Raw genomic sequence first — 238,305 nt, forward strand, 5'->3', positions numbered from 1 at the left:
AGAATTAGTTGGGCTGCGAGTCTGTGGCTGTCAGCCACAGTTCTCAGAACTGCAAATATTCTGTTCTTTAGGTCTGACACTGTCACCGTTCCACTTCTAGCACTGGGAGGGTGGGGGTAGGGTGAGCTCTGGAGGCAGAGGGAAGGGTCTGCTAGGCTCCGTGCCTATGCCTTCTGTCCTCTGCTTGGCCGTGAGGGCTTCAACCATTGATTTCACCCTTCTTCCTTCAGTCTTTGCTCCGAGGTCTCTGCCATGAGCATTGGGGTCAGCTGTGTTATAAACTGACCCTTCTTGTGGGACTGTGGGCCATAAGGGGAGTGCAAACAGTCTGAATTCTTCCCTGTTGCATGACTGCGGTAGCTCCGGAATGCAGGGAGCTCAGAACTCAAAGCTCCAGTCTGTGTCTGTCGCGTGACCTGTGTGTGGTCCATGTCTCTGCACTTCCCCTTCTTGCCTCCCCCACTTACCAATTTACCCTAGTTTAGATTATTTAAATTGCGCGTCTCTAACTCTTGCCTGTCTGCTGCACAGGTTGCCCTTTGTGGACTTATACCTGTTCCATTTGTTGTAAAATCCCAGGGAGGTTCCAAGAGGCTCAACTTACAGTGCCATTTCTATGACACATTCTCACCATATTTTCTATTTCATTTTTGGTTTCATACGCCATATCCTCAGTCACCAAAACAACAAGTGAACCAACCTGAATGTACCAATAACACTTTCCCGTTGGATCCGATCTTGAATGCAGTTACTCCCCTGGAGAGTCTTCATCCTCACTCTCCCAGTCAAATATGTCCTCTTCCACCCAATCTTTACAGACACAAACATGAAAAAGGGTGATTAGAGAGAGGGCTCACAATTCCTCGTATTCCACATGAGGCCACGCTGGTTCACACAGTGTCACCTGCTCTTTCTCCTGGTTCTCAGACCCTCCCTGGTCTCCATGGAGTCACAGCCCTTCAACCAGACCTTGATCACTGGTGTAACCTTCAAATGAGAGACAGCATCCCCTTCATCATCTCTCTTCCCCATTCCATTGCATCGCTATAGCTGAAGCCTCAATGTGATAACCCTGAAACTCGCACTGTGATGCTCATGCTTTAACTTAGAGGAGTGGATTGAACAGACCCGGTGGCAGAGTAAGAGCAGCTGTCCAAGAGAAGGTACTGTGAGGATGGAGACGTTCTCTGTGTGTGGCTGAATAGTGGCTATGGGCACATCATTATAGGGCCCTTGAAAGGTGGCTCATGCGAGTGAGAAACTGGATGTTTTATTTTACCTTATTCTAATTCATTGAGTTAATGAATGATTGAGTTAAATTTATTAAAATCAGGTATGTCTGGGTAGTGGCTGACACACCCTAGAATACATAAACGAAGAAGACGTGCCCTTCCTCCCCCGTTGTTGATGCAGAGTAGTTGGCTGCCTGATTGGATCATTCACCTGTAGGTACATCCTGGCCACGTGCACCCATGTGAGGCACAACATGGCATCCTGGGGACAGTCAATCAGTGAGGTCAGCACCAGGTGCTAGTGGATTCCCAGCAGGGAGCCCACCTGAAAGCACAGGAGAAGAACATGGCCTGCACACCTGTCCTAGACATCAATAGAGCAGTGGGGGTGGAAGGGCGGGGACACTTCGCTGTGCTCAGGGGCCCACCTTTCTCACCCCTGACCTGGACTAGAGCCTTGCACCTAAGTTACTGTGGGGTCAAAGAGAGAAGTTGAAGCGGGAGCCTTTCCAACCCTAAACTCGACCGCAGCACAGGAATGATCACATCAGAACTTTATTGGGGACTAAGCGGGAGTGCCCAGGGCTGAGCACTGGGGTGAACAGAAATGGGACAGCACAGGCAGTGCCACTGCAGTGATCACCAATGGTCATGGTTCCTGTCCCCACAAGTGGGAAGACACAGACAGAGTTTGGTCCAGAGAATTCCAAGCACTTTCAGAGAAACTCTCAAGTGGATGAACTCCAGGCCATGCGAAGGAGCCGGAAGGCCCAACCCCCACTCTGGGATCAGCCGACCTCTGCACTGTGCTTGCCTTGGGCACCACCCTCCTCTTCAACTAGCATGTTGTACGGCTGCCCTGGCTACGTTCTATGACATCACCTCTGTGTAAATGTCTTGTGGGCAAGACAAAACCCAGACAAAGGTGTGCAAAGAAGGGTTCAGGTGATTTCCAACAACAGGGGAGAAAGAGAAATTGGTTTCCCCTGGCTCCAGGGGCAACAAGATTGGAAACTTGTTGTCTTTGGTCAGATCCGGTATTCTGTCACTGTTGGCTCATCTTCTGGCCAATCCCAGCTGGATCCCAGAATCAGGCCAGCTCTCCATACTCAATTCAGCATGTTTTTTTCCTCAGCAAGTGAGTGCGTGCAGAATATGTAGCACTTTCACTGGACCTGCAGCCACCTGAGATTACAGAGAAGAAAATACTATGAGGGTCAGACCATCATGTATCCCACTTGCAGTGGTCTTATGTTTCCTTGGTGACTCGAGGAAACCAAATGGCAAACATTGGTCAAGTCAAAGGCCCAAAAGCGCGTGAAGAGGACACCTGTTTTAGAATGGCATGTGTCTTTCCCGGAGGCTATGTCTCTCGAGTCCACTTACGTTGGCAATGATAAAACTCTAATCAAGGAAGAAAACTGCTGCTGAGAAAAGGACACTTACCATACGGTTTATAAATGATGATGTCATTTGTAAATGCCCTCTTGGGTCAACTTTCAGCTGGTAGACTCTCAGTCAACACGCCCCCTATAAGAGCTTTACATGAGTTAATTCTGAGCTAGGAGAGACAATGTCAAAAGTACACTAGGCACTTCCAAAATGTCGGAACTAAATCGCTAACACCCTTTCTCACCTCTTCTCCAAAGTGGCACAATCCGTATCCCATTTACCCAAAGAGAAAAATGAGGTGCACAAAGCTAAGTGATTGTCCTATGGCCACATGGTTAGGGAGTAGACTGTGAGATTAAATGACTGGACAAGGAAGATTACCAAAATCTGAAGATCCTCATGAGCTACTCCAAATGTAAAGACTCTGCATTGCTACTAAACACATGAATCTTCCCAAGGTTCTAAGTCAGGAGAGTTCAGACCAATATCCACAATATGTATATTTAGTCACGTTCAAGTCAAGTGCATGTCAAGGAGAAAAAGAAAAAGTGGCTCTGTGCAAGAGGTTTCAATTCCCAAAGCTGCCAGCAGGAGGAGACAGAGCACAGTCAGGGGTCTGCTCTTTCTAGCTCACCTGCTGTTTTCCACAAAGTAAAGAACAATTTTGTCCAGGACTATCCATAGTTGTTTAGGGCAACTGGGGTTATGTTGGCCAGCTTCAGCCACTCCACACATTCTCCTGGTTGCGCTGGACATGGTTTTGCCTTCAAAGCCAATAAAGCGGAACAAAGGATATTCATAACAGAGCAACAGGATCAATAGACAAATGGGAAAAAGATTAACCTCTCTGGGAAATGAAGAAAAGGCAAATAAAGCAACAAGACATCATATTACTCCTGGGAATTGAATAAAGAGTTGAAAAATGTATTAAGACCCAGGGAGCATGTAGATGTGGTAAAAGAGGCATTTTCATACTCATGCACTATTAATGGGAAAGCCAAAATGTCATCCTGATATTTCTACCTTTCAATCTCTCTCTCTCTCTCTCTCTCTCTCTCTCTCTCTCTCTCTCTCTCTCTCTCTCTCTCATCTACCTATCTTTCTAATCTCCCTCATGGAAAAGATTACAGGCCAAGAAGAGTCTCAGATTCTCAATTCTTCAGTTGTTCCCCATGGCCCATCAGGGGCAAGCTATTTAACACTACAGACTGGGTGCTCCATGACCTTCCTCCTTTTCACCACCCCATCCATCCTCTGCCCTTTCTGACCCCATAATCTAGGCAGTAAGAGACATCTGCAGATCTCTGAGGCCACTGGGCACTCATATGAGGACTTTTAATGAGTTGCTGCTTCTTCCTGCTTTCCCTCCCCACCCTATTCCCAAACTGAGCTCTTGTCACTATTTAGTTCACAGCAAGGGCATCCACATCTGCAGGAAGCCCTCTTGGACCAGCCAGAGCTGGGATGGGGCCCCTCTTCTCTGCACCCTCACAGACTCTGCAGTATAACTCCCTGCTCTCTTTCCTGTTTTCCCCTCTACACTGTGACGTTGAGGCCATGGAATAAATGATGTGTTGTTTTTTTTTAAATAAAATACTTCCTGAGGGTCTACCCCATGGTGAGCATGGGACTGCATCACGGCTCTATCCCCATTGCCTACCACAATGCCTGGTGTATAGAAGGGGCTCAGAGTATGTGTTCATCAATGACTGATTGCATGAATGAATGAATGAATGAATGAAAGAATGAATGAATGAATGATGGCTTCCCTCACCACGTAGCACTGGACATCTCTAAGTCTTCCATTAAGAAGTCACTCCCAATATAATGGAAAACCTGTGGAAATCCCTCCCTTTCAGCCATTATCAGTGACATGTAGGCATTGAGCCAATGGACTGGAGGTCACCTGAAGACCAGGTGGCTGAGGAGTCAGATACCACACACACACTGGCAATGCCAAGTGTAAACCCTTGCTCATGATGCAGTTCTGTCGTACAGGCCTGGGCAGTACTGAAAGTCAAGGCAAGGGCCGGCTCTCACCCACTGAAGGGGGTGGTCACCATGGTCGAGAGGCAGACACATGTCATGGAAGTCCCTCACACTTCCCTTCCCTCCAACAGACAGAGCTGCTCATCTCTGCACTCGCTCCCAGAAACCCCATCAGAGACCCAGAATCTTTCATACATGGGTCCTCTGCGCAGCCACAAGCAACAACTAAACTTGAATTCTATTAACACCTGCAGCCTCTGACCAGGTTCTTGATCAGGAGTTTGGCTGTGTCGTCGGGACTCTGGGTGTGCCTCAGGCAGTAGGTGGTCATGTGCACACATACTCAGGCCATGGGCCTCCCTGCCACACATACAGTTGTCCAGAGACTGAAGCCAACTTGAGTGACTGCCTCCATGTGTTTGATCTGGCTGCCCATGTGGACAGAGGCCATATTGGTTCTATTAAACTTGGTCTTCCTACACGTAGGGCAGGGAGTGGCTCATAGGAGGCACTTATCCAGGTGACTGTTTCTTTGGCATTTACTGGATGCTAGGCTCTCTCAGATGCTGGGGACCGCATGGGGAATAACACACATTGTCACCTGTCCTTATGGAGTTCAGAGACAAGAACAAGAAAGTGACTATAGTCAAGGAAACATTAAAAAAAGAATGAGTAATTACAGGTGATGATAACAATTGGAAAACAAGAAGGGTCATATGAAAGTGAAATACAGTGAGTGTTAAATTAACCCTCAGCTAGGGAAAGGCCTAAATGACCACAAAGAACCAGCCATGGAAAACGAGTGGTGTGAACTGGGTGTGGGTACAGCGTGTGTAAACCAATGGGGTGGAAAACGGTCTGGAGAGAAAGGAGAATGGAGAGAGTTCAGAGGGCAGAGGCTCTTGCACAGCCCAGGGAGGACCATGGACTGTCCTCTGGGGAACTGTGCTCTGACCTCACACGCTCTCGACCAGCTGCTCCAGCTCATGGGCATTGTGGTTCGGGTCCTTGGCCAGCCAGAAGCTGTTGCCCACCTTCATGAAGAGCCGTGATTTTGTGGCTGCGCAGAAAGCCATCCGCCCCGCCGGCCGCCGCAGTCCATGCAGGACACAGGCCTCCACAGCTGCTGCGGGGGCACAAGAGTCAGCTGGCCCTGCCCTGAACATGCTCCCTGATACATGGTCTGGCTGGAGCTTCAGTCATGCAGAGGCGCCTTGGAGAGGCTTGGCTCCCAGAAACACAAATTTGTGACAGTGCCGTAGGGAAAAGCCTGTATGCCTCTGCACCTTCTACCCCCTCAAAGGGAGCAAGAGAGCGTAGTGTTTAACCCACACTCGCTGCCCAAGGTCAGACTGTCTTTGTCCCAGCCCGTCCCCTGCTGTGTGACAAGATTAAATGGGGACAGTATGCACATTAACCTCATATGGCTGCTGTTCCATTGAGCAGGAAAAAAATCATGGAAAGCACTTAGCACACATCTGGGTATATAGTGAGTGCTTTATGAATGTTATCTATCCCTCCTGTTAATGGGGTGAGGGGAGACTGGAAAGCAGGACTATTGAGGTTTATGTGGGTTAAAGGATCACATCAGCATCATCGCTATTCTGATTCCAGGAACAACTGAAGTTAGAGTTCTCGTTCAAGCTCCACCACAGCCAAGGAAGAAAGGAAAACCATCTCCATTTTTCATACATGAAATGTGAGGAGATGTGAAGTAACTTACCTACAGCCCGACCCCACCGCAATCCTGCCTCTGACCACACCACCAGCCATTAAATGACGGAGCCAGGATTCCAACCCTTGTCTGAGCCCAAGGTGTGGTCACGACACTTGTGTCTCCACGAAGGACCTTTTAAGGGAAGAGGATTCAGTCATCATCTCCCCATTTCTGTGTTTCCTCTGGAGGCCCTGCCTAGGTCTGGGGTGTATCTTGGGCTCTGCCACTGACTTACTGTGTTACTTCTGGCACACCACTTTCCCTCTCTGGAACTCAATGTTCCCTACTGGAAATAGGCCCTGTGCAAGCCATTCCGATGGCTCCTATTTTAGTGCTGGTACTTTCACCAGCTCTCTATTAAGCATTGTCTTACCTTCTGTCTCACATAGAGAACAGGCAGCTCCTCTGGTGTGTAATAGGAGCGTAGTCAATGTTGACGAGTATATAGTAAGAGCTACTGCTTCTTGAGCACATGGGCTGTGTCAGACCAGTGTTAAAGGTTTGCCTCAGCTAGTCCTTGTTACCAAACCCAGCAGTAAGTGTTCTAGTTGTTGTCATCTCACAGAGGAGTACGCCAACGCTCCCCAGATCAAGAGCTCAGCTAAGGTTGTGTTATGTGCAAGAAGAGATACTGAGAAGTTCTGGTTTAATTGTGTGTTTTGCTATTTCATTAGCAATAATTGGGTTTTGAAAGAATATCCATATGTTGACTAATCTGCCCATTGATTTAATTTATTCTGGGTGAGGGTCTCTTAAACATCTTCCTCTTTGCTTACTTACATACACAGCACTTTTCATTTGTCTATGTTGAAAAAATTTAATCACCTTTTTAGGATTTGAAGATATCGTTTCATTCTTTCTGACAATGGCTGACAAGAACAACAGATAATTGAAACCTCAGGAAGAACATTTAGCCACCATTTAGTGTCACTGAATTTCTTTCACACAGAAACCTTGATCAGAGTTAGAGAATTACTAAGATTTTTATCCCAACGGAATAGAATTGAGAACTCAGAAATAAAACCACATAAATATGGATAGATAATTTCTGACAAAGAAGCAAAAAACATACAATGCAGAAAAGACAGCCTCTTCAATAAATGGTGCTGGCAGAATTGGAAAGCCACGTGCAAAAGAATGAAACTGGACTGCTATCTGTCACCATGTACCAAAGTTAATTCAAAATGGATCAAAGACTTAAGCATAAGATCTGACACAATAAACTGCATAGAAGGAAACATAGGTACTAAACTTATGGACCTTGGGTTCAAAGAGCATTTTATGAACTTGACTCCAAAGGCAAAGGAAGTAACAGCTGAAATAAATGAATGGGATTATATCAAACTTAAAAGCTTCTGCACAGCAAAAGAAACCATTGACAAAATAAAGAGGCCACCAACTGAATGGGAGAAAATTTTTACAAACAGCACCTCTGATAAGGGGCTAATATCCAAAATGTACAAGGAACTCATGCAACTCAACAACATAAAAACAAGCAACCCAATTGAAAAATGGGCAGATGACCTGAAGAGACATTTCTCCAAAGAGGACATACAAATGGCAAATAGACATATGAAAAAATGCTCAACATCACTAATCATCAGAGAAATGCAAATCAAAACCACAATGAGATATCACCTCACCCCAGTTAGAATGGCTATCATCAACAAGACAAATAGTAACAAGAGTTGGAGAGGCTGTGGAGAAAAAGGAACCCTCATACACTGTTGGTGGGAATGCAGACTGGTGCAGCCGTTATGGAAGGCAGTGTGGAGGTTCCTCAAATAATTAAGAATAGAGCTATTGTTTGACCCAGCAATCTATTTCGTGGGTAGATATATTGTTACCTATTGCTGAGGTGATTATAACTAGAACACTCACTTCTTGGGTTTTGTAACAAGGACTAGGTGAGTTAAACCTTTAACACAGGTCTGGGATTTATGGATAAATCTGAAAAACATTTATCCATAAAGACACATGTGCTCCAATGTTCACTGCAGCTTTGTTTACGGTGGCCAAGACATGGAAACATCCAAAATGTCCTTCGATAGATGAATGGATAAAAAAGTTGTGGTATATATACACAATGGAATACTATTCAGCGGTAAGAAAAGATGAAATAGGAACATTTGTGACAACATGGATGGATCTTGAGAGTATAATGCTAAGCGAAATAAGTCAGACAGAAATAGCAGAGAACCATATGATTTCACTGATATGTGGTATATAAACCAAAAGCAACAAAAGAACAAGACAAACAAATGAGAAACAAAAACTCATAAACACAGACAATAGTTTAGAGGTTACCGGAGGGTAAGGAGGGAGGGGGTGGTAGATGAGGGTAAAGGGGATCAAATATATGGTGATGGAAGGAGAACTGACTCTGGGTGGTGAACACACAATGGGATTTATAGATGATGTAATACAGAATTGTACACCTGAAATCTGTGTAACTTTACTAACAATTTTCACCCCAATAAACTTTAATAAAAAAAGATTTTTATCACTTCATCGAAGTCTTTAATTGGCACGTATGATAGCAAGTTCTTCACTGGACATGCATATTATTTTATTTGCAAATGAAAATGTTCCAAACACGTGCCCCTAGCCATTGTCGAAGTGCAGTAAAAATCTGGCAGCACAGTTATTTCTGGAACTTTGTGAGCGTAGCTGGTTTAAGGAGAGAAATCTGAGTCCCGCTCCGAGCTCCGTGCCTACCTCCTTTGCTGAACACGCTGGACCTCCTTTGCAGAACACCATGGGATATGTCAATGGATCTTCATACTCTACTCTTTGTAAGTCCCCATCCATCCTCTCTTTTTACTTTACAACAGCTGTAGGCAGAGTGAAGAATTGCATGAAGCCCATTCCTCAGAGGCAAAACCTCTGTCACCTGGGGGAGGATCAGTGTGAACTGAGTACACGGACAGGAAGCCAGTCTCTTCTGTGTTGACCATGCTCAACTCTTCATGGGGTATAGAGGTTATGCATAGTCTTCTCATGACATTTCTGTATTTCCAAATTCCCTAATGAAGTCCCTTTGGAATCAGAAAATAACTTCAGAGTTGCAAACAAACAAACAAACAAACAAAAAAACCAAAAAACTGATGTGAGAACCCCTGCTCAGACATCCCACTTCCCCGAGGCAGCCCACAGAGAATGAAGCCCCTTTTCAAAGTCAGGAGCCACAGACTCACCACAGTAGGAGACAATGTGTCTTTGTGCACAAACTTCCTGTGACAACCTCCTCCATCATCTGCTGCACATGGAAGAGGAGGGAGCTGGAGGGGAGAACCCAGTGCATCCCAGGGGACAGTTTGGTCACTACTTTTCTTGCACACCTCCTCGCTGTGCCTTCTGTAGTTCCAAGGCCGGTGCCTTGACAGCTCCGCACTCACATTTTACTGGATTAGGATTTCAGGCTCTTTCATGGCTGGCTTCTCAGGTGTCATCTCCTTCCTTAACCACACTAGCAAAGGCAGCCATCCCCCCACCTCCATCCATCCTCTATTACAACTCCCCTGTGTAGAGTACTTATACATTTCCTGGCTGATGCATTTGTTTACTGTCTGTCTCCCTCCCCTAAAATATGCATTTCTGGAAGGTATGAACTTGCATGCCTTGTTCACTGCTATATCCATGGAGCCTAGAACAGTACCTGGGGTATAGTAGGTGCTCACTAAATAGTTTCTAAATGAGTGGATGAGTGAATGAGTGAATTAATGAATGAGTGAGTGAAACAGGTATATAAAAGAATCAGGATGGTGTCATGTGAAAAATCAGCCCTGGAATCTGGCAGAACTGGGTTCCAATCCCTGATCAGTCACTTACAACCTGGATTTGTGATCTTATTTTTGTAAATAGAGGCCTAGCAAGGCTCAGCAAATCTCCCAGAGAACTGGAGCTGGCCCAGAGTGGAGACAGAATTCCAGCTGGAATCTGACTTCCAGGCCGTGCACTTTTTAAATTTTTACCACACTCAGTCACTCATCAAACACTTCTTGAGTGCCTCTGATGTACTAGGGATGGAAGACCCAGCACTGAAAAAGCCACTGTGGTTTGGCTCACACTGTTGGCCCTGTGGTGGCCTGAACACCCTCCTGGTCTGCTCGATTCTGGGCCTCACTCTGCCCAGAGTCACTGTGGGGCTTTAGCAAAGTGTGTCTCTTCTCTAGGCCTCTGTTTCCCCACTTGAGGTTGAGGAGGTCAAAAGAGACGTTATCAAAGGCTGGTCTCAGCTCTACATCAGTGGGAGAGGAAAGGGAGCAAGGTCCTCAATCTCCTCCTAACCCAATGGGCCCCCACTCCTTTCCTGGCTGCCCTGTGGCCCACTCAAACACAGCCGTGCCAGCACTCAGTGCACCTGCCTGAGAGCAACCTCAAGCTCTCAATTCCCCTTTCTCCCTTCTGGCTCCTTCTCCTTCCTACAGGAGAAAACAGACCTCAGTGCATCCCTGGACACATTCTCTGGAAAAACATATGGCAGTGCCCACCCTCACAGCTGGCAAAACACCCCGCCCTAAAAACCATGTCAACACTTTCCCCGTGAACAGCTGCTGACCTCTGAGCTCAGCCAGCTCCAGGCTGGACTTGGCTAGCAGCAATTCTAAGCATGGAAACTATCTGGCCAGGCTCTTGGAATTAGCCCATTTTATAGATTTAGGAACTGAAGCTCAAGGAGGTAAACTGACCCACCCAAGGCCATGCAGTGGAATTTCAGCAGAGCTGGAATTCTAATATATAACAATGTTTTCCTTCTTGGCTCCAGCTGCCATTTCCTAGCCCCTCTAGATATTAGCTGTGTTTCCTTAGGCAAATCAGGTCACTTATCTGAACCTTATTCTTCTCATTGGTCAAGGGTTCACAGGAATAGCACCGGCCTCGAGGGCTGTGGAGGACTGAACATGGTCCTGTGCACCATGTGCTGAGCACAGAGCCTGGCACACAGTGTGTGCCTGCAATCAATATTAGCTGCATGCTTGCTTCCACTGTCAAGAACTTCACCTGGACTCCTTTACCATTATGCTGGTCCTGGTTGAAACATTACCTGTTGAAGAGGTTAAATTCCCCTGCTGGGCTTCCTACATCAGCTGCTTTTACAACACCAATCAGATTTGCAATGATTTCGTGAACACCTCTCCTCCCTGCCAGGCTGTGGACGCAATGAGGGTGAGTACTCTGTGTCTCTCTGCTTCACAGTTCCTGGCACTTCGTAGGTGTTCAATAAAGTTATTTTTGAGGAATGAATGTCTTAAAGGATCATGATCCACTTTTGTGCTGGTAGAATGTTTTAGCTGCCTGAATGTTTTCTTGTCTCCATAATTGTGAGTACATAGAGCTTCAGCATTATTATTCTGATTTCTTAGAGGAGAAAACAGAGGCACAGAGAAGTGGTAAAAACCTGCCCAGGTTCAAACAGCTGTTGACTGGAGGCAGGGCTTAAGTCAAAGTGCACCTGATTCCAGGGGCTGAGCTCTTTTATAACAGGCCGTTAAACCCACAGGGTATCAAAGCATTTGTCCATCCTTCTCCCCTCCCCAGGCACTTACCCCTCTCTTTCCTTTGGTCCCCTGAGGCAGGATACAATGATGCTGGCCTATAACCCAGGGTCTGAGAAACTACCTGAAGGGAGCACGAAGTACCCAGTCCCAGATGTCCTTCGAGAATAGAGGGTTGGAGGGAGTGAGTTCAGGCTGAGTAGTGGACGGTAGTGGACTGTCCGAAAGGCAGAAGGGAGGGGGTGGTATCCAGGCAGCTGAGTCAGGAGCACTTTTAGAGTAGAGTGGTTAAGAGCTGAGATGTTGGGGCCACACAGGCCTCAGTTCAAATCCTAACTCAGCCACTTACTAGCTGTAGGACTTTGGGCAAATTCTTTTACCTAGTACCAAATACTAAAGAATCAGTAAAATCTGTTGTTTCTGTCATCAAAATATACCCAGAGTCAGACCATTTCTCATCCCCTCCACCGGCACCTCTGAATCCAGTGAGGTCCAAGTCACATCTGTCACCAAGTCCTCTCTGGTCCAAGTCATGTCTCTCCTGGATCGACCTAGCAACCTGTCTCTTGTCTTCTTGCATCCACCCCTAGAGGCTCGTCTTAACACAGCCAGAGGTTCTGGTTAAAAGATATGTCAAAAGAACAACCAGACAGATGATCCATAAGGAACCAGAGGACATTAAATACATTACAGACCAAGTAGACATGACAGACATACAGAACCCTCGACCCAACAGCAGCAGAATACACCTTTTTCTCAAGTGCACACGGGATATTCTTTAGGATAGAGCATATTTTAGGACACAAAACAAGTCTTAACAAATTTTGAAAAAACTCAAATCATATGAGCTATCTTTTATTATCACAATGAAATAAAACTAGAAATCAACAGCATAAGCAGAAATTAAACATCACACTCTTAAACAACCAATGGTTTAAACAAGACATCACAAGAGAAATTAGCAAACATCTTGAGAAAAATGTAAATGAAAACACAGCATACCCAAATCTATGGGATGCAATGCATGCACTGCTAAGAGGGTAATTTATAGCTTGAAAGGTAAACGCTAAAAGGAGGAGAAAGATCCAAATTGACAGTCTAACTTTATGCCTTAAGGAACTGCAAAAAAAGAACAAACTAAATCCAAAGCCGACAAAAGGGAGCAATAGACATTAAAGTACAGACAAACAAAATGAAAATAGAAGAACAATAGAAGAATGTACAAAATCAAGAGTTGGTTCTTCAAAAAGATCAGCAGTATTGGCAGACCTTTAAGCTTGATTGGCTAAGAAAAAAAGAAGACTAAAACAACCAAAATCAGAGTTGAAAGAAGACACATTACAGTCAATGCCACAGAAATAACAAGGATTATAAGAGAATACTACTAAAAATTACATACCAATTAATTTAATAACCTAGATAAAATGGATAAATTCCTAAAATACATTACCAAAATCTAAACAGACTTCTAAGTAGCAAGGAGACTGAATCAGTTATCTAAAACCTCCCACCAAAGAAAAGCTCAGGACCAAATCTCTTCACTGGTGAATTTCGCCAAACACCTAAAGAATTAACACCAATCCTCGTCAAACTCTTCCAAAAAAAAAAATTAATATTTGCGTAGCACAGGAAGTCTTAGCCAGATAACTCAGGCAGGAACAAGGAAAAAAAGCCATGTAAATTGTGAAGGATGAAGTAAAACCATCTCTGTTCACAGATGACATGATCTTCCATGTAGAAAACCCTAAATATTACACACACACACACACACACACACACACACACACACACACACACAAGAGTTAGAACTCATAAACAATTCATAAACAATGTTAGCAAAGTTGCATGGTACAAAATCAGCAAATAAATATGAGTTGTGTTTGTATCAATAACAATGAACAATCTGAAAGGAAATTTTTAAAAAATTCCATATACAACAGTATAAAAAAGAATAAAATACTTAGAAATAAATTAACCAAGGAGGTGAAAGACTTGTACACTGAAAACTACAATACATGCTCAAAGAAACTTCAAAAGACAGAAATTAATGGAAAGGCATCCCATATATTCATGGATTAGAAGATTTAATGCTATTAAGATGTCAATATTACCCAAAGTGATCTACAGATTTAGTGTAATTCCTAACAAAATTCCAATAGCATGTCTTTTGCCTTTTTTTTTTCACCAGAAACAGAAAAATCGATCCTAAAATTAATATGAAATCCGGGGCCCTAACAGGCAAAATAATCTTGAAAAAGAAGTATAATAGTTGGAGATCTTACACTTCCTGACTTCAAAACTTACTACAAAACTACAGTAACTGAAACAGTATGGTACTGGTATAAAGACAGACATATGACAAACAGAATAGAACAGAGAACCCAGAAATAAACCCTCACATTTATGGTCAAATTCTTTCTAAAGGATGCCTAGACCATCCAATGAGGAAAGGACAGTCTTTTCTGAAAATGGTATTGAGAAAACTGGATATCCATATGTAAAACAATGAAGTTGGACCCTTACCTTATGCCATATACAAAATCAGCTCAAAATGGATTGAAGACCTAAATAGAGGAGCTAAAACTTTAAAAAATAGTAGAAGAAAACCTAGGGGAAAACTTCATGAAGTTGCATTGGGCAATGATTTCTTGGATACGACACCAACAGCAAAGATAAAATAAAAATAGATGAATTGGACATCAAAATTAGAAAAATCTGGAATCAAAGGACACATAAATAGAATACAAAAGACAACTAGTGGAATAGGAGAATATATTTGCAGACCATGTAGCTGAGAAGGGGTCTAGTGTCCAGAATATATGAAGAATGCCGACAACTCAAACAACAACAAAGCAACAACAACAACAACAACAACAACAACAACAACAAAACCCAACAACGTGATTAAAAACAGGCAAAGGACTTGAATAGACATTTCTTTGAAGAAGATAGGCAAATGGCCAACAAGTGAATGAGGATGTTCAACATCACTAATCATTAGAGGAATACAAGTCAAAACCACAATGAGAGGCCACCTCGCACACGTCTATTATCAAAAACAAAAATAACAAGTTGGGAATGGGAAGGAACGGGAGCCCTTCTGCACACTTAATGGGAATCAAATGGTGCAGCCACTATGGAAAACAGGATGGCAGATCCTCAAAAAAATGAAACAGAGATTTACCATGTAATCCAGCAATTCCACTCTGGGTTATCTACCCAACAGAATTGAAAGCAGAGTGCCAAGGAGATATTTGTAGCCATGTTCATAGCAGTGCTACTCACAATAGCCAATAGGTGGAGGCAGCCCAAGTGTCCATGGATGGAGGAATGCACAGACAGCAGCTTGTGGTATGTTCATGCAATGGAATGTTATTCAGTCCTCAAAAAGAAGGAAATCATAACCCAGGCTACAACATGGATGAACCTTGAGCACATCATCCTAAGCGAAAGAGCCAGTCACCAAGAGACAAATACTTATATGAGGTCCCTAGAGTAGACAAATTCAGAGAGAAAGAGTAGAATGGCAGTTGCCAGGGGCTGGGCAGGGAGGGGAGAATGGGGAATTATGTTTAATGGAGTTACTTTTTAATGGATATAGGGTTTCAGTTTTCCAAGATGGAAAGAGTTCTGGACATTTGTCCACAACAATATGAATTACTTAACACCATTGAACTTAAAAATGGTGAAGGTAAATTTTATGTTCTGTGTATTTTACCACAATTTCAAAAAGTGGGTATGCCATGTGTTAATGTGCTATAAATACATGAATAGTTTTCAGTTTATTTAAAAAAAAAAAAAAGCAAGATAAGGCAGACCACATCCCTCCTCTGCTCAGAACTGCTGCGGCTTCCATCTCACCTGGAGTGACCTTACCACATCCCACAGGGTACTGCATGACCTGAACCCACCACTGACCTAGCCTCCTCCACCACTGTTCTCATCACTCACTCCACAAGTCAACACAGCCCTCCTCCTTGGTTACACAGGCAGTGAGCACAGTCTCACCTCATGGCCTTTGCACTGGCTGCTCCCTTCACTGGAATGTTCTTTCCCCAGAAATCTACATGGTTCCACTCTTCATTCAAATGTCACTTTCCCTGATCACCCTATTTAAAATTGCAACTCCCACCCCACCCAACACTCAACATACACCTTTTCTGCTTATTTCTCTCCATAGTGCTTTATCACTTCTAACAAGCTGTGCATTTTGGTTATTTGTTCTTGATATCTCTGATTTCATGAACCCATATACTCTATGAGGTCAGGAATTCCATGTATGTCATTCTCTGCCCTAGTCTCAAGACCTAGAAGAGCACCTGACATGAAGAAGGCACTCAAGAAGCATCTGCTAGATGAATGCATACCTATGGTGAGGTTTAAATGAGGCAATAGGGGTAAAGCACACATTGCGTGCTCAATTAATAGCAGCATTTTAATAACAAAGGTGAAGACACTTCTGCTGCCCTGGAACAATCACATCTGGTCCATGCATCCCACTTCCCTGCACGTAAAATCAGGTTAGAATGAAACAACAAAATCCACCTTGTAAAGAGGGAGTGTTGGGAACCCTGGTTTATAGCTGGTTGGTCAGAAGTACAGGTGACAATGTGAGGTTTACAATTGGCATCTAGAGGGGGGTGGGAGCAGTTTTGTGGGACTGAACCCTTAACCTGTGGGATCTGAGACAGTCTCCAGGTGGATACTGTCAGAAGTGAGTTAAAATGTAAGAGACCCAGCTGGTGTCGGAAGTTTGTTTGATGTGTTGAAAACCTACACATCTGGTGTCACTCGTACTGTGTGGTAGTAATGATGAACACACAATGGCATTTATAGATGATGTAATACAGAATTGTACACCTGAAATCTATGTAATTTTACTAACAATTGTCACCCCAATAAATTTAATAAAATTAAATTTAAAAAAAAAAAAGAAAAGAGAATCAAGGAGAAATGCACAGGAGTGTTGTTCCAACTCACTGATGCTGCACAAGAAAGTCTGACATCACCAGCCTGGTCTACTTCGCAGCTCCTACAGACAGAACTGCCCTGCCCTCATCCTGAGTAGGGACAGTTCTAGGGGTGAGTGCTAATGTGGCTGACCACCCCACACAGGGCCAGCTCCTTCCAGTGGCCAGCACTCTCTTCAACAGGATGTAGCCCTCCTGCCAACATCCTCCTGTTCCTTGGAGGTGGCCATCTGCCTGTCACCCTCTAGAGTGGCTCTGACACAGGAGCGAGCCACTCCACCTGCCCATGTCCTTCTCCGTTGTGAGCACAGAGAGCACCAGCCCCCAGCTGCTCCTTCCACAAAAGGAATCTGTGATGCAGGAAAAATGCCCCAGCTTTCATTTCCAGTTCTGGTACCAACTAGTAGGTGCTCTCAGGCTGGCATCACCCCTCAGAGTCTCAATTTACCTTCCTGGCCTCAAAGACTTGCCTAGTACTCACTTTCTAGGATACCCCAATCTCCTTCCATTCCTTTCCCTTGTCACTCCTCTTCCTCCCTTCTTGCCAATCCTGCAAACTGTCAGTTCCCTCAATGTTATGTGCTAACTTGTGTCTCCCTGCCCCCAATTTATAGGTTGAAATCCTAAACCCCAGTACCTCAGAATGTGATTGTACATGGAGATGAGATCTTCACAGAGGTGATTAAGTTAAAATGAGGTTATTAGAGTGGGCCCTAATCTGATATGGCTTGTGTCCTCATGAGGAGAGGACATGTGAGCACAAATAGTTATTAGTAGTTACAGAGGGAAGATTTGTGAAGAGACACTGGGAGAAGATGGTCATCTACAAGCCAAAGAAAGAGGCCTGCAACAGATCCTCGTCTCATGGTCCTCAGAAAGAACCAACCCTGCCAACAACTTGACCTTGGACAACAACCTGCAGGACTACTAGGAGAAAATAAATTTCTGTTGCTTAGGCCACCGAGTGTGTGACACCTTGTTATGGCAGCCGGAGCAGACTAATAGACACATCCACCATCAGTTTCATCAGCATCATCCCCCTTATCCTCATCCATCTGACTGAGCACTTCTGATGTGCAGGTTGAATGAATGAATGAATGAATGAATGAATGAATTATAGGCTTATCTGTATATTAACTGATTATATGCTCTCCACAGTCCTGTGAGGATATATTCCATTGTTATACCTATTTCTGAGATGATGAGACTGAGAGTCAGAGAGATTAAGTAACAAGCCCAAGGTCACACAGTGAATAGGAGGCAGAAATGGAATCTAAATCAATGCTCTTGAATGCTAATCTAGAACTTTTGACCAACGATTGTCTCCGAAATAATATATTATTATTAAATGATATAATATATAATATAATAATACATATCACTATATAATATAAAATAATAATATAATTACAATAATAATACTTTAATTCACTAAGTGTCAGCAGTGTGCTAAGCTTACATGGTGTGATGGGACTGAGTGGGTCCCCACAAAATTCACACATTGAAGCCCAAACCCCCAATATGAGGTAATTAGTTTTCAATGAGGTCATGAGGGTAGGGACCACATGATGGGAGTAATGTCCTTGTAAGAGGAGGAAAGACCAGAGCACAGTGAGAAGGCAGCTGTCTACAAGCCAGGGAGTTCTCACTGGGAACCTAATGGACCAGGACGCTGATCTTGGTCTTCTCAGCCTCCAAACTGTGCAAAATAAATGTGTTTAAGCCACCTCATCCATGGTATTGTGTTGTGGCAGCCTGAACTAAGGCACATGGCAAGCCCCACATGAGATAAAAAAGTCATAGGCAGTCAGGGAGAGGACTGTGGTGGAGGACATTAAGGCTGAGAAAAGAAGTTTCAAAGTGAGATGGGAAGGTTGTGGACAGTCAGGGACGGGACCACGGTGGAAGACATCAAGGCCAAAGAAAACAGTTTCAAAGTAGCTGACAGGAAAATGTGGAGAAGGAAACTGGGTGGGAGATCAAACTACAGAGTCAGCCAAGACAACAGCCCAGATACAGGGGGGTCAATCTGGGCTTCTGGTAAACAACTGAAAGATTGCAGACTCAAGGACATATAGTCCCCAGCGTAGCTTAGCTTCTAGGGCATTCCACTTCCGGATTCCCCCTCTCTTTGGAGAGCTGTTCTCTTGTGCCTCACAATAAAGCTGCTGCTTAAACCTTGCCTCTCTGATCCACGTTCCCATGCTTCGGCGAGTGCGAGATCACGATCCTGGGAACACGTCTGGATCCTAAATCACATGTACTCACAATGTGACTTCCAGGTAGGCAATATCACCCATTTTACAGACAGGGAAACTGTAAAGTTCAGAGATGTCCATGACTGCATGCCCAAGGACATCAGCAAATTCAAGGTCACCCGGCTGAGGTTACGCTCAGGTCAGTCTGGCTGCAAGGTGAGCCTCTTCCCACCACTCCATCCAGAAATAGGGGTCAGATATGCTAATGAGGCCCCTGGCCTCAGTGACAGAGAAGCAGCAATCCCTTCCTCTTCCTCTCTCTCTCCCAAGGCCTGGAGTGTCCCCTAACTACTCTACATGGCACATAACCACATTATGTGCTTATTCCTCATCTCAGGGCAAGCCAGCATGGGCCTGGTGAGGGGTTCACTTTTCTGTGTTGCAGTATGGCCTGGCTGAGCACAAGGAAGACTCAGAGGTCAGTGGTTGGCACAACCACTGGTAGGTGTCTCTGTTGGGGTTCTGGGTGGTTGTAGGATGGCAAGACGACTTTATGGTTTGGGGGTGGGGAAAAGGAGAGTTTGTGGTGAGGGGCTATGGGACACAGGGATGGGCTGGACAGGCCAGTAAGGGCCACAAGAAGGCCTCTGACCCTTCCCTGGCTCTTTGGACAGGTTCTGATGATACGATGGATACTATAATGTGCCACTCAGATTCCATCAGGACTGAAGGCCACCACTGCTGGGAGAGCTGCTGTCCCTTAGGGGACAGGGGTCACCTCAGCTGCACAGAGAGCCTCCCACAAGGTCTCACTCCTTCCCAGAGTGGTCACATCCAGTGACTGATGCATGTGGGATGTGAAGATCCGGCATCCTTGCCCCAACTCAGGACAGCTCTGAAGGGCCATCCCCTCGGAACTCTCGAGGGTGCTAGCTGACCAGGGAGACCACATCATGGCCCACTCCTTTCCTCACCCCTTCTTTCCTCACTCCTTCTTTCTCCTCACCCCTGCTTCCTTCAAGTCGTTTCCTCTGGTGCTGGTCCCAAGAGCACACCCTAATAAACCACCTGCGTGCTGACCTCCATCTCAGCATCAGCCTCAAGACAAGGACTGCCACACCGTAGTGAGGACGTGTCTGGGCAGCAGGCAACAGACACAGTAAATGGTGCGAGTGGGGAGAAATCAGCTGGGCAGGAGAAGGGTTCTCTCTAACCAGCCCTCAGATACTACTGAGTGCAAAGTGCGGAGAGCTAAAGAGACGGGGTCACACGGTCCTGCCCCAGAGTAGCTGCTAGTCCACTGAGCCACAAGGCAGGACAAGCGAAGAGAGGTTCCGGGGAAGTATGATTAGCAGAGCAGAGCTGCCCCATATGCTGTCCAGCAGCAGCACCACCACCTGGGTAATGGTTTCAAATATAAATAATCAGGCCTCACCCCAGACCTACTGAATCAGATATTTGGGGTGATTATCAATCCTTCCAGGCGATCTCAAGCACACACTCAGATTGCAATAGAGTATTTCAGGGAAAGGAAATGGAGAGGGGAGAGTGGGGAAGGGAGGGGAGAGGATATAAAACCAGTTGCTCTCCTGAAATCCTTAACGAAGGGACATAGTAGTCACAGCTCCTGTCCAGAGACCTTCCTCACACAGCTCGCCCCTTCTTCTAACTTCTCCCTCCCACCCCTGTCCACTTAGGGGTGGTAACAGTTCCTGCTCCCCCCAGTCATTGGGGGGGGCTGCACCCTTCCTTGTGGTCTCCCAGCATCCTTTCATTAAATCCACCTAATGTACTGTGTTTGGTGGAACCGTCTGTTTCCGATTGGCACCCTGACTGTACACATACTTTGTGTCAAGTCCAAACTCTGCAGAGCAGACTGTCTGTTTAGTTGTGGATCCCGAATCTCAGAAAGGGCAACCGCTCTCAGAAGGTCACACAGGCTGTAAATCGGCTACAGTGAGGAGCCAGTGGCTTTCTGGCTCCAGGCCTCTGGTCCTGTGCATGGATCTGTGGTGGAGGTGGGAATGTAGCACCAAGTGAGGACCCCTCCCCAACTCCGCTGGTTCCCAGCTGTGGGCTAGAACTTCTCCCTACAAGTTAAACAATAGGCTGACAGCCCGAGGTCAGGAGACAAAATTAAAAAGGCAATGAGGATGAGAGCCTCCCCCAGAAGGTCCCTGAGAGCTTTGCAGAAGACTGCATTATGTAGGTGCAGGAACAAAGGCTGCTGCCTACTCCTGCAGAGCGGGGGGACGCATCCCGGGGACAGGCCAGACTTGTGGGCAAAGTAAAGGGCCAGGCAACCAAAGATGGCCTCTGAAATTCAACCCAACCATCTTTCCCCTTTCAGCCTCCAAGACATGTGCTTGAACTTGGTCCACTTTTGATGCCAAAAGATTCGAGAGACTTCGGGGTGGTCTGTGAACAGGGGCAGAGGCAATGTGGCTTCCTGGCTCCTTGCAACCTGTGTGAATTTCTAAGCTTTGGCCCAGGAAACACTCCCCATTAGGTAGGAGAGGTGTTGGCTGTGGCTGGTGCAGTTTGGAGCCTCACAGGCCTGCATTTACATCCTAGCTCGGCCACTCATATCCTGTGTGAACTCGGCCATGTTGCACCCCTGCTGGTGCCTCAGTTCTCTCTTCTGTAAAGTGGGAATTATCACCCTGTGGGGTTGGGATGAGGATTAAATGTGCTGCTATTTGTGAAAGGCCAGGCCAGGCTAGCACATAGGAGTTTATGATGCTAAAAACCACTGTTCTCTCTCTCTCTCTCTCTCTCTCTGTTTTTTTTTTTTTTTTTTTTTTTTTAGCACTCTCTATGTTCTGGAGACTGTTGTTAAGCACAACCTTAATGAGGGAGGTTCCCAAATGTTTCCCATTTTACTGATGGAGAAACTGAGGCACAGAGAAATATATGTCACTACACATTTGTCAAAACCCATAGAATGGACACCCTGATGTCCATTCTAAACTGATGTCCAATGTAACTATGGACTTTGGGTGATAATGATGTGTCAGTGTGGGTTCATCCATTATAAGAAATGTAGCCCTCTGGTGCAGGATCTTGACAATGGCGGAGGCTATGTATGTGGGGGCAGAGGGTAGAGGGGAAAATCTCTGTACCTTCTGCTTCATTTTTACTGTGAACCTAACACTGCCCTAAAAAATAAAATTTATTATAAAGGAAAAATATGTGTCATTTTGTCACTCTGCCACTAATGGAGGATGTCAGCAGGGATCCCAACCTCTCTGCAAACAGGCTACGGACCTCTTTCTAGTTGGGCCCCTCCATGCCCTTGGCCTGTCCTGACCTGCCAGGGGCTCTGTGGCCTTTGCAGAGAAGGGGACTGATGTTATTTGGTGCATGGGACGAATTCAGCAACCACTGGTAAATGACCCAAAGCTTCCTTTCATGGACTGTCTCTCTCTCAAATGCATTTCCAGGATGCTTTGGCCAACCTTCCCGCTCACACACTTCCACTGTGCTGTCCACTTCCACACATACCAGTAAAAAAGCAAAGCCACACCAGTGTCCTTCTGCAGTCACATCCCTGAGATGGGAGTGAGCAGGGAGGAGAAGAGACACCGAAGACAAAGCAGTGGCATGGCGGTCTTCACTGTTACACAAATCCTCCTCCAGCTCCTCTCTCTTAACCTGCCTTAAACATGGCTTTGGGCTGATAGGAGAAGGGAATGCTTCTCACTGGGCTACTGCTGGCCTGACCCCTAGTTTATCGTTTACTGGCATGCTGTCAATAGGTGCCAGGCATGCCCTAACAATATGAGGACCGGCACCTGCCACGACCTGGAAGGAGGGGAGTTCTGGGGCTGACAATGGGGCTCCCATAAATGGGCCTTCTGTCACCACTCTGCACAGGTGCCTCACAGACCCCTTGATGAGGAGGTTCCCCAGTGCCTGATTCTGGAGCATTCACCCAGGAACACATTGGCAAAAGGTACTTCCAGCCAACATTCCCACACACAGTTACCGCTGGAGACAATGGAGCCATGGAGACAATCCCCCAGCCACGCCCCACTCCCAGCCCACACCTTGGAGGCTGCTCACCTTCCTCCTGGGTGCACTGCCCACCATGTGTGGCAGCTCCCCTGGCAACTTGTTCCACTTCCACAGACCCACAGGCCTCCTGGATGAGGAAGGCTCGCTCTCTCTCTCTCTCTCTCTCTCTCTCTCTCTCTCTCGCACCTAGATTCTCTGGAAGGCTGCCCAGACTTTCCATTTGCAGGAAAGTAAGAAATGGAATTCACTGATGGTTGCTTAACACGCACAGAGGGTGAACCAGAAAATGGACTAACTACCTCTACCCACCTTTAGGAGGAAAATCAGTTGAATATTGTGTCTAAGGGCTGGTTAGAATCCTGGCTCCACCTCATCCAAACAGTGTGACCTTGGGCAAGTTACTTCACTTCCCCTCTACTTCTATCTACTCACCTGTAAAATGGGATAATAACTAGGACCTACCCCTCTCAGTTATTTTTCTTTAAGATTAAATATATTAATGGCTGTAAAACACTTAGCACACTGTCTACAACATGATAGAATTTTCTGGGAATTCTCTACCCCTGTCTTATCCAATATAGTATCATTAGCCCCAAGTGCCTATTGAACTCTCTTGAAAACATGGCTAGCGCAACTGAGGAACTGTATTTTAATTAATTTAATTTAATTTTGTTTAAATGGAAGTAGTCACATATGACTAGTAGCTCACATTGGGCAGTGCAGGTCTGGAATCTAGTAGGTTTCCAATATATGCTAATTATGATTATTATTAGAGGTTCTTATTATTAGGGACTCACTGGGTTAGAAATTAGGAGGCATCATTTCATTTCTGTGCATAGTGCAGTATTATATTGATTGGTATAGCCCAGCATCTCACAGGGTGGTTCTGAATCACATTTGAATATTTGGGTTGTGGACCATTTAGAGTTATTGATGATTGCTGAGGATACTCTCTACATAGCAAGCACAAAGGGTCTGCAAATTTTCAGGGCTTTGTACACGCCCAGAGTAAAAATCTCTGATCCGGCAGATACCTGGCACACAGTAGGTCCCCAGAAAACACCTGGGATCACAGCCAGGCACAGAACACACAAGTGGACACTTCCACTGTTAGAGGCTGAACTCCAAAAGCAGGCACTCTCACTCCTTTGAGATGGACATCTGTGGCTTGCCTGCCTGGTTTCCATCTCCCTGTCAGGTCCTTTCACTTTGATCCTCCCTTGCTCTTATAGAACTGACTCCACATTTACCCCTCCAGGCTGGACCAATCAGAGCATGCCATCCCACAGTGACTAGCACAAAAAAAGCACATGTCCCCAGCTGGTCCGGTGAGACCTAATGCTAAGATTTTTGCTAGTATCTTGGGGGAGGGGAAGCTCTCTTTCCGTTGTGATGCCAAGCTGGAAGACTGCTCCATGAGAGCTGCTGGGCAATACTCTACCGCCCCACAGAGCTTAAAGCCAACACAGAGCTTAAAGCCAACACAGAGTAGGGCAGCACACAGAGATGGAGAGGGACCGGGTCCTAATGACATCATTGAAATCCCTGCATACAGCTGCACCTGAAGCAAGCATCACCCCAAACTTCCCAAACCCTTGAACGTCTTTCAGTCTCCCTTTTCCTTTTCACCTTATGTTGATATATTTACCCATTGTTCTAGCTACTTTTTTGAGAAAGTGATTATCTCACTTGAAATAGATGGAGCGTGCTAAAATATCTTGTTCTGCGGCTGCTGAGCTGTGTGACCTTGGTCCAGTTTCCTAACCTCTCTGACCTTCTATCCTCATTAGTACAAAGGAGTTGCTATTTGTACCTACTCATTAGGAAGGCTGCTTTGTGGAGATAAAGCAAAGCACTTAGAGCAGTGTTTGATAAATGGTAGTTGCTATAATTCTAACTTACTAATTCAACATAATTTACTAAATAATAATAATTAAGAAGAATGTATTCAGTGTCCAAGTATCACCAAATCTTGAAGTCTTAGGACTTCAGTTACCGGATTTTTCAATGGGGCCTTACTGTACAAGGACCTGTCACTGTATTTTATGAACACCCACAATCTGAATTTCTTCAAGATCTTGCAAATCAAAGGCATAAAAATCTCTTCATCGCCTTTATTCTTATACGACCAAAAGAAAGACAAACACACTGCTTCCCACAGGAGTTCAGCACACTTAGCCGCCCCACCGAGGGGGTCCTAGGGGCTAAGTGGCAGGGCCAGCAGGCTCACGATGGTTTCTGATCTCTTGAGGCTGAGGGATTACCACCATGGAGCCAATGAACAACCAGACCCAGAGGGGTAGATCCAGCCTCCCACCCAGGATGACCATGCAGCCAGTCAGGATTCAGCCCTCTGGACTCCCACTCAAGGGCTTGTCCCTCTGGACCCCATAAATACCTGTGCCCGGTCTAGAGCACTGCTCCTGTGGCCGTATCACTCCTATCCTAGGGTTGACCCAGGGAGATCGAGATCCTATGCTGAGAGCAACTTCAAGTTCAGATTGGACCAGAACGGCCAGCAACATGTCCTTCTGAGACTGAGTATATCCTGGTCGTAACTGGGTGAGCCAAACACAGTGCCTGGTCTCTCCATAAATACTGGTGAAGGCCTGCCTGGCAGGGATGGCATAACAGCACTGTTGTGTGGTAGATGATGTGCTCACTGTTAGCTACATGAGGAAACTGAAGCCAGAGAGGGTCATGAAGCTGCTAAATGGCAGGGCTGCAAGTTGAATTCAGGACTGTCCAGTTGCCCTTTCCCCCACTCCACACTTTCAGCATAGCTTGTTACTGCATGTGGGTCACTGATTCGGGGTCCAGAGTAATAAAAAACAGGGTTCTGGAGCCAGACACCCAGAGCTGTGCGACTGACAACCTCTGTGACCTTAGGCGAGAGAATTAAATGAGGCCATCCATGTAAAATGCTCAGTAAATGCTGTTTGAAAAAAGAAAATCTGTATTACAATGTAATACAGAATTGTACACCTGAAATCTATGTAACTTTACTAACAATTGTCACCCCCAATAAACTTTAATTTAAGAAAAAGAAAGAAGGAGTGACGTCATAGGAATGGCGGCAGCGGGGCGCACCTTTTGAGTTCTCCGTCCGATCTTATCAGAAACGGGGAGCTTATAACCCATCAAAGGACTCTCTGCTCATCACGCAGAACAGTGAAGAGACTCGCGCAGGGATTACTTGCAGGTGGGAAAAATTTGGGCGAGCAGGGGAAGAAGGAAGGGAGCGGAGCGGAGACACGCCGCACCTGCGGCGGCGGTGGGGACCCGGGTTGGAATCGCGGTCCACACCTGTGGCGGCAGAAATTCGGCCCCCACCCTTGGGTTGTGGAAATCTGCTCCGCACCTGTGCCTGTGAAAATCCAGCCCACACCCACAGCTACAGATACGCAGGATATCCCAGGACGGAGGAGAGCGCGGAAGCCAGGAGGTGGGCGCTTTGCCCTGCATCCCGTGGCGGACCTTCTCCCGCTGCAGGGGCAGCATATCCAGCATTTGAGGCAATAACTTCAGCTAATAACCTCAGTTGGGCCTTGGGCCGGACAAGGGACACAGACTCCGTGCCTGGGCGCCTCCCCCCGCTCTTCCGACCCTACCCCTGCCTTTCTAGAGACTTGGTCTAGCCCCTGCACTAAGGAGCAGCGGCGGATTATGGAGGAGCCTTGGTGCCCAGGCTCCGGGAGGGGGAGAGGGCGGCTCTGGCCCAGGGAGGAGGCTAGGAGCTGGGCTGGGAGAGTGGGGAGTTTTCCGTCCCCAGCCACCGCCTTTTCTGGCCTGCGGGAAGAGTGTAAGACAGTGGGGCTGGGAAAGAGAAGACCCCTCCTTCCATCCCCAGCCCCCACCCTTTCTGGCCAGCCTAGGGCGGGGCAACCACATCCCCAGCTGCAGAGACGCGGGGGTTCCCAGGACAAAAGAGAGAACGCAAAAGCCAGGTGACGGACTCTTTGCTCTGCGTCCCACAGCGGACCTCTCCCCCTGCGGAGGCAGCATATCTAGCATTTGAGGCAATTAGCCTCAGCTGATACCCACAGTTGGGCCTTAGTCCAGACAAAGGACACAAACGCCACACCTGGGCCCCTCCCCCCGCTCTTCCAGTCCTACCCCCACCCTTCCAGAGACTTGAACTGGCCCCTGATCTGAAGAGCAGTGTCAGATTACAGAGGAGCCTTGGTGTTTGGGCCCTGGGAAGACTGGCGGGTGGCTCGGGCCCAGGGAGGAGGCTGAGAAGAGTGTGGTTTGCACTGGCAGAGGAGACGGGAGACTCCTCCATCCCCAGCCACCACTGTTTCTGGCCTGCGGGTGGGGTGTGACACAGCTGGGCTGGGAAAGAGAAGACCCCTCTTTCCATCCCCAGCCCCCACCCTTTCTGGCCTGCCTAGGGTGGGGCAATTACATCGGCGGAGGCACTCCCAGGGATCAGCAGTAAGTGGCGGATGCAGCTCTCAGCTTTCAGCAGCTGAGGAATCTCCCGCCCGCCACACACACACACAGGGAAGAGGTGCCCTAAGACTCAGGAGAACTGGACACAGGGCTGGTGGTGCTACTCTCAGTGTGCATATGTGCAGACAAGGGCAGAAACTGCACTGGCTTTGTAAAAACTACTGTCCAGAACCCTCAGCCCCACGCATCTAAAGCTGCAGCCTCAGAGTCACTCTGGGCACCAGGTGACCGGCTCTACCTGCACAATACGCAGGGGACTCTGTGCTACAGCAGAGAACAACCTAGAGATTACTTGGTGGGCTTAAGCCACAACTGGCGCTGTTTTTTGTTCTGTTTTGATTTGTCTTTATATCTTTGACATCTTTGCCTGTGTCGAGTGGGGGTTGTCGATTGTTTTTTACATGTGAATGTATTTGATTTTTTCCTTGTTGTTGTTGTGTTTGGTGATTTGCTTTGTTCTGTAATTGCCCTACCAGGGCCCAGCTTAAGAGGCACAAGATTCAACATACCCAGCGGCCAACTCCAGACCAAGCCAGAGTACTACCGGGTTTGACCTACAAGTGACACACCCAGAGGGGATTCTTTACAGGCACATAGAGGCCAAACCACATCTAAGCGGTCAACCCTCACGCAGCAGAACACCCTGCGTGGGCAGAGCCAAGTCTCACAACTAGTCAGCCTAGGAGTTAACCCCACCTACTCACAAGCGAAAAGCAATTAAGGACCTTCTTTAATAGGACAATATACACAACACAAGAGTCACTTTTGGAGCACACGCAAGGGAGAAGAATGAAGTAATGCAAGTGAAATATAAAGGACATTTATTACATACTAATCCAGCAAGAACTAAGAACTCCAGGGCATCTACCTAATACATCGAAGCAAACACAGAGAGTCAGCCAGAATGAGGAAACAAAGAAACATATCCCAAATAAAAGAACAGAAGAAACCTCCAGAAATGGAACTAAATGAAGCAGAGGTAACCAAACTATCAGAGACAGAGTTCAGAATACTGATGATAAGAATGTTTAAGGAGCTTAAAGAGGACATCAAGAAGGATGTAGAAATCATAACGAACAACCAGTTAGAACTAAAGAACACAATTACCGAAATAAAGAACTCACTTGAAGGAATTAACAGCACGTTAGATGAAGCAGAGGATCGAATCAGTGACTTAGAAGACAAGTCAGCAGAGATCACCCAAACAGAACAACAGAAAGAAAAAAGAATAAAAAACAATGAAGATGGTTTAAGAGACCTATGGGATAACATCAAGTGCAACAACATGCGCATCATAGGAATACCAGAAGGTGAAGAGAAGAAACAAGGGATTGAGAACATATTTGAAGTAATAATGTCTGAAAATTTCCCTAACCTGATGAAGGAAACCAACATACAAGTCCAGGAAGTGCAGAGAGTTCCAACCAGGATAAACCCAAACAGGTCCACTCCAAGACACATTATAGTTAAAATGGCAAAGATTAAAGACAAAGAGAGAATCCTAAAAGCAGCAAGAGAAAGACAGAGGGTTACATACAAGGGAACTCCCATAAGACTATCAAATGACTTTTCTGCAGAAACATTGAAGGCCAGGAGGGAGTGGCAGGAGATACTCAAAGTGATGGAAAACAAAGGCTTACAACCTAGATTGCTTTATCCAGCAAGGCTATCATTTAAAATTGAAGGAGAGATAAAGAGCTTCCCAGAAAAGAATAAGCTAAAGGAATTCATTACCACCAGGCCAGCATTGCAAGAAATACTAAAAGGACTTCTGTAAATAGAAGAAAGATGAAAACAATCTAACCACAAATTTAAAAATGGCAATAACTATGTACTTATCAATAATCACTTTAAATGTAAATGGTTTAAATGCTCCAATCAAGAGACATAGGGTGGCTGAGTGGATAAGAAAGCAAGACCCTTGTATATGCTGTATACAAGAGACTCACCTCAGATCAAAAGACACACACAGGCTGAAAGTGAAGGGTTGGAGTAAGATATTCCATGCAAATGGAAATGAGAAAAAAGCTGGAGTTGCAATACTTATTTCTGACAAAATAGACTTTAAAATGAAGAAATTATTTAAAGACAAAGATGGGCACTATATAATAATAAAGGAATTGATCCGACAAGAGGACATAACCCTAGTAAACATCTATGCACCCAACATAGGAGCACCTAAATATATAAAACAGATATTGACTGACATAAAGACAGAGATCAACAGTAACACTATCATAGTAGGGGACTTCAACACACCTCTGACAACAAGGGACAGGTCTTCCAGACAGAAAATTAATACGGAAACAACAGCCTTAAATGACACATTGGACCACTTGGATTTAATCGATATTTTCAGAGCATTCCACCCCAATGCTGCAGAATACACGTTCTTCTCAAGCGCACATGGAACATTCTCCAAGATAGACCATATGTTAGGCCACAAAGCAAGTCTGGATAAATTTAAGAAAATTGAAATCATACCAATTGTCTTCTCTGACCACAGTGCTATGAAATTAGAAATGAACTACAAGAAAAAAACTGGAAGACACATAAATTCATGGAGACTGAATAATATGTTACTAAATAATGAATGGGTCAAGCAGGAGATCAAGGAAGAAATCAAAAGATATCTCGAGACAAACGAAAATGAAATTACAACGACCCAAAATCTATGGGATGCCGCGAAAGCAGTCCTAAGAGGGAAGTTCATAGCACTGCAGGCCTACCTAAAGAAACAAGAAACATCACTTATCAACAGTTTATCTTCACACTTAAGGGATCTGTAAAAAGAACAACAAAATAAGCCCAAAGGGAGTACAAGGAAGGAGATAATAAAGATCAGAGCGGAAATAAATGAAATAGAAACCAGAAAAACAATACAAAAGATCAATGAATCCAAGAGTTGGTTCTTAGAGAAGATAAACAAAATTGACAAACCTTTAGCCAGACTCATTAAAAAAAAGAGAGAGAGGACCCAAATTAATAAAATCAGTAATGAAAGAGGAGAAGTGACAACAGACACCGCAGAGATACAAAAATTTTTAAGAAATTACTATGAGCAACTGTATGCCAACAAATTTGACAACCTGGAAGAAATGGACAATTTCCTAGATGCATACAACCTTCCAAGGCTAACTCAAGAAGAGACAGAAAACCTGAATCGACTGATTACCACCAAGGAAATTGAATCAGTAATCAACAATCTCCCAACAAATAAAAGCCCTGGACCAGATGGATTTACAGGCGAATTTTACAGAACGTTCAAAAAAGAACTGTCACCTATTCTCCTCAAACTCTTCCAAAAAATCCAGAGGGAGGGAAGACTCCCAAACACTTTTTATGAAGCCACTATCACCCTGATCCCAAAATCAGACAAAGACACCACAAAAAAAGAAAACTACAGGCCGATATCGCTAATGAACATAGATGCAAAAATCCTCAACAAAATACTAGCGAACAGAATTCAGCAATACATTAAAAAGATCATACACCATGATCAAGTGAGATTCATCCCTGGTATGCAAGGGTGGTTCAACATCCGCAAATCAATTAATGTGATACACCACATTGACAAAATGAAAAATAAAAATCATATGATCATATCAATTGACGCAGAAAAAGCATTTGATAAAATTCAGCAGCCATTCATGATAAAAAACCCTTAAGAAAGTGGGAATAGAGGGATCATATCTCAACATAATAAAGGCCATATATGATAGACCCACAGCTAGCTAACATCATACTCAATGGGGAAAAGTTAAAACCATTCCCCTTAAAATCAGGAACAAGGCAAGGTTGCCCACTTTCTCCACTTCTATTCAACATAGTGCTGGAAGTTCTAGCCACAGCAATCAGACAAGAAAAAGAAATAAAAGGCATCCAAATCGGTAAACTGTCATTATATGCAGATGATATGATACTATATTTAGAGAACTCTAAAGACTCCACCAAGAAACTGTTAGAGCTGATAGATGAATTTAGTAAAGTAGCAGGATACAAAATTAATATTCAGAAATCAGTTGCATCTGTATATACCAATAATAAAACATCAGAAGGAGAAATTAAAAAAGCAATTCCATTTACAATTGCTCCAAAGACTATAAAATACCTGGGAATAAATTTAACCAAAGAAGTAAAAGATCTGTACTCAGAAAATTATAAGACACTGAAGAAAGAAATGAAAGAAGATACAAATAGATGGAAACACATACCATGTTCATGGATAGGAAGAATTAATATAGTTAAAATGTCCATACTGCCTAAGGCAATATACATATTCAACGCAATTCCTATCAAACTACCAACGACATTTTTCACAGAAATAGAACATATAATCCTAAAATTTATATGGGATAACAAAAGACCCCGGATATCCTCAACAATCTTGAGAAATAAGAACAAAGTGGGAGGTATAACAATACCTGACTTCAAATTATACTACAAGGCTACAGTAATCAAAACAGCATGGTACTGGCATAAAAACAGACCCATAGATCAATGGAACAGAATAGAGAGTCCAGAAATAAATCCATGCCTATATGGCCATTTAATCTATGACAATGGAAGCAAGAATGTACGGTGGGGTAAAGACAGTCTATTCAATAAATGGTGCTGGGAAACTTGGACAGACACATGCAAAAAGATGAAGCTGGATCACCTCCTTACACCACATACAAAAATAAATTCAAAATGGCTTAAAGATTTAAATGTAAGATCTGAAACCATAAAATTCCTAGAAGAAAATATAGGAAGAAACTTCACAGACATTACCCGGAGTAAGATTTTTACTGATATATCCTCATGAGGGAAGTAAGAGAAAAAATAAACATGTGGGATTACATCAAACTAAAAAGCTTTTTCACAGCAAAGGAAACCATCAATAAAACAAAAAGGGATCCTACTGATTGGGAAAAGATATTTGCCAACGATATATCTGATAAGGGGTTAATATCAAAAATTTATAAAAAACTCACTCAACTCAACTCCAAAAAAACAAACAACCCAATTAAAAAATGGGCAGAGGACATGAAGAGACATTTTTCTAAAAGGGACACACAGATGGCAAACAAACATATGAAGAAATGTTCAACCTCACTAACCATCAGAGAAATGCAAATAAAAACCACAATGAGATACCACCTCACCCCAGTCAAGATGGCTATCATCAATAAATCAACAAACAACAAGTGCTGGCGTGGATGTGGAGAAAAGGGAACGCTGGTGCACTGTTGGTGGGAATGCAGATTGGTGCAGCCACTATGGAAAACAGTTTGGAGGTATCTCAAAAATCTGAAAATGGAACTACCTTATGATCCAGCAATCCCACTCCTAGGTATCTATCCGGAGAAATCCAAAACTCCAATTCAAAAATCTTTATGCACTCCTATGTTTATTGCAGCACTATACACAATAGCCAAGACCTGGAAACAACCGAAATGCCCATCAGTAGATGACTGGATTAAGAAACTGTGGTACATTTATACAATGGAGTATTACGCAGCCATAAAGAAGAAAGAAATCTTACCATTTGCAACAACATGGATGGACCTAGAGAACATTATGTTAAGTGAAATAAGTCAGAAAGAGAAAGACAAATACCATATGATCTCACTTATATGCGGAATCTAAAGAAAAGAATAAGTGAATGAACTAATCAGAGACAGTTTTGGAAACATGGAGGAAAAACAGAGGGTTGCTAGAGGGGCGGGGGATGGGGATAAGGGGAAGGTGAGAGGTTTTGAAAAATAGTCGGTAACCACAAGATGGTCATGGGGGTTTGAAAATTAATTTGGGGGAACGTACAGAGGGATAGTGGATGGGGGGAGGGGGGTTCACACAGTGTGAGGGATCTAAATGATAAACGTCTAAGTTTTGCTTTGTCTTGTGCACCTGAAACTAATAAAAAAATAAAATAAAATAAAATAAAAATAAATAAATAAAAAGAAAGAAAATAAAGTTTATCCCATTAGAATGGCTTTAGTTGAGCTCTTGTTTTCCTTGAGTGCAATGAAGGCACCTCAAAAGACTTATCAGCTATCGAATTTTAATGTCTTAAATACAAACTTGGCAAATTCACAGGAGAGAACACACAGGGGAGACTTGGCTCTCCGAGAGTGATGCCATCCAAGTTAGATGACTCAAGGCTCTTAGAATCTTCGAGCTGCCCAACCTTGTCCACTTACAAAGCAGAATGAGACAGGGACAAGGCACTGCTAGGAGGCCACAGGTACTTAGGGCAGTGCTGGGCCAAGGACTCAGGTGTCCTCATTTCTCATCCTGGGGTCTGCAGCCCCAGGTGGGCCCACTGGGTTACAAAAACCCTTGCCTACCTGCCAACCAGAAACAAATGCTACCACTCTGTCCTGAAGCCCCTCATGAGGTTACTGCAGGGGAGACCCAGCTGCACAGGAGACACAACTAAGCAGGCAGGAAAGCCAGGGCCCCTGCTGCCACCCTTGTCTCATGGAACCAGGGAGCTGAAGCCCAAGCCATCATTAGCCAGAAGCCAGAAGCCAGATTGCCAGAGACCTGGAAAAAAGCATCAAAAGGCACTGAAGGATATAGGTGCACTACTCATGAGGAGCATTTCTGCTCTCTTAAGCATGAAAACACCACACATAAGAAACTGTTGGAGTCAATACTGCCAGCATCAGAGAGCCCCAAATATTCCAGCCAGAACATCTGGATTCATTCTGCAAACATTTTTGGAACCCCTACCTGGCCCAGAGAGGAAATGAGGGGTGGAGGACTGTGATATTCAGCCCAAGAATTGAAAGCTCAGAGAAGAATGAGACAGAAGTTTCCTCTCTTGCCTAATGACCCCCCGCCAATTTGTCACCTACATTTATTGCTCGTCCTGCAGCCTGAGCAGTCCACAAAATAAATGAGTTCATGTTCCCCTTTGCTCAAAACCCTCCCACAGTCCCCATGTCGCTCAGAGTAAATGCCACAGCTCCAGAGGGATGATTAGCCTCCCTCCACCATTCATATTCACTTCCCTCCAAGCTCACTGGCCTCCTGGCTATTTACTGATCCCTACTCAAGGCCTTTGCATATGCTATTTCCTCCATCAGGAACACCCTTCCTGCAGGTGTCTGCATAGCTCCCTCCTTTCCCTCAGCTCTCTGCTAAAATGTTACCCCAACTGAGAAGCCATCCATGATCACCTCCTCTAGAGAGCGCTTCCCATAACTGTCCACCCCGTCCTTTATTTCCCTCATAGTACTTGTTACTTCTAATATATGTTTGTTGCTTATCTGTCGCCCAACCAGACTGTATGCTTCATGAGAGCATGGAAACAGGGATGTTGCTTTGTTCACTTCTCAATCTGCAGTTCCTGGAACAATGTCTGGCACATAGTAGATGCTCAATAAATATTTGTGGAAGGAAGGAATGGACGGAGGGAGAGAGGGCAGGACAGGAAGAGTAGAGGAAAGAGAAGAAAGGAGGAAGGAAGGAAAGAAGGAAGCAAATTTTCTTCTAAGAACTGACAAAAAGGTCCATCAAGGCCCCTGCTAGCAACTGAAAGTTCCTGAAGTACAATTCCAAAGAAGACCCTCCTAGCTCATAAATTGTCTATAGCTCCCCACTATCTGATGGAGCAAACACTGCAGCCTGGCGTCCACAGCCGTGCATGAGCTACAACTAAAGGAATTTTCCTGCCTCATCTCCTTCCCCTACAAGTCATGTTCCCAGGGACTCTGCTGAAGCCCATGGCTCCTTACCACTGCCTTCTGTGAATCTGGGTCCTGAGGCCACCCTGCAGATCCTGACAGAGGGGGATATGAACCCCGGCTTCTCCATGGCTGCCTCTGTGACCTTAGAGGGAGCTGCGTAAGGTCCCCGTGCTTCTGGTTCCTCATCCATCAAGTGAAGGAGGTAACGACTCTCCCTCTTAGGGCTGTACTGTAGAGTGGAGGAGGAGATGCTTGGGGAGCACTCGGGACAGCGCCCAGCACAGAGGCTTTTCAACCTCTACAGCAGTACCATTATAGGTTGGCGACTTCTTTATAGTGCCGGTCAGACTGCCTACAGGTAGTTGAGCAGCATCGCTGGCCTCTTCCCACTAGATGCCAGTAGCAACCCCAGTTGTGACAATCCAAACTGTCTCCAGACATTGCAAAATGTCCCCTGGTGTATGGCTGCCAGATTTGGCAATACATACTTAAACTAAAAAAGTATTCGTTATCTGATATTCAAATTTAATTGTATGACATGTATGGTATTTGGTGACTCTACCTGGGCGGCAAAATTAAGAACCTTCATTAAGAACCACTGGGTTCAAGTGCAACCACCAGTAATAATTGTCACCAGTAGTAATGTCAGTTGTTTCTCTCCCTGTCCTCCAACCTTCTTAGCATGTCCCACCCACTTCCCCTATGCCCTCAGCTCTCATCCAGGCACTGGGAGGCTTAGCTTCCCAAACAGGCCTAGTCCAGCTGATGTGAGGATGGCTCCCCAGGACAGCCATTCAACCAGCTTTAGTCTTCAGAGCTAAAACAGCTTCCTCTCATCCTGACTGCATCCTTCCTGGGGTCTATCCTCCTGCCTGGAAGTCCCTCTTCTCCCCTCCCATTAAGAGTCCTCCCAGCCCCAGACTGGAGGCAGGAAATCAAGGTAGTTTGTCACTTTGAATCCCTTGTCAACTTGGAGTAATGTGGAGGGCTCCTTCAGTGGCAGTCCTCAGACCCTGCTCTCTGTGAGAACCAAAACAAAGTTAAGGGGTGGAGGGAACAACAAAAAGGAGGGGAAGCTGAAGCCAGCCAGGAAGGAGCCAGGATAGATCTGGCTGGATTTCACTAAGGAAATAATCATGAGGCCACCCTGTCTGTCTCCAGCTTTCCCTTGGTGGCAATGGGGACACAGAAAAAAGAAGATGCCTGCCCTGGAAAAGCTCAGATTACCATGGTGCCTGTTTTCACATGGTGTATCCTGACAGTTGAGTAATTTTCATCCCCATCATGAATAAACTGAAACCAGCTACTTGTGAAGGTAAAGATGGATCCCTGTCCAAGACTGCGCAATTTACAAGTGAGCAATTTCAGCTCCACCTTCTTCTTTCCATATTCTTCAAGTCCTCCCCACTCCTCTCCCCCTGCTTTTATAAAAGGACTAGGTGCTCTGTCCCCACTGTTCTCCTTTCTCTCATCACTCTAGCCACTTCTGAGTCCTCCCACTCCTCAAGTTCATGGTGCTCCCTTCTGGGTCTCCGACACTTCAGAAAAATCCCGCCGAGGAATGAGACATGGGGATCCACTTGGGAGTAACTAGTGGTCACTGGGAGGTCAAGGCCAGAAAACAAAACAAAACAAAAAATGCTCATCCTGAATGAAGCCAGTGAAATGAAACCAAGGTTGGGGGCGATGGGGTGGGTTGAGGGAGAAAATTCACATTAGAGAAAGCAAAACAAGGACAAGGCAGGCAACTTAGTTAAGCAGACTGAGGAGGGAAGGGCAGATTAAATCAAACCTCAGGCAGGCAATCAATGGACATTCAATTAACAATTACATTATTACTAATTTATTCAAAACAACTAAAAACTACCCTTTCCTCCTCTGAGAAGATCTTGAGTCAATGCCTCTCAGCTGTTCAGACATTCCCTGCTGACCCTGCAGGGCCTCAGGGCCACTGTGCCCATTCCCAGACAGATTCCACAGCACTGGACAGCCAGATCGAAAGACGCAGGGGTGAAGGGTGGGCCTAGGTAGATGCACAGAGCTTGAGCTGGAGTAGAGAAAGGATGTTCAGAGCAGAGAGGCCATGTCACTTCTGGAGCTGGAGACAAGCAAGCGCTGAAAGAGGCCAAATTCAGAACCAGATAACCAGACTTGCAGCAGTCCAGGGGTCCAAGGGGCCACAGACTCTGGGTCAGCCTTAGGTATCTTGTTCCCTGCAGTCCTTGACACTTCAAAATACATGCCGGGTGCAACTGAAGCCTTTCTTCATGCTCAGAGCATCCACAGATGGGGCAGGAGGAAGGTCTCCACTTGGGGGTAAAGGAGAGAAAGGCATGGTACCCACTGCACAGGGACACCCCAAGGTCACTGACCCAACCCTTGGTGTGACATCCTTGGGCCAGAACCTCGAGGCAGCAGAGCACTGAAGGAGCCAGGTGGAGCTCAGTCCTAGCCGCAAACTTGAGCAGGACGCTCACCACTCTGGGCCTGTTTCCTGTGCCAGTGAAATGGGATAATACCGGTGCCCAGCTCAAGGTTGGGTGAGAAATGGAGAGCATGTGTGTGGAGCCACTGGACCCCACCCAGCACATGCGCCTCCTGGTGTCCAGGTTTCTGTCTTTGATGTCAGATTCTTTCCTCCATCTGGTCAGCTCTATTACCTAAGCTGACTATTTCATTCTTTTATTGAGTTCTTAATCTCCAGAAGTTTTATTTTGTTCTTTTTAAAAATTTCAATCTCTTTGCTAAAATCTTCATTTTGTTCTTTGATTATGTTTCGGAATTCATTAAACTGCTTGTCTGTGTTTTCTTGCATCTTGTTGAGTTTTTTCAAAACTGCAATCTTGAAGTCTCTGTCATTTAAGTTTCACATTTCCATGTCTTTAAGTTCATTTTCTGGAGACTTTTCATTTTCTTTCTGAGCTGTCTTGTTACCTTGGTTATTCATGGCTATTAATGAATTATTGTTTCTCTTCTTAGGCATCTACAGGAGTGGATTCTGCAACAGGTTGGCAGGAAGACGTCTTTCCTTAGCTTTCCAGTACGTGTTGGTAGAATGTTTTTTCTTTCCAATTGCAGCCTTTAATTCTCTCTCACGCTGTAGTGTTGTATTTTCTCTGCACTGTTCTGGCTTCTCACACAATGCGGGGATTCCCTGGAAGGTGGGCTTCACTTCTGTGAACAGGTTGTCTGGGTCTCAGGGTACCACCTATGTTGGGCGATGTGGAAAGTTTCTGAAGTTCCGAAGCTCTTTCCTGCACCAGATTCAGGGCCTGTGTGTTTCAACAGGTTCTCTTTACCCTTGCAGGGATCCACCCAGATTGGTGGGGGTGAGGGTGGGGGGTGCTGTGAGAGGTGGCTGTGAGTCATGGCAGCGACCACCAGCACAGCCCCCAGAGCTCCCTTCCCTTCTCCAGAACTAGTTGGGCTGCCAGTCTGTGTCTGTGGGCCACAGTTCTCAGAACTGCAAATATTCTTTTCTTTTGATCTGACACTGCTATGGTTCCACTTCTAGCACTGGCAGGTGGGAGTGGGGCAAGCTCTGGGAGGTTGTGAGGGGTCAGCCAGGCTATGTGCTTAAGCCTTCCGTTCTCTGCTTGGCAGTGGTGGCTTAAACTGCCGTGTTCACCCTTCTTCCATCAGTCTTTCCTCACAGGTCTCTGCCGTGAGCACTGGGTTCAGCCGTGTTATATGCTGATCCCTCATGAGGGACTGTGGGCCATAAGGGGAGCACTAGCAGTCCGAATTATTCTGTCTCCCATGGCTGTGGTTGCTGCAGAATGCAAGGAGCTCGGAGCTCGGAGCTAGGTGTGCTCCCATGCTGTAGCCTGGCCGGTGTCTGCACTTTCCCCTCCCCCCCACCCGTTTGCCCAATTTGCACATCTTTAGATTTCAGTTGCATGTCTCTTAGTCTTGCCTGTCTGCTGCGCAGGGAGTCCTTTGTGGAATTATAGTTGTTCAATTTGCTATAAATTCCAGGGGAGATTTCAAGAGGCTCACATCATGCCGCCATTTCTATGACATCATCCCCATGTGTGGTTGTCTGTTGCAATCTTTTGCAATGAGAAAAGAGCCACACACACACAAGAGAAGTTTTGAAATTGATTCACTTGTTTCACCCTCATGACTGATCCCCACTTGCATGTGTCTGTGGTTTATTATAAACCTCTACTTTCACTCATTCTCACGTTTGATTCCCAGAGCTTACTATGGAAACTTGATCTTCCATTTCCAGAGTGTTCCAGGGAACTGACAGACCGAAGGCCAGTGCCTTACCTGTAGTCTCCTCTTTGCCCTCATGAGCTGTCGCAGACTTCCCCTGCTCTGGATAAAGAGCCGTGCACTCAGCCCTGACACGGCCATGAAATCAGGGCTCCCACAGTCCTGAGGGTGTGGGTCCACAGGCATCACTGTCGGTCCTTGCCCTTTAGCACTGTGACTCTCAGAGCAGCCTCCCTGGTTTCCTGTCTCTGAAAGAAGGCCAGTCTTTACAAGGGAGCCTGGTGTCTGAGGGCAGGGAGTTGACAGGAAGCGTGTTTGTCCAGAGCTGAGGGTCATGCCCAGGAGACCAGGAGGGATGGTGACTGCTCCTGGATTCAGTAGGATAGGAAGAGGGCCACCGGGCAGGGTTTGGGTACAGACACGGAAAAGGTAGTCATAGATTTTTGTTCCTGACAAAGACCTGAGGTCAAATTACATGGATCCCTTCTGATCAGATTCTGGCAGGTTTTTAACTCCAGAGCTGTTTTTTGTTGTGTTTTTTTTTTTGTGTGTGTGTGTGTGTTTTTTTGCATCAGCCTCCGGTTGACCCTTCCGTTGATTACCCTGAAGGAATCTGTTTCCTGGGGATAATGTTTCTGCCTGTGGAGTGGTGACCAGGCTGAGAACATGCAATTATAAATATTTAAGCTGTCTTCATAGCCACAGAATCTTGGAAAGTCTTCAGATCCTCAGGGGCTTGTAGCAGATTGAACAGCAGAGTCATCCCTGATGTGACATTAGACGCAGGAAGTGACTAGCAAGTGAATGGCCCCCAGGGGAAGGGGAGGCTGAGTCCCCAACTCGTGTCTGGAACATTGTGTCAAGGTCATTGAATGTTGGTGCTAATGATCCGCTTCTTTAGGATAGGATCCAAAAGACCTTAAGGAAGCATTCTTTGTCAGACCTGAGCTGAGTTTCCATCTCAGATGTCTCTGAGACAGAACTCCCAGGTCCACATTTCTAGGGCTCCTGCATGTATGCTTTTGTTGCCTGGCCACACTGTTCATCTCTGTGGTGCTTTTTCTTCTATAGATGATTTTATTTCCGAGACCTGACCCTAATACTGTGGATGGATATGTCAGCACAGCCTGGAAGCTGGAACCTAAAAGACTTAAAAGGTAGAGGGAGGTGAGATTTGGGGTTCTTGATGACTTTGTTCACTTCAAGTTCCAGAACACAAAATGTGGGATTGCCAGAGAGGTTGGTAATGAGGGGGAAATTGCAAAAAGGAGAGAGTCAGCAAGTGTGGGATCCCCAGAATCTGAATATGAACTGAGAAGACAGCCCTGGCTGTTCTGTGTGAGGTGTAAGTGGAAAAACTCTAAGGAGATGAGCTAACAAGATCATTTCTCATGTCCTCACTTGATCATATAAGGAAACAGTCTAAGAAGAAAAGAATAACAACAACAACAAAAACTATGTGAAATAGGCATTGTTGGAGGGATGACATTGGCTCTGGGTGCTCAATGAGCTGGACTCCTAGGCCTGGTGCATGGAGGAGGATGGGGACCTTGGTTGTGCTGGTCAGTGATGTTCTGCTTCACCCTCAGGTTGGAAACAACTTCTGCTGCTAGTGACATGGTGACAATAAAGAGGGCCCACATTTTTAGAGTATGTAGTCATTTCAATGGGTCCATAGTTTTGATGAGATGTGCCTGGTGCTGATGGGTGGGAATCACGCCATTCTAGCCACAGTTTTTGCTTCTCCTGGGGCAGTAGGTAGTGGCTTCCTTTCCCAATTGCCAGTCCCTGAAGGAGGCTGGATCGGCAGAGCAAGATGTGAGCACAGGGCAGAGTCCACACAACAGGAAGTGGGACAGAACTGGGGAGGCAGGAGCATGAGTGTCAGAATCCTTTACCAGCTTCATGTCAGGGGCGGTGAGGAAGCTGGGAATCCAGGACATGATGCAGACAATCTGCAACCCTGTTCCTTAGGCCCAAGAGCTAAGGCCCAGATGCCTCCCTTCTCTTCCTCTACTCCATACCCACATCACCCTATTTGTCTTTCTGGCACCTTTCTGGGTCCTGTTCTGTACAACAACTTAAGGTAGGTGTTGGAAGATGGGAATTCAGTGTCCTGGGTCCTACAAAGGCCCTAAGAATGCAAGTTTCAATGAGGTATATGCCAAGGATATAAGATTCCCCCAGTAGGCCTGCCTTGACACTATAGCCACATTCACAGGAAGAGACAACCGACACACCATGTGTGGGCAGGACATCCCCATGCTTCCTGAGATGTAGTGAGGCAGCTATTGGAGGGGATCCATTTTGTGGGAAAGGTCTTCAGATTGTCTTCCCAGAAATTATGGATGCAGGTTCCATTTCGAACCCTTGGAAACAGAGGCAGAGGCAGAGTTCCTGAAATCACATGTTGACCTCTTCAATACAGAGTCTTTATGGTTCTGATTCTCCTCCAACAGGGGCAGGTCACTGGGTCCTTCATTGGGGTGACAGTCACAAACATGTTGCCTCAGGTGTACATTGCAGGTGACAACCACAGCATCAGCGCCCAGTTGCAAGCAGCCTTGACCCACTGTACCCACACTCTGGCCATCAGCCCTCAGGACAGCATGTTCCCCCACCCCGCCCCGGTCTCTGCTTCTTCCTGGACTAAAGTCACTGTCCCCGCCTAATCTGTATTTGGGTCCTGTGACTTCACATCTACTTCTTTCCCCTCCCTTCCCGCAGGTGCAGGCAGGTCTCATGGAACAAGAGAAGGAGCATTCATAGTCTATTGTGTCATTTAGGTGTTTTGTAACAGTTTCCATTTCTTTGCTGAAATTGCCTACATCATTCTTCATTGCAAGGACATTTTACCCAAAGACCTTTCAGTGAGTTTTTCATTCAATTTGGGAAAAATCATTACATTAACCTCACTGGGTATTTTAACCCACAAACTAGTTATATCTATGTAAGTTTCGTTTAATTTCCTTGCAATGCTTTGTACTTTTTAGTGTATAAGACTTTCACTTTTTCTCAGATTTATCCTTAAATATTTTACATTGATATTGTTATAAGTAACATTGTTTTTATTTTTACATTTTGATAGTTCATTGCTAGTATACAGAGTACAGTTCATTCCAGAGTGTTGGTTTGTATCACAGAATTCAGATTGAAACGCTCAGACTAGAAGCATATCTTAGTCACTCCTACACCCTGAGTTGGATGTGGCCTGAATCAAGCTGATTTGACCTCTTCAAATGTCGACATTGGGAGATTTATATAACTCTGCCTGTGAAAACATCAATGCAGTGAGAATACATGAGCAACAAATCAGTCTAAAAGAAGAGCAGAAGTCAAGGATGTAACATGGCCAGAACTACTGGTCCAGGCAAAGCAGGTACTGGAAGAAGATCTGACCACACAAGTCACAGCTGAGCCAGACTTGGTCAGAGTTATCAGCAGGATGACTGCACCAGGCCTGGAGAGCAGGAGCTTTCTGTTTTACTTCCTTGTGCTTCTGGAACACTGGGTGAGTGTTAGAGTTGCCGTCCCATGTATTACAGTAATAGTCAGCCTCGTCCTCAGGCTGGAGTCCAGAGATGAGCAGAAGCCCTGCATTGGCTGAGGTATCTTTGGATCCACAGAAGTAGCTGGGGAACTTGGGGCCCTGGTATTTATCCGAGTGTGTGTGGCAGTACAGGAGATACTGGGGAGGGCTCCCAGGCTTCTACTGGTACCAGCATTTGCCATGATTGCCAACACTGAAGCCACCGCTCAGGGTGCAGGTGAGTCTGGCTGATGCTCCCGGGCGTGCAGAGAGGGAGGGCAGCTGAGCCAGCGCAAGCTGGGAGAGGGAACCTGTAAACAAAAATACAATGGAACATGGGGCAGGAACTAGGGTAAAGTTTCTTAGGAAACTAAGCATGAAAAGACTGAAATTAGGAAGTAAGGCCTGATTCCCCATGGCCTGTCCCACCTGTGCGGTGAGAGAGGAGCACAAGGAGGACAGGAGTGCAGGCCATGGTGCACACAGCCCCTGAGCCCACAGTGGGGTGGGCTGCCCCAGGCCTCCTCTTCTTCTCTACCCTCTGTTAGAGGAGAGACTGTCCATGCAAATGTGTGCCCATCCAGTGACTGCCCAGACATTCCACGAGCCCTGGTGCTGGAGCTCGGGAGGATGGAAGTCAGCTTCACCCTTGGGAGCCCTGGGAGGAAGCATCAGCTGAGACCACGCGGAGGTCTGAGGACTCTGCTCAGGGGACTCTGTCAGGCCTGAGAGGACACAGCTGCTGAGTCCCATCAGAGAGCACTGGGCCCAACCCCCAGGCCCAGGCTCCTTTGAGTGAATGGTCCTCACTTAGGAGCTATGTAGGGGCCACAGGACAGTCCACAGCGCACCCTGCTGGTCACAGTGCACACACCTCCCTGTGGCCCAAAGCCCTGAGAGCTCAGCTGCTGTCTGCAGGGCACCAAGTCTGCATCCATGGTGTGATTCCTAGATAGTGTGATTCTCTAATGTACATCAATAATGTTGAGTTTTTCACTCTCAGATAGAGTTCTCATCTGTGGGAGGTGCACATATGTACATAAATATGAACTTCAGGTGTTATTTCCCCAGGGAAGACGCTGCAAACACCATATCCCTTTATTGGCATGTGGTTTAGTGGATGCATATCTTTTTAGCGTTCCAAAATTCATGTGAATTAAAACAATGGATTCCAACTACTCTTAAAGCTGGACTCCCTGTACTTAGAATGCCACCAGGATGCCCTGTCACGGTTCTGACTGCTTATCTTAGAAGATCACCTTGTAGATGCTTGCTAATTACAAACTCTCTCACCTAGCATTCTCCCAGGTTACTCCCACACTATTCCCAGACCACTGGTACAAGAGATATGATGACAGAGAGGGGTACCATGAAAGGAGAACAGACCTCTGGGATACCAGGCAACCTCTGTGATAGTCCCCTGATTTTATCTTAAATACCCCCAGCAGGTCTGAGAATGTTAAGGCAGTTTTCGGAGGTGTTAACTGGCTGCCTTCTCAGAACACAGGTGCTCTGATAATAAATGCTTATTCTATGACCCAACTCCTGTGTCCATCTATTGGCTGAGCAGCACAGGCAGCATGAGCCCTGGACTCGTTTGGCCTCTGGTTACACTCTCACCTAAATTGATCTGTTTTATGCTTAACTAATTTACTTATTGTACTTATTCTCAAAGTGAAGACAGCATAATTATCCTATGGTGTGCAGTTGCATGGTCCGCAGCCATACTCTAGAAGAAGGAAGTTGAGACAGACACATAAGATCTCAGACAATCATGTGTTGTCTTCCATTCTCTGAGTGCAGAACCATCTCCTCTGTGAACACAGAGCTCACAAAGCCATCACTGTTTCTTCAAGAGTGTTGCTTAGTGTTCATCATGATAGGGTAGGCAGATAGACATAAATGAGCAGGAGAAGGAGGACTTTAGCCCCGATTAGAAAGCTACTTGCTGCCGCTCCTACTTGGGTCAAGACGCCTGGCAGCTGCCCAGCAGGACTCCAGGCTGCCACATACTTCTAAATAAAAGAGATGTGTTGTTAAAAGTCAGAGAAGGGGAACCCATCCTGTTTGTCACTAGTACATCATTAGCCCAACAGGATTCCAGATTTTCACACACCTCTAAGAATGTGTTTACGTATCCCCCAAAATAAAGGGGATGTGTTTACTCAAGCCCACAAATAAAAAGGATGTATGTTTACTCATGCCCCTAAATCAGAGAAATGCATTGCTAAGTGCCAGAGGATCACGCACCTCACAAGGAGAAAGATGAAAAAAAAGGGAAAGGGGGGAGGCAATTCAAATAAAAACCTCCACACAATGTAAGGTAGAGGGCTGCTTCCCTCTCTTGGTTCAACTCTACATCTCCAAGTGTGCTTTTTTTTTTTTTTACAAATAAACTTTTGTTGTTTATGCTGCAAAAATTCTGTCTCTTGATTGAAGCCTCTCCTATGACAAGAACCGAGGTGGCTGAATGCCACTTCCCCAGTAACAAAAAACTCACAGTCAGGTGACAGAATATAAATAGAGCATGGAATGCATTTAGCAATAGTATAGTAACCACTAGGGAGATGAAGAAAACAGCAAAGTAAGGAAAACTGGCAGTTACTGGGAAGACGGGGTGTGAACAGGGCTGATTGCAGTAATTAATGGGGGACAAAGCAGAGTCTCAGTGAGAAGCTGACATTGAATCAAAGACTTGAAGGACGTGAATGAATTAACAAGGTTACACAAGCCATAGGTAGAGGTAAGAGAGAGCCAAGTTCCTCAGGTAAAAATGTCCAAGGAAGAACAAAGTGGCCAGAGCAGCTGGAGCAAGGCAGACAGGGGGAGAGGAGCAGGAAGGGAAGTCAGAGCGGTAGTGGAGGGAAGCCATCTGAAGGGATTTGCCTCTGGGTCTGACTGAGGAAGTGGGAACCCTTACAGGGTGGTGGACAGAGTTGCCACAAGAACTGATTTCTCTGGTTCTGTGTTGGGAACAAACCAGGGCAAAAGCAAGACCAGTTAGGAGGCCACTTGCAGTGACCAGCAGGGGGTGCTGGTGGTTTGGACCAGACATAGTACGTAGTAGAGGTGGCGAGAAATAGATACTGGATATTCTTTTGAAAGTCAGAGAAAACAGTATTTCCTGGTTATTTCTCTGACCAGTTTGAGGTAAAGAGATGAGTCGAGGATGAATCTAAAGACTTTGACCTGGGAAACTGGAACAATGGGATTTCTTCAAATTAAGTATGACATGTCTGGGACGGTATATCAGGAGTGTGAGACATCTGTGGGCTGTTGGGTAGGGCAGGAGAGGGATCTGGCCAGAAATATAAATATGGGGACCTGCTCACATATCAGATGACAGTTAAAGCCATGACAATAACCAGATGAACAAGGGACTGAGTACTTGTAGCAAAGAGAAGAGGTCCAAAGACAAGATTTGGAGCATATCAATAGGGCAGGGAGGAGAACCCAGGAAAGACAAACAAGTAGCAGTGGACAGTGAAGCAGGAGGAAGAACAAGGATGTGTGGTGATCTGAACACCACACAGAGGGAGTTTCTTTCTTCTTTTTTTTAATGAAAGTTTACTGGGGTGACAATTGTTAGTAAAATTACAAAGATTTCAGGTGTACAATTCTGTATTACATCATCTATAAATCCCACTGTGTGTTCACCACCCAGAGTCAGTTCTCCTTCCATCACCATATATTTGATCCCCTTTACCCTCATCTCCCACCCCCCATCCCCCTTACCCTCCGGTAACCACTAAACTATTGTGTCTCTGAGTTTCTGTTTCTCATTTGTTTGTCTTGTTGCTATTTTTTGTTTATATACAACATATCAGTGAAATCATATGGTTCTCTGCTTTTTCTGACTTATTTCGCTTAGCATTATACTCTCAAGATCCATCCATGTTGTCACAAGTGCTCCTATTTCATCTCTTCTTACCGCCGAATAGTATTCCATGGTGTATATATACCACAACTTCTTTATCCATTCGTCTATTGAAGGACATTTTGGTTGTTTCCACGTTTTGGCCACTGAAAATAAAGCTGCAATGAACATTGGAGCACACGTGTCTTTACGGATAAACGTTTTCAGATATTTTGGGTAGATTCCCAGGAGAGGGCTTGCTGGGTCATACGGTAATTCTATTTTTAATTTTTTGAGGAACCTCCATACTGCCTTCCATAGCGGCTGCACCAGTCTGCATTCCCACCAACAGTGTATGAGGGTTCCTTTTTCTCCACAGCCTCTCCAACACTTGTTACTATTTGTCTTGTTGATGATAGCCATTCTGACTGGGGTGAGGTGGTATCTCACTGTGAGGTAATATCTTATTTGCATTTCTCTGATGTTTAGAGATGTTGAGCATTTTTTCATATGTCTATTTGCCATTTGTATGTCCTCTGGAGAAATGTCTCTTCAGGTCCTCTGCCCATTTTTCAATTGGATTGTTTGTTTTTTTGTTGTTGAGTTGCATGAGTTCCTTGTATATTTTTGTATTAACCTTTTATCGGAGGCACTGTTTGCAAAAATATTCTCCCATTCAGTTGGTTGCCTCTTTATTTTGTCGACGGTTTCTTTTGCTGTGCAGAAGCTTTTAAGTTTGATATAGACCCATTCATTTAGTTTAGCTTTTACTTCCCTTGCCTTTGGAGTCAAATTCATAAAACACTTTGAATCCAAGGTCCATAAGTTTAGTACCTATGTTTTCTTCTATGCAGTTTATTGTTTCAGCTCTTATGCTTAAGACTTTGATCCATTTTCAATTAATTTTGGTACATGGTGACAGAGAGCAGTCCAGTTTCATTCTTTTGCACGTGGCTATCCAATTCTCCCAGCACCATTTATTGAAGAGGCTGTCTTTGCTCCATTGTATGTTTTTTTGCTTCTTTGTCAAAAATTATCTGTCCATATTTAAGTGGTTTTATTTCTGAGTTCTCAATTCTATTCCATTGGTCTATGTCTCTGTTTTTCTGCCAATACCATGCTGTTTTGATTATGGTTGCCCTTCAGTACAAGCTAAAGTCAGGGAGTGTGGTATCTCCAGTATTGTTCTTTTTTCTTAAGATTGCTTTGGTTATTCGGGGTCTTTTGTGGTTCCAAACAAATCTGATGATTTTTTTTTTGTTCTATTTCTTTAAAAAATACCCTTGGGATTTTGATGCGGATTGCATTAAATATGTATATTGCTTTGGATAATATGGCCATTTTAACTATGTTGATTCTTCCAATCCATGAGCATGGATGTCTTTCCATTTCTTTGTGCCTTCTTCAATTTCTTTTAAAAATGTCTGACAGTTTTCAGCATATAGGTCTTTCACATCCTTGGTTAAGTTTATTCCTAGGTATTTTATTCTTTTTGTTGTAATTGCAAAAGGAATTGTTTTTTGTATTTTTTTCTGAGATTTCATTGTTAGTATATCGGAATGCAATGGTTAGTATTCCAGTTCTTTATATGTTGATTTTGTAGCTGGCAACTTTACAGTACTCATTGTTTCTAATAGCTTTTTGTGGTCTTTAGGGATTTCTATATGTAGCATCATGTCATCTGCAAAGAGTGATAATTTAACTTCTTCATTCCCAATTTGGATGCCTTTTATTTCTTTCTCTTGCCTGATTGCTCTGGCAAGGACTACCAACACTATGTTGAAAATCAGAGGTGATAGGGGAGAGCCCTGTCGTGTTCCTGAACATAGAGCAAAGGGCTTCAGTTTTTCACCATTAAATCTGAGAATAGCTGAGGGTTTGTCATATATGGCTTTTATTATGTTAAGGTATTTTCCTTCTATACCTATTTTATTAAGTGTTTTAATCATAAATGGATGCTGTATCATGTCAAATGCTTTTTCTGCATCAATTGATATAATCATATGATTTTTGTCCTTTGTTTTGTTTATGTGATGTATCACATTGATGGATTTGCGTGTGTTGAACCATTCTTGTGCCCCGGGGATGAACCCCACTTGGTCGTGATGAATAATCTTTTTAATGCATTGTTGTATTCGATTTGCTAGAATTTTGTTTAGGATTTTTGCATCTGTATTCATCAGAGATATTGGTCTGTAGTTCTCTTTTCAGGGTAATGTTGGCCTCATAAAATGAGTTAGGGAGTACTGCCTCTTCTTCAATTTTTCGAAGAGTTTGAGCAGGATTGGTGTTAGATCCTCTTTGAAGGTTTGGTAGAATTCACTAGTGAAGCCATCTGGTCTCGGACTTTTGGTTTTAGGGAGGTTTTGGATGACTGATTCAGTTTTCGTTACTGGTGATCGGTCTGTTTAGAGTTTCCAGTTCTTCATGGTTCAGCCTAGGAATGCAATATGTTTCTAAGTACTTGTCCATTTCATCTAGGTTATTGAATTTGGAGGCATATAGTCCTTCACAGTATTCTTGAATGATCCTTTTTATTTCTGTGGCATCCGTGATAACTTTCCCTTTTTCATTTCTGATTTTATTAGTGTCTCCTCTCTTTTTAAGCCTAGCCAGGGGTTTGTTAATTTTGTTAATCTTTTCAAAGAATCAGCTCTTTGTCACAGTAATATTTTCTATTGTCTTTTTGTTCTCTATTTCATTTAGTTCTGCTCTAATTTTTGTTATTTCCTTTCTTCTGCTGACCTTGGGTCTCATTTTTTCTTCTTTTTCTGGTTCTTTAAGGTGTAACATGAGGTTATTTATTTGGGATTTTTCTTGTTTCTTGAGATAGGCCTGTAATGAGATAAATTTCCCTTTAAAACTGCTTTCGCTGCATCCCAAGAATTTTGGTAGGATTTATTTTCATTCTCATTTGTTTCTATGTATCTTTTGATCGCTTCTCTAATTTCTTCTTTGACCCAGTCGTTCTTTAAAAGCATGTTGTTTAATTTCCATGTATTTGTGTTTTTTCTGCTTTCTTTTTGCAGTTGATATCCACTTTCAAAGCCTTGTGATCAGATAATATGCTTGGTATGATTTCAGTCTTCTTAGATTTGCTGAGGTTAGTTTTATGTCCCAATATATGGTCTATTCTTGAGAATGTTCCGTGTACACTAGAAAAGAATGTATAGTCTGATGTTTTAGGATGAAGTGCTCTACAAATGTCAATTATGTCCATTTCCTCTAATGTGTCATTTAGGGCTGGTATTTCATTATTTATTTCCTGTTTGGATGATCTATCCATAGCTGTCAATGATGTATTTAGGTCCCCTAGTATAATTGTGTTTTGGTCAATTTCTCCCTTTAGTTTTGTTAGTAATTACTTGGTATATTTCGCTGCTCCCTGATTGGGGGCATAAATATTGATGACTTTCGTCTTCTTGTTGTATAGTCCCCTTTACCATTATGAAATGTCCATCTTTGTCTCTTGTTACCTTTTTCACACAGAAGTCTGTTTCATCTGATATCATTATGGCTACAACTGATTTTCTCTGGTTACCATTTGCTTGGAGTGTCAATTTCCACCCTTTCACTTTGGGTTGATGCTTGCCTTTGTAGCTGAGATGTGTCTCTTGGAGACAGCACATGGTTGGGTTTAGTTTTCTGATCCAATCTGCTACTCTGTGCCTTTTTATTGGTGAGTTCAGTACATTTACATTTAGGGTGATTATTGATATGTGAGGATTGCCTATCATTCTATCTTTAGTTTTCTTGTAAGACTGTGTCTCCATTGTTTCTTTGTCTTTTTGTTGTTGTCTATTATTTCTCTATGGTGTTATTCTATGAAAGACCTATATGCTGAAAACTGTAAGACATTTTTAAAAGAAATTGAAGACACAAAGAAATGGAAAAACATTCCGTGCTCGTGGATTGGAAGAATCAACATAGTTAAAATGGCCATATTGCCCAAAGCAATATACAGATTTAATACTATCCCCATCAAAATCCTCATGGCATTTTTAAAGAAATAGAACCAAAAAATCATCAGATTTGTTTGGAACCACAAAAGACCCTGTATAGCCAAAGCAATCTTAAGAAAAAAGAACAATGCTGGAGGTATCACACTCCCTGACTTTAGCTTGTACTACAGGGCAACAATAATCAAAACATCATGGTATTGGCAGAAAAACAGACACATAGACCAATGGAATAGAATTGAGAACTCAGAAATAAAAACTCATAAATCTTGACAGATGATTTTTGACAAAGAAGCAAAAAACATACAATGGAGAAAAGACAGCCTCTTCAATAAATGGTGATGGTAGAATTGGAAAGCCACATGCAAAAGAATGAAAGTGGACTGCTATCTGTCACTATGTACCAAAGTTAATTCAAAATGGATTAAAGACTTAAGCATAAGACCTGAAACAATAAACTGCATAGAAGAAAACACAAGTAGTAAACCAATGGATTTGACTCCAAAGGCAAGGGAAGTAAAAGCTAAATCAAATGAATTGGATTATATCAAACTTAAAAGCTTCAGCACAGCAAAAGAAACCATCAAAATAAAGAGGCAACCAAATGAATGGGAGATGATTTTTACAAACAGTGCCTCTGATAGGGGGCTAAAATCCAAAATATACAAGTAACTCATGCAACTCAACAAAAAAATAAACAACCCAATTGAAAAATTGGCAGACGACCTGAAGAGACATTTCTCCAAAAAGGACATACAAATGGCAAATAGACATATGAAAAAATGCTGAACATCACTAATCATCAGAGAAATGCAAATCAAAACCACAATGAGATATCACCTCACCCCAGTCAGAATGGCTATCATCAACAAGACAAATAGCAGCAAGTGTTGGAGAGGCTGTGGAGAAAAAGAAACCCTCATACACTGTTGGTGGGAATGCAGATTGGTGCAGCCGCTATGGAAGATAGTGTGGAGGTTCTTCAAAAAATTAAGAATAGAATTATGGTATGACCCAGCAATCCCACTCCTGCGAATCTACCCAAAATATCTGAAAACATTTATCCATAAAGACTCGTACGCTCCAATGTTCATTGCAGCTTTATTTACGGTGGCCAAAACATGGAAACAACAACCAAAATGTCCTTCGATAGATGAATGGATAAAGAAGTTGTGGTATATATACACAATGGAATACTATTCAGCTGTAAGATGATATAGGAACATTTGTGACAACATAGATGGATCTTGAGAGTGTAATGCTGAGCGAAATAAGTCAGACAGAAAAAGTAGAGAACCGTATGATTTCACTGATATGTGGCATATAGACCAAAAACAACAAAAGAACAAGACAAACAAATGAGAAACAAAAACTCATAGACACACACAATAGTTTGGTGGTTACCGGAGGGTAAGGGGGGAGGGGGATGGTAGATGAGGGTAAAGGGGATCAAATATATGGTGATGGAAAAACAACTGACTCTGGGTGGTGAACACACAATGGGATTTATAGATGATGTAACACAGAATTGTACACCTGAAATCTATGTAACTTTACTAACAATTGCCACCCCAATAAACTTTATTTAAAAAAATAATAAACACACTAGATCCATAAAAAAGTGCAAATAAAACCACAATGAGATATCACCTCACCCCAGTTAGAATGGCTATCATCAACAAGACAAATAATAACAAGTGTTGGAGAGGCTGTGGAGAAAAAGGAACCCTAATACAGTTGGTGGGAATTCAGATTTTTGCAGCTGCTATGGCAGGCAGTGTGGAGTTCCTCAAAAAATGAAGAATAGAATTACCACATGACCCAGCAATCCTTCTCCTGGGTATCTACTCAAAAATCTGAAACCATTTATCTGTAAAGATATATTTGTCTGATGTTCATTGCAGCTTTACTTATGGCGGCCAAGACATGGAAGCAATCAAAGTGTCCCTTCAATAGATGATTGGGTACAGAAGTGTGGTACATATACACAATGGAATACTATTCTGCCATAAAAAGAGATGAAATAGTGCTGTTTGCGACATTACGGATGGATGTTGAGATTAAGGGTTTTATTAATGAGTATGATTCTTCATAATGAAAAGTATCAACAATTGGAAGATGTGCCTAAGTAAGTAAATGCATGATGAAACGAGTTAAAGGGCAAACAGATCAATGTGAAAGTAAAAGAATTTAGCTGTGTAATAACAAATGATTAAATATAAAAGTAAATAAAGTCCTCAAAAAATTGGTATATGGAGGACCTGTAAGGGTGACTCTCACTGCTATATGTATGGCAAAGAACTCCTTGGTTGCAAAAGCCCTCTACACTCCTTTCTAGAAAGGAACTTCCTGTACTTTTTGCTGGGAACTTGCATCGTGGCTCTCCTTTTGTGCGGCTGTAGGATTGACTGCAAATTCTTTTTTCCTAAACGTTTTTTCTGGAGAAATGTCAAGTGGACTTTTTGTTTTAAGGTCAGTATCTATATGATTTTAGGTTGTACGCTGAAACTCAAAGTCATCCCTTGTTCACCTTGTTAAGTATTACCTGTTAAGTATATTGAAATACCCTGTCCTTTTCCAATTGTATATCTTCATGTAGCCTGCTTTTCATTATATAGTTCCACTAATACAACACCTGCAGATAAAGTCAAAGGCAAATATGAGAACCTAGCTTACCTACTAGGCCAGACATTGCAAAGTTTCCACTGTTAGCCAGAAAAAAAGTGTACAAATTCTACTTCTAATTTTCAGGGAAAACTAATTTTTCTAAAATTGTTACTTATGTTCATATGTTATAAATTTTTGAATCATTAAAGTGTATTTTAGGACTTTTACCATTTCCATGAAGCAGAGACCTAAGTACCTATCATGCCTGTGTGCTATTGCTGTCAATTATTTTAATTCTCTATACCATTTAAAGCCTACAGTGCTGGGGGAAGGGCTGTGCCAGAAGAGGCTGAATGTCCTGATTTCAGCACGCCCACTCCTACTGCCTACTGTCTTTTCACGAGGCAGGAAATACCACAGAGGAGTCTGAGAGCTGTGTTTTTTCCTGCCCTTGAATCACATGTCCTATGCATTGCCATCTCTGCCATTAGCTCAGCCAGGCCCAGGGGAGCCAGCCTGGTTCTGCAGCCAGTGTCCCAAACCCAAAGCAGTGCCCTTAAATTGGAGTGGACTGTTTTGTCCTTCCTCAGGGCTGCCAAGCAAGCACTTGAGGCAGGCACCTCATAATCAAGAGTGAGGACTGAGTTGATCTGATTGCTGAACCCGGAAGTGAAATGGAGGCAGCCAATCTCTCTCAACTCCTGCTGCCCATTCAGGGATTGAGGGAGGAGCTGAATCCCTCCATTTCCAAGGTGGCTGAACAGTACAAAACATTCTAGTCCCACTCCCTTCTGCGAGCCTGTGTGTTGGTGAGGGGTGGAGGTAAAACACCCAGTGGCTTCAAGAGGGAAGAATTCTCCTACATGGTCAAGTCAAATGTTGAGGTTCTTGGCATGATCCATGACCATGATATTGACACACTGGGGTTTATGCCACTCCTTTTCTAAGGGAGCTGGGTTTACAGCAGTGGCAGCGGCAACCACACTACTCATGCTTCGGGGCCAGAGACAGCCTTTGTTCTGAGGGAATTTGCTTTAGGGCAATCATATACCAGCTGCCATAATGGCAATTTGGAGTGGAATACAGGTCTGTTCTAATTAAACTTGATCTAAGGTAGATCAGTGGGAGTGACTGCCTCAGTTCTGCTGTCTTTTAGGCAGCGAGGCAGAGTCTGTTCTGTGGGCACATGCCTACATTACCTCTGTGGCAGCGAGGGCCACACTGCTGTCACTTTGGAGCCGGAGTCGGGATCTATACTGTGAAAATGTACTTCATGGAATCAGCACCAGCCACCGCCACTTTTGACATACAGAAATATAAAATAAAACGTTTGTGTTGTTTAAGCCATTGTATGGTAACTTGTTACAGCAGCATAAAGAATGAACACTGTATAGGTACTTAAAATGCAACACAGTTTTTAACAGATTGGTGGACAAAGGATGCTAACTTTACATTTCAGTATGAAACTTGTAGAACTTTCCTCTCCACATATACTACTACCTAGGATTCATTGTAAATATGTTGTGAGACAGAAATCTTCGTCAAAAATCACCCAAGTGAAACTGTCAATTCCAAAAATACAAATGCCAGTATTTTCCTTCAATACAAAAAGAAGTGTTTTCAAAAGAAATGCAGATTTTAGGAAAAGTTGTATCTGTGACAGTAAACCTCAGCTTCCTCCCAACACTTAAGATTAAGGGTGATAATGAATTTGATTCTTCATAATGAACAGTATGAACATTTGGAAAATATACCAGAGACACTCCTATAAAATTCAAGTCTCAGATATTATCCCTCCTTGCGGCCATACACGTGCCCAAGAAGGTGACAGTAATCAATTGCTGGGGACATGAAATGCACTAGATGAAATAACTCAAGGAAATTATCAGGCAGGTTATGTGGTCAAGCCCACAGTTCTTTCTAAAGAGAAATTTATAGGGGCTCCCATCCCTTCTTTTCTTTTTTCAAAAGTTTATTGAGGTGACAATAGTTAGTAAGGTTACATAATTTTTAGGTGTACAATTCTGTAATATATCATCTTTGTATCACATGCAGTGTTCACCACCTAGTCAGTTCTCCTTCCATCACATTCGATCCTGTTTACTTTCATATACTATCTTCCTCCCTTCTTACACTTCAGTAACCACTAAACTATTGTGTGTCTATGAATTTTTGTTCCTTTATTTGTCTTCTTCCTTTCTTGTTTTCAGTTTTATATACCACATATCAATGAAATCATAGGGTTCTCTACCTTTTTTGCCTGATTTATTTCACTGAGCATTATAATGTCAAGATCCATCCATGTTGTCACAAATGGTACTATTTTCTTATGGCAGAATAGCATTCCATTGTGTATATATACCACATTTCTTTATCCAATCATCTATCAAAGGACACTTTGGTACTTTCCTTGTCTTTGGCCGCCATAAATAAAGCTGCACTAAACATCTGAGCACATATACCTTTACAAATAAATATTCTCAGATTTTTTGGGGTAGACCCTGGGAGAGGGATTGCTGGGTCATACCATAATTCTATTCTTAATTTTCTGAGGAACATCCAGACTGCTCATAGCGCTTGCAACAATCTGCATTCCCACAGCTGTGAATGAGGGTTCCTTTTTCTCCACAGCCTCTCCAACACTTGTTACTATTTGTCTTGTTGATGATAGCCATTCTAACTGGGGTGAGGTGATATCTCATTGTGGTTTTTATTTGCATTTCTTTCATGATTACTGATGTGGAGCATTTTTTCATGTGTCTAATGGCCATTTGTATGTCCTCTTTGGATAAATGTCTGTTCAGGTCCTCAGCCCATTTTTTAATTGGAATGTTTGTTTTTTTGGTGTTGAGTTGTATGAGTGCCTTATATAGTTCTGATATTAGACCTTTATGAGACGTGTTGTTTGCAAATATCTTCTCCCATTCGGTGGTTAGTCTCTTTGTTTTGTTGATGGGTTGTTTCACAGTGCAGCTTTTTAGTTTGATATAGTCCCATTCATTTATTTTAGCTTTTACTTCCCTTGCCTTTGAGGTCAAATTCATAAAATTCTCTTTGAACCCAAGCCCCTAAGTTTAGTACCTATGCTTTCTTTTATGTAGTTTATTGTTTCAGGTTTTATGTTTAGGTCATTGATCCATTTTGAGTTAATTTTGGTTCACAGTGACAGATAGCAGTCTAGTTTCATTCTTTTGCACGTGGCTATCCAATTCTCCTATCACCATTTATTGAAGAGGCTGTCTTTTTTCCATTGTATGTTTTTGGCTCTTTTGTAAAAAATTGTCTGTCCATATTTATGTGGGTTTATTTCTGGGTTCTCAATTCTCTTCTGTTGGTCTGTGTATCTGTTTTTCTGCCAATAACACACTGTTTTGATTAGTGTTGCAAGCTGAAGTCAGGGAGTGTGATACCACAGGTATTGTTCTTTTTTCTTAGGATTGTTTGGCTACTCAGAGTCTTTTGTGCTTCCATGCAAATCTGATGATTTTTTTATTCTATTTCTTTTAAAAATGCCATTGGAGTTTTGATGGGGATTGCATTAAATCTATATATTGCTTTGGGAACTATGGCCATTTTAACTATGTTGATTCTTCCAATCCATGAACATGGAATATCTTTCCATTTCTTTGTGTCCTCTTCAATTTATTTTAAAAATGTCTTACAGTTTTCAATATATAGGTCTTTCAGGTCCTTGGTTAAGTTTGTTCCTAGGGGTTTTATTCTTTTGTTGCTGCAATTGTGAAAGGAATTTTTTTTTTAATTTCTTTTTCTGAGATTTCATTGTTAGTATATAGGAATGCAATGGACTTTTGCATGTTACTTTTGTAGCTGGCAACTTTACTGTATTCGTTGACTGTTTCTAATAGATTTTTCGTGGAGTCTTAGGGTTGTCTATATATAGCATCATGCCATCTGCAAAGAGTGACAATTTAAGTTCTTCATTCTCAATTTGGATGCCTTTTATTTCTTTCTCTTGCCTGATTTCTCTACGAGGACTTCCAACACTATATTGAAAAGCAGAGGTGGGAGACGTCAACAAAATGGCGGCATGAGGTGAGCTTCTGTAAAGCTCCCCTGGAATTTACAACTAATCAAACAACAATAACTCCACAAAGGACTCCCTGCACAGCAGAAAGGCAAGACGAAGAGACCCACTACTGAATTCACCTATAGGTGGGCAAATTGCACGAGCAGAAGAGGAGGGAAGAGAGAAGTGCAGAGATGGAGCCGTGGGGGTGCGGGGCGCAGACCTAGCTCAGTGCTCTGAGCTCGCTGCATCCCGGAACTACCACAGCTGTGGGAGAGGTAAGAACTCGGACTGCTAGGGCTCCACTTATGGCCCACAGGGCTGAGGGGGCAGCATATAACATGGCTAAACCCAACGCTCACAGCAGAGACCTTGGAGAAAAGCCTGAGAGAAGAAGGCTGAAAACGGTGGTTTAAGCCCTCACTGATGAGCAGAGAATGGAAGCCTTAGGCACTGAGACTAGCTGCCCCCTCCCTACACTCCCAGAGCTCGCCCCGCCCCCACCTGCCCCGTGCTAGAAGCTGAACAGTAGCAGTGTCAGATCAAAAGAATAGAATATTTGCTGTTCTGAGAACTGTGGACCGCAGACACAGATTTGCAGCCCAACTAGTTATGGCAAAGGGGAGCTATGGAAGCAGGACCGGCTGTGGTGGTGGTCGCCACCATTGCTCTGGACCACCTCTCACAACTCACTCCACCCCTGACCCCACCTATCTGGGCAGAAGCCTGCAGGAGTAAACAGAACTGCTGAAACATACAGGCTCTGAATCTGGTGCAGGAAGAGCTTTGGAACTTCAAAAGCTATCCGCATACCCGCACGGACACTGTGCCCTGTGACCCAGGTGAACTATTAACAGAGGAGAAGCCCGTCTTCCAGGGAATCCTCCCAGTGTGTGAAAAGCTGGAATACTGCAGAGAAAACATAGCATGACCGTGTGAGGGAGAAAAAAAAGGCTACAGTCGGAGAGAAAATGAAACATTCTACCAACAAGTACTGGAAAACAAAAGAAAGACCACTTCCTATCAACCTATTGCAGAAGCCACTCTTGTAGATGTCTAGGAAGAGAAATAATAAATCAGTAATTGCCATGAATAACCAAGGCAACAAGACAGCTCAAAAAGAAAGTGAAAAGCCTCCAGAAAAGTAACTTAAAGATATGGAAATATGTGACTTAAATGATAGAGAATTCAAGATTGCAGTTCTGAAAAAACTCAACGAGAAGAAAGAAAACACAGAAAGGCAGTTTAATGAACTCAGAAACACAATCAAAGAACAACATGAGCATTTAAAGAAAGAGAATGAAATCTTAAAAAAGAACCAAATAGAATTTCAGGAGATTAAGAACTCAGTAGAAGAAATTAAGAATGAAATTATCAGCTTAGGTAGTAGAGTTGACCAGATGGAGGAAAGAATCAGTGACATCGAAGATAGAAACCTGGAAATTATACAGATAGAAGGAGAAAGAGACTTGAGACTTAAAAGAAATGAAAGAACTCTACAAGAACTTTCTGACTCCATCAGAAAGAGCAATATAAGAATAATGGGCATACCAAAGGAGAAGAAAGAGAGAAGAACAGAGAATATATTCAAACAGATTGTCGATGAGAACTTCCCAGACTTGTGGACAGAACTGGATCCTCGAATGCAAGAAGCAAATAGAACATCTAATTACCTCAATCCCAACAGGCCTTCTCCAAGGCACATTGTATTGAAGCTTTCTAAAATAAACGACAAGGAAAGAATCCTCAAGGCAGCCAGGGAAAAGAAGACGGTAACTTACAAAGGAAAGCCCATTAGATTATCATCAGATTTTTCAGCAGAAACTCTAACACGAGGGAGTGGAACCAAATATTCAAACTATTGAAAGAAATTACGAGCCAAGAATAATATACCCAGCAAAGATATCCTTTAGCTATGAAGGAGGAATAGAGACCTTTCCAGACATACAGAAGCTGAGGGAATTTTCTAATACACGACCTGCACTACAAGAAATACTAAAGGAGGCTATTTGACCACCATCAACAGGGACAATCTGTGGCAACCAAAACATAAAAAGGGGGAAAGGAAAGGCCTGAACTGGAACATGGGAATGGAGAAAGTAAGCGTGCTGAAGAAAATGGAACACTCTAAATATCAAACTTTCTTTTACATAAACTTAAGGGTAACTACTCAAAAAAAATCCAGAACTGAAATATATACTGTAATAAAAGAAGAAACAGAGGGAAAAATCATATAATACCACTAACCAAAATAACAGCAAACACAAAGGCAAAGAAACAATGGAGACACAGTCTTACCAGAAAACTAAAGATAGAATGACAGGAAATCCTCACATATCAATAATCACCCTAAATGTAAATATACTGAACTCACCAATAAAAAGGCACAGAGTAGCAGACTGGATCAAAAAACTAAATCAAACCATATGCTGTCTCCAAGAGATACATCTCAGCTACAAGGACAATCATAGACTCAAAGTGAAGGGTGGAAATTGACACTCTAAGCTAATGGTATCCATAGAAAATCAGGTGTAGCTATACTGATATCAGATGAAACAGATTTCAGGGTGAAAAATGTAACAAGAGACAAAGATGGACATTTCATAATGGTAAAGGGGACTATACAACAAGAAGACATAACAATTATCAATATTTATGCCCCCTATCAGGGAGCACCAAAATATACCAAGCAACTACTAACAGAACTAAAGGGAGAAATTGACCAAAACACAATTATAGTAGGGGACATAAATACATCATTGACAGCTATAGATAGATCATCCAAACAGAAAATTAATAATGATATAGCAGCCCTAAATGACACATTAGATGAAATGGACATTATTGACATTTATAGAGCACTTCATCCTAAAACATCAGAATATACGTGTTTTTTCTAGTGTACATGGAACATTTTCAAGGATAGACCATATATTGGGACATAAAACTAGCCTCAGTAAATTTAAGAAGACTGAAATCATACCAAGCATATTCTCTGATCACAAGACTTTGATATTGGGTATCAACTGCAAAAAGAAAGCAGGAAAAAACACAAATACATGGAGATTAAACAACATACTTTTAAAAAACGACTGGGTCAAAGAAGAAGTTAGAGGAGAGATCAAGTGAAACATAGAAACAAATGAGAACGAAAATACAGCCTACCAAAATTCTTGGGATGCAGCGAAAGCAGTTTTAAGAGGGAAATTTAAATCATTACAGGCCTATCTCAAGAAACAAGAATAATCCCAAATAAATAACCTCACGTTCCACCTTAAAGAACTAGAAAAAGAAGAACAAATGAAACCCAAGGTCAGCAGAAGAAAGGAAATAAATAAAATCCAAACAGAACTAAATGAAATAGAGAACAAAAAGACAATAGAAAAAAACAATATGACAAATTGATGGTTCTTTGAAAAGATTAACAAAACTGAGAAACCCTTGGCTAGGCTCACTAAGATAAAAAGAGAGAAGACACTGATTAACAAAATCAGAAATGAAAAAGGGGAAGTTATCACGGACACCACATAAATACAAAGGATCATCCAAGAATACTATGAAGGACTATATGCCGCCAAATTCAATAACCTAGGAGAAATGGACAAGTTCTTAGAAACATATAGCCTTCCAAGGCTGAACCATGAAGAACTGGAAAATCTAAACAGACCGATCACCAGTAACGAAATTGAATTAGTCATCCAAAACCTTCCCCAAAGCAAAAGTCCTGGACCAGATGGCTTCACTAGTGAATTCTACCAAACCTTCAAAGAGAATCTAATACCAATACTGCTCAAACTCTTCCAAAAAACTGAAGAAGAGAAAATACTGCCTAATGCATTTTATGAGGCAAACATTACCCTGATAGCAAAACCTGGTAAGGATAACACAAAGAAAGAAAACTACAGACCAGTATCTCTGATGAATAGAGATGAAAAAATCCTAAACAGAATTCTGGCAGATCGAATGCAACAATACATTAAAAAGATTATTCATCACGACTAACTGGGATGCCAGAGGCACAAGGATGGTTCAACATATGCAAATCCATCAATGTGATACATCAGGGGAAAAAAAGACAAAAAACATATGATTATATCAATTGATGCAGAAAAAGCGTTTGACAAGACACAACAGCCATTTATGATTAAAACAATTAATAGAATAGGTATAGAAGGAAAATACCTTAACATAATAAAGGCCACATATAAGAAACCCTCAGGTAATATCACAATAAAGGGTGAAAAACTGAAGCCCTTTGCTCTAAGTTCAGGAACACGACAGGGTTGTTCCCTGTCACCTCTGCTTTTCAACACAGTTTTGGAAGTCCTGGCCTGAGCAATCAGGCAAGAGAAGGAAATAAAAGGCATCGAATTGGGAATGAAGAAGTTAAATTATCACTCTTTGCAGATGACATGATGCTATATATAGAAAACCCTAAAGACTCCACCAAAAAGCTATTAGAAACAATAAACGAATACAGTAAAGTTACTGGCTTCAAAATCAATGTACAAAAATCCATTGCATTCCTATATACTAACAATGGAATCTCAGAAAAAGAAATAATAATAATAATAATAATAGTAATAAAAGATTCCTTTTGCAATTGCAACAAAAAGAATAAAATACCTAGGAACAAACTTAACCAAGGATGTGAAAGACCTATATGCTGAAAACTGTCAGACATTTTTAAAAGAAATTGAAGAAGGCACAAAGAAATGGAAAGACATCCATGCTCATGGATTGGAAGAATCAACATAGGGAAAACAGCCATATTACCCAAAGCAAAATCTAGATTTATGCAATCCCCTTCAAAATCAAAATGACATTTTTAAAGAAATAGAACAAAAAAATCATTAGAATGTTTGGAACCACAAAATACCCCAAACAGCCAAAGCAATCTTAAGAAAAAAGAACAATTTTGGAGGCACCACACTCCCTGACTTTAGCTTGTACTACAGGGCAACAATAATCAAAACTACTTGGTAACAATAATCAAAACAGACACACAGACCAATGGAATAGAATTGAGAACCCAGAAATAAATCCACATGAATATGTACAGATAATTTTTGACAAAGAAGCCAAAAACATACAGTGGAGAAAAAGGAACCCTCATACACTGTTGGTGGGAATGCAGACTGGTGCAGCAGCTATGGAAGGCAGTGTGGAGGTTCCTTAAAAAATTAAGAATAGAATTACCATATGACCCAGCAATCCCTCTCCTGGGTATCTACCCCCAAAACTGAAAACATTTATACATAAAGACAAGTGTGATCCCATGTTCATTGCAGCTTTATTTACGGTGGCCATGACATGGAAACAACCAAAATGTCCTTCGATAGATGAATGGATAAAGAAGCTGTGGTATATATACACAATGGAATACTATTCGGCGGTAAAAAGATGAAATAGTACCATTTGTGACAACATGGATGGATCTTTAGAGTATAATGTTAAGCGAAATAAGTCAGACAGAAAAAGCAGAGAACCATATGATTTCACTGATACGTGGTATATAAAACTGAAAACAAGAAAAGAACAAGACAACCAAATGAAGGAACAAAAAGTCACAGACATAGACATTAGTTTATGGGTTCCCAGAGGGTAAGGAGGAGGGGGGCTGTAGAAGAGGGTAAACGGGGTCTAATATATGTGATGTCAAGAGAACTGACTCTGGGTGGTGAACACACAATGTGAGATATAGATAATGTCATACAGAATTGTATACCTGAAATCTATGTAACTTTATTAACAATTGTCACCCCAGTAAACTTTGATTTAAAAAATAAGTAAAATTTCATATGCAGCTGGATTTTCTTCAGACAATTTAACCAAAATATTGTCACCCCAGACTGCACACAGAAGTAGATATGAAATTCCAGTCGTCATGTCGTATGCGAGACATTGAAGAGATTTGAAAAACTATAAAACACTCTCCTAATAAATATTTTCATTGCGGAAAATATAGTAATTTTCATAAAAATTTGTAATGATTTATCATTTTAAAGAACTTTTTATAAATATTCTCATAATAAATTTTCTCATTTTAATTTTTAAAATAAATATTGATAAATATAATCCATATGAACATTAGCTCCTCCATAACGTTTTCAATAATTTTTAAGAATGCAAAGCAGTCCTGAGACAAAAAGCTTGAGAATTGCTCCACTATATCATACTACCTGCCTTTAATATTTAAAATAATAACAGACGGAGAAAAAAATTCTCTATACAGATACTTCTCCAAAAAATTTTTAAAAATTACCAAGATGTACCCTAATTATTGTTACCGATCAGAATGTGTTCAGGCAGCCGCAACCTTGTCGTCACATGTAAAAAGAAGAGGACCCCCTGAAATAAAATGCTGTAAAGGAAGCCTTAAATTATAGGTAGGTCCCAAAACACCGTAATCAAAGGGAAAAGACTAGCATACAAAAAGAGCTCTACCTACCTTAAATGATTTCTAAAAAAGGCCTCCGCTGATGCTCAGGAAATGATTACTCACTAGTAACGCAATGGCAGGTGGCAAATCAAACTTACTTCCTGACAGCTAAAATTGAGGAAGTGTTTTCAATTAGTAACAAGAATTATACTTGAAACAACAGAAAAAATGGAAAACAACTATATACAGCCATTTATCTATGTTTTATGCCATTCGTCATAGGAGGGAGACATCAAATTCAACTGAAAAGCAACTTCAGGATAGGTTGTCTTATTTTTCTAGTTAGTATTAACATTTGGTGAACTGGTCATTTTGCTTGAAACAGGACAGCAAAACGTGGAAATAACGGCTCACATGCAAAGACAGAGTTTTACTTTCTCCATTCCTAGAACATGACCATCTAGGTACAAGTGGGAATGATACAGGTATTTACTTGTTCTACCAGTTATGTTTATTAACATAGATAGCTAAGAGTTATAGATTAAACCAATTAATTCTGGAAAGTACATGTGAATATCCTTAATTTTTAAAAGGTTAAACTAAAAGATCACACAAAATACTTTTTGTTATGCTTATTAGATCTATCAGCCAAATGTGCCCCTGAATGACTAAAAACTTAAAATATCATTCCAAGATCACATCTTGGCCTTTTGGCTAAGATCAAGTGTAGTAACTGTTCTTACGAGTTTAAAATGTCATCCCAAGAATAAGTCAAATTACACCTCTCTGTCAAAACCAACATACAAAACCCCCGAATTCAGTGAGTCTTCTGAGATGAAATGAAGTCCATAAAAGCATAGAAATGTTGGCACTTTAGGAAGTCCAGCATTGGGGATAAAAATGGTAAGAAACACATTTTCACTTAGTGTAGCGTTAAACTAAAGTTATCCTCAAATGAGCCATAAAAGCTGCTCCATTAATCCTACTGAATTGTACCTTTAAAAATAATTAAAATGACAAATTTTATGCTATACAAAGGTCTGCCAATTAAGTTTGTGAACTCATCTTACAAAAAGTGCTACATACCTCATTGCTGAATATCACTACTGTCACCTTCGAAATACTCCCCTTGGGAAGCTATGCACCAATGCCAGCGCCTACTCCACCCTCCAAAGTAAATGTGGAACTCTTTTCTGGAATGGCCATCAGAGCTCCCGTGGTATTACCCTTGATGTCCTGAATGTCATCAAAATGTCTTCCTTTCAGTATTTCCTTTCTCTTAGGGTAAAGAAAGAAGTCATTGGGGGCCAGATCAGATGAGTACGAAGGGTGTTCCAATATAGTTGCTTGTTTACTGGCTAAAAACTCCCTCACAGACGGTGCCGTGTGAGCTGGTGCATTGTCGTGATGCAAGAGCCATGAATTGTTGGCAAAAAGTTCAGGTCATTTTCATCTAACTTTTTCATGCAGCCTTTTCACCACTTCCAAATAATAAACTTGGTTAACTGTCCAGTTGGTACAAACACATAATGAATAATCCCTCTGATATCAAAAAAGGTTAGCAACATCGTTTTGACTTTTTTTTTTTAAGATTTTATTGGGTAAGGGGAACAGGACTTTATTGGGGAACAGTGTGTACTTCCAGGATTTTTTCCAAGTCAAGTTGCTGTTCTTTCAATCATAGCTGTGGAGGGCGCAGCTCAGCTCCAGGTCCAGTTGCCATTGTTAGTTGCAGGGGGTGCAGCCCACCATCCCTTGCAGGAGTCGAACCGGCAACCTTGGGGTTGAGAGGATGCACTCCAAACAACTGAACCATCCGGGAGCTCAGTGGCAGCTCAGCTCAAGGTGCTGTGTTCAATCTTAGTTGTAGGGGACAAAGCCCACCCTCCCTTGTGGGAGTCAAGGAGTCGAACTGGTATGGCAACCTTGTGGGTGAGAGGTCACTGGCCCATGTGGGAATCCAGCCGGCCGCCTTCATTGTTAGGAACACGGAGCTCCAACCATCTGAGCCACCGGGTCGGCCCCTAGTTTTGACTCTGCAGTTGGACTGATGGAACTTTTTTGGTTGTGGAGAATTGGCTGACTTCAATTGTGCACTTCGATACTTTGTTTCAGGATTGTATTGGTACACCCATGTTTCATCACCAGTGATAGCATGGCTCAAAACATCATCTTGCCTCTCCAAAAATCTTGGCCAACTGCAACTCCGCTTTTGTTCATTGGTGAGCTCCTTTAGGACCATTTTTGCTCACACCTTTCTCATACCAAGATTTTCCTGTTTCTCTATCGATGTTTACTTGGTCTGCTATGTTTCTCACAATCAGCCAACAATTTTGATGCATGACTTAATGAGTTTTTGCAAAGTTTTCATCAATTCTGCTAATTACTGGCCACCCTGACCTCTCCTCATCAGTGACGCGTTCTCTCCCTTCAGAAAAACGTTTAATGCATTTCTTTACTGCCTTTTTCTCCACGGCATTATCCCCATAAATTTGTACTAACATGTCCATGATTTCACTTCCACTCTTGCCAAGTTTAACAAGAAATTTAATGTTTGTTCATTGTCCTATTCAAGCTCAGACAGTCTCACCATGGCAAACCAAAACATGCAACAATGAACGCCACTCAGCAACACAGCACCACATGTTGACATGTACACAACTGTGAGACACTGACATACGAAGGTTATGAAACCTTACTGAGGTGTTTGTACAGTACTGCCAATATAAGCGCACAGTGGCAAGGTCACGAACTCAATTGTCAGACCTCATATATATTTTACTACAATTTTTAAAAATCAATAGTATACCAAAAATCACTGAATTGTACATTTTAAATGAGTGAAATGTATAATGTGTATTATATCTCAATAAAGCTTTTTAAGAAAACAACAAAACTGACCCAGATGATGGGCAATCCCAGCTGTTAGTGTTCTCATGGAAGTTTACACATCACAGAGATCAATTGGCTAGTCTTACTAGTAAAGATGCTCAAATAAGCAGGAAGACATTTGATAGTCTCTGCCAGTAAGATTAATTAAGGCCTCCTTGGCACCTCAACTTTTCTAATATAACTTATATAAGACAAATGAACATGAATACAAATAAAAAGTCACATACTTGGTTCCTTTTAGCATATTTAATATTTGAACTCTCATTTTCTATTTTCCCAGACCCCAGAAAACAAAGTTTTAGATGACCAATATTTTGTTCCAGAAACATACAGCCTTATCAGCTAATTCATATAAGATCTATTTTACAAAGGTACATTTGGACACAAAGTCTTTTAGGTATTTCAAAATGTGAGCAGTACAACTACATGATTATTAATCAAGTGTTTTTGAAGATAGTTCCAGATTTTTAAAAGTAAGCTATGTTAAAGAATACATGATTGTATGGTGAACAAGGTACACAAAATATTCTAGTAGGAAGAGGCTTATTAAAAAAAACAACAACAGTGTGCACTTTAGCTATTTCTGCAGTACATCTGCTTAGTACATAGCTGTTGGCACCTGGAAACGGCGGGAAGAGCTTCTTTTTAGGAACTACATTTTTTTCTTACCAATTTATTATCAAGATCATCAGTACCTTTGGGGAAGACATAAGGAATGAAGCAAAAGAACTCTTTCCTTGAGGAAAGAACAATTTTGTAGATCACTTTGCAAAGGGGGAGGGAAAAAACATGATTTACAAAACAAACATTGTAATACTAGGGGTAAATAACAGCCTGCAAAAAGATGACTGGAGGGTCTCCTAACTGTCTAATTTGAGGTTCTCTGTGCCCAGTTCTCAATGGTGACTTCTGTGACATACAGGGAAGAAAATATTGACCAAAGCTCTAGTAGCTCAAAATAACAGCATATACCACCTTCAGAGAAGACAGCTTTCCATTTGAAATATAGAAGCTCCATCTTAGTACATCAAATTTACCAACACCAAAAAGAAAAAAAAGTAAATAAAAGACAACCCAGGAAGCATATTTTCTTTAGTTTTTAAAAATAAGAAAAAAAGGACTTTTCTGCTCTCTCATATTAGCCCCCTGCCCGCCCCTCCCCAAAAAAAGTAGAAAAAAAAATTTAAAACACACTCATCCTTTCTAACTGTTGTTAATTGTCTGGGGCTTGGGGGTAGCCAAAAAGCTTGTGAAATATACCTTCCATGTAGTGTAACAGAATACAGTTTAATATCTAAGAGCCAAAATAACTTAAGCAGTCCAAATTAGCTTATTTTAAAGTATGTAAAATATGAAGCTTCTAGGGCAATAATCAGTATTTTAAATTATAGCACTTCTGTGTTTAATAATTTGCCTTGATTAAATCTGTTCACTGAAAAGGAAGGAGATACTCCAAATTAATCTGCCACTTAATAGCAAAGGAGCCATTAGGCAAAGGAGTGAGCACAGGGTCATGGCAGGTCACTTCAATAGCTAAATCCCAGCTCTCCTGCTCTGGGAAGGTTGCTTTGTCCACTACCTTTGGATTCTTCCGTGTGGAAGTAGATTCCAACTTCTTGTCACTTAACTTTGAGAAAATGACTTTGATGGTAACTAGTTCCACTCAAGGACAGAATGAATATCTAATTCCATTATCCTGAAAGGCAGATATAGTATTAAAATAAAATGGATGTGATTATAATGGCCTAAATGAAATTGGAAAACAGGGAGGCCAGGCTGGGAAGGAGGAGGGAAGATGTTAAGTGAGTAAGATAAAAAAAGAACACTCAAAATTGTGGGTTGTTTTCATAATTAGACTTCATTTTGGGGCTTCGTTTGAAAATCTAGATATAAATTTATTTGATAAATTTACCAGAGCTATGGTAAAAGTATTTTTCCAGTTAGCCCTGTTATTGTTCCAAGTAGAGGTTAAACTTCAGGAAAAGAAAAGCAAATAGTTGCTAAGGACAAGATATTGACTGAACTAGAAGAGAAACCAAAACTCTGCTAACCTACAAAGCTTCCTGAGTGAGTGCTAGAGAATTAGGTAACTTCACTGTAGTATCTGAAGTTAAGATGAAAGTTCTATTTATATTTACCTTTTTCCTGATTAACTGCCCACTGATGGTATTAGTGTCAAGTGGCTACAGATGAAACTCTTTTAGTTGAGAGTGTGACTACATTATTTCCAGCAGCACAATGTAACCCTTTGGTTTCTACTTGCTTGTCTTAAAAGATACACAAAGTTCCAGTTCCGCTTATATATTAGCTTCTGCTTCTAAAATTTTTAATCCCGTTGTGATTTAATTTATACTTGGTCTACAACCCAAAATATAACTCTACAGATGAGGTCCAACGATCCAAGTTGATCAGTCTACGTAAAAACATAGATCACTTTTGAAAAGACAAAAACAGGAATCTGGACATAGTTGAGTTTGTTAAGATGTAGTGGTGTTTGTACAAGTAACTGGGAATCCTTACCATTTATGACGAGTTGTACACACACACACACACATACACACACACACACACACACACACACACACACACGACTGCAAGGAAGAATAAAATTACATGCTGACTACCCACAGAGTTCAGAGGGCACTACTGAAAGATAAGAGCAGTGGATGAACTCCTTCATATTAACAGAATTTTAAGATTTGACAAACGATTTAGTTTTAGTTGGCAAAACTAATTCAAAACATATATACTCGATGCACAAACAAAACCACAGAAAACCAAAAAAATTGAAGGAGTTCTCAAGTTACAATTCTGAAACATTTATCCTCTGTAGGGTGCTGCCAATACTAGCATTCATTCTAGAGCAGGCAGTGACCAATACCTTGCCTGCAGTATCCAGTGTATGTTCTGGTCTGCAATTTTTAAGGTCAGGCACCAGTGTGGAAAAAGTTCCAGCAGTGAAATCAGAGGAAGTGCTTCTGGAGCTGGTTTGAACAGCTCTGCCTTCTCCACACCTTTCTCCACTCCACTATGGGCTCTCCTTTTAACTCAAAGAGCCCTTTGGCACCATCAGTGCAAAAATTAGAGTCAAATCTCCAGGTACTAAAGTTTTACTGGCCTTATAATCAGCAGTACCCATGGCGAATGATAGCCATTGTTCAACTCAGTAGTGATTCAGTTAGATAACCTTCCCAAACTTTTACCTGATCCCGTCCCACCCTTACTCAGCAAACCCCAACCCTGCCACCATCTGAAGCATCTCCATTTCTTTTCTTTTTACTTCCTGCTCAATCTGCAGGAATAATTTTACACAAGTGCCAAAGTCTAATGTGTAATTATAAAAATGAAACAGTATCAAGAATAACAAATTTATAGTCAAGAAAATAAAATTTGCTGTCATCTCCCTCCCAAATACCAACCCTCAACAGAAAAGAAGACAATAGAAGAAAACATACCCATTTTCAAGTGCCTGCTATTTAGTACACTGAGGATTCCTGTTAACTGGGGGTTGATCCCAACTAGAAAAGAGGTGCCTGCCTCAGATGGGAGGAATCCCACCTACTCACTGCCCACTGGGATAGCACACAGCTCAAGCCCTCTGCACATAGGAGCTACAGGAATACTATGTCTTTGAGGTGACCATCAGAAAAGCAGCCTCCTAGACAGCAGAGGATATGGGATACAGTTTAGTGAAGATTAGATGTTCCTCCCTCCCCTTCTCACTTCCTTCTCCTCTTTACCTTTCTACCCAACCTCCTAATACCCCATCGTAAACTCTTTACTTTAGGAGCAATTGATCCTTGGGTGTACTAAACACAAAGGGCTAAAAACTCTCACTAGTCAATTAAAACAAAACATGGCAAAATAAAAATTAAAATGTGCTATCAAATATGGAATGAAGTCAAATAAATATATCGATTTTCTTCTTTTTTTATGACTAAGTAAAATTTCATATCCTAAACCCAAAGCTCTACACATTTGGTTTTTGTTCTGAATCAAAATGAATTTCAGATCGTGAGGAGAGCAGAGTGAGAGAATGGATATTCCCTCACTGAATAGTGCAGCTGCCAGACTGTGAAGAACTAGTCTTGCTCTGGTCCCCTGACACATGGCTAACCCCAGGGGCTTCACAGGCAGATCCTCTGTCACACACTCTCTCTTCGTCCACACTGGAGCCAGGATGTGCTTTAACAAGGCCGATGCTCAAAATCCAACCACCTTCAGTCACCTCCAGGACACGTAGCTCTAACTTTTATCTGGGAATAATAAAGATATGTAGGGATCAAATTAAGAAGAACAAATTAACATTTAGAGAATATCTATGAAATCTGTGGGCATGGTTATGTTTTTGTTTCTGGATCAGAACAGCCTCATCTCAGAGCCTGTAAGCAAATGAACACAAATTGTTTCATTGAACACAGATCTAACTGCAGTCACAGTGAGACACAAAAGTATAGCAAGATCTGAGGTAGACCAAGCCTCTACCACTAAGGAGTCACAGCAGCACTGGCAAATCTCATAGGGAAATTAGGATTTACCAGGCTTACCACCACTCTACCTTTTGTTTTGCAAAGATGAAGAAGATAGAAAAGAGGGGGTGGCATGAGAACTAACAACCATAGTTCCTCTTAGAAAAGAAAGAGCTGAGTCAGCAGACAACAGCTTCTGCATGAAATTTGGAAACAGTTTTTTAAAAACAGAAGAAAAGGAATCTTATAAGGTTTCCACTTTAAATAACAAATTACTTCAACCAATCTGCTTGTTCAGGCAGGATGATGCTAGTAGAGTCTGGAATCCACAACTTTCACATACCTGAATGCTTGTCTGTGAGGGCTGATCCAGTCAGCCTTTGGCAAAGAAGAGCGTAACTTTCCTCCACCTTCTGTAAAATAAAACCCATAGGTTTTTCATTTGAACATCATAAAAATGTTTTGAAAATAGGAAAGAGGTTTTTTTTTTGTTTTGTTTTTACATTATAGGTATGCTTCCAAATTTCAACATAAACATCATTAAAATTTTGTCAGTGGGGGAAAAGTAAATTTCATTCCTTTTACTTGTTTTTACCTTGAATGAATAACTTAAAACTTTCCCATGTAAAAATAAAACAGAGGAAAGGGCAACTGGTAAAGGTGATTCTCCCACCCCTAGGAGTCACCCTTAAAATGGTCCTACATTTGGCATGAACTATATTAAAACCAATCTGTCCACAATGGCCTTTTGGATATCTCATCTCATCAGCCACAGGATACAACAATATATAATCAAATAAAGAAGGGAAAACCTATCATATGAAGTTAAAAGAAAAACTAACGGAGACCAATCTTTAGCTAAAAGGCTAAGAACACTTTTAACACTGTCCCTAAGCCTCCAACTGAAAGATGTCATGAAAAAAACATTTGGGCTCTAGTAGCTATGTCTACTGATGGCAAACTTTAAAATAAAGTCCTTTTCTTGGAAACTACCAAATATGTCAGTTTTGAAACAGAGGCTAGTACAGTGACATCTTCTATTACCAATTTATAAAACCACCATTCGTGCCCAGGTTTTTAATTATGAGAGCCACTGGAACCAATTTCTATCTTCACAGCAGCTGGAAAACTACTGCTAATATCATCTGATAATTAACAGATACTTAATACGTTTTAGCACTTCCCAGCCTAGATTTATAACTACACAAATCCCACCTATCGCAGCTATTGTTCGCATCTTCTCATTGTGGCCAGCCAATCACACCGAATATATTCAGGTTCTTAAACTTAGAAATCCATACAAACACACAGTTTATAGAGCTGTAACTTCTTCTGTTCTTGCGATTTATAACCAGATAAACAATGCTGATCTCAGCTTTTTAAAATCCAGGTCTTTTCATGGATAATGGTCAATGAAAACATACAAATTTAGAACATAAGCAAGTTTACTGACATCATCATTTCTATCATTCTGTACTTCCTCTCTGTTAAGTGTGTTTCATATAACCAAGTCCTAAGAACACTGAAGTCTGAGGTACCTTTAAGTGTTCAAGGTCAGCCTCTATCTTACGAATGTACTCCATGATCTGGCTTTGTGAATCTGCACAAGTGGAGGTACTCTGGATCTCAAAACAGGAATCCTCCATAATGCCCCAGTGCTGCTGGGCCTGGAATTCTGGGGTGAATGGTGAAATTGCCCCATCAGAATGAGCATTCTGGGGAGAATGTTGCTGCTGGTGGGTAGAGTCCACAGAGGCTCGGAGGTCTGTCATGGGTTGCAGGGGAAGAGAGGAAGCAACCTCCTCATCTGTGGAGCTCTCCTGTACTGTTTCATAGCCATCAAGGATCAAATAGTTTCCTATTGATAGAGACAGAACAGTTTGATGAGATTAGTACTGCTATCAGCACATCAGAAAATAGAGATGTGTTAATATATTGACAACTTTAAAAGCTATTAAAGAGGGGGGAAAGCAGTTAATTCCCAAATTCCCAAGTTTAGTTTTAAGCACATCAGAATTTTCTCATTTTGGATTCCAGTTAAACTTAGCAAACTTTCATGCTAATTTCTGAATAATTGCACATTAGTCAACATTTTAAAAATTAAAAGATGAAAACTACAAGTCCCTATATGATATTGCCAACATTTCTCCTGTCAAATAGCTCTCTTGTCTCATCTTCTCCCATCTTCTCCCTCACCCTGTATTCCGTAACCACAAAGAGCTTGCTCTTGCCTCACAGCCCGTGCACTATTCTGCCTCCTGATACCCACACATAGCTTCTTCCCTTGGGTCTCTGCTCAAATGCTGCCTTAGCGAAGGCCCTCTTCCCTGATCACTTTGTCTGCCCCCATTACTTTCTGCTGCCCCTTAGTCTAACTTACTTTTCCTGCTAATAATTCTTACTATCTGGCATCTATTTATTTGTTTACTTATTTACGGTTACTCTTTCCACTACTAGCACTTAAGCTTTAAGAGAATAGTGGATTTTTATGTGTTTATTCAATGCTCTGTCTCCCAGCACCTAGGATGGGGTCTGGCATGGATTCAATAATTATTTAGTGCATGAAAGAATAAATAATACACACACACACACACACACACACACACACACACACGCTCACGCACAATGCTTACAAACCCAAACGTCCATTTCAGCACACAGGACAGTTAACAATGACTAAAATCAAAGTTTAAATGTGAAAGAACTTGCCTGAGATGTGTAAATTAACATCCTTCTCTTCCTTTTTAACTGCTCCATTACCTTCTGATGGATTATCATCACTATGTGCTTCACGGGCATCAAAAAAGCGCTCTCCACTCTCATCAAGACCTCCTTCTGGCTCTGCAGGAAGAATCTCTGGGGTCATAAGCATGTGGTCCATTACTAAAATGTTACTTGCCTGGCTATCTTGGAATGCCAGTACCACTGAATCCCGTGGAGCGTAAGATTCAGTTGAAGTCCGTGGACTGGAACAAGTGGAAATGACATCAATTCCAGTTCTAAAGGGCATCTGTTCTTCACCAGGATGACAGATGTCAATACTTTCAAAGTTCTGGGTTCCACTGTCTGCCTGCATCCCAGGGGAGGCTGTCCTATGTCTTGAGAAATGTGGGCAGTCTTCCTGAGTGATCTTCTCAATCAAACCCAGCCTTTGTACCAGCAACTGCTTCAACAAACCCACTAAAAGATTTAGGAGGGAGGGAGAAAAAAATGCGTATTTACAACTATATGCTCAGAATGCCAAAACTAAATTAGTGGAATTATCAATTATCTCTAAAATTAAGTACTTTTAAAGTAACATATAGTCAATATATTAATTTCATATAATCATTATTTTTGTTTTATTTGAAAAACGAAATAAAGCACCATTTAGAGAAGATTTAATATTAAACTAGACTTGAAAAGAACTAGGTATTATTAATGGGGAGGCACTCCTATTTAGAACTGCTAAATAACCAATTCCATGTCTCCCTCTATTTTTTCTTCCATATAACTGGAAAACCCACAAGGTACTTCTTAAAAGGATGTTGAAAAGCTGGGTTAAGCTAGACAAAAAAAACCCTGAAAGTTCTATTTTTCTAGAAACAGACACTGTATACACAGGCATTATTTTTTTCAAATTTTATTAGACAAGCAGAACACTTATTTTATCATTTATAACAACCTAAACAATCACCTTAAATGGTGAAGAAGAAAATAAACTTCCTTGTAATAAAATTTAATACTAATAATTTTGTATAAGAGGGATAGTGGATGGGGGGAGGGGGGTTCACACAGTGTGAGGGATATAAATGATAAACGTCTAAGTTTTGCTTTGTCTTGTGCACCTGAAACTAATAAAAAATAATAATAATTTTGTATAATTTTAAAAGACAATATTTATTAGTTTTTAATGAATGACCTATTCATGGCACAGCTTCCTTAGGTTGTTAAAAATAGAACCAATTTATTTTGAATGGGTAAGCGTATGCTGTGAGGTCACTCACACAATGATAGAGTTACTGTGACAAGGTTAGTCAAACCATCAGAAATTTTAATTGTACTTATAAATGCGTAACCATTATGTTGTACACCTGAAACTAGTGAATGTCAACTGTAATTAAAAAAAAAAATAATAAAAATTTTGAAAAAGGAAATCATTGTGATTGTTAATTCAGGAGAATTTAGAATTAATTAGGTTTTAAAGAACTTGACCAATTCCCTACTTTCAATTCTGGCTTAATTTCTACCTTCTGTTTCTCCACACAGATCAGTTTTTGACCTCTGTCTTTCTGTTTTACATTCACTTTCTGAGAGATGCTCTGACATCTCGTGGCTTATCACTTAAATCCATCTCTCTCCCTAACCTCTCTCCAAAGTTCTAGTCTTAAACTCCAACTTCCTGCTGGTCACTTCCTCTTAAACGGCTTGCCATTATCTTAAGCTCAACATGTTTTAAAACAGAGCCCACAATCTCTGGCAAATAAAAAAAGGAAGAAAATCATGTGTTGCAGTGGTGGTCCTTTTTGACTTTTATTTCTGACACGAGTACTGAAATCATCTCTAACTATCCCCTTTCCTTTGCCCCCACATCCAAACAAGTCAATGGTTTTAAGTATTTGTTGACTCCTCTGACACCATTCTAGTCCAAACCCTTTCGCCTCAAGCCCAGGCTTCTACAAAAGCTTAATAGTAACTGCACAACTCCAAACCTCTTTCCATTTAAAGCCTTTTGCAGCTCTCAGTCAAATTAATCTATTTTATTTGTCATAACCTAGCTTAAAAACTTCAAATGGTTCTCTACAGCTAGAGCAACGGTTCTCAGCCTTTTGCCCAACTCCAAATACACCTGAGAAATGTGATACACTCCCATTTGCAACACAGTGATTATCAACCAGGCTGGAGAGGGAGAGGGGTAGCTAACAGAGTGGCAGTGGCAAGCACCACCCACTATCATGGGGGTGTGTACAAACACACAATGTGTGTGTGTGTGTGTGTGTGTGTGTGTGTGAGAGAGAGACAGAGAGACAGAGAGACAGAGAGACAGAGAGACAGAGAGAGATGGACATTGGTGGAGAATACTACAATATACACAAGAATACTAGAAGAATAATTTGTAGTTTGAAAATGCCCTCAAAAGACTGTGACGTGCCATCCTTAAAGTTCAGAAGACCCAATCTGGTATTTAAGGTTGGGCTCAACAGTACATCTGCTACCTTTCCGACCTTATCTCCCATGACTCCTGTAACTTACATGGTCTACAATAAGCCAACTACCACTGCTGTCTGAACACCTTCAGAGTTTTCCACCTCTGTGCTTTTGGTCCTACTATTATTCTTGTCTGAATGACATGTAGTCTTCTAAATAAGTATCACAAACCCATTTTTCAAGGTAGTAATCACATCTATCTCATTTTTTAATGCCTTCATTCTCTGGTCACCCCAAACAGATCACTTTTAACATACCTGTATTGCTTGCAAACTTAAAAAGGTGGGCAAAGTTTCTATCATCTTCTCAACTAGATTGTAAAACTCATGCAGGGAAAAGTCAATCATAGTTCACTCTTCTTTGGAATCTCCCTAAATGACTACATAGTACATTACACAACTCTGGTACTTAATAAGTATCTGTATTAACTTATGAATAAAACTTACAATTTCTTAGTGCATCCAATGCCCACCGTTCTTCTGAGACAGGCAAGTGTGGATCTTGGATTTTGCTTTGATAATTTACTCCAATTCCCTTTAGAGTCCCATCTGCACGCTGCTCCTTTGCAAACTGTCTCTCAGCCACAAAGAGATCATCTACCTCTGATTTCCCAGAGGTACCCAGGGAATGAGATTGATGTTTTGATGACATTAAGGGAGACTCTAACCCCAAATCTTTGTCTGTCCAATGGAACAGAAAAAGCAGAATATATTTTAAACAAAACTTTTAACTTTTAACCAGAAGCATTCAGGAAACACTTGGAAAAAACAACCACATGAACTACAGAGATCATCTGTTAAGTAAAATACACTTAGAGCATGTTAAGGCTCATAAACAAAGTCTGTTACAATGAATAGTTAATGACAGAAACTGCATAAACCAAAAGACTTAAAGTTTCTCTGCATTCAATAAGTAATATATAGACTAAATTCTTCCAGGTAAACTTAACATCAGTTTACCTGGACTCTGCAAACCAGTGACTGAAATGCCATGATGTTCCACTTTTAATTTTGGAGGTTCTTCTTCATCATTGTCTCCTCTATAGAAGGAAGAAAATGATCTTTAACTTCATGAGGTGACTAAATATCATTGCAACAAAATGTAAGAATTAACCATTCCTTTTCTGACCAAAACACAAAGGCACACTCACTCGCAAGGTGGTGACTGTGGCAATGGAATAGGCTTCGTGGATTGCTCCTTCACTGATGCAGCCATCCGACAGATTAGGTCCTGCCAGCTATGGAAGTTCGAAAAGAATCCGAAATACAAAAGGGAAAGGAAAAAGAAATGTCCTTTAAATACACTGAGAAAGCAAAAGTAAAGGCAAAATAAAAACAAACCAGAATCCAAAACACACAAAACCAACAAATAAAAAGCTCTACTTGCCAGAGAATATCTTTGTTTTGGCAAAAATTATTAAGTAGAGATTATAAAAACTCTATGCCTTAAAGAAAAGCCTAACATCATAATGGATTTACTACCCATTAAAAAATTTTACTTGATCCTTTTTGAATCCTTTATAAAAGGTACTTTCATTACAACAGCATCAAATTGAGAGACATCAGTCTAAATAGGAACAAGTTCTTAGAAGAATATATCTAAAAGAATATAGAGAAAGTGCTTGTTTTTGGTTTTCAAAATTCTATTACAGAAACAAAGTTAAGTATGTGAAAGATTATATTCAGGACATTAAAATATTAGAGCAAGGTAGCTATATCTAATACATACACAGTCTTTTCAGAAACTGTCTGTGCCACCAGTTCATAAATTTGGGCTCCATTGTCTGACATGGAGATGACAAATAAAGCTTTGTTATCTGGAAAAGACAAGACAAAAATTACTCTCACAATATGATCTATGGAGGCCATTTCTAGGGTCCTGGGATTATTCTGCATGTTAATCTAGGTAAAGGTTACATGTGTTCACTTTGTAAACATGTGTTCACTTGGTAAAACTTCACCAAGCTATACACTTAAAATTTTTGAAACATATTGTGTGTTATACTTTATTTTATTATACTTCAATAAAATAAAGATTATAAAAACTAGCACTGATTCCACAGCAGTTTATTAGAAACAAGAAGCTGCCAAATATCTAAATTACTGAACTAAACACTATGATATGACTCTTTTGAATTTTTTTTGAATTGCCCTTTAGTTAAACAGTTAGTTAATAATATTCAGTGGGTGTTAAAAAGATCATAAATTAATCCTGCCATCATGGAACTAACAGGTTTTAAAAGGTACCTCATTGTTAGTCCAATTAATATACAATTTGCTAACTTAAACTGCTTTCAAAAACACAAACAACACCCACCTCTTTAGTTTTTGCTTTTTGTTTTCCACCAAATCAAAAACTATACCATTCTAATGAAAGCTGTTTCATTGGGATTACCTCTCAATTCACTATCTTCATTGGTGTCTATCAATAATTTGAACATGGAATAAAGATCAAAATAATATGCAGAAAATTTTCAAATGCAGAAAATTACTCAGTGAGTCATACTAAATTTGGAGTATAAACTCTTAATTCAATATGTAAGCACTAAATGAATGCAATTTAATTTGTTTAAGAATATAAAAAGAACAAAACTTTATACCACTTGTGCTACTTAAACAACGCTGAATTAGCTTATGTAACTTTACAATAAACCTGGAGGTTAGCATCATTCAGAAGACATATTCACCTGTTGCCACTTGTCGAACCAATACTGTATTTAACTTAATGACAGGGCTAAATGTGTGTTTGCTATCAGCAGTAGATGCCAGAATCTTACTATGACACCTTAACACCAGTCTATCATCCTGCTTTTGTAACAATACAAGAATATCCTCCAGCAGCAATGTGTATAGATCTAGAAACAAAAATATAGGAAAGATGATTAGTACAGAAACTGAGATGTGTTTTATACACCTCATAACAATTCGACAGAGAAAGTTGCTTTTAACACAGTAAATTTCAGAAATTGGGGAGTTCTAGTGAAGATGACAAAGTAGGTAAATGCTGGGCTTGCCTCTTCCTATGACCCAATTAAAATTACAACTAAATTATAAAACAAACAACCAGGACAAACATCTGAAGATTAGCTGAACAGACGACAACTAAGGATATAAAGAAGAAGCCACATCGAGAGTGGAAGGAGGTACAGAACATGCAAAATAGGATGACCCCACACCTACGTGTGGTGATTGAGAATGGAGTAGGATATCACAGCTCCAGGGGTCCCCTCTGAGGAGCAAGGAGTTCCAGCCCCAAACCAGGCACCGCAGGTTGAAGCACCAGTGCTGGGAAGAAGAGCCCCCAAACAACTGGCTGTGAAAAAAACAAGGATCCCAAACATCTGGGTAAGATGAAAGGCTGCTGGGAATCCAGGAATGCTCTTCAGTGGCCTCCACACAGACTCTCTCATTTCCAGGCACTGATTCTGGGCTAGGGAAGAGATGGCAGCTTGGGAGGCATCACAGACATACACGGAGAGACTGAGTTGTGTGGCTTCAGGGCAAGGGCCACAGGGATGGCCCCCATTGTCCTGCTGTGGAGCCCCACCATCCATAGAGCCAAATGTGAATCTACATTGGCCTGAACATCACTCATCCCACCCAGGTGACTCCCTGAGACCCTGAAACATGCAACTCGCACACCCTCCAAGAATCTCAAAAGTGGGCAGCCAGACTTGGGCTGTGCTGCAGTCTTTCTTGGATAACTCTTGGAGGTCCGCGGACCCGAGACAGGCAAATGGCTAGCCTCTGAGGGCCCTGAGCCTTTTGCTGAGTGCTCCAGGCTCACCACTGTGCCAAATCTGAATCAGCATTAACCTGGTGAGCACCACATGCCCCACCATGGTGACTGAGAGACCCTGCCTCACCCAATTTGGATACTGCCTGAGACCCTTGAAGGCACCAGCAGGCATCACCGGTACTGGAGCGGCTGGCCTCGATTCACAGCATGGTCTCTCCCACATGCCTCCAGTTTCAGCACAGGAAGCAACCAACCAATGATCTCTTTGTAACTCCTAAAAGGTAAGCCCCGGGCCAGTCACAAACAGCAACTGACATTGTCTGGCATGGAAGCCCCTCCAAAGAGGCCCCAGAACCAACTCCCTTCAGCCCCACAAGAGTCACACACGAAGGGTGGTCTTGGCAGGCATCAGAGCCCAGAGGGGCAAATGTCTGTCTGCAGGGTCAGGCCATGTACAGCAGCTCTTATGCTGTGTTCATGGCCAATCCTCACAACCAGTCAGCCTGAGGGCCAATCCCACCCAAAGACATGCCAACAGTATTCCACGTTCAACTGCAACAGGTGGGCACACATAACCCACATAAGGGCTACTACTGGAGCACGTGGCTCAGGTGCTCAGGGAGACTGCGCCACTGGGCCCCACAGGGCACCTACTACAGAAGGCCATCCTCCCAAGAGTGGGAGACATAGCAGATCTACATAGAAACAAAGAGAGGCAGCCCGAATGAGGAGACAAAGAAACATGTCCCAACTGAAAGAAAAGAATGAAACTACACAGAAGGAACTAAATGAAATGGAGGCAAGCATTAGACCAGACACAGAGTTCAAAACACTGGTTTTCAGAATGCTCAGGGAACTTAGTGAGAACTTCAACAAATAGATAGTAAGCATAATAAAGGACACAGAAACCATTAAAAAAAAAAAAAAGAACCAGTCATAAGTGAAGAATACAATAACTGAAGTGAAGGACACACGAGAAGAAATGCAAGCAGAGAAGTGACAACTGACACAACATAAATTCGAAGGATTATAAGAGAAAACTATGAACAATTACATGCCAACAAACTGGACAGTCTGGAAGCAATGGATGAGTTCTAGAAACATACAATCTTCCAAGACTGAATCAACAAGAAACAAAAAATCAGAAAAGACCGATCACTACAAACAGAAACTAATCAGTAATCAAAAAACTCCCAGCAAACAAAATTCCTGGACCAGAAGGATTCACAGGTGAATTTTACCAAACAGTCAAAGAAGAATTAACACTCATCCCTCTCATAATATTCCAAAAAATTCAAGAGGAGGAAGGGCTCCCAGTTCACTTTACGAGGCCACTATTACCCTGACTCCAAAACCAGACAAAGACATTACAACAAAAGAAAATTATAGGCCAATATCCCTGATGGACATAGATGCAAAAGTCCTCAACAAAATATTAGCAAACAGAATTCAGCAATACATTAAAAAGATCATACACCACAATCAAGTGGGAATTATTCCTGGGAGGCAAGGTTGGCTCAATATCCACAAGTCAATTAACATGATACACCACTTAAACAAAATAAAGGACAAAAATCACATGATCATATCAATAGATGCAGAAAAAGTGTTCAAAAAACCCAGCATCCATTTATGATAAAAACCCTCAGCAAAGTGGGAATAGAGAGAACATACCTCAACGTAATAAAGGTCATATACCACAAACTCACAGCTAACACCATACTCCAAGGGGAAAAACTGAAAGCGTTTCCCTTAAGAGCAGGAACAAGATAGGGATGCCCACTTTCATTCAACATAGTATTGGAAGTCCTAGCCACAGCAATCAGACAAGAAAAAGACATAAAAGGCATCCAAATAGGAAAGAAAAAATTGTCATTATTTGCAGATGACATGATACTACATACCGAGAACCCTAAGGATTCTGCCAAAGAAACTATCAGAACTAATGAACTCAGTAAAGTAGCTGGATGCAAAATTAATATTGGTGGAAATGTTGTACACCCATAAGAAAAAGAAATTAAGAAAACCATCCCATTTACAATTGCATCAAAAAATAAATAAATAGCTAGGAATAAATTTAACCAAGGATGTAAAAGACCTGTACTAGGAAAAGTATAAGACACTGAAGAAAGAAATGGAAGAAAATGAAAATAAGTGCTCATAGATAGGAAAGATTAACATCGTTAAAATGTTCATCCTACCCAAAGCAATCTATGGATTAAATGTAACCGTATCAAAATATCAATTGCATTTTTCACAGAACTAAAATTTATATGGAACTACAAAGACCCCGAATAGCCAAAGCAATCTTGAGAAAGAAGAACAAAGTTGGAGGTATTATGCTACCTGATATCAAACTGTACTACTAGGCTGTAGTAATCAAAACAGCAATGATACTGACATAAAAATAGACACATAAATCAATGGAACAGAATAGAAAACCCAGAAAGAAACCCAATCCTATCTGGTTAATCAATGACAAAAGAGGCAAGACTATACGATGGGGTAAACAATCTATTCAATAAATGGTATTGGGAAAACTCGACAGATACATGCAATAAAATGAGACTAGACCATCTTCTTATACCATATACAAGAAAACTCAAAATGGATTAAGGACTTAAGTAGAAGACCAGAAACCATAAAACTCCTAGAAGAAAACACAGGCAACAAACTCTCTCGCACTGCTCTTAGTAATACTTATTTTGATATATCTTCTCGGGTAAGGGAAACAACAGGAGAAAAAAAACAAATGAGACTACAGCAAACTAAAAAGTTTTTGCAAAGCAAAGGAAACCATGAACAAAATGAAAAGACAACCTACTGAATGGGAGGAGATAGTCACCAAAAAATATATCTGATAAGGTGTTAATATCTAAAATTTATAGAGAACTCATACAAGTCAAAACAAAAATAAAATCCAAATAAACCTGGTCAGAGGACCTAACTAGACATTTCTCAAAGAGGACATATAGATGACATATATGCCAACAGACATATGAAAAGATGCTCAACATCACTCATCATCAGAGAAATGCAAATTAAAATCACAATGAGATTATCAACTCAAACCTGTAAGAATGGCTATCATCAACAAACAAGTGCTGGTGACAACGTGGAGAAAAGAAAGGGAACCCTTGTGCACTGTTGGTGGAATTGCAAATTCGTGTAGCTACTATGGAAAACAGTATGGAGGTTCTTCAAAAAATTTAAAATAGCACTACCATATGACCCAGCAATTCCATATCTGGGTATTTCTCCAAAGAAATCCAAAACACTAACTCAAAAAACATATCAACCCTATGTTCACTGCAGCATTATTTACAATAGTCAAGATATGGAAGCAACCTAAGTGCCCATCAGTAGATGGTTGGATAAAGAAGTGGTACACACATATATACAATTTAATACTACTCAGCCAGAAAAAATAATTAAATCGTACCATTTGTGACAACATGGGTGGACTTAGAGGGTATTATGCTAAGTGAAATAACTCAGAGAAAGACAAATACCATATGATCTCACTTAATTGTGGAATCTAAAGAACAAAATGAACAAACAAAACAAAAAGAGACTCACAGATACAGAGCACAAACTGATAGTTGTCGTGTGGGAGGGGGATTGGGGGAATTAGGTGAAAAAGGTGAAGGAATTAAGAAGTACAACTTGGTAGTTACAAAATAGTCACGGGGATGTAAAGTACAGCATCCGGAATATAGTCAATAATATTGTAATAACTATGTATAGTACTAGCTGGGTACTAGAGTAATTGATGGAGCATATCGTAAATTATATAAATGTTTTACTACTATGTTGTACACCTGAAACTAATATAAATATTGAATTTCAACATTAAATGAAAAAAATTTTAAATTTAATTAAACATAATGAAAAAGTTGCTTGTTATTGTCATTTTAAATAAATTGTAAATTGTATTACAATGAAGTGTGAATCTCTGAATAAGAAGAAATAAAAACCAATGGTTCCTCACCACAGATAGTTTTAGATGTAATAGTCTAAAGAAAGCTTAGACTCATTCGAACACAAGTGTGATGGGGATAGGACTAAATTGTGAGAGAATTTTCTGCTTCATCCCTAAATAAATATTTAACAAACTTCACATATAACAAAATCACATAAGCATATCTTCTGTAAATGCATAAATAACACAAAGTAGTACTGTATCTGCTGTAATTGAAAATTATGAGTGTTATCTCTTCTTCTAAGAAACTTTCCTATTCTTTTCCTTTCTCCACTTGCCCCCAAATTAACAGACATTAGACTTACCAATAGTTTTATCTCTATTCACCTTCCAAACCAATGGTCCTTCATGAATCATCTTCCTTTTTGTTAAATCCAAATTCTGCCAAAACAAAAGGAATTATATACAAATTATTTTCAAGCACTTACTTAGTAAGAATATTCCATATAGTCTCCTTTAAAGAAATTCTTATTCACTTTTATTATTGATACCTGTCAACTACTGAAAATGGAATAAGGACCATGTTAAAGTAAGCTGCATAACATTTTCTGAAAATGAAAAGGTATCTTGAAAAACATTCAGGAGTACTGTCTTCTAAATCTAACTCTAATAGATGATAATAGCTTATGAAAATAAAATTGTGAACCTTCAGCTACTAGTATCTCAACCCATTGTTGTATAAATAACTTGATGAGGATAATGCATAGCTTATTTGTAAGAGACCTGAGTTCCAGGCTCTAGTTCCAAAGAAACTTCTAAACAATAGCACTTATGAAAAATCCAGGTAGTACTCAGGCTTGCTCTAAATATTAATAACTTAGTAAGAGAATCATCTTTTAGTATAACTAGTTCTAGAAAAACCTCATTCTCTGGACAGGGCTACGCACAGTAGCATGCTTTTTGATAATCTGTTATACATCACATAAAAGTCTATTTTAATAGCTACCAAATACATCAGCCAAAATAATCACCTAGTGAAACAGTACAAGAAAGGTTTAAAATCGTAATCAGTTACTTAATAGGAAAGCCTCATGTACAAGAAGTGACAACAATATTTTACAGTGGTAGCTCGGTTTTCGAAGACCGTTCGAGTTTTGAAATGTTCGAAAACCGAGGCACAGTTTCCCCATAGAAAGCAATGCAAAATGGACTAATCCATTCCAGACCTTTAAAATCAACCCCTAAAACTGCAAATATGGCATGAATTTTACTATCTAATGATACCATAGATCCATAAAATTTACGGCATTTGTAAACCGAAATGTTCGTCAAAGGAGACATTCGAAAACCGAGGTACTACTGTACTATAATTTCTGTAATGGTTTCAATTTTTATGCTTCTGAAGAGATTCACGGAAAAATAGTTGTTACCTTGTTTTACCGAATAATCTGGCAAGTTCTCATAGTATAGCCCTACTCTTATTCAAACTATACAACACAATAAAATTAATCTTAATAATAATGTTCCTTAGTCTCCCGCAAATTTTTGTCACAAAAGTTACAGTCTCACACAACATAGTCCTCTCGTGAAAAACTAAAGTAATCTTCACACAGAAGAAACATTTAAAACAAAGAATAGAATCATAAATATACACACTCTATGAAATCCATCAGGTGATGTATATTCCCCACTGAGATGTTAATTACCTGCCTGGTCTTTGGTCAATTTTATTTTTTAAATTATTATTAGACCATCTCTCACCCTGAGCTCTTCAACATTTGGGTACTCTGACAACTTCAGATTGGAGGTATCAAGGCGACGCTGATAATCTTCTAAGCGCTGAAAATTAAGACAGGATGGAGCCAAGGTTACTACTTTGGTATCAATGACCTCCCTGTTCCTAAATCAAATGGACATTTTTTACCTACATTTTATTGAGCTCTCTGCAATATTAGACAAAACTGACAATTCACTCTTAAAATACTCCCTTCTCTTGACTTTGAAAACTCTCCTAGTTTTCGTCTTACCTCTTTGGCTGTTCTTTCACAATCTTTTCAAACTCACTGGCCTCTAACTAGCTTGTATTTATTTTCTGAATATGCAAATCATGTACATGGTACAAAATTCAGAAGGTAATGCAAGGCGTACAATAAAAAGTAAGTCTCCCTCCAAACCTGTTCTGCCTTCTAACCCCCAATTTCTCTAAAGAAACACCCATTCGTTTTTTTCTTTTTATAAATTTTATTGGGGAGTACTCGGGAACAGTATGTTTCTCTAGGGCCCATCAGCTCCAAGTCGTTGTCCAGTCGTCGTTTTCAATCTTTAGTTGTGGGGGACGCAGCCCACCATCCCTTGCGGGAGATGAACCGGCAACTTTGTTGTTGAGAGCATGTGTTCTAACCAACTGAGCTATCTGGCCACCCCTCCAGAAGCTCAGGGGCAGCTCATTGGCTCATGTGGGAATCGAACCACAACCCTGTTGTTCAGAGCTCACGCTCTAACCAACTGAGCCATCCAGCTGCCTGGAAAATACCCATTTCTTGAGTAGCCTATGAGAAAAATTCTAAGCAAACAGAATATGTGTATGCTTGTCTTTGTGCATATTGTGTATGCATATCCTAATGTATTCATGTATGTATTACTTACTCAAATGGTAACATAATATGTTCATATACACATTTTTCTGTATATGTGTATGGCTCATCATTATATCTCGGAGATTGTTCCACATGAGCACATATAGAGATAGCTGTCACATTTTTTAATGGCTGCATGGTATTCACTCTGTAAATGAACTATAATTTATTTAACTACACCTTACTGATGGACATGTATGTTACTTCAAATCTTCTATAACAAATGACACCGCAATAAAATGGCCTTAAACATACACTTTCGTACACATGTGTAGATATATTTGTAAGATAAATTGCTAAAGAAGAAATATTAGATCAAAGGGTACATATATTTTCCCCCAAGTTTATCAAAATTTCCAAATACAAAGTTTGAATGTGTATAGTAAATACCCATATACCCACAACCTACATTCTACAATTAACATTTGCTGTATGTTTTATCGTGTATCTATCCACCTAGTCGTCCCTCTATCTATCCATCAATCCATCTTACATTGTGAATGTACTTCAAAATAAGTTACAGACATAAGCATACTTCACTCTAAACATGTTATAGCATGTGTATAATTAACAACAGTTCAACATTTGTTTACAGTTCATTTTATAAAGTAAAATTTATATACAGTGAAATGCACACATTTTAAATGTACCTTCCCACAAGTTTTTACAAATGCATAGGCTTATAATCAAACTCCTATCAATATATAAAATATTAACATCACTCTCATACTTTTTAAAAATAATTATCTGTCTCCACATCTCCAGTGACAACTACTCTTCTGACTTTTTCCCACTGTATATTAGTTTAGACTATTCTAGAAGTTTATATAAATAGAATTATATGTATATACTCTTTTGTGTCTGGTTTCTTTTGCTCAGCATAATGTTTGTGAGATTCATTCATTTGTTTATCTCAGGGATTCATTCCTTTTTATTGCTGGTATTATTCCAGTTTATAATTATACCACATTTGGTTTATGTTATAAACATTCTTAAATAAGTCTCTGGGTAAATCACTGGAAAAAGAATTTATGGGTCCAAGGGTAGATGTATGAATATGTGCATTTTTAATTTAGATAAATATTGTCAAATTGCCCTCTTAGGTTTTACCATTTTATACTCCAAACATTACACTTGGGAGTACCTGTTTTCCTATAGCCTCACCAAGAGTTGTCATCATATTCAGTTCCTAAGAGTATGGAACATCCAGGTCCATGGATTCAATTTGCTTCTACCTGTTCACAGACTTATATTTTTATCTTTAGCACAGTTCTCTTAGAGGTAGATCCATGTAACCAATTGCTTACTGTATATTTTCACTTGATATCTCAAATTGAACTCATCATCTTTCCCACATATCTGGGGCTTCTCCATTCATCCAGTTCATCCAAATGTGCAAGCCAGAGACCCGGGACTTATTCCTGACATCACCTCTCTTCAAATCTTCTCTAAATCAGTCACCAAGTCCTGCCAATTTTACCTTCTAAATACTTTTCCAATTCTTGCACTTCTCTAAGCCATCACCATCTACCCTGGACTGCTGTGAGAGACTACTAATGGGGCTCTTTCATCTACTCTCTGCCTGCTGCAACCCGTTTTCCATACAGTAGATGAGTGATACTTATAAAGTGAAAAATCTGAACATGCCCTTCTCCTTCTTAAATGTCTATAATGAATTCCTATTGCTCTTAGAAAAAACACAAAAACTTTAACATGGTCTATAAAGCCCTGTATGATTTGACCCTAGCCTACTGTATCTCATTTCATACCACTATGACTTTGCATTTAGGCATGACCCACAGTAATCTAATCTTTCATTTCCTCAAACAGACCATGCTTCTTTTTCACCCATGGATTTTCCTCTACCTGTGAGGTTGCCCACTTCCACATTATTTTGTTTCATTCCCAGGCATCCTTCAGAGCTTGACTTAAATGTCAATTCCTCAAGCAAGCTTTCTCTGAGGCGACCACCTAACATCCTCAAACCAGACTAGGCGACCTACTCCTAGTTACAGTCCTAGCACCCTGAAATTCTCCTTTACAGCAGCTATCACAACTGATATATAAAATACTTGCACTATACTCTGTTCAATTCCTTTCTATCCTGCTGGAAAACAAGCTCAGTATGGACAATTATTGTACTCATTGTTTTAACTACTCTATACCCTACACTTGGCATACAGTAGATGCTGTATAAATATTTGTTGAATGAATAGATGAATGAATGAGCAAACAAGCAGTTAGAGATGCTCAAAAAGGTCAAAGACAACTCTGATGTTCTATCACAAACTGATATGAACCTACTTACTATAGGAATAGTTAAATGTCCCTCCCTTCAATTATGTAATGATAGTTTCAATTATTATTTCACAGATTCCAGGTAATGCTAATTTAATATTCTCACTATGTCATCCTGTATCTTCTTGCTTTTCCCTTCTTACCTGCTTGTTTTCTGCCTCTTTGACAGCCTGATTTACATAATTTAAGATCTGACGACAGTGATCTGCAGCTTTCTTCACCTTCTCCCTTTCCAATGGCCACTCTAAATAAGGGGGAGAAATATAAAATGTAAAATGGAGGAAATCAGAAAATATAAATATATAAACATCAAATATGTATATATAATATATACGAGATATCATTTTATTTGAACAGTTACAAAAATACACTCAGACCTTGAATATTTTTATACCAGGCTAAAACCTATGGCAGAATCTCAATTCAGGTAGTCTTGGGACAGGTGAAACTTCGATGACAGTGCTTTAAAACATAAATACTAATATTTAAAAAGAAACCATAGTATAGAACCCTAAACTCAAGGACAGATGCTTTACACCAAGTATCAGGCCCACTATATTCTCATTCACATTGTAAGCAATATAAATGGGGCACTTTCCTCCCTAGAATTTCATAGTGCACAGCCTACGTGATTATAGTAGGCTCCAGTGCACAGCCTCCAGTGCACCTGCTAAGCAATATTTTTTGAATGGTAACACAATTCAAAATAACTCCAAAATAAGTTTCTTTGAATTTGAAATTATATTTAAAGAAAGAAAATAGATGAGAACATTTGTACCATTAAAAGAAGATGAAATTCACCAAAATGTGGTGAGGTTACACTGAGGTCTACAGAGTAAAAAAATACCAAAATCAGAATATTCAAAATTACAATCCTCCAAACATAGTCCAGTTATAATGAACAGATATAAAAATTTATGTGTATGAGTGTTTTCAAATTCTCAGGCATGAGAAACAGGAGTTTGATTGCAAAGAATTATTAATGAAAACTAATGAGAACTAAATTATTAATTGAGCCTAAAGCTCAATTGAGAAATTTAGATTTACTACATGTTTTAAAACAGGACAGTTGAAATAAATAAATAAATAAATAAATAACATGTATAAATAAAACATATATGTGTGTGTGTGTGTGTGTGTGTGTGTGTGTGTATATATATATATATATATATATATATATATATATATATATATATAAAACATCTCTTCAATCCAGTATAAGCCTCTTCAAAGGAAACATGATATATGCTAGATAGAGGAAGAATTAGTAAACTTTTTTTGTACATGGCCAGATAATAAACATTTCACACTTTATAGGCCAAATGGTATTTGTCACAACTACTGAACTGTGGCTGCAGTGCAAAAAGCAGTCAGAGAGAATATGTCAACAAATGAGCATGACCATGTTCTAATACACTTGAGAAAAATAGGTGATTAGCTAGATTTGGCCCATGATCCATAGATTGCCATCTCTGTGCTAGACCTATTAATGGAGTACATCAAATCAAATATCTTGAAGAAGACTAGATTGAATCTTACTAGAAAATTTCACTATACTATTTGTAAGTCTCCAGGCATCAGATGCTGTGAGAGATTATTTAGCAGAACATGGCTTTTGTTTTTTTGTTCCTAAGCTTTTTAATTTAAGTGAAAATGCTATACCTGTGTATTTGGCAATATTATCCAATAGAAGAGGGTACTTAGTAAGCCTCTGCATTTGGGTGGGAATGATATCCTTCAGCTGCAAACGACGACACAGTGGATTACTCTCAGCATCCTAAAAGTGAAACAAATGAATTTGTAATTATTATTAGGATTATACCTAATATGTACCATATAACTCGTCATGTAAGTCTCCACAGCATCACAGTTCTGGTTATTAAATCAACACTTAAACATGCCAAGACATAACATTGCCACACCATACTTCTGCTTTCTCTTTTAACCACATAACGGGAGGGGAGCCGTTATTATTAAACCAATGACCTGTTATCTGTTTAAGCAAGGACTGAGAACATCCATAAGCAACTCTAAGAATCGCTTTCTTGTGATAAAACAGATTTATTTTCACATATTCAGAAAATCCAGTTACATTTTTGGCATTCCTATAATTGGCATTCCTACCATAAGCAAGTGAGCTAATTTGCTGGCTGCCATTCCAAGCAGGCACAATGGATCAGCAGTCTGAATATACCCGCTCATCTATAAAAGGGGACAGCAAGCTGTTCAGTCAAGTGCCAGAGTAAATATTTCAGGCTTTACATGCTATATAGTCTGTGTCACGACTACTTAACTCTGCTGTTTTAGCATAAAAGCAGCCATAGATAATACGTAAATGAATGAACATGGCTATGTATGATAGAGTTCTAAGATGGCCACCAAAATTTCCACTCTCTGGTGTACCCACCCTATCTAATCCCCTCCCTTGAGTGTGGACAGAACTTGGAATATGATGGGATATCACTCCAATGATAGGTTACTATCAGTTGACTTTGAGTTAATCAGAAAGGAGAGTGTCCTAGGTGAGTCTGACTTAATCAGAGGAGTCTTTAAAAGAAAGCTGTCTGGGAGATGCATTCTTACTGTCCTGGAAGAAAGCAAACATCCATCTGTAAACATCTATAGGGGCCACGTGGCAAAGAGATATGGGCATTTTCTAGGAACCAAAAGCAGTTCATAGTCAACTATAGCAAGGAGACAAGAATCTCGGTTGTACATTTACAAGGAAATGAATTCTGCTACCAGTGACCTTAAAAGATGACCCCCCAAGTCTCAAATGAGAATTGCAGCTCCAGCTGACACCTTGATTTCAGCTTGGAGAAATCATGAAGAGAGGACCCAGCTAAACTATACCTGTACTCCTCAACCACAAAAACTGTGACATAGTGAACGTATGCACTGTTTTCAGTTGCTATGATTGTGGTAATTTCCTATACAGCAGTAAGAAACTAATATAGTTCTCCAATAAAACTTTTATTTACAAAAACAGGCAAGAGGCTGGATATGACCTGTGGTTGTAGTTTACTGACCCTCAGTCTATACCAATATATATCTCAGTAGGTATGACTGCTGTTATACTCTTCCCTGGGCTTGATATAAGCCTATTCTCATGCTTTTACAATATTATTTTAATAGCGTACATGGGCCATTTCCGAACAATAACTCCATGGCAATGTGGACTTCTATGTCAAGTGTTTTAATCATGATATATATTCTTGTTTTTACTATTCCAATATCATCTTTATACCTTCCAGTAATTTAAGAGAGAATTTATGGCTTTAGAAAATATTAACATAGATATAATTCTAGTAAAAGATTTAATCTTAGTCAGAATTCCCTCAGTTTATTCTATAATTGATTTTAAAAATGCCTTTTTTCCCCCCTTCTTACAGGACTCACTCAACTCACTTGCACAAACGTCTGGAATCGAGAATCCTTTTTCTGACGAGATTTGATCATTTCCAGAGCAAAAGGTTGGTTACTGCAAAAGGTAGCAGCAGCATGTTTCAACTTCTCCTCCCCTGGTCCACTGAACTGTGCCAAGAATGCAAATAGAAAATGGGATACTGGGCTGATAATGAGGCAAGGCAAAATGAGATACAACCACAATCCTTTAAATATTCCAATGAGTATTCTCAAATGACATGTGAAATATCAATGTTTCTCCATTAATAACATCTGACCCTGAAACATCCAGACCTTTTGATTATATTCCAATGTTTTCTTGCTCGTAGCCTCCCACACTTCTTACCTTTTCAAGTCTATACTACTTCTAAATTAGATAGAAAGGGGAAACTTGGGGAATATGAGACATAAAACACTTCAAGACTGAGATTAAAATTTCATTTCTTAGTATCTAACACCTTCACAGAAATTACTCTCTTATTGCCCAAGGAAGAAAATCCTGGGATCTAGCTTGCTTTCTTACCATGAAACCCAGGCCAGGTCAAAACTTTTCTGAGTCACAATAAAATTACATCATCACTGCTTAGCCAGTGCAGAGGCTAGAGATCTGTGCCTTGAAACTCTCTTGGGGATGATACATGAGCCTATGAACTTTTTTGCTAAAACTTATACTTTTTACTAATATTTTTAATTTGTAAATTTAAGTTTGTATAGTCCATGATTTTAAAGTTTCTGCTAAAACACCTAACAAGTGCTTCACTCATAACAGGTACTCTTACAAGCATAGGTCAAATAAATTATTTTTTTAACCATCTCTATATTTATAATAATTGTGCTTATGGTTTACAAAGAAACTTTTCATATAATCTCCCCTTTAAAGCCATATTTCCAAAAGTTTATACATGAAGGTATTTTGTGAAAAAATCTTTTAGTAGTGCATTTGTAGATAAATTTGGAGTATTTTTTCAACTAGGAGACATACAAAGCAACATTTTAATAGGTAGCTACAATGCTGTATTCTCTGTCTATTATAAATATGACACTCAACATATTAAAAGAGACTGGCAGCATTTTGGAATGTTAGTCAGTCAAAAGTACCATACAACTACTAGCAGCAGCTGGGTTTACAAAAGAAAATACTCCCAACCTCAAGCAGTTTTATAAGTAGCTTACATATCCATAAGGAAATCTTAAGGGACCTACACCAGAAAAATATTCTCCAAAACTCTTAAAAAATAGAGTAAATCTAAAGGTTTATTTATGATTTTTGCTTTTACTACTGGGGGTGCCAAAAATGTATATACATTTTAAGAAAAGGAGAAACTATTAAAATTGTAATACTCAATATATACCAATAACAAAAGATGAATACAAGTCATGTGTATACATTTTTTTGGCACCCTCTGCATTTCTGGCCAAAGCTTTGATCTAAATTAACCTTTTGTACCTAATAATTACTAAACCCATTGGTTAGTCATTCCAATTTTTTATAGGTACATCATATTGGTCGAGAATACACTTCATTTTACATGTAGTAAAATAAATTTGTTTTCCCCCACTCTATTAACATGTTTCTCCACTTTGTTTTACCATGTAGTAGATTTACATAGTCCAACGGACTGTGTGATAAGAGAATCAATTGCATTTCTGTACCTTATTAATGACAAACCTCACTTGAGACTCAGTTTAAACACTATTTATGCAAATAAAACTGCTTAGGAATCAAGATTGATATTTTAAGTCCATATGACTTACAACTTTATAATCCACATTTGAAAATGGATGCTATACCACATCATACTACAAATTTTCTGTTTCAAGTTCGGTAGTGTGCTGCCAAGCCAACAGAACTCAGTTATAACTTTCACTGCTATACTGAGATCAAGAAAAAAATGAATCACACTACCACAGAGTAAGGTGAATTTTTCAAGGAAGTTAAAGCTTCTTAATAATAACAATGCTAGAGTGGGCCTACGGAGAAAATGCTTTGGAAAGCTCAATAAATGCAAGATGAGACTGGATTATGATTCCTTGATCCTATTCTACGAGGTAAGTGGCTAAGAAGAGATCTACTATTGGATTAGTAGATTCCACGGAGGCAATGATCTCACCATCAGTGAAAGGAACCTTAACTATAGTACTTTCTTTAAAAGTTGAATCAAACCCCCTTTCCCCTAGGAAGATTTTCTGTATGTTCTAGTTTAGGTCTTCCTGCTATATATTCCCATAACAACCCGTTTTGCTAACACTCATCACACTTGAAATAACTAATGACAGTTTTCTCACTGATTATAAGCTTTACTAGGGCAGGTGCCATGTCTGTTTTGATTGCCACTGTATCCCAGCACCTACGACAGTGCTCAGCACATAAGTATATATTGTGGGGTATATACTGACAAAGAGACAGAAAGATAAACAGAATTTAACAAACAGCTACTATAGTCTCTGAACTCTTTCCTTATAAATGTAAATAAGATTAAGTGATTTTTATTTTTCTACTTTTGTGATGGTAGTTCTGGATCTATAATTATCTAATGCTGTACAGTACAATTTTCATACTTGGACAACAGAACATAGCTAAAATTCTATGTCAGTTAAATTATTTCTATCAAGATCCATTTTACTGTATATTCTTTAAAACCTAAAGAACGAGTATCTTTATTCTGATGGAAAAAGAGCACTTAGTTTGAGCACTACCAGAAGATATTACCAAGAGAATACATATGCTGGACTTTTCATTTTACATTTGCTTTGTAAAATGGATGAGTCTGCATGTCTATAAAGATTAATTAGTTAATCTTGAATCTGATCAAGTAGCTATAAAAATATTAAAATAAAATAGCAAATTTCCTTACCCAGGTCAATAAATCTTCCCCAATTTGATCAATAACAGAGGTATCATTCCTTTTTCGAACAGCCTTCATTTGCTCATTCAACCCAACTACAGGGTAAAAATAAAACGGAGAAAAGAATTAAGCATATTCTCATTTCAGGCTGAGTTACTGGTAGTACCAAGAACTTAAATTTTCAAAAAAAGGACTTCCAGAATAGTACAGCTGCTTTTAATCTCCTTAAATATAAATCTGGACACAATTCTTATACATCTAGATATTTGTGTCCTCTATCAGAAAAACAGGTGACAAAGCATAAAACAATGTGGAAAATAGCACATTACATACAGGATAGGCACATTAAATACGCATTTCACTTCAAGACTCTGTCTATAACCATACTCATAAAGAACTTAAATTCAAATAGTGCAGGTGATTCAGTCTACCGTTCCTCTCAGAAAATGTATGGGCACAGGCAATAAATATAATCAAGCCTGAACTTGCCAATGCATGAGGGTAAAACCTAAAATCCCCAAAGAAGTAAAAGGCATCAATTTGGTGGGCAAGTACTGGTAGGTGGTGATGGCATCCTTGATGAAAAAAAGATTAAAAATTAAAGGTCATGGAGAAACAGTAACCGATAAAGAACCCATACTGTTGTCTACAAAGTCCGAGATGAGTACAGATACAACCAAGGAGCCAATAAGGCACAATTTTAATATATTTACTCAAGCGTTCCAAGCAAAACAACACACAAAAACCCCAATAATTTAATTCCTGAAAACAACCCCATCATGGGATTATATACTGCATATTAATATTTTCAAAATACATTTATACATTTATTATTATTATTATTACATGGGATATACATATTTAAAAACATATAAACTGTAATTGATGGGAAGTTTTTAAGGATAATTTTAACTATTTATGGTTTTCAACACTGACACATTAGACCCTAAGTCCTGTGTGAACACTTTGTATATAAAAGGCTGGTACAGGGTTTGGGAGCGACACTCAAAGTACCAATCACTTCTTTATTTATGTTATATGCTCACATATAGCATAATAATTTCAGGAATGCTGCCACAGAAGAAAGTCCATGTGAGGACACTGCAAGAAGGAGACCATCTGCAAGTCAAGGAGAGAGGACTCAGGAGAAACCACCCTGCCAACTCCTTGATCTTCAACTTCCAGCCTCCAGAACGCACCGTCCCAAAGAGACGGAGGGGAGTAATGTTATAGGAATGGCGGCAACGAGGTGGTCTTCTTCAGTTCTCCTCCGGAATGTACCACAAATTGAACATCTATAACCCATCAAAAGACTCTCTGCTCATCACACAGAACAGCTAAGAGACTCATAGGAGGATTTCTTGAAGGGCCCAGCCGAAGAGGCACAAGATTCAACACAACCAGAGGCCAACTCCAAACCAAACCAGAGTATTACCGGATTTGACCCACAAGTGACACACCCAGAGGGAATTCTCTATAGGCACAAGAGCCCATAGAGGCCAAGCCTCATTTGAGTGGTCAACCCTCATGCAGCAGATCATCCACTGTGGGCAGAGCCAAGTCTCACAACTAGTCAGCCTAAGAGTCAATCTCATCTACTGACAAGCCAAAAGCAATTAAAGCTCAACTTTAACAGGACAATATATACAACACAAAGATCACCTTTGGAGGACAGGAGACTAGGGAAGTGGTGCAAGTCAAATATAAAGGACACATACTATATAAGATCACCCAGCAAAGACAAAGAACCTTAGGGAATCCACCTAATACATCGAAGCAAACACAGAGAGTCAGCCAGAATGGGGAAACAAAGAAATATGTCCCAAATAAAAGAGCAGAAGAAACCTCCAGAATTGGAACCAAATGAAGTACAGGTAACCAACCTATCAGAGACAGAGTTCAGAACACTGATGATAAGAATGTTTAGGAGCTTAGTGACGATATAAAGAAGGATAGAGAAATTATAATGAACAACCAGTTAGAACTAAAGAACACAATTACTGAAATAAAGAACACACTTGAAGTAATTGCCAGCAGGGCAGATGAAGTACAGGATCAAATCAGTGACTTAGAAAACAAGTTTGCAGAGATCACCCAAGTGGAACAACAAAAAGAAAAAAGAGAAAAAAACAACAACAATGAAAATGGTTTGAGAGAACTGTGGGATAACATCAAGCGCAACAACACACGCAAAATAGGAATACCAGAAGGTGAAAAGAAGGAGCAAGGGATCGAGAACATATTTGAAGTAATAATGACTGAAAACTTCCCTAACCTGGTGAAGGAAACTGACACACAAGCCCAGGAAGTACAGAGAGTTCCAACCAGGATAAACCCAAACAGGTCCACGCCAAGACACATTATAGTTAAAATGGCAAAGGTTAAAGACAAAGAGAGAATCCTAAAAGCAGCAAGAGAAAGACAGCAGGTTACATGCAACGGAACTCCTATAAGACTATCAAATGACTTTTCTGCAGAAATTTTGCAGGTCAGGAGGGAGTGGCAGGAGGTATTCAAAGTGATGAAAAACAAATATCTATAACCTAGGCTGCTTAATACAGCAAGGCTATCATTGAAAACTGAAGGAGAGATAAAAAGCTTTCCAAAAAAGAATAAGCTAAAGAATAAACAATACAAAAGATCAATGAATATAAGAGCTGGTTTTTCGAGATGAACAAAATCGACAAACCTTTAGCCAGAATCATCAAAAAGAGAGAGAGAGGACCCAAATTTATAAAATCAGAAATGAAAGAGGAAGAAGTGACAACAGACAACACAGAAATACAAAAAATTTTAAGAAATTAGTATTAGCAACTATATGCCAACAAATTAGACAATCGGGAAGAAATGGACAATTTTCTAGAAGCATACAACTATCCAAGGGTCACTCAAGAAGAAACAGAGAACCTGAATAGACTAATTACCACCAGGTAAACTGAACCAGTAATCAACAAACTCCCAACGAACAAAAGCCCTGGACCAGATGGCCTTACAGGTGAATTTTACAAACCATTTAAAAAAGAATTACCACCTATTCTCCTCAAGCTATTCCAAAAAATCCAGAAGGAGGAAAGGCTCCCAAACACCTTTTAGGAGGTCACTATCACCCTGATCCCAAAATCAGACAAAGAGATTACAAAAAAAGAAAACTAAAGCCCAATATCCCTAATGAACATAGATGCAAAAATCCTCAACAAAATATTAGCAAACAGAATTCAGCAATACATTAAAAAGATCATACACCATGATCAAGTGGGATTGCATTCCTGGTATGCAAGGGTGGTTCACATCTGCAAATCAATTAATGTGATACACCACATTAACAAAATGAAAAATAAAAATCATATGATCATATCAATAGATGCAGAAAAAGCATTTGATAAAATCCAGCAGCCATTTACGATAAAAACTCTTTAAGAAAGTGGGAATAAGGGACCACATCTCAACATAATAAAGGCCATATATCATAAACGCACAGCTAACGTCATACTAAATGGGGAAAAGCTAAAACCATTCCCCTTAAGATTGGGAACAAGGCAAAGCTGCCCACCTTCTCCACTTCTATTCAACATAGTTCTGGAAGTTATAAACAAGGCAATCAGACAAGAAGAAGAAATAAAAGGCATCCAAATTGTTAAGGAGGTAGGAAAATTGTCAGTATACGTAGATGACATGATACTATATATAGAGAACCTAAAGACTCCACCAAAAAACTATTAGAGCTGATAAATGAATTTAGTAAAGTAGCAGGATACAAAATTAATATTCAGAAATCAGTTGCATTTGTATATACCAATAATAAAATATCAGAAGGAGAAATTAAAAAAACAGTCCCATTTACAATTGCTTCAAAGACTATAAAATACCTGGGAATAAATTTAACCAAAGAAGTAAAAGACCTGTACTCAGAAAAGTATAAGAAACTGAAGAGAGAAATTAAAGAAGATACAAATAGATGGAAAGACATACCATGCTCGTGGATAGGAAGAATTAACATCGTTAAAATGTCCATACTGCCTAAGGCAATACACAGATTCAACGGAATTCCTATCAAACTACAGAGGACATTTTTCACAGAAATAGAACATATAATCCTAAGATTTCTATGGAACCATAAAAGACCCCGGATAGCCTTGGCAATCTTGAGGAATAAGAATAAAGTGTGATGTATCGTGATACCTGACATCAAATTACACTACAAGGCTACAGTAATCAAAACAAGGTACTGGCATAAAAATGACACATAGATCAACGGAACAGAATAGAGAGCCCAGAAATAAACCCAAGCCTATGTGGTCATTTAATCTACGACAATGGAAGCAAGAATTTACGGTGGGGTAAAGACAGTCTATTCTATAAGTGGTGTTGGGAAATCTGGACAGATGCATGCTAAAAAATGAAGCTGGAACACCCAGTATATTTTTACTGATATATCCCCTTGAGTAGGGGAAGTAAGAGAAAAAATAAACATACAGGATTACGTCAAACTAAAAAGTTTTTCACAGCAAAAGAAATCATCAATAAAACACAAAGGGATCCTACTGAATAGGAGAAGACATTTGTTAATGACATATCTGATAAGGGGTTAATTTCCAAAATTTATTAAAAAATATCACTCAACTCAACTCCAAAAAAACAAACAACCCAATTAAAAAATGGGCAGAGGACATGAAGAGACATTTCTCTAAAGAGGACATATAGATGGCAAACAGACATATGAAAAAATGCTCAACCTCACTAACCAGTAGAGAAATGCAAATAAAAACCACAATAAAATACCACCTCACCCCAGTCAAAATGGCTATCATCAATAAATCAACAAACAACAAGTTTTGGCGAGGATGTGGAGAAAAGGGAACCCTTGTGCACTGTTGGTGGGAATGCAGATTGGTGCAGCCACTATGGAAATCAGTATGGAGGTATCTCAAAACACTGAAATGGAACTACCATATAACCCAGCAAATCCACTGCTAGGTATCTATCCAGAGAAATCCAAAACTCTAATTTGAAAAAATTTATGCACTTCTATGTTTACTGCAGCACTATACACAACAGCCAAGACATGGAAACAACCAAAATGCCCATTGGTAAATGACTAGATTAAGAAACTGTGGGACATTTATACAATGGAGTATTACGCAGCCCTAACGAAGAATGAAATCTTACCATTTGCAACAATATGGATGGACCTTTGTGCTAAGTGAAATAAGTCAGACAGAGAAAGACAAATACCATATGATCTCACTTATTTGTGGAAGCTAAAGAAAAGAATAAATGAACGAACTAATCAGAAACAGTCTCAGAGACATAGAGGAAAAACTGAGGGTTGCTAGATGGGAGCAGGGGGTGAGGATGAAGGAGAAGATGAGGGGATTAGAAAGCACAGTTGGAAACCACAAGTTTGCCACGGGGATACGAAAGTCAGTTTGGGAAATGTAATCAATAATGTAAAAATTTTGTAGGGTATCCGATGGACACTTGTCTTATCAGGGAGACCACTTCAGGGATGGTGTAGATGCCTGATCACTGCACTGTACACCTGAAGCTGAATAATAATGAATGTCAACTATAATTTTAGTCACAAGAAGTGGAGTACAACATTAGGAATAGAGACAGTGGAAATGTAACAGTTTTATGCGATGTCAGAGGGGTAGTAGATTGGAGCAAGGGGGTTATCACTTTGTGAGGGGTAGAAATGATAAATGTTTAACTATTACATTGTTTTGTACACCTGACACTAATAAAAAGAAAAAGAAAAAAAATTTCAGGAATGCTAACATTTACAAGATTTGACTGTTATAGCGCCTTAACATACTTAAAATTTTTTATCTACTGTAAATGTTAGGGAGAAAGATCAGAGTCAATTTCTCTTACTGTGAAGTTGAAGGATATCTTCCAAGTTTGAAAAAATTTTCCGTAGTTCTGAAGGTGACAGAATTCCTTCTCTGGACACTCGCTGATAGAACACCTGATCAAGAACCTTCAGTGTTCGAACATGAGCTCTTTCAGTGTAAAACAATTCTAAGGTGAAGAAGAGGAAATATAAAATGTTGCCTACGTTTTCTATTACTTACCTAGAATAATTCCATTGCACAAAACATAGGCTTTAGTTGGAATTATAACAAAAAAATTAAGTAATGATTATTTATAGTTTAGAAAGGATGTAGTATCTCTGAAGTCATTTTCTTGATTCCATAGAAACCTCCTACTTACTGGCTCTAAGAGTTTAATACCGGCAAATGAAAAAATATCATTCAAAACTCTTTTGTATTTAAAGTTAAGAGTATACTCCAAAAATCATCTATCTTTTTAAAATAGTACCCACCAATCAAAACTACAACATTAGAAAACTGTAAGCCCAAACATCATATAGCCTTTAAATTGAGACTTCATCAGAAATAAAAGTACTTTGGGTTATCTAATTTGCCTATAAACCCTCACTTCTGAGGTAAGAAGGATATTTATTCAAATCACATCTTAAAGATAGCAGAGGATAAAGCATCCATGTCTCATCTGTCACATACATGCTTGGATAAAATAAAGAACACTACACTAGGATAAAGGAAGATCAGGATCCTATCACTTATCAGCTGTATGATCTTGACTAATTGTAATAACCCTTAGACTTTGCATTCTCATTTACAGTATTTTGCCGTGTATGATGTGCACTTTTTTGTCCAAATTTGTGAGGGAAAAATAAGGATGCACATTATACAAGGCCCGATAATTAAGTTTGAGAACTCATCCTAGAAAAAGTGCTATATACTTTATTGCTGAATATCACTACAGTCACCTTTGAGGTATTCAAAGGTATTGGGAAGCTATGTACCAATGCCAGCACCTAGTCCATCCTTCAAAGCAATTTTGGAACTCTTTTTCTGGAATGGCTATCAGAGCTGTCATCGTACTACACTTGATGTCCTGAATGTCATCAAAATGTCTTCCTTTCAAGATTTCCTTTATCTTCAGGCAAAGAAAGAAGTCACTGGGGGCCAGATGAGGTGAATATGGAGGTTGTTCCAATACAGTTACTTGTTTACTGGCTAACAACTCCCTCACAGACAGTGCCAGGAGAGCTGATGCATTGTCGTGATGCAAGAGCCATGTGGATTGGAGAAAAGTTCAAGTTGTTTTCGTCTTTTTCATGCAGCCTTTTCACCACTTACAGATAGTGAACTTGGTTAACTGTTTGTCCAGTTGATAGAAATTCATAATGAATAATCTTTATGGTATCAAAAAAGGTTGTTAGCAACATCGTTTCGACTCTTGAGTTGGACTGACGGAACTTCTTTGGTCGTGGAGAATTGGCTGACTTCCATTGTACACTTTGATGCTTTGTTTCAGGGTCGTAGAGGTACACCCATGTTTCATCACCAGTGATAACACAGCCCAAAACATCGTCTTGCCTCTCCAAAAGGTCTTGGCAAAATTCGACTCACCTTTGCTTTTGTTCATCAGTGAACTCCTTCGGGACCATTTTTGCACACACCTTTCTTATGCCAAGATTTTCAGTTAAGATTTTCCTCACTGTATCTCTATCGATGTTTACTTGGTCTGCTATGCTTCTCACAGTCAGCTGAAGATTTTGATGCACAATTCGATGAACTTTTACAATGTTTTCATCAGTTCTGCTTGTTACTTGCTGCCCTGACCTCTCTTCATCAGTGACGTGTTCTCTCCCCTCAGAAAAACATTTAATCTATTTTTACATTGCCATTTCTTCATGGCATTTTACCCACAAACTTGGACTAACATGACCCTGATTTCACTTCCACTCTTGCCAAGTTTAACAAGAAATTAAATGTTCATGTTTGTTCATTGCTCTAATTCAAGCTCAAACATTCTTGCAATGGCACACAAAAACATGTGACAACCATGAATGCCACTCAGCAAGACACCGCCACACATTGACAGGAACACAGCTGTGAGACACTGATATACCAAGGTTATGAAACCTTATCGAGCTGTTTGTACAGGACTGCCAATGTAAGTGCAGGGTGGCAAGTTCACGAACTTAATTGTCACACCTTGTACGTGGGTAGTACTAATTCTGTATATATATATATATGTTTTTAATTATTTTATTTATGCTTATGAGTTAAAAGTGTAACTCTAGAAATCAATAATAATATCCGTATGCAAAATAATACCCTGCAACATAATAATCAATTTTGTTGAACTTATGACGAACTTGCAGTGACCAAGAGCTCTTCTATGATGCATAAATATCATAAATATATTACTGGTACATACAATTTCTTGTACCTTGTATCTGTTCCTGTGGTTTGAAATTGTTACATAAAATTTCTTCTACCATAATGTTTAAATATAAATGCTAAAATTCATTTATAATACAAAAAACAGGTACCTAAGTGTAAACAGATAAAAATTTGAACAAAAAGTTAAAACAAAAGATTTTTTTCCCAAGAAGTTTGGGCCAAAACTGTGGGTGCACATTATACGTGGGAGTGCATTATACACGGCAAAATAGTATATAATCTATACATAAAATTAACTTAGCTTGAAAATAAAATGATTGGGCAAATGTTGTCTTAATGACTTTTCAAGTTTAAGACCTATAATGCTATGAATTTCAAATATCTAAAAGGCTAAACACCATTTCCTTTGAAATTATCAATAAGCATCACACAGTCATTAGCATCTTTTGAATTGGAAAGTTCAAGGATCCTCTATCTAGTTTAATTTCCTCCACATTTAAAACAAAAGGTAAGCAGAAACTTTGAAGGAAACATCAAGGAGTAGGGTTTTTTGGTTTTTCCTTTGCTTTAATAAAACTCAATATATGTAAACAACAACAAAAATGAATTAAACTCACCATTAATTACCTCCTGTCTTTTGATCTCACAAGGCTTTAGTCCCAGTAACACTTCTCTGCTAACCAACTGTTGCCAGTTGGGTGGATCTGTCTCTAAGTCATTTTCAAACTGTTCATCCTCACTTTGACTTTCTCCAAAAGCTATGCTGTCAAACCTATTGAAAAAGAAATGATATTTGAGGACATCAGGTGGACAGTAGTACAAGTTTATACATTATAGTGAGTCAGTCAAATTTCTGAATTATTGCTTAAACAGTCTAAGACATCATCCTTACAAAATACATGTGTTATATTCACCTCTGTAAATACCTTTTAAATGATTTCTGCTTATTAAAAACTCTCTTTTATACTATCCAACATATTTGTGTACGGTTTCTTTTCTTTTTTTTAAAATTATAGTTGACGTACAATAATATGAGTTTCAGGTATAGAACTTAGCGATTAGACCTTTATGGCTTACGAATAATCGTCCAGTAAGTTTAGTACCTATACAACCACACACACGTAGTTATTATATTATTGACTATATTCCCTTATCCTGTAGTTCATATTTTTGTGACAATTTTTATAACTGCCAATTTGTACTTTGTAATCCTTTCACCGTTTTCACCCATGAAAACAACGCCCGCCCATCTAGCACCCATCAATTTGTTCTCCATATCTATGAGTTTGTTTCTGTTTTGTTTGTTCATTTATTTTGTTTTTCAGATTCCATATGTAAGTGAAATCATATGGCGTATGTCTTTCTCTGAATGACTTAGCATAATATCATGTTGTCGGAAACTGCAAGATTTCATTCTTTTTATGGCTAATATTTCATTGTATACATGTTCTAGATCTTTATCAATTCAAATATCAATGGATGCTTAGGTTGCTTCCATATCTTGGCTTGTAAATAATACTGCAATGAACATAGGAGTGCACATCTCTTTTCAAATTAGTGTTTTGGATTTTTTCAGATAAATACTCCAAAGTGGGATTGCTGGGTCACATGACAGTTCTATTTTTAATGTTTTGAGGAACCTCCATAGTATTTTCCAAAATGGCTGCAGTAATTTACAATCCCACCAACAGTGCACAAAGGTTCCCTTTTTTCCACATTCTCGCCAACATTTGTTTGTTGTTTTATTGATGATAGCCATTGTCACAGGTATGAGGTTGATAACTCATTGTGGTTTTAATTTGCATTTACCTGTTGATTAGTGAAGTTGAGCATCTCTACATATGTCTGTTGGCTATCTGTATGCCCTCTTTGGAGAAATGTTTATTCAGGTCCTCTGCCCATTTTTAATCAAATTGTTTTTTGGTGTGAAGTTGTACGGTTTCCTTATAAATTTTGGATATTAACTCCTTATCAGATGTATCATTGGTAAATATCTTCTCCCATCCAGTAGGTTGTCTTTTCGTTTTGTTGATGGTTTCCTTTGCTGTGCAAAAACATTTTAGTTTCATGCAGTCCCATTTGTTTCTTCTTTCTTTTGGATTTTCGCTATATAGTATCTTGTCATCTGTAAATATTGACAGTTTTACTTCTTCCTTTCCAATTGGGATGCCTTCCATTTCTTTTTGTTGTCTGACTGGTGGCTACAACTTCTAATATTATCTTGAATGAAAGTGATAAAACTGGACATCCTTGTTTTGTTCTAGACCTTAACGAAAAAACGTTCAGCTTTTCACCATTGTTAGCTGTGGGTCTGTCACATATGGTCTTTATCATGTTGAGGTATGTTCCCCTTATCTGCACTTTGCTGAGAGTTTTTATCATAAATGAATGCTGGATTTTGTCAAACACTTTTTCTGGATCTCTTGATATGATTATGATTTTTATCCTTCATTGTGCATACGTGGTATATCATATTAATTGATGTGTGGGTATTGAACCAACTTCATATGCCAGTAATGAATCCCACTTAATTATGGTGTATGATCTTTTTAATGTACTGCTGAATTCAGTTGGCTAATATTTTGTTGAGGAGTTTTACATCTATCTCCATCAGGGATACTGGCTTATAATTTTCTTTTGTTGTAATGTCTTTGTCTGGTTTCGGTATCAGGGTAATCTCGCCTCATAAAATGAGTTGCAGAGCCTTCCCTCCTTGAATTTTTTTGAATAGTTTGAGAAAACAAGTATTCATTATTTGTTGAATGTTTGGTAAAATTTGCCTGTGAAACTATCTGGTCCAGGGCTTTTCTTTGTTGGGAGTTTTTTGAATACTGATTTCATTTCATTTCTAGTCATCAGTCTGTTCAGATTTTCTGTTTCGTCCTGATGCAGCCTTGGAAGATAGTATGTTTCTACGAATTCATCCATTTCTTCCAGGTTGTCCAATTTGCTGGCATATGACTGTAGTTTTTCCTTACAATTGTTTGTATTTCTGTAGTATCAGTTGTCACTTCTTTCATTTCTGGTTTTATTTATTTGGGCCCCTGCTCTCTTTTTCTTGATGAGTCTGGCTAAGGGTTTATCAACTTTGTTTATCTTTTCAAAGAAACAGCTCATGGTTTCATTGATCTTTTTTATTTTCTTTTGGACTCTATTTCATTTATTTCCACTCTGATCTTTCTTACTTCCTTCCTTATTCTCTGGGTTTTGTTGGCTATTCTTTTTCTAATTCTTTTAGGTGTACAATTGTTGGAGATTTTCTTGTTTCTTGAGGTAGGCCTGTATTGCTATGAATGAATATATCCACCTTAGGACTGCTATTGCTGTGTTCCACAGATTTGGGGTGGTTGGGTTTTTATCAGCATTTGTCTCAAGGTTTCTCTTGATTTCTTCCTTGATGTCATTGTTAATACATCAATTGTTTAATAGAATGTTATTTAGACTCCACATGGTTGTGTGTTTTTCAGTTTTCTTCTTGTAATTGATTTCATATCTTGTGATCAGAGAAGGTGACTGATACTCTTTCCTTCTTAAAGTTACTGAGATTTGTTTTGTGGTAGAACATGTAGTCTATCCTGGAATATGTTCCATGTGCACTTGAAAGGAATGTATATTCTGCTGCTTTGTGTTGTAATGTCCTAAAAATATCAATTAAATACATCTGGTCTAGTGTGTCATTTAAGGCCACTGTTTTCTTGTTGACTGGACGATCTATCCATTGAAGTCAATGGAGTTTTAAGGTCCCCTACTATTATGTCTTCCTATCAATCTCTCCCTTCATGTCCATCAATATTTGTTTTATATATTTAGACGCTCCTACATTAGGTGTATAGATGTTTATAAGAGTTATCCCTTCTTGTTTGATTGATCCCTGTATCATTATGAAATGCCATCTTTGTCTCTTTGTCACAACCTTGTTTTACATTCTATTTTCTCAGATATCTATCTATCTATCTATCTATCTATCTATCTATCTATCTATCTATCTCCAAAAAAATGTATACACATTTGAAGGGAAAAAAAAACAACTATTAAAATTATAATACTCAATATATGCCAATAACAAAAGATGAATACAAGTCACATTTGACTTCTGCAATTACAAGAGGTACTCAAATGGTTACGATCAACATTCAGACACTTCTGATTATGCCAAGCAACACTGACCAAAGTATCCACTTGTATACATTTTTTTGACACCCTCGGATAGTGTGTGTGTATATAGGTAGGACAATTAAGTTTGTGAACTTTCCACCGTGTCCTTACATGCTATATGTATATGTATCTCTATGTGTATATATAGATACATATGTATGCGTATACACACACACGTGTATGTATATATTTTTGTTTCCACTTGCAAGAAATGCTTTGCATCATCCTTTTACTTTCATTCTGTGTGTCACTAGATCTGAAGTGGGTCTGTTGTAAGCAGTATATGCACAAGTTTTTATTTTCTAATCCATTAATCTACCCTATATGTTCTGACTGGAACATTTATGCCAGCTACATTTAAAGTAATTATCAATAGGTATGCAGTTATTTCAACTTTAGTATTTCCCGATTGTTTTTGTAGTTCTTCTCTGTTCCTTTCTTATTCTCTTGTTCTCTTTACTTATATGTCGATGGCTCTCTACAGTGTTAGGTTTGGATTCCTTCCTCTTTCTTTCTTGTATATCTCTTATAGATTTTTGGTTTGTGGTTACCACGTTCTTCATATATACCAAGCTATGGCTGATGGTTGCTCAAATTCAAACACATTCTAAAATCACTACAATTTTACTCACACCCTCCACATTTATATTTTTGTCATTATTTTTCACTTCTTTTGTGTGTTTGTGTGTAACCCTTAATTAATTGTTGTAATTACACATGATCTTCCTACTTTTGCCTTTTAACCTTTGTACTAGTAATCCAGTTGGTTGATTCACTGCTTTTACAAAGAGTTTGCCTTTGTCAGTGAGAATTTTTTCTTTCCAATATTTTCACAGGCCTATTTTTTATCTTTCCTTATCTAATTAAAGAATTCCCCTTAACATTTCTTGTAATGCTGGTTTAGTAGTCATGAAGTCTTTTAGCTTATTCTTGTCTGGGAAACTATCTCTTCTTTGATTCTAAATGATAAGCTTCATGAGTAATCTTGGTTGTGGGTTTTTGGATTTTATCACTTTGAATATTTCTTGCCAATCCCTTCTGGCCTGCAAAGTTTCTGTTGAGAAATCAGCTGACAGTCTTATGGGAGCTCCCTTGAAAGTAACTAACTGCTTTTGTCTTGCTGCTTTTAAGATTCACTCTTTGTCTTTAACATTTGGAATTTTAATTATGATATGTCTTGGTGTGGGCCTCTTTGGGTTCATCTTGTTTGGGACTCTCTGCACTTCCTGGGCTTATATGTCTATTTCCTTTGCCAGATTCTGGAAGTTTTCAGTCATTATTTCTTCAAATAGGTTTTCAATCCTTGTTCTCTCTCTTATCCTTCTGATAACCCTGTGATGCAAATGCTGGTACACTTGTTGTCCTAGAGGTTCCTTAAACTATCCTCATTATTTTTCATTTTTATTTTTCCTGTTCTAATTGGGTATTTTCTGCAACCTTGTCTTCCAGAATGCTGACTCGATCCTCTGCATCACCTAATCTGCTCTTGTGTTTTCTTCATTTTAGTTATTGCATTCTTTAGTTCCAACTGGTTCTTTTTATGTTTTCTATTTCTATCTCCTTATTCACCTTTTCTCTCTCCTTATTCACCTTTTCTATCTCTTTGCTGAAATTCTCACTGGGTTCAGCTATTCTTCCCCTATGTTTACTGAGCATCCTTTTTAAACAAGTGTTTTGAACTCTATCTGATAGATTGATTGTCTCCATTTTTTTAGTTTGTTTTCTGGAGTTTTGTCCTGTTGTTCATTTGGGACATGTTTCTACATTTTGGATGACTCACTGTGCTTGTTCCTGTGTATTAAGTAGATCTGCTACATCTCACATTCTTGGCAGAGTGGCCTTATGTAGTAGGTATTCTATGAGGTCTAGCTGTGCAGTCTCCCATGGCACTGGAGCTGGGTGCTCCAGGGGTGTCCCCTGTGTTGGTGCTCTACTCTTGTGGTTGAGCCTCGATTGTTGTTGATGTGTCATGGGGGGGATTGACACTCAGGCTAACTGGCTATGAGGGATGACTGATAATATACAGGATGAACTGTTTTGTAGTGGCTGATTCCACAGAGCAGGAGTCACTTTAGCAGGGCTCAGTCACTTTAGCAGCAGAGTCCAACCTTTGGGTGTGGTATTTGTGGAGCTGCTTGGGTGGTTGTCTGGTGTGGTCTAAATCCAGTCAATGTATGTGCTGCTTCTGGAGCCTCTAGGGAGGGGTTCTTGTGCAAGTAAAAGGTAATCCACTCTTAATGCCCGGTTTTTGCTGGCTGGTGAAAGCTACAAAGTGATCTGTGGTTGGTTGCCATGTGTACTGGAATTAGAGGCGCTTAGAAGAGGCTATGCTGCAATGTGAGGCCAGCTGCCAATAGTGCCAGGCTTAAGACCCTTTGCTGGGCACCATAATGCGAGCTGAGGTCAGCTGCCACTTGTATCAGGCTTGTAGCCATTTAGCTAAAGCTAATTTCCAAGCCAATGCTGGCCCCAGCTTATGCCAGACTTTGGGCTACCCAAAGGGAGTTGCAATGAAAGTTGAGACTGACAGTTGTTTGTGCCGGACTTGGGGACGCATAACAAGACATACAGGGAATGCCGTGGCCAGCCTCTGCTTGTTTTGGGTTTGGCGGCACTTCAGAGATTTTAGGAAAATCTGTAGTATGATCCGAGGCAGGCTATTTGATAGAAGAGCCACTGGAAGTGGCTCAGGCTAGTCATGGAGTTTGGTGGAGGGGGGCTCAGTGAATCACCAGGGCAGGGAGAACAGTGTTAGCTAGGTTAATGGAGACCACAAATTTGGAGCCAACCTGAACCTGCTAGCTGGGTGGAGGCAGGGGTCACCAAACGAACAGTGGTGCTTGGCAGCATTTTTGTACCCAGAGAGCAGTGCTCTGACCCCTTTCCCTCCAGCTCTAGCCCCAAAGCTGGTTAATTTGGTTCTTCCCCATGTCCTTGGCACTTTTCCACTGGCTACTCCTATGCTGAAGCCTGGACTATATGAATTCATGAGAGAGTCCGTGCATGGGCCTCACATGAAGAATCGCTGGGACTCCAGCAGCCTTCCACCTCACCAAGCTCAGGCGCCCTGGAGACTATACCACTGGGCCCCACAGGACACTTACTATTAAAAAACCACTCTACTAAGGAGGCATAGCAGCCCTACCTAATACATAGAAAAAAACATAGGGAGGTAGTCAAAATGGGGAGATAAAGAAACATTTCCCAGATAAAAGAACAGAACAAAGCTCAAGAAAAAGAACAAAAGGAAGATACACAATTAACCAGATGCAGAGATCTAAACACTAGTTATAAGGGGAAAACTTCAACAAAGAGCTAGGAAACACAAAAATGGGGATAGAAAATATTAAAAAAAAAAAAAACTCAGTCAGAAATATAGAATATAAAAACTGAAATGAAGACTACATTAGAGGGAATCAACAGGAGATGTGATGAAAGAGATCAAATCGATGATTTAGAAGACAAGGTAGCAGAAAACACCCAATCAGACAGCTAAAAGAAAAAAGAATAGAAAATAATGAGGATAGTTTAAGGGATCTCTGGGACAACAAGTTTATCAACATTTGCATCATACGGGTACTAGAAGGAGGAGAGAGAGCAAGGAATTGAAAACCTATTTGAAAAAATAATGACTGAAAACTTCCCGAACCTGGCAAAGGAAACAGACACATAAGCTCAGGAAGTACAGATAGTCCCAAACAAGATGAACCCAAAGAGGCCCACACCAAGAGGTATCATAATTAAAATGTCAAAGGTTAAAGACAAAGAGTGAATTTTAAAAGCAGCAAGACAAAAGCAGTTAGTTACTTTCAAGGGAACTCCCATAAGACTGTCAGCTTATTCCTAAACAGAAACTTTGCAGTCCAGAAGGGATTGACACGAAATATTCAAAGTTATGAAAAGCAGGACCTACAAGCAAGATTACTCTACCCAGCAAAGCTATCATTTAGACTGAAGGACAGATAAAGAGCTTCCCACACAAGAAAAAGCTAAAAGAGTTCATCACCACCAAACCAATATTACAAGGAATATTAGAGGGACTTCTTTAAGATTTGGGGAGAAAAAAGTTCAAAAATATGAAGAATAAAATGGCAATAACTACACATCTATGACAATTACTTTACATGTAAGTGGATTAAATGTTCCAATCAAAATATAGGGTGGCTGAATGGATAAGAAAACAAAACCCTTACATATGCAGCCTATGAGAGACTCACTTCAGATTGAAAGACACACACAGACGAAAGGAAAGGAATGGATGAAGATATTTCATGAAAATGGAAACAAATGAAAAAATCTGGGGTAGGAATACTTATATCAGACAAAACAGACTTTAAAACAATGGCTATAACAACAGACAAAGAAGAACCCAGTAATCCCACTTCAGGGAAGAAAAACAAAATGCTACTTTGAAGGGACATGTGCATCCGTATGTTCATTGCAGCATTATTTACAATGGCCAAGATGTGGAGGCAGCCTGGGTGTCTATCAACGGAAGAATGGATAAAGAAGAGGTGTTACATATATATAATGGAATATTGCTAGGCCAAGGAAGGGAACGGGTTCTTGCCAGCTGCAGTGGCATGGGTGGACCTGGAGGGTATTATGCTGAGTGGAGCATGTCAGACAGAGAAAGACAGATCCAATGTGATTTTGCTCATATTGGAATCTAAAGAACAAAATAAACAAACATAACAGAAAGAAACTCATAGATATAGAGAACATTCTGATGCTTGCCAAAGTTGGTTGAAAAGAGGGAGGGGTTAAGAAGGAGAAATTGGTTTTCATATAGTAGTCATGTGGATGTAGGGTATAGCATAAAGAATACAGTCAATAATATTGTAATAACTATGTATGGTGTCAGACGGGCACTAGATTTATCGGAGGTACTAGATAGATGGGAGGGGAGTTGGGGGGCAGGGTGAAAAAGGCCAAGGCATTAAGATGTACAAATTAGCCGTTACAAAACAATCATGGGGATATAAAGTAAAGCAGAGGAAATATAGTCAATAATATGGTAATAACCACCTATGTATAGTGCCAGGTGGGAACTAGACTAGTCAGAGGGATCACTGCTTAAATTATGTAAATGTCTAATCACTATATGCTGTACGCCTGGAATTAACATAAAATAATACTGAATGTTAACTGTAATTGAAAAATTAAAAAAGAGGGGAAAAAGGTGAAGGGGAATAAGAAGTTCAAATTTCCAGGTATAAAACAAATAAGTCATGGGATGTAATGTACAGCATAGGGAATATAGTTAATAATATTGTGATAGCGTGGTATGGTGTCAGATGGTTGCTGGATTTATCATGGTGATCACTACCTTAGGTATATAAATGTTGCATAACTATGGTGTATACCTGAAACTAATGTAAGATTTTATGTTAGCTATTTTAATAAAAATCTTATAAAAAAATATGTCTCTATTAAAAGCTACTTTAGGATTACTTACGTTCGAAAGGGCTTTGGTGTCCCATGCTCAGTCATCCTAAAACAATGGAGAATAAAGAATCAGGTTAAAAATAAAAACAAAATGGTAATCAAGATATTTATGCTAATGATACTCAAAACTGGGCTAAACTACAGTAGCTAACAAATAATTCTTTTGGATAATGTAAGATTTAATAGCAAATAAATTGAGAAACATTTCAGTACCTATCTAATATTTACTACCAATATAAGCTCTAGTTCCTTCCCCAAAAAAAACACATGTGGGGAAAAAAAATGCTACAAAATATAGGGATACTGTACAATCAAAAAACTTTAAGCAATGTCATAAATTTAAATCTAAGTTATCATTGAATTACCTTTCTACTTCCAATTCCTCCTCCTGCACCTGATCTAATGGAGGAGGTAGAAAATCAAATATAGTATTGGAAGTACGAGGTGTGCCATCTAAGGAGTCTCCAGATGCTGATGTTTCTCCAACTTGCTTTGATCCTGAAAAGACAAAAGTCAGACAGTTGATTAGTGTGAATACTTTATTATTATTACAAAAAAAAATTAATACCAAAAGAGCTTCAACCTAATCCATAGCCACATTCATATTTAAACAATTGTGGGTTAGCTAAAACCAAAATTCTAACATATAAAATTTTAAAATGCACTAAAAAATAAACAAGAAAATAATTTTTAAAAATCAACTTAAAACATGACAACTCAGAACAGCATTTAAGAAAAAATATCCTCTCATTTTATCCTTTTTTGCCACCAATCTTTTTCATTCAAATTTTAGTTATTATGGTGATCCAACAACAAATAATAACCTCACACTTTTTTTTCTTGATTTATCTTTAGGTAATATCTACGTCTTCCTCCTCTACGGATATTGCTTATTTGTGCTCCCACCTTCACTTCCCCCCATTTCTTCTCAATGTTTAATAATTGTATTATTATTACTAGTTGGATTATTGGTTATTACCTAAGTTTAAACATCCATAGTGCTGTTTCATTGAGGAGTTCTTTAGTATCTTAACTGTCTTCCATCTCATATTAGGTATTTAGTGTACATATCTTTTCTTCTAGTTATATTTCTTTCCCTCTACCTTCACTTCTTTCGACTACGTTTTTACCTGTATCATTAAGAGGATTTTTTCCCATTTCCATTCTGACCTGCAGCCATAATTAAATATTCTGTGCTTTTCCTAATAGGCTGATTCTAAAAGTCTGAAAACCCACACAGTGTGTTTACATTATTATGACAATATATATAGTCGTACACAATATACAACATACATATGCCTATTATTTCTGCCAGGTTAAAAGGTATGATAGTTAGGATTATATTTTCTTTTCTACTGGTCCAATGACGCAATTCCTGGACCACCTGAAACATAATGTTTATTATATTAAAGTATTATACTCCATCAATGAATTACTTTAACACGTTGCGTACGGATCACGAGAAACTTCACAGAGGATTTAAACCCCGCCGTATGCAACGTGTTAAGATTATACCACTTTTTAGATTGCTTCATGTTTAAAATCATGACTTAACTTTCTGAACAACTCTGTTTACCTTAGCATTTCTAAATGTCTTCCTATTATTACTGCCAAAGTAATATAGTTTTATCAAGTCTCAATTTTTTTCATCTGCTACATCATATGCTTAAAATTGCTTAAACCCCTTCCCTCCTTTTGCTTATTCCCTATGTTCTTGTGTTCCAGTATGGAAAGCTGCTCCCTTGGCCTGTAACATAATTATCATCCTAGAACTGCCCTTCACCACATTCCTGGGTTGAACAACTGTTTCCTGGATCCCATGACATTTTCTTTCTTAATTTTTCTCTCATTTTGCTGGAGTGGTATCTTCAAATAATTTTCAAGTAAAAGGTACATTTCAGTTAAACTCTGAACCTGGAATATCTTTGTATCTTTCTTCACATTTGATGGATAGGTTGGATGAATATATTAGGTTGGTGCAAAAGTAACTGCGGTTTTCGCAATTATTTTTAAGTTCTTAAACTGCAATTACTTTTGCACTAACCTAACAGAATTCTAAGTTTAATTTTCTTTCAGCAAGTTGAAGCCATCCCTCCTTTGAATTCAAGCATCTAGTGTTATAATGAGAAATGTGATGCAGCATCATCCCCATTTTCTCTCTCTAATAAGTTTTCAGGATTCTTTTTCTTTATCTGTGGTACAATGAAATTTCCAAAGATATTTTAGGTATGGTTCCTTTATTTTTATTATTATTCACTGTAGTTGGTTCCCAGTGAACTCTTTCTATCTAAAGATGTGTATTATTTTTCAACTCTAGGAAACTTTCTTCTGTCTTTTCTCTAACTGTCTCTCCTCCATTTCCTCTGCTGATGTTTTATGAAAGAGAAATATGTCGGACCTCTGTAGTGGTTCTCTACATATTACGTCTTTCTGCAGTATTTGCTTGACTTTATATTTAGGGACTATTCTTTTTTTCTAAATATTGGCATTGATAATAGTTTGAGAATATGTCCACAAATTCTTTGATACTCCTCTTTTCAGGGGTGGAGGCTAATTCTTCTCTCCTGAGTGTGGGCTAGATTTAGTGACTTGTTTGTAACTTGTTGAAGTATGCATCCACAGAGACTAAGTCATAGAAGACATTAGGGCTTCTTTCTGGCTCAATCTTCTGGATCACTCTGGGGAAAGTCAGCTACCATGTCATGGAACACTCAAGCAATTCTATGGAAAAGTCCACGTGGTAAGGAACTGAGGCTTGCACAAGGAGCTCAGACATTTCTGCCACTAGCCACCTGCGTGAGCATGGAAGCAGGTTTCCTGCGCCCAGCTAAGCTTTCAAATGACTGGCTGACATCTTGACTGCAACCTTATGAGAGACCCTAAGCCAAAACTGCCCAGCTAAGCAGCTCTCGAGTTCCTCACCCACCAATAATATGAGAGCTAATAAATGTTTTCTGTATTAAGCTTTAAGTTTTTGGGTAATTTATCACACAACAACTGATAACTAATACAACAGTTATTATAGTACATGTAGTAGTTATATTAAAACTTTAATGGTCTCTGAATGCTCCTTTTTCATAGCATTCTATTTTTGTTTTATACATGTAACTTCTTTATATTCCCCAAGTATATGATCTAATTTAAAAGGTATTTTTTGAAGTTTTTGTCTATATGAAAATTACCATTTTCTGCTAGGGGCAGTTTTTCTATCCATTTTGTATTCTCTTTTTTATGCCACTAGTACACTTGGCATTATGTATTATCTTAGACCTTGACTCTAACAAGCACATTTTGCCAAAATTGAGTAATGCTGCTCACATTTAAGAATTCAAGATGAGGTAGATGATTTAGTTTTATTTTCCTGCTACATGGAAATAGTTCCGTTTGGTTGGGAACCCTCTGAGCAGGTGAGTCCCTGGCATGCCTACTGTCTCCCAAATGTTAGAACTCCAGGGCATAATACTGTGAAGTACTTAACTCTCCCTACATGATTCATTCAATGTCCCTAAAAAAAGTAGAGTCAATTTCTTCTGGCACATAAATGACAGACTGCTTATGTTCTATAATGCAACGATCAGAAGCTACTGACATAATTGTTTTGATTACAGACCTTAAATTAATTCATCATTTTCAGCTTTACTTCTTTTACATGTACTCTGTAACATATGCCAACTCTGAGTAGAAGTCTCTCCAGGGTTCTAATGAGCACTGACTCGAACCTTGGACTCCTTAAATGAATTATGGGCTCCAGTTTCCTTTACGTTGTTTTATCCATCAAGCCACTCTTGTCCTCTTTGAATTTCCCCAAAATTTGTTAAAATCTCTTATTTGTTGATAACATCTTGTTTTCCTCTACTTTCTTCCTCTTTATGGTGTTTGTTTGTTACCTACTATGTGTTTATTTCAATGAGACATGGGAGCCATGAATCGATGCATGCACTTACTCCAAAATTTTCAGAATTCTGTATTAAACAAAATCTTCAGACTTTTCTACAAATGTCACCCCTACTTATTTGTCTTAAATAAAAACCTCCCTATCCCACAGCTGGTGGGAGGAGGGGGAGTACCTCTTCTGCTACAGACCTCTCAAAGAGAGACTTAACGTTTCTGTCATGCAATGGGTAGAGGTATGCTTCTGGGTAGAGGTGAGATGGATACCCTTCTTCCTCAATACCATTATCATGCTTTCTTATAACAATCCCCTTGTTCCATTGAGGCTCTGGATATTATCACATGTTCTCCTTCCTTGCAACAATCATCTAGTAACACTGAACCTTTGGCTGCTGGCTCAATGATTTCTTCTCCATGCTAATATCACATAAGGTGACCTCAAAAATCATATATATACATATATATGTGTGTATATATACACACACAAATGTATGTATATGTACATATGTGTATGAATGTATTTGTGTCTGTGTGTACACACACACACACACACACACACACACACACACACACGGCTATTCAAACTCCTATCTCTTTGGTTCCCTACCTTTTACATCTCTAGAATCTCTTCTATGTCACCTCAATGATCATTCCTACAGCTTTATCCTTGATCTTGTCATCACCAGAAATTGAACTGCTTCTGAAATCACTAATATAGATAGGCATTCTCTTCTCCAAATAGAACCACCTATTCTCCCAGCTCACTGGCTTAAGAAACCCATTATAACAAGTATAAAGATATATGGTAATATTAGCTCTTTTCTCAATTATCTACTTCATGTTTTCCTTTACAGTTTAGGTCACCTGGTCCTTCTCATTAAAGTCTCACTCTTAGGTAATAACTTTGTCTTTCACATATGAGGTCTGACAATTAAGTTTGCGAACTCATCCTAGAAAAAGTGCTACATACCTCATTGCTGAATATCACTATGGTCACCTTTGAAGTACTCCCCTTGGGAAGCTATGTACTGACGCGAGCACCTATTCCATTCTTCAAAGCAATTTTGGAACTCTTTTTCTGGAATGACCATCAGAGTTGTCATCGCATTACTCTTGATGTCCTGAATGTCATCAAAATGTCTTCCTTTCAATATTTCCTTTATCTTCAGGTAAAGAAATTAGTCACTGGGGGCCAGATCAGGTGAATAGGGAGGGTGTTCCAATACAATTATTTATTTACTGGCTAAAACTCCCTCACAGACAATGCCGGGTGAGCTGGTGAATTGTCGTGATGCAAGAGCCATGAATTGTTGGCGAAAAGTTCAGGTCATTTTCATCTGACTTTTTCATGCAGCCTTTTCATCACTTCCAAACAGTAAGCTTGGTTAACTGTTTGTCCAGTTGGTACAAATTCATAATGAATAATCCCTCTGACATCAAAAAAGGTTAAAAACATCGTTTGACTCTTGATATGGATTGATAGAACTTTTTCAGTCGGGGAGAATTGGCGAACTTCTATTGTGCACTTTGACACTTTGTTTCAGGGTCGTATTTTTACACCCATGTTTCATGACCAGTGATAACATGGCCCAAAACATCATCTTACCTCTCCAAAAGGTCTTGGCAAATTTCGACTCTCCTTTGCTTTTGTTTATTGGTGAGCTCCTTCGGGACCATTTTTGCACACAACTTTCTCATGCCAAGATTATCAGTTAAGATTTTCCTGTTTCTCTATTGATGTTTACTTCTCACAGTCAGCAGACTATTTTGACGCACAATTTAACAAGTTTTTGCAATGTTTTCGTTAGGTCTGCTCGTTACTGGCTGCCCTGACTTCTCTTCAACAGTGATGCGCTCCCTCCCCTCAGAAAACCATTTAATCCATTTGTACACTGCCGTTTTCTTCATGACATTAACTTGGACTAACATGTCCATGATTTCACTTCCACTCTTGCCAAGTTTAACAAGAAATTTAATGTTTCTTCGTTGCTCTAATTCAAGCTCAGACATTCTCGCAACAGCACATAAAAACACGCAACAACAATAAGGAATGCCACTCAGCAAGACACCGCCACATGTCAACACGAACATAGCTGTGAGACACTGATATACCAAGGTTATGAAACCTTACAAGCTGTTTGCACAATGCTGCCAATTTAAGTGCAGTGACAAGTTAGCAAACTTAATTGTCAGACCTTGTATACTCTGCATCTTATCTCTCTCCTTCTCAAAACTTTGTTCTGTTAGTTACACAGTTAATCGGCCTGCATCTTCAACCTCTCCTTCATAACTGGTTTCCCCTTAGCACTTAAAAAACGTCTCTAGTATCTCTCATTTTTAAAGCCTTCTTTAGACTCCCAACATCTGCCCTTACCAACTGACTAGTCCCCTCAATAACTTCCTTTACATTTCTTCTATTGGACTTAGCACAATTTGAATTTGTAAGTGTATGTGACTCTCTTTCCATGAGACTAAGGGGCGTGGGGCAAGAATCTATGTATAATTACTGTATGCTGATGTCTGGTATGAAGCTAATGCCTAACAGAAAGCGCAGCAAGTGTCTTTGAATGGATGAGAACTTAAAGTTACCATTCAGCATAGATGTGTCATTAGTGGTTTAATAGTAAAATGTTAAAACTAAATTTAACTGGGATTCAGTCTTGATTATAATAATCTGCCACTCTATTGCTCAGTGTGATTGTTTTAAAACCTTGATACATAGTTAAGTTGAACTACGGCTCACCCATATCATTCTCTTTTCCTCCTTCCTGGGAAAGAGTGGCCCCTAAAACCATAGAGGACATGGAATTGGCTGGCAGGTATCCAATGTCTGCTCCTTCACTTGCTAACCCACTCTGGCGCAACTTAGCAGAGTCCTGAGGTTCAGGACTCACAGATGAGGGTGTGGTTAAGTGCTTAGGGTGGCGCTGTTTCTGTAGCTCCATGGCTCTGCCAACTGAACAGAAAGAAATGGTCAACAATTTGTGCTGTAAAACAGCTAAAAAAAGATAATGTAAAGGATTTGGTAAAATGTCTGAAACATGTTGGGCCCTAGAAAAATATAAGATTGATTATTACAGAGTGAGGAAGAAAGGAAAAGGAAAGGAAAGAGAAGGAAGAAAGATAGAAAAATGAAACAGAAAGGAGGGAGAAAGGTAGAGGAAGGTGGAAGAGGAAAGAAGATAAAGGAGGGAGATGGTGGAAGATAAGGGAGAGAGGGAAGAGTAGAGGAAGATGAATCATGAGAAATGGAGACGAGGGGAGCAACGACAGGTGGGGGAAGAGGGAATGCTAAGACACAGACACATACGGAGCTATACTCATGTGTAAGAGTGAAGAAGCCTTTTAGCTCTGTGAGCGCTTAGAAGCTCCCCGCTTCTCCCTAACACTCACACCGTCATCATCACAATGTGCCTCAGAGACCATCCAGATTAATCCCTATCCTGCTCATTATCTCTATTCACATCGGGCACCACAAGAAGTTAAAAACTCTCAGGTCAACATCCCCCATAGTATTGCACATCCTCACACGGCTTTGTACATTACTAATCCTAAAGTTCTTCCTTTTTAAATTCCAAAAATTCTTTTTCTGTATGCCTTGGAATTCAAGGTCAGCATCTGTGAAATGCTACATTTCCTCAACTTCTCTAAAAACTTCCTTCATTTTCTCAGTGTTTCTCAACAAAGGTACTAATGGCATTTGAAGGAGAATTCCTCATTGTGTAGAACATTCAGCATCACTGTATCACAACACCATCGCCATGCCAACCATGCCAATATATTCAAATGTGGTACTGCCTGAGTTGTGGGCCACTACATGACCTAGCTTCTTCCCCATAGTACCATCATCCCTATTTCTTCAGCAGCCTTCTCTTATAGGCTGATCTCTCTCCACTAGGCCTTAGGGTGGAGGAAGATGAGGAAACAAAGAACAACAAAGAGGTGAAGAAATGTACAATTATGGAAAGAATGAGTAATATATATATTAAAAGAGATTAAACAAAGTATGGTGAAAAGATCCATGCACAGTGGTTTTTTGTTTGTTTGTTTAACAATCAGAACTTGAATGCAAACAAAATCATAATAGGTAAATAAATTATGTTACGGATAATTGATGGAATGCTCTACTGCCATTAAAGAAGATGTTTAAGACAATTATGTAGCCACAAGAGAGAATTTAGTTCAGAAATATCACTGAATGAAAGCAAGGCACATTGGAAGTTCAGTGGAATCATGTCTAGAACACCTTTCTCCAGCAATTCATTTTAGCTAAATGAGCCTGTAATGAAAGGTGGCATGGAATGGTAGAAATGCAGCATTTCAAACTTCAACATACTTGCACTGTTGTCATGACGGCTTGGCCTCCTTGGGGGTCCCAAGATGCTGGGGAATCCTCTTCGTTTCCCTTTTTCTTCGCCTTCCCTGTCTTTCTTCATACTTTGCTGGTATCAAGGTATAATCAAAGAGATAAGAGATACATAACATAGATTTCTTTTGTTGCTTTCAAACATAGAAATGCAATTCTAATGGTCATTTGAAATAAACTGGTTAAATGTAAATGAAAGACAAACACACACACACACACACACACACACACACACACACACACAGAGCGCTCACTAGAAGTTGGCAAACAGAACTGTATACACATCAAACTTAAGATATCTTTTCAAACACTTTAGAGCTGATAATTTTGAAAAATAAAAAGCTAGTTTTATAACAAACAATTCATTTATCCAGTGAACAAATATTTACTAAGCTCATAATGTGTGAAGGCATTATGCTAAAAGCTGGGGATACAATGACAGAGATTTTTGCCCTCAGAGAGCTTTATGATCTAACAAAAATTAAACAAAAACACAAATAATTACAAACTGTGACAGGTACCATAAAAGAAAAGGATAAGGCCACAACATAGTTGGGAATAGCCCTCTGTGTAAATCATTTTCACTTTTCATATTGCCTAATAATTAGTTCAAATGTCTGGATTTCTCACTAGATTCTGAGTTCTTTGAGAACAGGGACCATATCTTATACCTATTAGTATGTCTAGCACTAATTTGCTGAAAAGGTAAATACTAAGAAGGAAAGCACTGCAATCAAATGTAAAGAAGTACAGCGACCTGAACACACTGTTATCATTGTAGTCTTACCTTGATTTTTGGAAGGAATCCAATCCGACCCCGCTTGTGCTCTAAATTTCGGGGTTCTTTTACTTTTACTCCCAAATGCTTCATGTACACGAAAATAACATACTGTATTGTCGAACTGGAGGAGAAAGGATTAAGTAAAACAAGACTACTGAGACAGGAAAGTGGGTAGAATAAAGATGGCAAATTACTTCCAAAACCTCAATGATGGAATTCTTAGAATTCATTCATCAAGTAAAAATTAGGAAGTTATCTATTCATTGCAAACAGAAAAAGATTCTACTTGAGACACTAGAATATTAGTCAAATAAAATATAGGCCACTTATTTCTTTTAAGTTAAAGAAATAAAACATAATTTAGGACTGACAGGAGAAAAAGTAGTTTTCTTTTTTCTTAAAATTCTAGGATAAAAGTTATATTACCTCTTATCTTCTTCTACAGCCTGAGCAGTCACCCTAAATACAAAAACATTTAATAACAAGATATTAAAGTTTAATAAAAGAGTTGCTATTAAACTCATGTACATGAAACAATAAAACAGAGCTGAATGCTTTGGGACCCACCCAAATCTCTGTCATATGGAATAAAATTACAAAAAAAAGTCTTATCCCCAAAGAAACTACATGCTTTTCATACTCATGTCATCAACTACAAATGTTTTATAGCAAGAAAAACTTCCAAAGCTTATGAATTGAAACCAATAAAAAGTATTCAATCTGTTTTTGATCAGTTATAAATTTTGTAGTTACTCATTTTACCAATACCCAGAAAAAGAAACTCAAAAGCTTTATTTAAAATATCATCACAAATAAACAATTCCGGTTTCTCAAGTATTATGACAAAATAAGTACCTCCACATACACAATTTATTCAGACTGTACTTTCAGCATTATTAGCATCTCAGTAGAGAGGGGATTTCTTCTACATATACTCCTATTACTTACAGCACTTCTTCAATTTTGGCAACAATCTGTTCTGCACATGCTCGTTCCTTCTCCAAAGTTACCCGGTCCTTGTCTCGTTCTACATCAAGTTTAGTCAGTTCACTTTCAGCCAAGGTCAGCCCCATGCTCCGTTTCTGCCTAAAGGGAAAAAGAAAAATTTCCTGAGACAGCCTAGAGAAAAACGATCTCCCTTTGGAGATGTTTCATCAGAGTTTTCATCGCTATGAATTTCTAGCAACAGACAAAATGTCCCAGTTTACTATTTTGGGGCCTATGTCACCTAGGACACCAGAGGAAAAAAATTCTAGAGACAATCATTCAACAGAACACATATCCTGAAGGAACACACTTAGCACAGACATAGTACTGAGCTCAAATCCTGAAGTCGTATGGAATGGGAAATATGAACTCTCAGTACTACTCTAACACTTTGATTCTAGATGTTCATTGTGTTTTAATAACAGTGACAAAGACCATATGATAAGCCAAAGATTTAATGTGTAACCTTTTCCTACCTAAAAAGAAAATTAATTCAGAATAACCATAAGAGCCTTTATCACCAAGTTTACCGAAAATCTTCCAAGTGCCTCTGAACTTCTGGGTGGACTCTTTCTTGCATGGTTTGAATATAATGGCGATGCAGATCTTCAGGAATAAGCTCGGGCCTTCTTTTCTCTGCAAAAAGAAAAGGGAAGGAATTATTTGATCTAAAGGTATAGTCTGTGCATTATAACTGGCAACATATCAGTGCTATTTGGTGCAAACTTATCTTGGAGTAAGAAAAAGAGGTTCTTCAATTCAATTTATGTATTTCATCTCAGAATTCAGATTTCATTTACACTTAAATGTATTATAGACTGTCTGTTGTGATTCAGATGACATGCTAGTCACCATATGACAGATAAAACCTTTAGAAATGAGCTGAGCTACAAAGCTACAAAGATGTAATTCTCCAGGATATTGGTACTCCAAACTTACCAAGATCTATGGATATTTCATCAGGAACAGAAACTTTCAGGTGCTAAAACAAAAATGCAAACAAAAAGTGAGATAGCACTAAGGACTTTTCAAGATGTGTATAAGTACTTATATAAAGTAAAGAGATAGAACTTGGATACCCATTTTTATAAGCATATTCATGTGTAAGCTCATTTAATGGGTTCCACCCATCCAAATTTCATAGCTCTGGAACACTCTATTATTTAAACTTGAAAGTAAGCTCTTTTCCTAAACATCATGCTATAAAGAAAATATCTACAATCATTTTACTAGATAACTAAATGCTTCTGTGCTTTACTTATTTCTACTGGCTTTGGCTTTCTAGAATCATTCGTTAATATAATCAGTTATACATTATTTGAATTAATATAGGTAAAACCTAAACTACCTATCACATGAAAAATTTACTCATATATATAACCATGAATTTTATCTGCTGTATTTGAGATACTCCCACTACAGACTACGATATTCCCAGTCACTTTTCTATGTAAAGAGCCCCCACAATAGTCACACACCCAATGATAAGGTATTGGATGTTGATGTGGAAGGGTTGGAGTCTTAAAACTCTAGGAGCCATCTGTAGTATTTAGTACTGAACTAATTAATGACACTGTCATAATTTTGCTCTTCTTAGCTAGGATTTTCCCCAAAATAATTGCACTTTCTGATCCCATTACCAGATAGTTGTATTTTCCCTCCCATCAATTTGGGAAATGTCTTAAAAAATAGTTATTTTTCATGTTTACAGGAAATATCTTAACTTTTTCATAGTTACTTCGTATTGTATATTTACTTAAGTCATATATTTTCAGAATTTAAACAATTCCTATAAGATCTGAGATTTTACATTTGAAAATAAATTACTGTTAAAATTGAGATCGCTACTATTCATTTGAAGAATAGGAAATGCATTACAAAGTTTTCTCTAACTGAAATTGCCACACTGTGGCTCAAATCAACTTTCCTAAAAGTATTTCTAACACAAATGCAAATAAGTAAATAAATGTTCATTTTTGTATGAGGGTATTTATATGAAGTAATTATCACGTGTGGCATAAAAATAATTAGGAAATTAATCAGGGTTATTACACTTTAATGTTGATAAGCTTATACAGATCAGTAGCAAAACATAAAGTTTTAACTGAGCATGGAGCTCTCTTAAGAAATATGAAATTCAAATACACTTTACTATAATGTTATTTCTTCATGGAAGCAAATTATTTAATATATAAAATGTGTGGTATTTTAAACAATGGCAGTAAAATCAGAACCCTAATTCATTCCATAAAATTCTGAGTAACCATTCTGTTCTAGGATCTATTCGATGTTGGGGAAATAGCAGTCAACAGACAGAAGAAAAATGTCTGCCCTGATGAAGCTTACATTCAGGGTAGCAGAGTAGGAATACAGACAAACAAACCAAATAAATAAAAGTTACATGGACGAAAATAACAAGAAAGGTGACAAAGTGAATGGGATTCAATTTTAAATAGGTTGGTAAAGAAAGGCCTCACTGAGAAGGTATTGAGCAATATGTAGGCAACTTTGTAAAGGAATACAAAGAAAATGGGGCAAGAGCAGGAGGAAGAAGTAGAGCCAAAATGTTTGTGAGTGTTTGCGCTACGATAGGAGAATTAACAATGTTTGCATGCTAATGTGAATGATTAAAAAAAAAACATGATGTAGGAGAGAAGGAGGATACTTGCTTGAATAATGTTTTTGAGTAAATATAAGGAAACACAATATACATGAAGGTAGGTGATGTTATCTGGTAGAAGTTCTTTTCTGTACACTACTTTAAATAAGAAACAGCTAGGTCATCAAAAAGGATAGGAGACGAAGTGATGGAGGTTTTAGGAGACAGAAGGTATGGAACAGTCATCTAAGAGTACTACAAATATGAAAGGACTAGGGACATGAAGTATGATTATCCACAAAGCATTAAGGGGTAACGCTTTTACCCTATAGCTAGGCAATAATAAAACTCCAGGTTAAAAACCTTAAGATTTTTTTTTTTTTTTAATTAAATTTATTGGGGTGACAATTGTTAGTAAAATTACATAGATTTCAGGTGTACAATTCTGTATTACATCATCTATAAATCCCATTGTGTGTTCATCACCCAGAGTCAGTTCTCCTTCCATCACCATATATTCGATCCCCCTTACCCTCATCTCCCACCCCCCACCCCCCGGCCCCCTTACCCTCTGGCAACCACTGAACTATTGTCTGTGTCTATGAGTTTCTGTTTCTCATTTGTTTGTCTTGTTCTTTTGTTGTTTTTGGTTTATATACCACATATCAGTGAAATCGCATGGTTCTCTGCTTTTTCTGTCTGACTTGTTTTGCTCAGCATTACTCTCTCAAGATCCATCCATGTTGTCACAAATGTTCCTATATCATCTTTTCTTACAGCCGAATAGTATTCCATGGTGTATATATACCACAACTTCTTTATCCATTCATCTATCGAAGGACATTTTGGTTGTTTCCATGTCTTGGCCACCGTAAACAAAGCTGCAATGAACATTGGAGCACACGTGTCTTTATCTCTAAATGTTTTCAGATTTTTTGGGTAGATACCCAGAAGAGGGATTGCTGGGTCATATGGCAATTCTATTCGTAATTCTTTGAGAAACCTCCACACTGCCTTCCATAACGGCTGTACCAGTCTGCATTCCCACCAACAGTGTATGAGGGTTCCTTTTTCTCCACAGCCTCTCCAACATTTGTTGCTATTTGTCTTGTTGATGATAGCCATTCTGACTGGGGTGAGGTGATATCTCATTGTGAAAACCTTAAGATTTTATTGGCAAAATGAAACCCTATTATCATTGACGTAAATAAGATCTTTTCCACCACTTTTTAAACTTGTACCTCCAAATGCCAGAGGCCAATCACAATTCAATTATGCAAGTATTATCTATTGGGTCCTAATACAAAAATGTATATCACTGCATCTCTTTTTTCTCCCTCATCCTAATTATACACATGTATAAATCCAAACATATATACATATACCTTAAAACCTACTGTGAGAATTCATATGCCTACAGACTTCAGGATAAAAAAGATAACAAGAGACAAAGATGGACATTTCATGATGATAAAGGGGACTACACAACAAGAAGACATAACAGTCATCAATATTTATGCCCTTAATGAGGGAGCATTGAAATATACAAAGCAACTACTAACAAAACTAAAGGGAGAAATTGACCAAAACACAATTATAGTAGGGGACGTAAATACATCATTGACAGCTATGGATGGGTCATCAAAACAGAAAATAAACAAATAAATATCGGCCCTAAATGACACATTAAATGAAATGGACATAATTGACATTTATAGAGTACTTCATCCTAGAACATCAGACAATACATTAGTTCTAGTGTACATGGGACATTCTAAAGGATGGACCACATGTTGGGACATAAAACTAGCCTCGGCAATTTAAGAAGACTGAAATCATACCAAGTATATTCTCTGATCACAAGGCTTTGAAATTGTATATCAACTGAAAAAATAAAGCAGGAAAAAACAGAAATATGTGGAGATTAAATAACATACTTTTAAAGAACGACTGGGTCAAAGAAGAAATAAGAGGAGAGATCAAAAGGTACATAGAAACAAATGAGAATGAAAATACATACTACCAAAATTATTGTTATGCAGCGAAAGCAGTAATAAGAGGGAAATTTATATCATGACAGGCCTATCTCAAAAAAGAAGAAAAATCCCAGATAAACTACCTCATGTTACACTTTAAAGAACTAGAAAAAGAAAACAAAATGAAACCAAAAGTTAGCAGAAGGAAGGAAATAAAAATCAGAGCAGAACTAAATGAAATAGACAACAAAGAAACAATAGAAAAAATTAATGCAACAAAGGCTGGTTCTTTAAAAGGATTAATAAAATTGAGAAACCCTTGGCTAGACTCACTTAAGATAAAAAGAGAAAAGACACAAACAAAAGCAGAAATGAAAGAGGGGAAGTTACCACAGATGCCACGGAAATACAAAGGTTCATCCAAGAATACTATGAAGGACTATACTACCAAATTCAATAACCTGGAAGAAATGGACAAGTTCTTAGAAACTTATAGCCTTCCTAGGTTGAATCATGAAGAACAGGAAAATCTAACGAGACCAATGAACAGTAAAGAAATTGAATCAGTCATCCAAAACCTTCCCAAAAGCAAAAGTCCGGGACCAGATGGCTTCAGTAGTGAATTCTACCAAACCTTCAAAGAGGATCTAATACCAATTCTACTCAAACTCTTCCAAAAAATTGAGGAAGAGACAGTACTCCCTAACTCATTTTTTGACGCCAACATTACCCTGATACCAAAACCTGGTAAGGATAACACACAAAAAAGAAAATTACAGACCAATATCTTTGATGAATACAGATGCAGAAATCCTAAACAAAATTCTAGCAAATCGAATGCAACAATGCAGTAAAAAGATTATACATCATGACCAAGTGGGTTTCATCCTAGGTGTACAGGATGGATCAACATATGCAAATCGACCAATGTGACACCACATAAACAAAATAAAGGACAAAAATCATATAATTATATAGACGCAGAAAATTATATATAGATGCATTTGACAAAATTCAACATCCATTTATAATTAAGACACTTAATAAAATAGATATAGAAAGAAAAAACTTTAACATAATAAAGGCCATTTATGACAAATGCTCAGCTAATATAATTAACGGTGAAAAACTAAAACTGAAGCTCTTCGCTCTAAGTTCAGGAACAAGATAGGGCTGTCCCCATCACCACTGCTTTTCAACATAGTACTGGAAGTCTTAATCACAGTAATCAAGCAAGCAAAAGAAATAAAAGGAATCAGAACTGGGAATGAAGATTTGTATGGAACCACTAAAGACCCCGAATAGCCAAAGCAATCCTAAGAAACAAGAACAATGCTGGAGGTATCACACTCCCTGACTTCAGCTTGTACTACAGGGCAACAATAATCAAAACAGTATGATATTGGCAGAAAAACAAACACACAGACCAATGGAATACAACTGAAAACCCAGATAAACCCACATAAATATGGATAATTTTCGACAAAGCCAAAAACATACAACGGAGAAAAGAAGGCCTCTTCAGTAACTGGTGATGGAAGAATTGGAAAGCCACGTGCAAAACAATGGAACTATACTGCAATCTGTCAACATGTACCAAGATTAACTCAAAATGGATTAAAGACCTGAAACAATAAACTGCATAGAAGAAAACATAGGTACTAAACTTATGAACCTTGGGTTCAATGCAGATTTTATGAATTTGACTTCAAAGGAAGTAAAACCTAAAATAAATGAATGTGACTATATCAAACTAAAAAGCTTCTGCAGAGCAAAAGAAATCATTGACAAAATAAACAGACAACCAATTAATTGAGGAAGGTTTTTGGAAACAATGCCTCCGATAAGGTAATACCCAAAATATATAAGGAACTCACACAACTCAACAACAAAAAAACAAACAATCCAATTAAAAAATGGGCAGAGGACCTGAATAGACATTTCTCCAAAGAGGATACACAAATGGCCAATAGACATATGAAAAAATGCTCAACATCACTAATCATCAGCGAAATGCAAATCAAAACCTCACCCCAGTCAGAATGGCTATCATCAACAAGACAAATAATAACAAGTGTTGGAGAGGCTGTGGAGAAAAAGGAACCCTCATACACTGTTGGTGGGAATGCAGATTGGTGCAGCTGCTATGGAATGAAGTGTGGATGTTCCTCAAAAAATTAAGAATAGAATTACCATATGACCCAGCAATCCCTCTCCTGGGTGTGTACCCAAAAAAGTCTCAAACCATTGATCCGTAAAGATATATGTGTTCCGATATTCATTACAGATTTATTTATAGTGGCCAAAACATGGAAACAACCAGTGTCCTTCCATAGATGACTGGATAAAGAAGTTGTGGTATATAAACACAATGGAATACTATTCTGCCATAAGAAAAGATGAAATACTGTCATTTGTGACAACGTGGATGGATCTCGAAAGTATTATGTTAAGTGAAATAAGTCAGACAGAAAAAGTGGTGAACCATATGATTTCATTGATATGTGGGATATAAAACTGAAAGCAACAAAGGAACAAAACAAAGAAAGAAACAAACAAACAAAAACTTATAGACATAGACAATAGTTTAGTGGTTACCAGTGGGTAAGGGGGGAGGTGGGTGGCAGATGAGGGTAAACAGGATCAAGTACATGGTGATGGAAGGAGAATTGACTCAAGGTGGTGAACACACTATGTGATATATAGAGGATGTAATACAGAATTGTACAGTTGAAACCTATCACTGTCACTCCAATAAACTTTAATTAAAAAACAGAAATGATAAAAAATAAGCCAAAAGTAATCAACAATTGAGATATAATATAGATGTCACAAAGCACAGTAAAGACCAAAACCACAGGAGGCCAATAATTCAATGTACTAGAACTAAGATTTTAATATCAACTTGGTAACTTACTGCAGATCGATCCAGGAAGAATTGATGAAACTCAAGGAAGACGCGACGAGTCTCCTTGGAATTGGTCTGTTTATAAAGGTCCGAGTAGAGATAACAGAGCTATAGTAGAGAAAAAAATGGAAAAGAGAAAGTGAAAAATCCTGAAAAATATAATCTGTTAGATTTTCATAGAGTAGGAATGTTTGGAACAGTAAGTCACCATAAAAAATGTAATTATTACCATGTAACAAAGTTTTTAAAAAATAAATTAATAATATTTTAAGTATCTTTCATATCTATCCTTATATGTATGGAAGACTGATTGCTAGATGGAAAGTGGGTGGGGATGAGGGAGAAGGTGAGGAGATTAGAAAGCACAATCGGTAACCACAAAATTGCCATGGGGATACGAAAGATAGTTTGGGGAATATAATCAATAAGGTTGTAAAGATTTTGTAGATTATTTGATGGATACTTGTCTTATTAGTGAGACCACTTCATGGACAGTGTAGATGCCTGACCATTGCAGTGTACACCTGTAGCTGAATAATAATGAACGTCAACTATAATTTTATATATATATACACACACACACACACACACACACATATACACACACACACACACACACACACACATATATATGGAATACAGCATAAGGAAAAGCGTCAGTGGAACTGTAATAGCTATATATGATGTCAGAGGGGCAGTAGAGATTGGGGGCAGTAGGGTTACCAGTAAGTTACCACTTTGTGAGGGGTATAAATGTCTAACTATTATATGGCTTTGTACACCTGAAACTAATAATTAAAAAAAAAAAAAACTGATAGAAGTCTGTCCACTTATCTTGCAGAAGTGAAAGGTTTTATGGTTTATGGATCAATGTAAGAACTCTGAATTGGTTGAATTGTAAAATATATTACCAACGTTGCAGGGTCAAACTGTGAAACTACATGGTGTAAAAAAACAGCCAAGTGAGCAGGGCGAGCTTTTAGCAATTCAATGCTCTGGAAACAGCTGCACTGCCCATTGATCTAGAAAAAAAAATAATTATACATCAGTAACTCCAACACAAATGCAAAATGTAATGTAAGCTCAATTAAACATAACGATCCAAATTTCACTTTGATTTACCGTAAAAAAAATGCAAGATTTAAAAAATTTTACTAGACTTTATTAGCAACATAGGCTACAGAATCTCTCTCTCTGAAAATTAATAATCTCTTGGGGATAGGCTACAAAAAGCACCACTTTGGGAGAATGCAAGTTTAGAATATGATTATCAAGGTGCTGAGATGTCTACAAATCAGTATGCAGAAAATTGTCTAACAACACTTCTAAAAATGTAATAGAAAGCCTTTTGCCTAATAATGAAACAGTTGTTTTCCTTTTCTTTTAGGCTAATCGCAGAAATGGTGGTAGGAAATAGAGTTGTATGATTTTAAGTACGACATCTCCTAGAATACCTGTATATTCTCTAAGTATGTTGAACACAGAAAACAGTAATAGTCACACTAGAATCAAAATGTCCATATAATTTTCACATATAAATAAATTAAAATGAAAATAAAGTTAATCTAAACACACAATACCAATTCTACACTATCTCTTTCAACTATCTCTTTCAGAAAATATAAAAGGAGATAACACTTAACTTGTTCTAAGAGGCCAGCATTTCCCAACTATCAAAACCAGACAAAGAAATTAAAAACAAAACAAAAAACTACATGCAATATACCCCATTAACACACACACAAATCCTCAGCAAAATAATAGAAAACTGAATCTAGCAATATATAAAAAGGAAAATCCATTATGACCAATTATCCCTGGACTATAAAGCTGGTACAACATGCTAATATCAATGTAATCTACCATATTAGGAGACTAGGTCCCCAAAAAACATATAATCATCTCAATCATTTAACAAAATTTAACGTCCATTCATGATGAAAACTTTCAGCAATCTAGGAATAAAAGGAAACTTCCTTAATCTATAAGAAAATGTATCTACAAAAATACCTATAACTAACATCATACTTTATGATAAAACACTGAATACTTTCTCCTTAAGATTAGAAATAAGACAAAGATACCCTGTCCACTAATCCAATTCCACCTCATACTGGAAGTCCTAATCAGTGCAATAAAGGCAATTAATGACAAATAAAAGACAAACAAATTGGATACAAGGAAATAAAAATTGTCTCTAGTCATAGACAACATGGTTGTCTATGTAGAAATCCCAAAAAGTTATTTTGAAACACTCCTAGAAGTAGTATATGAATTTATTAGCAAGACCAAGGACAAGAATCAAGCCAGTCCTATTTCTATATACCATCAATAAATGACTGGAATTTGAAATTTAAACAAACAGAAAAAACAACCTTTACAACAGTACCTCCCTCTTCCAAAATGAAGTACTTAGGTATAAACCAATGACTTCATATCAGTTTTAAAAGCAAAGTCATTTCTATTTGTTAAAGCTAACATAGGCAATTACCCATGAAATTAAATAACTAATCTTAATTTTAAGATTTAGCTTCAAATTCTTCAAAATATAATGTCAATCTCCAGAAAGTATTAATTTTTGCAACAAATATCTCAGAAAACTAATGATTTGTATTTCAGAAAAAATATCATCACCTGTTCATGTTCAGTACCAAAATCATCATCTTCTGCTCCAATAATATGAGGTGCTATACGGGTTGAGGGACTCCCGATAACTGATTGAGTGTCCTAGTAACAATCAGAGAAAAGAAACAGAAAAATTATCTGATCATCAAATTCAGAGAAAGAATAAAGCCAAACCATCAAAAAGACATGGTTCACTAAATGAGTGGGATTTCTTTTTATTTATTTCCTTTATGTACTTTATTTTCAAAGAAATTTTCAAGGCTATGAAACACTTTAGCAAAAAAAAAAAAACAAACAAAAAAAACAAACCACAGCAGTATTTTTTTCTTGGAACATTTCCTCTGGAAATAATAAACACCCTTTGCTTGCTACACCCTGGGTTACCTGATTCTAATCAGTTTATGTAAACTTCATTTATTATTTCATACATATCTAGACCTTGTTACAGAAAAACAAAGTTGGCTTACATAAATAGTTAAAATTTTTTAAAAGTTGTATTTTAAAAAAGTGAGTGAAGATAACAGGACAAAGAAAGACTGTGAGTAGAAATTAAATGACAAGTTGGCAGAGAGGTTAATACAAAGATTTCTATAAATGTCACATAAATGAAAGGTGTCACTGAACCCCATTTTTTCATTTTAAATTCTTTTTCATAAGTGCACAATGCAGGGTTTTTCATCTCTGGCACTGTTGATATTTTGGGCCAGGTAATTCTTTGTTGTGGGGGCTGTCCTGTGCATTATAAGGTGTTTAGCAGCATCCTTGCCCTCTGTCCACCTGAGGCAGGATAGACAGCTTAGGAAATTGACATCCCTCTCCAGGGTACAAGAGGTGCCTCACTGGAAACAAGTGACTATTTATAATACCTGCAACAGGAGAAAAATAAGAACCAGTTTCATCCAGCCTGGCTGACCCCTATGACCAGGACCTGACCTTTAGCTAATTATAATGTCATTATAATCTCATTTACAGATAGGTTATACGATTCCTATCATGCACCTGACGCCATGACAGTTCCTGAGGAACCAAATAAGGAAGAAAACATGGGAAATGGAGGGTCCAGTCCACAGGGAGGAGATGAATGAACCACGACAATGGAACATTACCAATTCCTGCTCTGGGAGGGATAAATACCCCTGACTGTGACTTCCTCAGCGTGATTTGTTCTCTGAGCTTGCCTGCACTTCCTGTCAAATGTGTACTTTCATTTTCAACAAATCACTTTCACTTTCCTGGATCTGTCTTACTCTTGAATTCTTTCTTGCACCAAGACAAGAACCCAGTTACTAAGGCTCTGGGTTGAGTCCTCTCTTGGACATCTCTGTGAGCCTCCAGTGACACACCCACTAGATGCCAGCAGCAGCCTCCCAGTCATGACAATAAAAAATATTTCCAGACATAACCAAATATCCTGAGGGACAAAACTCCAGGTTGAAAATCACTGGCATAATGCAAAAAAAAAAAAAAAATTAAAGTAATCATACAAAACACTGCTATAGAAACAAAGATAACAAAATAATTAGAAAAATAAATTGTAGGATGACAGATCTCACTCCATGCAATGGATCATTCACTTGTCAACTCTCTTACAAAGTTAGATTTTGCATGAATAAAGCAGTGCAGGGGCATTAATGTATAATGTAAAAAATATGGGATGTTTAAAGACTACAAACTAAAATCAAAGACCACAGAGTATTAAAATAAATAAAAATTTTGGAAGAAATAGAACACAATGAGTTTGGCTTAAATCTGACAGCAGTTGGAACACAGGATCTGTAGCTGAGCAAAGTGAGTGGGGCTATAATGATTTGGGAGTCATCGGCAAAGTAGTTTTAGCTGAAACTATCTACATGGATCCAATAAATCATAAATTAAGTAAATAATATGCGGCTGTAGGTTTTCTTCCTAAAGTGTGTGCCAACACTATGTATTTGCATCTCCTAGACTTGATCCGACCTTTTTTACTACTTGTTTTTCAAACCCCAAGGCTTTAATAACGTAAGAAAAAAATCAGGCGAAACAATAGAAATTTGTTTATTGTAGTAGTCAGACAACTTTTGATTTTATAGCTGATGCGATTACTGCTTTTAAAATAGTCCTTATGTTGCATCACAATGTAAGTCTTTTCTAATCAATGATCACAACATGATGTTAACTCTTTTACTATAAAATTCTATACAAGTGTAATTAAAAAATAAAATTAGAATGCTAAAACTATTCAATGAAGAATATGTAAGACTCAGCATTTCTTCTTTTGAGTATTTACCAAATAGAATTAAAAGAATTTGAATACATATTTGCACAGCCATGTTCATAGCAGCATTATTCACAATAGCCAAAAGATAGAAACAATCCAAGTGTTCACTGACAAATGAACAAACAAAATGTAATCTATACATATAATGGAGTACTATTCAGCCTTAAAAAGGAAAGAAGGGCGGCCAGATGGCTCAGTGGGTTAGAGCACGAGCTCTGAACAACGGGGTTGCCAGTTTGATTCCCACATGGGCCAGTGAGCTGCGCCCTCCACAACTAGACTGAAGACAATGAGCAGCTGCTGACTGCCTCTGAGCTTCTGGAGGGGCAGCCGGATGGCTCAGTTGGTTAGAGCGCGAGCTCTCAGCAACAAGGTTGCCGGTTCAATTTTCCCGCATGGGATGGTGGGCTGTGCCCCATGCAACTAAAGATTGAAAACGGCAACTGGGCTTGTAGCTGAGCTGCAACCTCCACAACTAGATTAAAGGACAACAAGTTGGAGCTTTTGGGCCCTGGAGGAACACACTGTTCCCAATATTCCCCAATAAAATTTATTTTAAAAAAAGGAAGGATATTCTGACACATGCCACAACATAGAAGAACCTGGAAGACATTATGCTAAGTGAAATAGGCTGGTCACAAAAGATCATAAGTATGATTCATAAGAACATAAGAATCTAAGTATGACTCTACTTATATGAGGTTCCTAGAGCTGTCAAATTCATAGAAACAGGAAGCAGAATGGTGGTTGCCAGATGCTCGGGGGAGACAATAATGGGGAGTAAGTGCTTAATAGGTACCGAATTTCAGTTGAGGGATGATGAAAAAGTTCTAGATATGAATGCTCTCATGGTTGCACAACATGAATGTAACAATGTCAATGAACTATATATTTAAAAATAGTAAAATTGTAAATTTTATGTATATTTTACTCCAATAAGAAAACATTAAATCACCTAATAATACTAACTATGGAGTAACTCTCCATTTATCAAAAACTTATTAAGTTCCTTTAAAGTTTAAGTTTTCTCTCAGAAATTAAAAAATATTGAAGAATATACAAATAGTAGATACGAGACTGGACAATTAAGTTAGCAAACTCATCCTAGAAAAAGTGCTACATACCATAGCGATACTCACTGCTGAGTTCACTGACAAAAGAATAAATAAAATGTGGTCTGTACATACAATGGAGTATTATTCAGCCTTGAACAGAAGGAAGGGCGACAAGATAACTCAGTTGGTTAGAGAACGAGCTCTGAACAACTGGGTTGCCGATTCGATTCCCGCATGGAACCATATTCACTGCTGAGTATCATTACAGTCACCTTTGAAGTACTCCCCTTGGGAATCTATACACCAATGTCAGCACCCAGTCCACCCTTCAAAGCAATTTTGGAAATCTTTTTCTGGAGTGGCCATCAGAGCTGTCGTCATATTACCCCTTGATGTCCTAAATGTCACCAAAATATCTTGCTTTCAATATTTCCTTTTTCTTCAGGTACAAAAAGAAGTCATTGGGGGCCAGATCAGGTGAGTAGAGAGGGTGTTCCAATACAGTTACTTATTTACTGGCTAAAAACTCCCTCACGGACAGAGCCGTGTGAGCTGGTGCATTGTTGTGATGCAAGAGCCATGAATTGTTGGTGAAAAGTTCAGGTTGTTTAACTTTCACGCAGCCTTTTCACCACTTCCAAATAGTAAACTTAGTTAAATGTTTGTCCAGTTGGTACAAATTCATAATGAATAATCCATCTGACATCAAAACAGGTTAGCAATATCGTTTGAACAAGTTCACGAACTTAATTGTCCAACATCATGTATCTGTCACTCAAGTATAAGGAAAGCACTATAATTTCATGAGTTTCATACTCACAGTGTCCTGAATTACTTCATTTCTCTCCGTGTTTTCCTCTAGATAAATCTCTTTCAAGCCACTCTTGGGACTCTAAAAAAGATATTCCATTCATATCAATAGACTTACCAAAAGGAGATAAGAAAAAATGGTATGGAAGAATAATGTTCTGAATTTCATATATGTATTTGAAACTACTAAATATCTTTCATATAAAACCTGGCTCTGCTACTTTTTCCTGACTTCAGCAAATCACTTACTTTCTCAGCTTCTTAGTTTTACATTGCTAAAAAAATACAAAACCAATAGAATACTTTTACTTCATCTCCAGGCTTGAGGGCTAATTTCTACCAAGTAATTCAAACCAGACATATTACATATCGCAAACTCATCATGTCAAAATCAAACTTTATCTTTATTTATTTCACCTAAACTCTTCTGCACCGAACAATTCTATCTATCCAAGTTAAAATCATTTTAACCTACTAATATGAATGAAATTAAGCTTCTATTTCTCTATCACTACTTTATATGAAACTGATGCAAGAATTTTTATAAAAATTTACTTGGTATGTTTGTGATGACTTAATATAAAACATAAACTACATGATATGCAGAAGAACTTCAATTCTTGTGGATGACAAATATCCCAAAGCAATTGACGTCATAAAAACGGAGGCATGAGGTGAGCCTCTTGAAATCTCCCTTGGAATTTACAACAAATTGAATAACTCTAACTGCACAAAGAACTCCCTGTGCAGCAGACAGGAAAGACTAAGAGGTACACTATAGAAATAACCTAAAGGAGGGCAAATTGCGCGAATGGGGGAGGTGGGAAGGGAAAAGTGTGGAGACGGAGCCGCGCGGGCACAGGACGCAGACCTAGCTCAGTGCTCCGAGCTCGCTGTATCCCGGAACTAACGCAGCTGAGGAGAGGAAAGATCTCAGACTTCTAGGGCTCCGTTTATGGCCCACAGGGCTGAGCGGACAGCATATAACACAGCTGAACCCAATGCTCATGGCAGAGACCTCGGAGGAAATACTCAGGGAGGAAGGCTGAAAACGGTGGTTTCAGCCCTCACTACCAAGCAGAGAAGGAAGGCCTTAGGCACCGAGCCTAGCCACCCCCTCCCTACTCTCCCAGAACTCACCGGACCCCCACAAGCCCAGTGCTAGAAGCTGAATAGTAGCAATGTCAGATCAAAAGAACAGAGTATTTGCAGTTCTGAGAACTGTGGACCGCAGACACAGGTTCGCAGCCCAACTAGTTCCAGCAAAGGGGAGGGAGCTGTGGAAGGAGGACTGGCTGTGGTGGTGGGCGCCGCCATTTCTCTGGGCCACCTCTCGCAACTCACCCCACCTCTGTCCCCACCTATCTGGGCAGATCCCTGAAGGAGTAAACAGAACTGCTGAAACACACAGGCTCTGAATCTGGTGCAGTAAGAGCTTTGGAACTTCAAAAGCTCTCCTCATCCCCACACAGACGTGGCGCCCTATGACCCAGGCAAACTGTACACAGAGAAGAAGCCCACCTTCCAGAGAATCTCCCCATTGTGTAAGAAGCTGGAAAAGTGCAGAGAAAACATAACACTACAGTGTGAGAGAATTAAAGGCTGCAGTCATAGAGAAAATAAAACATTCTACCAACACATTTTAGAAAACAAAAGAAAGACTTCTTCCTATCAACCTGATGCAGAACCCACTCTTGTAGATGTCTAGGAAGAGAAATAATAAATCATTAATTGCCATGAATAACCAAGGCAACAAGACAGCTCAGAAAGAAAGTGAAAAGTCTCCAGAAAAGGAACTTAAAGACATGGAAATATGTGACTTAAATAACAGAGAATTCAAGATTGCAGTTCTGAAAAACTCCACGAGATGCAAGAAAACAAAGACAGGCAGTTTAATGAATTCAGAAACACAATCAAAGAACGCAATTAACATTTTACCAAAGAGATGGAAATTTTAAAAAAGAACCAAATAGAATGTCTGAAGATGAAGAACTCAGTAGAAGGCATACAGAATGAACTAGCTAGCTTAGACAGTAGAGTTGGCCAGATGGAGGAAAGAATAAGTGACATCGAAGATAGAAAGTTGGAAATGAAACGGATGGAAGAAGAAAGAGACTTGAGACTTAAAAGAAAGGAAATAACTTTCTGACTCCATCAAAAAGAACAATATAAGAATAATGAGAATACCAGGAGGAGAAGAAAGGGAGAAGGGTACAAAGAGTATATTCAAACAAATAGTCGATGAGAACTTCCCAAACTTGTGGGAAAAACTGGATCCTCGAATCCAAGAAGCAAATAGAACATCTAATGACCTCGACACCAAAAGGCCTTCTCCAAGGCACATTGTATTGAAGCTGTCAAAAATCAACGACAAAGAAAGAATCCTCAAGGCAGCCAGGAAAAAGAAGACGGTAACCTACAAAGTAACGCCCATTGAAAAAATCATCTGACTATTCAGCAGAAACTCTAGAAGCCAGGAGGGAGTTGAACCAAATATTGAAACTATTGAAAGAGAAAAATTATGAGCCAAGAATAATATACCCAGCAAAGATATTCTTTAGATATAAAGGAGGAATAAAGACCTTTCCAGACATACAGAACTGAGGGAATTTTCTAATACATGGCATGCACTACAAGAAATACTAAAGGAGGCCACTCAACCACCATCAACAGGGACAATTTGTGGCAACTAAAACATAAAAAGTGGGAGAGTAAAGGCATGAACCGGAATATAGGAATGGAGAAAGTATGCTGAAGAAAATGGAATAATCTAAATATCAAACATTCTTTTAAATAAACTTAATGGTAACCACTCAAAAAAAAAAAACTCCTGAACTGATACACATATATATACTGTTACTGTTAATGAAAGAAAAAACAGGGAAAAATCAGAGAATAACACCACACAGAAATAATGGAAAACAACATAAAGCAAAGAAACAATGGAGACACAGCTTTACCAGAAAACTAAAGATAGAATGATAGGAAATCCTCACATATCAAAAATCACTCCAAATGTAAATGGACTGAACTCACCAATCAAAAGGCACAGAGTAGCAGATTGGATCAAGAAACTAAACCCAACCATATGCTGTGTCCATGACACATATCTCAGCTACAAGGACGAGATAGACACAAAGTGAAAGGGTGGAAATTGACACTCCAAGCACATGATAATCAAGGAAAATTAGGTATAGACATACTGGTATCAGATGAAATAGACTTCAGGGTAAAAAAGGTAACAAGACACAAAGATGGACATTTCATAACAATAAAGGGGACTATACAACAAGAAGACATAACAGTCATCAATATTTATGCCCCCAATCAGGGAGCACCGAAATATACCAAGCAACTACTCACAGAACTAAAGGGAGAAATTGACCAGAACACAATTATACGAAGGGACATAAATACATCATTGACAGCTATGGATAGATCATCAAATCAGAAAATAAAGAAACAGCAGCCCTGAATGACACATTAGATGAAATGGACATAACTGATATTTATAGTGCACTCTATCCTAAAACATCAGGCTATACATTTTTTTCTGGTGTACATGGAACATTCTCAATAATAGATCATATACTGGGACATATAACTAGCCTCAGCAAATTTAAGAAGATTGAAATAATACCAAGTATATTCTCTGATCACAAGGCTTTGAAACTGGATATCAACTAAAAATAGAAGCAGGAAAAACCTCAAATCTGTGGAGATTAAACAACATACTTTTAAAGAATGACCAGATCAAAGAAAAAATAAGAGGAGAGATCAAAAGATACATAGAAGCAAATAAGATTGAAAATACAGCCGACCAAAATTTTTGTGATGCAGTGAAAGCAGTTTTAAGAGGGACATTTATATCATTACAGGCCTATCTCAAGAAATAAGAAAAATCCCAAATAAATCACCTCATGTCACACCTTAGAGAACTAGAAAAAGAACAAATGAAACCCAAGGTTAGTAGAGGAAAGGAAATAATAAAAATCAGAGCAGAACTAAATGAAATAGAGAACAAAAAGACAGTAGAAAAAATTAATGTGACAAAGAGCTTGTTCTTTGAAAAGATGAACAAAATTGACAAACCCTTGGCTAGACTCACTAAGATAAAAAGAGAAAACACACTATTAAACAAAATCAGAAATGAAAAAAGGGAAGTTATCGCGGATGCCACAGAAATACAAACGATCATCCAAGAATACTATGAAGGACTGAGTATATGCAACCAATTCCAATAACCTAGAAGAAATGGACAAGTTCTTAGCAACTTAGAAACTTCCTAGACTGAATCTGAAGGATTGGAAAATCTAAACAGACTGATCACCAATAAGGAAATTGAATCAGTCATCCAAAACCTTCTCAAAAGACAAAGTCCAGGACCAGATGGCTTCACTAGTGAATTCTACCAAACCTTCAAAGAGAACCTAATACCTGTTCTACCCAAACTACTCCAAAAAATTGAAGAAGACACAATACTCCCTAACTAATTTTATGAGGCCAACATTACCCTGATACCAAAACCTGGTAAGGATAACACAAAAAAAGAAAACTACAGACCAATATCTCTGATGAATACAGATACAAAATCCTAAACAAAATTCTTGCAAAACGAATTCAACAATACATTAAAAAGATTATTCATCACGACCAATCCCAGGGGCACAAGGATGGTTCAACATATGCAAATCCATCACTGTGACACATCACATAAACAAAATAAAGGACAAAAATCATATGATTATACCAATTGATGCAGGAAATGCATTTGACAAGATACAACATCCATTTATGATTAAAACACTGAATAAAACAGGTATAGAAGGAAAATACCGTAACATAATAAAGGCCATATATGACAAACTCTCAGCTAATATCATAATTCACGGTGAAAAACAGAAGCCCTTTGCTCTACGTTCAGGAACACGACCGAGCTGTCCCCTATCTCTTCTGTTTTTCAACATAGTGTTGAAAGTCCTTGCCAGAGCAACCAGGCAAGAGAAAGAAATCAAAGGCATCCAAATTGGGAATGAAGAAGTTAAATTATCACTCTTTGCAGATGACATGATGCTATATATAGAAAACCCTAAAGACTCCACCAAAAAGCTATTAGAAACAATCAACGAATACACTAAACTTGCCGGCTACTAAGTCAATGTCGAAAAGTCCTTTGCATTCCTATATACTAATAATGAAATCTCAATAAAATAAATTAAAAAAAAAAAATTCCTTTTGCAATTGCAGCAAAAAGAATAAAATACCTAGGAATAAACTTAACCAAGGGTGTGAAAGACCTATGTGCTGAAAACTCTAAGACATTTTTCAAAGAAACTGAAGAAGACACAAAGAAATGGAAAGACATTCCGTGCTCATGGATTGGGAGAATCAACATAGTTAAAATGGCAATATTACCCAAAGCAATATACAGATTCAATGCAATCCGCATCAAAATCCCAAGGGCATTTTTTTATAGAACCAGAAGAAAAAAATCACCAGATTTGTTTGGAACCACAAAAGACCCCAAACAGCCAAAGCAATCTTAAGAAAAAGAACAATAATGGAGGTATCACACTCCCTGACTTTAGCTTATACTACAGGGCTACAATAATCAAAACAGCATGGTATTGGCAGAAAAACAGACACATAGACCAATGGAAGAGAATTGAGAACCCAGAAATAAAACCACATGAATATGGACAGATAATTTTTGACAAAGAAGCAAAAAACATACAATGGGAAAAGACAGCCTCTTTAATAAATGGTGCTGGGAGAACTGGAAAGCCACGTGCAAAAGAATGAAACTGGACTGCTATCTGTCACCATGTACCAAAATTAATTCAAAATGGATCAAAGACTTAAGCATAAGACCTGAAACAATAAACTGCATAGAAGAAAACATATGTACTAAACTTATGGATCTTGGGTCAAAGAGCATTTTATGAATTTGACTCCAAAGGCAAGGGAAGTAAAAACTAAAATAAATGAATGGGACTACATCAAACATAAAAGCTTCTGCATAACAAAAGAAACCATCCACAAAATAAAGAGGCAACACACTGAATGGGAGAAGATTTTCGCAAACAGCGCCTCTGATTAGGGGCTAATATCCAACATATACAAGGAACTCATGCAACTCAACAACCAAAAAACAAACAACCCAATTAAAAAATGGGTAGAGGACCTGAAGAGACATTTCTCCAAAGAGGGCATACAAATGGCAAATAGACATATAAAAAAATGCTCAACATCACTAATCAACAGAGAAATGCAAATCAAAACCACAATGAGACACCACCTCACCCCAGTCAGAATGGCTATCATCAACAAGACAAATAGTAACAAGTGTTGGAGAGGCTGTGGAGGAAAAGGAACCCTCATACACTGTTGGTGGGAATGCAGATTGGTGCAGCCGCTATGCAAGGCAGTGCGGAGGTTCCTCAAAAAATTAAAAATAGAATTACCGTATGACCCAGCAACCCCTCTCCTGGGTATCTATCAAAATATCTGAAAACATTTATACATAAAGACAAGTGTGATCCCATGTTCATTGCAGCTTTGTTTACGGTGGCTAAGACATGGAAACCACCAAAATGTCCTTCGATAGATGAATGGATAAAGAAGTTGTGGTATATATACAAATGGAATACTCTTCGGCGGCTAGAATAGATGAAATAGGACCATTTGTGACAACATGGATGAATCTTGAGATTATAATGCTAAGTGAAACAAGTCAGACAGGAAAAGCAGAGAACCATATGATTTCACTGATATGTGGTATATAAACCAAAAACAACAAAAGAACAAGACAAACAAATGAGAAACAAAAACTCATAGACACAGACAATAGTTTAGTGGTTACCAGAGGGTAAGGGGGGTGGGGGGTGGGAGAAGAGGGTAAGGGGGATCAAATATATGGTGATGGAAGGAGAACTGACTCTGGGTAGTGAACACACAATGGGATTTACAGGTGATGTAATACAGAATTGTACACCTGAAATCTATGTAACTTTACTAACAATTGTCACCCCAGTATACTTTAATTAAAAAAAGAAAAAGAAATATCCCAAAGCAATGGGAGCCATTCTTCAGTGCAAGTGAAAATGAGGCACAGAGATTTTTGTATCAATGCCAAGATATATGCTATCTATACATATACCAAGATACCATGAGACAGACAATACAGTAGTTTCAAAAATAAGCCCTGACTTGGAGAAATGGGTAACTCTGGGTCTTGGATAAGAGATAAAGAAGATAAAACTAAAATGATACTGGGGAGTCATGTCAAAAGAATAAAGAAGGCTTTTGAGGAGGTTCTACTGGCCAAAAAAAGGATAATATAAGCATCAAAAAGAATAATGATTGCAAAAGACTGAAATACAATAAGCAAGTGTGTTAAAATCTATGAATTCAAAATACCACACACATGTACTTGTGTACATATACGTCCCCACACTGGTGACCTTTTGAGTTTGTTAGGGTACCAACTCTTCTGAAAATGCACGTAAAGGAAAAGAATCAAACATTTATCCTACTATTCCTATATAAGCTATATTTCAGGGTAATCTGAAAACTAACAAAGGAAAATTATTCTTTATAAAATAATTTCATCTGATAAATACAGAAGAAATGACAAAACTATAATATCATTTTAAAACAACTAATTGAATAGTGGATGCAGGAATTTTGATCATCAACGGAAAATGAAAACAAAAGATAAGAGCATATTGGAGATCTTTATAATAAAGGAATCACGATGACTTCATATGAACACCTTAAACTTAAGGTCACACAAAAAAAACAAAAACAAAACCCAGACAGACATTCACCGCCTGATATGATGAAACAGAATATATACACAGTACCACCTGTAAATTGTTCTTGACAAACAACTCTCAAACTTTAATGTGATCTCACTATTAGTTTTCAGGAAATAAACACTGAAGTACATGTTAAACAACACCATGAAAATACAATTAAAATATAGATTCTTATAATGGACATATGAATATGACCCAGTTTCTTTAACAACAACAAAAAAAGGCAATAAAAAGAGAGGGAACTATTATAAATTAAAAGACTTATCAAACAAAGGCAGAAGACCTTGACTAAATCCTGATTCAAATAAACCAACTGCAAAAAAGATAAGACCATTAGGGTAATCAAACTGCATATTAAAATATTAATTCTAAAGATTTGATAATGGTAATATGGCTAAATTTTTAAGTCTTCTTTTCTCGTAAAGATGCATATTAATGAAATAACGTCTTGGATTTTACTTTAAAATAATCCAGTTATTTGGAGAGTGTGAGGAATGGAGGGTACAAACGAAACAAGTTTGATGAAGGTTGAGCCATTAGATACATGAAGGCGATCATTATGCTAGTCTCTCTACTTTTGAATAGGTTTAAATTTTTTCCAAAACGTTATTTTAAAATATCAGTTACAAAGTAAAAATCAGAGGCAGATGCTCTGAATTTTAGATGATGTATTTGTGATCAAGTATGCTCTTCTTTTGAGAACGAGGTACATGGGTATTCTTTAAAGCTGTCTTTGAGATAAACAAAAGGGAATTTTACAATGATAATGATACTGCAAACATCACAAGGAGATTATTTTATAAAAATGAGCAGAAAAATTGAAAAAAATTAAAAGCATTGATGCAAAAGATGAAAACACAGACTGGTTCCTACAATGTTAATAGAGCACAATTGAAACAAACATAAGAAATCCATCATCTAAAAGAAGCCTGTCTTAGCTTGAGATAAACACATGTAAGAATTCAGCTAGTTTGTTATATGTTCAGAAAACATCCTAGTCTGCACTGTACCATATTTCATCTGGATTACCAAAATATCCATTTATTTATTTGGTCTCATTCAGTTTCTTTATCTATAAAATGGAGATATTGCTTCTTGAAGATTATTATGAGAGTTAAAAAGAGTATCTGTAAAGTATTTGGTATAACTGCTGAAGCAAGCGGGTAAATGCTATTAAATGGCAACTATTTATTAGCCATTCAACCCACATTAAGTTCCTATTAAGTGTTAAGTTCCTATTAAAGTAAGCAGTCTTCTTTTCTTACAGTTCTCCCTGTCTTTTTACTCCATTTCATTTTCCACACTGATGTTTGTGATTATGCCTCTCTTTTGCATGCAAAATAAAACCCAACTCTTTATAATCACTCATTTTGTTGTTCATTCAAATATTTAATAAACACCTCAAAAGGTGGCCTGAATGACCAATTGCTTTCAATTTTGTTTTACCACATCCTGCAATAAAATAAAAATTTCACATTGTTGATCACCATATGTGTCTGTGTACACACACACATGCACATATAATACATACTCAGACACACATATGTATACAACAAAAGTTACAGGAAGCAACACTTACAGTTTCTTCAGTTAAAGCACTCTTATTTCCTATTCTATTCTTTTTTTTAAAAATGCTGGTCCCAACCCACTAAATTGATTTCATGAACCAGTTTTAAAAACACTAGTTTAGACTACTTTCCTCCTCATTTTTGAAAAGGGTGATCTATTTTTAAGTTACTATTCCTATCATGGCATACTACTTACCAAGTATTGCTGAGTAACACTGAACTTAGCTTTTAAGCATTCATAGGACGAGAGAGCTACATCATATTCAACTTAAAATATTTCATCTTTTAACAAATATCCATGTTCATCTGGCAATTTCTGGGTTAATCAAGAAAATGCTACTAAACATGGGCTATTAACTGATGTCTATCTAACAGGACTAAGTTTTTTCCTTTTTGCAATGGCAGAGTACCTGTGATTCAAGACTGAGTCACTCTGACCACAAATGGAATATTAACATGCTTGTTTTTTGTTTGTTTGTTTTAACGTTGCCTGCCTCTGTGTGGAAGCATTATAGTGTATCTTTCTTATTAAAATTTATTGGAGTGACAATGGTCAACAAAACACATAGGTTTCAAGTGTACAATTCTATAATACATCATCTATATATTATATTGTGTGTTCACCACCGAGTCAGTTCTCCTTCCATCACCATATATTTGATCCCGTTTACCCTCATCTACCACCTCCTCCCTCCCTTACCCTCTGGTAACCACTAAACTATTGTCTGTGTCTATGAGTTTTTGTTTCTTTATTTGCTTGTCTTGTTCCTTGTTCCTGTGCTGCTTTCAGTTTTATATCCCACATATCAGTGAAATCATATGGTTCTTGACTTTTTTGGTTTGAATTATTTCGCTTAACATAATAATCTCAAGATCCATCCATGTTGTCACAAATGGCACTATTTCGTTTTTTCTTATGGCAGAGCAGTATTCCGTTGTGTATAGTATGTGTACCACATGTTCTTTATCCAATTATCTACTGAAGGGCACTTTGGTTGTTTCCATGTCTTGACCACCATAAAAAAAGCTGCAGTGAACATTGGAGTACATGTATCTTTACGGATAAATGTTTTCAGATTTTTTGGGTAGATACCCAGGAGAGGGGTTGCTGGGTCATACGGTAATTCTATTCTGAATTTTTTAAGGAACCTCCATACTGTTTTCCATAGTGGCTGTATCATTTCACATTCCCACCAACAGTATATGAGGGTTCTTTTTCTCCACAGCCTCTCCAACACTTGTTATTATTTATCTTGTTGATGGCCATTCTAACAGGTGTGAGCTGATACCTCACTGTGGTTTTGATTTGCACTTCCCTAATAGCAAGTGAAGTTGAACATTTTTTCATATATCTGTTGGCCATTTGTATGTCTTGTTGGGAGAAGTATCTGTTCATGTCCTCTGCCCATTTTTTTCCCCAGAAATTAATAAAAGTTATTACAGTTAATGTTTAAGCATTTATGTAGCAGGTACAGAGCAAAGCACCATTCACATACTGTATCATTCACTTATCCTAACACCCCTAAGATAGATACCATTATTAGCCCTATTTTATGGATGAGGAAACTGAGCAGAGAGATTAACTTGCCCATATTACACAGCTATAAATCTAAAGCAAGAACACAAAGTTACACTATTCTCTAGATTTCATAAGTACCAACACTTTACTACAAGCTTTCAGGCCAGAACAGTCTTCAATCATAAAAGTCAGATTTTAACCTCCTGGAATTACATTAAGTTTTTTGATACAGTTAAAGACAATACAGGTAGTGAAAATGTCCCCAAGGTTCTGTGAGGGAAGAAGAAACAGATCTACTAAAAAAAACAGCAAAGAACTTAACAGCTCCCTGTATCAAGTCTCAGACTTGGAGATAGGCTCAGAATCAAGTCACTCTTTTGGGACTCCTCCTGAACTGGACAGACTTGTCCGCTCTTCATGCTCAGGCTAGTCCTGGACTGGGTACGTTGCAGAAGTGGCCTTGCATGATGCAGGCAAGGTAGGCACACCAGTTCATTCCCTGCTCTCCCAGCCTCCCCTGGCAACCCATTCCAGCAAAATTTCACTTCCTACACTCAGGTCAGGGAACAGCATTTCAAAAATACTAAAATGGTGTTTTGGGACAATTGTTTATTTGCTACACCCCCTTTCCAAAAAAACAAAGGGTCATATTATCCTAAGGGCTCACATGTAGACAGGTTAACACCTTAGGACTTAGCTACACTTTGGTCAACTACAAAAATAATCAGTGAAGTAAACGCCATACTCCTCTAGCCTCAATTCCTAATGCCCATTTATTTGCCTTGCCTCCACACTTTTTGAAAAAAGTATTTATCAGCTCTCAAATGCAGAGCTGTAATGTTTTAAGTGCTTCCTATTGGCTCTAAAACCAGCAAAAGTCACCAGGTTGCCTCACGAACCCAATCACTGTTGCCCTGGGCCAAATTACAATGCAGAAACCTTAATCTCTACTGCCTCTCTATCTTCCCTAAGGCCTTTGGAGTTATATTTCTAATCAAATATCTGAGCATGTCACTTCCTTCCTTACCATCACCAAGAGACACCCTGACTCTTGAGCTCAATGCACCACCAGGCCCATTCTGCTGAGGCTACCTCTGGCCACTCCCTACCTCATGCATGTCAACTCTGCACAGTTCCACAAACACATGACTTGCTCTTTCATGTCTCCTTGTTTTATCCGATTTGGTACATCCTCATTTTCCTCAATTATTACATTAATGTAAACTGCCCAAAGCTTACCTCCATGCCTTGTTCCCACACCCCAGGTACAATGAGTCTTTTAAGCTCTCTCACAGCACGGTGTGTGGTATACCCAACAGCACGTAGCTGAGTGGACTTTTGATTCTTGGTGTTTATGTGTTTCTTCCATGAGACAGGGAATGGTTTTTTCTTTCTGGAATCTTTAGTATGTAACAGGTACTTTTCTGTCCTTCAAGTCAGAATTACCTTAAGGAGGGGAAGTTTTTACAGTGGCTGCTGTGGTGCTAGAATACCCTCCCTAAGGTTCTGTTCTGGCATCTGTGAACTGGTTATCTGCAAGCCATGTTCCATTTGGTGAAATTGTAGTGACCACAGAATTGGTGCTTGCTATTCTTGTGGTCCCATTGTCAGAGTCTGAAGAATTGACAGTGGTTACATAGGTGGATCCCCGAGTTAGATTTGGGCTGAATGTTGGTATCATGAAAAAAGTTATGTAGAAGTAGTATTTAAAGTTCTAGTCTCTTCTTTTATTGTCCATGGTTTAATAGATCTTGTCACATCTACTGAAGGTGAAACTGTGATTGCATTGTTGGCATTGACATGTTATCAGAGCCAAGCAGAATAATGAACCAGGAATCCATACTGACCTTAGTTATTTGAACTGCATCATCCATCTCTATTGATTAGAATTCCATAAATACTTTTTTGTAGTTGTGTCACCGAGTCCGGTACTGGGCAGGACCGCTGGGGACAAGGACGGTGGCCTTGACCTCGGTTCTGCGGCAGCCTCTGGGTCGCCACACATCCTCAAGGCCGCTACCAGGCCAGAGGCAGCTGCAACCTCACCTCCAAGGCGAGGAGAAGCGGCTGAGGGACGAGTGGGAGGGTAATGGTGATGGTGGCAGTTGGCCCCAGTCCCAGCTGGCTCTGGTGCGCGCATGTCTCTGTCCTCCTCTGCCCATTTTTTAATTGGAATGTTTGTCTTTTTGTTGTTGAGTTATATGAGTTCCTTATATATTTTGGACATTAGCCCCTTATCTGAGGCTATATTTGCAAATATCTTCTCCAATTTGGTTCGTTGCCTCTTTGTTTTGTTGATGGTTTTTGCTCTGCAAAAGCTTTTAAGTTTGATATAGTCCCATTCACTTACTTTAGCTCTTACTTCCCTTGCCTTTGAGGTCAAATTCATTAAATCTTTTAACCGAAGGTCCGTAAGTTTAGTACCTATGTTTTCTATGCACTTTATTGTTTCAGGTCTTATGTTTAGGTCTTTGATCCATTTTGAGTCAATTGTGGTACATGATGACAGTCCAGTTTCATTCTATTTCATGTGGCTTTCCAATTTTTCCAGAACCATTTATTGAAAAGGCTTTCTTTTCTTCATTGTATGTATTTGGCTTCTTCGTCGAAAATTATCTGTCTATATTGATGTGGGTTTATTTCTGGGTTTTCAATTCTATTCCATTGGCTTGTGTGTCTGTTTTTCTGCCAATACCATAACATGCTCTTAAAGATATATCAACACTCGACCTCTCAGTCCAGTAAGAAAGCACTGGCATTATTAACTTCTACCTACAACAACATGCCTGCTGGGAAATCCATCTCCTCAAAAGAAACATTTGACAATGGGTGTCCATGGGAAAAAGTGAACGCTAAAATTAAAAACTCATATACGAGGTCTCACAATTAAGTTTGAGAACTTGTTGCAACAATGTTGCTAACCTGTTTTGATGTCAGAGGGATTATTCATTACGAATTTATACCAACTGGACAAACAATTAACCAAGCTTACTATTTGGAAGTGTTGAAAAGGCTGCATAAAAAGTGAGACAAAAATGACCTGAACTTCTGTCCAACAATTCATGGCTCTTACATCACGACAATGTGCCACCTCACACGGAACTGTCTGTGAGGGAGTTTTTAGCCAGTAAACAAATAACTGTATTGGAACACCCTCCCTACTCACCTGATCTGGCCCCCAATGACTTCTTTCTTTACCCGAAGATAAAGGAAATATTGAAAGGAAGACATTGTGATGACATTCAGGACATCAAGGGTAATACGACGACAGCTCTGATGGCCATTTCAGAAAAAGAATTCCAAAATTGCTTTGAAGGGTGGACTAGGCGCTGACATCAGTGCATAGTTTCCCAAGGGGAGTACTTAGAAGATGACTGTAGTGATATTCAGCAAAGAGGTATGTAGCACTTTTTCTAGGATGAGTTCACAAACTTAATTGTCCAACCTCGCACAACAGTATCCAGAATTTCTGCTTATCAAATTGCTACATTAAAGACGGCAATGATTTAAAAGTAAGTAATAAGAGAACACGTCTAAGTCACATAAATTAAAAGTAAATCTAGAGAGTGGCTATAAAGAACACAAGAAGATAAAGATGTAGAATACTTACATCTGCACTGTCACTACTGGGCCAAGAGGCATCTCCACTGCCATAGTCAGTTCTGAAGAGTTCATCACCAGGCTCTGCTTCGACCTCACTGGCTGTTAGTGTGTCACCTAAAGGCTTGGAAGATGTAACTACAGCTCCATCCTAAAACAGATTAAACACACAAACACTTTTAAAAAAACACGTTCATTATTGATATTATTGATTGTATAAAGAAATAGAGTTGAATCACAATCTAAATGGAAACTGCTAAAAGTTGGCCAGTTTGATGTGATCAAGAACGCTTAATAGAGAATATAGTCAGTGGTATTGCAACAGCTATATACGATGTCAGAAGGGTAGTAGACTTTGGAGGTTATCTCTTTGTGAGAGGTGTAAATGTCTAATTATAATGTTCTGTACACCTGAAACTAATATAAAAAAGAACGCTTAAAGCTCTAAAAGTTAAAAACATAAAACTACAAATTCTTTGGTTCTAAAATGGCAAGTACCTTAAAGACAGCTAACTTAGTAAAGAGAAAGAAAACTTCCAAAAAGAGCATAAAGATAAAATAATTTGTTAAATTATATCATTTATATTGCCTACCAATTAGTAAAGATTATTACACTATAACTTCTGGTTCACTACCTTCCAACACTTTAGAATTTCAATAAATTGCTAATACTGGGACACAATGCTATAGCATATATTGTAAGCTTTTGCATCAAGAACCACATTTCGACTATTCGAATAGAGTAAGCATGTTGTCCTTGCTCAATAATAACAATATAAAACTGTCAACATTACTGAGGCATGATACTCAAACCTTCATATAGTTAATGGGCTGAAAGTAATAAAAAAATAAATAACATATAACAGAAAGAACACTAAACTAGTAAGTCAGGAGACCTAACAACTGTGTGGCTTTGTGTCAGTGATTTAACCGATGCAAGTCATTAGAATCTAGTTTTCACAGCCACAGCACGATTTTTTTAACTTTAAAATGAGCCGATTAGGCTAGGTGAAAAAATCCTTTTAGTTCTAATGAATCCAACAAGAACAGCAAACAAACGGCTATTCCTCATTTTAAACAGCATAGGCAATTTATCCATTTTGCTTTAACATGAAGCAAAAGGAGCTTTTTATATCCCAAATTTTAATATTACAGAACAAAAATCTGGTTGACATACAAACTCTGAGTTCTGTTTTTTATCTAATGAGACAATTATCTCCATGCTTATATCTATGTAGCAAATTCTGTTGAAATCTATTTCAAAATTACAATAAAAATGTAGTCATTAAAAATGTGAATGTGCTTTAAATTCATTAGACTGGGTTTAAATTCCAGGTTGATCATCAAAATGGCGGCGTGAGGTGAGCCTCTGTAAATCTCCCCTGGAATTTACAACTAATCGAACAACTCTAACAACATAAAGGTCTCCCTGCACAGCAGACAGGCAAGACGAAGAGACCCACAACCGAAGTCACCTACAGGTGGGAGAATAGCACCAGCAGGGGAGGAGGGAAGGGAGGAGGGAAGGGAGCAGTGCAGAAACGAAGCTGCGCGGGCACAGGACGTAGACCTAGCTCAGTGCTCCGAGCTCGCTGCTTCCCGGAGCTACTGCAGCTGCGGGAGAGGGAAGAACTCGGACTGCTAGGGCTCCGCTTATAGCCCACAGGGCTGAGCTAGCAGCATATAACACGGCTGAACCCAACGCTCACGGCAGAGACCTCGGAGAAAAGACTGAGGGAAGAAGGCTGAAAACGGTGGTTTGGGCCCTCACTGCCGAGCAGAGAACGGAGCCTTAGGCACTGAGACTGGCCGCCCCCTCCCTCCCCTCCCAGAGCTCGCCCCGCCCCCACCTGCCCGGTGCTAGAAACTGAACAGTAGCAGTGTCAGATCAAAAGAACAGAATGTTTGCTGTTCTGAGAACTGTGGACCGCAGACACAGATTCACAGCCCAACTAGTTCCGGCAAAGGGGAGGGAGCTGTGGAAGCAGGACCGGCTGTGGTGGTGGTCGCCGCCATTTCTCTGGGCCACCTCTCACAACTCACCCCGCCCCTGTCCCCACCTATCTGGGCGGATCCCTGAAGGAGTAAACAGAACAGCTGAAACACATGGGCTCTGAATCTGGTGCAGGAAGAGTTTTGGAACTTCAAAAGCTCTCTGCATACCCAGGTGAACTCTTAACAGAGGAGAAGCCTGTCTCCCAGGGAATCCCCCCATTGTGTGAGAAACTGGAATAGTGCAGAGAAAACAGCGCTACAGTTTGAGAGAGAAAAAAAGGCTGTAGTAGGAGAGAAAATAAAACATTTTACCGAGAAGTACTGGAAAAAAAAGGAAGACCTCTTCCTATCAACCTGTTACAGAAGCCACTCCTGTAGATGTCTAGGAAGAGAATAAATCAGTAATTGCCATGAATAACCAAGGCAACAAGACAGCTCAGAAAGAAAGTGAAAAGTCTCCAGAAAAGGAACTTAAAGATATGGAAACATGTGACTTAAATGACACAGATTTCAAGATTGCAGTTCTTAAAAAACTCAAAGAGATGCAAGAAAACACAGAAAGGCAGTTAAATGAACTCAGAAACACAATCAAACAATATGAACATTTTACAAAAGAGATTGAAATTTTTAAAAAGAACCAAATAGAATTTCTGGAGATTAAGAACACAATAGAAGAAATTAAGAATGAAATACTCAGCTTAGGTAGTAGAGTTGACCAGATGGAGGAAAGAATCAGTGACATCGAAGATAGAAACCTGGAAATGACACGGATGGAAGAAGTAAGAGACTTCAGACTTAAAAGAAATGAAAGAACTCTACAAGAACTTTCTGACTCCATCAGAAAGAGCAATATAAGAATAATGGGCATAGCAGAAGGAGAAGAAAGAGAGAAGGGAACAGAGAATATATTCAAACAAATTGTCGATGAGAACTTCCCAAATTTGTGGACAGGACTGGACCCTCGAATCCAAGAAGCAAATAGAACACCTAGTTACCTGAATCCCAACAGGCCTTCTCCAAGGCACATTGTATTGAAGCTGTCTAAAATCAACGACAAAGAAAGAATCCTCAAGGCAGCCAGGGAAAACCTCAATGAGATATCACCTCACCCCAGTCAGAATGGCTATCATCAACAAGACAAATAGTAACAAGTGTTGGAGAGGCTGTGGAGAACTAGGAACCCTCATACACTGTTGGTGGGAATGCAGATTGGTGCAGCCGCTATGGAAGGCAGTGTGGAGGTTTCTCAAAAATTATGAATAGAATTACCACATGACCCAGCAATCCCTCTCCTGGGTATCTACCCAAAAAATCTGAAAACATTTATCCATAAAGGCATGTGTGCTCCAATGTTCATTGCAGCTTTGTTTACAGTGGCCAAGACATGGAAACAACCAAAATGTCCTTCGATAGATGAATGGATAAAGAAGTTGTGGTACATATACACCATGGAATACTATTCAGTGGTAAGAAAAGATGATATAGGAACATTTGTGACAACATGGATGGATCTTGAGAGTATGTTAAGTGAAATAGGTCAAGACAGAAAAAGCAGAGAAGCATATGATTTCACTGATATGTGGTATATAAACCAAAAACAACAAAAGAACAAGACAAACAAATGAGAAACAAAACCTCATAGACACAATAGTTTAGTGGTTACCAGAGGGTAAGGGGGGTGGGGGGTGGGAGATGAGGGCAAGGGGGATCAAATATATGGTGATGGACGGAGAACTGACTCTGGGTGGTGAACACACAACAGGATTTATAGATGATGTAATATAGAACTGTACACCTGAAGTCTATGTAATTTTACTAACAATTGTCACCCCAATAAATAAATAAATAAAATTCCAGTTTCATCATTTTTGAGCTACATGATCTCAGAGAAGTTATTTATCTCTCTGAATTTCTTTGAATATGTATGTATAATGGGGGAAAACAACAGTATCTAATATCAGGATTGTTATGCAGACTAAATAAAATGCTTGTCTGTGGACTTAGCACAATGTTTGTCAATTTGTAAAATCATACATACCAACTTAAAAACATAACTGCCATTCTGTTTTACATTGACAGAACAACCCTCAAAAATATAAATGTGTATTTCTAAATATATTTTTGTAATTTGTCACATCAAAGCATAAGCAGTGAATTCTTTAAAATTATTATGAAACATAGAAACATTACATCAGGAATAAGCAAATAATCAGAAGTCCACATTTCTTTTAGTTAATCAGTTCTGTAATGTCCTACACAGGATATCATGTTGGTCTATACTAGAAAAATAACTTCAAAAAAGATAACTGCAACGTTCTTTGACACATTCCCAGAATTCATGCAAAAAGTTGGCCAACACTTTTAATGGTGATGCTACCTGAGCAGAGCCTGTGGCTTTAGATAACTGTTCCTGGAGTTGAGGAATGTGTTTCTTGGTCTCTTGGATCTCTTTTAATAATCTTTGGGCAGGTGTTCGGTTATAATCTTCCTGCAATAACTGAAAAGTTATAAAAATATTTTGAGAATTACTTATGCCAAGAAAATATAGAAAAAGTCCATTCTTAATCAAATAGCTGATAGTACTGATTACAATACTGCTTGATTATGATTATACCAACTCAACTATGCACACTCACATTTTTAATGTAAGCAGCCCTTTTGTAAATTAGTACCTGTAGCCGTTCCTGTTCTTTCCGTAACATTTTTCTCAGAATTTCTACTTTCTGGTTATGAACCACATTGTTCTCCTCCTGAAAAAAGATAAAGAAAAAAGAAGCAATACAGGGAAACTGAAGCTGAAATAAACAGCGAAAATGAGACAAGGTTAGGCACCAATTCCAATTTTCAATACCTATTAAGATTTTCTTTATTTCCAGCAGTTACAAGGACAGACTTTTAGACATGACACTTAAAGATTACAGAGAAATTTCAGCCCTTTTCACTTTTACTAAATTAGATTGAACAAAACAGTAAATATTGATATTAGTTGGAGAAATGAAGTTGCCTTAAGTATAAGAATACTATTTTATACTTTCCCTTCTTTGGATCTTTATTATCAATCCCCATGAATTCCTAGTACTTCCTACCTGAAATAGAAGTAACATAGCTCCCTAACCTCATCTCCCACTGTCTCCATTTGTTTCACATCCCTTTATTTTCCCACTGTCTCCACTTGTTTCACAACCCTTTATTTTATCGAATTAATCTTCCTAAAATCCTGTTATAATCACAGCACTCTTTTGCTCAAAAAAAAAAAAAAAAAACGTAATGGATCTTACTGCCTATCTACTCTGTTTCCCCGAAAAGAAGACCTAGCCGAACAATCAGTTCTAATGCGTCTTTTGGAGCAAAAATTAATATAAGACCCGGTCTTATTTTACTATAAGACCAGGACTAATATAATAATATAATATTATATTAATATAATATAATACATAATATAATACTGGGTCTTATATTAATTTTTGCTCCAAAAGATGCATTAGAGCTGATTGTCCAGCTAGGTCTTATTTTTGGGGAAACAGGGTAGTTACATGTAAATTAGCCTGGGAGTTGTGATTTTTCAAAATATATAGTCTTACTTTTTTCAAGCTCAACTCTCACTACATAAATTCTTAACAGGCACCAGCCAAACAAGAGTCCTGGCTACTTCCCCAAAATATTTGGTGCTTTCTTGGCTCTTCACCTCTACTTCCTCTACCTGGGTTGCCTCCCGCTCCATTGCCACTACTTAAATGTACCTGTTTTTCAAGGCTCAATTCAAATAATAGCTTTCCATAAAGTCCTTCCTTATCACAACTGAATGTGCTTTCTCCTTCGAGTCCTTATAGAACTTAACAGTTTTTACCTTATGTCACATTCTGCCTTTGTATTACAATTACTTGTATACTCTTGATTAAATCTCAAACAACAAAGGTTTGTTAAGTATGCCAAGTACTAAGCACTTATTTCAGACACTAGGGTCTCAACAATAAACAAAACAAAAAAACCCTGTCCTCATAAAGTATATATTCTAAGATAAATAAGGACCTTGAACATAGGATATCTTATGAGTGGCAAACTGTTTTGTATAGGTAGGTGTTTATTTGTTCAATTAAATCTGCTATCCCAATATTCAGTAATCACTCCAAATTACAGTTGACCAATGTGGGGGTTAGGGGTGCTAACCCCCATGCACAGTCAAAAATCTGCATATAACTTTTGACTCCCCCAAAACTTAAAGTACGAATAGTCTACTGTTGACTGGAAGCCTTATTGATAACATACTGTATTTTTACAATAATGTAAGCTAGAGAAAAGAAAATGTTATTAAGGCAGAGAAAATACATTTACAGTACAGTATGTATTTATTTAAAAAAAAAAATCTGTGTATAATGGACGGACCTGTGCAGTTCAAATTCATGTTGTGCAAGGGTCAACTGTATTATATAATTTTTATATTAGGAAGTTCTTTTCTAGAATCTACTGCAAACCTCTTAATAATATAAAGCAAAGGCATTACGCAACTCAGCATTTACAAAGATGTTTTCCCACTCTTACCCCCATGAGCACAGGACTAGTAATTCTCTCCATATTCCCAGATGGTCCAGGTGAATGAAGGGATGTCATGATGGGAGACACGTGTCCAACGAGTGATGGCTCTACTTCAGAATCGGCAAGTGGAATCTGGGGCGACCCAGGTGGGCGTCCCTGAACAGTGAGAGCTACATAGGAACCAGCTTGGGGTGGAGAGATGGAAGAAAGGGGAGGGAAGGGAAAATAAAATTGTAAAAAAAATTTTTACAGCATTTCGCTACTTAGTCTTTGATAGGTCTAAAAGATCTAGTTATGTGAGAAAGTTTCATCATCTGCTAACCACTTCTCCACATAAAAATAATCCAATTTGTGACGCCTCTCAGAACCTAAAGAACAATGCCATTTTCAGATAACAAAGTACTACTCATAAGATTAAATATTACTTAAAAGCAAATAAAATTTATAACCTCCCCAATATTTTTTTAATTAGAGAAGACTGAGTTAATATCAACCATCTATTAATGGCTATGTTTAGTTTCTTAAATGCAAATTTTAAAAAATCAGAATTTAAGAATATAATAATTAGGCAGAGTTTAATTTTCTGGAATATAATGATGCATTTTTAAATTAACTTTACAAAATAAATATGACAGAAAATACCCTATAAAAACTGAGGGGGTGGTGGACACAGTAAATATAGTGAGTTTTAATTTTAAAAATTTGGAGAAGACAGAAAGTCACTGGGTATATTATTGGGGGGTGGGGGGAATATAGAAAGCAAAAATTAACCATAACCAGCAAGACTCAACAAAAGACATTCATTATTTATCTAGCATCAAGAAGAAATGAGACTTTCCAAATAAAGGACTTCTTTAGATAACTGACCTTGAAATGACAAAAATCTTTCTCTCAGACTTTTCAATAGAATTTTCACATGTATTTCACACTTTTCCCCCAATTTAACCCTACCATGGAACTCAATGTCAGTTATTTCACTATGTTTGAGGTTCTAAAACCTTTTTCTTTTTATACTTAATTACCGGTATCAACAATGCTATGTTTGGGGGAATTTTTATTATATACACTTTTTAAGAGTTTTCAATGTTATTTCTAAGAAAGTCATCTACATATCTTATTTACTTAAACACGTGCTTGCCTCCAATAGCTTCCTAGTTCTTCTCGTCTTCTCTTAAGTTGTTTTAAACTACTTTAATTTGATCACTTATATTATGTCTAGAATATCTGAGAGAGCTCTATTATTGATGGAAAAACTGACCTAAAATGGTGGCCCAAGCAAAGAGAGAAGTCCCCAGCCTAAGCCCCAGCCCACTTCCGCATAACCCCCTCCAAGCCACACCCTGAGCCAATCACCAGAAGACACCTATGCCTTGCCCAATTCCAGGAAGTCCCCAACTCATAAAAACCTGCTGAAAACCTTGCCAGGGGCTCAGTATTTTGGGAAGGATCCCTCTGAGCCCGCCGGCATAATAAAGCTGACCTTCCTATCTCTCTGAGTGCCACCTGGGTTCTTTCCGGTCCTGGTAGCCGTAACATTGTAAGTATAGAACACAGGTTTTAGGCATTTCAAATTTATATCTGTTTGGATACTCAGAGTGCTTTATGCTTACTTTAAGTTTTTAGCTAGGCTCTCGTTAATAGATAAGCAATCTATTGCTCTAGTCCTAAGATTTAATTTTTTAAGTAAAAATTATAATTATATTGGAATGAGTGAAATATATAACTTAAAAAGCTAAAAAAGTCTTGCTTTTCATACTCTGCAACACTTAGTTTATTTGGCATATACATATATTATCATAAACCCTCCTGTTTATGTAGTACATAAAATTTATAAATTACAATCTTATTAAATATTAAATGTATTCAAGTATGGGGATCTAATTTTGATCGTCACATTTCTTTTAAAATATACTAAAATTAAGAAGTATGATCAAAGTGACCATTTAAAACTGCAATGAAAAGGTAAAGGAATTCATGGATTGCTTTATTTAAATAATAAGAAGTCTAAAAAGGAATTCAGTTCATTGAATTTATTCTAAAGATGTCCATTCAATGACAAGAAATAGAATTAAATAACACTGTAGTGTTTCTGCTTGGTCACAAACAGCTATCTCTAAAGTCTACTTTACTGGGTATAGTCTGATGCAGAAGATGATAAATTCTTAACCCTGGAGCTTTCCAAGAGAAGGTCACACTACCCTAGATTATTTAATCATTTACTTATCTAAGGAAAAGTGATTATGCTAGATGATTTTTCAAGTTCCATTTCAGTTCATCCAGGCCATTGCGTCCAATTTCTCAATCTCCTCCCTCTCAGGTGACTCATACATTTCTTTCAAATATATGCTTTCAGTATTACCAAGAATGACAAGAATATTATAATCAGCCACATGTATGAAATTGACAGAAGATAGTTATTTAGTTAAGAACTTTCACCTTTAATGTAGGGATAAGTAGACTCTAGCCAAGGGGCTTAAACCTAGCCTAAAGACTGTTTTGGCAATTAAAGTTTAATTGAAACACTGCCACACCCATTCATTTACATAGTGTCTATGGCTGCTTTGGTGCTACAATAACAAAGTCAAGTAATAAACCATATGGCCCATTAAATATTTACTATCTGGTCTATTACAGAAAATGTTTGCTGATCTTCAATTTAAGGGTTTCAGAAAACAATTAAAACAAGTAACATTCACCTACATTTAATTAGCTTCACCACCTCCAAATGGTTTGAGTGAGTCACCAAAGTTCCATTCACCTACAAGAAAGTGAAAATAGTATATGTCAGATAAATTCTAATGAGACAATGGATAAACTGACTTCAGGAATTACTATACATAATATAACCAATTGTAATATTAAGCAGGTCTATGTATATATTAAAATATGTATATATTTGGTTCAATATTCACTTTTTCCACTGTTCTATGTGGTATACTGAGCAACATCATAGACTTGAACACAAAAAAAGGCCTCAATTTAAAAGGGCATTACAATGTATTCACCCATGATGACAGATGACAAAACATACCATGAAACAGATTTTACAAATCCTTCACAATGAAGGGCTCTCGCAAATAGAAAATATCTCTTTGCTTTTAATTACAAATTCATTGATTTGTCGAAATCATAATATATTTTTTAAAAGACGAAAAAATAAGCAATATTTCCAAAGTAATATTCAACTTACTTTTAGTTTCCCATCATGACCTAATCTTACCATTTGCAACAATGTAGATGGACCTAAAGAGCATTATGCTGAGTGAAATAAGTCAGTCTGAGAAAGACAGATACCAGATGATCTCACTTATATGTGCTATCTAAAGAACAGAATAAACGAAAAAACAAAAAAACAGAAGTAGACTCAGAGATACAGGGGAAAAAACAACAACTGATGGTTACTAGAAAGAGTGTAAAAGGCTGGGGACAGAGTAGAAGGTAAAGCGATTAGAAAGCACAAATTAGTACTCACAATATCGTCACGGGGATATGAGATACAGTTTGGGGAATACAATCAATAATGTTGTAAAGATTATATAGGGTGCCAGATGGCACTGGACTTATCAGAGAGATCACTTCATAGACTGTGTAGATGCCTGACCACTGAGCTACATACCTGAAGCTGAAGTTGAGTAACACTGAATGTGAACCAGAATATATATACATATATATGTAAGTATGTAAGTGTGTGTGTGTGTGTGTGTGTGTGTGTGTGTGTGTGTGTGTGTGTGTGTGTACGGTCATGGGATGTGGAGTATAGCATAGGGAATACAGTCAATGGTATTGTAACAGCTATAGATGATGTCAGAGGGGTAGTAGATTGGGGGAGGTTATCACTTTGTGAGGGGTGTAAATGTCTAACTATTACATTGCTTTGTACACCAGAAACTAATTAAAAAAAGTGATTTTCAGACTGGCTAAATGTTATCCAGAATCTCCACTAAACAAAAAAAATTAAGGTAAAAATATCAAACATGGATTTCACATTCTTTGTTCTCTGACACAAGTAATACAAATATTTACAAGTTCAAATATATCAGTGTATAAAATAGAAGTCAAAGTATACTCATCATGCCCACCAGAGTTGATCACTGTTAACCATGGTGTTTAATCTTAGAGACACTGTTCTAGCATATACATACCACATAAACAGACACATATGCACATACATTATAACTGCTTTTTCCTGCAAATTAATAGTTTTTATTGTATTATGGATATCTTTTATTATAGATACAGACCTAATCTATTCTTTTTCAAAGCTGCAGATAAAATACAATTTCTTTTTCTAGCTCTCAGTTTATGTATATTTAGGTTGTTTACAAGTTTTCAATATGATAAAGCTGAAATGAATTTCCCTGTACACATATCACTTCACACTAGTACACTTATTTTCTTAGATATGTTCCTAAAAGCAAAATTGCTGGTCAAAGGTTATATACTTAGAGTATATAACTTTTGATTCCTATTTATAAATTTCCATCTAAACAGATTTTACCTAATTTATGCTCACCAACAAGCTTATGAGTAGCCATTTCACCATACCCAAACTATACCTAATGTGTATTATCAACCTTTAAATTTCTGATGACCAAATATATTTTCACTTATCTTTATCAGTGAGGTTGGACATACCTGTATTAATATATTATTTATTTCAATTACTTTGGGGAATTACCTAATAAAATTCTTTGCCCATTTTTTCCATTTGACTATTTATTCTTTTCTTAGTAATTGAAAAGTGTTCTTTATAATTAAGGATATACTCTGTAATATATTTTAAATATATTTTTCCAGATTGTTCCTTGTGAATATGTTCATGGTGTCTTTTAGTGTATAGTAATTTGATTTTAAGTAATCAGATTAGTCAATTGTCTCAAAAGTAATTACTGACTAATCCATTCTTTCCTTACTGATCAGAATTCAAGCCTGTTTCTGGACTCTATTGTGCTCCACTGACAGGTGGACAAGAGTGACTTGCTTTAAAATTAATCCACACCATCTCACCTCAAACATACCCATATAAATAACACACTTTTTTTTTTTTTTTTTTTTTAGGTATTCTTATAACTTTGTAAAGTTCATGTGGAAGAAAAATCAGTTTGACAAGTAATGGTACACCTTCCAATTCTATTAGTATATTTTGATGAGAATTTCTTGCTAACAAATTAATATGGAGAGAAATGATACTCACAACAGTGAGTTACTCTCCTATCCAAGAACATATATGATTCCATTTATTCAAGCCTTTCATTATGCCTTTCAGTAAAGTATAATATTAATTGTAAAATAAATGGAATAAGCTTTTATCATCCACAAATCCATCATATGTAATGTGATGCTTTTTATAAAATTCCAAGTGAAAAAAATCAAAATATGCCTAATATACTCTGTTTTTTAATTCTACCATAAATTCTATGATAGTCTTTTCCTTACCTTGATGATTCTATCACCTGTCTGTACTCCAGCCCGCATGGCTGCTCCATCTGTAAGAGAAATTAATTACTTAAACTGTAATTAATTTGCTTTCACTGATAATCTTCTTGAAAGCGAGGCAGCATAACAAAGTGGTTAAGAACACGGGCTATAAAGTCAGACACTTTTATGTTCAAATGCTGCCCCTGTCACTCACTGGTTATGTGACCTTAGATTGATTTTATGTTTTTTTGTTTTGTTTTGTTTTTTTACTCCAAGCCTTAATATCACCTATAAAATGGGGATAAAAAACACCTACCTCAAATTACACCACCCAACATAAAGGAAGCATTCAATCATAGTAATAGCAGATGTTGTTTGGGGAAAATAATTGATATTTTTGAGCCTTTCTGATTAATCTGTCTCTACCAAAATATCTCTAGTGCCATAAAGAAATAATACTGCACAAACTTCTGTAAGTGATGATGCATAAAGTATCATGACCATAGAGTCCTATGATTTCTAAAACTACGTAAGAACTGTTTTCTTTCTATAAAGTACAAAGAAAATCAACTGGGGTAAATCCATGCCTAAAACTATGACATAAAAGACAAATCTAGCACATCAGGCCATAAAACCCACAGTGTATGTTATTATTTTATTCTGGTCTATAGACATTATTTAGGTTTTTCTATTCTTACTGTTTGTAAAACAGTGACAAGACTGTTTTAAAAAATGCCTTGCCTTCTTTGACAGACTGTACGAAGACAGGATTGTCTCCACTGACCGTCAGCCCAAATCCATTGTCATCCTTCTGGATGATCACACAACGCTGAACAAGACCTGCACAAGAACCACAGGGTAAGGAGACAAGGAAGAGAAAAAAACAGTAATTACATATTAGTAATGGACTGTATTCTTTCTGCAGAAACACAAGGTAGCACATGAAATCCATATACAAAATGACAGCACTAACCCCACGAACAAAACAAACACAAGAACACCAAAAAGTCACATATATTGGTTTCTCACTGGAGAGGTAGATTAGAATTGCTTCAAGATTAAAAATAGCTAAGATAAACTGGAAAAGATGAAGTATTAGAGAGGAGACGAAAGGAAAGCACATTTGCATTTATGCAATTTATTCATAATATGAAGTCCCCCTCACCCTCTGTTTTCGGTTCTAACTGGTGTTTAACACTCCCCCCTCCAATTAAAACACTTTGGGACATTAGGCTATAAGCCGCCCACAGTAAACTAGAGAAATCCAATTTCATTCTCAGGAAATTATATGCAGGAAACAGACTATATAAAGAAAGGAGATGTTTGCAGAGCACCTACATCTCTTCTCCAAAAAGGGAGTCAAAAAGGAAAGAGTTCAAAGGGAAAAAAGACCTTGGCTCACAGAAAAAATAAACAGAATGGAAAAAAGTAAAAAAGATAAAGAAAGAATCTGTGAGCTAAACCAATTCTTTTATCTCTTTCATATACTGACCTGATTCCTACAGGAGAAATTTGTTTTCCTTCTAGTTTAACAGTAAAGGAAAATTGTCAAGGTAAGGTGAGACAAAGAGGACCACAATCAAAGGAATAGGCATGTGCCTTAACACAACCCTGATCAGTATCCAGCTGTTTTATTATGGATCAGTTATGAAGATTCCGGACTCTGTGCTAACCAAAGATTTAATATATACTTTCAGCTTTGCAAAATCTAAGCATTTCACCAAAAATCAATATATAAATAATATGCAAAATAACATATATAATGTGTATAGTGATAATAAAAATAAAAATTATTCAAAATAAAAATTTTAATACACAGCCATGATGTTTTAAATAAGTCTAATGTACACATCAAACAATATGTTAAACATTGCAGATATGTGTATATATATATATATATATATATATATATATATATATATTTCCTGCTGTTAATGAAATATCACAAGTCTGTGAGCCTACCACAGATAAAAGACTGGATTAACTGGATCCCATCATGGAAAATATGAATCTTAAATTTTAACTCATAACCCTACACAAAAACAAACTTAAAGCAGATCAGGGACCTAAACATAAAGCTAAAACTATTCATAAGAAAACACAGGAGAAAATCTTCAAGACCTTAGGGTAGGCAGAGATCATTTAGGATGCAAAATGCACCAACTATAAAAAAGAAACTGGTAATTGGACTCAAAATTTAAAACATCTGCTCTTCAAAAAGAAACTAAGAAAATGAAAAGGCAAGCCACAGACAGGGAGAAAATACAATATAAATATCTGATAAACGACTTATATCTAAATTATATATATATATATATATTTATTTATAAAACAACTCTACAATTCAAAAATGGAAGACACATTTTAAAAGGGACAAAAGACTTGAATAAACACATCACAAAGAAAGATACACCAATGGCCAATAAGGACATGCACAGGTATTCAACATTTGCAGTCTTACGAAAAATGCAAATTAAAACCACAATGAGATACCACCCTACACAAATGGGAATGGCTAAAAGAAGACTGAAAATATCACGTGTTGGCACTGATGTGGAGCAACTGCAATGTTCATACATTGCTGGTGGAAGTGTAAAGTGGTACACTTTGAAAAACAATTTGGAAACTTGTTAGAAAGGTGAGCATACTGAGGCTTGACAATTAAGTTTGCAAACTCATCCTAGAAAAAGTGCTACAAACCTCACTGCTGAGCATCACTATGGTCACCTTCGAAGTACTCTCCTTGGGGAGCTATGCACCGACACCAGCACCTAGTCAACCCTTCAAAGCAATTTTGGAACTCTTTTTCTGGAATGGCCATCAGAGCTATCATCATATTACCCTTGATGTCCTGAATGTCATCAAAATGTCTTCCTTTCAATATTTCCTTTATCTTCGAGTAAAGAAAGAAGTCACTCGGGGCCAGCTCAGGTGAGTAGGGAGGGTGCTCCAATACAGTGATTTGTTTGCTGGCTAAAAATTCCCTCACAGACAGTGCCATGTGAGCTGGTGCATTGTCGTGATGCAGGAGCCTTGAATTGTTGGCAAAAAGTTCAGGTCGTCTAACTTTTTCACACAGCCTTTTCAGCACTTCCAAATAGTAAACATGGTTAACTGTTTGTCCAATTGGTACAAATTCATAATGAATAATCCCTCTGATATCAAAACAACTTAGCAACATCGATGCAAGAAGTTTTCGATTTTAATTGTCAGAACTTAATCGTACAGTTACATAGGACTGAACAATTTCACTACCAAGAGAAAAGCTCATGTCCACATAAAGATTGGTAGACAAATGTTCATAGCAGATTCTTGTTCATAAGAGCCAAAAACTAGAAACAACCCAAATTTCCATCAACAGATGAGTGAATAAACAAATGGTGCTCTATCAACTACAGTAAAATACTACTTAGCAAGAAAAACAAAAGCAGGAACTACTCATACATGGATGAATAACAAAAACATTGTTAAGCAAAATATGACAGGTAGAAAAGACAGTATACACTTTGATTCCGACGTAAAACAGAAAAACTAAACTATAGTAACAAAAAGCAGATTAGTGGTTGCCTAAGGTCAGGGCGGGGAGAATGACTGCAAAAAAACATGAAGGAACTTTCTGGGGTGATGGAAATGTCTTAATTAAGGTAATGGTTACATGAGTATATTCAATTGTCAATATCACTGAACTGCACACTTAAAATGAACGCATCCTATTTTAGGTAAATTGTGCTCCAAGAAGTTGATTTTCAACATTTAAAAAAGTGTTACCAACACCATTTATTGAATCGGCTGTCTTTACCCAACTGTATGTCCTTACCTCCTTTGTCATAGATTAAATGACCACATATGTATGGGTTTATTTCTGGGCTCTCTATTCTGGTTCCATTGATCTATGTGTTTGTTTTTATGCCAGTATGTGTTATTTTGGTTACTATAGCCTTGTAGTATAGTGTGATATCAGGCAGCTTGATACCTTCAATTTTGTTCTTTCTCAAGATTGCTGGGTCTATTTGGTGTTTTTGTGGTTCCATATAACATTTAAGATTTGTTCTAGTTCTGTAAAAAATGCCATTGTATTTTGATAGGGATTGCACTGAATCTATAGATTGCTTTGGGTAATATACGGACATTTTAACAATGCTAATTCTTCCTATCCATGAACATGGTACATGCTTCCATTTATTTGTATCTTCTTCAATGTCTTATAGTTTTCCAAGTACAGGTCTTTTATCTCCATGGTTAAATTTATTCCTAGGTGGTTTTTTTTAAAACACTTTTTCTTTTTTTAAAGATTTTATTGGGGAAGGGAAACAGGACTTTATTGGTTAACAGTGTGTATTTCCAGGACTTTTTATTGGGAAACTGTGTGTTTTTCCCAAGACCCATCAGCTCCATCCACGTCAAGTTGTTGTCCTTTCAATCTTAGTTGTGGAGGGCGCAGCTCAGCTCAAAGTCTGGTCGCCTGTTGTTAGTTGCAGGGGTGCAGCCCACCATTCTTTGGGGGAGTTGAACTAGCAACCTTGTGGTTGAGAGCACACGCTCCAACCAACTGAGCCATCAGGCTGCCTGGGAGCTCAGCGGCAGCTCAGTTCAAGGTGCTGTGTTCAATCGTAGTTGCAGGGGCGCAGCCCACCATCTCTTGCGGGAGTCAAAAGGGCAACCTTATGGTTCAGAGCACATGCTCCAACCAACTGAACCATTTGGCAGCCTGGGAGCTCAGCGGCAGCTCAGCTGCAGCTCTTTGGCTTCATTCTAGGTGCAGAGGGCACAGCTTGCTGGCTCATGTGGGAATCGAACTGGCAGCCCTGTTGCCCAGAGCTCATGCTCCAACCAACTGAGCCACCCATCTGCCCCTATTTTTTTTTTTTTTTGGATGCAATCGTAAATGGGATTGTTTTCTTGATTGCTCTTTCTGATAATTTGTTATTGGTGTATAAAAATGCAACCAATTTCTGCATATTAATTTTGTATCCTGCTACTTTACTGAATTCATTTATAATTCTAATAGTTTTTTGGTGGAATCTTTCAGGTTTTCTATATATAGTATCATGTCATCTGAAAATGACTTCTTCATTTCCAATCTGGATGCCTTTTCTTTCTTTTTTTTAATCTGATTGCTGTGGCTACGACTTCCAATACTACGTTGAAGTATTGTGGTGGTGGTGAAAGTGGGCATCCTTGTCTTGTCAGGATGGCTATCATCAATAAATCAACAAACAACAAGTGTTGACGAGGATGCAGATAAATAAGAACGCTGGTACACTGCTGGTGGGATTGCAAATTGGTGTAGCCACAATGAAAAATGGTTTGGAGGTTCCTAAAAAAATTCAAAATAGAACGACCGTATGACCCAGCAATTTCACTTCTGGGTATTTATCTGAAGAACTCCAAAACACTAATTCCAAAAGACACATGCACCCCTATATTCAGTGAAGCTCTATTTACAATAGCCAAGACCTGGAAGCAGCCCAAGTGCTCATCAATAGAACTGGATAAAGAAGATGCGGTACATATATACAATGGAATATTACTTGGCCATAAAAAAGAATGAAATCTTACCATCTGCGGCAATGTGGATGGACCACAGAGGATATTGTGCTAAGTGAAAAAAGTCAGACTGAGAAAGACAAACACCATATGATCTCACTTATATGTGGTATCTAAAGAACAAAATAAACAAAAAAAGTAACAGAAACACACTCAGATACAGAGAAAAAGACTTATGGTGCCAGAGAGGAGGTAGGTTGGGATACTGGGTAAAAAAGGTGAAGGGATTAAGAAATACAAATTGGTAGTTAAGAAACAGTCACGGGGATGTAAAGTACAGCATAGAGAATATAGTCAATAATGTTGCAACAACTATGTATAGTGCCAGGTGGGTACTAGACTAATCAGGGGGATCACTGTATAAATTATATAAATGTCTACCCACTATACTGTACACCTGAAACTAATATAAAATAATTGAAACTGAGAAAAAGAAATGGTGTTCCCCCTCAACTCAAGAGACTACTAAATACTAAATAGCATTTGAATTCACCACTCTAACAAAACAGTAAATTGTAATGTGGGCAGAGGAAAAATAACCCATCACAATTCAACCTTTTTCCTTTGCTTAATGTTGCTTCCTTCAAGTAATTAGAAAAAACTTTAAACAGACTGGTTATGAATACACAAAATCAAGAAAAGAGGCATTCTTTATAAATTTCTAGTACATAATACAATATATACGTGAATAAGAGAATCTCAAAATATTTTACAGGAATCTTCTAAAAATCCATTTTGGAAACATAAACCTCTTTTACAGTTATTTACAATTTCAAAATGAATTATATATTGTGGCTTTAAAATAAAAATCAAGATACCTGCAAAAATGAATATACATTTTTTCATATGCTATCTATCCCTCCCAGTTCTTACAAGAGGTGAAAATCAGTGAATTAAAGGTTTCTAAGTTTGGCGTTCGTTGTGCTTAAGCCACTGGGCTTCTTAAGCAGACTTTTTTTTTCAGGTTCTTGTAGAGAATAGGGTGCTTGTAAAAAAATAAGGGGAAAGAGTACTGAGGGTTAAGAGTTTGATATGTTTGTGTATTTCATCTTAATTTAACGAACATAAAGTAATTAGCTTAATGCCTGACAAATACTAAGGGCTCATAAATGTTAAGTATTATTTTATTATGATTGGGAATAGGTTGCCCTTGGATTTTCCTGATCAGAAATATATTACTCATTTATCAGTGCCATCAATTAAAAATCAATTAAAAACACTTTTGTGTTAACAACCTCCTAACATATTTGCAAATGCTCCTCATTTATGTCTTTGTCTAAATTGTTTTGTTTTAACAGACAAGCAAATTAGTTTTAAATGGGGAAGGAACAGAGAAGGAAAACTTAACAGAGCAGGGCTTCTTGTGATAGGTAACTTTAGAAGATGAGCAACAAGAAAGCCTCAAGAAACAAATCATCTCCTCTTGTAAGCTTTTCCTTATAGACTCCCACTGCATTCTCTATTTACTCCATAGTATCATTTGATTCTTATTTGCTTTTATCCTCTCATAAGATTGTATGCTTTAATAGCACTGGGGCTCGATCTTGTTTATAATCTTATCTCAGGACCCGGCATAGGTTCAGGCACAGAAGAACCTTATTTTAAAAAATTGCTAATGATTTAATGAAAATTGGAAAAGTAGAGAAGTCTAGAGATGGATGGAATCTCAGAAAGGGAGGTGATGTGAGGAAAAAAAAAAATACCACCACACAGTCAATTTTAACAAATATGCCTAGGGTCCTAAAAGACAGCTAAGGATTGAGTAAATATATTAGGATTCCCTCAAAATACTGCAAACCTGTTTTCTCCAGTTAAAAATTGTTCAGTCTGGTAACGTTCCCTTCTAATTCTACAACAAAAGGAGAAGATGAGGAACAAAGGAGGAAGTGCTGTGTGCATAGCGCATTCATCTTTCTCTTCTCCCCAACCCACTATATTGTCCATTTATTATTAGTCTAAATCTATCTACTAAACTGAGAAGCTGGTGTACCTTAACACATAAGAATAACAAGACCAATTCAAAATGAAAACATACCTTACATATACAGCCAGTTCAGAATCTGTGGAGTTCAAGTTAATATTATTCTGTCTTATGAATTTATGCCATCTGCATAAACTTAGATAATTAACTGAAAACTAAACTGTCATACCATTCAAAATTCAGAAGTCCAGTCTCTCAAATGTTTAGACCTACTACTATATTCCTTCCCATTCAAAATCAAATAAAACGTTTGTTTTTCTTGAGAGTAATGTTCTTTGTACACCAGCAGCTGTTTTTAACCCACTATAAAGGATAAATTGCACCCTTAACATTGAAATCATCAATACTGACTAAATTATCATATCTTTGAAATGTCCTTTTTGACCAAAAAAAAAAAAATCTATTTTGTTTTAGCAAATTTGTATTGAATCTGTCTACTAGTTATTTAACACTGTAGTCTATAGATGTGAAGAATATAAAACTACCAGAAGTCTTTGCTCTCAAAGAAGTTAAAATCTTGGCAGGGAAGGGCAATAGAAACAAACAGGGAAACAATGACAATGTCCTATTAAGAATCAGAGTATGGTACAGATAACAGGCCCTGTATGTTATAAAAGAAGGAAAGATAAAAGTGGACTCCTAACTCCAAAGGAGCCATTTTCAAATTTAATGTTTTACTTTTTCTGGTTTTTACAACCATATAGCCCATGGTTGGTTTTGCTAAATCTCTTATTATCTGGTATAAATATTGTTAATTATAATTATCATACAAATGTTTCTCTCTCCATATGAGTTTTTATAAGGTCACAAAAATCACTTTAATATGAGCTGTATCATAAATAGTCTCAGAGATATAGAGAAAAAACTTATGGTTGCTACAGGGGAGGAGGATGGGGATGAGGGAGAAGGTGAGGGATTAGAAACCATAAATTGGTAGCCACATATTGCCACAGGGATATGAAAGACAGTTTGGGGAATATAATCAATAATGTTGTAAAACTTTTGTAAGGTGCCAGATGGGCACTTGTCTTATTAGGGAGACCACTTCATGGATGGTATAAATGCCTGACCAGTGTGTGGTACACCTGAAGCTGAAGCGGAATAATACTGAATGTCAACTATAATTTTATATATATATATGGTCACGGGATGTGGAGAACAGTATAAGGAATACAGTCAATGGAACTGTAATAGCTATACACAATGTCAAAGGGGTAGTAGGTGGGGGAGGACTGTTATCACTTTGCCAGGGGTATAAATGTCTATTACATTGTTTTGTACACCTGAAACTAATTTTAAAAAATGAAAAAAAAATATGAGCTGTATCCTTTGTATGAAGACAGGCAGAGAAAGTACTCAACAAGGAAGATAATGATAAGGTTTAAACTTTCTTGAAATTTAGTCATAGTAATACTTCATTCTCATTGTTTTTAGTGCCGTATAGAAAATTTTTTCACAACTATCTATTTTTTAAGTCGATATGGAGTATTGGTAAACTAGTGTATATCTCTATTATTGTACTTACCAAAATGTATAACAATTCTTTCTTTTGTCCTAGACTGTGAACTTCCAGAAAGCAGGTATAGTCTCCTATTATCTTTGTATCCCTATCCCTTAAGATAGTGTCTGGCATATAATAGGTGCTCAATGAATATTTAATAATTAAATTTGAACTTATTTTACATAAAATAAATTTTAAATGAATCACATTCAATCACTTTTTAAGTAAAATCATAGCCCTGAATACTATGCAAAGTAGAGAAATACTTCTATAAGAACATTAACCTTTTGCCCTGGCTAAAATAATCTGATTCCCATCTACCCTAAAATAAGTCCTCTAGTTACAAACACACTTTTATTTTCTGTTTTTTTAAGGATTATGATATTTCACCTAGAAACATAACAGATAGCAGGCTTTATTTCATCAGTTAAGTAAAGATGTTCTATCAAATTTACATAAATACTATCATTTCCTTAATTTACTTTCTCTTTCTAAAAAAGGACTTTTCTCCCCCGTTACAATGATTTTGTATTTGAAACCAATATAAAAGAGATTGTTTTTCACTCAAAAGATAATTACCAACAGTTGTATTTTGAAAGTGAAAAAAATTAGGTCTTTGTAATCTTTTGTAGTGGAGAAGGGAAGAGGTCATAAAACGGTACTCTAAAAAAGGTGAGAAAATTTCACTATAATACATTCCTGAAAACAGGCAACAACTATACTGCCAAATAGCAAATTAATGAAAATGGAGTGTTAAATATGCAAGGCAATATGCTAAACCTTCCACACTGCATTTACTTTAGTGAAAGAACATTAGTCTTTCTTCACCTTTGATTTTATTACACAATCAAGCTTCTCTAAGTCTCATCTCTTAAGAATTAGCTTCAGGGAAGGGTGTGGAGAAAGACCACGTACAGCCTCATAAAAAGGGCTCATTTTTTAAACTGTAGCCAAACATACATGTTTTATGAGTAAGACCTAAGATAATCCTTTGATTAATAGCTAAATATGATGTCAAAGGGATAGTAGATTGGGGGAGAAGGGTTATCACTCTGTGAAGGGTGTAAATGTCTAACTAGTACATTGTTTTGTACATCTGAAACTAATAAAATTAATTAATTAATTAATTAAAAAAACAAAAGAAGCTTCTTGATTCTAAATGTACAATGCTGCTGGCAAGAGGAGCCTTAACTTCCAAGTATGCTGATTTCATTCTTTTTTTTTTTTTCCCCCCATCCCCCCTGCCAACTCCGATTCAAAGCCATTGTTCTCAGTCTAGTTGTGGAGATGCTGCTCCCTGGCCCATGTGGGAATTGAACCTATGACCTCGGCATTAGGAGCACAGTGTTCCAACAGCCTGAGCCACCCAGCCGCCCCGATTTCATTTTTTTGACTATTAGTAACAATAAGTCTCTTTTCTAAATTATATTCTCTTCTATCTTAAATTTTTTCAGAAGAAAAATCCAATTAAGATGAATCAACATTTTATTTAATCAATTCTCTATATGAAAATACCCATCCCAATCTCAACAATCACTGATTCAAAACTCAAGGAGTGCCTTCAGTGTGCCAAGCATTATGGGAGATGCAAAGACGAATATATTTGTAAGTATAAAGAACTAGATACAAAGCAGGATGCCAAAGTTCAGAAAACAAAAGCAGCTGGGCAAATCTAGGAAAGCTCCACAAAGAAGCCGGTATTTGAAATGGGCCTGAAAGGATGGGGAGGATTCTAAAAAGGAGTTACAGGAGGTAAACCTTTCAAGACAATGAGCATGGCATGAACAAAGAAAGAATACAGGCCATATTCGGGAAATAAAAATTTAAAGGAGAGTCTGGTACATTTAGGTGAATAGTAGTAAACTGAGCTAGAATGATAAATTGGAAACAAATTATGGCATATCTCAATAACTATTTGTATTTCTTAGCAACTGAATGTCCAAATTCTTAATTTAGTATATTAACGTGACAGAATACAGAAAAATAGAAAACATGAAGTGAATCAATGTGAAATTGAAGTGAAAGAAAGTTATGAGTCTATCTAATGAAATGATGAAAAACTGAACAAAGTAGTGGGGATGGAACCAAAGAGTGAGGGATGAAAAATAATGTGATGGTAAAATCAATGGGACCTTGTAAATAGTTAATTAGAGACGACCAGTTAAAGGAAGAAGTCAAAGATAACTTTAAGGAAGTAAGACTACCTTAACGGGGCTGGACAGTTGGTTAGACCACGAGCTCTGAACAACAGGGATGCCGGTTCGATTCCCACATGGGCCAGTGAGCTGCACCCTCCACAACTAGATTGAAGACAACGAGCTGCCGCTGAGCTTCCGGAGGGGCGCCGGATGGCTCAGCTGGTTAGACCGCGAGCTCTTAACAAGGTTGCTGGTTCAGATGGTGGGCTGCGCTCCCTGCAACTAAAGATTGAAAACAGCGACTGTACTTGAAGCTGAGCAGCACCCTCCATGACTAGATGGAAGGACAACGACTTGGAGCTGATGGGTCCTGAAGAAACACACTGTTCCCCAATATTCCTCAATTTAAAAAAAAAAAAAGATTACCTTAACGGAAGAATCAAAGTGCCTTTAAAAGAACCAAAAAGTCAAGAGGAAGACTGATTTGTAGCCATAGGGGACAATAATGAATTCCGTATTGGTCATTCTGAATTTGAAGGACAGTTAGATGAAAGCATTCAGCAAATAGTTAAAAGTATAAAGCTGGAAAAAGGGAGAAATACACAGGGACAGAAACTCCTGTGACATCTACATTTATAAGAGGAAAAGCAATCAAGTAAAAACAAAATAATTACAAAGAGAAAAAAACTAGGTTGACATTATAGAAACCAAAGAAAAGGCATCAGCATTGCCAAATGGTTCAGAGGGAAGGTGAGAACTGAGAAAAAGTTCATAGATTTTCAAGTAGGACATTTTGGTTTACTTTCCAGAAGAGGTCAATAAGTGAATGATTTGTAAGGACATAGAATGTTCATGTTGTGGAATGCTCTTTGCAATGTTAAAGAAGAAAACAGAAAATAAAAACTTGGTGAAAGTAAGAATCAAACCAAGAACTCTTCTTTTTACAGATACCAGAGCTTGAATAAGACAAAAACATGAATTAAAAAAACAAACAAACAAACAAAAAAAACTCTGAAGTATCCAAACTAGGATATTTCAAATACTAACAGTTCGTTTCTGTTATGAACTGAATGTTGTGTCCCCCACAAAATTCCTATGTTGAGCCCTAACCCACAATGTGATATTTGGAGATAGTGCCTTTGGGGGGTAATTATAGTTAGATGAAGTCATGAAGTAGGATCTTCTGAAGGGATTAGTGTCCATATAAGAAGAGACATCAGAGTGCCCTTTTCTCTCTCTCTCTACATGGTGTGCAACAAGGAAAGATCATGTGAGAACAAAGCAAGGAGGCCATCTATTAGCCAGAACAGCTCTCACCAGAACCCAACCATGCTGGCATCCTGATCTCATACTTCTAGCCTCCAAAACTGTGAGAAAATAAATTTCTGTTGTTTAAGCCAAATCTCTGATATTTTGTCATAGGAGCTTCAAAAAGGCATGGCTTGTTTTCATGTAAATATAATCAGCTGGAATTTCTTCATGAAACCAAGACAGAAGTTAGAAGAAGTGTTCTAGTCAAAAACTCCCATTAAGGGCCAGCCCAGTGGCTCAGGCGGTTAGAGCTCCATGCTCCTAACGCCGAAGGCTGCCGGTTCGATTCCCACATGGGCCAGTGGGCTCTCAACCACAAGGGTGCTGGTTCAACTCCTCGAGTCCCGCAAGGGATGGTGGGCAGCGCCCCCTGCAACTAAGATTGAACATGGCACCTTGAGCTGAGCTGCCGCTGAGCTCCCAGATGGCTCAGTTGGTTGGAGCGCATCCTCTCAACCACAAGGTTGCCGGTTCGACTCCCACAAGGGATGGTGGGCTGTGTCCCCTGCAACTAGAAAATGGCAACTGGACCTGGAGCTAAGCTGCACCCTCCACAAGTAAGACTGAAAGGACAACAACTTGAAGCTGAACGGCACACTCCACAACTAAGATTGAAAGGACAACTTGACTTGGAAAAAAGGCCTGGAAGTACACACTGTTCCCCAATAAAGTCCTGTTCCCCTTCCCCAATAAAATCTTAAAAAAAAAAAAAAAACTCCCATTAAATCTCTTGTATCACACACACACAAAAAAACTCCACAAAATTCCTCCATTTCAATATTGAGAAAAATAGAAAATCGTATACCATTAAAATTGCAAATCAGAAAATACATCTGTACATGATCAATAACAGACTCCAAAAAGGTACAGAGGGAAAAACAAGGGGATATGAAATAAATATTGACCTACTTCACCGGGCAGAAACTTAACAAAAGAAGTCAATATAAAACAAATGCTTGGTTTCTTTTTAAAATGAACAAAGTAAACCTACCTGATAAAAGAGGTCTAAAAATGGGTAATAAGTTTAAATAAATAATTTGTAAGTGAATAACTAGCATTTGTGTTAAGTATCCAGCTAATGAATTTTACTCCAAGACAATGTATAATCTCAAAAGTTAGAAGTTGGCTTCTTAAGAGACAGACCTTACACTAAAGCAATGTCACCAATTGTGATAACTCTACTCTCAAATTCCAGTATTTCCAAGCTTTCTTTGCCTCACTAGAGATTTTTTTTTTTTACCCATGCTAACTACATAGTCTGAAGAAGCCTCTTCACACAGGTAATAAAATATTTGTAATGTCAAAGAGATTTAATTTAGCATGCTGGCTCTGTTCAACCCTCTGATAAGTGCTTTTTTGAGGACTCATTTTCCTTCCAAAAAAGGCATTTCAAGTGTTCTCATGCAAAACACACAGAGAAGCTACATCTTACTTCTAATTACCACTTAAAATGTTTCTATTACTACCAAGCCAATGGCATTTCTGCACTAGTGCTAATATTCCTATAATTGAAATATTAACATCCAAATCAAACAGCAAGCTTTCATACATACCTATCATCCTGTCATCCAAAGCAAACATCCTATCATCTTAAGTATATAGTGAGCTTTTGCATACATACCACAGATCTAGAAAAATGGTGGGGGAGATGAAATACAATACTGGAAAGGTTACTGGAAATGAATGGAGCTATAAAGATAGTGTCCCCATTCCTAAGGAGAGAATAAACCGTAGGAAGCTCTTTATATAGAACGGAAAGAGTCTCAAGAAATTCAGAAGATATTTTTTACCTATATGGAGCCAAATACTTTGGGAGAAAGAGCATAAACTTGACATGCCATTCAGCATGGTACACATTTCCTGTTAAATCACTGTAAAAACTTTTAACTACATAGAAAAAGCACTTGTCACAAAAACCCAGGCAAAGAACTATGTGTAGGTATCTAGCAAAGAAGCATCAACTGGTTTATAACCAAATACTGGGCCTCATAATATTAAAAAGTATCTAATATTATGGGTTCAAGTGTCAGGAGATACAAATTACAAAATGTCTTAAGAGGGGGCGGGGCAGTTTCTTTTTTTCCCTTTCATATATGTCAAGCTAGGAAACAGTTGCACCTGTGGCAACTTCTACTTGAGAGATTTTTGGCTCTATTAGAGAAGACATGGTTTTCCTTTGAGGGCAAATTTGGAATCTTCTAAGAAAGAAATAACTTCTTAGTCTTTCAGAGATTATTTTCTTAGTTCCAAGCAGTATTTCTTTTTTCACTTTTTTCAAAAATCTAATTAGATTTTAACACAAGGAAAAAGGAAAGGTAAAACTGTGCAAAGGAAAACGAATAATATGAACTTGAAAAATATGGTTTATATTATACTTAGATGACAGGACACAATCGGGAAATATTAGTGTTCTAATCATGTGTTGCAAAAGTTGACCATTCAGGTTAAACCTGCTCTTTGTAAAGATTATTTTTAAAAGGTGCCATTTTGAAAATTTCCCATTCAGAATAAGCTTCGGGGAAAACTTATGAAAGGCACAGACACACTCTTCAAGTTACAATAATAAAACACTTAAGGTATGTTTACAATTGTGGATAAATTATACAAGAACAGCAATTCAAGAAGACTGAGCAGTTAAAATAAAGAAACAAAAAATAAAAATTCCAGAAAAACTGCTAATACATTAAATTATACCAGCATTCTACTTAGAGGCAAAGACTGGTAGCATTGATGAAATTCTACATGATCCAAACTCTGCAAACAGGACATGGGAAGAAGATAGCAAGAATTGAACGCCCAACCATGTTATCTAGAGGAATCCGACCCAAACATATTAGAGATAATTACTTTCCTGAACACAAACAAGATGAAAGAGAAGATGGGTAATGTGGCCTATTCTTACTCTACAAAGTTAGTTTCTAGCAACCTTAAGCTTCCACATCACAGCCACATTAAAACCCCAGGCTCCCCTTCCCTGCAATAGATCATGCCATGCAGAGCAGACAGAGGAAGGCTGCAGTTATTTTTAAAAAGGGAAACAGCATGAAGGAAGGTGCAAGGCTGGATTGGCTACATTAGCTTACCATATATCTCGGATCTACTCTCCTCTGAACTAGACTTTGTCTTCTTGGAGGAGCTATCTGCACAAGAGTGGGAGAAAAGGAGAGAGATATAGAAAATATGGAGACCAATGTAAGGGAAAAAATTCATGGGGGAAAAAAGAATGAATCATGATCAAGTTAAATCGTGCAAACACAAAGTATGAATATCACAGATGATACCACTTGAACATGAACAGCACAGGTAATGACATATTTTAAAGATTTATTGAAGAAAAGACAGTACAATAAAAATATGCTCCAACAAAACAACACATAAATACTCTACAAAATATACCATCTAATCATCTAACAATTGTAGAGATGATAAAAGCGCTAAAAGCTATAATAATCTCATGCTTTGGAGATGATCACATCACAGATGAACAATACAGAATAAGTCAATCTAACAAGACCATAACACTTTTATGAACATAGGGCAGAAACTTGTGACCCTCATTAGCAAGACAATAACTAATCATACTAATCATATAAATGAAAGCCTCTGTGCCCCATGATGTCAAAATTAAGTGTCAGAAATAAAGAATTACCTTTTAATGAATACCCAGAAGTTACACATTACATACTCCCACCACCAAAACCTCTAAATTGATTGACTGTAGTTTCATTTTCACCCACTACTAAGATGCACGTAAATTATTAACTATTCACTTTCTATTCTTCCCTTCCTAAAAAATATTTATATTTTTTTCAAAATAAAAGAGCAGTTAATACCGAAAGCATGAAGCATCTTAATCAGACAAAAAATATACCTACTCTCTATTAAAAATTAAAAATTTTATTTCTGAATAAAATATCTAAAAATAGATATGTATTTATGTATCTGGGACCTTAGCATACTTATTTTATCTTTTGTCAGGAACATACGACTGAATAAAATAGTATGTACACAAAGACCACATACAAATTTCAAGTGATGAAAGCAAAATTATCCAGCAATTTTTATAAATCAAATACTGGGTGAATTTACAAGGAGAAAGCAAAAGCCTGTATTTTACAAGATGAGTTCAAACTATATGTATAAATTTAAGAATATAAATAGTCGGAAGTCTACTAACATGAAAACTCTAGGAAAGATCAACACTACTGAAGTTGAAAGACAGCTCTGAATTTAGAATGGTTTTTGACTGAAGAAAAAAGGGATCTCTTCATTTGCTTACTCTAAAATGAGATAATTAATTTTTGAAGGTGTATTTTAATACTCAATTTACCATGATCATACCTGAACTTTCAAATGGCTACAGAAATTGGTAGTTGTTATAGACTTGATTTTATGACATACTACCTATGTCATTGATACCTATGATTTGCCTTAATACTAAGTCCTTGGTGTTACCAAAATATCCAATTATGATATAATGAATATTTCTATTACCATCACTATCTTTAAATATAATACATTCTACAATGATGCATTCATAGTATTGAAAATTAAAAATGTTTCCATTCCTCCTGAAGGCAAAAGTTTTATATTATATAACTGAAGAGGAAAGAGAGTCCTAAACAGATTGAACAGCTACTTCTAAAACAGATGTTTTGGGAAGTTATGTAGCTTAAGTTACAGTAGTCTGAAGTTCACTACTGTCAGTATTCTTTAGAAAAACAGTGTTTTACCTGCGGGATCAAAATCATGTGACGCACTGCGTTCAACTTTCTGCTTCTTATCTGTTGGTGACTCTCGATTCAAAATACTTCCATGCCTAAATTATATCAAAGCAATCAAATATTTACTACGAGACTCATTAAAATAAAAACTTAATTTAAAACTCCCAAGTGTGTCTTATAAAGAGAAACCAAGAAATCAGTTTATCTTACGCAGTCTCATAAACTTCTCTAATTCATATTTTTCAAGAAGTTTTAAAACAGACTATGCTATGTGTAATAGAGTCTATTTACTTGGTTATAAAAAGTGCTTAAAAATTATAACAGTAGTATTTAGTATTAAAGTCTATTTTCTTAGAAATAACTGCTTAAATCCTTTTAGTGGTTTTCAAAGGTTAATCATTATTATTTCCATTTAACAGAGAAGAAAACAGTGTCAAAAGTAATTAAATACATTTCCCAACCCTACATTACCTTGGTCATATTCGAAATCTCTGTGTAAATACAGCACTGATGACAGCAGTTAAAAAAAGAAAATCTCAGGGAAGCCTCACTTAAAGCATGCCTGTAGTTCTAGCCACAGCAGTCTTAGCCAGACCCTAACGACACTAGAATTATTATTTTTCCTATGGCCTAATGGCTGGGCAATAAATAAGACCATAACTATAATACATACATTACTAAGTAATTGAATTGCCAAGATTAAAATTGGTATCCTGCACTATGTCACTAAAAATGATTAATGTACAATAATTAAGAATGATATATTACCAGCATTTTAAATAATACTTATGACAATTAAGATGAGAGAAAAAAGAGATGTTGAATAACAAGTATTGAGGAAGAGGCATTTAATTCTGGGGAATTAATAAATATGGAGATATGGATATGGGCACGTATTTGAACACTATGGATTTTTTTCCTTTACTGTCTTCAAGTAAAAAAGACTAATCCAGTTTGACAAAATTCATTAACTAAAGGCAATTACAGTACTCCAGATGATAAAACACATAAAAAACTGGCAATCCATTTACACTCCCCAAGCTATTCAAAACAGAAAACAGTCACAGTAGATTTTAAAATTAAATATTTTCATAGGGAGTGACCTTAAGCATAAATTTGAACAAACTTTTCAAATGCCAAGATTAAAAACATTATCAAAACTATGCCATCTTCCAGAAAAAATAAGCAACACCTGTTATATTTTAAATGTGTAAAACATTTTGAAATATTAAACTGAAATAAATGTTTTCAAAAACTATCAAATCCACAAGAATTTCAAAGGAATGCTTCCAATTAAAATTTAACCTAAATGTGTGAAGTGCAACTAAACAACTTACCTTATAGGTTTTTTGAGGGGAAACCTAAAACAAAGAAAAACAGATAAATGTAGTTATTTCACTTATAAGACTGTCATTAAATTCATTCATTCTACTGAACTAGAATCAGGGATTTAAATTTTATGCTAATTTTCCCAAAGCAATTCAACAAACAGGTGGAGTAAGAAGCTGGGTAATATTTTTAATATCTTAATTACTTTTTTAAATCTTAAATTGCAGGTGCATTTATCATCAGCTGTCCCTGAGTATGGGTTCTCTTTTTAAAAATCCAAATAATAATAGCAACAGCTAAATTTATTGAGGGCTTACTAGATGCTAAGCACTACTCGAAACTGTTTGCACATATAATCTCATTTAATCCTAAAAAAACAACAACCATGAAGACATCATTTCTATTTTACAGATTCGGGGTCTGGGAGGGGAGGCGGCGGGTTAGTGCTGTAACAAGGCAAAGAGAAATAGTTCACCATTCAAATATTATACTTAGTTTCCCTAACAAAAAAAAGTTCCTTCTTTCCCATCACCTCTCCTCACCTCCGAAAATATCTGGCGTTGATTACTACTCTATTGATCTGTCTATCTTTTGATCATGATCAACTCATGATCCTCAATTATTTCTGTTTTTCTGTTTAGCTTTAATAACAGATCCTAGAAAAAGTTACCTTGGAGTACTATCAGTTAATCAGTTATTAAAAATATGTTCCAAAAGTGAAAGCAAAGGGTACTTTCTTGTCTTTTTTTTGTTTTGTTTTGGTTCTGTAAGTGAAAAGAACTACAGCACTTACTCCTGGTTATCTTTTATTAAAAACAATATTACTGGAGGCTTAATAACAATTTGAGGTTATACAAAAATGCTAATCCAAGTCTAAAATATGTTCTCACATTTCCTCCCATTTCTCTTTTCATTTCTGTCCTTTTTGGAAATTATCTTAACCTGTGGTATTTTATGTTCCGTTATTTAGTCTAAGCAACAAGTACAAAGTTTATCACAAATATAAGTAAAACTGGGTTTTTTAAAAAAGACTGTTAGTAAAAACAGTAATAAATACACATTTAAAAAAAGATACTTGAATGATTATTTGGCATGGGTGTAGTTACGTTAAAAAAAAACACTCCAAAGTACAAGTTTAAGTACAATTCCCTTTAACTCCCATGTAAATCAAAATTGATCCAAAAAGAGCCTAAGAAACAAAGAACTTCCCTAATAATTGATAGCATTTTAACTCACAACAAAGTTCGGAATAACAGGAAAGCGGGTTCTGGGATAAGAGAACACAGCTCTAGAGAATATAAGGATTACAAGATTACCAAATCTTCCAAAATAAAATTCATAAGTACGAGGACTGATGACCTCCTTAAGTTTGCGAACTTGCCACTATGTGCACTTACACTGGCAGCACTGTACAAACAGCTCGGTAAGATTTCATAACCTTGGTATATCAGAGTCTCACAGCTGTGTGCATGTCGACATGGGGAGAGTGTCTACCTAAGTGGTGTGCATTATTGTTGTTGCATGTTTTCATGTGCCAACACGAGAATGTCTGAGCTTGAATAAGAGCAACGAACAAACATTAAATTTCTTGTTAAACTTGGCAAGAGTGGAAGTGAAATCAGGGACATGTTAGTCCAAGTTTACGGGGATAATGCCATGGAGAAAAGGCAGTGTACAAACGGATTAAACGGTTTTCTGAAGGGGTGAGAACGTGTCACTGATGAAGAGAGGTCAGGGCAACCAGTAACAAGCAGAACTGACAAAAACGTTGCAAATAATATTCGTTGAATTGGGCATCAAAATCGTCAGCTGTCTGTGAGAAGCATAGCAGACCAAGTAAACATCGATAGAGAAACGTTTAGTTAGGAAAATCTTAACTGAAAATCTTGGCATGAGAAAAGTGTGTCCAAGAATGATCCCAAAGGACCTCACTGATGAACAAAAGCAAAGGAGAGTCGAAGTTTGCCAAGACCTTTCGGAGAGGCAAGATGATGTTTTGGGCCACGTTATCACTGGTGATGAAACATGGGTGTACCAATTTGACCCTGAAACAAAGTGTCAAAGTGCACAATGGAAGTCAGTCAATTCTCCACAACCAAGAAAGTTTCATCAATCCAAATCAAGAGTCAAAACGATGTCACTAACTTTTTTTGACATCAGAGGAATTATTCACTATGAATTTATACCAACTGGACAAACAGTTAACCAAGTTCACTATTTGGAAATGCTGAAAAGGTTGCGTGAAAAAGTTAGATGAAAACGACCTCAACTTTTTGCCAACAATTCATGGCTCTTGCATCATGACAATGCAGTAGTTCATATGGCACTGTCTGTGAGGGAGTTTTTAGCCAGTAAACAAATAACTGTATTGGAACACCCTCCCTAGTTACCTGACCTGGTCCCCAATGACTTCTTTCTTTGCCTGAAGATAAAGCAAATACTGAAAGGAACACATTTTGACGACATTCAGGACATCACGGGAAATACAACGACAGCTCTGATGGCCATTGCAGAAAAAGAGTTCCAAAATTGCTTTGAAGGATGGACTAGGTGCTGGTGTTGGTGCATAGCCTCCCAAGGGGAATACCTCGAAGGTGACCGTAGTGATATTTAGCAGTGAGATATATAGCAGTTTTTCTTGGATGAGTTCCCGAACTTACTTGTGAGAATATGTTTTTCTTTTTTAATTTATAGGTGAATATACTGTGTTTCCCCTAAAAGAAGACCTAGCCGGACCATGAGCTCTAATGCGTCCGTTGTAGCAAAAATTAATATAAGACCCGATTTTGTGTTAAATTATATTATATAAGACCTGGTCTTCTATTATGTAACACTCGGTATTATATTACATTATGTTATATTATACCTGGTCTTATACTATACTAAAATAAGACCGGGTCTTATATTAATTTTTGCTTCAAAAGACGCATTAGTGTGCTCGCTTCGGCAGCACATATACTAAAAAAGACGCATTAGAGTTGATGGTCCAGCTAGGTCTTATTTTCGGGGAAACACAGTAAGAGTTAGCAGAAGAGAATTTCCAACTGAGTTTCTGCAAAGGGTAATATTTGCAGTTACCCACGTTGGCCACTCTCCTGATAGCCATTATGAAAATTCCTACCCCAAACACTGAGGCTTACCTCAGGGACTAAAACATCCAGGAAAATTCTGGTAAAGAAGCCCCAAAGTTCCCAGACTACTGATTGTAAGACACTTTCTGAGCTATTTTCTCTTACAAAGCAATGAAAAGAAGGGGAGAAAAAGACAAAATGGAATGTAAAGATGAAGAACAAGAACTACCCGAGAGCATAACTTCCTTATCATAGTCTACTTACTACATTCATAAAGTACACATAAACAACTTTTCCCTAATAAAAACTTTAAGTCACAGAACTTCTTTTTTAATCACTAAATTTCACTTTGAAGTATGTAGTAAAACAAAAAATTATGTATGTTCATACATAACTAACAATGTCTAGGGCCTTCCTGGCTATTTCACTTGTTTCCTCAGCACTAGCTAAGAAAATCACCAAGAGAATCCCAGTTTTGTAAAATCCCTACCAGCTGGTTGATACTGAGATAGAGATGTAATCAGGTAGCTGGAAATAGGAAGCTACAACCTCAAAGAAAGTGAGGCACTAGAGTTTGTAGATTTGAGTCATCAACCCATGAATGGTCACTAAAATTCAAAAAAGCATGTAAAGATCAAGGACTAAATTCTGGGGGAAGGCAGGGGAGAGGGGATCTAGCTTCTGAACCATTGAAAATAGATGTGAGAGCCAATGAAAGAGATTAAGAAGATAAATCACAAAAGAGAAAGGGCTGTCCTAGGGACTAAGGAAGAAGAGAAACTCAATACTATCAAATGCTACAAAAGGCAGGTCTAAAGGCTCAAAATTGGTCATATGAGGTCTGACAATTACATTCATGAATTCATTCTAGAAAAAGTTCTACATACCGAACTGCTGAATATCACTACGGTCACCTTCGAAGTACTCCTGCTGGGAAGCTATGCACTGACACCAATGCCCAGTCCACCCTTCAAAGCACTTTTGGAACTCTATTTGGAATAGGTATCAGAGCTGCCATCATATTACCCTTGATGTACTGAATGTCATCAAAATATCTTCCTTTCAATATTTCCCTTATCTTCGGGAAAAGAAAAAAGTCATTGGGGGCCAGATCAGGTGAGCAGGGAGGGTGAATAACAAATACAGTTATTTGTTTACTGGCTAAAAACTCCATCACAACCCTGTGTTCCCGAGCTGTGATATCCATCTTCTCCTGCTCTCCAATACAGTTACTCCTGGTTCTGACCTTCGGACTGAGATTTACACCACTGGCACCCCCAGTCTCACCCCTTCAAACTCAAAATGAATTACCCCACTGGCTTTCCTGGTTCTCCTGTATGCCGACTGCAGATTGTGAGACTTCTCAGCCTGCATAATCATCATATCGCTACCTGTAAGGTTTGCAAAGAAGGTATGTGGGGGAGTGAAGAAGGAGACTGTCACTCTGGTATGCGCTGGTGAGTTGAACATCTTATGTGTACCTGAGTCGTGGAATTGCTGGAGCCATTTTAATACCATGAAAAAGCCAGTATGGAGAAGAATCGGGCCCAGAATGCAGCTGGAATGACGTCATAAAAATGGCAGCATTAGGTGAACCTATTAAAATCATTACCTGGAATTTACAACACATTGAACAACTATAACTCCACAAAGGAACCCTGTGCAGGAAACAGTAAAGACTAAGAGGCACACTACTGAAATCATCTAAAGGTGGGAAAATTGTACAAGCAGGGGAGGAGACAAGGGAGAAGTGAGGAGACGGGGACACACTGGCTCAGGACACAGACGTAGCTTGGAGCTCTTAGTGTGCTGCATTCCAGAACTACCACAGCTGAGGGAGAGGGAAGAACTGGGACTGCCAGGGCTCTGCTTACGGCCCACAGGGCTGAGGGGGCAGCATATAACACGGCTGAACCCAACGCTCACAGAGGGGACCTCGGAGCAAAGACTGAGGGAAGAAGGCTGAAGACGAAGGTTTAAGCCCTCACTGCTGAGCAGAGAATGGAAGCTTTTGGCACTGAGCCTAGCTACCCCCTCCTTACCCTCCCAGGGCGAGCCCCATCCCTACCATCCCAGTGCTACAAGCGGAACAGTAGCAGTCAGGTAAAAGAACAGAATATTTGCAGTTATGAGATCTGTGGTCCGCAGACACAGACTCCCAGCCCAACTAGTTCCGGCAAATGGGATGGACCTATGGAAGCAGGACCGGCTGTGGTGGTGGTCGCCACCACTACTCTGGCCACCTCTCACAACCCACCTCACCCATATCCCCACCTATCTAGGTGGATCCGTACTGGAGTAAACACAGCTGCTGAAACACACGGGCTCTGAAATTGATGCAGGAAGCTTTGGAACTTCAGAAGCTTTCCACATTTCCCCACGGAAGAGGCGTGCTATGACACAGGCGAACTGTTCACAGAGGAGAAGTCCACTTTCCAGGGAATCTCCCCTTGTTGTGAGAAAATACAACACCACAGAGAAAATATAACACCACAGTGTCAGAGAGAATAAAAGACTACAGTTGGAGAAAAAAATAAAACATTCTACCAACACTTACTGGAAAACAAAAGAAAGACCTCTTTCAATCAACCTGTTGCAGAACCCACTACTGTAGATGTCTAGGAAGAGAAATAACAAATCATAAATTGCCATGAATAACCAACGTAAGAAGACAGCTCAGAAAGAAAACAAAAAGTCTCCAGAGAATGAACTTAAAGACATGGAAATATGACAGAACTCAAGATTGCAGTTCTTAAAAATCTCAATGAGACGCAAGACTACACAGACAGGCAGTTTAATGAACTCAGAAACACAATCAAAGAACAAAATGAACATTTTACCAAAGAGACTGAAATTTTAAAAAATAACCAAATAGAATTTTGGAAAGTAAGAACTCAACAAAAGAAATGAAGAATGAAATAGCCAGCTTAGGTACTAGAGTTGACCAGATAGAGGAAAGAATCAGTGACATCGAAGATAGAAATCTAGAAATGACACAGATGGAAGAAGAAAGAGACTTGATACTTAAAGGAAATGAAAGAACTCTACAAAAACTTTCTGACTCCACCAGAAAGAACAATATAAGAATAATGGACATACCAGCAGGAGAAGAAAGAGAGAAGGGAACAGAGAGTATATTCAAACAAATTGTCGATGAGAACTTCCCAAACTTGTGGAAAGAACTGGATTCTCAAATCCGAGACGCAAATAGAACACCTAATTACCTCAACCCCAACAGGCCTTCTCCAAGGTACATTGTACTGAAGCTGTCAAAAATTAACGACAAAGAAAGAATCCTCAAGGCAGCCAGGAAATAGAAGACGAAAACCTACAAAGGAAAACCCATTAGATCATCATCAGATTTTTCATCAGAAACTCTACAAACCAGGAGGGAATGGAATCAAATATTCAAACTATTAAAAGAGAGAAATTATGAGCCAAGAATAATATTTCCAGCAAAGATATCCTTTAGATTTGAAGAAGGAATAAAGACCTTTCCAGACATACTGAAGATGAGGGATTTTTGTGACACACAGCCTGCACTACAAGAAATACCGAAGGAGGCTATTCAACCAGCATAAATAGGGATAATCTGTCACAACAAAAACATAAAAGGGGGAACAGTAAAGGCCTGAAACAGAATATGGGAATGCAGAAAGTAGGCATGCTGAAGAAAATGGAATACTCTAAATATCAAACGTTCTTTTACATAAACTTAAAGGTAACCACTCAAAAAAAATCCAGAACTGAAATATATAATGTAATGAAAGAAGAAACAAGGAAAAAATTATAGAATACCGCCACACAGAAATAAACAAGAACAAAAAGGCAAAGAAACAATGGAGACACAGTCTTACCAGAAAACTAAAGACAGAATGAAAGGAAATCCTCACATGTCAATATTCACCCTAAATATAAATGAACTGAATTCACCAATAAAAAGGCACAGAGTAGCAAATTGGATCAAAAAAAGAAACCCAACCAGAACTCCCTCCAAGAGACACATCTCAGCTACAAAGGGAAAGGGTGGAAATTGACATTCCAAGCAAATGGTATCTAGAGAAAATCAGATGTAGCCCTTGATATCAGATGAAACAGACTTCAAGATAAAAAAGATAACAAGAGACAAAGACGGACATTTCATAATGGTAAAGGGGATTATACAAAAAGAAGACATAACAGTCATCAATAATTATGCCCCCAATCAGGGAGCACCGAAATACACCAAGTAACTACTAACAGAACTAAAGGGAGAAACTGATCAAACACAATTATAGTAGGGGACCTAAGTGCATCATTGACAGCTATGGATTGATCATTCAAAAACAAAATAAATAAATAGCAGCCGTAAATGACACATTAGATGAAATGGACATAATTTACATTTATAGAGCCCTTCATCCTAGAACTATACATTTTTGTCTAGCGTACATGGAACATTCTCAAGGATAGACCATATATTGGGACATAAAACTAGCCTCACCAAATATAAGAAGACTGAAATCATACCAAGCATACTCTCTGATCACAAGGCTTTGAAATTGGATATCAACTGCAAAAAGAAAGCAGGAAAACAAATATGTGGAAATTAAACAACATACATTTAAAGAATGACCGGGTCGAAGAAAAAATAAAAGGAGTAATCAAAAGACACATAGAAAGAAATGAGAATGAAAATACATCCTACCAAAATTTTTGGGATGCAGCAAAAGCAGATTTAAGAGGGAAATTTATATCAATACAGGCCTAATTCAAGAAACAAGGAGAATCCCAAATAAACAACCTCACGTTACACCTTAAAGAACTAGAAAAGGTAGAATAAATGAAACCCAAGGTCAGCAGAGGAAAGGAAATAATAAAAATCAGAGCAGAATTAAATGAAATAGAGAACAAAAAGACAATAGAAAAAACAAAGGTGACAAGGAGCTGGTTCTTTGAGAAGATTAATGAAATTGACAAACCCATTGCGAGACTCACTAAATCAGAAAGAGAAAAGACACTAATAAAAAAAATCAGAAACGAAAGAGGGGAAGTTATGGATGCCACAGAAACACAAAGGATCATCCAAGAATACTATGAAGGACTATATGCCACCAAATTCAATAACCTAGAAGAAATGGACAAGTTCTTAGAAACATATAGCCTTCCTGGGCTGAACCATGAAGAACTGGAAAATCTCAACAGACTGATCACCAGTAACGAAATTGAATCAGTCATCCAAAACCTTCCCAAAAGCAAAAGTCCGGGACCAGATGGCTTCACTAGTGAATTCTACCAAACCTTCAATGAGATCTAACACCAATCCTGCTCAAACTCTTCCAAATAACTGAAGAAGAGACAATACTTCCTAACTCATTGTATGAGGCTAACATTACCCTGAACCAAAACCTGGTAAGGAAAACACAAAAGAAGAAAATTATAGAACAATATCTCTGATGAATACGGATGCAAAAATCCAAAACAAAACTCTAGCAAATCGAATGCAACAATGCATTAAAAAGATTGTTCATCACAACTAAGTGGGGTTCATCCCAGGGGCTCAAGGATGGTTCAACATACGCAAATCCATCAGTGTGATACATCAAATACGTAAAGGATAAAAATCGTATGATTGTATCATTTGATGCAGAAAAAGCATTTGACAAGATCCAACATCCATTTATAATTAAGACACTTAATAAAACAGGTATAGAAGGAAAATACCTTAACATAATATACCCAAATATGAGAACCCCTCAGCTAATATCGTAATTCACAATGAAAAACTGAAGCCCTTGGCTCTTCATTCAGGAACACGACAGGGCTGTCCCCTATCACCTCTGCTTTTAAACATAGTGTTGGAAGTCCCTGCCAGAGCAATCAGGCAAGAGAAAGAAATAAGAGACCTCCAAATTGGGAATGAACAAGTTAAACTGTCACTCTTTGTATATGACACGATGCTATATATAGAAAACCCTAAAGACTACACCAAAAAGCAAGTAGAAACAATAAACAAATACAGTAAAGTTGCCAGTTACAAAATCACCATACAAAAGCCCATTGCATTCCTAAATACTAAAAATAAAATCTCAGAAAAAAATTTTAAAAAAAGACAATTCCTTTTGTATTTGCAACAACAAAAAATAAAATATCTAGCAATAAACTTAACAAAGGATGTGAAAGACCTATAAGCTGAAAAGTATAAGACATTTCTAAAAGAAACTGAAAAAGACAGAAAGAAATGGAAAGACATTCCATGCTCATGGATTGGAAGTATCAACATAGTTAAAATGTCCCCATTACCCAAAGCAATATACAGATTTAATGCAATCCACATCAAAATCCCAATGGCATTTTTTAAAGAAATAGAACAACAAATCATCAGTTTTTATGGAACCGCCAAAGTCCCCAAATAGTCAAAGCAATCCAAAGGAAAACCACAATGACATATCACCTTACCCCAGTCAGAATGGTTATCATTAACAAGACAAATAGTAACAAGTGTTGGAGGGGCTGTGGAGAAAAAGGAACCCTCATACACTGTTGGTGGGAATGTAGATTGGTGCAGCCATTATGGAAGGCAGTGTGGAGGTTCCTCAAAAAATTAAGAATAGAATTACCATATGACCCAGCAATCCCTCTCCTGGGTATCTACCCAAAAAATCTGAAAACATTTAGAGATAAAGACACGTGTGCTCCAATGTTCATTGCAGCTTTGTTTACGGTGGCCAATACATGGAAACAACCAAAATGTCCTTCGATAGATGAATGGATAAAGAAGTTGTGGTATATAGATACAATGGAATACTATTCGGCGGTAAGAAAAGATGAAATAGTACCATTTGTGACAACATGGAGGGATCTTGAGATTATAATGCTAAGCGAAATAAGTCAGACAGAAAAAGTAGAGAACCATATGATTTCACTGATATGTGGTATATAAAACTGAAAACAACAAAGGAACAAGACAAACATATGAACGAACAAAAACTCATAGACAATAGTTTAAGGGTTACCAGAGGGAAAGGAGGGCGAGGGGCTCTAGAAGAATGTAAACAGGGTCTAATATGTAGTGATGGAAAGAGAACTGACTCTGGGTGGTGAATGTGAGATATAGATAATGTCTTACAGACTTGGACAGCTGAAATCTATGTAACTTTATTTACAATTGTTGCCCCAATAAACTTTAATTAAAGTAAAAAAACAAAAAACTGAAAAACCTCCCTCACAAACAGTGCCATATGAGCTACTGCATTGTCTTGATGCAAGAGCCATGAATTGTTGGTGAAAAGTTGAGGTCATTTTCATCTAACTTTTTCACGCAGCCTTTTCAGCACTTCCAAATAGTAAACTTGGGTAACTGTCCAGTTGGTACAAATTCATAGGGTGTAATTCCTCTCATATCAAAAAAGGTTAGCAACATCGTTTCCACTCTTGATTTGGACTGATGGAACTTACTTTTTCCTGGAGAATTGGCTGACTTCCATTGTGCACTTTGACACTTTGTTTCAGGGTCAAATTGGTATACCCATGTTTCATCACCAGTGATAACACAGCCGAAAATATGGTCTTGCCTCTGCAAAAGGTCTTGGCAAACTTCGACTCTCCTTTGCTTTTGTTCATCAGTGAGCTCATTCGGGACCATTTTTGGACACACCTTTCTCATGTCAAGATTTTCAGTTAAGATTTTCTTAACTGATTCTCTATCAATGTTTACTTGGTCTGCTATCCTCCTCACAGTCAGCTGACAATTTTGATGCCCAATTCAATGAATATTTCCAATGTTTTCGTCTGTTCTGCTCATTACTGGCTGGCCTGACCTCTCTTCATCAGTGACACATTCTTGCCCCTCAGAAAACCGTTTAATCCATTTGTACGCTGCCATTTTCTTCATGACCTTATTCCCATAAACTTGGACTAACATGTTCCTGATTTCACCTAACTTAAATTTAAATGGATTAAATGCTTCAATCAAAAGACCTAGGATGGCTGAATGGATAAGAAAAGAATATCCATACATAATGCTGCCTGCAAGAGACCTACTTCAGATCAAAAGGCACACAGAAATGAAGGGAAAAGCATGGAAAATAGTAATTCATTCAAATGGCATTGAAAAAAGTCTGTTATATGAGACAAAGTAGGTTTTAGAACAAAAGCTGTAACAAGATACAAGGACATTTTATAATTAAAGGGAGCAATCCAGCAAGGATATAATTCTTGTAAATATCTATGAACCTGACAAAGAAGCCACAAAATACATAAATATTAATGGACCTAAAGGGAGTGATTGGCATTAAGACATTTGTAAGAAAACCTTAACACCCCATTGACATCATCCAGACAGAAAATCAACAAGAAAACTGTGGTTTTAAATAACATATTAGGCATGATGGACTTAATTGACAGGTTTCAGACTTTACACCCAAAGCACAGAATATACTTTCTTTTCAATTGCAAATGGAACATTTTCCAGGATAGAAATGTTAGGTCACAATAAAGTCCCAATAAATTTAAGAAGAGGAAAATCCCATCAATCATCTTCTTTGATCACATGGTATTAAACTAGAAATCAATTACAAAAGGAAAACTGAAAAACCCACAAACATATGGATGCACATGTTTCTAAACAAAGAATGAGTTAAAAATGAGATCAAGGAAGAAATCAAAAAATACCTTGAGATAAATGATGAAAACACAAACTCTATGGGACACAGCCAAAGCAGTTCTACAAGGGAAATTCATAGTAATATTTGTTTCTTGTTCAAGAAACAATAAAAAAATCTCAAATAAGTAATCTAAAGACTATAAGAATAGGAATTAGAAAAAGAAAAACAAACAAAGCCCAAAGTAAGTAGAAGTAAGGAAATAATAAAGATCACAGCAAAATAAGTGAAATAGTCTTAAAAAAAAAATGGTAAGAATCAATGAACTGAGATCTGACTCCTTAAAAACCTAAAGAAACTGACAAACCTTTAGTCAGACTCATAACGAAAAAAAATGGAGGGCCCCCCCAAAATAAAATCGTAACTTAAGAAGTAGTGACAACTGACACTACAGAAATACAAAGGATTATAAGAAAATACTGTGAACAATTATATGCCAACAAATTAGACACCCTGGAAGAAATGGATAAATTTTTAGGAATACACAATCTTTCAAGACTGACTCAAGAGAAACAGAAAATCTGAACAGAGCAATGAATATTAATGAAATCGCATCAGTAATCAAAAAATTCTCAACACTCAAAAGTCCAAATCCAGATAATTGCACAGGCAGATTTCAACTAACTTTCACAGAATAATTAATACCTATCCTTCTCAAAGTATTCTCAAAAACTGAAGAGGAGGGAAGGCTCCCAAAACTCATTTTATGAGGCTAGCATTACTGTGATATTAAGATGAGACAGAGACACTACCAAAAAAGAGAATTATAGGCCAATATCCCTGATGAACACAGATGCAAAAATCCTCAACAAAATGTTACCAAACCGAATTCAGCAGTACAAAAAGATAATACACCACAATCAAGTGGGATTTATTCCTGGGATGCAAGGTTGGCTCAATATCCACAAATCAATTAAAGTGGTTACATTAAAAAAAATGAAGGATAAAAACCACAGGATCATATTGATAAATGCAGATAAAGCATTTGACAAAATCCAACATCCATTAATGATTGAAAACTCTCAGCAAAGTGTGCTACAGGGAACTTACTTCAACATAATAAAGGCTATATATGACAAACCTACAGCTAACATCATACTCAATGGTGAAAAGCCAACAGCACTGTCCTTAAGATCAGGAACAAGACAAGAATGTTCACTTTCACCACTTTTATTCAAAATTGTACTGGAAGTTTTAGCCACAATCAAGTAAGAAAAATAAATTAAAGGCATACAAACTAGGAAGAAGTAAATCTGTCATTATTTGCAGATGACAAAATAATAATGCTATATAGACAGAACCCTACAGATGCCACCAAAAAAAAGAAAAAACCAAAAAAAAAAAAAAAAAAAACTATTGGAATAAATGAATATAATAAAGTAGAAGGATACAAAATTAATTTGCAGAAATCGGTTGCAATTTTATATACCAATAATGAACTATTAGAGAACTTAAGAAAACAATCCCATTTATAATCGTATCAAAAAGAATAAAATACCTAGGAATAAATTTAGTCAAGGAGGCCAAAGACCTCTACTTGGAAAACTAAAAGACATTAAAGAAAGAAATTGAAGGAATAAATAAATGAAAGGAAATTCATGGACAAAACGTTCTAGTTTTGTGTAAATAATGCCACTGATATTTTGATAGGGATTGCACTGAATATGTAGATCGCTTTGGGTAGTATGAACATTTTAATGATGTTAATTTTTCTTATTTGATATTTGTCAATGATGTATCTGATAAGGGGGTTAATATACAAAATAGAAGGAATTCATACAACTTAATACCATAAAAAGGAAACGATCCGATTCAAAAATGGGCAGAAGACCTTACTAGATATTTCTCCAGTGAGAACATACAGATGGCCAACAGACACATGAAAAGATCACTAATAATGAAGGATATGCAAATTAAAACCACAATGAAGTATCACCTCACATCTGTCAGAATGGCTATCATCAGTAAATCAATAAAAAATAAGTGTTAGGAGGGGAGAAAAGGGAACCCTCGTGCACTGTTGGTGGAACTGGAAATTGGTGCAGCCACTATGGAAAACAGCACAAAGGTTCCTCAAAAATTAAAAATAGAACTACAATATGACCCAGCAATCCCACTTCTGGGTATTTATTAAAAGAAATCCAAAACACTAATTTAAATATATATATGCATCCCCTTGTTTACTGCAGCATTATTTACAATAACCAAGATATGGAAGCAACCTAAGTGTCCATGGATATACAAATGGATAGAGACGTGGTATGTATAGACAATGGAATATTATTCAGCAATTTAAAAAAAAAAAAATGAAATTTTGCCATTTTCAACAACACGGATGGACCTACAGAGTATTATGCTAAGTGAAATAAGTCAGGCAGAGAAAGAGAAATGCCATTTGATTTCACTTGCATGTGGAATCTAAAGAACAAAATAAATAAACAAACAAAAGAAACCAATTAACTGATGCAGGGAACAAACATATGATCACCAGATGGGAGGGGGTTGGAGGATAGGTGAAAAAGTGAAAAGGATTAAAAAGTACAAATTGCTGGCTACAGAAATAGTCACAGGGATAGAAAATGCAGGGAATATAGTCAATAATATTGTAACTATGGTGGCAAATGGTTACTAGGCTTATTGGGGTGAGCACTTCGTAAGGTATATAAATATCTAATCACTATACAATATACCTGAAACTAATAGAACCTTGTATATCAACTGTGTCTGAAAAATAAATTTTAAAAAATTTTAAGAAAAAGAAATTGTTTTTCATTAGAAATACTTTTACTATCTGCATATATAATGAATAATGAATTTTTAAATTTTAAACTAAAGAGATGTCTCTTCACAAATGGTTTGGTTCTGGCACTAAGTATTAAAAATTTTTCCTAGCTATCCATTTAGTTTGTCAGGAAACTATGCTTTCTGCTGCCAAATTTGAATACGTCAAACTTGCAAACCACCACAAAGAGAAAAGATCTCTGATTTCATGGGGAAAAGGTGATAAAATTAGTTATATGCATGCTACCTTGCACTTTGTTCTGCAAGAGTTTTCTTGATCCAAAAGCAAGGAATTAGAGCTGGGGTATACTCTTATCAGGAACAATGGCTAACCACAGCACTAAGTTTGGAAAGTTGGAAGGAAGAGGTTTTAATTATTTTGACGTTCCACTTATATCATCCTGGAATTGGGAATCACTACAAAGTTCAATTCATTTTAAATACACTCACATTCAGTTCTATTTTCTCCTTTAGATGCTAAAAATGTGACTTATCCTAACATACTTAACACATAAGACTACTAACCATTCTAAAATAAACATGTCACTAACATTTTCAAGATCACTCCTCTCATGGATTGAGAAATAAGATTTTCATCTTCCCCAACATGTAAATTTTCCTATAAAGCAGTGGTTCTCTACTTTTTAATACGAAGAAATGTCTTCACTTCATTCCCAAAGAAACACATGTACAAAATTTTAAAAATTAAAGACAAAACACAAAACGCTCCCACAATCTCAACACCCAGCATTTTAATGAATATTCCCCCCCTCATCTTTCCTCAAGATAGAGACAGATTTCTGTATTTGTATATAGTAAAAATATATAAAAAATTTTCCTACAAAATTAAAGCATACTGGACATATTATTTGGTAATTTTTTAACTTAATAAAATATCAACATAATTTTATACAATTAAATATTTCCCTACAGCACTGATTTTAAACTGTGCTACATAGAATCTTAGGGGTTCAAAAGAGGTCCCTCGAAGAGCAAAAGTGGGTAGATAAGAGCTCGAGGTTTCCCATACATATGAGGTCTGACAATTAAGCTTGCGAACTTGTTGCAAGGGTGTTGCTAACCTGCTTTGATATCAGAGGGATTATTCATTATGAATTTGCACCAACTGCACAAACAGTGAACAAAGTTACTATTTGGAAGTGCTGAAAAGGCTGCATGAAAACATTAGATGAAAACAACCTGAGCTTTTCGCCAACAATTCATGCCTCTTGCATCATGACAATGCACCAGTCCACACGGCACTGTCTAAGAGGGAGTTTTTAGCCAGTAAACAAGCAACTGTATTTGAACACCCTCCCTACTCACCTGATCTGGCCCCCAATGACTTTTTTCTTTACCTGAAGATAAAGGAAATACTGAAGACATTTTGATGACATTTGGGACATCAAGGGCAATACGATGACAGCTCTGATGGCCATTCCAGAAAAAGAGTTCCAAAATTGCTTTGAAGGGTGGACTAGGAGCTGGCGTTGGTGCATAGCTTCCCAAGGGGAGTAGTTCGAAGGTGACCGTAGTAATATTCAGCAATGAGGTATGTAGCACTTTTTCTAGGATGAGTTTGCGAAATTAATTGTCCAACCTCTCATACACAATGGAATACTACTCTGCCACAAGAAAAGATGGAATACTGCCATTTGCGTCAACATGGATGGATCTTAATATTATGCTAATTTAAATAATTCAGACAGACAAAGTTGAGAACCATATGACTTCATTCATATGGGGAACATAAAACTGAAGGCAACAAAGGAACAAGACAAAGAAAGAAATAAAAACTCATAGACACATACAGTTTAGAGGTTACCAGAGTGTAAGGGAGGAGTGGGGATACTAGCAGAGGGTAAAGACATCAAATATATCGTGATAGAAGAGGAACTGACTCTGGGTGGTGAACACATAATGTGATATACAGATAATGTATTATAGAACTGTACACTTGAAACCTATGTAGTTTTTTTGACCACTGTCACCCCAATACATTTTAATAAAAAAAGAGGTCCATAACATTCCTCCTCCAAAGAACCACTGCTAGAGATAATACAGGAACACTGACAGTTTTTAAGCCTGACAGTAATATGAACCAATATGTATTTTAGAACTATCACCTTGCAAACAGCATGGAAAAATGGGCCGGTAAGGTGTTAAAACTGAGGGATGAAAACCCAATTAGAAAATTTTAATAGCACAGATTTTTTAAAATGATAAGGATCTAAAAGAGTGCAGTATCAATATCAATGAAGCAAAGGGATAAATACCAAAAATAATTAATTGTGTGTACCTGGGGATATGTGGGTAAGGTTGAGAGAGTAGAATTACAAAAGGCAAGAAGAAAGTTTTGGCGTGATGGATATATTTATTATCTTGATTGTGTTGAACCTGTACACATATATCAAGATCTATCAAACTGTATACTTTCAACATACACAGTTTATTATATACCAAATATACCTCAGTAAAGATGATAAAAATCTCAAAAAGCCAAATGGTCTAATGAACCAAAACTCCTAGTAAACAATATGTTATACCTCATTAAATATCTGTTAAATAAAAAAAGATGTAAAGGCCTGTGCATTTTCTACCCATTGTAAATTAGCATTTGAGAGTATATATAATTTGACAGATAAACCAAAAAGGAATTTTGCTACCATTATTTTCTTTGTATATGGGGAAGAAGCATTTAATAATAATCTTTAGTAAATTAGTTTTAAATAGACTATTGGGTAAACCCGTGGTTACCAAGTTTTATTCTATCAATAATTTTGTATGGGGAAATTTCAGCAAACTTAAGTTTGCTTACCTAAACTTTATTATTGTGTAGGTTTTGTTTTCAAGAATCTCACACTATGCTCTTTAAAGGATTATTGTAACAGTACAGTGAATAATTTTAGCCCCAAGAGAACCTGACGGTATTAAAAAGTATGAAGTTACTTATATATTTTACCAATGTACTATACAAGTCTATTATTCATTCGTTCATTTATTCACAAATTTATAACTACATATTATGTGGCCAGGCACTAGTCTAGGTCCTTGCAATACATCTGGGGGAAAGGGAAAAGGAAGACAAAAATAATGATCTTAATAAAGAAAAGTGCACTACAATATGTTAAAAGGTGATCCTCATATGCATTATAGGTATATCCCCCCAACCAAGGGGTGGGGAGACAATAAAGCAGGGTATGAAGGATCACGTATGGAAACCAAGCATATTTATAATAAAAATGTCAAAGTAATGAGACTTGTTTTCATAAGTCACACATGAAAATCTCTTACACATAACAGAATCATGACTTTAAGTGACCTAGTCCAACCCTCACACTTTACAAATGATGTTAAATCACTCAGTTTTTGACAGAGATACGATCCCTACCTCCTGTTCACTCTATTGGTATCACTCTTTGTAATGTCAAATAATTGTGATAAAATGTTTTAATCTGCTGATATGGGCACAGCGGAAAGAATTTTGGAGTTTGGCCTGGGCCTCATTACCTTATGATATTGTTACTTACAGTAAATTATTTAACCTCTCGAAATATAAATTTCCTCATCTATAAAAGAAGGATGATGTTAATTTTGTTACTGGGTTGTTATGAAGGTTAAATACAGTAGTTTATGTATTTTACATGTCAGTACATAAGTATATAACCAATACTTGTATCCTAGCACCAAAAATGGTATATCATATTCATGAACTTTTTATATCCTCTACTAGACTATAAACCTTGTATATATGTAAAGTCTGAACACTATGTAAATGTTCAACAAACATTCATTAACCAGCTTTCAAAATGTTGCAAAGGTTATATAACTCATACCACTAAGATGGAGATAATACCATTAACTGAAAACTTCTGAGTATGCTTAAAAATATTTTTGGTCTACGTTTTTGAAACAGAGAAGTCTATAGCACCACACACTTTTTACTATCACTTTCTGTCCACAAGAAAATAACTTCCACCACGAAAATCAACTTAGAAAATAACAAAAAAATCCTACAGCATTTTACACCACATCGACTTTTTCACATTCATGCCTTTGTTCCTGTTTCACAGATATGAATGGAAAAAAAAAACCAGAATGCAATTCCAATGCCATCACATAGTAATCCAGCAGCTTCTTCATATTTATAACCAGCATTTTAGCTGTCAACAGCAAAAATAACCAAAAACTGAACAAAGGATAAAATAATTCAAATTGGTAAGAGAGTCTGATGCCATGGATGTCGCCTTTTCCAAATGATTGTATATTCCAATTTATTTTCAAATGAAAAAACAATCATGAAGATTGCTCTGTAAAAACATTCCCCTCCCCCACTATTAGATTAATCCCTGCCCCCATCCCCAATATCCTATCCAGTGACCCTTAGGTATCAAAGGGAAACAACCATATTGAAGCTTCAGATAATTAAATCACAATTTACAGAATAATAAATCAAAGTCCCTAGCTAAAATTCAAGAGAAGTTATGTTAATTCAGTTCTAAACTGGATGCTGTTTCCTTTCCTTTTGAATAAAAATATCCCGGCCATGCTGGATATTAAAACCTTTGTTCTCAAGCTAAGCAATTAAAGCACAGGTTGTCAAATCTAGGAATTTTCTTCGTTAAGGTAAAATAAGGCTTTTTAAAACATGAAGAAACCTTAAAAGCTATTGTAAGAATAATGAATGATGTAAAAATATCCTTTTCCTTTTTTATTTTTATTCCTGTGTCATAGCTATACCCCTTTCACTGAAGCTATTTTTCTACCATTTTGCTACATTTCACACACCACAGAGAAAACAAAGACTGCTATAGATTACCTGGATCACTGGGCAAATCAGCAGACAAGTAAAAGCCAAAAGGCTCGTTTCCATGGAGTAGAGGAGAATGAAATCCTCACCAAAGCAATCTTAGGCTTTTCCTTTATATATACATTTGAGACCATTGGAAAGACATTTCTCAGATGATTTTGCTGGCCACCAGGGATGATATGAAGAAACCCTACCTCTCCTCCCACCCCCAATTATCTACTATCATCAACTGAAGCCCGACACTGCACTGCTAATGGAACGGCAAAGAACAGCATCCATGTACACAGCTCTAGAAGACTACACATAAAAATACATAAATAATAAAGAAAGCCAAGACTTAGCTAATAATTTTTTTTAAAGAAAGCAAGCCAAACAGCGCCCACAAAATTAAAAATACTTGCTAATGATCCAATTATAGAGCCACAAAATATTAACTTTCGTCAGAACTTACTGAATAAAGTATGATTTTTATGAAAACAGTGTCTCTATCATAAATGGAGTGCCTCAAAAATCTTAAAATTTTGTTGTTGCTAATGCTCCTTTCCCTAAAGCCAAATAAATAAAATTAATTGATACTTACAAGAAAAGCCTCCTCTTGTTGGTAGTATGACCCCTTCAAAGACAATCTGGGACAGGAAGTGAGGACAGAGGAGAAACAGATAAAAAATGGGAGGAAAAACATTTTTGGCCCCAATAACCCTAATTAAGTTTGTAAGAAAGGCTGGGAAGATTGACATTTCTTCATGCTATTCTGTTGGTTTGTGTTTGATTACTGTAAATTTTCCCTCATATCTAACTATGCCCGAGGCATCATGATGTCTGGCACTCTGTTAACTAGCATACCTGCCACTTAGAGTAAAATAAGGGAGGGACAAGAAAGACATATTCACTCAATCTAACCCCTAGAAGCCATGTAATTTGCTAAAACAGTAATTTGCCTCAAACACTGCTCTCTAACAAATGCATTGCCACATAAAGAAGATTCATTAGCCTCTCCTTTCCTGAAGCATCAACCCAACATGACAATTTGCACACACATAATTTCTGGGTCAATATTTTAGTAATGATGAAGAACATATTATTTGTTTTATAAAGCATATTCCCTAAAAAACATCTGAATATATCTCATTTTAAACCCAGTAATCATTTTACTCACATAAACTACAGCCCAGGGTTCTGTGAATTCATTTATAAATTCAGAATCACAGTTAGTGATTTATGAAGAATCAGGTCCCAAGGAACCACACATTTGGCAAATGTAGTTTGTAAAAAATAAATAAATAAAAGAACAAAAAGACAGATAGATGAGTAGATTTTCTTAACTAGAGACTAATGACTTTAATATTCTTCTTGGGCAATATGAAAGAACAAATGTACTATATTTATGGTTTATAAGTACTTAATAGAGAAGTAGTGATACAACTTATCAAACAACCATATGACCCATAAATTGCACTTTTAGGTATTTACCAAAGTGATGTGAAAATCTAAGTCCACACTAAAACCTGTCCTTGGATGTTTATAGCAGCTTTACTCATAACTTCTAAGAACTGGAAGTAACCAAGATGTCTTTCATCAGGGGAATGAAAAACTAAATTACGATTCATCCATACAATGGAATAGTATTTAACAATTTAAAAAGAATAAACTATTAATTTACAAAACAATATAGATAAATCTTAAATGCATTTTGCTATGTTAAAGAAGGCAGATGCAAAATCCAAATTCATATTATTCTATGCATATGATACTCTGAAAATGCAAAATTTAAAACAGACAAAAAACAGATTAGTGGTTACTAGGGAATAGGGAGGGGATAGTAATTGACTACAAAGGGGACACACAGAGGAACATTTAGAGTGCAGGATCTGTTCTCATGATACTAGGGCTAAAATATTAGCAAACCAAATTTATCAATATATACAAGGAAGAATACCTAATGACTAATTAGGGTTTATCCCAGGAATGTAAGGTTGGCTCAATACTCAAAATTCAATATAATTCACCATTATCACCACTCTGAAAAAGAAAAACCATATAACCATCTCAATAGATGCAGAAACATTTTACAAAATTCAATAACCATTAATTAGAAAATTTCTCAAAAAGATAGAAGGTAACTTCCCTAAACTAATAAAGAGCATCTATAAAAATCAAACACAAAATACCATACTTAATAGTAACAGACTGAATGCTTTCCCTCTAAGATTGAGAACAAGGCAAGGATGTCTACATGACTCTTCTCGCAAATTCTATGTAACATGTTAGCCAAACGTATAAGAAAATAAATATAAAAAAGTCTTACAGACTGAAAAGAAAGAAGTAAAATTGTCTTTAACCACAGATAACATGATTATCTATGTAAAAAAGCCAAAGGAATCTATATAGAAAAAAACTAGAACTAATCATTTTTCAAGACAACAGTACACAAGATCAATATACAAAAAGCAATGGAATTTCTATATAGTAGCAACAAATTAAAAGTTGGCAATACCATTTAAGATAACTTTAAAACACAAGAAACACATTGAGATGAAGTTAAACTCTAGGCAAAACCCATATGCTGAAAATGATAGAATCGTTTGACAGAAATTAAAGAATTCAATAAATAGAGAGATTATGTTCATGAATCAAAAGACTCATACTGTTAAGATGCTGATTCTCTAACTTGATCTAGATTCAACACAAACATACCCAAAATCAACAAAAACATACTCAGAATTTCTGTTCTTTTAAAAAACAGAAATTGAAATTCTGTTTCTAAAATTCATATGGAAATACAAAGGATCTAAAAGCATCAAAACAATTTAAAAAAAACACACAACAAAGTTGGAGACTTCTATCTTATTTAAAGATTTAAGGTAATCAAGACATAAGGATAGAAGAGTGACATCATAGGAATGGCAGCAGCGGGGCGCACTTTTTGAGTTCTCCTCCAGATCTTAACGGGACATTTACAACCCATCAAAGGACTCTCTGCTCATCACACAGAACAGCTAAGAGACTCGTGCAAGGATTACTTGCAGGTGGGCAAACTGGGCGAGCAGGGGAAGAGGGAAGGGAGCAGAATGGAGATGCGGCCCGCACTTCCGGCTGTGGAGACGCGACCTGCATCTGCGACGGTGGAAATCCGGCTGACATCCGCAGCGCAGAGACGCAGGGGATCCCAGGACGGAACAGAGAACACAAAAGCCAGGAGGTGGGCTCTTTCCCTGTGTCCCACAGCTAATCTCTCCCGCTGAGGGGGCAGCATATCTAGCATTTGAGGCAATAACCTCAACTGATACCTCAAGTTAAGCCCTAGGCTGGACAAAGGACACAAACTCCATAACTGGGCCCCACCCCCCGCTCTTCCAATCCTACCCCCGCCCTTCCAGAGACTTCAACTGGCCCCTGAACTGAGGAGTAGTGTCAGATTACAGACGAGCCTTAGTGCTCGGGCTGTGAGAAGACTGGCGGGCGGCTCTGGCCCAGGGAAGAGGCTGGGAGGAGTGTGGGTTTTGCTGGGCTAGGAGACAGGGGACTCCTCCGCCTGCAGCCACCACCTTTTCTGGTCTGCGGAAAGAGTGTGACACAGCTGGGCTGGGAAAGAGAAGACCCCTCCATCCGCAGTCCCCACCCTTTCTGGTCTGCCTTGAGCCTGGCAATTACATCTGTGGAGGCACTCCCAGGGATCAGCAGTGAGCGGCAGACGCAGCTCCCAGCTTTCAGCAGCTCAGATATCTCCCGCCCACGCACCCCCCCTCCCCCCCCAAACACACACGGAAGAAGTGCCCTAAGACTCGGGAGAACTGGACACAGGGCTGGTGGTGCTACTCTCAGTATGCATATGTGCAGGCAAGGGCAGAAACTGCACTGGCTTTGTAAAACCTACCGTCCAGACCCCTCAGCCCCACGCATCTAAATCTGCAGTCCCAACGTCACTCTGGGCACCAGGTGACCGGCTCTGCCTGCACAATACACAGGGGACTCTTTGGTACAGCAGAGCACAACCTGGAGATTACTTGGTGGGCTTAAGCCAAGACTGGTGCTGCTCTTTGTTTTGTTTTGTTTTGTCTTTATATCTTTGATATCTTTGCCTGTGTTGAGAGGGTGATGTCGGTTGTTTTTACATGTGAATGTATTTGATTTTTTCTTTGTTGTTGTTGTTGTTGTGCTTGGTGATTTGCTTTGTTATGAAATTGCCCTACACCAGGGCCAAGACCAAGAGACACAAGATGCAACACACCCAGAGGCCAACTCCAGACCAAACCAGAGTACTACCGGGTTTGACCTACAAGTGACACACCCAGAGGGAATTCTCTACAGGCACAAGAGCTTATAGAGGCCAAACCACATTTAAGTGGTCAACCCTCACGCAGCAGAACACCCTGCAGTGGGCAGAGCCAAGTCTCACAACTAGTCAGCCTAGGAGTTAACCCCACCTACTAACAAGTGAAAAGCAATTAAAGATTTTCTTTAACAGGACAATATACACAACACAAGAGTCACCTTTGGAGCACATGCAGAGAAGAATGAAGTAGTGCAAGTCAAATGTAAAGGACACATACTACGTATGAGAACCCAGCAAGAACTAAGAACTCCAGGGCATCTACCTAATACAGCAAAGCAAACACAGAGAGTCAGCCAGAATGGGGAAACAAAGAAACATGTCCCAAATAAAAGAACAGAAGAAACCTCCAGAAATGGAGCCAAATGAAACAGAGGTAACCAACCCATCAGAGACAGAGTTCAGAACACTGATGATAAGAATGTTTAAGGTGCTTAGAGACGACATCAAGAAGGATGTAGAAATCATAACGAACAACCAATTAGAATTAAAGAACACAATTACCGAAATAAAGAACTCACTTGAAGGAATTAACAGCACGTTAGATGAAGCAGAGGATCGAATCAGCGACTTAGAAGACAAGTTAGCAGAGATCACCCAAACAGAACAACAAAAAGAAAAAAGAATAAAAAACAATGAAGATGGTTTAAGAGACCTGTGGGATAACATCAAGCGCAAGAACATGCGCATCATAGAAATACCAGAAGGTGAAGAGAGGAAGCAAGGGATTGAGAACATATTTGAAGTAATAATGTCCGAAAACTTCGCTAACCTGATGAAGGAAACCAACATACAAGCCCAGGAAGTGCAGACAATTCCAACCAGGACAAACCCAAACAGGTCCACACCAACACGCATTATAGTTAAAATGGCAAAGGTTAAAGAAAAAGAATCCTAAAAGCAGCAAGAGAAAGACAGAGGGTTACATACAAGGGAACTCCCATAAGACTATCAAATGACTTTTCTGCAGAAACATTGAAGGCCAGGAGGGAGTGGCAGGAGATACTCAAACTGATGGAAAACAAAGGCCTACAACCTAGATTGCTTTATCCAGTAAGGCTATCATTTAAACTTTATGGAGAGATAGACTTCCGGAAAAATGGCGGAGTGAGGTGAGCCTCTGTAAAGCTCCCCTGGAATATACAAAGAATCGAACAACAAAAACTCCACAAAGGACTCCCTGCACAGCAGACAGGCAAGACGAAGAGGCCCACTACCGACTGAAATCACCTACAGGTGGGAGATTCGCGTGCTCGAGCGGGGGGGAGGAGGAAAGTGAGAAGTGAGCGGAGACGAAGCTCCGCGGGCGCAGGACGCAGACCTAGCTCAGTGCGCCAAGCTCGCTGCTTCCCAGAACTACCGCAGCTGCGGGAGATCGGACTGCTAGGGCTCCGCCAGGGCTCCACAGGGCTGAGGGGACAGCATATAACACGGCTGAACCCAACGCTCACGGCAGAGACCTCGGAGAAAAGACTGAGGGAAAAAGGCTGAAAACGGTGGTTTAAGCCCGCACTGCCCAGCAGAGAACGGAGCCTTAGGCACTGAGACTAGCCGCCCCTTCCCTCCCCTCCCAGAGCTCGCCCCGCCCCTACCTGCCTGGTGCTAGAAGCGAAACAGTAGCAGTGTCAGATAAAAACAACAGAAAATTTGCTATATTTGAGAACTGTGGCCCACAAACACAAATCCACAGCCCAACTAGTTCCGGCAAAGGGAAGAGAGCTATGGAAGCAGGACCGGCTGTGGTGGTGGTCACCGCCATTGCTCTGGGCCACCTCTCACAGCTCACCCTGCCCCTGACCCCACCTATCTGGGCGGATCCCTGCAGGAGTAAACAGAACTGCTGAAACATACGGGCTCTGAATCAGGAGCTGGAAGAGCTTTGGAACATCAAAAGCTCTCCGCATACCCACCGGGACACTGCGCCCTGTGACCTAGGAGAACTATTAACAGAGGAGAAGCCCATCTCCCAGGGAATCCCCTCAGTGTGTGAGAAGCTGGAATAGTGCAGAGAAAACATAGCACTACCTTGTGAGAGAGGAAAAAAAAAAAAAAAAAAGCCTGCAGTCAAAGAAAAAGTAAAACGTTCTACCAACAAGTACTGGAAAACAAAAGAAAGACCTCTTCCTATCAACTTGTTGCAGAAGTCACTCCTGTAGATGTCTAGGAAGAGAAATAGTAAACCAGTAATCGCCATGAATAACCAAGGCAACAAGATAGCTCAGAAAGAAAGTGAAAAATCTCCAGAGAAGGCACTTAAAGATACAGAAATATGTGACTTAAATGACAGAGAATTCAAGATTGCAGTTCTGAAAAAACTCAACGAGATACAAGAAAACACAGATAGGCAGTTAAAGGAACTCAGAAACTCAATCAAAGAACAGCATGAGCATTTTACGAAAGAGATTGAAATTTTAAAAAAGAACCAAATAGAATTTCTGGAGATTAAGAACTCAATAGAAGAAATTAAGAATGAAATAACCAGCTTAGGTAGTAGAGTTGACCAGATGGAGGAAAGAATCAGTGACATCGAAGATAGAAACCTGGAAATGACACAGATAGAAGAAGAAAGAGACTTGAGACTTAAAAGAAATGAAAGAACTCTACAAGAACTTTCTGACTCCATCAGAAAGAGCAATATAAGAATAATGGGCATACCAGAAGGAGAAGAAAGAGAGAAGGGAACAGAGAATATATTCAAACAAATTGTCGATGAGAACTTCCCAAATTTGTGGACAGAACTGGACCCTCGAATCCAAGAAGCAAATAGAACACCTAATTACCTCAATCCCAACAGGCCTTCTCCAAGGCACATTGTATTGAAGCTGTCTAAAGTCAACGACAAAAAAGGAATCCTCAAGGCAGCCAGGGAAAAGAAGACGGTAACCAACAAAGGAAAGCCCATTAGATTATCATCAGATTTTTCAGCAGAAACTCTACAAGCCAGGAGGGAGTGGAACCAAATATTCAAACTATTGAAAGAGAAAAATCATGTGCCAAGAATAATATATCCAGCAAAGATATCCTTTAGATATGAAGGAGGAATAAAGACCTTTCCAGACATCAAGAAGCTGAGGGAATTTTCTAATACACGACCTGCACTACAAGAAATACTAAAGGAGGCTATTCGACCACCATCAACAGGGACAATTTGTGGCAACCAAAACTCAAAAAGGGGAGAGTAAAGGCCTGAACCGAATATGGGAATGGAGAAAGTAAGCGTGCTGAAGAAAATGGAATACTCTAAATATCAAACTTTCTTTTACATAAACTTAAGGGTAACCACTCAAAAAAATCCAGAACTGAAATATATACTGAAATAAAAGAAGAAACAGAGGAAACATCATAGAATACCACCACACAGAAATAATAGACAACAACAAAAAGGCAAAGAAACAATGGAGACACAGCCTTACCAGAAAACTAAAGATAGAATGACAGGAAATCCTCACATATCAATAATCACCCTAAATGTAAATGGACTGAACTCACCAATAAAAAGGCACAGAGCAGCAGATTGGATCAAAAAACTAAACCCAACCATATGCTGTCTCCAAGAGACACATCTCAGCTACAAGGACAAGCATAGACTCAAAGTGAAAGGGTGGAAATTGACACTCCAAGCAAATGGTACCCAGAGAAAATCAGGTGTAGCCATAATGATATCAGATGAAACAGACTTCAAGGTGAAAAAGATAACAAGAGACAAAGATGGACATTTCATAATGGTGAAGGGGACTGTACAACAAGAAGACATAACAGTCATCAATATTTATGCCCCCAGTCAGGGAGCACCGAAATACACCAAGCAACTACTAACAGAACTAAAGGGAGAAATTGACCAAAACACAATTATACTAGGGGACTTAAATACATCATTGACAGCTATGGATAGATCATCCAAACAGAAAATAAATAACGAAATAGTAGCCCTAAATGACACATTAGATGAAATGGACATAATTGACATTTATAGAGCACTTCATCCTAAAACATCAGACTATACATTCTTTTCTAGTGTACATGGAACATTCTCAAGGATAGACCATATATTGGGACATAAAATCAGTCTCAACAAATTTAAGAAGATTGAAATCATACCATGCATATTCTCTGATCACAAGGCTTTGAAATTGGATATCAACTGTAAAAAGAAAGCGGAAAAAACACAAATACATGGAGATTAAACAACATACTTTTAAAGAAGGACTGGGTCAAAGAAGAAATTAGAGGAGAGATCAAAAGATACATAGAAACAAATGACAATGAAAATACATCCTACCAAAATTTTTGGGATGCAGCGAAAGCAGTTTTAAGAGGGAAATTTATCTCATTACAGGCCTATCTCAAGAAACAAGAAAACTCCCAAATAAATAACCTCATGTTACACCTTAAAGAACTAGAAAAAGAAGAACAAGGAAAACCCAAGGTCAGCAGAAGAAAGGAAATAACAAAAATTAGAGCAGAAATGATATAGAGAACAAAAAGACAATAAAAAAAATTAATGTGACAAAGAGCTGGTTCTTTGAAAAGATTAACAAAATTGACAAACCCTTGGCTAGACTTACTAAGATAAAAAGAGAGAAGACACTGATTAACAAAATCAGAAACGTAAAAGGGGAAGTTATCACGGACACCACAGAAATACAAAGGATCATCCAAGAATACTATGAAGGACTATATGCCACCAAATTCAACAACCTAGAAGAAATGGACAAGTTCTTAGAAACATATAGCCTTCCAAGGCTGAACCATGAAGAACTGGAAAATCTAAACAGACCGATCACCAGTAACGAAATTGAATCAGTCATCCAAAACCTTCCCAAAAGCAAAAGTCCGGGACCAGATGGCTTCACTAGTGAATTCTACCAAACCTTCAAAGAGGATCTAATACCAATTCTGCACAAACTCTTCCAAAAATTGAAGAAGAGACAGTACTCCCTAACTCATTTTATGAGGCCAACATTACCCTGATACCAAAACCTGGTAAGGACAGCACAAAAAAGAAAACTACAGACCAATATCTCTAATGAATACCGATGCAAAAATCCTAAATAAAATTCTAGCAAATCGAATACAACAATGCATTAAAAGATTATTCATCACGACCAAGTGGGGTTCATCCCGGGGCACAAGGATGGTTCAACATCATAAATCCATCAATGTGATACATCACATAAACAAAATAAAGGACAAAAATCATATGATTATATCAATTGATGCAGAAAAAGCATTTGACAAGATACAACATCCATTTATGATTAAAACACTTAATAAAATGGGTATAGAAGGAAAATACCTTAACATAATAAAGGCCATATATGACAAGCCCTCTGCTAATCTCATAATTAATGGAGAAAAACTGAAGCCCTTTGCTCTACGTTCAGGAACACGACAGGGATGTCCCCTATCACCTCTGCTTTTCAACATAGTGTTGGAAGTCCTTGCCAGAGCAATCAGGCAAGAGAAAGAAATAAAAGGCATCCAAATTGGGAATGAAGAAGTTAAATTATCACTCTGCAGATGACATGATGCTATATATAGAAAACCCTAAAGACTCCACCAAAAAGCTATTAGAAACAATCAACGAATACAGTAAAGTTGCCGGCTACAAAATCAACGCACAAAAGTCCATTGCCTTCCTATATACTAACAATGAAATCTCAGAAAAAGAAATACAAAAACAATTCCTTTTGCAATTGCAGCAAAAAGAATAAAATACCTAGGAATAAACTTAACCAAGGATGTGAAAGACCTATATGCTGAAAACTATAAGACATTTTTGAAAGAAATTGAAGAAGACACAAAGAAATGGAAAGACATTCCGTGCTCATGGATTGGAAGAATCAACATAGTTAAAATGGCCATATTACCCAAAGCAATATACAGATTCAATGCAATCCCCATCAAAATCCCAATGACATTTTTTAAAGAAATAGAACAAAACATCATCAGATTTGTTTGGAACCGCAAAAGACCCCGAATAGCCAAAGCAATCTTAAGAAAAAAGAACAGTAATGGAGGTATCACACTTCCTGACTTTGGCTTGTACTACAGGGCTACAATAATCAAAACAGCATGGTATTGGCAGAAAAACAGACACATAGACTAATGGAATAGAATTGAGAACCCAGAAATAAAACCACATAAATATGGACAGATAATTTTTGACAAAGAAGCTAAAAACATACAATGGAGCAAAGACAGCCTCTTCAATAAATGGTGCTGGGAGAATTGGATAGCCACGTGCAAAAGAATGAAACTGGACTGCTATTTGTCACCATGTACCAAAGTTAATTCAAAATGGATCAAAGACTTAAGCATAAGACCTGACACAATAAACTGCATAGAAGAAAACATAGGTACTAAACTTATGGACCTTGGGTTCAAAGAGCATTTTATGAACTTGACTCCAAAGGCAATGGAAGTAAAAGCTAAAATAAACGAATGGGACTATATGAAACTTAAAAGCTTCTGCACAGCAAAAGAAACCATTGACAAAATAAAGAGGCCACCAACTGAATGGGAGAAGATTTTTGCAAACAGTGCCTCCGATAAGGGGCTAGTATCCAGAATATACAAGGAACTCATGCAACTCAACAACAAAAAAACAAACAACCTAATTGAAAAATGGGCAGAGGACTTGAAGAGACATTTCTCCAAAGAGGACATACAAATGGCAAATAGACATATGAAAAAATGCTCAACATCACTAATCATCACAGAAATGCAAATAAAAACCACAATGAGATATCACCTCACCCCAGTCAGAATGGCTATCATCAACAAGACAAATAACAACAAATGTTGGAGAGGCTGTGGAGAAAAAGGAACTCTCATACACTGTTGGTGGGAATGCAGACTGGTGCAGCCATTATGGAAGGCAGTGTGGAGGTTCCTCAAAGAATTACGACTAGAATTGCCATATGACCCAGCAATCCCTCTCCTGTGTATCTACCCAAACCATCTGAAAACATTTATACATAAAGACATGTGTGCTCCCATATTCATTGCAGCTTTATTTACCATGGCTAAGACATGGAAGCAACCAAAATGTCCTTCGATAGATGAACGGATAAAGAAATTGTGGTATATATACACAATGGAATACTATTCGGCTATAACAAATGATGAAATAGTACAATTTGTGACAACATGGATGGATCTTGAGAGTATAATGCTAAGCGAAATAAGTCACACAGGAAAAGCAGAGAACCGTATGATTTCACTGATATGTGGTATATAAACCAAAAACAGTAATAAAAGAAAAAGAGAAACAAATGAGAAAAACTCATAGACACAGACAATAGTTTAGTGGTTACCAGAGGGTAAGGGGGGTAGGGGTGGGAGATGAGGGTAAGGGGGAAAGGAGGAGGGTAAAGGGGATCAAATATATGGTGATGGAAGGAGAACTGACTCTGGGTGGTGAACACACAATGGGATTTACAGATGATATAATACAGAATGGTGCACCTGAAATCTATGTAACTTTACTAACAATTGTCACCCCAATAAACTTGAATTAAAATAAAATGGGCAGAGGGTCTGAATAGACATTTCTTCAAAGAGGACATAGATGGCCAACAGACATATGATTAAGATCACCAATCATGAGGAACATGCAAATTAAAACCACAATGAGGTATATCACATCATACCTGTCAGAATGGCTATCATCAATAAATCAAGTGTTGGTGAGAATGTGGAGAAAAGGGAAACCTAATGCACTGTTGAAAATTGGTGTAACCATATAGAAAACAATATTGAGGTTCCTCAAAAAAATTAAAACTATAACTACCACATGACCCAGCAATCCCACTTCTGGGTATTTATCTGAAGAAATCCAAAACACTAATTTGAAAAGCTATATGTACCCCTATGTTCAGTATGTATAATAGCTAACTAAGATATGGAAGCAACCTAAGTGTTCATTGATACATGAATAGATAATGAAGATGTGGAACATACAGTAGAATACTACTCAGACATAAAAAGGAATGAAATCTTGCCATTTTTGACAATATGGATGAACTCTCAGGATATTAAGCTAAGTAAAATAAGTCAGACAGAAAAAGACGCTATGATTTCACTTATATGTGGAATCTAAAAAAAATAAACTCACAGATACTGATAACAAATTGATAGTTGCCAGGTGGGAGGGGCATTAAGGGGATGGGTGAAAAAGATGAAGGGATTAAGAAGTACATATTGGGGATGGACGAGTGGCTCAGTTGGTTAGAGCACCTCAGTTGGGCAACTGGGCTGCCTGTTCAAAACCCACATGGGACAGCGAGCTGCACCCTCAGCAACTAGAATGAAGACAATTTGCACCTGGATATTCCAGAGGTACTTGTGCTGGGCAGCCTCGAAAATAACCCCCCGTGAGTCTTGCCTCCTGGAATTCATGCCTTTGTGTAGTTCCCTCTCGTACTAAATACAGTTGATCTGTATAACAGACAGAATATTACAAAAATGAGTTTGACTTCTGAGGTCAACTCACAAAAGTTAGTATGGCTTCTACCTTGCTTTCTATGATCGCTTGCTCTGGGTAACGCCTGATGCCTCAAACATCCATATGGAGAGGTCCACCTCACTTCCAGGTGAGGAAGGGAGGCCTCCGACCAACAACCAGCACTCATTTTCCCAGCATGTGAGTCACCGTGGAAGCGGATCCATACCAACTCCAGCAAGGAGCCCGTGCTTTAGCAGCAGACATGTCGGCTGCAACCTCATTAGAAACTCTGAACCATAACCACCCAGCTAAGTTGCTCCCAGATTCCTGATCACAGTAAAGAGATAATAAATGTTTAGCAGGACTGTCCAGAAGTACTTTCTGCAATAATTAAATGTTCTATGTCCAATGTCCAATACAATAGCCACTAGCTACATGTGGCTACTGAACATTTAAATGTGGTTAATGTGCCTGAGAAGTTAATTTTTCAATTGTATTTTACCAATTTAAATTTAAATAGTCACATGTCTCGTGGCTTCTGTGTCGGATAGTGCAAGTTTATTTATTGTTTTGGAATAATGTATTATACAGTAATAGATAATTAATATAAGGCCTGACAATTAAGTCCAATAACTTGCTACTGTGTGCTTACACTGACAGCACTGTACAAACAGCTCAGTAAGGTTTCATAACCTTGGTATAACGGTGTCTCACAGCTGTGTTTCTGTTAACGTGTGGCAGTGTCTTGCTGAGTGGCATTCATTATAGTTGTGTGTTTTTGTGTGCCATTGCGAGAATGTCTGAGCTTGAATTAGAGCAATGAACTAACTTTAAATTTCTTGTTAAACTTGGCAAGAGTGGAAGTGAAATCAGGGACATGCTTGTCCAAGTTTATGCGGATAATGCCATGAAGAAAATGGCAGTGTACAAACGCATTAAACGGTTTTCTGAGGGGCGAGTACGTTTCTCTGATGAAGAGAGATCAGGGTGGCCAGTAACGAGCAGAATTGACAAAAACATTGCAAATACTCGTCAAATTTTGCGTCAAAATCGTCGGTTGTGAGAAGCATAGCAGACCAAGTAAACATCAATAGAGAAACAGGAAAATCTTAACTGAAAATCTTTGCGTGAGAAAGGTGTGCGTAAAAATGGTCACGAAGGACCTCTACGATGAACAAAAGCAAAGGGGAGTCGAAGTTTGCCAAGACCTTTTGGAGAGGCAAGACGATGTTTGGGGCCATGTTACCACTAGTGATGAAACATGGGTGTACCAATACAACCCTGAAACAAAGTGTCAAAGTGCAGAATGGAAGTCAGCCAATTCTCCACAACCAAAGAAAGTTCCGTCAGTTCAAATCAAGAGTTAAAACAATGTTGTTAATCTTTTTTGATATCAGAGGAATTATTCATTATGAATTTGTTCCAACTGGACAGTTAACCAAGTTTACTATTTGGAAGTGCTGAAAAGGCTGCGTGAAAAAGTTGGCCAACCTGAACTTTTCGCCAACAATTCACAGCTCTTGCATCACGACAATGCACCAACTCACCTGGCTCTGTGTGTGAGGTAGTTTTTAGCCAGTAAACAAACAACTTTATTAGAACACCCTCCCTACTCACCTGATCTGGCCCCTAATGACTTCTTTCTTTACCCAAAGATAAAGGAAATATCGAAAGGAAGACATTTTGATGATATTCAAGACATTGGGGGTAATATGACAACAGCTCCGATGGCCATTCCAGAAAGAGTTCCAAAATTGCTCTGAAGGGTGGACCAGGCGCTGGCGTTGATGCACAGCTTCCCAAGGGGAGGACATGGAAGGTAAACGTAGTGATATTCAGCAATGAGGTATGCAGCATTTTTTTAGGATGGATTTGCGAACTTAATTGTCAGACCTTGTATAGTACCTTAAACTGTGTCCCTCACTATATATTCTATTCTATTCTTCGTTTTTCATCTAGTCAGTCAACCAAACAGAAATAACAAAACTAAACATTGCCTACTCCCTTTCATGTTCCTCCATGTGACTATTCCCCTTAGTGAATGGTACCAACACCAAACTCTCAGACCAATAAGGCCTTCACTTTCACCACCTGCCATTTTCATACTACTGGTATTCTTAATATCTTCTTAATAGCTCTGTTTGTCTTCTCTATTTTAAATTAATACAACAAACTGTATTGTTATAACTTCAGTTCAGGCCTTCATCATTTTTCATCTGGATTATTAAAAATTGTCTCCTTACTGGTATCTCTGCTCCTAAAACTGTTTCTCAAGACTAATCCATTATTCACACTGCTACCGAACCATCTTTCTATAACATAACACTGATCTTATTACCCCTCTACCTAAAGGCCTTCAGTGGCTCTCCACAATCCAGAAGACATAACCCTAAAAACATAAAAATAACCTGGTGGCTCTTATTACTGCAGCTTTACCAATTATTGTGCCCATCATCAACCTCCATGCTCTAGTCACACTGAACTATACGTATGCCTAGAAAACGTGAATTATCTCACCCCTGTGCCTTTGTTCATACTGCTATCCCACCTGAAATGTTCTTCTATCCCTCACCTGTCTGGTAACTACATCCCATCTTTCAGGATGCAACAGAAATAAATATTCATCTCCTCTGTTTTAATCTATCCAGAAAGTACTGATTCTTCTCTTTTGAATCTCCACTATACCCTGTGTATTCAACTGCCTACATGTTTGTCTCCCTCTATTAGACTAGAAGTCCCTAAAAAGGCAGAAACAGTACCTGATTATACTGACTATATCTAGCAGTACAGCAAATGTTTGAGTGTACAGTCTGGGAAGTCAGAAAAACTCAGACTAAATAAAATCCCAGTTTTACCACTCAATAGGCATGCTACTTAAAATTTGTAACCTTCTGTTTCTTCACCTGTAAAATGGAGATTATATAATAAAACCCATTACCTCAAAGAGTCATTGTGAGAACTAAGTAAAATAATATGTATAAAATGTTAACATGCCTACTACATAACTTTTACTCAATAAATGAATTTTGGAAGGAGAGATTAATGGTTGTGTTACCACCTCCTAGGTAGGTAAAGAAAGGATGAGAAAGGACAAAAAGAAAGGTATCATCTTTAAAATAACTTTTTTGTTAGGCTAAAGAAAAATAATAAGTAATCCAGGAAGTGTATTGGGTATCTACTATGTGGTCAGGGAATAGCAAAAGGAATCAACCAGACATAAATAAAAGGCTGAGGAAGAGCAGAGGTTCTAGATGGGGTCAGATAGAGTTTAGAAGCCTGGTGATGACAATGAAGGCAAAGAGTACATGCAGAAAGGTATGGGGGAGAAGGAGAAGGAGGTAAGCGAGAAAAACAGTAATTTGAAAGTAGAATCCTTCTAATCAAGACGTAAGATCTACAAGGGCAGACAATTAAGTTCGCGAACTCATCCTAGAAAAAGTGCTACACACCTCATGGCTGAATATCACTACGGTCACCTTTGAAGTGCTCCCCTTGGGAAGCTATGCACCGATGCCAGTGCCTAGTCCACCTTTAAAGTAATTTTGGAACTCTTTCTGGAATGGCCATCAGAGCTGGCCTTGTATTACACTTGATGTCCTGAATGTCATCAAAATGTCTTCCTTTCAATATTTCCTTTATCTTCACATAAAGAAATAAGTAATCAGGGGCCAGATCAGGTGAGTAGAGAGGGTGTTCTAATACAGTTATTTGTTTAATGGCTAAAACCTCCCTCACAGACAGTGCTGTGAGCCGGTGCATTGTCGTGATGCAAGAGCCATGAATTGTTGGCGAAAAGTTCAGGTCGTCTAACTTTTTCACGCAGCCTTTTCAGCACTTCCAAATAGGAAACTTGGTTAACTGTCCAGCTGGTACCAATTCATAACCAATAATCCCTCTGATATCAGAACAGGTTAGCAACACTGTCGCAGTCAGACCTCAAAGTCATACTGATAGATAACTCCAGGATAAATTATATGACATTGCAAAATTTGGACATTTTTGATTAATAAAATACATTGGACCATTTTTTAAATAATAAATTGGACCTTTTAATAGTAAAAGCTTAGGGGTTGCATGTTAATTTCGTTTTACATTCTACCCTTTGCCTTTAGTGCCTAAGATAATAAATAGGGCTCATAAGACAATTAGGCAAAACAAAAAATTACATTCCTATTAAAGTGCCTTGGATGTTCTCTGGAACACAGTTTAGAAATTGTTTCTGTAATTTACATTAAAAGACAAGAAACAAAATAACCTTTTTTGACTGAATCTTCTAATTTCAACTTTATACTCTGTATTTGGATTCTAACTTCACAGAAATGATAGCCACCCAAACTTGTGGGCAATAGCAAATACAATGAACCACAGGTCAAAAGACCCGGATTTTAGACCTGGTTCCAGAAATGTACTAGCTGGGGGAATACTGGACTAGTCAATGAATGTCTCTGAATCTAAGTTTTTCTCACCTGTAAAATGGGAATAGCATCTGCCTTACAGTATTGTTGTATGTATTAAATATTCCTGTAAAGTACCTAGAATAATGCTCAGTAAATGGAAGCTGTTTATTATTGCTACTAAATGAAGAAATAGTTGCAAAAGTATAGTAAATGTGAATGTAAATTACTACTAGTATACAAATAAATATATAAAAGTGACAATAATTTCATTTGTCAGATGTGACAAGACTGAAGTGAATTATACTGTTTGTGCAATAACCTCATTTTAAAATATGGAAATACAAACATGGACAAATATTTCTGTAATAACCAGATTATTTATGGAATGCGAATTGGTTATTGACTTCCTCATTATTTCCAATCTGACTTTTTAAATTCGTCAACTCTCAAAGATAACAGAACATTCTCCTGACTAGTCATATCAATAATAGTAAACTTTTCAAATTGAATAAGCAAAGGTTTCCTTATTGCTAATAGTGTGAGGAAGCAATGCCAGCTAAAATGAGATATAGTAAATATTTACACAAAATTAACAGAACTTTACCCCACAAGGAGACTGCAAGCATGGGAAAAAGTAGCTTTCCAGAACTCAGCATAGCGGATGTCTGTAGAGCTCCCTAAGGGCTATAAAGACTCTGTATCCGTAAAAATGCTTCAAAGGGCATTTCCTCGTTGCCTGCAGCCTCTTTGCACATCTTAAACCTAGTAAAATTCTCAAATTATAATTCTCTAGTCTTTTTCTACCTAGAAACAGTAGTTATTCAATAAAAGATTTAGTCTGTGGGCTTCTTTTTTAAACCAACTATCTGCCTGCATCTGTTGTAGATACTCTGGGGTTACCAAGAAAATGCAAGAAAACAATTTATAGTTAAAAGGATTAGGTTAAAAAATAACACACTTAAATATCTCTTAAGCAAATTTTCTTTCCAGTGCTATGGCATAAAGAGTGGCTAGACTAAAATAATTCACACCACAGAATTTCAGTAACAGAAAAGAATCATTTACAAAGAAGAAATGAAGATTAAGGGCAACAATGTTTTATGGAGCAGAAGATGAATCTAGAACTAGAATAAAAGGCTTAATTACTTATTTTCTTAAGTGGTAGAAAACATACACTAAATGATAAAGAAGGGAAGATCACTACTATAACAAGAAATCTTTAAAAAGAAAATGCTATGCCCATTGCCACTTAACCAAACAGACTCTTGCTAAGAAAAAAATTAAATCCAATTTGCTTAAATCACTTATATTTCACGAAGACCTGGTCATTTACTATTGAAATCATTCATTTGTTGCCTTTCCTTCCTCTTACATACTCAATATAACAATTTCTGAGTCACTTTCTTACTGCTTTGTGTTGCCTAAAGCACCAAAAAACAAAAATCAAAAACCACAAAACCTGTATTAGATGGGCCTTAAACTTGTAAGAAATTTAGAATAGTTATAACAGAAAATGACATAGATATGTACATATCTAAAGCAATGAATAAGAAACCAAATCACAATGTAACCATTCTTTTGGAGGAAATGAAGCAAAATCCCTTGTCAGAAATCTGGAAAAGGGAATAGGTAAATAAATGATGAATAGAAAGAAAAAATATATATAGGTATGAAATTAAAATGTGAAGACAACACTTTAATAGTGTTGTTGAAGACAAAATCCACTTTCTGAGTTTCATTCAAATGATTCAAAAGATCAACTGACTAATCCAGATGAGCCAATTTCAGTACAAGCCCAAAACCAGGAGGCCAAAAGAAAATGGGCGCTGGGGTCATAATTCCAACTCTTCTGTTTAGAAACTATGTGATCTTGAGCAAGTTAGTGAATGTTTTAAAGCTTGATTTTTCTGTTTTAAAATAGGGTCAACAATATTTAACTTACACAGCTGAGATTTAAAAAGATAACGCACAGTAAGTACTTAGGACAGTGCCCAGCACTGTAGTATGCACTCGGTAAATATAAAGTCCTTTATCTCATTCTAAATTTCTTCATCTTATGAAGTTTCATCTATTTTAAAATGATAATTTTCAGCTACATTCATCTTGCCACCTTTCTGAAATACACAATATTAGAGCAACAAGTTATCATGATTTAAGCACTATCCTGCTAATCAAACTACTGTAGTTTCCAGAATCCTCCTCTGATCAAAGCATCACTGTATTCATCACTGGATGCACAAATTGGTTTAAGGGACTGCTACCTTCAAAAAGGTAGCTAATGAGTACAGAGGTTCCCCTTCAAGTAGTGACTAACGCAATGCCTAATCAACAAAATGCGATTTCTTCTATTCAAAAGCAACAAACATCTAAAGTTTCTTAAATTTCAACTTACATCACATCCTTTCCATTTCAGTTTAGGTAACTCACCAAAATATAATGAAAAGAAAAAAGAACACAAAAAAGAATAGTACTCGTATGTGATAGGAAGTAACATTCATTTCTTTTAATTTGAAAAAGAAGATAAATTTAATCATTAATTATGATTTCATACCACTCTTTACCCAAAATACACATGACTTCTCACCTTAATCTTCAGCCCTAATCAATGAATATCACTCTTACAGGAAAATTTCTTAATTCTTAAATATAAATCAGCAGATAGCAAGAGCTCAAAATAACTTTGCCAACACAACAACCTACACAGAACAGACATTTAATATTTACTGAATAAGTGAATTAAAAAATGAACTAATGTTGTAAGACAGAACTGGACAAATTCTGAGTGATTGAAGGCAGATTTAAAAGTTGATTGCTAATCCTGAAAATCTTACCAATTCTGCAACTAGAGATGCTATTGTTTCACAGTCTGAATTGAAATAACTGCCTCTCTTAAGTGTATGCGTCACTTCCAAATGTATATTAATTCTAAAAACAGCTTATAATTGAGATATAAAGGCTAAGGAATATTATCACAAGGAAAAAAACAGTCACAGCAGCAGCAAGTACATATGAATTCAAAATCATTTCACATGCATAGATCAAAGCTTTTGGAAAACCAATTTCTGAGGTTTAAACAATAACAGCTACTATAATTTACTGACCTCTTATGTGCTACGTATTTAAACACATTCTCATTTAATGTTCACAACAACTGTGCAAAGTAAGTATTATTATTCCCATTTTTACAGATGCGAAAACTAAACTGTTGTTCAGAAAGGTAAATCTGCCTATGGACTCTCAGGTAGTAAGGAACTGAGCAAGTCTGACACAACAAAACCCAGACTCTTTTCTTTACATCATCCTCATTCAGTTCCTTTCCACTACTCCTCCCTTACAAAGGCTAAAAAATAAAAATATATAAAATTAAGAGCTGAAATAACCTTTCCTTTAAAAGCTGTTTTTAAAAATCTCTGACAAAGAGAATAGTCTCAAAATGAATTTTTCCAGGAGAGTGAAAATATAATTACTAATGTTTATCCATATAATATTTTACTTAATTCCTATTTTTGGAAACAGAATTGTACCTTGTATCCCATTAAGCAGTAAGTGCATGGTGGAAGCTTCTTTTGTTTTTTTAACTATTCACATCCAGGAAACACACCCAATTTACCTTTAAATACTGTCTTGAGAATTCTGATCATGTAGAGCTTCTGGGTAAATAGAGTAACTAGAAACCACAAACCTTTCTCCAAATTGTGCAATTAACAAATGCAACTAAACAAAATACAAGCATATTATTCTGACAAACTATTATTTCTGAAAAAGAACATTTTTTTCAATCGTGATACAACAGAAAAATAACATGAACAACGGCAAGTCACAAAGTTACACTCCATGGAAAAATAATTATTTACATTTTAAACAGCCTAAATTGTTCCAAGCAACTAAAGCCTAAATCAATTGAATGCCAAGAAAAACTCAAATTAAGTAAAAATTTTATTTACAAAGCCAATTACAGCCATTTTTTCTACTGCAGTTCAATGGATTCTGAAATGAGTCCATTTCAATGGATTCTGAATGAGGTTAACAACACAACTTAAGAAAATTAAAACTATGCGGATATCTAGAAAGACTATTTTAGTGCCTCTATACACAGTGAAAGAAGCCAGTTAAGAAAACAAAATTAGATTGTAGCATGCTATCAAATTATTGTCATGTTATATACAATAATTTATTTATTCACCAGCCTGTATAAATCCCCTTTGATCACCTCATTGTCTCCTACCAATCTACAATCTCTGAAGAAGGGATTATTCTGTTTAATTTGCTTCCCACTGTTGATTACGTAACACCTTCCTCCCCAAAGAATGTTCTGTGAAACTGATGTTCCTACATCCATAATGAAATGCATATTACTCCCTATAACCATCGAAATGGAAAATAAACTTACTGTATTATACTGTATGCTAATAAAATCTGTGAAGTCTGGTGTCAAAATGGAGGCTTTAATGAACTAACCTGAGCATCTGAAAAGTGGTTTCAATTATTTCTAATCTAAAATTAGACAGACTCATTTTCTTACTTTTATATCATCCTAGGGATCTCCTCAAAGATTTGATAGAGCCTCTCTATGCACAGCAAATAGCATAGGTGAATACAGGATTTTCACAAATGATTCTGATGTTCTTCTCCAGTCAATAACATCACTGACTGGGAACTCCCAGAAGACTTAGAGCCATTAAGGGCTGGGATTCCTTTCAAATGGCATCATTTCAAGAGGCTCAGTGAGAAATGAAACCTCCTGCAAATCAAATGTTGCAATACTATTTTTTTCCAGAGGCTCATTACCTGCTTCTACACACACACTCACACACACACACACACACACACACACACTCACACACACACTCACACACACACTCTCACACACACGAGAAAAGGAGATGCTGGAAAAATAAATGACATTCTGCTGTAAGCCTCCTCTGAAAAGACTCAAAATGAAACAAGTTTCTGGCTGGCTGTCAAATTCTAGGTACACTCCATGAACATCCTCTCCTACTTGACACCTATCAGTCCATAGTGCCATTACCTCAAAGTGTTAGACAGTAAGACTTTACTAAAAGAAGTCGTACTTTCACACCTTACCTTTCAGAGACAGTGAAATATTTATGGGTAAAATTATGATATCCAGAAACTGCTTCAAGATAATTCAGTGGAGAAGTACAGCAAGGAAACAGATAAACCAATATTGTCCATGAAATGATAATTACTAAAGCTTATGATGGGAACATAGGGGTTCATCATACATATTCTCTGTACTTTTATATATGCTTGAAATATTCCATTAAAAAAAAAAACCTCACAGATTTAAAACAACCCATTTAGCAAGCATTTATTGAGCACTTCCCGTGGTAGGCTATATTATTACTCCTAATTATTCACTCCCTTTATTTCCTTAAGAGGATTTTACAGCCTAACCCATTATCATGTGACTTTCAATACCACTTATGGGAGGACTATACGTCCCCGGACCACTGACAATGAGCTTGACTATATACAACCTACTTTGGCCAACGACATGTGTGAGCTGATGTAACATATACCATGACTGAGTAGAAGCTTTAAGAGTCATCGCATATTTGCATTAGTTTTCCTGCGCTTTCCCTCTGCCTCAATAATGGCATATCCTAAACAGGGGCTGCTGGTTCAGCCAGGATTCCAAAAATGCTGCAGCCAATCCACAGCTGAAATAAACCAGTTTTGTGAGCCACTGAAATTTGAAGGTAGCATAATCTAGCAAAAGCTGATATATACCTACCATGGGATAGGTACAGAGAATATTAAAATAGGCTGGTCTATTTATAAGAATGTTTTAGAAGGTACAATTTTTTTTTTAACTATGGTTACCTCTGAGTAGACAGTTTGAGGACCAGTGGATGTGTAGGGATAGGGATAAGATCAGAAAGAGACCTTATTTATACCATTATATATTATTTGAATTTTCTTGTGTATTATTCTTAACCTGAACATCATCATCTAGGTTGCTGGGTAATTTTGGTTACTCTTTTTCTTATGGTTTTAGTATTAAAAAATAAAAATATAATAAAGCAAATAATAATTACTTAAAAGTGATTAAGAATTATCCTGCTTCCCTTGAGGAACTCAAAAATTAGTTGACAATTTAGCTTTAAAAAAGCCTCTTCCCCAAAAACATTCATTGTTAATTTTTTAAAGGGACATAAAAAAGAGTATGACATATGCAATTCTATGAGTTTATTCATCTTCAGGTTTCAGCAAAGCAAATATAGGGTTTTGTACATGGGTGGTACAGCTATTGATCTCAAAGAAAATTCTCTCAATTACATTATTTTAGTATGCCTGTTAAACTGGTGAAGAAGCTTGCTCTAGATGTTAAGTTTTGTGAATAAGGCTCAGTTTAACTAGTACTACTACAGACAAGGTATCTACTCTACTAAGTCAGCCTACGTAGGGTAAAATTATAAAGAAACATTAGAAGAAAAAAGGAAAAAATTCTAACCATGACTCTTGCAGTGATTAAACACTTGAATGACTATAGAAGTCAAGCACCGTAGAGTTAAGACTTTACTACACGAACATATTTTACTTAAATTTGAGCAATATTTTAACATAGCAGTATCTTGCAAATATGATTAGAAACATATCTGTACTTTTCAGACTAGCATCTCAAAGCACTTTATAAACATTAACGCTCGTATCACCTGAGAAATATATATTATACAACATTATAGTCATCTATCTTTCTACAAAATATTCAAACACCTCTTCAGCAGTACTTGCTCTGAAATCTTGCCCAAACAGCCAATAAAACAGGAAATAAGCTGACAATGCATGTGCCACCAACAATCTCTAGACAGATCAGACCTTCACCCACAAGAACCACTTCCTGAGAAAACCACAGAAACTGTATGGGGCAAACCACAACATATCAGCTTGTGTCTGGAACACAGGCAGATATCTAAAATCTATGGAAGCATATGTCTAAGAACCTTCACAAGATTTCCTATATGTTTTTAAGTGTATTTTGGGGACTTGTTACTCTTCTGAGCAAGATTAGCCACCTTCTGCATTACATGATCAATTTCACACAGAATTTCTCCGCCAATGAAGTCTCCAGTTTTTCAACAATAGAATAATCTACACTTTCTGAATCCACAGAACTACAAAATCCTCTTTGATGTCTTGTGTGTGAGCATAAAATCAGCATTTTAATATAAAATTTAACCAAAACTGAAGTCTCAGAGAAATACCTTTAAATGACAATAGGCTTTACAACATCAAAAGAAAAAGCAGTGTGACAAGTAGGTAATTGTAAGCATTAACTAAACCAGATTTTCTTATATATTTCCAGTTTCTTCATGAATTAGTACTCACAATCCCAAGACAGGAAATCTAATTTTTCACTGGCCATTAGATTTGCATATCTCTCAAACTGGGAAGTCACCCAGACCTGTCATGTGACTATGATCTTAAAAGCCAAAATATAGCATTTAAATCAGTAAAAGATTTTGTTTTGGTATTAATCTAAACTGTCAGATGCACTGGTGAATGTTAATTCAACAAGGTAAACTTAGTGTATTTCTCCTTTTATTAAGTCAGTAACATATGCTTATGCAATTTCGACAAGGCCTCTTAACTTCAGCATCATCATGTATGTAGTACCTCTACAGAAGCAAACAGCTGAAAATTATTTTAGGCACTTAGCTTCATGGGCTTTTCTTAGAAGCCATGTTAGAAGCTAACATAAGTTAGAAGCTGTTTTACATATTCCTTTCATCTACAGCTATCTTGGTACTCTAGATATTCTAAGTTGAAAAAAAGTAAAATGCCCTAAATTTGGCATGTCCCCCAAAATTCTAAACTTTAAAGAAGCAATCACTAGCAAAATACAAAACTACGAAGACATCTAATTAAATAATTTTAAATTAAGTTAGTATCAATTAAATAGATCTAAAATTCACGATTCCTATAATATTATATATTTTATAATTTAAATACGGACTTCTTCCTTCTGTATTTGTCTATTAGTAACAATCTTGTACATTCAGTAGCAAGAAAGTAAAATATTATTTCAATTTTAACAGTAGTGCACTTTACTGGAAAAATACTGCTAAGCATTGCAAGTCTATTTCTTTCCACTAATATGTCGGAATAACAAAAAAATAAGGTAAAACAAACGGAATAACAAAAAAATAAGGTAAAACAAACAAAACGGGGGAAAATGTCATATAACTTAAGGTAACACTGAAAAACCACGGCCAAAAAGAAAAAAAAGTAACAACCTCCAGATGTATCTCACCACACTGCAACAGATACTTACTCTAAAGCTAAAATTACATCTCTTCATTTACTTGTTAAAATCAGAGATGTTTCATCTTTCTTTGATTGATTTTCAACCAAGGATGGCCTCTGACACTTATTATTTCTGTTTGCTACGCTTTTGTCACATAATTGATAATACTTGTTACATTAGGGGCACTCATATTTGAAAGAATTACTTTGTAAAAGAAGACTTTTATAACATAACTGCTTAATTAGTCAATTTGGTAATTATGCTGTTTGTATAAATTTGATTGTGACATCTCCCACATCCTTTCTAAAAACTAAGATAAAAGGAAATTAAAATGATCTTGAGAATCCTTTTACTTGTAATTTTGGGCTATGCTTGGAGAAAACTGAAGACCCTGTGAATTACAATAAAACTAAACTTGGAATTTGTTGTTCTAGAATATGGATAAAGATAAAATACAGAGAATCAACATTTTGTACTAGAAGAGCATCTACAGGAAAAAAACATTTTGTATTAGGAGAGCAACCCAGGAAAAGCTAATAAAATATTAAAATGAAAAGAATGATTTTTTAGACAATGAATCAACAGAAAATGTACAACTTGGTTAATGAAAGAATAAGGGTTGGGGGAGGGGAAGGGTGGTGGACCATTTAGAGTCATAGACAGAAAATGGGGGGAGAGCATTATTTAGCCTTGTACAGCAAATATATCAAAGAAACAAGACAATTTAATATTTTGAGCTAAAGCTCAGGAAAACTTCCTGACTACAAGATCTACCACATTTTTGTTCAGTTTCCTGAGAAAATGATGAGTCTCTATCTACTCTAGAGATGCTTAAAATTAGAATGGATAAGGTACTAGAAAGCATCCTGTAAGAGCAAATATCCCACTCTGACCTGCTCAGATTGGAAAGTTACTTAAGGAAAGTAGGACAGAAAAAAACAATATAGAGAGAAAGACAACAATTTAAAGTGAAAAACTAGGAAACCTGAGAGCCAGAAAATCTAGGTTAAAATCTTGGGTCTGTTCTTTCCAGTTTTATAAACTTGACTTAAACTCTATGAGTTGCCTAAAGTGTAAATGATGATCTGCCCGATGCTGAGTCGAAAACACTGTAAATGCTAAAGAATTACACTACCATAGGATATCACCAGTATATACATGAGGGTATTTTACTTAAAAGGAGACAAAATATTTATAATTTTGAGGATTTTAAAATTTCAGTTTAAATGTCACCATTTTGAAGACTTAATTATCAAAAGGGAAATGAAACTTTAAAACATCATCAAAGCCAAGTTTTAACACCTGAGGCCACATTAAGTTAAACTCCCAGCTCCCTAAAATGTGGCATGGTCAATTTCTAGGAGATAAGAAATTATACAAGAAACGTTTCTAGTAACTTTGTCAGACAACCATAATGTAAAAGAGTGCCTCCAATTACCTCCTGAAAAACCATTAAAATATCCTGCTGTTTCTGTGAGGTATGTATCAGCTTGATAGGCAAGTCATACCCTTTTCTAAATGGCTTTTAGAAGAGGCAACCACATGTGTTTATGCAAGATTTTCCAACTGTTTTCCTTCAAATTACAAAGCTCCACAGAAAAATATGTATAATCCACCATTTATGGGTTCCATCAATGTGTGCCACAAATTTCATTTTTTAAACTGAAAATTCAAACTTAGTTTTAAAAAAATCCTACATGTGAATTCAATGTTCTATACTACATTTTAACAATTGGAAACCACCAAAGTTTTAAGCGGTATTGCCAGGTTAACATATTTTTACATTGATTCAAATAAAGCTTCTCTTTCATCCCATTGAATAAATATGAACGTCTTATAAATGTGCCACTTATCAAGAAGACCACACCTCTGTATTTTTCGACAAATTTACTTCAGACTATGCATTTTTCTTATGTAAAACTGAATAAATGAATGTACTTTTGCATACCTGTATGAATCAGGATTTCATACTGATCTAGAAGACAACTGTGATACTGATTTCCGATTTCAATTTTGTATTTATCAAATGACTGACTTTACAAGTAAATATTACAAATAATTTCACCTTGTAGATGATTTAAGCAAACTTGAAAATAGCACACATACAGGAGTTTTTCATTTTGTTTTTTAATCAAAAGCATTGTATGGCAATGTTGGCAGAAAAAGTATCATGAATGAAAATGCTAACTACTGGCTATACGCATAATAAGTCACACATTTCCACATTCACTTTTAAAGTTTACTTAAACAAGCTTAAAGCTGTGCTAAGAAAATACCAATACATCAAAAACCTTTGTTTATGTATAAATCAAAACAAGAAAATCTGTTAAGTTCTAGAAAAAAGTCCATTTCTTTCAAGGAAGACCCTTGCAACAAAATGCTACCTACACTGTCCCTGAAAATTCGTTGTTCTAGAATCTAGCCTGAAATCATTTACTGAGTCCAGTCATTCTCTTCTACTTCTCAGAAGTAATTCCAATTGCCATAGATTCCCCTAAGTTCTCAGGGACAAAAAAGACATCTTGGAAGATTGGAAACAATTAAGATATATTTTAGGACTGAATGTGGTGATCAATGCAAACTGAAAAGCATCAATCAGATATTTCTACCCATTTTTAAATGCTGATTCTAAAAGTTGAAAACTATACTCTCCAGGTCACAGAAGTTACAAAGCAAGAGACTGGAAGTTATTCATAAGTTGCTTAGATTTTTTTTTTTTAAGCTGTTCAGACGTACTACATAAAAACAATAGCTACTATGAACATAGTTTGGGTTTTAAATTGATGGCTATGTCTTTTAAAAAGGGGGTGGGAGGTTTGGGGAGTAGAAGATGAAGAGGAAGAAAAGAGAGTAAATGTGTTAATTTAACTGCAAAATAATAACAGGATGTAACAGAGTTCTGAGTATCCAAAGTGACCAATCAGAGCCTAAACATAGCTGAATTCCATCCCAGTCCCAGAAGTCCCTAACACAAAAATGAAACTTTCTTATCTTGTTCAGCCATGTGTCCGGCCACAAGCCACAAACTGCAAAACAACAACGCCCAAAACGATCCAGTTTGATTTCAGCTAAGGAGAGACAGACTCTGTAGTCAGAAGCACCACAATGAAAGAACTAATTAATACAGCTAGCCTGGTGGATATGCACACTCTACAAAACAAAGCCAGACCACATACAGTACTTCAAACTTGAAAGGATCTTTAAAAAGCTACACTGACACTGTAAATTTGCCAACAGCTCTAGAATCAGCAAGATATACCTACAGTACATTGGAGTTAGTGAGAAAAGAGGACGAGGTAGGCAGAGCTGAGAAGCTAGGAACTACTCAAGTTTGTTAAGGCACGCTGACACAGCAGTAATACTAAAACAGTATTTCACCCCAACATACTTGTATACTTAAATCAGGGACAACTCTCCTGTTTAAAAAAAGGTAACGGCCACATAAGAACAATTCTTATTTTTAAAAAAAAATAAAAACTGTTAGTAAATTTCTAAGAAACAGGTATCCATAATGTCTCAGCAGTGCCTGTTAAAGGTTGTTTTTTCTTTTAAAAAATATATAAAATCAGGCAGCACCTGAACCAATTCTAGGATATTAATACCCAAACCAATTTGCAGATTCATCTTAGATTCCTAATCTTTTAATCCTTGGAACCAAGCACAGTGCCTGGCAAAGAACAGGCATTCATTAAGTGCATGCTTATTGTATGTTTATATCTCACCCAAGTTATAAAGAGGACACAAATCCCAAGATTTTATTTCCAAGATAATGGAAAGAGGAAGAAAATCTTTGAGATGCAATGAGGAAGAAAGGTCATTACTTGGGGGCTTGTAGGTGATTTTCGTGCACAATGAGTTGGTGCACGAAACCAAACAAACCTAAGTTCTGTTTCTACAAAATTGAACACCCCTATTACCAAAATGAAAACTACCAACATTACATCAGTTCCTAATAAGACATATTGTTTACAGGCTCAACAGAGTGGAAGAGAACTGAATGAACACGGATAACAATTACCCACACACCCGTGAAAGTGATTTCTCAGAAGCAAAACACCCTGAAAGGAAAAGGAATGAAGACAACTAGAAAAAAATCAAGATAAGCATTGTTACTACTCATGTTAAGCGTAAAAAAAGTTGAAAATTATTTCACTGAAAACCAACACATATTTTTTAAAATATTCAAATAAATATAAATAGTTTAAATATTTAATGGTATCTTTTAAGTAAACATTCACATTAGGTGACACTGGAGAGCATCAACAGGAAGAGGAAGTTCTGTTTCTGGAGTTGCTGTTATGGTATGATAATGGAATTTGACCCTTTTAAAGTCAACAAATGAGTCTTACAATTAGGTGAAACTTATTAGAAAATTCAATTATTTTCTGCAGAAGCACTATTGTTGCACTTTTCATCAAAACGCTTTCTTTGCCCCCCAATTCAGTTATTTGATTTTTTTTAAATGATAATAGTTTAAAGGATGACTAAAAAGCAAAAACAAACAAAAAAACAAGCAGAAATCTGGGACAAGGACACAATGTCATAACTAAATTGAGAAAAAAATGTAGTAAAAGAATTAATATGTTTTTATCACTTAATCTAAAAATTCAGAAGAATAATTTTTAAGAACAAGAGAATTCCTCTTAAATCACAAAGAGCCTAGCTCAATTCACTAACCACCACTAGGCAAAATAGGTAAGTACTACAAAGGACTTACAGAATTCAACAAATCCACCTGCCATGCTTGTACTATTATATGTATGATTCGCTTCGGGTTTGCATCCCTTAAATATGTTTCTGCACGATGAAATACTGAAAATGCAATAATTAAAATCAAGTCCCATGATTTCTCCCCCTTTTTTTAAGCTTCTTCATATTGCGCCTGGCAAGAGCCCGTGATTTACTGGTAACTTCAACATTCTGGAAAATTATTAAATAATAAACACTATGCACGTCAATACTTAAAAGAGATCAAGTTCATATATCATCATACAGCAGCCTCAGAGTGAAGTTCACAAACAGAAATCCCTAGAGAACTACAGGAGTAAAGCTAAACTGATGATGCACCAATACCCAGCCAAAGTCGGGCACCGACCTTCACCCAAAATGACCTACCTCTGGTTCCAAGACAAGTAGAGTCCTAACCCATACTACAGACAGAAAACCACATCACGGTTTTACCTACCTCTTTTCTGAGAACCTGAAGTGAAGTTTCTCTCCAGAAAAACACTACATTTTCAAATTCAATAAAGCAAGTAAATTGGCAGCAATCCCAAACTAATTGTAAAGCTCCTAAACAACGCTCTCTCTCTCTCCTTTGCCTGTCAACTGCACTTAGTCAAAGGCAATCACTGACTCTTGCTAGGTTGGGCCAAATCCAAGGGGAGCTTCATACAAACCTGTCGGTGATAGTTGACTGTGTGCCACTCATTGGGGCCCTTGGCGAGAAATCTTCTTTTATCCAACTTGCATTTTACAGTAATACCTACACCCCACCCCCACTGCTGTGGTATCAGGCCCGACTCCGTAAGGGACAAAAAAGTCCAACTCAAAACTCCATTCAGTCATCTAGCACGTCCGACTGGAAAAGGTCAAGAAAGGGGGATGTGGCTTGGAGCAAAACAAGTTATCTCCCAAAACAAACCTAGAAAGCCTGCCAGAAGGCAAGTTTCTAGAGCTAGAGACCAATCCTAGAGAAAACACAGGGAGAAAACTTCGTCACGGAGGGAAGTCGGCGAGCCGTAGGGAAGGTGGCCCGGGAATCCCTCCAGGGGTAAGGCGGGATCAGCTCGGGACTGGCTGTCGGATCCTCCTACGAAGTGTCCGGGGCCTGCAAGTCCCCGCCGCCGCAGAGCCGGGCCCTCTCGTCTATCTGGGGCCGCCGGCCGCCTGTGGCCGCAGCCTCTGCCGCGTCTCGGGCCGTTCCGCGCCAGGCACTCGCGGCTCCATGTCCCCGGGCCCGGAGACCCCTCTCGTCTTCCTCGCCGCCCCCACCAGGTTCTGGGAGCTAGGCCGAGCAGGAGTGCGGAGGATTGAGAGTCCCGCAGCCAGAAGTGACAGGAACCTGGCCTCTCAATGCCGCGGGCTGTTCCCCATCCCTCGGAGGCCCGGACTCTTCCGCTGTCTGCAGAGGCGGCGGTTCTTCCCCGTCGAGCCGGTAGGGGGCGATTCCCGCGAGAGACGGGAGGTTCCCGTCCAGTCCGGCCTGGAAGCACCAGCCGCGGGCGGTGCCGGCAGCGGTGACTCGCGGAGCCGGTCCAGCTCACCAGATCCCAGGGCGCTCCCGGGAGCCCGCGCGTTGGGCGGTGGAGGCCTCCGGCAGCGGTGGGGGCGGGGGGAAAGGGTGGGTAATCGAAGAGGCGGTTGCCGGCGCGTGCAAAGGTTCCGGTTCCGGTTCTGTCTTCTCACCCGCGTCCAGTAAGAGCGAGTTCATCCCCTCCCCCGCCTACTTTTTTTGGCCTCCTCCGCTCTGACTTTGGGGATCCGCCTCGCCTCGCCCGGGATCCCTCCGCCGCTCCGGGCCTCCGCGTCTTGGTTGCACTGCGGCTCCCGCTGGCGCGGACGCCTCCGCCGGAGTCTTGTTTGGGGGAGCGAAAAAGTTCTCGGGGTGCGGAGGGAGGTGGGAATCGTCCGGCCCACGAGCCCCTCCCACCAGCCCACCGTCGACCCCAGGCCCCTGGTAATGCTGGAGACCTGTACTTTGGAGTCTAGCTTTATTTTAACCGGAGATCGTCAAAGAGCACTCTCCCAAGTACTGAGAATTGCAGGATGAGAGGCTCTTTGGAAATTACCCGCCCTCTTGTCCTAAAAACTTTTATTCCTTAAGGGAATGTACTTGTTCTCCTTACTTTCCTCGTTACTGTAACACGTACAGAGTGCATTTAACCCTTGGAAGCGACTTGAAGTCGAAGTGCCCGAAGGAAACCCCAGTAAAGAGGTTTTGGCCTTTGCCGGCTCACCTGGGGCACCAGCTGCCCTCATTTCCTGACGAGGGCCTGGGCGCCCACGTCCTTCCCCAGGAGGGTTGGAGGAGTGAGTGATGTGTGAAGGGCTGAGGAGAAAGAAGGTTGGGAATTGGAGTAAGGATTTCCTGGTAAAAATACTGCTTCTGCTTCGGCAAAATGAAATGCATTATTTGCCAAATTGGGAAAGCATGGTGCTTTCCACAGCGACTTAACCTTGCTGTGGAAAGAAATGGGAGTAGAAAAGAAAGTATATTTATCAAGTAGATAGTGATACGGTTCTTTGAAGAGTTCCCCAAATTATTCCTTTTATTTTTCCCCTAGTGGGTAGAGTTAGATATCCATCTAGTTTTTTGATTGCATAATTAGGTATTGTAGTGATTTAAATACCACATACAACATATTCCTTAATTCCACCTGCTAACATCTGAAATGACTATCCTTTTATCCAAATGCTTTCAGACTTTTGCTATTAAACCTGTACTGATGGGCACAGGACCTCAACCTTTTTGTGGAAATCAATGGCCATGTAAATCTAGTAAACAGTGGGTGTGGAGAGGGGAAACAATTACTTCTTAACAATGCTGTTTCTAAAAAGTCAATCCCCAACAGGTCATGAAATGATCATTATCCCTGAATAGATGTATGAGCTAAGACTGACGTTAGACGGGTAAAAAAAGGAAAAGATAAACAGAGGCCAAAGAAAACTCTTTATCGCTTGATTTTTTTTTATTTTTTTTTAAGTTCAGGGCACAGACAGCTAATTTTGTAATGTTTATTTTGGGAAAGAATAGAAGCAGATTAGGAGGGTTCTAAGCCACTTTCCTGATGATCAGACCAGGACACATTGCCACCTGCTGGTGTACCCTGGCATGACAATTCTATCCTGAAAACTAAATTGCGAATTTTCTACATACAAGGTATGACAATTAAGTGCGCGAACTCATCCTAGACAAAGTGCTACATACTTCATTGCTGAATATCACTACAGTCATCTTCGAAGTACTCCCCTTAGGAAGTTATGCACCCATGCCAGTGCCTAGTCCACCTTTCAAAGCAATTTTGGAATTCTTTTTCTGGAATGGCCATCAGAACTGTCGTCGTATTACCCTTGATGTCCTGAATGTCATCAAAATGTCTTCCTTTCAATATTTCCTTTATCTCTGGGTAAAGAAAGAAGTCACTGGAGCCAGATCAGGTAAGTAGGGAGGGTGTTCCAATACAGTTATTTGTTTACTGGCTAAAAACTCCCTCACAGATATTGCCGTGTGAGTTGGTGCATTGTCGTGATGCAGAAGCTATGATTTGTTGGTGAAAAGTTCAGGTCGTCTAACTTTTTCATTCGGCCTTTTCAGCACTTCCAAATAGTAAACTTGGTTAACTATCCAGTTGGTACAAATTCATAATGAATAATCCCTCTGATACCAAAAGAGGTTAGCAACATCGTTGCAACAAGTTTGGGAACTTAACTGTCAGACCTCATATAACCAGAAAGAGTTCCATCCATCTATACACAATGACCAAAATGCAAAAGTTATACTCAAATTTATATCTTTCTTAAACGTCCTAAATATCATTTTTGCTCTATCCTAATTTTACAGTGTACGTATCAAGTTAATTGGACCTAATGACTCATCAACTGTGCATTTTAAAAATGAGTTCCTCTCTTCCCTTCAAGAATGCTTCCCTACTTGAGCTTCAGGAATAAAACAAACTGGGAAATTTCCTGATTCACCTTTTCTTCCTTGCATACAAAACCTCTTGGCAGACTGTTTTCAAGATCTTTCCAAAGTTAAACAGATCCAAAGTTCTAGCTTTGAGCAAAGAAGGCATTTGTTGTGGGAAAGTTTCAGAAGATGGTAAGCAAAGGACTTAATTAAGCCAGTCGTTATTCATTCCTGAACTGTTTTTTAATGATGAAAATCTCTATTCAACCACAAAGCTCTAATGGTAAAAATGTCCCTGAAAGCTTATTTACAGGTGTTGGTAGCTCTAGATTATTCTAAAGCCTCCATCTGTATGCCTTCAGAAGGGTCACAACACACACCTCAGGGTCATTAGTCCTTTACCTAGAAAAATGACAGTGGTGACCTAATCCACTGTACATGCTCTTTGAGGTTTTCCAATGGCGGCTTATTCTAAACCACATTCACATTCCTTTATCCATTCTTTCAACATGCTTACTGAGCACCTAATAGGTGTCTAACATTGTTCTAGGCATTGGATGTACAGTTCTGAAGAAAGCCGAAAGTCCTATAGAGCCTACTCAACATCATTTTCAAGGCAACTTCCCAAACAGGGCAAAATAAGAAAGAAATTAAGTTGTTTCTCTCTCTTTGGCACACTTTTTATTGTATGTAGATTGCCTCTCCCAAAAGCAAAGAATATTAGGAATGGTTGATTATAAGGAACAAGTAAGAGGTATTTCACTGATAAATATAAACACAGGGTAAGATTTCTACAGGCCAAAAGACTGGGGTTTTTGTTTTTTTTAACCTCTTAGCAAAAATACAACAAAGATATAAAGGCAGACTCTGAGTTAATAAAAAGTTATTTATTTTTATAAAATTTAGTACAAATCCTATTGAAATATAAATCCTCTTGAGCAGTGTTCATTATTACATAGTAACCCAAATGCAAATGAGTACTTCATTTTGTCTGAACATACCACGATGTTAATTAGCCCTTCATTTACTTGTTATGTAAAATCTCAGTGTCTTAACTGCTAAGTCATCTTCATTTCACATTTTTCTCCCAGAGAGGTTCCTTCATAGTTATTAGCTACAATATCAAGAAATGCTGAAATGAGGGATTCTCTTGTCCTTATCATTCTTTAGGTTTCTAAAAACTCAAAAGACCCTCATACAGTCCCACGAGAGCACCCCCAAAGAGCAATATTTGCAATTCCTTCACTTCTGAAGAGTAAGGAGAAAAGAATTGGTACCAAACTAAGCCTATTCATTTGCCTAGTATGGAACAGGTTGCACTGTGCCAAAATTCAAGAGCCAGCTTTTTCTTGTTAAGCTCATGCGCCAAGCCACACTTTTTAACTAGGCTTTTGCTAAAATCAGCATTTTCTACTTGGACCACAATTTTGTTGAAACTAGCTAGCATTTTAGGGATACTGATCATAGAAAAAAAGAGATGGACATATTACTGTGAGATTATTTCCATGTTCACCAAAACTCTTTAACCATATTGAGTCATTTTAAAAGACCCACTGTTAACATGCCTTTAAACTTACTTTGCTGGGAGCAATGACAACTTTATGTGGTTCCAACCACACTGCCATGCCTGGCCAATGACACCCATTTTCAAGACCACTCATAAGGTTAGTATTACCAGTGACCATAGAATGGACTGACATTTCCTACTGACCTTCAGCTTTAACTTTAATAGCCCCATACACTTGCTGGCCCATAACCACTGATCTAAATAACATAATCAAATAAATAATATATAAGTAAATAATACTTCATTTTTTCATAAAAGCCCTACATTAAAGACCTCCATTATTAAAATAATGTCTCTGTGAAATATACAATGGTATTTCATTCATTCACAACAGGATTTAATCCAGGCAAAGAGTAAACAAGTGAACTGCCCTATGATCTGGCAAGTGAGTAGCAAAATTCTTTAAAAGAACCCAGGAATTCTTGATTCCAAACCTCTTATTCTAAACTTACATTCCTGCTTTTCTCCTAGATGAGATTTGAGAGTATCACACTAAGAATTTTTCTTTCCTTCCAAGAATGGCCTTGTATTTTGTCCACAGATAGTGGCACTTTTTTTTCAGAGAAAACAAATAGTAAGAAGACTAAAAGGGTATGTATCCAAAAGGGGGGTGGGGGGGAGAAAAAAGCCTCATCACCCTGAGGCCAGTACACACTTTTAGTCTTTGGTTCCAGTTTGCAGTATGTATAGCAGACCTGAAACCTGAACTGCCATTTCAAGCACAGTGGAAGCCACATGATAAATCCCTATGGAATTTAGTCACAGCCTCTCATGCCTAGGAGATTAATGCACAAACCCTGACAACAGGCATGGTTTCCCTGGTAGAGCAAAACCCACATAAGACTCGGTAAACCTGTGCGCACCTCATTCATCTCTCATCCAAGACCCAGGTCTATGGTTTTTGTGCAGAAAAGAGTTAACAGGCCTGAACTGATGTCCTTGGAAAGGTTGACCCTTGTCTGGCATCTGGGAACACAGATTTTGGGAGGGCCCCAACCATTAACTGATAAGACTGGCTTACTTGCCTAAACTGTACAAATAATATGGTTTATGCTGAACACCTATTTTCCTTCTGGAAATCAGGAATTTTGCTACATGCCTGGCAAAGGCTGCCTATATGACCAGACCCCAATGAAAACCTTGGGCACTGAGTCTCTAAATAGCTTCCCTGGTAG

At 38.3% G+C, this 238,305-nt stretch overlaps 1 protein-coding gene, 1 long non-coding RNA gene and 1 pseudogene across 8 annotated transcripts; 2 read left to right on the forward strand and 1 right to left on the reverse strand.

Moving 5' to 3' along the window:
* Positions 1 to 18,961: 18,961 nt before the first annotated feature.
* On the forward strand, positions 18,962 to 21,743 carry LOC141572417 (uncharacterized). The gene is made up of 3 exons (XR_012497778.1): positions 18,962 to 19,080; positions 19,394 to 19,474; positions 19,671 to 21,743. It is a non-coding gene; the product is annotated as an uncharacterized LOC141572417 (long non-coding RNA).
* Positions 21,744 to 64,422: 42,679 nt separating this feature from the next.
* On the forward strand, positions 64,423 to 64,515 carry LOC141572605 (U2 spliceosomal RNA; annotated as a pseudogene).
* A 2,336-nt stretch (positions 64,516 to 66,851) lies between these two features.
* On the reverse strand, positions 66,852 to 232,503 carry ARHGEF12 (Rho guanine nucleotide exchange factor 12). Of its 7 annotated transcripts, none has more exons than XM_019718205.2 (41): positions 232,334 to 232,494; positions 182,191 to 182,214; positions 180,863 to 180,948; positions 179,213 to 179,269; positions 164,393 to 164,491; positions 163,670 to 163,719; positions 160,934 to 160,991; positions 158,240 to 158,418; positions 156,373 to 156,450; positions 156,078 to 156,197; positions 151,716 to 151,856; positions 137,209 to 137,280; positions 133,086 to 133,178; positions 131,363 to 131,473; positions 130,461 to 130,559; positions 123,908 to 123,950; positions 123,499 to 123,604; positions 122,930 to 123,067; positions 122,408 to 122,440; positions 121,988 to 122,102; positions 121,171 to 121,276; positions 119,578 to 119,790; positions 113,309 to 113,441; positions 112,954 to 112,989; positions 103,958 to 104,112; positions 100,996 to 101,142; positions 95,131 to 95,216; positions 92,279 to 92,404; positions 90,533 to 90,647; positions 89,014 to 89,114; positions 85,698 to 85,775; positions 84,302 to 84,377; positions 78,963 to 79,130; positions 78,005 to 78,092; positions 77,427 to 77,513; positions 77,236 to 77,315; positions 76,723 to 76,956; positions 73,799 to 74,269; positions 72,628 to 72,947; positions 71,433 to 71,502; positions 66,852 to 70,876 (listed from the first exon to the last, which is right to left on the reverse strand). In XM_019718205.2, exons 1-41 carry the CDS (start codon positions 232,363 to 232,365, stop codon positions 70,866 to 70,868), a joined length of 4,635 nt encoding a protein of 1,544 aa, XP_019573764.2. In that variant the 5' UTR covers positions 232,366 to 232,494; the 3' UTR covers positions 66,852 to 70,865. The 7 variants fall into 7 exon arrangements, with proteins under 7 accessions (XP_019573764.2, XP_074191428.1, XP_074191427.1 ...); XM_074335327.1 differs by lacking the exon at positions 232,334 to 232,494 and adding an exon at positions 201,496 to 201,710; XM_074335326.1 differs by lacking the exon at positions 156,078 to 156,197 and having other exon boundaries at positions 232,334 to 232,503.
* Between the last annotated feature and the right edge of the window lie 5,802 nt (positions 232,504 to 238,305).

This window comes from Rhinolophus sinicus, linkage group LG06, assembly GCF_036562045.2.
Source record: "Rhinolophus sinicus isolate RSC01 linkage group LG06, ASM3656204v1, whole genome shotgun sequence".
Lineage (NCBI taxonomy): Eukaryota > Metazoa > Chordata > Mammalia > Chiroptera > Rhinolophidae > Rhinolophus > Rhinolophus sinicus.

Coding starts and splice junctions, on each gene's coding strand:
- ARHGEF12 (XM_019718205.2), bottom strand. CDS start 232,365: ATGAGTGGCACACAGTCAACTATCACCGACAG. Junction 160,992..163,669: donor CAGGTGATAGAATCATCAAG/GTAAGGAAAAGA, acceptor ACTTTCTTGTAG/GTGAATGGAACTTTGGTGAC. Junction 112,990..113,308: donor GAGGAATTGGAAGTAGAAAG/GTAATTCAATGA, acceptor CCATTGTTTTAG/GATGACTGAGCATGGGACAC.